The following is a 288,358-nucleotide window of genomic DNA, read 5'->3' on the forward strand; positions in this document are numbered from 1 at the left end:
TATTTTTTGTGGTTTGCTTGCATTTGAAAGGTCAGTTGGTGTCTAATGTGAGACTGCTTTCAACAGCTTTGAGCACTGCAGTTGGTCTTTAGGTTATTTAATCAAATTATTCCCCATACAAAGTTGTTCAATTAAGATTGAACAGGTGTTTTTCTGGCATTTTAATGTTTTTATGGGAATTGTTTTTACTGTTCTGCTGTGCTTTTTGTCACATTTCACAAGCTGCCCAGCAGAATCAAAGTCTTGTGTTTTCAGCCACTGGTGTTTAAAAATCTTGCTTGAAGGAAAACTCGTCCCTAAATATATTTCTATATTCAGTGCATTCCTGCAGTTATTTTGTGACTGCCCTCTAATTTACTTTTTGTTGCAGCTACATAGTTTCAGTCTGCCTCATCTGTCATTAAGATTTCCTACATGGCCCAAAATGCAACCTGCTGAGAGCCTGAACTTGATGGATTTCAGCTGTGGATAATGCATTATGTTACAGCAGGAGATGAAGCTGAAATCATCAAGAAAAATGAGAGTCATTCCCCTTTCTTAAATCACAGCATGCCCTGAGGCTGCTCTGTTCTGGTCTGTTGGAGAAAGTTGTCTGCCTCTTCTCTCTGTATGATTGCTGAGCGTCGGTACTGACACTTCATTTTTGCTGCTGATGATTTAGCTAAACCCTGATGTGATATCACATCACATTATCAACTATTTGTCCTGTTAACCTCAGGAAGATGACAAATATACCAAGTGTACAATCTGAAACAGAGGAAGGGACATTACAAACAGCTGTTTTTAGCAAAAGGACGTATTTTCCCAAACAAGGACTGATGGCATTTTATGTGACACATGAACAACTGATAACAACAACCTTTTACTTGTGAGAGAATAGAAATAATGCTGAATTGTTGAAAAGTGTTATGAACTGATGTGTTAATAATGTGACAAGCTGCTCTTTTCAGTGAGTGTTATAGGATCAACTTTTTCTGAGGGGAACCTACAATTTTGCTGTTAATGGACAAGAGAGTATTGCTGAATCACTTTTAATGCCTCAATTTTCATAGTTTTCTCAGGTCATAAACAACTCCAATGGTAAAATGATTTTGTGACACATGAATAACTGATACACGCGACTAGTGAGAGAATAGAAATAACCCTGGAATGCACGTACTTTGACATTTGCAGTAGTGGAAAGTAACTAAGTATATTTACTCAAGTGCTGTACTTAAGTTCAATTTTGAGGTACTTTTACTTTACTTGAGTATTTCCATTTTATGCTATGTTATACTTCTACTTCACTACATTTCAGAGAGAAATATTGTACTTTTCACTTCACTACATTTATTTAAGACCTATAGTTACTTTTCAAATTAAGATTTTACAAACAAAACACATGATCAATCCATAAATGATTCATTGTTACAGATTAAACTACCAAAACGATATGAAGTCTTAACTCCACCTTGACCAACGACAACATTAAATACAGCTGACATCACTAATAATGATCCAGTAATATAATAGTATAACACTGACAGTAGCCACTCTGCATCATAAGTACTTTTATTTTTGATAATTTAAGTATGTTTTGTTGCTAATACTTCTACTTAAGTGAAATTTGGAAGGCAGGACTTTTACTTTTAATGGAATATTTTCATACTGTGGTAGTGCTACTTTTACTTAAGTTAATGATATGAATACTTCTTCCACCACTGAACATTAGTGAATTCAACTCATGAACACTTTCCAGCTATACTTTCTATTGTTGATTGAATGTCATGTAAGACATTAATTAAGTTGAGCTTTAGACCAACAGATCAACTTTGAGCCGAAACGTCTTCTGAAAACAGTGTCCAGATGACTACAATTGAAACCTTTTTACGATGGAGTGGAAAGGTGTAGTGATCCTGTTATAAATGCCAAACATAATGTCTAAATCCTCGCTCTAACCTACCAAATATTTTCCATTGTTAGTATTATCTGATACTCTTAACAAGCCCCTGCTTCCCTTTGACTGTGATGTTTGAATGTTTTCACACTGAGAACATGGATTAAGAGGCTTGTCAGTGCCAAAGTATGCAGGCCAAGGTTTCTAAAAATCACACTCCCTCTGGTTAAATTACTGTGTCAATACCCAGCATGCTCAAACTGATAACCTCCCAGTCAATACCTTCAGCAGGACTGTGTACACACATTTGGAAAAGACAGAAAAGGGCTTTGACATAAATGAAAAGGACAAGACAGGGTGCTCTTGTTTAAGTTGTTTTTTTAAATCAAGGATGAATTGAGTTTGATGGAAAACAAATAAAATTACATAAAGATGTGCTGTCTAGAGACAAAAATGGAGAGGTGCCAGGCTACCTGTGCTTACATTGTGTGTTTACAAGAGGGAACAATCAAAGTATAGTTTAGTAAGTAAGTTTATAGCAAGTTTAAAAGCAAACTTTACTAAGACTATTCTGTGAGAATAAATTACATTTCATATTTCATCTATAGCGTCTATAATAAGACATTATGTATAGAGTATAGAGAGCTGAATTTATTTCACTTTTTTCTGTCTCAACAATCATAATCCTGGATCATAGTGAATAAGAATGTGCAAACACTCGACCAGGAGTCTTTGCAGTATTCCTTTGCCAGCTTCCGGTTTTCAGGCTGACAGGATTGGACAGCTCTGGTTGTGGGCTGTGGGGTGGAAGGCAGGTCAGTCTTCGTATGGGTATGAAGCAGTTTGAAATGAGCTTCCCTGGCAGCTTTTCTGCACATATCCGCCCTGACCTTCGCTCTACTGTTCTGGCACAAATTCTTTTTCTTCTTGAGCTCCCTGGCGATTTGCTTCCAGTAAAGTTTGACATTGGAAGAGTACTGGGGACAAACAATTGGTGTGGCGATGTACTCACAGCTGAAGCTCTTGTCCCCCTTCTTGCAGCTGACACCGAGGATGAAGGAGAAGGCCACCTTTGTTGCTGCCCAGGTACACTTTGACTTGTCTTTGGTGACCATTTTGCCCTTAATGGGCTGTTCAGAGACATATTTGAGTTGACTGCCCTCCTTTAGCCCTGGCTTGTTCCTGTGTTCTCCTCTGTCCTCCGCCCGTCCCCTCCTCCCTTGGCTCTTCTGACAGCTGCTCAACATCAGCTGACAGGAAATACAAGCCAGGACCAGCAGGATGGTGGCATTGGTGAGGAGAGCCATGAAACCAGCAGAACACACCCTGCAAGAGGATAAATTCAGATTTAGATATCAAATCCCTTTAATTTCCCCTTGCAGAAAGAATCATTATAATCCCCTATTAGACCTATGGTTTAGAAGGAAACATTATGGGGATACTCAAGGCTCAAGATAGTGACTCTGAAACAAAATGGCAAGGCAAGTCTTTTAGAATAGTATCTTTTATGGCAATTTAAAGTGCTTCACATTAAGACAAAAATGCATAAAGACAAAAGAAACACATGGTAATATAAAAAGTCACATATAAATTGGATTTCACAAGAATGAAATAAAGTAGAAGATAAAAATAAGCTATAAAGGAATGAATCAGAATAAACAGAGTAATAAAAAGTTACACTACAAAGAGAGATATGAATAAAGCCCCAAACTTTTATTTCATAAAAGGCAGTGCCAAACAAAGTTTTAAAAGATACAATCAGACTATCAGCCTATACAATCAGAGTAAAGGGTGACATGAATATAGTGATAGCACAGAAAGTAAAAAAGAAAAGACAATACTACAATACAACTACTTTAAGTGCAGACACATGCTCTATAGTAACAAAATAGGGATATAATAGGAAAACCATGAGGAATTTAATTAGATGAGTACCATATAGGATTCACTGTTACATTAAACATTAAGGAACATTAAGGTACTATATCATAAAGAAGGTACTGAAGTAATTAGCAGCCACCAGACACACACACTACAAGTCGTAATACTATACTAATACCAGCATTAGTAATCAGATCTCAATACGGATGAAACAGTGATGACTTAACTTACCAGCAGTTTTCAGAGTAACCTTCGGTTTACAGTGCTGACACCTGAGAGTTGAGTCTCCTTTATCAGCAGCTACAGTATGCTGCTGCAGATTCAGCCCTCCCCTTCACACACACACACACACACACACACACACACACACATTCACTGCATGAATGGAGGGTTTACAAAGTGTGTTGAGGTCACACTAGTCAATAAAAGAGTAGTCTTTTAGGGATATTTTGAGTCAAATTACTACCTGTGAAATATTTTTTGATATTTTGATTAAGCTTGTAAAACAGACTGACATCAAAACAAGAGATTATTGCCATAGAACATGTTAAACTGTAATTCAATTAATAACGTTATTCTGATAAATCTAATTAAATAATACCACCAAAATCAAAATCTGCTTAACAGTCAGCACAGTGAGATAATTTCACTTTAAAAAGCACAACCATAGACTACTCTTCCTCACCATTACATGCACTGTGACATCTTATTTCTCCCCTATTTCTTAGTCAAAACTAATTTATTTAAGTTGAGCAAAGGGTAAAGAGTTAAAACTTTTATATTTGTATAAACTTGTAGACACTTACCAGACTTGATATATTTTGAAATGAGCCATATGTCCCTACAGGAGAAAAACCACTGCCTGATTGAACTTGATTATCTGTTTAACTTAAGCAGCAGCTGCACCTAAAGGCCAAATGCGGTATAGCAGGTAATTCCACTGTGCCATGATCATTATGATGATGAAGACATAACTGTATAGGAGTCGTTTTCAATAGTGCTGCTCTTTTGCTATCAAATCTAATTTTTGCAGTTGTTTTTCATCAAGAAGGAGTAATACAATCAAGCTGATCAACACAGAATAATTGAGATTAATGTTTATTTATTTAATAAGATCATTTTCACATTCATTATATCTTTCTGTCAAATACACCAGTACAGAAATCACTGCCTTTTTCAGACCAAAATTAAAAAACTTGGTCTTTCGCAACAATTTAATATTCAAGGTAATATTAAGTGATGCAAATAGATTATATACAAGTAAACAAACATAAATACAAATAAGTGACACAAATGAGTTGCCTGTCTCTTTTATCTTGGGCTCATATATTGTTGTAAAAGTTTGTGCAGCTGCAGAAACCTTCTCACAAGTTAAAGTAGTACTTGTACCATTTCATATTTGTGTTTCATAGCCTACTGTTATGCAAAACATTTGTTGTTACACAATTAAGACATGTAGTAGAGTTTTTCCAGCTGTGACATTTGCAAGATGATGCATGCAAGGTTCACTGAGAAATCCTGCTTTGGACGTCACAGTAGTACCACCTCTTTCCCTTAAGAGAGCGCTACAGTTTTTCCACCACAGACAAACATGGTTTGGAATTTTCCTCCAATGGCCACTTTAATCAGACATCAGAAGTTATCTTCATCAGAAATATAAATCTGTGAATATAACAGAGGAGGGGAATGCATATACATTTGTAAATTATGTGCATCAGTAATATTTTGAGCAAAAAAGAAAAAAGTTAGAATTTTGCAAATGAATGGTGGAGGCAAACTTTATTTAAATACACAGAACCCCTCATTCCACCAAAGTGCTCTTACATTAGTCATAATACAACATAATAAAAGCTGTGTGTTAATGGAGTACTGCTGCTCACCTTCCTCATTAATTCCAAAACAAACCAATGACGTAAGAGCAGATGCCTTGAAGTGATCTCCAGCAGTACTGCTGAGCCATCCTCTTAGCATTGCTCTCCACTGGAGGAGTCGTTGGTTGTGGACTGGTTCTCTGCGTGGTCTTTATTCTTGGTGGGACTCGAATGGTTTTTGTGGAAGCTTGCATTGTCAAATTAGGCCTTGTAGGTGCAGGACGAGGTTGAGGTCTTGCAGACCTTGCTCCTGTTCTAGAAGGATCCTCTGGCGATGACTGGGAGAAGGAAGCAGATGAGAAGACCATCTGAGAGTCATCAGTTGCCTTCCTGCACATGTGAGGTTTGATCTGCTTTGGAGCCTGGCAAGCATTGTAGAGCTTTCTGAGGCCCCACATCATCTGGATGAAGTAGTGACGAGGGTTTTTGTTGTAGGAGCGACAGGTGTAAGGCTTGCCCACGTATTCACACCAGTAAGAGCGCTTGCTGCCCTGGCACGACAGCCTCAGCCTGGTGTATTCCCCCTGACCAGTGATGATCATGGTGCACAAGTCCTTGCCTCTGGTGTTAAATTTGATGGGATTATCCCAGATGCTTTGTCTCCTGGTGCCTTCGCTCTGAGCCTCGGCTGACCAGAGGCAGCAGGCGAAGAGTAGCGGCAGAGTCCTGGCCTGGGTCCACATGGTGTCAGATGGATGTTTAGTGTAAGAGGAGGAGAGTGGGACTGCTCGAGCTGAAGGTCCCTCCTGCTATTTATTGGCTAAGCAGACAAAGTAGGAATTCAGGTTACAAAAAAAGCAGTCAGACTGAACTAAACTTAAATGGGAGGAGGAGGAGGAGAGTAGCGACAACAACAGTTATTTGATGTCTGGAGAAAGCAAGGGCCGCATGAAATGTTGAAAGTGATGCTCACGTTTATCCAGGTGTTATGTAATAAGAGTACAAACTGTCACACATAAAAAAAAAAATCCCTGAAGAACAAAATTATGTTAATTGCATCTTATAGAACAATTACTTGCAAACAGTCTGACGCATTTTTCTTGCCAGAGGGTTTATGTAATCATGCAAACATCATAGTTGATAATTCTCCTGTGCTTGCTGAGTACATCTCTATCTGACAATATTCTCATGTGAACTCATGACTCCTGAAGCCCTCAAGTTCTCGCTTGTTTTAAAAGGCAGTTGGAGCTCACAACCATGCAGCGCAGCCTATCATTTCCCTCCAAACATAAACACAATCAGACTGCACAACCACAAAGACACTTAAGTAGAAATCACTCACACATGGCGGACCAAGTATAGTGTGGAGCATGGTAAGTAAATGCCACGGCAATTAAGAAAGAACAAGAAATGTCTGTATAAGACCAGGGGGGTTAGCATGGTTGTCGGGCCAGATAGTGTGGGGTGGGGTAGGCTATGTCTTAGGTGGCTTTATTTTCAGGCCCATATGGAGTAAAAGGTTCCATTGTGAGTAAGTAAAAGTAAGTAGTCAACACAACACAAAGAGATTTAGCTTTACTAATTGGAGTGAAAAGAATTAGGGTCTTTCAAATTATGTTTTGAAAAAACACTTCATGTTCATGGATATACAGTACATTTAAACACAACTGATGAATTTTTCTCTCTGTTTTCTGAAGAAAATCAGTTTACTCAGTTTTTTTAATTGTGAGTTACTTGTTTATTCCATCAGTAACTTTGTCACCATTTTAGGATGAAGATGAAGGTTTGTGTCTTTTTTGACATGAAATTCTTATGCTGCACTCCCATCTTTTGCTAAATTAGCACTGTTTCTTATTAGTCTTTGCTCCCTTAGTGTTTGTGTTGCCCTGAGATTGCAGCATATTTACCAGCACACTTGTTAAGTATCAGCCTTTGTAAACGCATAGTATGCTGTCTACTGGTAAGTGATATTCAGTTTAATACAGCTTTATTTATCTCTATGCAGGGCAGTTGTATGTGGCAGCTCTTAACACAGGGAAAACACGTATGATAAACAGGGAAATAACAACAATTAAAAAAAAGAAATTAAAATAAAGGACAAGACACATTTAAAAGATAAAATCGGTGGAGCTCCAATAATACATAGATTAATAAATAAAAAGCTATGAAGCCATTAAAATTAGGGCATCTATAATGTAGCGTGCCATTTTCTTTGCTGGCTCTAATAACTTTTCTCTTGACAGTAAACAGTATTATGCATTTTAATTTGTGAATTATTTTCTTTAGAGCCCCCTAAAGTGCATAATATTGGAGCTCCTGCTGGCAGTGTTAGTGTATGGCTCTACCATGGATGTATAATAAGTTCTTATAATACATCCATGGGCTCTACCCATCAAAGATGGATTGTACATATAGTAATGTGCAACTTGCGTATAATCTCGGAAATGACCATTGCAACATGTTTGATGTGTAAATAAACACAATAAGATATTTTCTCATAACAGCTGCTTCTGTTTTTGAAGTTCTTTTTGTTCTCATCTGTCTCTTATACAAGCCTATTTAGAGGTAGGAATGAGTTGGCATGTGGTTTTCCTGGTGGTGTTTATTCACACGCTGTTTGGTACCTGAGAAAACCTCAGAACAACAGCTTATGGAAGAAGATAATCATCTCCTGTTGAAAATAGCTGACCAGTAACGCAACCCAGGGCTCTGGCTAGCAGAGCAGAACCACATAAGAGTGTGCAGTCTTGTGTTAAAGTCTTAATATACACTATGAGCAAGATGTCTCATGTTACATGTCATTTGTTTTGGATAAAACACATTAACAATTAAACATGGTTACATCAGTAGCACACTATTTTAAATATATAATCCCCCATTCTGGCTCTTGATGCATATATGCTATGCTGATTTTTTATTTATTTATTTTTTTGCTTTACCACAAACAATAAAACCCTTTACAACATTCGTCTCTCATTTGGATTAAACCAAAATATTTGCCCAAATGCACTGCCTATTCAAGACAGAAGCATTTTTATAATGACAGAACCTTTTTGGGATTCTTAGAAAGACACTAAAATGTAAACAAAACTGAAAAAAGAATGACAATAACTTGAATTTCAAAGTTTATTCACAATTTATACACTCTCTTTTCACCACCACATAAAAAGTTCCTCTTCCGTCAGTGCCCAACTTTGGAGCATCACAGTTCAAACCAGTTACCACTGTATCCGTCCTGACACATCCATCCAGGGTTCGGATACATGCTATCTAGTTTAAGCACTTAGTAAAATCATACAGCTTTTCTCCCAAGATGGGTCACATCCAGACTCTAGCAGACAAGAAAACCAATGATAGTCCTGTCAAAGTGAGCACACAGATTCTTCAAAAATGTCCATCTTAACAACAAACTGGGTATTACAATGAAACAAGTAAAAAACTGTCAACTAATCTTTTGCTAACTGAAGCCATTTTGTATTTACACCACGGAAAGATTTTTTCCTGGTATATGCTGTATATACTGCACACTACTTATGTATACTATTACTATGTATATTGTAGTATACAGTGCTGTATGTACTAGTATATGAGCTACTGTATGTAGAACAAGAAAGTTAGCTAGCTTTCAAGCTGTAGCTACTAGCTAACTAGCCTGGATTAGTATCTTTGTATGGCCAAAACCATTATCTAAAATTATGAAAACTGTGGGCTATATGATTTGATTAAAAATGGTCATAAAAAGGGAACAAAGTACAGGAGATCAAATATTTTCTGTAGTTTTCAATGCTAATCAGTTGGTTTTGTTGGATCAAGTCACACAACTTTGATGCTGATGGTAGCTGATGAAAAAGCTAGCATCAAAGTTATTTCAAAATCCTGCAGCTCTTTTTTAATAAAGTGGTCATTTTATGCTTTTTGGCTTTTCCCCTTTTCTTTATTGTGTTATATATTTTTTGTGCATGCAACAGGTTTGCAAAATGAAAAAGCTCAAAGTCCAGCCCAAAGGGAGTTAGAGTGAGAGTAGAAGTGAGAGGATTCAAGAAACAGGGTGAAAAGAGATAATGCTCAATGTGCAGTATGAGTAAAAATATGGTGTTTTTTGAAAATGACCATGTAAACCTATTCTGGTACAACCCCAAAACAAAATTATGAACCTGAAAACCAGCATAATATGACCACTTTAAAATATGAAAATATTGAATTTGGTACATTTGGTACTGTAAGGTAGGTACTGTAAGCTAGCTTATTCTGCTATTGCACTGTTAGCGCATCCAGACACAAGTATAAAATTCAAACTTTCAGTGTTAAGAAGGACATTATTTTTTCACTGTGTGCATCAACACTATCAACTGTGTAAACCATAAAGCGTTCTACTGGTTTTCCACTATTTGATTGACAGTGCTCACTTGTCCTATGGGCCATGAATGGATTGTCTAATTTCTCACCACAATTACTGCTGACAGCTGCTGCAAATCTAACCTGTAAACATGGAGGCAAGCTGGGTGGGATAACTGGATTGGCTTGACCAATGCGTTAGTGATAGAGTTCAGCATATTTCAAGTAATACAAAATAAAAAATAGCTCTTGAATACATTCACTCGTTCCATAGTTTTTAAATGTATCCATAGCTACTGTGGGGTTTTAAAAAGCAGAAATAAAATAAGCACATAACTGATAGACCACTAAAGACCTGAGACCTACAGTAAAAAAAACAATTTGGCTTGAGAAATTATTTCTCCACTTTAAAAGTATCACCACTGTGAAAGCAAGAAAGATCTCAGTAAAAATGTCATGTTAGTGAACTCCACATGATAGCTTGTGTTATTAATCTATTCATCACCTAGGGAACAATCTATAAGCCTCACACTATGACACTGTCATAGTGTGTGATATATTAAGAAGTCATGCTCTGATTTTATCGTGTGATTTAAAGGGAAAATCCACCCCAAATACTTTCATTGTTGGTAATGGGTATTTGGTGATGCATTTTTTTTGATTGATTTTGTTGTTTGGTGGTGTATTGTTGGTACTCCTGTGATTAATGGCCAAACTTTGATGGCAGGATGTTATGGTTAGATATTTCCAGCACATCTACAATGGAGACATTGGTACCCAACCTGGGGGTGAGGCTCCCTAAATGGTTCCAAGATAAATCTGAGGGGTCTCAAGATGATTAACAAGACAGGAAAGAAAAACAAACATATTTCTGTTGTGTATAATAAAATATAAATAAAATACTGTTGTCTGATTCTAATTCTTTTTCTTTCTGATTTTTCTTATATTGGATATCTTTTAAGTTTTTCGGGTGGCAAAAAAAATTAGCACACAAATTGACATCAGCCTTAGTAGACCAGAATGCAGCGACAAGCCATATTATTCATTGATGATAAGTTTGTCTCACTTTTTTAATAATAATTTTTGTTTAAAGGCATTCTGGGAAATGTAGGAAATGAAGACCTAGCACAAAAGTAGATGCCACAGGTTAAGGGAAAATGGGTATGCTAAAAAAGTAAAAGTATCAAGTACGTTTTAGACACAAAATAATTCTTTGTACACATTTAACATCACAGATTGGTGATTTTCAACAGTGTAAGAGCATCCGTGGGTGGATTTTCCCTTTGAGAAGGAGCATATCTATCAACATGCCAGGTTGACACATACTTCTGAAAGGCAACCAGTCATTTGCAATTTTCCCCAAACCAGTCAAACTCTGGATGTTTTGTAATATTGTAAACATTTTAAAAAGTCATGCTAAATTTCTTCATTTTAATCACAAGAATCCACCTGGGAACAACCTGTTTCGTTTTTTTTTTTGTTTTTTTTGTTTTTACCACTTTGTTCAAATCATCCAGTTCTCAGTCATTAAGGTATCGCACCCACCAATTTACACATGCTGCAGTTAAAAAGGATGTGCCATTTTCAACAAAACAGTACTTTTAACTTTCCTCACAGTTGTATTGACAGACTGTCCCACTTTTAAAATAAGCTTGTGTTGAATGTGATACATCCATTCAAAGTGCAGGAGAAACAGCTTTCCACGACCTTCGGGTGACCTTTCAGCCACTGTCTTCTTATGTACAAACAAGGACATTAAAATGAACAGGCATCACAGTTATTGTCATGTGCTCTTGCCGAGTGTATTTTCAGCTTGGTTTTGTGTCTTAACAAATGTAAACGCAGACACAGCAGTCCTTTGAAAAAATGCAGAACAAGCCTGGCTCAGATTGATGCTGAGGGAGAAGAGTTTGATGTCCGCTAAAGATAAAAACACCCAAATGGCTTTGTGTGTTCTTCTTCTTCTGTTGTAAGGAAACCATCTTTTATTGAGCTTCTGCTGGTCCGAGGGGTTATGAAACTGTGAAGCTTAAAAATAGATGGAAAACAGGAAAGGTTTTGATTAGTAAACCTGCTTCACATATTATTGCACATACATATTGCTGCACTTTTGTACCAATTTAGAAAAAGTTAAAGTACAACTTCTACTGCTTTTCTTAACTCTCTTCGTGTCAATGCTCTCTTACATAATGATGTAATACTGTCAGGAAACTACACAGATCACTCACATGAGCCTGCATTAATCAATCCTCATACTGAGTCTTGAAATTAAATAAATAAAAAACTTTTGTGTGATCTCACTTGTTTCCATATCACCTTGGCCCAGGAATTGTCATTATCTTGGCAATAGGGATGAGCCTTTTTCTTGAGACTGAAAATTCTCCATTCATGTGAAACTGCTGTGGAAATGCAGAATTGCTACAAACTCTCATTTGGTAGAGTTTTTCCACTTGTTTTAAGGAAAATTAGATTTTCAGGCTCGATACTAGAGTAAATTACTATTTAAATGGACATCTTAACAACAATGGCTCTGAACCTTTGTATTCCTTACTATTGATGCGAGAATCAGATCCCATTCTGCTGTTGGATCGATTGCAACAGATTCAACTAAATGGCTACAATGTAAAATGTAAAAATGTAAGAAGGCAAACTTACTATGGTGTATTTTAGTTCCAGTTTTCAAGGGCACTGTGAAGGCAAATATTGGAGAAAAATGAATTAGATTTTTTAAATATTAAGTGAATAAACCCATACTGTATTGCTTTTTTCTTTTGAATGGCCCAGGAGATTAATGCAGCTCTGGCTGAGTTGTGAAATAACAGACATAAGAGTGCAGTCAGTGATGCTTTCATGAAGATCCATAAAGAGTTTTCAAAGACTACATGGTACTTTTTGCTACTGAAAAATCTAATTATTGTTATAGTCATGTACAACCTGCTGTCCTCTGGGAATCATGTATTTCCCTCCAGATAATCAGATACTGAAAGCTATATTCCCAGATGATGTATATCATCTATGCTATGTGACATTTAGTATATCAACTACAAATGATCATGTAACCAGAAATTATGCTTTTTAAAAAGTGACATTTGACTGAAGTGACTGACATTTTTCACATTTAATTAAACCTTGTTGCTTAAAGCAAGAGTACGTCACTTTAGAAAGAAGAAATAACCCGTTTTTCCTGTTGCAAATACAAATTTTAATTCATGAGCAATAAAAGTGGCTGCCTTTGTGGGGGCGTGTACAGGTGAGACATGATTTACGATCCAAGTCCAGTTGGAGTAACAGATAAATGCGTTTAAAGGCTTATCAGACAGCAAAACATTGGACAACGGTTTGTAATACTCACAGACAGCATTTTAAAACTCTGGAAAGTTATCAAGGGCGGCAACTATTTTATCTTTCGTCACAATGACCGCGAGGTTAATAGCAGAAATACAGCGTTCATGTTACAAAATAATCTACCAGGAATGTGCACTTGCATGTATTTGATTGGCCAAAGCAGCACAACAAAAGTTTTTGCCAGATGACCCTGCGTTGGCACCCCCACTGCATTGATGGACTGGCTTCACTCAAATGAACGAGAGGGCAGTGCAGGGCTCAAGTCGGTCTGAACGCAGACTAACTGGCTCTGGTAAGACCAGTAGCTTATAGTGGCTAATGTTAACTAATATTTTGCCAACTTTAGGTAGGCATTGCCGTATGACATTCCTGAGTCATTTTGCTGATTTTATGACTTTTCTCTACTTCTACTACTGTTACATTACTAGCATTTACCCATATCCAGTAGTGGTGCTGTTCAGCAAAAGTTACATACTGTACCCTGTAGTCTTGCTTTTTTTAAACAAGATTCCCTTTTTGATGAATTGCTTGAGACCACCTCCAAACAAACTATAAACATTAAACATAATTTTCTGTGCGTGTATACTTAATTTTGGTTGAAGCATTAAATTTTGATAATTCTCGTGAACAACAGACCCCACCAGCCCCAACAGGAACTAACGTAGAGTGGCCAGAGAGATTGCAAATACATCAAAAGGCTGTTGATATAAAATGCAATTAAGAAAAAGTCAAAGAATCAAATATGTTGTTTTGCAAAATTATAAGGATTAGGATATAAGGATAAGGATAGACAGTAACTGAAAAGAAATGTCCCAATAGAGGCATGAAGCTGGTCAGAGAGCTTACTGACTGTTTTGTAAATGAGGCAGTTTTTAGTACCAAATTATGTTATTATCAATAAGCATCAAACAAAGCAAAAATGAGAAGTAAGGGGAATAAGCACATTTAGCTTCTCTGCACTCCAGCACAGTGACTAAGCAGTCACAAGTAGTCAGACATAAATACGGTGAGGACATTTATGGTTCGTTAGTGATTCCAAAATTAGCAGTTCTCACCATGATGGTTTTACTGCAAAGTCACAGTGAAAAGCGCTAAAACAAGCTGTAAAGAAGTGTTAAAGAGTTCAGTTAGAGGGGTACATAAGAAATGCAAAGAAATAAGATTAAAAATAAGGAGAGACAGATGGCATGGTGACGGCAGACAAACAGCAGGATGCGATGACAGCTGTGCAAAAGAAAGATTTAAGATTGGAAGGAATTAAATATAACGGTGTTAGAGAAACGGAGGTCGCGTAGGTTTCCACTACCTTTCAGGAGCCAGAACAAGAGCCGGCTCTCTGTCACCAGTCGATGTGCCTTGGAGGAGCCGAGGCCCGCGGGAACCTGTTCATAGTGTCATAGGTAGGGATGCTACCAGCGCAGGGACACAAACGCACACACACACACACACAGGGCAAAACATTAACAGCACAGACAGAAAATTAAACAATCACCATTTTGTGAAACCGACGCCTGCTTCTCTTCTTTTACTTGGCGAAGAAGAGCAGGGCGAAGGGTTCACAGGCAGAGAGCAGAACAGCTTCATCAACATCCTCTGGGGGATTAAGATAAAATATGGTCAATTAAAGGGGCAATAATTAAAGTTTTTCTTGTGTAAAAGCACAAGGTAATGATTATATTAGTGGGGTTGATGGGGTTGTTGATCAATACCAGTGACACAAGGATTATTTCACCAGGTTCAGAGATTTCTGGTTCTGAAAACTTACAGGTTAGATAGACCTTCATCAGATTTAGATATTTTTTTTCCATTTTGAAAAATCCTAATTTACACACTCCTGTTGTGTAAATGTGACTTCTTTGCTTGTGTCACTTTACAGGTTAGCATGGTTTAAAGAGAAACAGGTGGGTGAATTGTCAGTGTTTTATTAGCAATTGTTCGTTGATAAATTTCAACAGAAGTCACAGATTATTCAGTGCCCCTTTAAACTCATGCTTGATTTTTGGTGATTTGTAAGTTTTGTTCCAACATCTTGTATCCATTTTAAGAAAAATTTAGAAGTTAATCATTCAATATTTAAAAAAAAAATTACAGTTCCATCTTTGAAAATGTTGTGTTTTTCAAGTAAAGACCAACAAAATGGCAAATAAAAAATCTTTCTTTGGGTTTTACTTTTCAGCAAGGCAGCATTTGCTCAAAAAGTGGATAGCTCCTTTTGTAATGAAACTCCACTCACATAAAAGACAAGTTCAATAAGTTTAAAAGATGAATTGAAGGATGTTTGTGGATGCAAAGACCAGCTAGTGTCTGGTCTTCGCTATAATTTAGCTGTTTTGCTCTCTTCCTATAGCTTCTGTTACAGTAGGTTGGCTGTTCAAACACATCCTCGTCCAAATGCAACTTAAAAATAAATATAACATGCAGTTAGACGTTTTGTTAGATTAAGAAGGAAATCAAAGGAGCAGCATTCCCAGCATCACACCAAAGCTTGACATGCTTGCCTCTCTCTGAACAAAATGATCAGGTGTACATTCATCGGACTTTGGCTGACTCTAAATAAGAGGAAACAGGAACATTTTTCATACCACATGACCATCCCGGTGTGCACACAGAGCATGCAGTAGGTTATGGTAGATTCCCCAAAAACTACACAGCACAACATTTGGCAACGACAGAGAGAAGTAACGGTAGCAAAAATATTAACACGAGACGGACAGAGCAAAGAATTTACAACAGCAATTCACACCAATTTTATTTCTCTGCATTAAATGCAGAGTCAGGGGTCGGTCATGGTTAGCTTAGCTTAGTATAAAGACTGATAAGAGGGAGCATCTAACCCGACTCCCTCCAATGTGATTACCACCTCTAAAGCTCACTGATTAACATATTGTGTCTTGTTTGTTTAATCTGTAGACAAACAGAAATGTAAACAAGACTAAGAGTCTACAGCCATGCTAGCAGCTCTGTGAGGCTATACTTCGGCACAGCAGTGCATTGAGCTAAATGTTAACTTCAGCATGTTAGCATGTTCACAATGACAATGTTAACATACTGATGTTTCACAGGTGTAATGTTTATCATGTTCACCATCTTAGTTTAGTGTGTTAGCGTGCTAACATTTGCTAATTAGCAATAAACACAAAATGCAGCTGGGGCTGATGGGAATGCCGTTAGTTTTGCAGGTCATAAACCAATGTCTTGGACGAATTACAATTTTGACCTGATGGTGGTGCGAGATGAAAAGTTAGAGGCTCGCCCACGTCATTACAATTCATCCTGAGGGGCAAATCAATACGTGTACCAAATTTCATGGCACACATTCCACTAAAAAACACAAATGTGAACCTCATGGTGGAGCGAGAGGAAAAGTCAGAGGATCACCAAAGGCAGTAGGATTCATCCTCTGGGGACCATGAAAAAAAAAACTAAAAAAGGTTGGTTTTAGGGGAAGTTTCGTGCTGAAATATTTTCTTGATGAAAAACAGGACACCCCAGTCAATGAGCCTAGCTGTTGTTCACAAGATACAGAACATTATATTAATATGTGAGCTTCAGAGATGATGGTGAGCAGATTTTGTTATTTTAGACAGAGCCAGGCTAGATGTTTTCCCTTGCTTAAACTAGGCTAAACGCTTCTTGGCTCTAGCTCCATACTTAACACACAGACACAAGAGTGGTACCGATCGTCTCATCTAATTCTCAGAAAGAAAGTGAATATGTGGATTTCCCAAATTGTCGAACTGTTACTTGGAATTCCTTAACAAATCTGTTTAAATCTGTTAAAAGTACTTTTTGATATATGTCATATTGGATGTTTTATAATAAAAGCTACCATTACCATTACAGCTTTCACTTTATTGTGTGTATAGTGTGTGTGCAATAAATCAACTCCCTCAAAGGCATGCACTGTGTCCGGCCACGTCATTATGCTTGTGAAAAAACCCACTTCCCCAGGCATCCCTCCACCTCCCAGAACATGCACTGACAGGATTATTATAATGCTTACCTTGTCATCATAGGATTTGGGATACCTTGTGAGCGCTCACTATGATAACCATTATTACCAATTTCCATACTGAAAACAAAATATTGTATACAAAAACGAATGAAAAATGTAATGTGAGAGACATGGCATGCTGAACTTTTAGAGTAAAAATCTTTTTGAGTAGTCAAACTTTTCAACAATGTTAGTAGAGTATGAGTATAAACCATAGTGTTTTATTTACACTATAACTTACAAAAAACAGGTGGACTTGTAAGGTAATGATTGCAAGAGCCCTTCATGAAAGGTAAGGGGCACTTTTCAAAGGTAGCACACGACAAGAAGCCACACCATCCACCCATACGAGCAATTCCAAGCTTAAAAACGTAAACCAGCACCAAGAATTTAGTAAACAATTATATGTACAAGATCCAGAGAAAAGCACAGAGTGATGGAAGTTGAAAAGAAGAGGGAGGTGGGTAAAATGTCTTACGTTTTCATGGGAATTGTCTCAATGCTATAAAGATACACAAAAAACACAACATAAAAATGTTATTGAAATGTTCAGCGATAGAAATGCACCAGAAAGTTTCCCACTAATCCAGCACAGATCACACGGCGAGAGACGCCACTGATCAAGACATTGTGCTGTATTTGTGTAAAGCCGTGATTAAATGAGTCCACTGAGGGTGAACAAAAGATCCATAAAGAAGAAATATAAATTGACAAATGCGTCAATGTTTCTTTGTAAAGTGCCAAGTGCTTGACAGAGAGGAATGAATAAAAATAAAGGACATGGAAGATGGAAATAGTAGAAATGGTTATCACAAAGTAAAATGCCAAGTCCCAGAAACAGAGGAACTACAAGGAAGAGAAAATGTAGGGAAAAAAATCAACAATAAACCAGTAGAGCTACTGTGACCAAAAAAAGAACCCCTAAAAAGGTTGTATTGAATCTAAAACTCAAATTTTAGTAAAATTAAAAGAACCTCAATATTATCAAAAAAAAATCTAATCCTTAAGTAAATGAATTAGCAAACTACAAACTGAAAAGTGAAATTCTGCCTTATAACATGCAGTTTAGCTAGAAAGCAGGTAGAGAATAAAAAGCTAAAGAGAAAGAACCATTGATAGCATAATACACAGTAAGGATATCATATCTCATTCTGTTAAGTATAAACTTTAAAAAAATATATATATATATATATATATATATATATATATATATATACAGTTGTAAAGAAATAGTAGAATAACAAGTACAACTACTCACTCATCGTAAACATCTTCTGTTTCCATCCTGCGGTAGTGCTTGGCTAGTTTCACTGCTAGGATAATGCTCGGGAGCAGGAAGAGAGTGCTGCAGCCCAGGCCCATCCAGAATGTGTTCTGTGGCAAAAACAAGCTATTAGAGCTGAGACTATTGGTCCATTAATCGATTATTTCGAATATTTTGATAATATATTAATCATTGAAGTCATTTTCCCAGTAAAAATACCTTTTCTTTGTCCTTTGTGATAGTAAATTAAATACTTTTGGGTTTCGGACTGTTGTTTGGATAAACAGGCGATTTGAAAGATGTAACTATTGCTGAGGCTTTATATCCACCATTATAAAAATCCATCCTATTGGCTTTGACAAACAGAAGTGGCATGTACTGGATGATGACTGTTGTCACATTTGAAATATTTCTTTGCAAACTTGAATGACCAAAATGAACCGTAAATCTGTTGTGATATATCCAACCCCAGTGAGCTACAGCTAACCACCCTATCCTTTTAAAATACATTCCTACCCCTGTTTAAATGGGGTTTGTTTCCCTGTATGCTTGGTATAATTACCATGGAGTCAACCAAGAAACTGCAAGCAATGATTTCCGTTGTGTCCACCATGTTGCTGAAGGGCTTGCACGGTGCAACCTCCATGGCCAACTACAGAGAGCAAGATGATATAAACAGTAAATGTCAGCACACAACAGATTCAGGAATACATACTATATATCAACAGTAACATCGTCCATTTATTCTTTTTTCTGCTTAAAATCGTATCCATGTTACTTGCTGAAAGTGCCACTGCACACTGCACAATAGATCCCTGTACTTTAGGTGTTTATGCAAAACAACAAGAACATTCTGATTGAAATGAAAATGTTCTATTGATAGATCTGAGATCGACAAAACAGCTTCAGGCTTCACACATAACGTTTTTTTTTTAAACTTTGTTTTGAATTCCTTAGGTTAACTACGGCAGAAACCAATGTGCCACAAAGCAAATTCCTTAAATTTAAAGAGGTTGTAATTGTTATATTCGTCTTCTCTATATTTACTCCAAAACTCTTATGTAACATGCAAAGGTCGTTTTGCAAGCACATAACTCTCTGTGTACCACCACTGTTTGGTTGTGACTAAAAGGAATATTGGGCTGAACATATAAGTCAACATTTAAAAACTGCAGCGGAAGTGAGAACCACATAAGCTTCAACAAGTTAAACAAATGAACACACAAATACTTACAGATGTTTTGACCCATTCAATGTATTGATGGAAGTAGCCAACAATGGTCGCTGTGAATTTTCCTGTTTCCTGAGGAAGATTAAGACATAACGTGAGTTACAGACCATTTACAAATTGAGAATATTCAATTCAATTAAATTTTATTTATATAGTGGCAATTCATAACAGAAGTTATCTCATTGCACTTTCCCTATAGAGCAGGTCTAGACCGTACTCTTTATAACATTATTTACAGAGAACCAACAAATCCCACCATGAGCAAGCACTTGGCGAGAATGGCAAGAAAAAGCTTCCTTTACGAGGCAGAAACCTTGAGCAGAACCAGATTCATTGGTGCCGTGTTAGGTTTTGAGAGAGAGAGAGAGAGAGAGAGAGAGAGAAAGAGAGAGAGAAGTTGTTTTTTTTTTGGGGCGCTCTATAAACAAAGCAAGTGATCCTTCAGTTACCCGATTGATTAAATGTGTGGAATTCTGGGAGATGAGGTACTGGGCAGCTTCAATGGCATCAAGAACTGCTAAAACTTTGTTCTGCAGAGAAGAAATGGGAGATTTTGATCAGTTTAGGCCTAAATCTGAGCCTAGATTTCAGTACAGACTGAAGGGTTGGTTAACTTACTGGCAGGTCTGAGGCTGTTCTCTCCAGGAACCTCATACTCTGGTTCAATGCGCTCTTTAAAAGGGAAATTAAGAGCACAAATTAACACCAGCAATGTCAAAGGTCAAGAAATACAGTCAGGGGTCATTTTAACACCTGGAAACATACGCCATTGAAACACAAAGGGAGACAGGCAAGAACAAAACCAACACTTGATGAACAAGATCCTGCTTTCAGTACAGGCATGCTGAAGAATTTTGTTCCAAAATGAAATATCCACAATACAATAATTCACTTACTTTCATGATACAATTGCTTACATACACTGTATGTAACAATTGAATTGAGTTTTTCCTTGGTTTCCCCACCATTGATGGAAAGAACAGAGCTGTTACCAAATGAATGACTGAACTAAAGTAACATCTTTTCTTAAAGTGGATATTTTGTGAGATTTTGGTACAAAATCCTTTTTAACACCATAGAGTATATAATCTTTATATAAATGTAAATACACACAATAGCCTATAATAACATCCAAAATGAGATATTTTCTCAGATTACTATATGTCATCTATGAGATAAAATATCTCTCTAAACATTACAAATAATGAATGGGGACACTAAATACACAGGATGGACACATTTCTGCTTACCCTTGCTCTAACATATTTCTTGAAGTTGAAAGTGGAAAAAGAAAAAAAAGAGAAGAAAGAAAAACATACAAAACTGTGTTGAAGTGCATCACTGCTTGTCTGAAATGCAGTAAAGTAGCTGTAAATCATTGGTGTTATTCAAAAGAATGGCTTTTGACAGAGAAAATAAAACTGAATATTTAATTTGTTTTTCACACAACATTTTCAAAATATATGCTTTTAATATTAAATGAAACACTGAACTATACTTTCTCTGTCAAGGATGATACCATTCTCTTAAATAGACATTAGCACAAGGATAACACACCAATTACTCCTATTCAGTAGCTCTGACATACACACGTACACTAAATCACATTACAACCGTTGACCTGATGAACCTTTCTTTTTAGCATAGATTATCTTGAAGTAAATTTTGGAGACGAATTTCTTTAAACTAGCATTGATTGATTTTTTTGGCCACTTGGGGGCAGTGCAACAAGCTGTAAACACTACACTGACATCACCTTTTTTTAACAAACAGTTGCTTATTTATTCATCAAGCACACAAAGCAACATTATCATTCATTTAGAGTCGTGTTTCTGTTTGTCTGATGAATGTAAGTCCAATATTCACTCTGTCCAGCTCTGTTTTTGGTCTCCACCAACTCCCGAGGGAAATATCTGGCTCTTTAGCTGCTAAATGCTCCACTATCAGAAATACTACTGATCTGTCCAGCACATGCTGGCAATACATAAAAACGTAATCCACTGTACTACAGTAAGTGCCAGTGACAATATACCCTTAAAGGGAACATCCACTTTTGTTCTGGTCATTTCCCTCAACCTGCTTCATCTTCTTAAGTTATTCATTTTCATTAGAATGCCTTAAAGCAACACACCAGTCAAGAATGGGTGAGGATGTATTGCATTTACCTGCACTTGCAGCAAAAGTAGAACAGGAGCTGAATTTTTTCACAATAAAAAGCATCCTTCAGTCAAAATATAGCATGCGCTGTGGCTGCATTGCACTCTCTTTTGAGGCCACTGTGGGTGAGAAAATTGGTCTATGCCTCTTCTATGATGGGTTTCTGTATGACTTAACAAAATATTAAGTAGAAAAACAATTGGAAAACTCTAGCTTTGCTGTGAATATTATTATCCTGATGTCATGTCAGTTCATCTATTACCAGTTGTTGAGGGGAAGAAGAACAATCAAGTCAAAAAACAACAGAATTAAGCATAGTTTTGAAGTGGTTTAAGGTGGATGTTTCCTTTAAGGGGATGACTACACAGAAGATCTAACCAAAAACCAAGAGTCCAGCCAGGCATGAATATCTGGACTGAAAACAGAGACACACAGTGGGGCATTACCATGGCCTGCTCCATGGGGATGATCTGTTGACTGTGGATCTGCCGCAGAGTGCTGATGTGGCCTTTCAGAGCGGTCTGCAGAGCGCCTCTGGGCTGAAACACACACACAGGCAGCGAAATTTTTATCAAAGCGCTGAAGGAAATTTTAGCCCTTTAACTACAATACAAGTCATGTCAGAGACTTGGAGTTATTTATTGTTTCCTTTGCTGGCCAATAATAGTAAATGTATGTATTTCTCCTGTGTCCAACAGTCAAATTCTTTTCTCTTCTATCATTTAAGAGTAATACAGTTTTGTCCCTGTTATGGAGTGGCATCAGGTGCAGGAACTTTACACATTAAAAGGCAGTGGTTAATGGGAAATTTGGTCTTAACACAAAAGGCTGCATGTAGCACCTTTACTTTGATGTTATAACAGAACTTTTTGACATCAAACTTTAAAATAAGTTCAACAGATCTTCAATAGATAGATAGAACTAACTGTAAGCTCCATCATTCTGGAGGCTCCTACAGGACTCGCCATTTAGAGGTGAATAAATGTGTTGTGTTACCTTCCTGAAACCCCCTGAAGGCATGGCAGAGCAGTCAGACTGCTCTCCCAGACTGTATTTATTTAGGCAGAGCTGTTATGTTTTGGACAAAGACACACTGAGCTTGGAGAATAAGGACACAGAAATCCACCAAATTGCTCCCATGGCATTGTAAATAAATAAGTAAATCATTTTACACGCCTGTGAACTAAGGAAACACTGTGAAACTGCACAGAGTGGATGTTTGTATATCAGCCAGAATGGCCCCAAGGTGTTCTTACCATTAGGTCTGTCTGGGCCTCCAGCTCTCTGGCAAATGAGAGCAGGTCCACCATAGTGACTCCTTTGTTGACCTAAAGATAAACGGGTATAAAAACAAAACAAAAAATCATGAAAACATTCTTCTCTCAGTAGTAATGTTGGGAGCTAAATACTCAAATTCCAAGTGTCAGTCATCCATTATTAGCTACATAATTAGAAAGGACTTTCTTTTATTTTTGTATGATAATAATATAATAAAACACTCCCACTGCACCTTGGAACAACTATTAATTTAAAGAATAATGAATAAAGAAGCTTCACATGAATAAGACTGAGCAGCTGTATTAAAAACAGATCGACACATCGATGCATGTTCCTCCAGCTTTTCCTTAAGGAGGAAACACTCAAGCACTTCAACAACTTAATTTTACTAAAGAGTAAATATTTATTATCTCAATAACAAAGAAATATAACCCCTCTTTCAACTGTCTGTAAAGCTGCCAAGTAGATAGAACTCACTTAATTGATGACCAAGATCAAATCTGTCTTTTTAGCTGCAGATTGATTCAAGTAAACTAAATGGTTGGAAACCTGCATAATTGTATGAGTGCTTTCTGTGATGGTGACTTGCCTATGTTTTTACCCGAATGGCTCTAATATTTTGTAATCGGAGACATGACTAAATTATATTCCCAAAAAAGTACCAAAAAAAATGCAATATGCAGAGCAGCAGACATTTATTGGACATGAAATCTCTCACCCTGACTTTTAGAGAGTGTGTCAGTTGTGTTTCAGGACAGGTGGTACACTTGAACTGAGTCCATAAAGCTTTTTTTTTGCTCTCTCAGGAAATAAATTTAAGTGAACCTGACAGGTAGTTTTGGAGAAGACAGTGAATGCCAAGTCCCGGCTTGTTCCTACACACTCTTTGCCTTGGCAGGAATCCTTTTGGATAATCGAGCTTCAGTGGTCCTCAACAGAACCCGGTGTACTGTGTCATGTCGCAGCTCATATTAAGTAAAGCACGACTGCCTGCTGTATGTTAACTGACAGCTAGAGAGGAGGCTGTTTAACTGAGCCTCAGGAACCAAGCTTTTTCTGGTAACATACCATTAAAGTACAAGTGTAAAACAATAATATTAGTATATGTATAGAACAATCTATTAGCAATATTTACACTGACCCTTTCACAAATAAACTGGTATTCATAAAGAGCTAACACTAATAAACCGATGTCACCTATTGCAATCTAACTGGTTCAATTCACAGTTAAATATCATAAAGATTAATTTGACCTTTATTCTGTCATTTTCAGTTGGATCACATTTAGTTACTGTGTGTATGTTTGTCTGTCCTTGTGTTTTATGTGTGTTTTCAGCTCATTCGTTCCGTTTCTTAATGTGTGTGTGTAAGTTTCCTCTCATTCATGCACATTTTTACTGTGTCCTGTTTGTGCTTGTGTGTTTGTCCCTTCATACTTATGGGTCTGTTCATTCAGATGTGTCAGATATGTGCACCTGTTTGTTTCTGCATGTATGTGAGTATATGTGTGTCACCTCTTCCAAGTAGTCTGCATAGTTGATTTCTGACAGCCCCGCTTCAGAGAAATCCAGGAGGTTCTGCTTCCCCTCTGCCTCTAACAGGATTATTCCCCTCAGGTCGATCTTAACACTTTCCAGCTGACTTACCACATCCTTAGTAAACTGTAAAAAGGTACAGCAATAGGTTTGATAATGCCTGGATGTAAAACATTACAGCTTGTTGATCTAAATATTAAAGCTTATTCTTAAAAGGTAAATGTTAAGTTCTTACAGTGTGTGTTGATTCTCTAATATTCTTAACCTAACATCAAAACATTTGGTACTATGGTTATCTTGGAGCTTGGACAGTTAAACAGCTACATCACTCGCCAAGATTTCTACCTCTATGTATGCCTGTTAGAAAAGCTTGGTTATTAATCACAGTTCAAGTCTGTGAACAGTAGAAACAGGGAATTATCGTGAGTATACATAAACGTCTTTAACATAATGAAAGGCCAACAACAATGCAAAACAAATGTCAGCACTAGGGCCACCAAAGATCTTGAAAATGTGGTTTGGATGGAAGTACACATATCCCACTAGAATAGTATTCCTTGATGTTGTTTATTTGGAAAGTTTCTCCTTGTTTCTACTGTAAATTACAGTCCCTATTAATGCATTTCTGCACACAGTCCTTGAGCATTTCATGTTTCTTCTATCTTGTGTTAAGGTGTTATCTAAAGCTTTGGTATGGCCTTGTTGTTGAAAGGTGCTATACAAATAAACTTGCCTTGCCTTAGTAGGAACAGATAAACAAATTTGTATGCAGAACACACATTTTTCTACCAACTATTAAACCAAGAGAGAGCAAAACTATTCCTACTGGGCACACATGTGTAGAAGCAACATTTCTACGACTACAAGTTTATGTGTCAGTAACTCTAAAGATCTTTGCAATATTGTTTATTAGGTTTTATTTTTTCATCTGTACTGAAAGCCATAACCATAGAAAGACATAAGTTGTCAAATACGATTTTCAAACGGGATGTCGTGAATAGTAATATGCAATTTCACCACTAAAAACTAAAACACATGCTATTTTGTGGCAATATAAAGAGAACACAACAAAAATGTTGGCAGTAAAGTTGTTTGTTTCTAAGATGACATGGTGCTGACACTCAATGGGTTGGATTTCCTCTATGAATAAAAACTGTCCAACATAAGTTAAGTTATTCTACTGAGTATACAGATCTTCAGATTGTTAATGCTTTATTGGTAACACAATGCCCATCATTTATGTCTTAAATGATGATTTTCTATCAAAATAAGTTATAGAAAACGCATGAATTTGGAGATTGAAGCTGATTTTGTGTAAGTAAAATCCTAGTGAAACTAATTACCTAACAGTGAATATTGGCATCATTTACAGATCTACAGTGGGCAACAAGACAAGTGTAAGTGATAAGGGTATCACTGTAATAATTTACAATTATCAAGGCATTAGCAGTACGGATTATAATGTACTGCAGTAGATACACACAAAGAAATCAAGATGTTTATTCAAGAAAGACACATAGAATCATAAAGTACCGTCTGACAGAGATATATATACGAGCACATCATGATCTATTGTACTGCAACTGTTTAAAAATGTCCCTTCTATTCTCCAAAACTATTGCTAATACCTGTGTTTGTGCGCAAAAAGCCGGTGTCATGTGAGGAATCTGATTGGACAAACACTAACCAATGGCCTCGCTGCTCTCCTGATCAACCAATCAACTCAAAGCGCCACGAGTCGACGTAGTTCCTCGTGTATGCACGGACGTTACTTAGTAAGTGAATTATAATTAGCAAAATTATTAAATATAATATGAGATAAATGGTCAATCTATATTTTGACAGTCATGTGAAATATAATCACAAACGATAGTTTAAAATGTTGTGCATGTATTAACTCTTAAAAACTTACCATTTAACCTACCCCTACCGCTAGCTAAAGAAGGGGCGTTGGTAGGCAACATAATATAAAGCTCCGTCAGCTGAAAAACGTTAGCATAACATTAGCCGTAAGCTAGCGCATCTCAAACATGTTAACGCTGGCTTGCCAGTAAAGGCTAATGTTAGCCGCTAGCTATATTGCACGTTTGTGTTGTTGTGATGGGTTGGGGATAACTAAATCAGTTGTGAGGGGGGAGAGTCAGCAAGTAAAATTTAATTTTGATGTTAACAGAAATTGGCAATATATAAGGCCAGTCCCGAAAGTTTTTACAAATGTTATTCTTGAGCAATTCAAATCTAGATTGAGTATTATGAACCTAATATGGCATTGTCTTTGTAGGTGATGTAGCCTATTTGACTTCTACAAAGACAACCCTGTCCCACCCCATGGATTGGTAAAAATTAATGGATGAGTTACTGTCTAATGACTGCAACCCCTGAGCAGCAATACAACACAAATGGGTCAAAGGTGGTACAAACCACTCAGCATATTACTCGTGGAGTATCCACCTTCCCACGATTTTGGAAGTTTCTGAATTTCTGGTAAGTACCATTAGATGATGCATGTGTGTTTTCACAGTTTTCTTATTATGGAACAGAAAAGGCAGTGACACACTAGAACAGGTCAGCGTCTTCCTGGTATACAGTATACTAAAATCAAAAGGTTTCCCTCGAAGACCAAGATAATACTAGGTTGGTCTGATTAAAATTTGATGATAATGTTGGCAAAAGTGACACTACAGTACCATCAAGCTTATGCACCATTTCTGAGTGCGAGTGACCAACTTGAAGATTAATGTATGAAATAATTCACAATTTGAAAAGATTCTGGCAGCAAAGATCCAACAAAACAGTCCGTTTCACTTAATGTGTTAAGAGAGCCTCATGATTTCGTAAGATTTGTTACTATAGCTTATATTTTAAGGTGATAAAATAACTGACCCATAGTCTATCGTAGAAAAGGAACACTCCTGGACGAATGAGGGTTTTACTAAAATTCTGTCAGGTAGGGTGTCACACTTTTGGAAACTTAAAACATTTGCAGGCTTTAAATGAAGACAAATGACCAATGTGCAGAAACAGATGCAGCATGGGACATATCAGCTGTTGGCTAAAACGAGCCAAGACAATCTTACCAACTGGCAGGAAAGTACTGAATGTCTCAGGCACACACTGAGATAAGGGCTGAGGCATGTTAAAGCTATTGGCCATCAGCACACACTTTGGTTTGGCAGCAAAGAAATCATTAGCTAATGCTAATGAAACGCTGAAGCCAAGGATGGAGATTTCTGGAAGCTGTTAGCTTATAGAATTTGCATATTAATCCTAACCCTGGTTTGAGCCTGTAGTACAGTGCATTGATTTATTGTATATTAACTCACCATAATAGTGTTTTATGACAATTACTACAGAGTATAGTTTACAGTGTGAAATTAGCATACATTCCTAAAAAACAGAGCTAAAGTTGCATACAGAGCTCCCTTACTGAGTGCTTACTTTAATCACATAATTGTATTGAGAGATCAGCCAAAAGTATATTGTCTGTACATTTGGCTCTGACATATAAGTGACATCAGAACGTACAAAATTGCTTGTAACTTATATCTTTGATCAGTTAAATGATAGCAATACTTCCTAGCCTAATATCCATTATCCTCTATATGTTTTAGGCATATAAATGATTACATTTGTGATTTGTCTTTTGTAGTAAAACTTAAATTTCAGGGTTTTTTTTTTTTTAATGTCATGTCTCCATCAGTTAGGTACCTCTACTGTGTACTCAGATAGTCCCAACCGCATATGACAATAACAGTAATGGTGTGTCATGAGTTTACTGACCACTGTAGTGTTCAGGAAAGAGGAGATATTGAAGACTTTGTCCAGGCGCATGGCTGAGTAGATGCCTTTGTTCTCTTTGCAAGTACTAAGAAAGACACACATACAAACATATACACACAGGTATAACAGAGAAAAAGGAAGAGAGAGAGAGGAAATGTCAACTTAAAAGTTTCAGAGTGAATATATTTGCTGCCACCAAGTGAAATTGACTGGAAGTACATGACACACTGACATGTTCCCTGATAGAAAACAGTGTAATGTTCCTCAAAAGCCTTGAATATTTGCTAATATGTAAAAGATAAATGTTCCATGATAACATTTAGGCAGCCACATACCATATAGACTCACATAATGTACACAGTATTAGCACTGCTTGCTTTTTAATGGGCGAAGACTTGTTGAAGCAACACTGCTCTATTTGGAAATATAATGACTGCGGGTCTGCCATCCCAGTTACTGAGGATATGCAGCTTTGCGCTAGAGGGAGATGATGAAAGCTGATGTAATGACTGAGAAAGAGGCTGAAGAAAAGCAGCACAGATAGTGTAAAAAAATATGCTAATTAGCTACTCAAGGTTAATAGCAACTCTCTCTCTCATTTGCATCCCCATCAATGGAAATAAAATATTCAGTTGCGTGTGTCATGCCTGAACCAAAAATTTAAGCAAAATGTGAAAAAGGCATTGTCCAGTAATTCTACAGCCTATAATTGAATAAATGGCTTGTCTTGCTGCAAAATCCTTTCAGTTTTGTAACCAAATGTAAACAAGAAATGTAGAGAAGACAGATGTGCAGTAGGCTGTGAGGAGAATAATTATCACCAAAGCATTGCTTCTGAAAGGTAGCAGACATAACACTGTCACCTAAATACATAAAAATTAGTTTGATTTGCCTGTACAAGCTCTCTGCCGTCAGCTCCAGGTCGGAGTCGTTGTACATGTAGCCAGGGATGAAGTTCTTCCAGTCTGGGTTGACCAGATATGGGGTGTCAATAACCTGGAGAATCAGAGAGCCATGAATATCAATTTCAACAAGTTGTGTAATTTATTGTTCAGTAATAAAATCTGCCCAGTTTCATTCTCTTCTTTTGTCAGAGTGCTGATATCCCCTAAATTAAGTGAGATGGCAAAATATTTCACTCATTTAAAAAGACAAATTTTGTCAAATTTTTATGTTTGCTTCAACCTTTATAAATGAGGCAAAATTAGATTGTCTATATTGTGAATGGCTCAACTGCAGCAGGATTTGGACTTAATACAAACAACAGCATGCCACCCACAACTGGGAGCAACTGCTATTCTCATGAGCTTGTATGTAGTAAACAGTACAGAGGAGTAACAGTGTCTTCACTTTAACTGTCTGACAGAAATGCTCATTTAGGGGTTTAGGTATATGAACACTATGGACTGAAGTCCATAGAGCCCAAGGCACTCTGTATGTATCAAACATAAAGTAATATGTTCTGTATGAAAAGTAAGTTAAATTAGTCCTTGAGATGTACTGTACATTTTCTACCTGCAGTGAAGGTGCCTTTGTTTGTTTGTACTTTTATTTTTGGGTGAACTTGAACGCTGTCTCATTTCTAGATGGACTCCTGACTTGCCTTGAAGACTTCTTTGGTGTGGAAGGGTTCACAAAAAAGTTTTTCCATGTTTCCTCCAGCCAGGAAGATGGTGGTCACCACTCCCATTAACACCCAGGAAAAGATGAAGCTAAATCCAACGCCACTGTGGAGAAGGACAGACAGGCCCTCAGGTACAGCCGAAGTATAGAATAATAAGAGATTGAGGTGTATCAGTAGTGTAATGGGTGGATTGAAGTTTCTGTCATAGTAAATAGTGTCAGCTTAATGTAAAATGTAATGTAAACATTGTATAGGATGAAAAGGGGAATTAAAAGGAGCAGTAGTAGTTACAATATCAGTTTACCTTGGATCTGTATCAGTATCTCAAATTAGATATAACATAAGACAAACATCTGGACTTTTCAAATACATTGGGGGAAAGTCACAACAAAACTTAATGCTTTTAAAAATGATTTAAACTGAAAGTTGTTCCCTTAAAGGCCCCTGGAATCCCAAATATGGTACGTTTTCATCTTGTGGAAAACATATACAGTGTGTGAATAAATAACTTTCTTGTGCGAAAACAATATTATGTTTTGCAAGCAAGTTATTGTTCTTATGGGAACAGGTTCAGTGTATCAATTTGTTCAGATATTATATTACATATGCTTTGTTTGCATAAGCTTTCTTTAACAAATACACCTCCAGGTCAACTTTGCTCTTTAATGCTCTTCAGATCTTTTCTTTCGTGATTATGATTATATGCTCTCGTCTTCTTTACCTTTTTAAAAGTAAAAGTACCATGTACAGTAAATAGTCTAGTGAAGTAGCAGTAGTAGTGGCAGCTATAGTAATGTAGAAGTGGTAGTTGTTCAAGTGCTATATAGTCCTCCTATCATAACAAGTAGTACTAAAAAATACTAGTTGTAGGATGTACCATGCCATCATCAAACTGACTTAAAAACCTTTTTTATGGCAACACCATCTTCAGTTTTGAAACTGACAGAGCCTGTCATGCGCACAGTTGACTTACGCCATGAGCATTGTTCCTCCTGTATTGGAGATGCAGCCTCGTGTCGTAGGTGAGGCATGCTTGTCGTATCCCAGGGTCCCACACAGCAGGCCCAGGTAGTTGAAGGCCAGGACCAGGACCACCATGCAGCAAAGAGCAATACAGCCAATCCACCTATAAGCAGCAGGCAAAGCTAAACAGTCAGAGCTTTCACTGAAGGTGGCCTTAAAATAACACAAATAAGACAATATGATCCTCCACCCCAGCTAAAGTGTATCCGTGTGTCCTGCTAAAGTGTCTTTGAGCAAGACAATGAAGCCCTACCTGCTTACTCATTATAAAACAGCACATAAGCTAAATGGGTAAAAAAAAAATAATACAAAGCTTTTAAAACAACTGTTATATATACTTGGGTTTTTCCAAATATTAGTGCAAGCTTATACAGCACACATTACTTTTACAGTAGCTTGTGAAAAGAGTCAGGTTGAGCCAGACAGCATGAAGCTAAATGTCAAGCATCAAGACAGCGCCCACAACACTTTTTACAGTTTATTTTTTATTCTATTTATGTCAGGAGGTCAATGTACCTGTAGAAGTCCATTTTGTCAATTTCAGGGTAGTAATCCTCAATCTTGGCATGGGCATGGCTAATGAAGATGGTGAAGTTGGACAGGCAACTCTGCACAGGAAATACCTTGGAAAAGCTGCTGATGTTATTGCCAATGCCATCCACCAAACTCTGTACACCTGAGAGACAGATCAATCCATTAATTCATCAGTTTCAGTAAATGGCCTGTGTAAAGATACAGGAAAAATAAATAAAGCCGCCAGCTGCACCATGTAAAACTTGCTCAGAAATATGCTCATGTTTAATGGTTTGTCTGGTTTCTGAATGGTTGATATTAAATGATACCACATTACACAAATGAAAGACGGCAAATGTTACACATTTTAAGTTGGTCAGATTCAGATCTGACCAGCTTCAAACTCAGATTCAAACTTCAAATCCACCTAATCTTGCTCAAACTCACAAGGCAGAAGAAGAAAAGAGACACGTGGAGAGGGCAATAAGAGTAATAAATCCCAGTGATTCATAATATCCATTGGTGTAGAATGAACGGAGCAGAATTATTTGTGTTTGCTTGCAGAAAAAAGGTTTTAGAAGTGTAAAATGTCACTTACTGTCCACAACACTTCTGGTCTGTTCAATCACCATATGTGGCGTGTCATTCAAAGAGGAGTAGCCCTGTGAGAGGAAAAGGACAAAGTGTTGAAACATGGAGTTTCTTAGTTCATTTTGTTGTTTGAGGGTGATTTTAATTTTTAAAATTTTATTAAAATGGCAAATCAGAGGCATTCTGTAAAATACTGGAAATCACTAACGGAAGCACAAGTAGACAAGACACCTAAAGGAAAGTTAATACAACAATAAAATACATTGCAGCACATTAAATAACTCCCGGAGATGCATTGAAATTACACACTGACGATTCCAACAATGTAAGAATATCTATAGATTTATGGTTCAGACTCACTCTCTGGACGATAGCACTGAGGTCCGTTCTCAATACATCGTTCACCTTTTCCAGCTGAGCGTTCACATTGGATAGCTTCATTATAAACAGACAATGAAATACTGATAAACACAGTGATAATTGATCAAAATTCAACATTCCTGTCCCTTTCCTAACATGCAGTAATTCTTGAGAACATCATGCAGTCAGGAAAAAGCCAAATCAGTGTATTGAGACACCATTCCCAAAATGTATTGTCGTTTTAATGTAGTAAATGGCTGAAAACATGCTCTTTGGAAAGAAGCTAAATTGCATTAGTTCAGCAAGCACATTGTAAAAAAGTGGGACATGTTCTACAAAACTTAAGTAAGAAAAACGTTGCAGTTTCTTCTTTCAGCCATCACAGTTTATGGTCTGGAAACACCCTTAGTTGTTTTATTTGCTCAAACTTATTAACCACATTCCAAAAACACACCAAAAAGACTAAAACTGCCATTTTCAACTTGCGCTTTCACACCATACTTGTGAAGGATGAATAATTACGTTTGTGGCCATTAGCATATAATCTGCATATTAGAATGTGTTGCCTTCAATTTGTACCCGTGTGAAGTTGGCGCTGATCTGCAGCTGGGACAGTGACTGGCGGATGTTGCGGCACAGCTGGGCAGAGGTGGCGTCTGACTTCTCGTCATGACAGCCCGGGTCGTTGAGGGTGCGGTTGATACTGCTCCGGACAAGGCTCAGGTTGAAGTTGAGTTTCCCTGTTCCTTCCTGGAGGACCTCCAGATCCACACTGACGTTTTCCAGGGCCTCCTTGGTTTCTCGCATGGCTGAAGTGAAAGAGACAACAGATGAGATTGAAAGTGGATTGGGTTGTTGTTTTGAGGGGAAAACCAGAATGTGAAGGAAAAATGCCCATCAAAAGAAAGGACTCCTAATAATAATTTTCTCTCCAAAAAAGTGAAAAGTAGAACAGTGAAGTGAGACAATTCCCATTGTTTCCATTGCAAACTTAGATTGTTCTTCCAAAATTTAAAAGAAGTGTCTTACCTGCTCAACTACATTGAAAACAAATAATCTTTTATCATTAGCTAACTTATATTTTGAGGTAAAATTTAAAATTGAATGAGTTGTCAGGAAGGCTTTTTACCATAAGCCTCAGACTGTGTAGCTCGGCTGCAAAATGAGTCATAAAGAATTATGAATATTTTATTTAAATCTTTTAGTTCTGTCCTGGGAAAGTTTGGGGAATTGTTATAACAGGAAGTGTATAAATGCACTTATATTCAGAGCAGTAAGCAATAACTTTTTTGTCAGCTATGAAGCCAACGTTTCTGGGGCTTATAAAACTTTCAGATAACCTTTTGTTCTACCAGTCAAACAGATTTAGTAGCTAGTATAGTAATACCATCATGTATTGATCAGTGACCTATGAAAGTGGCCCAGTGATTCAACTCACCAAATGCGACAAATTGGCTTTGATATGAACATACACAGCAAACGACAGTCTGTATAATATTGGCTCATGTTACACAAAAGCACAGACTCATACAGGACACAAAGTATGCACTCATTGTAAGGACTAGGCCTGAGCCGAGTAAATTATACTGAGTTTCGGATCCAAGCCCTGCTGCTTTTCATCGAGTTTGGCATTTGGAGTGTGTCTGTGCTGCTGTGCTATGCTTCTGTGAATCTCCAGCATCTAAAATTGGACTTTTGACTGCCAAAAAGCATTGCTTTCTGCAAACAATAACCAAACAGGAATGCTATGAATAAAGTGAATTTGTTTGCTTATATTAAAAGTTGTTGCTGCTTGTAACTAACTCTTTCCCCAGCAATTGAATGCATCACAAGATAACAGCCTGTGTTAGTTAACAATAACGGAGAAGCCTGCAGCAGACTTTTAAAATTAAACAGGATAAAGAATGCAAAAAAACACTGGCATCATCCTTGAACATTGGTTTAAAAGATTCAAGAGTGTAGGAGAGGAAATGGTGAATTTACTATCACATAGCTAAATGCCTAGCAGCACTGGAAGGAGTGAAAACCCAGATGGGTGCTGTGTGCTAAATGCATGAATACCATATTCACTTCTACTTATTCCTTAGTAAAAAATGCAGTGTTTTTTTTTCCAATTATGAATCTTGGTCCTTATTATTCAGACTGGTTTTACATCTAATAAAACACACTAAGATCTATACTATATTAAGATCCTCTGACTGCTCGGCTCAGCCCCAGTAGGAACTCAATAGTACACAAACATTAAGGACACAAACTATATTCACAGTCATCTGTGGTCAGGCATTTTACCACCTAAACTATCAGCATGCTTGCTGACAGCTATTTCCTCTTTGTTTCTGTTGTGCTACAAGCCTGTATATTCCATGTAGTCGAACATCCATATACAGCTGCTTGTTGTAATACATAAAGCAACACATTTCTGGCAAAAGAGTTGAAATAACGTAATAGGACTGGTCACACAAACACATAACTTTTTATGCTCACTTCACACTGGGGTGACAAAATTGGAGTAAAAAGGGAGATGTCCAGGTGCAGGTTGATGTTATGTTGGGTTTTTGGCAAGATCTAAAGAACTTAAAACTGCACTAGGCAAGATTTTTTTATGGAAAGAGAATCACATCTGTTTATATGCGTAAATGGAAAAAGTCACAGATTCATTCTGTTTGCCCATAAAAACTATTCATCTGGTGACAGAACTAGCAGAAAATCATCTAGGCGTGCTGTAGGTGGTGAATTTGACCTTAAGGAAAAAATTCTAATATTTTGTCACAGAACTGTCGTAAAAATATTATTTCACCACCTCCTTCGCCACAATTCTCTATGAGGAAGATCTTTAAATCCAAGAAGCAGCACTTAACTGATATCACTTAACATCATTTCTGGATTGTGAAGTTCATCACACAACATTATTAGTCATTTGTGGTCACCAGTGTCAGACATTGCATAGTGCAGTTTTAATATATTAATTGGTTGTTGTTCATTAAGATGTAACTCAGGGTTCAGATAGGTCCAGGTGCTCAAGGAAGATCACAAGGGAACAAATCACGGGAACACCGGTGTCAAAATTCACAAGGTCAGGGGTCAAAGGATTGTGGGTCATTGTCCAGTTATTGTTACCTTTGATGGCTCTCTGGATTTTCACTTTATAAAAAAGCATAAAATATAAAGATTAAATTCTGAACGATTATTACAAGTTACAGCTTTTATAAACTTAATGAACTTCGAGAAAAAAATATTGAAATTAGATTCCAAAAATGTTCACTGTATATTATATTCATGGCAGAATATGTCTTAACAAGTGATTTAATCTTCAATCATAATACAGCATACATTTAGTGGGGGAAAATCTGATAATGGGGTTATAATCCCACTTGTTTTATAGTGCAATTATCTTATTCTTAAAAAATTGACAAGACTTGCAAGTAAGGCACGATATTATGTCACTTAATGACTTGCATAATATTTTGTATTGCAGTAGTCGCCCGCATTCAGTAGCTTGCAGTCTACAATAATATGGACATATAACAAAAGAGGAAATCAAAAATATGTGGATGTACCTCCAGCCATACTGAGCACTCTGTCCAAGGCAGGATGAACCTCCTTATCCAACTGATCATGTATCCTTCCACCCAATAATGGACCTATATCTGTAGAGAACACAGCATCAGATCAACAGAAGAAAACAGTAAAATAGTCAAAGTCCTTTTCTTTATTATGTTTGCTGCTTAATACTGCTTTTGCAGGTGTTAACTTTCAGGAAAGAAATGCCTTCAGTACTTTTGCAGGAGAAAAGTAGGATAAATACTCAAGGGATCCTCTATAACAGTCACCGCTGTAGCTATCTAGACCTAGTTATGTCACAAATCTGTTGTGAAAACAAGTCAAAGAAAGTAGACACAGTAAATTCAGAAAGCATGATATATGACCAAGAGCAAGAACTCAGTGAATTGTTTCTGTCCACTTAATTCACTATCAGAGGCACAGAGGAGGTCTACTTACTATCTAGGTCATAGATGACTTTGTTCTTGGCTGTGGCGTATTGGGATATTAGGTAATCAATTTGCTGCAAACAGGAAACACAACAGAGCAGAAGCAGATGAAAATTAGTTTATTAGTCTTGTCATAGACACCAACAAGCACTCTGAAGTATAGCACAATTTCAGTTTCATGTTATTTGTCAAAATGAAATGGAGAAAATTATAAAATATTAAAACAGGTCTTCATAAACATATGTTTAATAAACTGAGCATTTATTTGGTTGTTTGCCCCAAAACACTGCCAATTTAACACTTAAAAGTAAAGTGAGAGTTAAAGCCTTGGCTCCTTAAATTTCATGGAATGAGAATTATGTTTTAAGAAGCTAATTTGTAGCTGGCACGTGCATGAAAACTGAGAAAATCATTCTCTTTTCCCACCTTGAATGGATTACATAAATGAGGCATGACTAGAAACAGTAGAAGGCGGACACAGAAGAAACACACACATTGATTTATACATTTGCCTTTTACTCTAACACTCTGAGATATCAATATTTTATATGACTGTTTCTCATTTGAGTGAATTAGAAATGTTTGGCTTTTCTTTCAACCATGACTGAAGCCTTTACCCAAATTATTTCACTAGTTAAACTTTCCATTACTAGTACCTGTCCTTTCACATAATCAGCAAACCAGTTACTGTCCAACTGATGGTTTTGTTATAGAATTTAATTCGTAGGATTGTTACACAATATATTGATCATATATTGTTTGTATTGACAGCACATAATCTATATTTCTCCGTTTCTGCTTTCATAACATGATATAATATTGTGTTGGAGCTATAGGACACAAAGCAGAGTAATAATACTACACGTTCTATAGAACAACTCTCTGTCTCACCATTGGCGTGTCATTAGCAAAGGTGTGCAGGTCCCTCATGTTGCTGTTGACCAATCTCCGTATGTTCTTCACCTGAGAGCTCAGGTTCTGGTTGGCAGCATATGCACACAGTACTCCGATCCTGAACAAATGACAAACACAAACACTGTGACCTTTCCATCTCCATGTGCCACTGAGTGACCCTGCTGCTCCCACATCAGTCAACACAGTAGCCCAGGGGTGTGTATTACAGAATAGGGTGATAACATGTCATTAACAGTAGGGGTCAGTGTGCACCACCACATTTACTTTTCCATTTTCTTTCTAAACTTCCTTTAAGTGCACCTGTAGAATGAGCTTAATTTCCTTGACAGCCCTCATAGATCATATAAATGGTTATCTTATCTGTCCCTTTTAAAATAAATTCAATTTAAATTGTTGTTGATTTACATTTACTGTACGTTGAGTATATTTCTAATAGAGTGGAATACAATAGCACAATAAAAGCTAATGGGTAGTGTACATCACTGTCTGAAAACCTCAAATAAATGTGTTTTTCCAAAATCAAACATCAACTGAAAAAAATCACACATACTCAGCATTCATACAAAATTACTGTAAGAACAAAATGATGATGATGATTATTATTCTTTTTTTTCCAAGCAAGCTGCTGATTGTAGACTGTATTTTCTGCATTCTTAGGATGATAAGAGATGAAGGAGATTTTATTTCCCAAGCAATTTGGAAGTGAACTCAGAGCAGGAAATGCAGGTGTATCTACATTAAGCTCTGAGGCCCTATCTGTATAATCTAAGGTCCCTGGGTTGTAAACATATTTAAATTAAATGCGAAAACACAGAATTGTATAAAGCAGACCATTAAAGTGAGTCTCTTGCATACTTCAAACAGACCTGAGTAGATTGGTACAAGGCTTAATTAGCTAGGGGAACATCAAGGGAAAGACAGCCCATAATATTAAGCTGTTTCCATGACTCACTCTCATCCCAGCTGAATTTTCAGCTCAGCACCTCACAGCCAGCACTATGCATCTAAGTATGTGTGTGTGTGTGTGTGTACATGTCTGTTTTTATTGCTGCATGGATGTGTGCAAGTGAGCGTGGTTGGGGTTCATGGGGTGATTAACTTCAGAACAGATGGTAGACTTCTGTATGATGGATTGTGAAGTATCAAAACTCTGACAGTGCAGTTGTATAACATTGAATCTAATTTATAGAAATGCTTCAGTGGAATAAGCAGCTTTATGAATGATGTAAAATGACTCGCAGAAAGAAATAACAAAAGGACTGACTCAGAGGCTACTGGGAATGTTTAGATCAATGGCGATGAATCACGGTGTTGTGACTCACTGTATTATAAAGCAGAGGTCTCTGTATGTGGGCCTGTGTCTCTGTGTAGGTATGCACAACAGTTTGTATGATGTGACTGAAGTGCATGCAAAGTGAGGTTATGCCCCATTCATCGTCTTATTGTTAATGCATGAAGAAGGTGGTGCGTGTGCCTGTGTGAGTAGTTCATCTTTACAGTCCTGTGATCAGCAGTCGCTTGTGTAGAAGTCTCCCTTTCTGGATATAATCCTGTTAATCCAATCTAATCTAACCTGCATTATGACATTTTGTCACACTAGGTATTGTACAGTGTTTTTATACACTGAATGTGCAAAATATTACACTTGACACTTTACTGTCAATATGACACGTTCTCTTTACATGAAGTACACTGATAAGGTGGAACTTTCAATAAATAATTATTTTATTAAAACACAATTGCGAAGCTACAACCATTAAATGTTTGGCATTTGTGCTTGAGCTTAAATAACTTAAACGATTGTATTGCATACTAAACTGAAATGTCTCCCAACACATTTCAGTTAATATCAGCCCAGCATAAAATCAATGTGTACTAGTGGCTAAAAACTTGCTTGAGATAGTTGATCAATCACAGCTATTCTCAGTGAGCAATTAATTGTCAGTGTTGCTTATTGTCGCTTGATAAAGCATTTGCCATTTTTACTATTTTTTTAACTTATTGTTATTTTTGGTGTTAAAAGGCTGAAGGCTGGCACAATAATTTCTCAAAAAGTCAAACTTATAAGAGGGTGACTTAAGTTCTGGTAGCTCTTTGGCAGCTGAGTCAAAACCTGGATACCGGTGCATCTTTGAATAGACAAAGAAGAAAAACAGTCCTTGTTGAAAAATGGTTGGCACATATCAAAAGTGTTTGCGATTTGTGGCTAACAGGCTTAAACATGCATAATCACTGGTATAACCCTCAAAGAACAAATAGGATCGTGTGCTGCCCTTGGGAGAGAAACTCTTTTCATCTGTGCAGCATCGAGCTGCGCCATGTCTGGAGGAATTGTGATAATGTTTGCCATAAATAGTGAGTAGGCCGACAGAGTAAACGCTGTCATTGTGTAAGTGGAGACTTAATGAGAAACTAGGCCAAACAACTAGGCTGAGACACAGTGAAGTGGAGCCAACCGGAACCAGGAGAAGATTCAAAATGGCCACTTCCACAACAAAAGCCTTTTGTCAAACACTTCTCTGCCCTTTCTCCGTCTCTCTCTCACACACAAGTACACAATTTCCATACATATGTTGTCCCTTTCTCTTTTACATACACAAATTCACAATCACACACACCTCTCTGTCTCTGGTTGCATCTTTATCGCTAAAGCCCATACTTTCCTCTCTTCTAACCCTCTCTCATTTGTCTTTCTGCTCTGGCTCGTCTGTTTTCATCTATGTCTCTTTCACTACACCTCTATTTCTCAGTCTCTCTTGCTCATACTTTTTATTGTTTCCCTCTCTCACTGTTCTATCTCTCAGGCTTGTGCTTTATTCTCACTTTCCTATAGGACCCTCTCTCTTCTTTTTTCTCCTGCTCTGTCTTCTCTTTTGCCCTCAGTACCCCCTCTTTCCCTGTATCCACCTCCCTCTCTTTTTCTTTCTCTCGCTCACTCCCTCTCCCTGCCAGTGTCCAGCAAGGTCACTGGAATCTGCAGCCAAACAAAGACTCTTTGAGAAAAATGCCAAGCGTTTTCCAATGAGCTGTGTAGTTCTGTACAGCAGAATCAAGTTTGGTTTAGTTTGAGTTTGGTAGTCTTGTTTAGTTGTATTTTAGATTTGCTATTTGAGAAGTGTTTAAATTAATTCAGGAGATAAAACAGAAAGAAGATGAAAAAAAAACATAATTGTGTATGAATACAAAGTGACAAACAACAAGATTGTGATGACAAGCAAGGCATGCCTGAGCTGAATAACAGAAAATAGATGGACACTGCTGTTGAGTGAATTTATGTGACAAAACCTATTTTCTCAATGATGCTTAAAATGGCTGAATCAAGGCAACAGGAAACATGTCAGCCTCTGCCAATAAAGATACAAACCCCCTGTGGCATCACCTTCATTTCACCTTAAATGTAATAAATGTAATGGTGTCTTTTATATCGCATATGATTATGAAATATTCCAGTCCATTCCGCTGAATAGCTTTTTATAAGCAATGCCATAAAACTCGATTTTATGAAAAAGAGTGGTAAGAAAAAGACATGAATTTTGCATGACAGCAGTGAAGAGAAGATTTAAGTAAAAGGATGTGAAGTTCAGGCTTAAAATGCATAAAATCTAACTTTTCACCAACTTACACAAACTGACAAAATGAGGAGTTTCCTTCCCAAATGTCACTTTTCTCTGAACTGATTACTGAAGTATAGTCATAGCTTTACTTAAGTAGTAGACTATGGCCTAATACTGAACTCCTATTGAATCCAAACTTTTGTATACAAATACTTTTGATTTACTTAACCATCCTTGTTTCCAAAATGTTGGATAGTAATTTGAAGGTAGCAGCAGTTGCTCTTTAAAATGGCCATTGGCCAAAAATTACATTTATCAATTCAACGGTTCACTTTGTGAAAATGACTGCTGTTGTGCTGCATCATCACATTTCTCTGTTATCAGCAAGTCCTAAAGTGACTCGCTAGCTCAAACTGTGGCCAATGACTGCATGGCCGTATGGCTGCTTGTTGATAGTGTGTCTCTTAATGACCACAGGGGACAATTCAAACACAGCGGGAGGAAGATTTACCTCTAGCAACTTTGTAAAAGGGCTGTAATTACCGTTTGAGCGAAAGCCAAATGACACATGAAACTCTCCCTCAGGGTGGAAACCCCACAACAGAAGATGAAGAAGCGCATCGAACTAGTGCAGTGCCCCAGTATCTAGGCCACTACTGGGGGCTGGGTAGTGAGTGTTACATGGTCTGGTTGCTCCATAACTCCCAACAATGGCTTGCATTCAGCATGATTGTAGTTGCGAGGCTGGGACAGTCGCCTTTCAGCCCCTCCCTGCTTTTATACTGCTGGAACTGGACCTCCTATTATCTTAACTATCAATAAGTAAATTATTATTATAATCATTGTAATAATTCTTAAACAAATAATATTGCTAACAAAACGGTGCTGTGAATGAAATGCTTTTACAGCAGTGCCATTTGTAGACCTACAGTGTAGACAAATGAAATTAAACAAAGCATGTAAAGTGTATAAGGGAACATTCAGTATGCAATATTAAACAACACACTGTTGACCAAGGCGTTATTTAGAACATTAGATTCACATCTTTAAACATGTAAATTCTGTGGTATTTTTAGTAATTTCTGTGCCAGCCTGATTTCAGTGATCTGTTATCAAAATCTCATGAGAACAGACAGATAACAACAGAGCAGCTTGTTTTGTATGTATTATACAATACATCCGTCGACTACAGGACCAGCTGTACATGCACGAAGAGTGTAGGGCCAAACCAATGTATCCTGACACATACTGTACTTTATTTCCTCTGGACATCAAAACTCTTATTTTGAAATAATTGTCAGGCAGTCATGGCGGTCAGTGACATTACCACTGGCAATCACACATCTTATAACATGAAGAGGTCACAGCGGCAGCTAGTAGCCACCATTTTAACCCACGTTTAATTTCATAAAGCCAATATTTTACTCAATTTTAACAGTCTTCCATTCAGCCATTTTTTTTTCTATATTTCTGTCCCATCAAGAGTTACATTTAATTTGGCCACGATTTTATTCAGTTAAGCCTCTGGTTAGCTTTTTTTATTCAATTTAACTGCTTTTTCCCCTCAACTAGCCATTGTTATACCCTTTTATCCACAGTTTAATTTGTCTTCTCAGAGCTTGCCAGGTCACAGTCTGAACCTGGCTTCCCAGTGCAGCATTGTGTCTTATAAAGAATTTAACCAGACATTGAATACTTAAGCTTTCTGACTCCAGGGCCTTTGCTCTAGGCATGACAACCCAGTAAAGGCAGTGCTATTTTGCTCTGTTTTTTCCCCTCATAAGAACACTGTTTAAGTTGCTTCTGTTCCATCTAAGGACTGGCTGCAGTAGTTTGATGGGAGACAACAGACCATTAATTCCACAGTAAACAGTCCTGGAATTATATGAATACTAAACTCTGAGCCAGAGTTGTGCAAACAGCCACAGAAGGTCACTGAAATACAGTAGCATTTTAAAAACACTAGAAGGGCCAAAAGACAAAAAATGTCCACTAAAGTACATGTAATTTTAGCATTAAACTTTCAAACATCCAGGCAGAGGAAGCAGCATGAGAACGGATTTAACAACTGGAAGCATAAGTGACAAAATGGTATTGGTTAAAGCGACAGTCTGAGCACCTGAGCAAGGCACTTGCCTACTGAATTCTACAGTACCAGCCCCTCTGTAATTTGTGAAAGAGAGAGGCAGACACAACTTTTTCCATGAGGATATTAAAAACAGAAGGTGACAGTGTAAAACATTTGTTCTGCTCAGTAAACCATCCCTGGATAGATTAAGGTTATAAAAATAATTAACCTTTCAAGCAAATACTAACGATGTGATTTAAGAATAAATGCCAGCTGTCCAAAAGAAAACAACTGATGTCAAGGAATGACTGTTGAAGAAATTCAAAGAGCAGGTAATTTACTCTGTAAACAGTAACTTCATAACAAGTTCTTGCGTTCAATTAAGCATTGACAAATCAAACTTATGCTTTGAATTGATGCAGCTTTGATTTGCATTTGATTATTTAGCTCTCAGTCTCTAACTACAAGGACTCTGGAGAGGAAACCTTCTTTGGTGTTCTCAAAGTCTGTTTTCCAGGGAACCTGAAGTTCTGTAAAGTTAGAGGCTGAATCACAGTGACTGGTTTTAATAGTTGGTCCTTTGCCATTAAGTGGGCTCAGCATGGAGCAAACACTCCACAGGGGCCAGATGCATAAAACTTTTCGGCAGATTTATAAAGCTGCATGTACGCATGATTCTGTTTTATAAATCTCAGTCATTGTGGAACTGGGAGCATGAGCACAAGCCTCATTTCCATTAACACAATTCGCCATAGATAGATGTAGAAACGCCCTAAACGTCCGTCTCTCCACCACTCATTTGTCCTGTCAAAGTGAAGAACGACAAAGAGGAAGTGCAATTTCACAGATTGTGTCGCATCGCCGACGTTCTCCAGCAGCACCAGAGCAGCAACCATTACGCACAACTATTACACATGGCTGTGGCTATTTACAGTGCCTGTATCAGTAATTAATCACATGTACCTGTAAACCATCACCACGGTGATATCATAATCATAATTGTTGAATGCCAGAAGGATGATCAATGATTAATTTATAGAGCTCCTATTGAAACAGACTAGGGTCGCACCTAACGATTATTTTTTTAGCGATTAATCTAATTATTTCTTCGATTAGTCGATTAATCTAAATACTAATATAACGATTATTCTAAAGATTTTTTTAATACTTGATTAATATAACAATTAATTTACCCAAAATAAATATCAAAAACTTGTCTCATTAATATTTCAGTATTTTATGCAATCATTTTCTTTTAAAACAAACAAATGTAACAAGAAACAAAGTATGTACTGCAGGGCATTATTCTGCAACAAAACATATATTTCTATTATTATTTCTAACATTTGAAAGAACACTACTTTAATGTGCTCACTTTGCTTTTCCCTTCAGTTCTCTCTTCCACACACATACACACCTACACCTCTGGTCTCTACAGACACACACACCAGCTTGGCCCGCCTGCCACTTTCTGTTTCTCTCTCCCTGTATGTCACGGCACTGTTGACTTTCTTCGTCAGCACTGTTTTAAAGTCGCCCGGAAAACACAACTCCTGTTTGGGATTTTTTCACCCGTGATTCTGTTTTCACAACATCAGGTGAATCGCATACGCAGAAGGCTTGTAGTTAACGATGTCGCCTATCGAAATTATCGAAACCAAGCGAATCGGCACCGACATAAACAGGAGACTCTCTCTCTGTGTTTCTCTGCAGAGCATGTGCGACTGTCAGTAGACCGCACGGGAGGGGTAGAGGAAGGGGAGATTGCGGGTGACATTTTAATGCTGCAGCTTGTTCTCCAGGGGAAACCATGATTTGACCGGGTGCAGCCATACTTCATTGCGATGCACCGACGCACGATAAGCAAATTGCCGTATTTCCGTAATCGATAACGAAGATTATGTCTATGAATCGCCCCAGCCCTAAAACAGACTTTACAAGGTGCTTCACAATTCAGGGTAAAATGAAAAGATCACTAACAGGGAAGTGATTGCTCAAATGTAAATAAAAAGAATGATAAAATTCCTCACTCATGCAGTAAATAATCTTAAACTAAGGTTATAAATTCGCCCTTGATTGACATTATAAATTGCAAAAAACACAATCAGTGAAATTGACAAACAACCAATAAACAATGTTTTACTCTAAGGTTACATCTCTAAACATATATTTCATGTCTACCTTATTATATTACCCACAGCTATCTCAGCTACAACTGTGTATATGCCTAGTCTGAAGTCTGCGTGAGGTGTGCACATTCTCACCACACATTCTTCTTTTTATAAATACCAGTTTATGTGTGGGGAAAGGCATATGCATGGTTTTTCTGCATACGCATTGTTTATACATCTGGCCTGATGTCTGGGTTTTATTTCTCACTGGGTCTACAGCATCTATGCTATGATTGGAATCAATGTGATCCAAGGAGGTTTGGATAAAAGTAACGCCACAGCATGCAGTCAATGTGGAGTTTGCACAGTCCCTTTAGGGGGATCTACACAGACACCTGAGTGCAAGTTCACAACCACATGTATACATGAGGATACAGATCAGTTCATTTGGGCAGATACCAACATTGTCATTCAAAGTCTTGTCACACAAAATCATCATCAAACATGGACGTAGTGTCCGTGACGTCACCCATAGGCTTCTAAAGAATCGTTGCGAAGCTCAAAGTGGGCTGACATCTTGGCAGTCCCCGACTCCGGCTAATCCAAGAATGGGCAAAGAGGTAGAGCAGAGGCGGGCCGAATGAAGCCTGGTTGCTGAACCACCTAGCAGCTAGCCACCTGATAGGGCACCCACCTGTCACTCAAAGCGGCCATTCCCTTAATTATGCGTAAATTTAAGCCTTAATATAATTTAAATTGGTGAGTTATAAAAAAAATCACCCCCCTCACAGTTGTCATGAAGGGGGAAATTAACTATAGAGACCAAAACCGTTTTTTTGTACCAGGCTGTAAACATGTTTATTTCTGCTGTAAAGTTGGGCATTTTAACATGGGGCTCTATGGGGATTAACTCACTTTTGGAGCCAGCCTCAAGTGGTCATTTGATGAATTGCAGTTTGCACGTTAGCTTCATTTTTCAGCCCTGGAGGTTGCCGCTTGGCATTTTCTCCACAAACTAGCTATGTCTGTGGGACTTTCATTTTCAATTCCGGATTTGTAAATGCCACTCCACTGTGTGCAAGTTTGTGTAAATGTTTCCATTACAGTTTGACTGGAATCAAATTAACTGTAGGTGTGATTGCATTCTGCGTTATTGACCTTATAGGGCTTGCCCCTTTCCCTTTTGTTCCAGTCCGCTTTTGTCTCATAACTTATGGTAGCTGTCACTGGCTGTAGTAAGCACATAGTAAACAGAAGTTAAAAGTCTATGTTCTGATTGATGCACATTGTGTAGCCTACTATGAATGTATTAAAAACACACCCACGTTTATGGGGAGGCTATAGGGCCTCACACCACCACATCCAGATGCAGATATCGGATTAAAAAGATTTTTGGCGCAGGTTACCTACAGCTTTACCTTCACCTAGCTTACTTTGTATTGTGGCAGTAGATAGGCCACCAGACCAAGAAAGTAAAGATTTTTACATTTTTAAACAGTGTTATACAATGGCTGATTACTTACTACACTAAGTGTAGAAAACCTTACCAGCCAAAGCCAAAATTTCAAAGCATTTGTCTGGTGGCTTGGTATTTGTTCCTTACACTGCTGACCACAAAGTTAAAACAGAATGACACAAAGGAATGAAAGACAGCTCTATCTGCATTAGAAATACTGCTATTTCTGGATAATAAATCCCCCCAGCCAATCATCCCTGAGATAGAGAGCACCTCTTAGCTGTAAATGACATCGCTGAGCCCTGCAGCTTTGCCCTCTCATATCTTTTCTCTCTCCCGTGCAACAATGTGCCGAATCATCACTATTGTAACACAAATGTCTCCAAAAAATTGGAAGGAAAGCCTGACCAAGCTGTGAACATCGATTAGTTTCACTATGTAGAATTCCTGTTAGACTATTTTGTGTGTTGATTTGTAACATGCACACTACGGTACAAGAACCCACAGAAAAAAATGTAATTTGTGAAAAATAAAGTGGATTTCAACTATAAACCTGAAATAAGGGGGCATTAGAATGATTAGTAAGAGTGAGGTCTCTCCAGGAGATGTGATCAATTATGGGATGCGCGGCAAGTTCTGACAACAACCTCTCCAGTTAATTAGCTTGGCAGTGGTTTGTGTAAAGCTGCTATTGTGTGGTGCCGGGCAGCGATCATGCGTGTATATGGACGTTATGATTTGTGGACAGGGACAGAAAGGGAGTGGATATGTGCTCAGTTCAGTTCATTAATGGAAATTCAACTTGTAACAAGGGACAACAACCACAATGACAAAACAAATATATATATATTTTTTAAATCAATCCAAATAGAAAGTAATTGTGTAGATCATCACTCTTGTCCATATGGTTCTCTGTTGGAGCTTGAGAGATCAGATTGACACAGATTGCAATATAGAATGGAAAACAATTGGCAATATAGCCAAAAAGTCTCATTAGCATGCAGGCATTTTTTTAACACAGTGAAGCTTTAATATGTTCAAGGAAACATATCTTAAGATATTCCCATATAAAAACAAACTTTTTGGAGGACAGTCCATTTATTTAAATGAATTTAAGGCAGCAACATTTTTTCCAAAATTACTACCCACTGTAGTGTTTTGGAATGAAATGCTTAATTTGTATAGCATTTACTGTATCTCTTGTACTATGCTGTGCTAATGGACTGTCTGAGGTCTTGCTCTGCCTGTGCTTGCTGTGTCATTTTTGTTACTGCATCAGTTGTGTAGTAGTCTCTGCAACAATGTCACCAATAACTGATGATGAAAAACTTAATATGAAGTTGATTTTATCAATATCAGTTGAAAACCCTAGCCTGGTTCCAGACCTCTGAATAGCTGCCCATGTTTTTTTTCCTCAGTTATTAAAATATACGTCTGGTCTTGTGCACATTGATGGCAGTTTTCCAGGTTGGAAAATAATTGAGCCAACCAGAGCTTTGTAGGCGGGATTAAAAATGGAGACGTCATCTTCCTGTGCCAGAGCCAGAAAGATAGTGACAGAAAAATGGCCACAAAAATTTAAGCTGACATACAGAAATAACAACTCTTCAATCTGGGTAGTTCTTCGATATACATGACAAATGCTAAGTTAACTGCTTCTAGCAACCTCACCACTAACCAATTCTGTACTGACTGAAAACAATGCTGATAGGTTGGTTAGGTTACTCACTACAGATTGGTTATGGCAAAATACCATACACATATAATTCTTCTATTGACGTTGGGGTGCGCGCAGGTAGGCAGGTAGGTAGGTACACAGGCAGGTAAGCCAGCTGCGCTTATTACACAGATACCAGATTGTTTTCCCCAGAGCATTTGATTAATTGATTGCTGTTGGGATGTAAAGAGAATTTCAACAAATATAACAAAAATGCTTCTGAAATACATTACCTACCCTAGCTTTAAGATTTTTCATGTTTTAGCATTTTTATATTTTATCAAGTTGTGTTTTTGTACGTGTCCCTTTTTCCTGCTGAATCCTGTTACTTTTGCTGCTGCTGCCCACTTTCCCCACAGGCACTTGAGTAAAGTTTTTACCTTTTACATAGATTTTACATTTTGCTGGCTGTAACTGCTCTAAAACTTGGCACTGGAAATGAATTCCCCGTGAGGACCTCCCAACGGCTTGACATTTAGTCAGCAAGTGACATCTTCATAGTCATTGTGGCTTCTTTTATGAGTGGAGTTAATGCTCATCACGCTATTAATGAATCCCCTAAAAATAGCCCTGCATGTGATGACACCCCAGGGAGGCTGTTAACTGAGAGATGTGTGAGTGTGTTTGGTTGTGTGTGTCTCTAAGTGACTAATTGTGCCCTTGTTTGTGTGTGCGTGTCTGAGAGAGAGAGAGAGAGAGAGAGAGAGAGAGAGAGAGAGAGATTGTGTTTATATATTTGCATCAGCAGTAAGTAAGTGACTGTGAGATGTTTCACTACAATTACTAGTTAGTTGCAATCATAGTTCAATGAAGTATTAAATGTCAGTTGGGGATTATTTTACATTATTTAGGGCTATATGAACTAGACTGTTACAGATTGGAAGAAGTAAAAAAAACTCCAAAGTTCAGGAAATGTGCACAAACACAAATTTACTTCTGTGCCACAATTTATAGAGAATTGCAATGCTGGCAGTGATTCCATTGGTCTTTCAAGTTTCTAACTTTAGCTTTAAAACTTATTGCAAGACATAATCTATATCCCAAGAAGTATATAGTATCTTATGATAAGTCATGTACATGTGATGTATGTATGTATGTATGTGAAGGAGTATGTGCATAGATAGATGACATGTCTAGATTTATTTGTCTATATTGTATACAAGTGTTTGTCTTTAGGCTGTGGCTGCTGAGCTCCTGGTGCTGTCCCTTCAGTGCTCTGTGCTCCAGTAAAATGAAAATTTGTTTCTACTCATTAATTGGGTCACTTTATTAATAATTCAGCAGAATTCAGTGCTAATATGTCTTGTCACAAGAACTGGCCCAAAGCAGAAGTGAACTCAACCGGGGGTTGACATTTACAATGTATTCACTCTTTGGGTTCCTTTGTTCATGTTTTTGATGTAATGCTCTCTGATACACTCTCTGGTTTTGCTTGAGGTTATGTATTGACATGATGTGATACCACTCACCTCTCTAACATCTCTAAAAAAAGTTGAAGCTGAACAGGAGGATAGCAAAAAATATCTTTGGGAAAAGTAAGGACCATCTGAATCAAAAATTATCCGATGATGTAACAGACAGTCAGTGGTCTGTGGACATTTAAATGTGATCAGAAATTTGAGTTTACCGACATGTATATTTATTCATATGTAGTTTAAGGGGGAAATGGCTTTGCACCGAACACAGCCTGAAGGCATATAGACACCTGGTCCTATTTCAAGGTAGAATTTATTAGCCTGATCAAAATCACTAGGACTTCAAAGGATATTCTGGTTGTCTGTGGATAGGTGTGTAAACATCTTTTGATTTTATTACATGCTTAATTCAGAATATGCTACACAGACAGAAAGTATTGCATCATGTTGCTTTTCTTCTCTTTTGCTTTATCTAAATTTGTGAATTAGTGAAACTTGTAGTTTGTGCAGTCGATTGAGAAACAGCCCTTCGCCATTCTAGCAGTGTTTTCCTTGTTTTTTGTTTTTCCACGAAGGCAAACTCTGACTGTTGTGTTGCTGTGTGTCGGTCACTCATCAGGGCAATGGCATTGGTCACTTCCAGGTACAGTAACATAATTTGAATAACCTCTAGCATTCCCATATTCTATGAGCTAGGAGAACTCCCGCGACTTTGGGAGTGAGAGACATGCAGAAAAGATCACTAACCACAGTCGAGCCAGGAACACTGTTGTATGCGCCTTACACCATGTGAGACGCCCCCTTGTAGATATGTCAGACAGCAAATATCTCATTTGAGGACAAACTCCTCAAATCAAAACTGACTGACTGAGATTTAAAGTGCAGGGTGCTGAATGCTGAGTTCACTGTCTCCTACATTATCATTAATTAGACACCATAATATTAGCATTAATTACTAAGCCCATAATATTGGGACCTTTTGTGTTAATAGTATTAGATACCCAGCAACTGAAATAGACTGTTGAAATGCATGCTGGCTAACAGCATGAGGCAGGGGTCTTACACTTGGCTGGAACAGAGGAAAAGATCTTCTATCTGTCATTTTATCATTATAAATCCATGCAGGGGTAATGTGGAATCAGAGCTGATTAGTAGAGACTGAAATAACTCCCGCTGTTCTTTTAATAATGCCCTTTCAATAGCTGGCATAAGGCAATGTGCCATTTTACTATGCACTACATGCATTTATGCATGAGCCAAGACTTGATACATTAACAACAAACACATGGGCTGGTGTTCAGACCGATGTAACCACTGAGAAGTGTTGAGAAGATGTTGTGCATCAAAACTACCACAGTACTGGTGATCACATTCACATGAGGATTAACAGAGAACAAATATTGAGATTTGATCTCTTTTTGTTCACACAGAAGTTAAATGGATAGTCTGCTAAAGCTGTGCACAGTTCTTCTAGACAGACAATTTTACTTTTTCTCTCACTAACCTTTCAAGAAGGTTTGCTGGTGCGTCTATTCCTGCATCACTAATATAACAATGTTTTATTTATTTATTTTGTAATGGAAATATCATTACACTAGTCCATTAAGCTATACTTGGACCAGTCATTACAAACCCATGCTGTGCAGCCAAACATTGTTCAAGCTAACAGAAATGTATTTTAAATCGGTGGTTATTTTAAAATAGTGGAGATCCCAAAGTTTGCAATGATACCAAATATGTCAAGCTGAATTTTTGATCAAATGTATATAAACAGTGATGTTGCTAGGTACTCGTCCTGTGTAAACTCACTGTTGATGCGTCCAGGGGACGCACCATATTTTTCCCCCAATGACGCTAACGTACATTGTGAACAACAAATTCGTATTGAAATCATAGAAATAAACAAAAAAAACCTTGCCTTTAAAAAAAAAAAAAAAAAAAAAAAAACCTGTTTCTTACCATCTGCGCATATACTGTATCTCTCCAGCACCAAACTAGTTACTTTGGTAACGACCAAAAAAATTCCTCAAATACCATCTCTCACACATATACACACATGTATTTTAGTGAGAAATCTTAATTTTTGAAACATTCACCTCTCATTTCCATGGTCTTCTCCCACTCAAATAGCGCAGCCCTTTGGGTGCATGTTTTTAAACTACTTTACTAATTAAACATGATGTGCTTGATGGTGTTATGATTCCTGATGAAACTTGAAAGCTTAGTATTCTCATTGCCCTTTAGCTTCCCTTTTTAACATTTATTCACCCAGAAAAAGCTAATATTTCTCTGTATAATATGACCTCTTTCTGTCAGCTGCTGTGTGTCTGCAGTGTATTTACAGATTTGAGATTTTATTTGTTAAATTTAACAGTGCAGCCATATGGGGTCTTGAGTTTGAATATTTCACTCAGTGTGAACATCATATCTATATGAACCTATAGCTTCAAAGAAATAATGAAACAAGACAGAAGTTATACTGTCAGACTGTTAGGACCAACTGTAGCTCATGACCAAGCATGAATCCAAATGTATTCATATGGATGCTGATGCAATGTTCATTAATCTGCACCAAATAAAAAACAAAGAATAAACGTACAATATTTTAAGTTAAGTTGTTATTTAGGTTCAGGGAAGCCACGTTTCAATAATGCTGGCTTCATCGCACAAAGCAGAACCGTAACAAGGCTGCTGATGTTCATTCATTATTACTGCATCATTACTAATACCATTATAACAATGCCAATTAATTTCACTCTAAACTTGTGTCTAAATGGCTGTTTGTGGGGTGTGAGCTAATGTGATGCTAACACACTTGACTTTGATTTTCCAATATTGCTAACATGTTTCTGACTGTGTGTAGAAACACGTTTGTGTCTCTCACTCACCCTTTCTGGCATGTGCCAAGATTCATAGCTCTGAAAGAAATCGGTCTAATGTAATTACATGGCACAGTAATTTGAGGATTGATAATGAATGCAGGCCTGTTAATCAGTTTATGTGGCTTAAGATTTCAAGATTCATTCACCTAATTTAACCTGGTGAAAGTGTTAATCAGACAGCTGCACTAATCAGAGTATTGCCATAATCTGGTTTGGATGAAATTATTAGTGTTTATGTAAATGTCATGATTAAATCTACAAAATGTTCACATCAGACTTATCCCAACAAAGCTGAGCCTAATTTTCTGCCTCTAGTACACAACATTCAAAGACAAACAGTGACACAAAATGAACTAAACTTCACATCTGCTTTGTGTTTGGTACATTTGATCACACAGTGACAACAAGCCCACCTGTGTTACTTAGACTGCACATTTGTAGCCAGAGCATTTGAGCAGGAGTGTGTGCATTTTCAGCCTGACTGGCATCCGTGTGAATCAAACTTCAAATCTCTACAGCGCTACTCTAACCCAGCGAACATTACTCATTCACGTTTAAAACCACAGCCTTTTGGCGGCTCCTCTGGGATTTGACCCTGCCACCTTCAGAGTAAAGGGTGATGCAAGAGTGAAATTGTCTTCTCATCTTACTTAGTACAGTTGATTTCTTCCCATTTCCATGTAGTCCACTAATTTGTTTTGTTTTGTTGCAATAAGTTCTATCCCACTCTGATTCTTTCACATAAATCCCATGTAAAATATTATAATTCTAAAACTATTGCACTGATTCTGCACAGACACCATGGTAGGTCTAAGTACCATAGGAAATGCTTTAATGCCTCTGCAATGGACTCGCAACTGTATAGTGTACTACTGATCTGACTATAGTATGTGAAAGTAGCCCTATGTTTCTGTTTAGTAAATTTATACACATCATGACCCTGTGCTGAACAGCTGTCATGGGTGGGAAATTAACACCAAACAAATGTCATTAAAATATAAAAGTGGCTGGTAGATTTCAGACACAAAATGATTGAGTGGCTGGTGAGTTTGAAAATGTATCTGTCAGTGGCTGGTAGATGTTCACGTTTTAAAAAGCTAATGGGTTAAAACCCTGGGTTAAAACCAGCCAAATGTTTGGTGGTCATGTATATGGAAAATTAGATAAGATGGTTTTATGGGGTCTCAGGAGCCTTACGGTGAGAAACAAGTTGAAGCACAGGAGAAAGCATTATAATTTCAGGAGGGAGTGATTATTACTTGCATTAATTCTGTTCATTAAAATTTTTCTACCTCCTGTATCTCTTTTTGACATTTCATTTATATTTTTCAGACAAGATTTACACACTGGTTTGACATTTCGGGTATTGTAGATATGGCAGGTTTGTAGTGGACAAATGGACAGACTGTGAAAAGGACATCAACCGAGTAGCTCACCTGAAGTTTACTTCACATCAGTCATATTCTGTACATTAATATCCAGTGCTTCATAAGATCTTCTATACTTTGAGATCTAGATAGTCAGTGTTCAGTAGGTCTATTAAAAAACAAAGAATTAAGTTGTGTTTTATATTTCAATGTGTTTGAGTTAGCATGAGCAGCAATAGCTGCCATGGAAGAACAGAAAACCAAAAGTGTACAGAAACTAACACTTAATCAACAGAAAATCCAAGAAACAAAAACTGTTTCTGTTTGGGAAGTGTCATGTAGAAAAACCACAACAGTTACTACTTACCATCAAAGATATGTTGTAAAACAAGTAACTCATGGATTACCATGCAGATTGAAATACGTTGTTTATTTTCATCTGTATTGTATGTCCTCCACATGTATCACAGAATGTCCAGGGTTGGTAAATACAGTATAATTTTATTTTTGGCATATTCACTCTCCTATCTCATCCTCAGCCATTTTATTGTTCTCACCCATACCTGGGTGTCTTTTACCCCTCTTAATCTGATTTATGATACTTCTTGGAAAATGAATATCACCCTTGCCAGTCCTCTGCTTTTTTCCACTACTAGAAAGCTGATATCGAGGCACAGTCTGGGCCTGGGCTCTGTACTCATCCCTCTCCTGTCTGTAATTGCTTCATTAGAGCCTCTGCAGCATCTCTGCCTGGTAGCTGGGGAGATTTAATAAGAGCTCTGAGGATGCTCTCAGACTCTTGAGTCTGGGCTCCTAGGATACTGCTGGTGAATTTCTAATAACCAGGCTTCATTCCAACGAAGAGAGAACGCCAAAGAACATCAAACTAAGTACACTCCTGGATCTCTTCAGTCTAGCACAAGGGGCAAACTCAGCTCTCCCAAGTCTTTTGTACTGTGGCTACATCCCCAGTGGCTGCTGCTTCTTCTACTGCTGAGACTATAGAACAGAGTGGAGAGTGGATTGAGTTTGCTGTGGTCCATTTTCTGAGAGATGAGTTTCAGCTAAATGCGGGACAGCCAGATGATGTAATAAGCGCACTGTAAACTTAAAGCTTTACTCAACCATTTTCAGCCCACTCCTTCCTATTTTTCCATCATTTTCCATCATCATGTGCAATTTGAGCCAAAATCTCATCACTTGCTTCACTACTATTTCTCACTTACCTGATGGTGGCTCACCAATATTAAGAACTACTATATTGCAAAAGCACTCTAAAGGATACATGTCAGTAAAAAAGGATAGGTTCTCTGTCTTAAAACAATAGTCAGGTTAGCATAAAATTATCATTTTGAGCTAACAAAAGACTGAAGACCTAGGAAGATATCCATTATTTATGACAGGTTCTTTTTGGCTGCTCTAAAGATGCTCTGTTGCTACATTTTAATGTGCAGAAAAACCTATTTTGGTTGGTCATGGCCAAAAGACTTTGTTATGAAAGAATTCTGGAGCTCTGGAGAAAAGTTCAACAATATTTGGGGACCGTTTTAAGTGGTCTGCATAAAGATATGGTTTTAAAAACTCCAATAAACAATGTGAAAGTTCAGCAAAGTCATGACCTTCTGCTACAGTTATAATGCTACGTTGTGGTAACATCCTTGAATGCTTTTAACTGGCCTGAAGCTGCCTGTGTTCATGTATAAAAAGGCTATTTTCTGAGTATACACTGTAAAGGTGAACTAAAGACTGTTAAGCAAACAGCTGGTGATGATTTGGATTGATTGGTATTATTGAAAATGATAGAAAAAACAGGGCCCAGTTTGAAAATAGAACAACTACTACTGGTTGAAATATTGACAGTCTAGGAAATCAATCTACTCCCACCCATTTTTACTTCATTTTCCATCATCTGCAATTTCACTCACTTTGCTACTATTTGCCAGGATGATGGCTCTGCAGTATTATAAACATCTACCCTAAACAAAGTATCTGAGGTCATGACCTTCCTGTTGGCCTGCAGCTGTTTTCTTGTATAAAATATGTATAAAAGGTCTATTATCTGAGTATCGGCTGTAAAGGAGAACCACACACTGTCAAGTAAGTCTGGAATAGCTTGATGCAATGGATGGCAGTTTGGTTTGACAGGGTCTATGCCGAAAATAGCTGGAAGTGCTATCTATTAAACAATTAATTACAATTACTACAGTTTGAAACATTGGCAAATTAGGAAAAAATTCTAGTGCTAGACTCGTTGCATTTCCCACGGGATGAAATCATCAGCCAAATGCTTAAAATGCGCATGTAAAATGGGGAAATGACAGCTGTAGCAGTAATATAATAAACCCTGAAGGCAGATGCAGTAGGTATTATAATTATTATACAAAAAAGCCAAGGAGAATAGTGAGGTGTAGATAAAATTGGAGCCCTTAAGAGTGTATTCTCAAGTGAAGATGCCAACCATTTGACACATATGATACAGAGACATAGAATAATTGTGATCAAATTCTACAGTATGTTGTGGATTTGAGAGTAATTTGTTTATCTTTGATTTGTTAGTATTTTAGATGTACTTTGACATAATGAAGAATTCCCACCACAGTAAATGAAATCTTTCAGTGTGAATCCCCTGCAGATTATAATGACCAGGGCTTAGACTGAACACAAGTATGAAGTGTGCTGCCACATAGTATCTACAGTAGGACTTTACTATATATAGCAAACAGCATGGGGGATGGGGAAAGCTGATGACTGAGTGTGTTTGTGTGTGAAACAGACTCACAAGAGGTGTATATGTGCACAGTGTGTTTTTGTCTGAATGTGTGTACATGTGTGCATGAGTACAACACTGTAAAAGACAGAGGTGTAGCTTGCGTTTAATTCCAGTGTATGTTTGCATGCATATACAAGTGTGAACCCACTGTATGCAAGTTTGCACCAGAAAATACAAGTCTGCTTGCAAGCTGTTATCCGCAAATTATTCCCTGTGTGTCATCTGTGTGTATGCATGTGTCATACTCACGTGATGACCAGTGAGGTGGAGAAGAGCAGTGTTCCCAGCAGGCCACGCCGGCAGTCTGCGTTCTTCCTTTGGCGTTGATGCATCTCGCCACCGCAGTTGTCACAGCAGCGGCACATGCAGAAGAAGAGGCCGACTATCGGCATCAGAATGGCGAACAGCAGGCCCACTGCCGCACATACTAGGAAGCCTATCTCGTAGTAGATGGCCTGGGGTCAGCAGGGTAATGAAAGGAAAAATGAGATGAAGAATGAGGGACAAATTATTTAGGAAACACAATGGAGAAAGGAGGTGAACATGGAAATGAGATGAAGAGAGAAAAGGGGGATCAGAGGTGAAAAGAGAAGAGGGGTGATGAAACAACAAGATGAAAATGGGATGGAGGTTGTTGAGAGAAAATAGGATTGGATTGTTTGAGTTGGGGAGTGAGGGAGACAAGAAAGGATAGATTAATAGCGGCATACAGGAGAAGAAGGAGGACACACACAAGGAGGTAGAGGATAAAATGAGCAACAAATCTAAAAATATCTGGTCGGATCCCACTGCTGGAAATTCTCTCTCTACTCTTTGTCCAAAAGGGATTTGTGGATAAACAATAAACACATTGCATAACACTACTCACTGCTGGATAATCCTTTCTTTCTAATTCTTAAATACTACAAGCCAGTTCAATGATCGACTCCTTAACTACATTATTACACAACATAAATGCCAAGACTCTCTTTCTTAAAATCGGTGGGACGACAATACTTTTCTCACATACTACACTGCAAGCTGGTTGAGACTTACAGTAAGCAAGTCTTAAAGGGGTTTTTTTCACATCAATTTCCAACAAACTGCAATATGCACTAAGAGGATAGCAACACATGAAGGATGATGGGAAAGTACTCAAAGAAGTCAGAGCCCTGTGGTGCAGTTTTTCCTACTGATGAAGGGGAAAGACAGCATTTCTGATGAAAAACCTGCTTCAATAGGAATGGAGTACAAGGCAGTTAGTGCACTTCAGAAAACTCCATCTTAACAAGTACTTCAGACTTGTATTGAGTCAAAACGTACAGTTTTTTCGTGAAACAAGGTAACAAATCAGCCCCTGGGGTGAGATAATTACACCTGTTACAGTGCAGTTCAACCTTTTTAATAATCTTATTGCTGAAAGTGTCAGTTTCACAAAAATAAGGGGCATCACTCAACCAGTTCCATTTTATTATCAGTTGAGGAATTTAACAAACCATGAAACACAGGTGAAATTATCTCTTGGCAGTAGCGGATTTCTGTCACTTGGTTCAAGATAGGATTTTAGTGACTAATGTTGGTTGAAAATGTTGCAACTCCAGCTTTATGGCTGAAATTGTTATATTGTTAAGTGAGGAATTTACAGCCAGTTCATCAGGTACACACAGATAAAAGTAATGCAGTCTAATATAACAGCCCTAATTCCTACCTTTTTATGGAAGTTAAAACAATGTGTCCATCCCATTTTTATCAAGAGTAGACCAAATATTAGAAACACTTCTGAGTATAACACAATACAATTCATCATAAACTACAGCCTCCAAAAATACTGTAAAGGTGAATCAACACATCCCTAAAACAGTTTAACCTAAAACTGAACAATATAATCTTCATGAAGGGAAAATTTATTGTGCGACTGTTGTATTAGACTGCATTAGTTTTACCTGAGTGTATATTACCTTTGGGCCTTTGAAAAAAATCTAAACCTGATTGGATAAACTAGAAGAATGGATAGTTGTCATGCTCAAGTCTTTAATTTATTGAAGAAATGCGGTTTTCACCTGTAAAACAATGTTATACAAGTCCACATGCACTTGTAAAATGCAGATATTTACAATACAGTATCTGCAGTGAATAGTTAGATTGTTAAGATTAGAGGGCAGTTGTTAGGGTTAAACAGTTAATAGGAGTGTGTAGTGAGGTCAGAGAGCTAGTAAATTGTGGCGAGGACCAGTAAGATTAAAATGCATGAATCCATTAACACAGGAGTGAGCGGAGGAATGCTGACTTATATGAAAACTCTGTTTGATTGTACTGTATGAATTAGGATTGTGCTTTGTCGCTGAACAGTCAACTGTGAAATCTGCACATCTCTCATTACAAAGCCTCAATAATCCTCGACTTTGATTGAATATTAGAAATATTCAAGGTGACTCAACTCAATTTCTGACAAATTCTCCCTGATATATTGAGAGAGTTAAAATAGCTGCTGTTGGCAGGTTCTCAGTAGAGCTTCCACCTCCTCTCATCATGTACCACAGCACAGGCTTTGGAAATTGGCAAAATTGAATAGGGGATTGGTAATTCCCACACCGCATGTAACTTGTCACAATGATGTTCAGTAGCTTCTCGTTATGAAGGGATGAAAGGAGGGTTGCTATCACTGCTCCTGAATGGACGAACTGCTCTCATAGCTGATTCACATTAATCTTAATCGCCCTCATAAGTCAGTGACCCTGCATTCTCCAGGCACCTGCAGCTTTTGCTTTTTAACATGCAGAGTGAAAGGAAATGGCTTCTGAACTTGTCAGAGAGGAGACATCTTATCTGGTTCATTTAGAAATCTACGTTTCAACCTCCAAAAGCTTGTGTTTGGATGAGTGAGGCCCCTGGCTGTGTCAAAAACATAGTTTACAAGTTGTAAGAAGAAAAAGACTGTCAGTCACACCCTTTCTGACCTTAAGGAATGAAAACATGGATGATTTCAGGGTCAGAGGAAAAACGGAGAGAAAAGGAGGAACCAGAGAGTTTTGAAGATTTAGAAAGGCAAATAAAGAGTGCATGTGTGAGTGTATGCATGTCCCATGTCATCTAAAAGCACCAATGTCAACCCATTCGTTGAGGACATTGTGCAAATCTGAACGCTTGAATTGTCATTCTGCTTTTGGGCTCTGCTTGTTATTGGGTAAATCTTCACAAAAAAAGGTCAAAAATGTTTTGTTTTTTTTTCCCACCACCACTCTTCAAAGGCCTGCAGCTCCGACTATTTTTGGACTATAGCTTTGTCTTGGCAAGTGCCCAAAAGACAAAGGTGACCTTCCAATAAGAACAAACAGGATGATGAGGTGGCGGCAGGTCTTAGTGGTGAAGACAGGCAATTCTGTAACTTTTTAATGAGGTTTAATCAAAGCAGTGTCCTCGAGCAAGATGCTGTTACTCTAAACTGCTCATTGACTGTAAGCTAAATGTCTGAGTTATAGAAGCCACTATGAATGAATTAATATCATCGTTCTTTGTGTTTGTTTTTTGCGCTTCCTATTTTGATTCAGGTCACATCCTGTTTGCTTGATAGTAAATTGGATTGCGAGTGGATGAATACCACTCTGGAACCACAAGAGAAATATGATATTCTCAGTTATATCTTTATGATTTTCAAAGTAGCAAAAGTAAAGACTGCAATTCTGCAACCTCACAAACATCAGCAAACCTTTGATCACAGCTGGACTATTTAGATCCACTGTATGGAGGCTTTCATTCAAACCAAGATTAGTCAGTGCCAGTACCAAAAACCCACAACACTTTCACTTTGCTAGGTAATTGAACTGATGTCAAAAAGAAATTTGGAGGTTTATTTTACAAAACAATCAAGGTAGCAACTCCAGTATGAATAACACTGGATAACAACTTTTGAACTATATTGACATTGGTTAACATCATACTGGGAAAGAGTCCATCCTTTTTTGTCCTCTAAAAAAACAGGCATACATCTAAAGCTCCACTATGGAATCAAAGTAACAGTGTAGTCATACTTTGTTGACCTATGAGTGTATCGGACCATTTTATGCAAAAAAGAGAAATTGATTTGAAATAAAATTATGCAATTTGTTAACATGAGTGTGTTTCTTAGAAAAAATCACATATTTCAGGAGGGACCGGACAACTGATTATCTCCTCCTTATTACTTACAAAGGGGCAATGGGATATACATGGAGAGGTTTTTTTGGGTTATTTCTTGAGTGATGCGTTTGAAGCTCTTTGGAGGACACATGTTTTTACGAAGCTGCGCATACTGTCAGTCAGTGGTCCAGGTCAGTGTGTGGAGATTTATAGTAGTAAAAATAGTTCTGCCAACATCAGCACTCAAAAGATCAAGTGTTTGTGTGTGTGTGTGTTCATGTGTGGCTCATCCTTGCTGTGGTTTGGGTGGCATTAAAACAGATTAATATTAACACTAACTGAGTACTAAATGTTGAGTCTTTTAAGTAAGTAACTTACAACAAACCCATATTGATGTTTTCTTCATCGGTTTGATATGGCTTTGATGGGAAAGTGCTGGTTTGTGTTATATGCTTGTCTGCAAACAGGGCCACAAGTCCTCAGTAGGAAAACAAAGTGTACTATTTCACAATAGGTATAACGTAGGAGAGTCAGGGCCATGACACTGGTGTAATCGAATATTCTAAATGGTCTGTTAAACATATGGATTTCATTCCAGGGCACTAAAACTCTTACTTGGTGATCCAGTCAGCATTGTTGCTCCCCCATGAAGCTGAAAAGAGTTAAAGCTAAGCTAGCCAACTTGGTAATTGCAAGGCGGATAGGATGGCTGGGTGAGAGTCATAGGGCTGCACAACTAATCACAAATATTCCAATGATAAAGATGTTGAAATAAAAAATGCAGTAATATGTCACCTAAAATGTAACATAAGTAATTTTAGCCACAATTGTGCAACCCTTGTGACTTTGGACAGTGGAGCATGATGAGAAAGGGAATGGGTTGCACTATTGGTCCAGTGTGCAGACTTTACCTGAAGGGTCAGCACTATGTTCTCTGGCTGAGGGGGGCCAGAGCAGATCAGATGAAGAGGGCATGCAGAAGACAAAGGCAATGCAGCATCAAAGAAAGAGCAAAGCCATAAAACAAAAACATGTGGATGAAACAGAACAAAAAGAAAAATAAAACAATTCAAAACTGGCATGCATATCCACATAGTTGCATATTGTAACACTGCACACACAGAGACAGGAAATTCTCCCATAATTGAGAGGAAGATACAGAATTAGAAACTGTCTTTGGTTATCAACGTTGTTCCTCATAAAAACTCAAATGATATATCTCTTTCTAAATTCACAGGTTGTGCTAGAAGCAATTACCATTTTTTTCTGGGGTGCCAGTAAAAAGATGGCCTTGGCTTGGTTTGTAAAAGCTATTAACGCCTTGCTCTAGAGAAGTCAGGGACTACAGAGTATCTCAGAGTTACAAGTCTTCTGTAATTTAAATCATAAATTGCAGCATCCATTTAGAAAAAAACAATGTAATGAGGTAAAGAAAAAGGCACAGTAAAACAATCATTTAACACACACACACACACACAAGGTTACCTTTTGATATTCCGTGTGAATGGCTCCAAACTTGTCCTTTGCCAGTTTGACAAAAAGATCTGCAACAACAAAGAAAACAAACACATCATGAAGAGGTCTGTTGTTGTTTTTCTACATCCAATGATAATTGCATTGTATACATTTTAGCAAGTTGCAGACAGACGCTGTGTTGCTGCCATGCTCAACTCACACAGTGTATGCCAAATTTAACCACTAGTGTATCACCAAAATCAGTCTTCCGAATTATTAGCTTGAAAATGGACAAGAAACACTTTGCTCTGGTAAATGGCCGCTACCTCAGTGAGTGTTATTTTTCTGATTTAAGTTAAACTCTTTCATGGTGTTCACAAAGCTTATGACTTTATTTTACAACCCAATTTTTGGTTATTTTTAGCTTTTATATTATGAGCTTGGTATGGAAACTTTCCTCAGCCAACAGCAGAAAACTGCAGTAGTTATTATGAGAAATGATTTCTGTCAAGCTGAAGCAGCAAGTTGACATCTTTGACAAGATGGTGTCAGGAAATCCAGAGCCAAACTCTGACACTGCAGTGTCCCTTCATCCCCATCTCTTCCCTCTGGGCGTAGACCAGGGCAAGTCTGACAGGATGAGGAACTCAGAAGAACTCACAGTGAAACTGGGATTCTGGATGCAAAAGTTCTTGTAATTTTGCCTGCTATGTGACTGTTTCAGATAGTCATTAGCTGCTGCATAAAAAACATCTTTGGGAAATAAACAAGTCCCAAAGAGCACCTAATAACAACGGGTTAAAATTCTGTTGCCCTTACCAGTAAGAACGACGCTAACGTTATAAGTCTATAAGATTTGTAGAATTGGCTGAATAAATGTAGCAGTTTAAATAATTTTAGTGATTTTGGATCAATTTTGGATCAGCTGAATGATACAATATTTTATTCCTGATTATAATGATTAAAGGTTGCAAATATCCTAAAACTTTGTGGCTCTGAATGACATTCTCTGTGTACCAAAAGATGATGAGGCGCATGAGTACTGTAACACTTTAATAATAAAAGAAAGAAAGAAAGAATAAAAAGAATAACACACCATTTAACATATCAACTAATAAAAAAAACATGACTTGTCACAACAAAGGTGAAACATTCATAATGGATACTGCAAACTAATCTTATCACTAACTTTTAGATGGGAAAAACACTTTGAGTCAGTCCACTTAAAAAATGGAAATCATGGAGACATCCCAAAACAACCCAAACAAATCTATCTCCTATCAAATACTGTATGTCTCTGTTCTCTTCTACACCTGGAGCAGCGCTGGCTATGACTCATCATATAATGATGACAGAGACAGCAAGCCTTCTCAGAGGCAATTGGTTTCCAAAAATAAGATGCAAACGACACAGGGGCTTTTCCTCCTTCTGCAATGCAGTGTTTCTTTTTCTGAAGAAAGAATATATCCTACAGATGAATTGTTGACAAGAATTGTTTTAATTAATCACAAAACAGACTTATGATCCCTGCCTATTATTCAAAGCATGAGATTTGTATTAATAGGAGGGTGCTCCAGGCTCACCTAGTTATTACGGCTGTTTAGGAAGAGAGGAGCTTATCTTTTAAAGTAGTCATGTGTAATTGCCTTTATTTAAACATTAATGCAGGATTATTTGACTGAGAGCGTGTTTTATTTCTCAGTCAGTCTTCCTCACACTTGTATAGTTCCACACTTGACCTGCCTGCTACAACCACAGGTTTGCACTGGTTGTTACAGAACAGGTTCAGCTCAAGTACCTTGCTTAAGGGCAATTTGTTACAGTAAACCAACAGCTGAAGTTTGTGATACCAAACCTATCAGCCTATACCACCATAGTTTTTCAGCTTCTACGTTAGTTCCTCCACCTGAGGATGGCTGTCGTCAGTCACTATTGTGCATTTCGGCGTGAGGTGTAAAATGATCCAGGCTTATAGAGAAAAATTAAAAGTACAGCGAGTCAAGCACAGTTATCATCTTTTCTTGTTCTAGTGGCCCTTTGTGTGCGTTTCAAAGAAGCCCCTGACCTTGTTGTGAGTTTAAATTCCTTTTGTACGCACAAGATACAAACTGTAACAATGGTAAACAAGATCTCGACAACTGCTCGATAAGCTCTCAGGCCAGTAATATGCTGTAATATGCATATGCAGTTATATTTCAAGATTATATTAATCAATATGAGATTATATCTTCTTTTGGTAGAAGATACCAGCTTCAATAGAGAAGAACTAGTTCAACGCGTTTTCGGAAATATATCCAGTTTATAAACAGTAGAAAAAGCATTTTTGTGCGATTTCAAAAGACCCTTTCAGGCTGAACTTTGTCTCCTCTGAATTAAATACATACTAAGGCTGCAACTACTGATTATTTTCTTGATCATCAGAATGTCAGAAAAAACTCACAATTTTGCAGAGCCCATTTTGACATCTTCAGATTGCTTGTTTTGGCTGAAAAATTGCCCAGGACCCAAAAATATTCAGTTTCCTATCATAGAAGACAAACAAAAGCAGCAAATCCTCTCACATCGGAGAAACTGGAACTCGTTAATTTTTTGCCTTTTTGCTTGAAAATGACTTCAATCAAAACTGTTGCCTATTAACTTTCTGACGATCGATAAATCGACTTTTTGGCTCTCATTTATATCTTGCTAAATTAGATTACACTTTGTAACTGCCACCTGGATTGTATTCATTTATTATTTTTTCACTGTATTTTTTCACAGTATGTTTTCTCTGAAACATGTTTGTCTATGCAAATAATTTTTACATTAACCAAATTAATAGGAGATACTGTTGTCAGACCAGAACAACTGGAGTTGACCAACCAAGAGAAAAGAGAAGGCTGCTACTGAAGCCAATCTGAAGATATTGAATACAATACTGAATATAATCGAGAATAAATAAATTAATGCATAGCAGATTCTGCTACATTACCGAAGAAACTGAAAAAATAAACAGGTTTAACTCAGCTGAAGAACGTTTTTTCTTCCTTTGAGAAATGTTTGTCCAACCAAAACTCCAATATTTGAAAAATGAATGAATGAACTTGTCACTGCTGGGGATACTAAGCCAAGAGGAATCATAAGGAATAAAAGAAGCAGTGGAGGATGGAGCAATGAGAAAGAAAGAGCAGAGAAAGATCAAAGACAGAGGGATGAGAGAGGAGAAAAATAAGAGAGGTGAAAGAGAGAAAAGCAGCAATGAGAGAGGGCTGGATTGAATCCGACCCCCGTTTCTAGTGAGAGGCGTCTAATCCCTCTCCATGAACGAAAAGCTCACTTGATGCTAGTTTCCACCCACATTAACTCTCTCCTCCCCACCCTCTCTGCTGGCACTCGTCATTTTAAAGGCACATAAATGTATTTGGCAGGATGCTGTGACCTTTAAGCCCTCTAAACTAACCTGTTGTTTGTCATGTTGATAATAACTTAGTTTCAGAGGTCTCCACTGATTCTCCATGGACTGTAAACTGCTCTCTAAATCAGCAAAATGCATACACAGTATTGAAAATGTTAACATAAATGTATGAGAGAATTAATGTAAATGTAAATGCATAGCAGAGGCCAGCTTCAGTAGCTTCTCAGCTCAGAACTAAATTGAGGTAGAGGTTTTACAGCAGATTTAATGAAGCTTTGCCGGGAGCCCAAGATAAAGCAGAACCGGGCAAGATGAATTTTTCATCAGTTTTACTAGAAGGTAGTTGCCCGCACAGAGGAATCCGGCAGTTCTCTATCTTAGTTTAGCTGCTTGGTTTTAGAATAGCAGAGGAAGAAGCTATTTTGCTGGCCATGAACAGTGGGGTTTCCCAGGCTACTGAACGCTTTCCTGGACCAGAACTTTAATAGGTGGCTTAATTAATTGTGCATTTACACATAGTTTCTTTTTTTTTGTACAACAGAATATTTGGCTTGGTTTGGTTGTTTCTGCTGCCTAGTTGTGAACCAGGCTTGTAAATAGAACATGAACTCAGCGAGCATGCTTATTGAACAGTTGTGTGTGATTCTGTGTGATTTTGACAGCAAGGAGTCAAAATAAATCAGATTCCAGTCCATAGAACCTTTGCATGCTTGTCTGCACTCTTTCCCTTAATTTACCTTCTGTGGTGTTCATCCCGGCTAAGCACATAGCAAAATAGCTTAAGATGATCAGCCCAGACAGCACTTTGCCCCTAATCGATTTTTCTTATGCATGGATTTCCTGCTGTCTGCCAGATATCAGCACGTGGTTTTTTTTCTCTGAAGTTGGTTGAAAATATGCAAACACACAGCTCACGTGAGGACTGATACCTGCATTAAGCCAACAGCAACAATTTGAGAGCTAGTTAAAATCAATTCAAAGCAAATCATTTAAACACTACATCACAGCCACTGTTTTTATACTCCTAGTACCGGTTTTGACTGGCTGAATGTGTGAGCTCTCTATTCTGCAGAGCTAAATAAGAGAAAAAAGTACATTTAGAAAATATCATATTAGACAGGGGCTATAATGACAGACTGCTGTTATTTCAGTTCAGCCTTGGAAAAAGACAAAAAAAGTGTACATCCCATGCTAAAGTGTGAATCATTAGACAGGTTCTGGTCATCTTGAATTCATTTTGGTTCTAACTGATTCCAGTGGGAACCAGTTTTCCGTGTTGGCAAAAAGAATCCAAACTTTTCCAGCCCGGATCCTATGCTGCATGTCATCCTGTCTTTCTTAAGCTGTTACTGTTCAATAAATGCAAAGAGCCGGGAAAAAAAAGAATTACAACATACACTGCTTTCTCAATACTTACACACACCTTGTTCACCATGAAGGACAACACTATAAACCTTATACATCCACCTTTTGAGTGGCTATCACTGTATATTGAAAGTCACATCACAATTTGTCAAATTTTGACCATAATCTTTCTAAATCTCCAGAAACTCTGTTAAAACACGCAAAAATTCAGATGAAATAATTAGTAGATTAATCAATTAGTCCAATAACATACACTTAATTGGCAATTTGTATAACCAATTAATTGTGCAAAGTATTTTTAAAGCATTCTCTGGTTCCAGTGTAAGAAATATGAGGATTTTGTAAATTAATAATATATTCAATTGTAATTTGAATATCTTTGGACTATTGGTCAGACAAAACAAGCAAATTGAAGATGTCACCTTGGGCTTTAGGAAATTGGGACAGGCATTTTTCACTATTTCCTGACATTTTCTAGACCAACCGATTAACTGATTAATCTGTCTTTTTTTTTTCTCACAAAAATTTAAACCACTACTGAAGTATGAGTTGGTGAAATAAATTGACAGAGGCCATGTATTGTATTGGCATACATCCACAGTTAATGTATATAGTACTTTATAATGTAGCTGTGTGTATTTGACACTGTCATCCCGAGCAACGTGCCTGTACATAATGGCTTTATGTTTGCTTATCTTTCTTCAGCTTGTTATCTTTGTGTAACTTTAAATCTATATTTGTATCATCCTGTCAATTTGCTCTCTGCACTGTGTATAAGTATACTGAGAGCTACTGAGTCAAATCTCTTTCTCCCTAATTATTAAATCATTAGCCAGGCCTGTGTGCAGCACAGTTTCGATGTTAGCACTGATATTATGCCTGAGTTTTGGTACAAATACCAAAACAATATTGATACTTTAGGTGATATACATGTTTTTCTACAAACCCCTTTTTTCATTCAACAAATGAAGCCCAAGTTCCCAAATATTAAATGTTATCTAAATACAAGCAGTCACACAAGATCAAAGTTTGATTTAATTCAGGAACTGTCTGATCACAGAATAAGTAAACAATATGACGACTGACCAGACATTTGATGCCAGCTTTTAGCATTGATTCGAGTGCTTTGATGACGCATTTTGTTCTTTTGCTAAGAAAGTATTGTGGTGCAATACTTACAACCATAAAAATTCATAAACCTTACAGCATTTATTTGTGTGATAATAACAAGTTTCAGATCTATAAAAAATAATATTTTCCATGTAGAAGAGTGCATCTTATTGACGTAAGTCTGATTTTAGCAGTTTTGTAAGTTTAGTAGACATTACATGCATACTAGGTATATTATGACTGTCTTTGTTTTCACATTTAATACATTTCTTAATAATTTAATAACTTTCACTAAAGAAAGAGAATATTTCTTGCACATCCACAGTAATATAACTGGCCTAAGGTATGACAGTATTTCTGCTGTTGTTCAGTGATGTTTGTGTTTTTAAATCTTTCCATTATTTGATGAAACTCTTACAAATCATCAGTCAGGTTTTTACAGAGTGAGATGGGAACAGGGAACTTTCTGTTATGAGACAATCTGTGTAACCAATAGGACATATTGTGGTTGTTATTGAAACAGAGCTATTGAGATGACTGACCTTTGAAAAAGCTGCACTGAGGCTCAAACTGCATTAACTATTCAGGAATATCATGTAACATACAGTCTATGGAAAGCCATTAACCTTGTGCCTGTGGGTGATTAAAGCCTTTTTCAAATAAATGTCACACAAAACAGGTCCAATTGACAATGAAGCTGCTTAGTGGGGGTGAATCAAGTGGTAGAGTGTTAAAGAGTGTACAAAGCACTTTCCCACTATAGTACTAAAAATTTGTACTGAACCTAGGTTTTAACCTTTCACTTCTCCTCCACCAGGAAAAATGCAAATGTAAAATGCAAAAAATTGATCATTGGGCTGTCTGTGATGCTCATTTAGATGGTATCTTCATCTAGATAAACCATCAGTGCTGCTATATTTAAATACACCACAACATTATACCAGCAATGTGAATATATATAGTACTGTTATATTTTGGTAGAAGTCTTATAAACATTTCATTTGGTGAATGAACAAATGAAATCCACCTTGCAAGCTGTGTGGAGCATCACTTTGTTCATGGTATAGCCCAACTGATACTGGATTTCAAGTCTATCAATCTGTTTAAATACAGTTTAATACAGTTTGAAAAACAATATTTTTTAAACACATAAAATTAACAAACATTGATGAGGATCCCTGAGAAGAGTCTCCACCAATTTAGGTTTGCACCTAAACAAAACTGTCGGACTTATGATGGATAGTTTAAAAAAAATCGAAATCAATGCAGCAGAAACAGAAATATCATCCTTTTTATTTTACGCAGTCTTCTTCCATGTCAAAACCGTGTGCCTACATTACCCACAATGCAACTCAACTGTCGACACTTCAGTTGGAGAATCGGGTGTGTTATGGTAGCGGCTAATGTAGCCTCCAGCTGCTAGCCTCAAGCAGAGATGAGGAGCGGGCGACAGAGGTCTGGTAAGCTTATTTCTTTCTAACTCCACACCCCCAGATTTTTTATATTTTCAAACTGTAGTCTTCAGCCCCAACCGACACTGACTCAAGTAACATCACCTCACCACTCAACACAAAAGATATTAAATCATTCAAAAAGGTGTACTTGAAAACAGGGTTTTGTATCTGTAACCGTAGTTTTGCAAACTTGTGCATTTAAGTATCTGTAAGCTTAGTTTTGCAGACTTGTACATTTTGTTTTCCTCCTTATCAGTGCTCTTTGGTGGACAAACTATTTAATGGTGACATCAACCGCGTTTTTCTGTACTGTCATTTCTTGTTGCTTATTAGATGACAATATACACTGACATAACTGCAGTAAGCTAATATCGACTGATATATTAGTCCGGCCGATTTATTGGTCTAGCTCTAGTTTAAAGTGTTTAATACAGCTCTGCTTTTCAGTAAGTGCAGTAGTTAAAACATCCACCAGGTATACTGCAGAAACTGGAATGGGAGTGGAGCAAATCTTGACAGAGGAGACAGAAAGCAAGTCACAGACATGCTGCTGTGACTTGCAGACGTGCACTGCTTGCTACTAGACGCTGTTAATGCTCCTGGTGTCAGAATTGAAGCTTATTTTATGTCCTTGCTTATTTTAAGTTGCTCTGCATAAGAACATAAGCTAAACAGCTGAAATGGAAAAGCAGAAAGTGTAAAAGAGGAAGAGACAGAATGAAAACTGCCAAAGGGAAAAAAAGATCTGACACAGACTGAGACAGATGGACAAAGAAAAACAGCAGAGAGAAAGAGTCAGGGGAAGGTATAAAGGCAAAGAGTGTGAATACTAATGAGAAGAGAAGTGGAAGGATAGATGGATAAAGAGATGGATCGATACATATGTAAATAGATGCATAGATGATAGGTTACGTGGAAAGATTGAAGGATAAAGAGATAAAGTTAGTCATGCAAACTAGGGGTTTTCATGCTCTCGTGACTGGCTGTGCAGTATTTACTGGTGGCAGTGTGGCTGGCAGAACCTACATGAACTGCTCAGAAAAAAGGGGGAAAATTCCAATCAACTTGCACCAAAAGCCACCACCGAATCAACAAAACTCTAATATTCCCCCTACTAAGCCCCGGCAGTCGTCAGCGACAACACCCGTTGCTAACAGGCTTATTAAAAAATAAATAAATTAATAAGTAAGTAAGCCTGGCCATGAGATACACTTCCACACCACAAAACTTCATTCAGCCCTGCTCTGCTTGTAAGGCGTATGGTGCAACAAAGCAGACAGCCAGTTGGGGATTTTTCCTGAACAGAGGGACGCTGTTGCCAACTATGTGGATTCTCCCTCACAAAGTTATCTGAGGACACACGGGAGAGAGTTTTATGTTAAGAATTAAATTCTGCAGGAGTTGTAACACTAATGCAGACAGGGAACTCTGCTTGGCCCTACCGTCGCTAAAGTGACATAAACCAGGATTTTTGCTGTTGCCCTTATTTTTTACACTCCTGTGTAATAACATTAGATTTTCATATAAGTACATTTTAGCTCTACAGAGCGTTTTAGCATCTTTCAGCTAATTGTTTAGGTTTAACAGCATGCAACTTTACTGTTTCGGTTAAATCCCACTGCTCTCAACAGTTTTCAGTGAAAAAGATTTGAAAAAACAAAATAAAATAAAAACAATGCATTCTACCTGCCCAGCACCAAACAGCAGACAGACAAAGTTAGCAACTAGCTGGTGTACATAGTGGAACATTTAGCAGCTAAAGAGTTAAATATTTCCCTCAGGAGTTGGTGGAGAGTTAAAAGGAGAATGAATATGAACGTACATTCATCAAGTAGACAGAAAAACAACCCTAAATGAATGCTAATGTTGCTCCGTATCTGCTGGATGTGTATATAGACAACTGTTGGCTAACCAGTTCACCATATCAACTTAAATGTTGTGTTTACAGCTTGTTCCTGCTGCTCCCAAGTCACCAAAAAAATCAATAAATGTAGGTTTATAATCATTTTTGTTGCTGGCCAATACTAACACTATAGTGAGTGTGCCAATAGAAAAGCATGGTTTTTATAGTATGTTTACCACAAAGGTCAGGCAGGTCTTTTTTTAGAAAGCACAAGAAGCAACACTTTTTTTTGTTTGTTTTTTTTTTTTTTTTTTGGAATAAACAGAATAGTACCAGTAGAACCAAAACTAAAAGAAAAGTGCACCAGTGAAGTAAAGTCAAACTTCATAAATAGAAAAATCAAGCAAAGTACCACCTACGCTGTTTGGCAGGTAAAACAAAGTGCAGTACAAAATCACTAAACCAAAATGAACATAAAATTAAGCAAAAGAAGATTTCCACTTTCATAACTGCATATGTCAATATGTTTTGCTGTTGAGTCATTTTGGTACCCAAGATACCTTTTGACACCTTCAGGAGGTGTCATCGGGCCTCAGGCTGTGATCAGACACAAGGCTTTTCTCAAGGTGCCGCTGTGAATGTCTAGTAACAGAAGGAGCTAAAAGCATGCAAGGAGCATTTCTTCATCCTTGTTGCTAAGCAACAAGAAAGTTTTCAGTATTTTTAGATAATGGCTGTGGCATTTTTGTGTTTACTAGAAAAGTCTTTACTAGAGAGTTCAAAGTGAAGGAAGACAAGAAAGATTGAGAGAGAAGAGAATTATGTAACGAAAGTTTTTAGCGTGATTCATATCCACTATGTCACATCTACATCTACTTTACCAACAACTCAAACTGAGCTACAAGGCATCTCTCAACTTAAAGGGGCACACCACTGATTTTACCCAAGAAGGCTAGTTTACTAGTCATGGGGAATACTGCTCACTGTGCCAGTTGTATGTTTTCTGTAGTCCTGAAGGAGCTATTGTTCTAACTTATTAAACACATCACCTGCAATTCAGCATAAGAACCTTTGCTTATTTTAACATATGCACACTCACCTGTTTTTAAATACTGAGCTTACCAGTGTATAATGGTGAAACTGACAGCCACTACTTCCTCAGAGCGTTGTAAATATTAGAATATGGTAACACAGCATAAGCATTACGTGTCTTTTTACATATAAAGTAGTATATACTCATTTTCAGATACAAGAACAGCTACTATACACACATTTAGTTCCACAACTATTTATTAATCTGCAGAAATATAAATGTGCAAAATACAGCATTTGAGCGTTTCAGCAGGAGACATGGGAAGAGGTCTGCTGGTGGTCGCGGAAATATACACACTGGTCTGCAGCCTGCAGCTCAGTGTGCCCGTCCGTTTCATCTGAAAAACACGGTTAAAAAAAAAAAGAGGTTGTGTCTCACTGCGACGACATTAACAAGATATAATTTTGTACGATCGATTTAGCCAAGCCTTGTCTTAAGGGACACCACGATTCTACACCATTAACGTTAATGGTTGGCGTTAGCATGTGGCTAACGTTAGCTTTCGGTTAGGGTAGCAATAGCATGACAACAGCGGTTATAGCATTTAACAAGCACCCCGAAAGTCCTGGTACTTCTGAAAAGTACTACCGCCTGAGCAGGGACCTTTTGGGGGGTAAAAAATGTTCTCTGTACTTAATTTAGACCCTGGTCCCTGCGGTGGAAACGCACTGAGTTCCTCCAAAGGTTCCTTGTCCCTGGGGAAAGTTCCTGCAGCTTAGGTGTAAATGGGGTCGTAGATACCTTTTGTTTAACAGGTCTTTTTTTTTTTAAGTTTTGTACATTTCATGTGTGGCACATGTTCATTGGACATTTATGTACATCCTTAGATGTAGTGGGAAAATGTAGGTAAGCTATGGCTTACAGCTGGTGATCCATATGACGCAAACAACCTAAAATATTCAAATCAATTGCTATTATAATTACTACAACTTAATAACAAATGTTGTTGTAGTCCCCTAGACATTCAAATTACAACTTGATAGTTCAGGTTGTGTTTACTAAGAAAGTGTCATAAACATTGACATATGCCTATGAAAAGGTGGTGTAAACTATAATTTTGTGTGTTTTTCTCCACTAACTCCATAGTTACATCAGATCCTGTTTCGGTAAATGTCTTCCAGTAAATGTTAGCACACCAGTGACTTGACATTTAACTGAAATGTTTCTGATAAAGGAGAACAAGCGTGTGTGTGTGTGTGTGTGTTTGTCTCGGGAGCTGACTGTTCGAATCAGAGCTCACTTCCCATGAGCTTGGTGTAAAAAACACCTCCGCAAAAGGTAAACACTCTGTTACCATAGAATCTGTAACTATGGAGAGAGAATCAGGCTTAACTTTATACAACCAAAAAGACAGGAGGAGAGGACACACACACACATTACATGGTGGAAAGGCATTTACTTTAAAACTGTTAATCTTTTACCTTGATGACTTGGTAACAAAGTTCCCATCAATGACATTTGCAGATTTAAAGAAATTGAAAAAGAGAGAGAGTTCCTCCTTTGGTATCTACTGTGGTGAAACTCATAAAAAAGGTATTAGTTGGACTAGATGACTTAACCTGCCATGAGAAAGTTATCCCTCACATTTCAATTAAAAAAGAATATTCCTGTGGTTTTATTCTCAGCCTTTTGTTAGATATTGAGGTTAATGCATCAAACAAGATGGGAAGCTGTGTGTTTTTCATCCATATACACACAGTAAATGTATATGTGTGGGTGTATGAAGAGCACTTCACTGTGCCCTTCCATGTAAACAGCTGAGTCTCTTGGCTACATATACAGCTGGAATCCCACACTCCACTTAACTCTGTTTTCACACAGGAGCCAGATGCCCACATAAGTAAGATCGACATCTCTCATCTGCTCACATAAGCTCACCAATACATGCATGTTGAAATATTAGTTTTGTGATACACTTGTACTGTAAATACAATCCAGTCTGCACATTTAGTATGTTAATAAACTTGACAGCCTCCCGTCAAGTGGAAATCACATTGATGGGTAGAAATGCATGACAGGGGAGATGCACACACGCAAACAGATAAAAATAAATCTGGGTGACATGGCAACACACACTAATAAAGAAGGTTATATTGCACAGGGACTTGCTGCAATCTTGTCCACTGTCTTCAAGAAACGACAATATGAATCCTGTGTACTGGGGCTCTGAATGATAAACATAAAGTAGACTGAAATGCCTGTAGAGATGCATACAGTATAGTTTACTGTGTGTCATACTATGTATTTCTCTGTATGTAGGTTTTTGTTGTACTGCTGTTGCACTGCATTTATTATAGTTGAATAGCAGTGAATAAGATGATTAGTATTCTGCAGATAGTTGTCCATAACAGTACTGTAAAGAATTTAATCAGTTTAATTTAAAAAGTAAAATTAAAAAGTGATAGAGTCATAAAGTTTTTGGGGGACGAACCACGTGGACAATTAGTTAAATCTTGAGAACATTGAGACCAACATCATCCAGTTTTCCCAGGTAAATTATTCACACTTACACACTATTCTGTGATTTGCATCTTGACATACCATACCATAGTATATCTTTATCTCTCAGAGCTCAGCACTATGCATAAGTTACTCCATGGACTACATTTAAATTAACCATTAGGCATCTTAGTTGTTCTTAATATGTCACATAAAAAATGAATCATTCCCTTTTCATTGGTTGCATTACGACCTCAATATGTTTCCAACTAAGTGCTTGTCGGCCTGTCAAACAGCGTCTGAATCCCCCTCCACACATTTAGGAAGTTAAAATTGGGGGTCTGCATTCCACAATTTTTGTAACTTTCTAAAACCAACGATCTGACAATCACACCCACTTCACACAGGGAATTTGCCAGCCTTGTGCAGGTGAGAAAGTTAAAAGGATTTGAACTTCTCTCTCAAGCTCTGTATTTGCATTCTTCACACATCTACTTTCGTCACTTTTCGTGTGTAAAACTGAGTGAAATGCCACAAATGCATTCGAGGAGGGAATGTTTGAAAGTGTTCAAAACTAGTTAGTTTCAGGGGTACTGAACCCTTTACTTTCTTACATCACCCTAGTATGAACCACTTGGACTTAACAGTTTGACTGGATTATTTGATTACATTTCAAAGTCAGCAACTACAGCAAACTCAGAAACTTGAACTAATTCATTGTGTTTTGCCGTTGTACTACTTGAATGAGATTAACCTACACAGACATATTGCAGTGCAGTTTGGTGAGGAAACCCTGAAGCTAGTGCAGAAATTTGTGAAGGCAGTGACATAACTATAGATGAGTGGATCTTCTTGGATTCTGTTGAATCGTGATCTTATGGCTACAAGTCTGCTATTCTAACCTTTAGGGTAAGTAGTTATTTGAGAGTCCAGGGACAAAAAGATAAGCAGTCTGCAGTGGAGTCTGGTCAGCATTTGACCGCTGGACAGACAGCCAAGAGGATTGGCTCTGCTGTCTGGCCCAGGTAAACAACGAGATTACCATCAGCTAATCAAGGCTGAAGCCATGCTGCAAAGGTGGCAATGACAGGAAGAGTGACCTGCAGACCAATCAGAGGAGATGATCTTACATCTACCTGCCAACATTCATTCATTCATTCTCATTTGAGATATTTAGCTGATGGTATTATCCAGACATATTTGCATTGTGCATAAGGTAGGAGTTTAGCGTTTTCTTTAAGGACACACGATGCAAGGATCTTGATGGACACACATCTTCAGTCAGCCTCTCCTCTGTGTATCCTACAGTGTCAAACTCATTAGTCAAAGTCATTCATGTGTAGGGATGACTACCGAAGACCGGTATGAACGTCATTCAGTCATAAATTTAACATTAACGTTTTCAGTTTGCCTACTGTTAAATTAACGTTTTCCCAACGTGTAGTCGTTGATGATGCATTCTTTAGCGTTGAGCAACTACATCATGGTTGTGTTGTGGACAACCCTCAGCTCAAAGTTGGCTTTGATGTCCAGAATAAGTAAAGGTGCACTCATTATTAGATTAACTCCACAGTTATTATCCTAAGATAGTAGCACTGCCAGTTTAAAGGAAAGTTTAAATGCTAACATTAACATTACAGCGCGACTAGCTGTGCTAGTCTGAGGGTCTTCCTGCTGTCAAACTACTCTCAAACGTATGCTAGGCATTTTCAACTGCATTACATCTGATGTGTTACCTGTTTTTGAGGTAACTAACGACCTGTACGCATTTATTGGCTCACTGCTCTCAACACATGAGCCAGAAACTGAGAAATCTTCTTGTTTTTCTTGTACCAACCACGTGTAAACTAGACAGCCAGTCACTGGTCTAGATCCTACACACTAATTCTTTCTCCCTCCTGGTGAACAACAACTGAACCGTAGGTCATCATCACTTTACTAAAAAGAAGTTTAAGATAAATAAATAAAGGACACATTGAGCATTGGTGCACCTAGTTTTAAATTTGTATCCCTTAAAACTGAGGAGTATCAGTAAGAGCCCCAAAAAGTATTGATACTGAAAGGCGGTACCGGTATTGATAAACTCCCAAGAACACTCATCCCTATTCATGTGATAAAGTTAACCAGTGCTGGTTGGGATTGATCCTAAACCACTTTTCTAGATCAAGCATTCTTGACACATAACTTGTCATTGAGAGCTACATTACAGGCCCAAAAAGCCTCTCTGAGTTGTGATACAGCCATGTTCCTGTGACACATCCCACTCAGGGGAACTGTCTCTGCACCGCTGAGTGAAGGCTACAAGCATCTTGTGAAAGCGTGTGTTGAGCGGCGCAGAGACTGAATGTCACGTTGGAGAGGAAGTCCGTTTAGAGTAGTCATCGCCAGCGTTGGCAGGTTGACCCCTCCCCGCCACACATCAGCAATTACAACTCACCATGTCCCCAGAGTTGGCTCGTAGCGGGCACCACTGCACCCACCAATGAAGCGGAACAAGGGGACAGAGAATGCATGACTTGCCATCCATTCAGTAGGACTGAGCCGCTCGCTTCGCCTCGCCCTCGCCTCTCCTGCTTGACTACCCAGGCCTGACCCAAATATGACGTCCCAGAATGAGACACAGCTTTAGCAGCACCCGGGGAAGTGGCAGCTCTTACTCCAATAGACTCCCTCTATTTATTTCTTTTCCCTTTCTTTCTTTCTTGCTTCTTTAAATAAGCTGATCTCTTCTCAGTCTTTCTTGCTCCAGTGATCTTTTGATTTTCGTCTCTACCTGTGCTTTCACTTCGTCTGGCTTTGCCATATTTCTCACCTGCTCTGTCAGATAGCGGGGAGCTTAAGCTGATGGTGGCATTATAATATTACCTTGAAATGTCTCAAACGTTCAACTTATCGTAATGTCATAGCTCTTATCTCCCCTTACTTAGTCTGCTAATATGCCATCCCCAAGTGAAGCAAGCTTTCTAAATGAGATGCATCACTTTCCTCTCAGAATCCAGGAGCTGCTTGTTCAGTCTATTGATCAACTTCTTTCCCTTTATACTGTAAGAACACACTTCAGCACTGAGACTCAGTGACACATTGAAAGGCCTTTCACTGTAATAAGTGAAAAATGTGTCAGGTAACTCATGATGGAGTCATGCGGTGCCACTTGAATTCAACAGTTTGTATTGTCTTAGTAAAGCTTAACCAAAGCTGTATCAATGAAAGAAGTACCTCTAATTATAAAATCATTTCTTTGAAGTACTCATAATTTGAAATTCCTTCACAAGTAACCAAACACTTCATAACTGCTGCACTGACAAGATTAATACACAAAACATTTTTTGTGGGTTATTTGAAAGCAAATGAAGCTGTCAGAACGAGGGGTCTTTGAATCTGTAACAAAGCTCATCTTGAGTTCTCTTTTGAAGGAAAAATGTGCATTTACAGAAAAAACTGCAGGTACAAAAGAAGGGAACAGTTGTGCTGGCAAAGTGCAGGGGAAGTAAGTAATCAGCATCTGCCATATTGGTGTAATTCCAGTTCCCAGTTTGAGGCAGTCGCCTTCAAAAGTGGGTGGAATTTGCACGTTAAAATATTATTTTTCTTAAATGCATACATTAGTTTGCTGTTAGCTTTAAAATATTTCTTTTATTAAAATACAATTCAGGATGTCCCATTGTAATAGTAGCAATAGATCCATTATCTATCAGCTTATCAGATGCCAGAACACTGCACAGCTGCTTATAATTTTACGGGGAAGGATCAAGTTAATTTTAGATAATAAAAAAGTAAAAATACAGCGTTAATGTTACAAGTCCTTTGCGTTGGCTGTGTTTTTGCACACAGTGTTGTGAACAGTGAACGCAGCCTAAGAAAGGTGGTGAGGTTGAGGGTTCTCTTGTTGAAGGACTCTTGAACAAGACACACAGCTCTTGACACATGCTCTGTTGTGACAGAGATCTGACCTCTGACTCTTCGGTTGTCTCATTACTAAGCATGCCTTGAGTGCCATGCCACTCATAAACAAGCGTTTGATGATCCCATAAACAATAAAAGTCTCATAAGTGGTAAAACATGTACATGGAGACATAATAGCTTAATGGACTGTAATAGCTCAATAAAACTACAATAAATTTAACAGAGACATAATTAGGACGAGTCCTCAGTTTGCTGCTGATTTAAATGTCACATAAACTGTTGTCTCCTTCTCCTTGAACTTTAATTTGTCCAGGGAAATATGGTATTCAATTAAATTTAGGTCATTAAATCAACTTTCTTTAGTTAAAGGTGAGGGAAACTTTTCCACTTTGGAGCTTTGTGGGGTTGAGCTGCTGGTCATTGGAGAATGTTAAGCTGCCTGTCCACCACCTGCCAGTCTCCAGCTGTGTCTCCTCCATTGAATCACTTTCTTTAAGCACATGCATGTATCATTTCAATTTGGTAACATGCCATTTTAGGAAATGATCATTTCTCATCTGTCCTTCAGGTGGTCTTGGAATTGTTGGTGTTTTGTAATGTGTTATTTCAAATTCATGTTTATGGATTTGTCACATATTTAAATTAGTGAATAATCATTTTGAAATGAAGCAGTTCATTTCCGACTGGCCACCTCGCCTGGCTGGCTGAGCCTTCAGAAAGACTAATCCCAGATTTGTGGATCCATTTCAAGAGTAACAACATGTAGCTAAAGGCTATTTTGATATCTTTTCACAGGACTGGAGCTGCAGGCAAGGAATTAAAGTGCTGTACAGTGTTTTGTTTTGTGTTCTGATTACACAGCATGATCATCTCTCACAAAGCTGGGGCAGCAGCAGCTTAAACGTAAAAGAAGCCGGTGTGTGACGAGAGCATTAACAGTTTGTATCTTTAACCTGCTAGACACGTCTGCGGTGGGATTAAAAAGCATGTTTCTCTACTTTAACTACTAACAACCAAATGCAACACAGTGTCACAGGCTTTCATGAGAAGAACATTAATTCTAAAACACAATAATTCAGATAATGGGAAAATTATGTTGTGACAATAACACAAATTAACATAAACGTGTTTGACACATGAAAAGGCAGGTGGACAGTTAAGAATGTTTTTTTTTATCAATTGATTATTGATTATTTAAATATCAGAAAATAGTGAAAAATAGCCCATCACAATTTTCCTAGAGCCCAAGGTCTTCATATTGCATTTTCTGTTGGTACCACAGTCAAAAATTATATTAAATATTAAATTCACAATGATATAAAACAGAGTAAAGTAGCACATCCTCACATTTGTGATGCTGGAATCAGTGTTTGGTAGTTTTTCTTGATAACTTGATCATAGTTTTGACTCACTATTAATATTGTTTTTTTTAACATACATAACCTTTTATCTATTTTTATTCTGGCAGAAATGGGCTTCCACAGTTTTGAGATCAGTCAGAGGTTGAGCTGTCACAAACACACAGGCTTACTACGTGAAGTCGAATAAAAACAAGAAAATGTGCTTTGTATTCAGTCTGAACACTTTGCCTTTTCATCATCAGAATTGCCTGCACCTTATAATCCTATTGAGGTGCTGAAATCCTTTTAACTTTTAGTGCATAGTACACTTTATCTGCAGTTGAGTTTCATGAAATTTCACAAGATTATCCTGATGCTAAATGCAAAGACATTACTTTTGAATCTTCAGCTAGATCTTGTCAGAGGCCAGCAGTATACGATTTAATGGTATTGGGAATGTGTGTAACTGTTTGGATGATTGTAGTGTGAATATGCCACCACACAGACAGGCATCTAATAATAAAATGTCTGTAAATATGTGCAGAAAGATGGAAACTTGTGAATAGTGTGTCAGTTCTGTATGTATTCACCTGCGATAGCCTCCTTCGCTTTATGCTGCAGTGACACATTGCCTCTAGCAATCAGCTGGCATTATGTTGTAGGCGAGTAAGACTGTGCATGTGTGTGTCCTGAAGTGTCCTGTTGCCAAGGGCCATCACTGTCAGTGCAGTAACATGACTGCGTGTGTGTACAAAAACACTGCAGAGGAACCATATACGTCACTTTCTGTCATGCAGATGCTATTACAGTACAATAATTGGTCGGGCACGGGATATTGCAAAGATGCAAAATTTACTGATGAATTTATGTCAGTGCATTTAGAATTTGTGAAACATACATATCATTATAATATGTTTGGTTAGATAATTAGATGATATCATACTAACTGTCCAGTCATGCTTTTACGAATCCTCTCATAATCACATTTGATCTTGTATAGTAACAGATGGAAGCTGAGAAAAGTATTAAATATTGAGGACATGAATGCCTTCCTCACATCCAGACATGTTTGTGCTCATGGCCTCAGGGCAGCTATCCAATCCCACAGAAGAATGGAAAAGCACCAGCATGATCCCATTTTCTCTGTGTCACATACTTAGACTACAATAAAGAGTTATGTTCCTATCAAACTGTTTTTGATGATACAGAAGAAACTGGACAAAATCCATCAGGATTTGATAATTAATGGGCAACTAAACATTACACTATTTAGTCTGGCTTAAAACCATAGACATGTAGCATTCGGGCCATATTCAGATTGTTAATAACACTGTATCAAAAAACGTAGCCTCCTCATTAATAGGAAGGACAGAGAAGAGGCAAAGTGAAACCTGAACTTCTGGGTTTTCTTCCCATTGACATTTGTAAGAAAGCAAATTATTAAATATCCAGCCTTGGAACATAAACATATTCAACCGTATGTCGTGTGGTTCACTCCATATGTTTAGATAAGCTTGATATATATATTTAAACAATCTAATATTCTTTTTTATTCATTATTTATGCTTTTAGCAGCTTTTAATGGACACCATTTCCTAGAAGTCCTAGACCATCATAAGTTACATGCCACCATCTCAACAAAGGAGTCGTCACGGTTAGTTCAGGCATGTCTGTAGCAGGACGTTGTTAAAATCACCCCAAAGGTTTCAACTTCTATTAGTAAGTGTTGTAGTAAATGCTCCATTATGGACAAACCTCAGGAACATGTTTCACTTTTTCAGAAAGAGTGATGAAAGAAATAGAGATTGTATTAAGTTACAGACGCTAGTGGAATAGATGCTAGCGCAGAGGTCAGTTCAGGATTTCGGCTCTCTGTTACCACCATGATAACTTTTCAGAGTTGTAAAATACTACCTCAAAGGTGTACAAACAGTTTGCAGTGTTTTTATTTTTTTTTGTCCCTGTTGTTTTCTTTTTTCTCCCAGAGGGATGTTGTTGGTTGGAATGTGCTGTCTGCGACAAGCCGTCCACAAACTGCTCTCTTCCCATCAAAATGCAAGTGGGTCTGTATGTACAGTTCAGCCAGCACATGACTTTTTAACCCTCATACACCTGAAGTATCTGAGCTGCCACTCCACTTACAAGAACATCCTACTCTGCAGGGTGTACACACATACTTAAAAGGGTTGGTGCTAGGATTTGGTATGAGTTGTTGAAACCTAATCACAATATATATTTTTGGATACAGCTGATATTTTCTGCTCGCCTTTATATTTCTACGCATTCTGCTAAAATGACACAGATCCAGTGGTCCCAATCAGATTAAAACACTTCTTCCATTAGGGGTGATCTGTACCTTGATGTACCCCACTATGCCAGATATTTTATTACAATACTGAAGAATTAGGCCCTAATAATGACACAAATAGCAAAACCAGACACCAGCTCATCATTTCAGTGGTTCTGTAAGTCTTTCTGCAAGTTTTTGATAACATGAATGGAGAAATGATTTGGATCTTCCAAACATTACGATTGCAAATTTAAACCCTTTTGGGGGATCATCACAGCATCTAATGGTAATCTCCACAGATGTGCCCGCTGCTGAAGAAATCTCTAATTAGTAAAATGTTTGCAACTGGCTAGAAAAATGCTGAAAAATAATGACTCATGACTTAGTTTCCCTCATTTCTTCTGACACTGTATCAACACCCCCAACTAAAAGATTGGTCTGTGCAGCCACCCTCTTCCACAGAGATGTTAAAGTGCAGGGTCAGCGACAGACTGGCACTCAGTATGTTGCTCAAAGACACTTCAGCAGAGCAGATGCTTGCTGGCACGGGGCTCGAGTCCCGATCTTCCAGTTGAAGGACACTCTCTTTAAACACTTTACAGCTATACTGCAGGGTAACAGCACCTGAAGCATCAACCAGTCATCCAAACGTGCTACGAATGACTTGTGGGCACACTCAAAATTCATTATCTATCACCAGATTTTTATTTTGGCTTTTTTGGTGCAGTCAAATTAAACCCTGGAGAGTTTATGGCCTTAACTGCGTTCAAGGTTAAAACACCACAACCAAACTAAAGTGAAATCCTTAAAACCTTTCCCTCATCTGCATAAAAGTGCTCTTATTTGTCTCCAAAATGAATAACCAAGTATGCAATGCCGGTAAAAAATGAGAAAATTTTGATGCAGTTTTTCTTCACAGCACATTTCTTGTGATAATACTTGTACAGTAAGCTGGTTTACTGAACACAGTTTTGAAACTGAAAAAACACAGCTGAAGACACAGAATCTCGTCAGTTCTTGACATTTCCACTTCAGCTGTAAAATGCTAAAAGGCACTGTGCGCAGTCTAATCCACTAACAGTGATTTGCCATGCTTGTAATTTGGTTCTTGTTTAGTTTAATAGGCTATAATGATGTTAAGAGGCTTTTGGAACAGATTATAAGCAAAATTACGATATTGTCCTTATTCAGAGAAATACGTGTGCAAACAATAATTTGTGTGATTGTTTTGGATTCTTTAATACACCTGAGTTTTAGGTCAAATGAGCAATGCTGGAGTTTAATTGGAGGCCACATTAAGCTCACTTTACTTGTCATGGGGAGTACTACTCACACTGTAAAAATAATAGAAAGCTTGAGTTACAAACTCGGGGGCTGGAGTTTTAAAAAAAATGTGGGAAGTCACATTTCACTTCTGTCCTACACATATTTGTTCCATCTCCCATTTACTTTTATTGAAGCCCAAACTATGGTTAAATTCAAGCACGTGTTTCCTGTTTGCTGCCATCTCCACTCGCTCTGGCAGACTCGCAGGTCAGAGCTCACCTTTGTTCAACTGTGAGTGTATGTGCTCGGTCAACCAATAGAAACACAGATGCAGCTGTGTTTGTGAGTGGAGAAGTTATTATTTTATTGTGTTTTATCACCATATTTGATCACACTACCAGGCTGCAATGCATCAGAAACAAGACAATTTAGTTGAACGTCCCTTAAGAAAGACATTGTAACTACTAAATCCCTGGAATACCCTTTAATAGTTAACACAGTTTATATTTATATTTAACGTTAAATCATTTTTTGTAACGTTTATAAGGATTTTTTGTGTGTACATTTAGCAACTTCAGGCTTGCTATATGTTAAATCTCAGCAAATCTTATGCTGGTATACAACCATCTAGTAAGAGAGAAAACTAAAGATTCTGTTTAGCAACATATTCAAAAGTTTGACCCTTGTTCACCATTGTAGTTGAGATTAAACCAAAATTTCTGCTTCTTTAATGTTCCATTAAATCTCTGATGCGCATCACGAAGCGCTTCGACCCTGCTTTGTCCTTGGTTAAAAATCTTTTGAAGTGTTCCTTCTCAGTTTCTTTCATGTCTGTGCGTCCACACTCTGGACTCCCTTTTGAGTGTTAAATAAACATGGCTTGACATCATATAACCTGAGCTGTATGAATCTTCCGTGCAGATTGTGCCACAGTATTTCACCTCACATCACACTGGTGCAGTGAGACATATGTAAGCCAGCGAGGTGAACCAAAACACACCGGCCATGATAGCTTCCAATGAGTTTCCCTGGCAACTGTTACTTGTCTTGAATTAATGCCAGATTTTTACCAGTCCTATCTTAATTCCACCTAGGCCTGGTTTCCTGAGGAGAGGGAATACATACGCTAATGAGAAAACACTTTCCAACTGGAATCTGCTGCATGACGGCGGCTGGCATCATCTCCCCAGCCGCGCTCACCCACAGGCGTGAAATGATACTGCAGAAGGAGTTTAATGCACCTCTATTCTCAAGTGATGGCTGACTTACACAAAGATTAATTAAAATGAAAAATGGAAACTGTTTTTATTAATTAGTGTGGAGAGAGTAGTGGATGAAAATAAATTCATTGTAGCTAAAGGTGACTGGTCTCTGATGTATGTCCACCTGCAGCCATGTTTTCTACTCAAGTGTCCTTGAGCAAAACACGGCAACGCTACTTACTCACTCCCTGTAAGTCAAGCTGGACAAATGTCTCCAAATCTAAAACCCCTGCTTCGATGTGAAACATTGGAGTGTGTGTGTCAAGCTTGAGTCAAACCTGAAGACTACAGACTGGACAAACCATTAAGATTGTTTCCCCCAATTGACACAGATTTTTTAGTCTTTCATCAGTCATTTGCTCCTGGCGGTGTGACTAGGGCAAGAGAGATTAAAAAAAACTCATACAACCAGAGTTACAGTATATTCAGACCAGCTGTCTACCTCATATTTTTTACTTTCATCCATACCAACTGCATGGATGAATAAATGAATATCCAGCAAAACACAAATAGGAATTAAAATAGGGTCCCAACTTAACATCTTTTCATTCTACACTTGGGCAGTCTGAATTTTTTTTTTTTTTTATTTAGGCAGCAGAATTCTCTACCTAAGAGATTTACCAAAGAGGGGGCGAGCGTCCTGATGGTTATTAATTAAGGCTTCAGCAGCAAAATAAGTTTTAAAATCCATCAGCAACGCACCCAGAGAGGGAACAGTAAATACCCCTCTTCCTTCATATCATTAAACTTTTCAACTCTTCCAGCTGTGATATTGTTTCTTCTCACGCAAAAGGTGCCAACTGTCGCGCTAGCATTTCAACTCTTTCAGTAAATGTCCTGTCATGTTTGAATAAAGCAGTAATTAAGATTCATGTAAAAAGCCGCCTATGTCTTGATGACAAAAAGTCATCACTTTTAACAGCATGATGAAGCCAGCAAAGTTACATATTTCATGACTGAAAAGTGCTTATGATCCTGTACATCAGCCTGTGTATTGGCATGTAGCAGTTGTGTTTTGGTGAGAGTGTGGGTAGGTGTGAGGCAGGGAGGGAGGTGAGGCTCCCACACTGCAGCAAAAAGCCGTTAAAAAATGTCAGAGAGAATATGTCACTGTTCATTTGCTTTGTTGCTAATAGCACCTCCTACGAGTCAACGCGCCGTTTGATACAGAGAATGAACGTGTCAGTCGACTGCATCAAACATTCGTGAGATTATAAAGACGTTTTACAATGTAAAATGTCACACACTGATTGTGGAAGACTTGATGACGAGGCGTCGCTAATTACACAGCAACATAATGTTCATCTAACAGAGTTAGGCCGATACATCAGGCGGATATTGACTGTTCATTGAATACTGACTATATAACAACATAGTGTGTGCTTTCCATCAAGGTAGTTTTGTTGTGATACTGTTTTATATAGATTTAGAGATGTTGTACGCAGCTGTTACTGAACACTGGAGCTCAATATAATTTTGTTTGTGGTGCTTAAACCTCCAAAATGTTACATTTAAAAAAACTCAACAGCAACTGTCTAAATACTGCCTCAACTCCAGGTCCACTTACTAGTTGTTATTTTTTTTAAGCTTTCTACCATATTATATTATGGTCTTTGTGAGAATATGGAGTTTGCTCAGTTGTCATGGATCTGTTGACATGCAAGTTGACAAGCACTTTTATGACTTCTTGTCTCTGTTGGCTTAAAGTTAAACATCAAAGTTGAATCTTTTTTAAGTATTTTTTGGCTCTTTATTATAAAGAGTAGAGAGATGACAGGAAAAGGAGGAGAGAAAGATGCAACAAAAGTCCCCGGCTGAACCTGAACCGAGGACGCTGTGGTTCATGGTCGGCCTTAACCACAGGATGCCCAATTAAAGTTCATTTTTGACCTTGAAAGTTGTAGTTTGACAAAATAATCCCAACTCAAGTTATTATTTTCCATTTAGCAGCATTTTTGAAGCTTTATTTAAGTAAGTGGACCTTGAGATGGGATAGTTTTTCTAAAAGAAAAGCGTGCAAAAGTGCTTAAGTATGAATTAAATAATAACAGCTCCTGAGCTTGCATGTCCACAGATTCAAAGCTCATAAAAAAAGCTCTGAACTGTCCTTTTGAAGAACATGTGATTTGAAAATTAACTACAAGATGAACAGCACTTGTTAATAAGGACAATATTTGCAGGGTTTTTTTCGTGAGGATTCGGTGATTAATTCTTTAAATGTCTGCTGGAAGAAGGCTAACACTGTGGCTTACCACAGGCTGCAGTGAAGAGACACCCACAGCCACCCAGCCCGAACAGTCACCACCTCCAGTCACAAACCACCGGAGTGAAAACTACTCACAGATTCTTCACTTGTCTTATAGATTTGAATGTAAATTCAAGTTATGTTTTCCAACAAACTGCACAGTTCAGAGGGACTTCCTGTAACATGTTATAGAAAAGACAAGCTCTGCAAGTCCCAAAAGTTTGCTGTAAAAACCAGCCTGTATTCATCAAAACAGACCTGACAGATCACTGGATTTCTCGTGCGAAATATCCATGCATGCACTGCTGCTATTAATAAGCAGATAGCCTTTGCTTACACCATCTAGATTCTGATGAACCCCAAAATAATGAAATCCCCAGGGCCAGTGGCGTAAGGTAGTTACGACGGGCCCCAGTGGACGCTATTATGACGGGCCCTAGCGCACGCTAGTTACTAGTTATGAAGCACACACGCACAAAGCATATATATATTTTAGTACCAACAATGTGTTGTGTGTGTGATTTTACAGTCGAGTTATTTAGGCTATTGTATTAGGAAAGTAGATGTCAAAGGGCAAGCTATCAAAACCATGAATAGCTCCTGAGAGCAGAGGAGCTGTCTATGTGGTGCTGAAATGACCTCTGACTTTAACAAAAAACTCACGAGTGCACTTCTATTTGATGTAAAGGCAAGAGATGATATTAAAATTAAACCTATAGCACACGACGAGACAGAAGAGAGCTGCGATATTTAACAAAAAACAACACCATGTCCCGAAAACTGGCCAGCTACACACAGTCTGCATAAATCCCACCAAATGATGATTTTACTGCACAACAAACAGCCTTATTTCTGCCATATATCCTACATATATAAATCGAATTCGCATTAATGACATCTATGAATATAGCCTGCCGGTACACTGCGTGTAGGGCCTAGACACTAGAATGTCACTCGTTGTCAGTTCAGCTAAAATCACCTTAATATCCTCTTATTATTCATATCGAGACTAACAGTGTATCACCCAGGGCCAGTGGTAAGTGCCTTTATAATTCTCTAGAATTATGACTTTTCTAAACTGTGTTTTAGTACAGCTGTGGGCCTGTGGTTCGTCAACAACAGGGCATGGACATGCAGCCGTAACATTATACTCCCCATAGTCTACCTTATAATTTACAAGTAACAAGCAAAATTATTAATAATCTTGTGTAAAAATAACAATAATAATAATGCTTATTATTATTATAGATAAAAAAGTGCAGCTAATAGGCTAGTCCTAAAAACACTGATGAAGGGCGTGGTTTGGTACGGCGGCACACACAGCGGCTTTACCCACATCTGAAAAACACATACACAATGAAACGGGCGCTCAGCGGCAACCTGACTCCGAAATGATAGCAACCTATTAAATACGGCAGCCCTCAGATACCCTAAGTCCCCTTGAAAAAGCACTTGTACTTGCCTACAAGTAAGTTACTTATAGCCAACTTGTAGCTTATAGTAAGCGTTAAGAATCATCTTGCGTTAGATATAAATTTATATCTAACGCAATACGATTCTTTAGCTAATGTTAGGCCTATATCTAGCTTGTTATCCTAACGTTGCCTGCTTCATTGTTGTTGACACACCACTGAGGGCAGCGATGCTGATGCCAGTCGAACTGCTGCGTTGCACTGTTTATTAAAAAAAGCCAAAGGAATCTAATTGAGGGAGCGTTGCTACCTTCTCCTCCTGTTTTTTCTTTCTTATCTTTTCTTACTGCCGATTTTATGTTTGCAAGTCATGACTGCTCACTCATTTTATGCGATTTTATGTTTGCAAGTCATGACTGCTCACTCATTTTATGCGATTTTATGTTTGCAAGTCATGACTGCTCACTCAGCTTGCAGATGTGCTCAGCTTGTCAGTCTTGACAGATTTTGCGCCAAAACTAGCTACCGTATATGTATCGTCTTGTCACATGATCAAATAGAGACTTGACATTTGACATCACTGCAAATCTGTATGACAAAAATACCAAAGAAAATATTCATTTAATTGAAGGTTTTTTTTATATAGTTTATGTAGAATAAGCATATATATTTGTTATAGATTGCTACTGACAATTTTATCAAAATATATGAAAACCATGACGTAGATGGGTTTGCCTTTGCGAGGGCATGTATAGCTAATGGCGCCTCTCTTTAAGTAATTGTGGGTTCTTCTTTGAACACAGCTATATTTCAAATATGACTCTATGAAGGTATTAGCAGGGGCCCCTTCTCCACCCAATACCTTGTTGTAGGGCCTGATCTCTTGAAGGGCCCCCCCACCTCACGGGCCCCAGTGCAACCATACTGTCTGTATTTACGCCCCAGCCCAGGGCTCTCTATTCAAAGGAATGAAGAAACTACAGCTGTGTACAAACGTTTGTCTGCTGAACTGTTGTGTAGGAACCAACAATTTCCACATGATTTCCATTCTCCATCTTGCACTGGGTCCACCCATGAATGAACTAACAACTTCACTGAGCAGTGGGCTGCTCCATAGGATTAGGCCATGAGCCCCCAAGTGCTGGTGACAAACTGGAAACTAAAAGGCCAACAACATATGGCGCAGGGGTTTATGGGATTACCCAATTAACAAGGTGACTCAGAGAGCTGCTAATCTGCAAAATGTTCCGATGGAGTATGAGCGCAGACTGTGACGCATGGAGGGCAGCGCATCTTTTGCATCCACGACCCAATTAAACACACACACTTCGTGTGTGTATGGCTAAGCATTTAGCTCTAATTGTATTAAATGTAGAGCCACGCGCGCTGAGGCTTTCTGGGTGCTCAAACAAACATTCACTCACTCAGGAAAAAACTGTTTAAACCAGCCATTGAGCGCGTGATTTTATCAGAAAGGGGTTCATTAATTGTCATTTCTCTGACACAGAGTGCGCCGAAGGCACAAACACAACCTTCAAGTGCGCTGTCAGCTCTGCGCGCAAATCAAAACACAGCGCGGCATGGAGGGACTTGACGCACAAATGGGCTACAAACCCGCGAGTGGACACCTTTTCACACAATGAGACAGAAGACAAGCCGGATATCATCAGTTAAAACGGGCGCTGAGGACTCACAATCCTTCATAATAACGAATTTAAACATCTTTCTTTGTTTCGCAGAGTTTTGGCGCATAAAAAGTGCCAAATGGAAGGAAACCAGTAAAAACTGGGATACAATTGATCTTGGGTTCGTGATATTCCCGAAAACCAACCAGTCCCGTAGTACAGCCAAACAGGATCCAAAGATTTCACAGACAAATCCTACATGCCGAGATAGATAACAGCCTAACAGTTAATACGGTCAGACCAATTTAATGTAAGAATAAGTGATCCTTCCTAATTGCATTCCCTAGAAATGTCACTCTGTTTTTGCTGTCAGTCTCTGCCAGATTCCCCAGGGGGTTTCATGTATCCGTTACACTAGATGAGGATGCTTACCTTCTGGAAAAGCGTTGGGTTGCACGACATACAGAAAAGCGTGCACCATGTGGAACAGGATCCCTATCGGTCCCGGTTCGTAATGGGCCAGTGTCTCGTAAACTCCCGCAGGCACATAACCGAAATCCAACTTTCCCGGGGGTGGGAGTCTCCGCGGCTCCGTCTCTTGCTGGAGTTCGCCGGACGCCAAAAGCACCCACAGCAGCAGGAGGATCCTGGTCTTCCACATCGTGCTTAAAGAAACCCTGACTGGCTGTCAAACTGGGGTTAAATAGCCTCCCCAAAGAGGGATGTAAGCTGGAAGATAACTACCTGGATTCTTGTCTTCTTTATCAAAGGGGAAGGGAGATAAAGGAAGGGGCCAGAGTAAATGTAAAAAGTGTCCAGATGGATGGCCCGCAGCTTTTCAAGTCCTGCTGCCAGCGGAGAGACTCGTTATAAGCATCGTTCCCCGCCGTCTGAGGCTCCTGACGGACGCAAACCGGGTGATCTTCTCCCCCGTCTCCGGTCTTCGACGCGTTCAGTCCCACCGAGATGAGCGCGCCTGTCGCTTCTACTCCAGCATCTGTGCGCACGGGGATGCGCTGCGTCACGGGAGCGGGCGTGGGTGCGCGCCTCCGTTACATACAGGGAGGAGTGGTCCAGAGAGAAGCGCTCCTCCTGCCGGGGAGAGGAGGAGAATAGAAACGTCTTGTATTTCAGTATCTCTAATGGGTCTATGCAGTCTGCGAAAAAAACATGTATTATTTACCACCTTTATAGTCAGTTGAATCACCTTTAGGCTGACAGAAATCTATAAGGGAAATAGTCCTCCATTCAAAGTTTTCTCAAGTAAAACTATGAAAGAATTATCAGAAAATTCTAAGTATCAAAACTAAGTACTCATACAAGTACTTGTATGATAATACACTTTAATACTAGTGTATTATCATACAATATATTATATTATTGGATTAGTGTCACTGATGCATTAACATGTGAGCAGCATTTTAATTGAACCTAGTGTTGGATATTTTATCTTGTGTTTATGCTTTTAATTATGTGGCAGATATTTTAAAAAATAAGACACCTGTGAGGCAAATTCTTTGGTTATATTTTTCTTCTTCACATGCACTAATGTATTTCACCGCTGCTAACTTTCCATCTGTCCTGCCAACAAGTGCTTGCTGTCATTGTGACCTTTGACCTCTTTTCCACCCAGAGGGCAGACAGATGATACCTGAGGTGCAGCACAGAGGGGTGATGTGATTGGCGGAGCAGCGATCAGGTGGGCTCAGCTTCTGTCTCTTTGCACAATAACGTCCTTGTCCTCTCTCTGGAGCACATGGGGCCCCCGTCTCCTGGAGACAAGGTGGACTCCTGTTTGGAAACCCTTGATCACTGATTCTATGCACCTTTCTTCACTGATCACACACACTCATTAGACCTGCAGAGGGGCAGATGGGACTTTTAGCTGTATGGACACTTCTCATGCACTGAAAGAGGAAGTAATGTGATTGGTTGAGGACTTCCTCTGTCGGTTGAACGAAAGAAACAGTTTTTCAGAACATTATTTGGCTAAAAAGAACTCTGATATAAATATATGTAAACATTAAAAATCAAAGAAATGCCAGTCCTCCCTCCTTGTATTGCTTTAAAAAGTCATCCACGCTTGGAAAACTTCTGTGTTAGGGCTACTGGGATTCATTCATTTTCCCTGCTTCCTAATTACTCTTGTGTATGCTGCTGCTGTCTTCCTCCTGGTCGTTTATTTTATGCTGCCATTTTTGCCCTTTTAGTTTGTTTTCTTTTTGAAGTCCTGTGTCAGAATAATCATATCATCCTCAAAGTCTGTCTGATGTACTACTACTACTACTACTACTACTGTCATCCTGTACTTCCTGGTAGCTGTGACAGAGCTGAAGCTCGTCTCAGTCTTCAGCAGTGTAAGTAGATTATTCCTCTAAGAATGTCTGCCGCAGATTTACTCTACCTGACCTCACTGCCTCAACAGATACTGTGTGGCACAGCCTCCGGACAGGTGAGGTCATCGTTGGTGTAAACCTCGGCTTACTGGCAGTAATATAAAATAGATTTTTGCTTTCCTGTGTCAGAAGCTGTAATCCTGTATGCTTCCAAAAGCAGGAAATATAGAGATTCATTAGTCTGACAAAACAGTCCCAACTCCAGGTCCACTTTGTAGGTTTCTCCCTGACCTTTCAACCATATCACACAGAGTACTTTATTAGGTATACCTTTCTAATACTGGGTGGGACCCCCTTTGCCCCCAGAGCAGCCTGAATCCTTTGTCATGGATTCAACAAGGTTCTGCAAACATTCCTTAGAGATTCTGCTCCATGTTGACATGAGAGCATCACGCAGTTGCTGCAGATGTGTCAGCTGCACATTCATGTTGCGAATATCTCGTTCCACCACATCCCAAAGGCGCTTTGTCAGTTGCTCTTTGCGAATTAGTCTGGAGATGCTAGATACAAATCAGGAAGCTGACTTGAATAACACAAAGTCTGAGGCTCAAAATTTCCAGATAAATCCAGCTTCTAAACAGAGAGTAGAGACTACAACAGGGAGAACAAACAAATGTGGGATATCTTCAAAAAGATTAAAACAACACACTTTAAGAAACCAACTTTTATTGATCCAAAAGGGGCATTTCATACAATATCGAGGTAGGACTTAAATAAGGAACCAAACTGAACAAAGCAGGCAGTGTACTGGACCATCGCAACTTGCATAAAAACACTTCTCCGTGAGCTCGGTTGAGCCCAGCAGGGTCCAGTTGTGGTTGATCTCGTCTGCGGACTGGGATCAGTGAGGCTCAGCCAGATGACAGTGGAGACACTTTGACTCTGAGCCAAACAGACCACAACAAGACTGAGCTCAGGCCAGTGGAGACGAGACATTTGACAAAACCACATGAAGGACTGAGGAGAGTCAGATTTCATGCGCAAAAACGTATTATCATATAACTGTCAGCTCCAAAAATAGAACTATCGTCCGTATTACAACGGTAATGAACATTATAAAGAAGCTTTTTTTCTCCAAATCAAATCAAATAAATGCTGATATGTGTTTACATTATACACATCTTCCTTCTACTTTAAAGTAAAATATGAGGCTCCACTTCACATTATGACAGCTTCTGCCAAAGCAACTTAAAATATATTAGTGTCATATGTTAAACTGTGTAATTAACAAGGCAGAAAAATACCTTTTAAATTCCAACATAACTAAAGAGTGATGGGAAGAAGGAGGAAATTTAACTCAGAAGTGATTTCTGTTGTAGATCATTTTAAAACTTACCAGCATTTAGTTTGATTTGATGGTAATTTCCAACCCTAATAATTATATCTTGTACTAGTCAAGTAACGTATTTGTCTATATAATTCTGCTAAAACTTCTCCGCTTGCTGCACAAAACTGTTGACAGCAGGGACCATAAAGTGCTACATAGAGTTCTGACAAATGAAATATTTGGCATGGCTGCTGGAACTTTATGACCTGACATTGAGTTGTAAAACTGTCATACAATGTTAGGATTAATATATTATATTTTACTTACACTCAGTTACATACATGGGTGACAAATGAAAGCTAGATGATATCTTCTTTTCCTTTCGGCTGTTCCCTTTCAGGGGTCGCCACAGCGCCTCCATCTAACCCTGTCCTCTGCATCCTCTTCACTCACACCAATTAACTTCATGTCCTCTCTCACTACATCCATAAATCAAGTTAGATGATATAATATATATCAATCATATATATATAATATTTTTATTATTATTTATAGATTTTTTCATTGCAATAAAAATTTAAATCATAGCAATCAAGGTGAGTCAGCAAAATGGACATACACACATGCAAAGGCATTTTGTTGTGGAAATATTGCTTCTATTTTCTAAGATGTAAACATTAGAACATTACTTGAGTCGAATGAGAAACATACATTACAACGTCGTATTTAAGACAATACGGTCCATCAGTGCAAACGTTCAAGACCAAAAATGAATGAAAAATGAAATACCATTTTTATAATAAAATGACTGGTTACTTGGTGAAGGATGCGTAATGTAATATTAATCCTTGGATAAAAGTGATAACCCTTTTCTAATGATTATCTGTATTTTAGAGATAATAAATTATGATTTTCAGATAAGGATTTGTTGCCTAATATACAGTATATAAAGCGATTTGAAAAATGTACCCTAAGCAAGAAGAATATTAAGATTATCTTCAGCGTCTATCAGCATTTTTCAGTATTCTTCTTTCATAGTTTTAAGTGGACCTCTGAAATACGTCTGGCTGCGTAAGCGGCTGGTAGAAGCAGCAGATTTAGTGTCGGCAGCATTTGACCGGCAGCTCCTGTTAACGTTGTGCGCTGACTGAGTCCTGTAATAAAAGGTCCTTTAGTTGCTCAAGGCGCAGCGTGGGCTGCAAATGACTTCATCTGTTGGCTGTGTAAACGAAAGGCTCTACTTAACACTCACTGTTCTTAGTCACGTTTATAACGCCATCAGATGATGTTGGAAAGTAAAACGATGCTTCACTTCAAACTTCTTACTACCGTAGTCTCACTGAGGTATAGACTTCTGAACTGAGCAGTTAATGGTGTGAGCAGCCTAATATTATCAGTGTGTGTGACTCCTTAGAGCTGTGTTTCCCAACCTTTTTGGCTCGTGACCCCCTTAAACAAACCATTGTGTACGTGTGTACAGTTTGTGACCAGTTTAGACAAAAAGTAATTTGTTTTCTGCTTTTTGTTTCATTTGAGTAAGTTTCAGAGACCTGAAAAGGTCAAATTCATGAAAAGAAAAAGGGTTAACATTACAGAAAAAAACATAATTTTGTGTAGCATGAATATATTTTTTCTACTTTCCTGGCTTGTTCATCACCTCGTGACCCACAAGATTTATCTTATGACACTTTGTGTGGGTTATGACCCTCAGTTTGGGAACCATGAGCTTCAAGTCCCTTATTGAAGGAACATCTTAGAAGCTTTTCCACTTCTTAGCTATTTCCACATCTAAATTTCTTAGCTGAATTGTTTAAGTGACCTCAGTGTCTGATTATAAAGGCTGTGCTGTAAAAAGAGGCTAGATTTTCTTGCAAATTGGATCGATATGTTGGATGGCACCCAATAATTTACAAAAAGAACCCTGATACTTTTAAAATCAGGTTTTCTTGAGTAAAAAAGGGAAACGACTGAAGCAATGAGAATTGATTCAGGTGTTTCCTTTTAATGTAAGAGTTTGGAAGTTTGTTTTCTGGCTGCTGAGTGAACTGAGAAACTTCTCTCCTTCTGGTTCCAGTGCTGCTCAGACAGGAAGTGCTTGTGTGCTCTCACGCTCACACATACGCTGTTTCACACACACTCTCACACCTGCACACTCACTCCAAATACTGAACCATCCTAACACTTTCACACAAACACACACTGACATGACAGTTCATCCTGACGACTGGGCCGCCACAGTCACACTTTCTGTCTCCTGCTGTCTATCAGCCAGCTGAAGTTTTCTTTGTCAAACTTCTTCTCAACTTCAGGCTTCAACAACAGCATGATCGTCTGACACTGAGTGTCCATGTTCACAATAACTTACTGTATTGCCACTGACTTTAATAAATACTCAGCTTTCTGCTGCTGTTGGCCAGGAGAGCCGGGCTGAAGTGCCCCTTGCTCTACTTCTTTCCTGAGTGGTTAATCGCTACATCAGCGGCTGCCACTGGTCAGTCGATGCGGTTACCACAGATTGTGAAACGGTCGATCTCCAGCAGGTCTTTTTTGGGAGTCCTGTGCTTCAGTTCAGAGGCTCCTTGTGCCTCACCCTCCTCTTCTTTGGAGAGTGAAGGTGCAGGTTGTTCAGGTTCAAGTTCAGGTGGTGGAGTTGGAGGACGGCTAGCTGAAGCAGCAGGAGAGGCATCAGTGGGTGGGGGAGGAAACAAGTCAGTCCTGGGAGTCGGCTGGGTGGTCACAGAGGAGGAGGAGGAGGATGGTGGGCTGCAGGGTGTGGCAGGGATGTGCGCCGCCTTGGATTCACCTGTAAAGAATAGTGGGCAAAAATCTAATTTAATGACAAAAGAAATAACATATGGATGACTAATTTTAGGTTGCTCAGCTTATTCACTGGTCAGTGTGGCTAATGGACACTTAACACAATGTCTACACAATAGACAGAGCAGAGCAGCTTCAGTCCTCCATCTGTGTCTACAAAGGATACATTCAGGCACAGTACTGAGTGTAGGTCAACTGTGTTTTGTCTGTACTCAGAGCCCAACACACAATCACTGTGGTTGCGTGTGTAAAACATATGAAAACAGACCCGTAGCGTGTTCGCATTTACACACGTAAAGCACAAGTAAAACGTGAGCCGGGACGCGGGCCATGTTGATAGCTGAAGTGATTAAAATAGAAGCGTATCTGTTGACAGATGACTAAAAACGCATCTGAAACGCCTCCTGTGTAGACAAGCCGTAACATTTAATAGACATAATTACATTTATAAGAGTAAAATTGCAGAGAGTTAGATGAGACTCTCTCATATCTGTGGAGATAGAGCCAGGAGGCAATTAGCTTAGCTCAGCATAAAGGTGTGTCTTGTGGTCACCATGTGGACTTGTCTCTATACGTATGGAGACTCCAGGAAGTGACTGTGGACGACTGCTGGTCTCCAAGAAATTGTTCCTGCACGTATCGCCCCCCTAATACCTCAACTTGTAATTTTTACACTTCTGTTCAAATACAGATTAAACAAGATACAACGTGTTAGTGAGGTTTAGAGGTGCCGGTAGAGGGATTTTTGAACTCTTTATGCTAAGCTAGGTTAACCTCCTCTTGGTTCCAGCCTTGTATTTAACACAAAGACATTAGGGTGGTATCGATCTTGTCATCTAACTATCGGCAAGAAAACACATAAACATATTCCAAAATGTCAAACTATTCCTTTAATATATTTAACTGATACTCCATTTAAAAGCAATTTCTAAAACATGAAACTCTAGCAATGCAGTATTAAAAAGGTCCAGTGTGTGGGATTTAGTGGCATCTAGCATTGAAAATGCAGTGTGCAACCATTTGAATACCACTTGCCTCACCATCCCCTTCCAAGCGTGCAGGAGAAACTATGGTGGGCTAAAAACTCACCAGTGTTTGGTTTGTTTGTTCTGGGCTACTGTAGAAACATGGCAGTGCAACATGGCGACCACCGTGGAAGGGGACCCACTCCCTATGTAGATATAAATGGCTTATTCTAAGGTAATGAAAACACAATGATTCTTATTTTCAGGCAATTATACACTAATTAAAACATACTTATGAATATTGTATTCCATTTCTGCCAATAGCTCCTCCTAAATGTTACATACTGGACCTTTAAGGGGAAGATATAGTCCAAAAATGGATGTGGTTGAGCACGTGGTTCTCTTTATACTATTTTGGGTCTGTACATACACTGACGTGTTCACACATTTTGTTGGTGCCGTCATAAAGTTTGGGCTGCAACTATAAATTAAGTTTTAAACTATATTAGGGCTGCAGCTAATGATAATTTTCATTATCAAATAATCTGTTTATTCTTTTTTTAATCGATTCACAGGCTTGTTGTGTTTGCACTAAACTGGATGTGATCTGCTCTTACAACATGATAATAAGACACACAGTTGTCAACTGTCTTTATGCAGTTTGTGAGTTTCATTCCAGACTGACGGTGAATCCTGAACGATCATCTGACACACAGAAGCACAGAACAGAAAGAAAAGGAGAAGTGAGAGGGTGAGAGTTTTTTTGTTTGTTTTTTTAGATAATTTTGAGAAAGAAGATTCAGTATTGGAGAGGGTGATGTGCTGTCTTCGAGCAGCAATTCTCAGCCTGTAACAGAAGAAGCGAAGGTGTTCTGGCTTGAGTGACAGGAAGTGATTCAACCTGCCGGGTCCACAAGTCAGCCAACGTACACCCACCTGACTGCTCAGTTGCAAAGCAGCACAGAGGGAGAAGAATGACAAGAAGCCAAAAAGGAAAGCTGACATGGAACATGACGAAGCACAGTTGGTTCTTATCACAACTCCTCTGCATTATGTTAAGAGAAAACACTGCAAAGCCTTTTAACTTTGAGCACACAGAGTATAATACATTAGGAAAATCAACCAAACAGAATAATTCATCATATTAGAGACAATTCGGAGCAGCATTGGATATTAACAAGGTCGTCCACAGCCCCAGGCTATCTGGCTACAACAAACTTCCAATTCTTAATGTAGACAGAGCTGAACTGACACTTTACTCTACAGAACTACTGCAACCCACTGAACATATAGAGAATGTGTTTGAGTAAAGCATTAAAAATAATTTCAAATATGATAAAGGCCATGAAAACATGACATTGTAGGCCAAGTGAATATTAGAAAACAACCTTCGGTTCTGCCTGAATAATATAGTAGTGAATCAGAGAGGAATTTATAACAAGTCATGCCTATTGATAGTCAATAAATAAACAAGTGCACACATCTCTCTCTCTCTCTCACCATTATTTTTTTCTTTGCTTCGTTTTAACTTTGATTCATTTGCTAATGCCAGGATCAGACAACACAATATTTTTGGTCACATTGTCAGATATTAGTCATACATTGTTGTTGTGACTTTGTCAAGAGACATGGCAGATGACATGTTAGACCCCGGTCAATTATAGCTTGCAGTCTTTCTCAATTTAGATACAGATTAGATACTTAGATTAGGTAATAAGTACCAAGAAGCAGCTTCCACGTGATAACACCAACAACATCATTCCTCTTTTGCTTCACCATGTTAACAATTGTGCACAAAAGAGCGCTGTGTTGGTCAACATCACAGAACATGTCATAGAAGTTGTCAAACTAGCCGAAAGAAAGCAACAAAAAAAAAAATAATAATCTGGAACGCAAGATACAGTATGTTGGATGACTTGAAGCGTCCCAGAACCTGCATCATTTGTCTTCTGCTATGACATACTACTCGGGATTAAACAAGCAGCCGTCACACCCAACACTCAGTTTTGTTTTCGACACCCTGGGCCATTATTGGGCTGAGAAAATGTAGTCTGATCTCAGCATTTAAAGCAGCTCTAATCAATATTTTCATATCAACAATGTAACTACAGTATGTGTATTATGAAAGGAGTTGCTAGTAGTGGTGACCCCCTGGGAATTAACACCCAACTGTGCAGTTCTTCTCTGCGCTAGAGTTTTATCATCTTTCAGCTCCTTGTTTTGGTTTTACTTACTTAGCTTTTACTTATGCAACTTAACTGTTTTAGTTCAGTCCCACTGTACACTGCCTGCCCAGCAGCAAATAGCAGGCAGACAAAGTTAGCGACTAGCTAATGCGCATTGTGGAGCATGTAGGGCCAGATATTTTTCTAAGGAGTTAGTGGAGATCTGAACAGAGCTAAAAGTGTCTGTTGATATATACTGCTAGAAGTGTAAATGGGCAACTGTTTAACACATTCACCATATCAATTCTATGCCAATGCTGTGTTTTGCTGTGCTTGTTTTGCAACCCCAAGTGGCCAAAAGAAATCAAATTAATGCAGGTTTGTATATAGCGGTGCATTTGTCTGCAGAAGTTATTTTTATTTAAATTGTGTTTGTTATGTAATCCTAGTTAGTTGTTTTTCTTTTAATTACACTCTTTTCTGCCTGGGTTTTATCATTGACGTGTAAATAAACTGTGTTGTAGAGTCCTTAAGGGTGAACATTACAAAATATTTAAAAGAAATGTTATTCAAGTCACATACTGCATAAACGCAGACTTCTCTGCAAGATATGTGAGCTTTGATAAAAGTTAACCACCATATGGGACTTGAAATGGCTGATGTGAAACCGCTCATTACCCGTTTCTGCCCTCTGGACAAAAACATGCAGTATAGACAGATGGCATATGTAGTGTTATGTGAATACAGATCATTGTAAAAACAAAGACATACAGATGAACATAATGTGCAGTGAATTCACTGGAGCAGCAGGTAAAGCTCAAGGCACACACCAAAGTAATTTAAATGTTAGAAAAGTGAGCATGGGATGTGAGGTCGCTGGTTCAAATCCCAGCAGCTAAATGTGTGGGAAGCAGAAGGAGACTCGCATTAATTCCACACAACCTTAAAGTAGTTATTATTATACTCTATATATTGGAGCATGGCGCCTTAAGCCTTGTAGCTGCTGCTTTCTGAGAAACCAGATTCGTTTGAAACACAAGCGCGGTGTTTGATGTTTGATATGAAATGATGCACCATCAGGATCTTTGTCATTTTAAAGCTCCTGGCTCAGCGCAGCAGGCGGGTCTGTGGCACACGGGAGAAAAGATCTGCAGGGATTTGGCTGAGGATGACAGGGAGATACTACCACCTCCAAATCTGTGTGTCTGATCCTATGTGTGTGTGTTTTGGGTACAGGGCCCTTTTAACAGTTTGTCAAGATATTTACATGAATGTTAATGAGGAAATTCATATGTAAATATTTGAATGTTGGAATGAGGGGTTGTGTTGTCATATAGGATGCTTTCCAAGACACCACTGCTTATAAAGTCTACTAGGGCTACAACTAACTTTCATTATTGATTAAAATGCAGATTATTTTCTTGATTAATCTTTTGGTCTTTAAATGTCAGAAAATATACAATATACTTGCTATACAACTACAACTATCCTTACAAAAAAGTGACTTATGATTAATGTAAGTGCTGCTGGTACAATTTTTGAGGTATGATGCCTGATGCTACAATCAAAAGTCAAACTTCAAAATGTCAAATGCCATACCTGCTACATCACCATAATTTAATGTCTAGATAGATAGATAGATACTGTAGAATGACAGATATATAGAATTTGCAAAGTTACTGATCAAATGACCAAAATAGAGCAAAAATGATTAGTAGATTAATTGATTAGTCAAAATGGCAAATGTTTGCTAGTTTTAGATCCTGAAAAGGTTTTCTTTGTCAATATGATTGTAAATTGAATATATTTGGGTTTTGGACCATTGTTTGGACAAAACAAGCAATTCGAATATGTCAATTAGAAATATGCATTTGCGCTATTTTCTGGCATTTTATAGACAAAACTATTTATGTAAACAATTATATGTGGCAGATTAATCATTGATAAAAAGTCATCTTTAATTGCAGCCATATACATATACTGCACAACAATGCAAAGAATGAGTATTGGGTTAACTGTTTTGATGTCCAACAAAATTATTTTAGGAGCATCTGATTTGTTTTAACCTATAAATGTTTTGAAATCAAACTCAACATCTAACAAGTTACAGCCTGATATTCAGGTAAACTTATCCACAACAAAAAGGATCACAGGTTTGATTCTGCATCACCACACACTTGATGTTTCCATCAGCAGCCTGAAGCTGGACACTGGACACACCTGCTGACAAATCTGTCTGGATACAAGTGTCAGCTAAATGCCTTAAATGTAAATTAAAATATCAGCTCAATGCCTAAAAATATTAATGTAAACATGATTATTCTCTAAGGCGGGGCGAGTTTGGTATTTTTTTTTTTAGAAACTGTAACTAGCAGCATTCAAATAAACAACTATTATCCACCTTAGTGTGAAATATAAACAACAGTGCTTCGTTTCATTTGTGCATTTGTTTTTAAAGATCATTGTAAGACATTACTGTTTTATTAGATTCAATATGTCAAAATGCAGAGAGACAGGAAAGATCAGTGATTGAGTTGGAGGCTGAGAGCAACACGCACATTACTCATAACCAAGATTAAATCCCAGGACGTCTCATTTACTAGATATCTATTCCTGAGAACCACCAGGATGCTCTCTCAGGTCGTGACACTTCTCATATCTCCAAAATAAGATGCAACTTCCCAAATGTTACATCTGTAAAATATTTCAAGCTGATATTCTATGATTAAAAGCTTTTGTGTAATTCAAAATAAATACATTTGATATATTCTCTGTCATTGCTTGCACAGTAGTTGCAAAAACTGAAATAATTTTTTTGTACATGTATATGCTGCACTTTCTGTATTTAGATCCAAAATCAAACCGTCAAACTTTGTTCACAGTGCATGATGACCTCAGCTGAGGGTTCCTAACAAGCTCACTGAATTTTTCATGCTCAAGACATGAGTGCACAATACAATTTTAATGTCTAATGTACCAGCATTTATTTTTATATATATATATACATATATTCGTTAAAAAATGTATTTACTCAAAGAAGATAGCTTGAGGTCTTGTGTTAACAGTCAAGGGACTTATTTAATCTGGTAATTATTTAGTTTATCTTATAAAAAGCAACTTGACAAGTGCCAAGCTTATCATTAGACTACTGACCAGAACAAAGAAGAAGGTATTAAAAGAATCCCATGACAAATCCAAATGTATTTATATACAGGCCTGAAATGCAACGTCAATAGTCCAGGACTTCCTTGATTGTAGGAACCCTGATAGTTCCACACAGTGTAATTAGTGAGAGGGACAGACTGTTATCACGCTGAGATGTTTGAATATTAAGTGATTGGGAACTCTCTCCCCCTATAACTGTGTCAACGTGTGTTCCTCTTTTCCAATAAACCTCCAATTTTCCAATTTTGTTCTTGTCATACTGAGGAACAACAGTTGCTAACTGTCTGTCTGTTGTTTGATGATGTGCAGGTAGTATACAGTGTGTTTTTAGAGCTTTTTCTCTGAAAACTGCTGCCTGTTGCGACCGAAAACGAGGCTATGAGAGCGGTGAGAGTAAACCAACAGAGTAAAGTTGCGGGTTGGACAGCTAAACAATGTACACCACAACTTTTCTGGAGCGTAGTGTTTGGCTTAGATTTCTAGAAACTTAATTTGTGTATAAACACCCAGCCTTTTTGAAAATTACATTCATGATGTTTACAAGAATATCAGTTCTGGAAAAAAAAGTTGTTTGTGGTTTACCTGAAGGTGTGGGACATCTGGCCTGATCAGCTTTGCTGGAGCTTTTCCCGGAGGAGGATGGACTGGTGGAGGGCCTCTCAAACAGCTTGTCCTCCATGTTGGCCCTCTTGACGTAAACACACGACTTCCCCAGCAGCACAATACTGTTCAACACTTTAAGTGAAACCAGCCTAAAGAGGGAGAAAGGTGGCTGTTTAGAGAGGTGCATTTCTGACTGGAAGAAGAGTTTGGTAAAAGTGAATCAAAAACTTTGCTGGCTAAATAAAAAATAATAAAAATGAGAAAAAATAAATAAAAACATGACAATGTAGGGCTACACACTTATTTCTGTCTTATTTGTTGATGGCAGCTTTAGTCTGTGAAATCAATAATCACAGAATACTGACTATAAACATTTCACATTTGCATGTCTGCTATTGTGTTTAGCAGCCAATGCATTCAAATATTTGTTTTAGTAGTTTGAGCTTTTTTGCCAATTTGGTTGATGGATTCAGCACCAAGATGAACTGTAGCTTTTGAGACATAACTGAACAGCTATTTCAATCTTTCTTGCTGTTATTAAGTGCTGAGATGTAGCAGAGTTATCACAGTGCTGTCTAGAGCTGGGCCACAGCTTTAATGAATCTCTTCTACCATCTGGTTTCGATCACCACTGTTCACATCCCACCACTGACACCAGGATGTTGATGTATACCATCCTTCTGTGTTTCTGGGCTTTGCTATAAGGCCCAGCCTCTGACACTGATGTGACAGAGACAGACACATTTGGGTCTGTGGACCACTGCTCGCTGTGACAGGGCGTTTCAGACTGAGAGACTCAGCACAGCTGAACCTGTTCGAGCCAGAGCTATTTTTAAATCAGGGGGTGGGTAAGGCCAGAGATGGCACTAGAGATGACAACAATGTATTCTTCACCCCGAGGGAAACCCTTCAATGGTACGAAAACCAATGGGATCCGGCAAATGAGAATGAACAAGGCAATCAGCAGCTCAGCACAGGGAGAATGTGAGGGCACAGTGTTAAAGCTTATGTAACTGTGTGTGTTTATGACAGTGTCTGCATGTGTTAGTGTGCATTCAAGAGACTCTGCAAGCATGACTATATACAACACATGAGAGTGTGTGTTTGTGTGAGTCTCTGTGCATATTTGACATGCTATCATTAAACAAAAAATGTAAACATGTAAATATTCACTGATATATGACTAAATGAATACAATGTTAAGATGAAAAAATATGGAAATATAGACTTTGACCTTAATTTCAATGGATTAAGCCTGTACTTCAATAAGGAGAGGGAAGGAATAACAACATATTTTATCACCAGATTAATGTGCATGAACAACTTAGATAACCAAAATCAGTTTCAGCCTTTAACTCGAGTTACATTTTTACAGTCAGATTAAAATATATGCAGTGTATGTAAAATGAAAATGTCATGTTCAGTACAACAAGTATAGCAATAAAAGGCTTAAAATATCCCTAAATTTTGGATGCTGGGCAGGGCAATCTACAATAAAATCATGTAATAACATTAGTAATATTTAATACAAGAGAATAACTTTAATAGACATACCCGAGATAAAATAGGAACACACATGTGTATGAAAGCGCTCCCTGCACCTTCACCGAACTCATTACCACTCGGATAAGCTGTTAAAACATGAAAAAGCAGAATAAATGGAGGTTCTGATGAATTTAAACAATGGTGAGAACCAGCAGGCAGCTATTCTCAGCTTGTGGCATTAAGTAGAAATTTGTAGAAAGTTCTGGTTAATGTTTATGTGCCAATGACTAACTCTCTTCTGTTATATAGTGCCTGAATAGCAACAGAGTGCAGCCTCTCTTACCAGAACAGCCAAAGGCAGAGGGATGAAGCCCATCCTCCGGGCCACTGAGTCACTGTAGTCTGTACAAGCCTACACAGTGACGGACAAGCACAGATTAAAGCACTCAACAAAACTGCATTGATTAGCTGCGTAGGCTCAATGCTGTTTATGAAAGTATAATGACAGTGATATGAAAAAAAGAGACAGTTACATTCTTCTGTCGACTGCTGACGAGATCGAAGGCCAAACTGGCTCTGTATTCACTGTACACCTGGGAAAGAGACAAGACAAATAATGTATGAGAGCAACATCAGTATTATACAGGTACTGTGTGAATAATGAATATCAGGTTTGGTCCTTACATCTGCAGTGATGTCGTTGAATTTGGTGATGAAAGCATGTTTAATTATGTCAACAGCAACTTCAGAGGTGACGACCATAAAGACATCAGGGAACAACACCCACAGGTGGTCTGAGGAAAAAAAGGCACAAGAAACTTTATGTCTTATATGTAAATTAATCATTTCTAACCTGCTGGTTTCCTAGTTTCCTAAGAGAGTGCAAATGCTCAGCAGTCCTTCCCTGGATATTGTCTACATCCTGCCCACAACATACCAGGTTCCAGGTACAACCAGTTTACTTTTGTTGGCCACTGTTCCACTAGAACAACAGCTGGAGTTAATATCTAGTAGTTGTGAAGTTCTGAAAGACATTAAAATGCTTTATAGAGCTGAGGGGAACTGCAGAATCGGTTGATAACTCTTCAGTTCGTCACTACGAGCAACCACCATCACATAAGTCACGTGATCCATTGATGATACAAATATATTGATTAGTGCATTAGTTTGTTTAAGTAATATAATTACACAATTCAATGCATGACTTTGAAAATACTATGTACATATATTTATTTACCAGCACAACGCCTACACAGTATGCACAAAATATGATCCAGTGGCTTAAAACCCAGAGATTATAACTAATATTTTACTACAGGTTGCCATATTTGTATACATTTCTTAAATGCTTAATGAGCAAAACAGTTTTGGCTTTTTATCAAAAAGTGTTTAGCAGTTAATTAGCTGAGAGCAGGTGCTTTGGTTCTGTATAATGTAAACAAAGTGCAGCCACCACTAATGCAATATGGAAGATAAGTAAATTACTGGGGACTTTGTATACCTCTTTAGCAACAGAAGGCTGTAGCTCTGCTAGTATTAGCACATCAGTGCTATGATTTCAGCTGACAGGCCACGTCTGTCATCTACTGTGTGTCTGGCTTTGAGACTGTCAGGAGGAGCTGACTGTTTTCAGAGGGCTGTCATACAGAAACGCCCAGCTGTCATCCCTCACTCTGCTCTGTCGCGTTCACTGAGGTTTGTAGGAGAGAAACATCCCCAAGGTGTTGCATTGGGGTCGACCAAAACAGCAGGAAAGGAGCTGCTCAGCAGATTTTCCTGAATTTTTACCATGACAAGCACTGACCATTTGTGGGAGTTTTTGAAACAATGGTGAACAAACCTGGAGCAGCACACTGTCTGTTTGCATTTACTATAAAATAAAATAAAAATATTAAACTGCATTTTGAGGAAAAACAGATAATTACCCGGGTTCCATGCGAATTGCTCCATATTCCTGAGACAAACAATGAGCAGGAGAACGTAGCTGGTGAACCGTTCCTTGATATCTGCAGGATTAAAGAAACTAATTTGAGATTACAATCTCTCAACCCTGGAACAACTTGGTTAAAAAGCATCAACATTTAAGACACAACTGCAGGAAGATTACTTTCATCCACACTTGGTATCCTTAGTTTTGCTTAGTACCAGGGCGCTGTGAACTTTGACCCTTGAACTCATTACTGGATGCTTGTAACGTTCACCAACTATGGAACTGATCATCACTCTAAGATGCACCTGATAAGTGAATCAGCTAAATACTCAAAGTGTAAAATGTATATTACACATCTATTACTCATGTTTAAGTGTTGTCACAATACTGTCTGACATCAGTGCCAACTAGGGCTGCAACTACTGATTATTTTCTGTACTGATTAATCTGCAGATTCTTTTTTTTGGATTAATCATTTGGTCAATAAAATGTAAAAATAAAAATAAAATAAAAAGTGAAAAATAACCGTCACCATTTTGTTGTGACATCTTCAAATATATTAAATTTATAATGATATAAAACGGAGAACAGCAGCAAATCATCACAATTCAGAAGCTGGAACCAACAAAGTTTGGCCTTTTAGCTGTACAGCTAAAGTATAACAGGTAGGTTATACTTTGATTTTTGTTTTATCCTTAAACAATTGCTGACAGGTCTTCTGAAGAGGGAAATCATAGCTTACAAAGAATACTTGTTTGTAGAACAAAATATTTTGATGCACTATTTTCCCTTTTGTACACTCAACAGTAGCAGTAAAGGGCTTGTGGAGCAAATGATAATCATAGCTCTTGGAGGCTGTGAGACACTCAGAATATTTGTGAGTATAAGTATTTAATGTTTTAAGTGTAAATTCTATGCAGACTGACAACATTACATAAGAAGCTAATTAAATTAGAGCATATGAGTTTGTTTTTGATTCTCTTGCTCTTTTTAATACTTAAAATTATGTATTAAATGTGTGATTTCTGCTATGACATTGAATATCTTACCACTGTTGGACATTTGGAATAAGTTGTTCTTTCCAAATTTTTTAAACACACTTCCTTTGATCTCCACAAACTGTGTTTGAGAGAAGAACAAAGAAAGAAATGCAGTTAGTAGCATTTAAGATTCAGAAAATACATCACAAGCTATCACGTTGCAGCTGCAACAGTAACTTTTCATTACCAGAGTGTCAAGTTTAATTTTTCTGGGATACATCTACATACAAATTATTATAATGCAGTTTGTGAGCATGTGTGGATATATTTTGTTTGTGCTAAAATGCGGCTGCTTAAACAATCACATCAGGTAGATTGTTGTCTTCTTGTATCTTGGGTTGCATACACATGCTTGTGTGTGTATATATATACTGACGTTGTTGGACATCATAATGGTGAGCAGCGACTTGTTGTGTGAATTGAAGGCGACGTTCAGGGTGGAAGCTTGGACCATGATGAGGATGGCATGGAGGACTGACAAACAGCCACTCAGGAAAACAACTGATTTAAAAAGCATTTTAGCATTAAATACAATACATTAAAACTTAATTAAAAGCAACGCATCTTAGTAGTTAGACAGACCACCTTCTATTCAATGTCAATGTCAAGTTCAATGTCTGAAAACAACTCAGCTGTGACCATCGGCAGTCATGAGTTCTTTTGACATATCCTTGAGCAAGATCACTCAGTACTGTATAGTAACAGAATCCGCTAGATGTGCAGAATGTACAGTAAAAGTAATTTAAATATATTAAGATCAATATAATAATCATAACAGAAAGATCAATCAAACATGGAATGCATGACTGAAGGACATATTGTAAGCTCAAGAAAACAATATATACAAATACACTATGTTGCACAAATTTCATTCTGGTGTCTGTTGGCCAAGTAATGCAGCACTTAAAGGCTTTATTTATCTTTTTCAGTGATCAAATGGATCACAAATCTCACAAAGAAATAGTTAGTTATGGACATTTTTATGGACACTGACTGTATCTCATCTGTCAAAGATAAAACTGGTAAGTTAGAAACAGAGAAAAGAGACGCCCAATGTCAATCACTTATCAAAATTCAGATCAGCTTGTTAAGATGGATTTAAACGAGAAGGATACAGACATAAAAGACAGCCATGATGAAGTGAGGAATGACTCCTATACTGTCTCTTTTTCGTTCTTTAGGTTCTGTGGCCGTCCAGTAGAGAGCATCCAGGATGTCTTGACCAAAGGAGGAGAAGAGGCGGTCAGCCACCTTACAGAGGAATGACAGATAAAATCACAACTTAATAAATTAATAATAGCATGTAATTCAACCAGAAGTTTGGTTCATTTCCTCTTTTATCTCACCTATATGAATGCATCTTATTATCGTGTTTTTTGTTGTTACCTAATTTCCAGCATCCAAATAAATTATGCCATCTTGTTTTGTTCTCTTTTGAGATAAGATCATACCCTTTCATTTACATGTTATGCAATTATCTATTGGATGTCAAATGAAAATGGATTCCAGCTACATCAAATGCACATTTATTGCACCTTTACATTTTGCCACATCAAGATGTTCCTAGAAATTCTGGGTAATTCCCAGATTTGGAAAACCCGTTTCTTCATTTTGCAGCCTTAACATTGATACAGTACTATAGGTGATCATTCTTTAACTAAGGACAACATTTGGACCAATGCAACATTCCTTTCATGTGGAAGAAATCTGGAGCAATGCAGTAAACCTGACTCATTATAAGCGAGTGATTACACAGGCTTATTTTCTTTTCTCCAATCACAACTATCAGAAACAAGATTTTTTGCTGTATTTGGTCCATTTAGGTTATAAATGCTTAATGACAAAACAAGTGTACCAGTAGCCAGATTTATACATCTACTGTGTGTGTATTCAAGTCCAGAACTATGTATACAAACAGAATCGGAAAAAACTGTGAATGCACCCGTAGGTTTGAATCCTGCTCGGGCCACCACTGTTTAAGAATACATGCAGTTATTCCATGACCAAATGTTAGATGTCAGCGTATACAATGTGAGGTACCTCCAACATGTTGTAGATGAGGTAGAGTTTGATGACAGACTGTCCTCTGATCAGGTGGTACATCATGGAGTAATCGACATAATGCATCATGGAGAAGCACAGCACCAGGATCAGGCCCTTCAGCATGTCACAAACCTGCGCTGGCTGCAGCAGCCGAGACCCGCTGACCACACACACAGACACACAAAACACACAGAAAGATCAACTTATAGCATCTGTATTGAATATAGAAACAGTTTTACACATTTAACCAACCTTTCAGAACATTCTCACATATTTGAACACACACTTGCATGCTGGGATAGTGTACTATATCAATAAGTAGTGTATATGTTTAACATGCACACACACAATAACCTGTCATATTGCCAGAGTAAACAATTAAATGTGTTTATACCCACATATAACATAAGTGTATGCTGACAAACACATTTTTACTACATAAAGGTATGACATTTTTTCCACACTTGGCATCATTGATACTAAGATCTACTGGTATACAGTAGAGAGGGAGTAGGACCCTGATTCATTACAATACCAGATGACAAACATTACTGACTACTGCTAGTTGTCTGTAGTAGTGGTCTGTGTTTCATACCATTCAAGGACAAACTAGGACAACACATACAGGGGTGAATTATTCATTTCTGTTCAAAATGAGTTATCCCACATAAAAGGAAATGGCAACAAGTAGTGAAAACACAAAAATCACAATGTGAAATATTAAAGTCAGTATCTCCTTTATACTAAATTCTAGCTCATTCATAAGATATATCTCCTTTTAATCTGTTTGTTTTTGTTCTGTGCTTCTGCTCTTGTAAGATTAAATCTTTGTTGTCCTTATCTACTAAACAGACTACAGTACACCAACAAAACTGTGTTTGAGCATCTATCTTTATGGAAATATTTAAATTTTATTACAATAGGTGGAGCATTTTGGACAGAAATGCAAAATAAATGGAAGAAAACACACATGCTAAGCTGTCACATACTGCAAGAACAGCAACACGTGTTTTTTAATGGGTAATAACATGTGCAGCTTTCATAATTAATAGCAACGGTTGCCAGTGGCAGCTTGGGCGCATGTTAAGAGAAGGGCTGACAAATCCATAGGGCCGGATATTTAGTATTTACTATGACAGGGATAACCGGGAAGAGCCAGAGAGAGAGAGACAGAGAGAGAGAGCTTAACTTTAAGATATATTTTACATGTCAGCTGTGTGACTGCTCTATATGTTTAAAAACACCACTCACTACAGCAAGAAAAAGGGCCCGAGTTCGGGAAGATGTGTAAATTATCTTTATCAAGTGTCTCACGGTCTTCTGAATTGGTGTGCAGCTGAGCAGAGCTGTGAAGGGAATGGGATGAGATGAACATCTGGGCCTTTTTGTCCAAAGCGTAACAGACAATGACTGCCTTCATAACCAAAGAATAGTTGGGGTTTAGTTTGAATACACTGAATGCACAGTTTATTAAGGATTTCCAGGAATTACAGGTGAACTTGTATAAAAGCCATTAACCCTTATTGTTTTCTCTCATATCTATACAGTACATATGACAAAGGATAAGATTCAGATAAAACTGCAAAAATGGGTTGCTATTCACTATCAGGAAGGTGTCCCTATGATATTGAAGATTTCTCGTGGTTTGTTTGCCTGATTCTGTGGCTCCATCCAATAGTCAGATCTGAAGTCATTCATGTAAAAGATGCATAAGTTAAAAACAACAACAAAAGCTTGGGGGCTCCTACAGATGATTTATTTCTGAATCTTGTTTTTTTTCCCCACTTGATGTAAAAAAAATTGTTTAGTGCTCGATGTGCAATAATTTACAATAGATAAAGGTTTAGTGTACTAGGACAAAGTGTACTGTAGCAGAAGATAAAGGAGTGAGGTAAAAGACAGAAAGATTGCGACACAGTATAAAAAATACAAGTATAAAATGGGACTGCTGCTGAACGAATACTAATAAAGTCAGACATAAAAGATAATGGAGGACCAATACTAGTGCTGTAACTTCTGATTATTTTTATTATCAATCTATTGCTTTGCTTAAATTAACTGAATAATTGTTTAGTCTATAAAAGACAGTAAATACTAAAACATGCCCAAGTTCCTAGTGCCCAGGGTGATGTCTTAACATCTTAGTGTGTTCAACCAAAAGTCCAAAAACCCAAAGATATTTCATTTACAATGATATAAAACAGAAAAGCAGCAAATACTCAAATTTGAGAGGGCATGTTTTGAAATTTTCTGCTTGATAAATTACTTAAACTGGCTAATCTTCTAATAAAATAATTGATTCATTCTTTCTGTTCTAATCAACAATATTAGACTTCTCTTAAAAGCATGTGTTGGTAAACAGTAGCTTTGGTAGTCAGGTGGTTAAGGTGCTAATGCATCTTATCCCCAACATGTGCGACACACACGGCTCTCTGGAGGCAAAAAGCTGAAAAGCTGCTGCAGAAGGCTGGAGGCGTAGCCTGTACAAAGCAGTCTTCACTATCTCTATTCTACAAGCATTATCTCCATAACACATGTGAATATTATGTATGTTTGAGTGCTGTCAGCTATGTGCTGCATTCTAAGTAGCCATCACTATGTGCAATTCATACTGTATTAGCCTGACAGTAGGCATTAAGACTCTGCACCAGAAAGACAAGGGGAAGCTTGAATTCTGATACAAAACCTTGTTAGAGAAGCAAACCTGTGACCAAAAAGAAGCTGTTTTGCTTCTGTAGAGCAGCTGGGGGGTTTCGGTGCAGGGAAGATGAATAAGCTTTTTTCCTTCCTCAACAACAACTGCCGACAGATGCCCTTAAACAAGACAAATGAGCCCCAAACTGTTCCAGAGGAGCTGTACAGTAGGCAGCCCTCCAATTTAAGCATGTGCAGCTGTATCACTGACAAGCAACATGGTGATGAGAATGAGCATGCACTCTCAGCAAACCTTCCCCAGATGAGTTCGAAAAAAAAACAAAAAAACAAAAAAACATCCAGACTTATGAGAAACCAACATGGCTGCTGCGGCTTGGAGAACATGACGTGAAGTGCCCAGCTGTATATCAACAGACACAATGGAGATGAAGAGAAACTAGTGAATGGATGCGGAGGCCAGTTCAGGACATTGATAACATTTATTAAGCCTTGATGGGTTTTAGGGAGCGTACCTGCTTCTTCTGCAGTAGGGGCATGTGTGTGCCCTGCAGGGGGGAGGAAGGCAAGGGGAGAATCAGACAGAGGGTGAGGCAGGCAGGAGGACAAGCAGTGTCCATCGGGGGGGGTTCGGGTACATACTGTATGCCTTGTAGCTGTATATTTACTGCACTGCTTTTCAATTTCAATATTACATATTGACATTTTAGTCAACAACGAGTGAAACAGCTGTTAATGAAAACATATCTATATAGCAGAAGACTCTTCACAACACAGTGTATCACAACATGTGAATTGACAGTTGGCTAAAAGCTACATTCAGTATTGTTTTGCCTCAATTTGCGGACCTTTTGTTCAAACCCCAAACTTATCAAGACCTGGAAACACTGTCAAATTAATTTCCAGACTATAGGCCTTTCATGTAGACTGAAAGACAGCAACATAATCATGATAAGAGGTAGACCATTAATAGACAAACCTTGACAGCTGATGTGCAATAAGTGATGGACACAAACCTTTACCAGAATGTCTTGAAGGCCTATTTTTACTCCGTGTGGAAGAAGGAAAACTACTGCTACAGTCAAAATTATAGTGTTTATAGGGAAATACACAAACAAAAGTAATGAACTGGTGACATATTACTGCAGGGGATCAGATCATGATCATAAAAGTAATAACCATTAAGTTACACATGAACATGTCCTATGAGAGAAACAACGCAAACATTTCTCAACATTTCTCACCGTTTAGTTAGCATTTTCCCATTAAAAAAAGTACAAGTCAAGTTGGTATTTCTCGCCATGTAGTTGAGCAACACTGAACTGTACGAGACAAACAAGGTGAGAAATTCTGGTGTGACTGCAACTTTACCATTCTCTGCTTCCCAAACACAGATGCAGCTGCAACTGAGAGCATCTTTACAAACAGGGAACCTGCACATGGAACGCGATTGAATTGAAGTTTTATTTGTTTTAAGTTCAAGTTCAATTTTAAGTTTATTCAGAAAGTTGAAGGCATCTTTAAAAAAATGTTGAAATAAATAAAATTATTTTGTTCCAAAAAAACTGACGAAAAATCTTGATAAATTATTGTGATCTTACTATTGAGCAAAATAATTGTTAATGTTAAGTCTATGCGTTTCTTTTGCTATGCAGGTATAATTATATGGTTTTGTTTTTTATGTTTATAGGTAGGGAATTGTCTGATTAGGCTCTGACCTGAAGCCACAGCATGGCAGGGTGATGAGGCGGAGGACGGCCAGCAGCACCCTGAGGGGCAGCAGGGTGAAGACGTACAGGAAGGCGTCCACGCACAGGAAGAAGCCAAAGGTCATCAGCTGGAAAAAAAATCACACAGCAACACCTCCAAGTCAAACAATGATTGTCAGTGTGAACAATATGCAGTAAGAAAGTTAAACAATGATCATCAGTGGGAAAGTGCTGTGTAGCCTGGAGACACATTTATTAATCATCTTGAAAGATAAATAAGTATTTCTCTGTGTCAAACAAGGACAAGTACAACTAAATAAAATAATGGAAAAAAAAATACAAGAGCATCAGCTGGAGGGAAACACAACATTTCACATCTAAAAAGGATTTCCAGCTAAAAAGGTGACTTATCTTATTTTCTTTCCATCAGAGGAAAAGCCAGGGAAAAGATAATAACCACCTCAAGTGACACTGAAAAAAAAAACGAGGCCTAAACCCAATGATGCAGCAGACACATACCTTCATAGTTTCCCACATACGAATAGCCATTGCCTTGTCATTTTGAAAGGAATGTGTTGCGAGAAGTGAATTTAAGCCAGCTGAAGTCTTCTTACTCCTACAACATGAAGGCACTGATATATGTTTTGACAGAAGCTGGTGGGAGGGTTTGTCTCTCATTGGTGGATTCTGTGTGACTTTTCTTGGGACCTTGTCAAGTGCGGGTGAAGTTGGTTAGTCTGCTTAACTTAGTGAAATTACTGAGGTCTTTTTATGTTTACACACATTCCTCTCTTGCCCCCAAGGAAAAACCAAGCCAGAAAGAGCTACATTAGTCTGGACTTGCTTGTTCGGTTGCATTCCTGTAAAGAGAGGATCTACTCAACTACAAAAACAATATACAAAGATCTTATACCACATGCAAACATTGAGGATTCCCTCAATGGCCTAATTGTGTGATTTTCATACATAAAATTGTAATTTAGTAACTTAGGTCAGTCTTTTTAACAGGTTACATGTTAACCAGTGTTTTTAGGGCAAGGTTATATCGGTTATATCCAGGTATCATTGTAAAGTATGTGATATACTCCTAGAAAGAGGCAGCACACAGTGCAGATGAATCCACATTTTAAGTCTCAACACTGTCACCTGGTGGCTCGTGAGAAGAACAACAAAAATATACTGGTGTCAATAAATGTTGTTTTTATATAATATTGTTTTACATACATCACTTATTAGTGCAAAATTGTTAAAGTATGTTTATGCACAAGTGTTTGTGTGAGAATACAACCAATGATTATTTTCATTACTGATCAGTCATTCCATTTTTTTTTAAATTAATCACTTAGTCTATATGTCAAAAATAATGACGAATACAAGTTTAACAGAGTCTAAACTCAATCAGTCAAACTTAATTTGACCATCAGCTAATAAAAAAAAGTTCAATTTATAATGATATTAAATGGAAAAAGCAAGCTGGTTAGATCTTCATTTGTGAAGCTTTAACCAACAAATCTTTGGGTGTTTTATACTTGATAAATTACCAAAACAATTAATTGATTACAAAGCTCAGAATTTATAAATTCGCCAACAATCAGTTCAGCATCAGTACAGAACATGTCGAGGGATTATCAGGTTTCGGACTGACAACATGTGTAAACTGACAGCAGGACTTTGCCTTCTTTGTGCTTCTGGGAATGACAGCAGACAGATGGAGATAAATGAAGAGAAAGGGGGCAGCTGAGTTCAGGACTTGTATTATACAGTACCTTCTCCAGCTCCTTGGGAATACGCATGCATGTGTAAACTCTCTCTCTGCGCTCGGTGTACTTTGCCTCATTGTGTTCCAGGAAGTAGCCTCTGGTGAGCTCTGCGGCAATGAAGCACGTCAACGACGGATCTGGAACATCATTAGAGCACCAGTGTTACCACAAGTCCATTGTCTGCAACAATTACAACCAGAGCTATCAACACAATGAGAGTGCCAACCTTTTTAGTGTCACACTGCAAAGTGAAAGAGAAGGAAACTTCTCTGAATGGTGAAAACTGGGGGTTTAATAATATTCTTAACACACAGTTTGATTCAATCCACCATGAATACATGTTTATAATGGCTGAACATGCAAAATTAAGTTATTTGTGATGTACAGTAGGTTTTGTCATAGCTAAGATGACTCTCTTTAAAGAAAGATAAGTGATAGTGACAGTGTATTGAAACTCTGGCATAAACTTTAAAAATGACTGAATTCTGCTATCTTGCTATGGCTGAGTATAATGAGACTATGGCTGCAACTAATGATTACTAACATTTTTAATTAATCTGCCAATTATTTTCGTTATTTTCCAGTGATTCATTGCTTAATCGTTTGGTCTATGAAATGTCAGACAATAGTGAAAAAATGTCCATCGAACGTTCCCTAAACCCAAGATGTAATCTTCAGATATTCATTTTAGCATTATTGGAGATGTGAAAACCAGCAAATATTCACATTTGAGCTGAGTTGAAACTAGAGAATTTTAGGCATTTTTGTTTTTAAAAAATGACTTGAACACTTATTTTTTATGTCAATCAACTAATAATTCAGCTCTCTTTGTCCTTGAAATTCTTTCTACTTGACTTCAACCTGTGGGAACCCGTCAAACACGTCATGTTTCATAAACTGCAGACAAAGATGAATTAATTGTACATTAAACATCACGTGATCTAACAGTATAATGTTGGCTCAACTTGCAACAGTTTTGCTGTTAAAGTCTAGGTTCAAGTAAATTTAGCACCCACAAGCATGCCTGGATTACAGAGAGAGCTAACAGTCACAAAGACTAGGGCCCAACAACCTTGTAATATATTTTAATTAAATTGTAAATATTCACTCTTGTGCAAATTTGCATTTTAAGATACAGTGTCTTAAGTATTTGTACTTTGTACTGTCAAATATTTATTCAGTGACATTTACCTAACCTCAGACGTACCCTTTACATGTTCTTGACTTGAGGATCCAGTGTGCGCGGCCCACCAATTATGCTAACAGGTGTTAAACCAAAAGCTGTGACTCAATTAGGAATTTCAGGTATATTTCCACTGCAAATGCTTTTATTATACTTTATTTTGATAGCTGTTACCAGACATGGTGCCTCCAGAGTCACAAATTTTGATGTAAGGGTCGACCAGATATTGACAGGTGAGGTGTCACTAAAGTAGGGCTGTAACTTATGATTAACTGATTAACCGTTTTGTCCATAAAATGTTGGAAATAGTGAAAAATGCCTGTTATAATATATCTCAGAGCCCAAGATGGCATATTTAAGTCTTGTTTAATCTGACCCACAGTCCAAAACAAAAAGATATTCAGTTAACCTTCATATATGACAAAGAAACCCTTAAAATCCTCACACTGGAGAAGCTGGAACCAGCACGTTTGACATTTTTACGTATCATAACCATCAAAATTGGTGAACCTCTCTGTATCTAACGGGTCACATGTAGTCTTACACATGTCAAAACTTGTGACCCTGTTTAAATACTTTTAAGGCACCATTTTAGGTGATAAAAAAAACGCTTGCAGTGGCGATATCGCTGAAATTAATCAGGCCACAGAATCTGATCAGAATTTGGTGTAACACCTGAAGCATGATTTATGGACACCCTGAGATGAAAACTGTTTGGTTAGATACTGTACCTAGAATGTTTATGTGTGCAATATTTACTGCTCACTTAACGTTAACTACCTAAATTTGTGCAGCTACAGGCGCGGTTTATGTAGCCATGCAAACAAACTTTAGACTTTAGTACAATAGCTCGATAGTGAGAGAGAAAATCCACAACTATTTTCAAAGAATTACTCTATTGTGTCAGTCACAGAGTTGTTTTTACATGCAGGTTTAGTTCATTATTAGCTAGCTAGTTAATCAAGCTAGCACTGACTGTAACGCTAAACAACAAGCGTTGACAGCTTTCGACTCAGCTTTAACAATATATATTGCGTACGTCTAACTTAAAAGTTACTGTTATCGTTAAAATATTTGATTCATGACGACTCTACAGTAACAATGCGAACGTACACAGTCAGCAAACTAAAATAATGCGTGTAAGACGTCTAACGTTTATTAGCTGTATCGTTGGTAATGTCGGTATTGGGGACCCGTGGTTTACCTGCTGGGTGCTCCCGTTGCTCCCTCCTGACAGCACTTATATCGTAAAATCCCAACGTTTCTGGCAGTTCTGGAGTTATACCAATTTTACCCGACTTGTGCAAATCCTCCCACGGTCGTTTCTGTCTTTTCTTTAGCTCTATTTCTGTTTCTTTCTCTTCTGACAGCTCGGTCCCCGACAAGTCCGCCATCTTTACTTTGGCAGCTTGGAGATGCCGCGTCGCCCCGTGTAACGTCATCGCTCTGTGGGGTAAAAACAAACAACGTCATACTGATGAACGTTACGAGGTAGATTCAACGGTTTACTTTTATTCACAAAGGAGGCTAGATTCATTTCTCTATAAATCCAAAGGCTGTGAAAAGTATCAAGACTTAAGTATTTCGTAGGTACTTAATTATTTTGTTTTAAATCTTTTCATGAAAGGTTATTTTCTCCTAGCCTAAAATTGTTAATACATTGTTAATACTCATACACCTTATAATGTAGTTATACTTCGTGTACATTTGTTATATGGGACAAGTAACTTATGCTTTTTTGTTTATTTCAATAAAAAAGAAAAGATTCAGCAGTTTCACTGACACTGAGGTGGACAAGGACCTTGATTTCTTTGTAAGTGTTATTGATAAATAATAATAATAATAATAATAATAACAGGAAAATTCCACATGCATAAAGAAAGGGACTAACTCCAAGCCTTAACTCACTTTTTCCAATAGCTGATTTACTGTGGCACAAATACTAATATAAAAACATATATACTGTATGATATTAACATGTATGTTTAATGTTATATCACCATATGATGTTGTATCACCATTTTCCTTTGTAACAGACATATACTTTATATTATTTCTGCCGTCGTTTTAAAAAATGCAAGAACAACAATAATGATAATATTAAAAATAAAAAAATAAATAGTAACATTAATACTGTTGTTTATGAACAAAATCATAATTGAATGTTGTTGCAGTACCCAATATGCTTCACTTGGAGCCGCCAAAGTTCCATCAAATCGTCCTGGATTTAAAGTTTACCCAACAACAGCACTGAGGCCTCTTCCTACTGAGTTATCTGGAGAACTTTGCAGAGTACCACATATATTTGTTCATGTTTCAGGTTTTACTTAGAAACTGGCTCCTACATATCAAAGAGAGAGCCAACACAGGGATGAATACAGAGAAGATAGATCAAATCCAAGTTAGATCTTACAGACTTGATTACCTGCAGTGGTGGAGGAAGTATTCAGATCCTTTACTTGAGTAAAAGTACTAATATTACACTGTAAAACTGAAAGTCCTGCATTGAAAATGCTTAAGAAAAAGTATGTAAGTACAATCAGGAACATATACTTAAAGTATTAAAAGTAAAAGTACTCAAAGCAGAAAAATGTCCCCTGTGACTGTACTACTATTATATACTATTATATATTATATCATTAGATTATTATTACTCATGCATTAATGTATTGCAGCTGTTGTAGTTGGTTGAGGTGGAGCTCATTTTGAACAATTTGTATCGGACTGCAACTAATGACTATTTTCATTATAGATTAATGTGCTGATGCCCAACGTGACACCTTCACAATGCTTTGTTTTGTCCAGCCAATAGTCCAAACCTCAAAATTTTTATAAATATATATATAAAGCAGCAAATCCTCACATTTGAGAAGCTAGAACAATGAAATGTTTGCCATCTTTTTGCATAATTATAGTGGAGTAAAAAGTTCAATATTTCTCCCTGAAATGTTGTGGAGTAGAAGTGGCATGAAAAGAAAATACTCAAGTAAAGTACGCGTATCTTAAATTTGTACTTAAGTACAGTACTTGAGTAAATGCGCATTCCACCACTGATTACCTGTAGCTTAAATGTTTATTGTTTAATATTCTTGTAAACAAGAAACACAACTACAACCAACCTATTGATGAACTGTATTTGAATTTTCCAACATATTTTATATCCAATGCTGTTGTTCAAACACTTTCATTGTCCTTCAACGGGAAACTTAGGCCATGGATACAACAAATGGAAAAACATCCATGCCGAGATACTCTTTCACCACTTGATATCATTTTGACATCCTAATCTCATTCCAGGACTTATTTTGTGATAAAGAGAGACAGCTGTTTAAACATGTTCTTCATGTAGTGATTTCCTACATTTCCCAGAATGCTTTTTAATAACCTCCAAGAAGCAGGAGTGTGTAGTGAATTAGTGTTTGAATACTAGAGCATGTTTAAGATGATGGCCTCATATTTAAAACACAACCTGTCTTGGGGCTGCATTGGATTCTCGTCTATCTATCTCCATATTATCTCTGGTTCTTCTGCAATAGATGTATTTTGCTTTTCGTCTTTTATTTTGAGAGATTGACACCAAAAACATGATGTTTGGATTGGATCACTGAATCATTTTCTGCTATTAAGACTTCATCACAGATGCAGGGAATATTTGGACGAAATTTCCAATCATCTTTTTTCATCAATTAACAGCTTAGAGTTTTGTCTTTTAAGATGTAGATAAAGAAACTGTACCCTGTCCCAAAATGATCAGTCAAATCCACCACTTTTAGCAAATCAAACTGTGTTTCAATTGTATTACACTTTCATCCTCAACAGATAAGGCGATGTCCAGTTGTTATGGAATCGTACACGTACGTGTTCTGTGCACTTTAATGACTTTTCGCACATGTTGGACGAGACAAAATTACTTTTTACAATCTGTTGAGGAAGGTCATGGTGAGATTGTTTTTGTCAGCTGCTGTTTTTAAGGTCAAGAATGAACTTTCCAATGATTGTTCAAACTGATCAGAGTTAACAGGTGAGAGTAAATATCCAAACAAACAGATGCTACATGCACATATGATGCATGTAACCAAACCAAATTCAACTCCTTTGTAAGCACGGTTTATTGGCACACATAATGGTAAAGCATACATACCAGACATCAGATATGACACTGAACACCTCTGCTATATAATGTACAAATGGTGTCTAATAATACTAGGCTCAAACACATTTAGAAATGTGTTAGCTTCCTTACAAATGCACAAATAAATACCCATAAGATCCAATTGTGTAAAGACATCTGTCGTTGTCTTCTTGCCCATTTTCAAACAAAAGTCCAACAAAAGAGATCAGGGATATAATATCAATTCAATTAACGATTAAAGAACAATTGTGAACACAAATACAGGGATCTCAAACCATTTCTGTGGGGTGGATGGGATTTTATCTGTGCGTTCTTTTTAAAATGTAAAATAGTTTTTTTATGTCACAGAATACACACGAAATATGATTATTTGCCTGTGTGACTGTTTTGTTAAACTTTGTGGCTTTGGTTCTGCACTAGCTAAAGAGAACGGGGAACATTACACAGAGGCAAACCAGCGTCTATCCAAACCACCCTACAGAAATCTGAATCTCCTGTACAAAACAAAACAGCTGCCATATCCAAACTGGTCTCAGTGGCTGATTTACAGTGGACAAAATAGATTCCACCTCTATTTACAGAGCTACAAACCTTGTAACAGTGTTCCCAAACTGATGAACCCAAAAGGAAAATCAGACTGATGTGTTTTAAAAAGTACATATATCAAACAAATTAAAAATCCTATAAAATCATGCAGGAAAAGGCTTTAGTATCAGTTTGGGAGTAGGTCGTTAAAGGGAAAGAAGTCAAATTTTTCGAGGAGGGAAGAAAAAAAAAAATCAACATTAATGCATCAATGCGTGTCGGCAAAGTTCACATACTGATCGGCAAAATTACAACGTGACTGCAAAGGATTTTGAGAGAAGCAAAATACCAATAGACTACGAACACAATCAAACTGGTTTGCATGAAATCACAATCTGTGACGACCGCAGTAATGTGGAAAAACAATCCTAGGACACGTTTTCCCTCGTTTGAAAGGAGTCTATAGCGGTAGAGAACTTTTATTTCCTCTTAATTGGAAATGGAAATAAATAGCAACAGCAGAAACAAACCAACAGCCAACTGAATTTCCAATAAAAATGCAATTGCCTCAAACAATGTTCTTATTTGTCTCTAATGTGGTTAGGTGCTTCCATTGGCTCTGTTTGGCTGTTAAAAAACACCTTGCCTTCTGACCGTTGAGCTTGCCATTTTTTGAGATTTTGTTTGTTGTTTTTATTCTTCTTCTTTTCCCCCCACCTGTCTACTGTCAGCATGATGACTTGCGACCTGCAGGTCAACCAATCACAGCTGTAGTGTTCCACTAGACGAGAGGTTTGTATCTGAGGGTCCAAGGAGGAGAATTTGATCTGCAATCTTGAAAAAAATGCCGATGCCTTGCTATTTTTACATTATAGTTGCATACGACTTGTATGCATTTGTTAGTCTTTGACATGTGGATATTGCTGTGCAATGCTGTCAGTTCTAAGTGTTCTCCAAGATGTTAAGTGATTCAGAGAAGAAGAAAATATCCAGAACGGACATATTTTGGCTGGACATGCCAGTGGTGAGTTTGCAGACGGGGGTTCTGATTCAGTACAATTTTATGAGGCGTAGAAGCACTGCCCTCAGGGGAAGAGGAGAGGTTAAAAAGTCCAGTCCACATGGAGTCAAGGATCTGTTGTTTTCTTCTTCTTCTCTTGTTTTACTGTGAGGGCTGGGGCCCTGTGCTCTCGGTCTTGCTGTCCTGGGCAGTGGGGGGTTTGCTGCTCCAGGGGCCGTTGTTGCCCAGAGCCGGAGAGCTGTTGAAGTCGTCCTCGTCGTCCAAGCCGTTGGTGGCATCGTACTGTGTGTTCTCCAGACGAGTGATCAGACGCTCATCCTCGTCCCCAAACTCGCCGCCCATCAGGGTCGGCTCACCCACCACCATCACGTCCTGGAGAGAGGCAGAGACAGGGAGAGCATATTTACAAAATGAAAAGAAAGGAAATTACAAATGTTTGTGGGTGCATACTTTTTAAAAAGGTTGTGTTCGAGCTGTGTCCTTTTTGTTACAGTTGTGTTACGTTAAGGCACACTTTTTATTTACATACTACTGAGGTCACTGTATCACTTTTTTTTTCAGAGCCAAACAACCTAGTCCACCATAAATGTTTAGTATATCTAATGAGGTTTTGAATGAGTTTCTCACACACAAAAATGTGTCCTTCCTAGAAGAGTGTGCAAACATATATACATTTTTTGTGTGTGTCTAAATATAAAAGTGACACTAAACCACAGTACACGCTTAACATGTAGCCCTAATAATCCACTCAATCATCTTTTAAAATGTATTTAGTTTTGTCTTGTTGCTAACCAGGCTACATAAAGGAAATGGACACCAAACAAATGATCTTTTTAGTCACATTCTCAAAACAGAATACATACATATTTATCCCTTTTTATTCTTGTTGAATTTGCTTGCTTCTTTCTTTTCTTAACTCACTTTTAATTTATCTTACCAGTTTTATATTTTTTAAAACAGTCTGTAACTCAGGTTTTAAAACTGGTATAAAAATATAAACAATTCTTACACACGCACACGTGATGTATTTTCAGTTTTGTGCAGGACCGTGCATATTTAGCCTCGGGGTGATTCAAAATTAACATGCTAAAGTGAGTGAAATGTCACCAAAGAAGATATTAATGCATAGCTGTTTCATCAAATTCTGAGACCAAAGCACCACAGACCTTATAATATTTGCATTACTTCACACAAATGAAATCATGTTGTCTGTTTCACATAATTTTATCAAAAAATTAGAATTTAATCAACCACCTTTTTAAACAGAGGGTTAAAATACTACAAGGTCATAAAGACAAACATTTACAAGACTTAATTCAGCAGCTGATGTATTTACAGTGGCTGTGTGTTGGTGTGTACCACGTTTTCTGTTTCCCAACTGAGCGAGGAGCACCCAAAACCCCCTATGATGGGAGGTGTGTATTTTCCTGCTTCAATACAGACCCCCTGCTTGCGATGGAATAACAGCAGGCGTTTGTGTGTCTTTCAGTGTGATTGTGTGAGTGTTTAGGACATACGGTGGTGTATCCAGTGAACCCATCCATACAGTTGACCCATCTCGAAGCAAATAAAACTTTCCCGTACAGAAAGCGGATTCCCCCAGCGCTCTGTACCCACCCCAATCAATACTCATCATGTAAGACATATTTCACAGAGATGGCCCTCTCACAGCGGGTCAGAGAAGGGAAGCAGAGAGATTTATCCACCGTTATCCGTGACTCTCGTGATGTGAAGGAATCCTAATGATTCTTTAGGAGGGGATGTACCAGTATGTGCTTGTTTTATTCCATGTTTCAGTTTCAGCACTTCATGAACAAAGTGAATCAGATTCTGTTGACAAATAATCACTGGAGTGTAATTTGTGTATTCAAACATTGACCAATAAGCTCTGAATCATGGCTGTATTTCCTTGTGTGTGCTGAATCTGTGAATCTCATCTCTCTTCCTTTGACTGGCTAAGCATCTCTCTGCTGGCGAGCCCCAGCACCACCCACCGTAACCTGGGAAGAAGCTGTACAGTTAAATGGAGCGCACGCTTCACTGGCCATGTGTGTCAACGCTGCCTGGCTCTGGAGATCTCACTCTTCTCAGCCATCTCCTCCGTTACACACAAACATGCACATACACTGGCACACAAACCCAGATTAGCTTACAATCACACCTTAACACACAATCACACACCTGAACACAAACACAGACAAAAGCACTTGAATGCAACTCAGATTACCCCATGCACTCGTGCAGGAGCTCACACACTAACCCAGAATTGTACACAAAAAAGAGATAAACAACAGAACAAACACACATGATTGCATCCAGCAAGCATTGATGTAAACATACAAACAAAACTAGACAACTTAGGACACTCCAACCCCCCCCACTCCCCCAAAAATCAAAACACACATACTCAGATGAAGAGCACAAATGGGGAGAGGCAGTTGATTTATCCAAGCCATCCCCAAAACCCCCCTAGCGACCACTTCTACACCCCACTATGCCTTAATCAGGCTAATTAATTTAGGTGAGCTTTTCAACTAAATGACAATATCCACACTGATTTGTCAATTTGCATAGCTAATTAAGTCATTAGCTAAAAACGTGCTGATTGCCAACAAGCCTTGCATTCACCATCTGTTCCTGTGAGGAGGCCTGTCAACCTACCTCTGGCCAATTTTGGGCCAAAAAAAAAAAAAATTGAAAAAAATCTCTCAGACGATAACAGCTGGTGGCTAGTCTGAGACTGGGGAGCGCTAATTGTGAGCTAATTAATACTGTCTACTCGTCTACTCATCTTGTTAAGAGTTAGCTTTCGTGCTAGCTAAGCGGCGCTGCTTTGAATGGAGCGACACAGTGATGAACACCTCCTCGTTCCCTTCATTCACTGAGCAGTGTCATTAACATATTTTTACTTGGAGGACATATTTGCTCCTCAGGCCTCCAAGACAACAAGTGGGAATTTAAAGAAGACGTGGCGGGAATGTGATGACCACAAAGGGGCCAGAGAACAAAATTGTCCCTTAAAGCAGCAAAGAAAACAAAAGAAATAGAAATTGGACGATACAAATTTTAATAACGTTTAGTCTGCTGGCCTGATGCACAACCTGAGTTTACCGGCCCTCCGTCCTTTGTGTATTCAAATTTAGGAAGGACAGAATCTACAGTTTAAATATTGTTTTCTATGCTAGTTAGTTAACTGTTCACAATTATATAGGCTTAGTAATTTCCTAAAACAGCTGGGCACTAGTTATGAGCTAATGTTACTTACACAAGGGGACTATTTCCAGCTGTGGATTAATACACATTTGGTGCTCTGGTGAGTATTTCCGGCAGCATACATACACATACATGCACTGTATGTATGTAAACTGCAGTGCCCATGTTCATCAGCATGAAAATGAGAAATAACTGTACAAAACCTGCTGCTGAAGGCCTGCTTTGTAAAAGAAACAACATTCAACATTAAATTCAGGCCACTAGAGGTCAGTGTTGCTCATTCTATGAGCGCCCACCCACCCCTCCCCACCTTCCTCCCCCCGCATCTCCTCTCCTCCAGCCGCTGGTAACCCCCCCTTCCCCTTGCGAGGGTCCACTCCTTATTGTCATTGGGCTCACGTAGGCTTGTGCTCAGCCACAAACGAACAACTTCTCAGACAAAGACAGCAGGCACGCAACATATGTAACCAGCATGTTACCAGCTACGCTGCCAGTCTTTAAGAGGCATGAGTGGTATGGGTGGTGTTTGTGTGTGTGGGGGGGGGGAAGCGATGTACATGTGACGGAGGAAGGGGCTGGGAGTGGAGGGTGTATATAGATATCGGTGATAATGAGAGCTGGCACAGAGCCAAACTGCTTTCTAGAGAGAAAACTATTGCACACACCGTGTGTATTTGTGTGCATGACGTACATTATACATGTGTGAGACGAAGAGAAGGAGATAAAAGAGAGAGGACAACAAACCTCGAAAGATTATGAGACAGCTAACCACGGGACAGAAAACAGAGGGAGAGCACAGTATGTGTGTGTGTGAAGGTTAGAGAAAGAGTGTTCCTTATTTAGAAATACTGTAAAAATGCCAGGAAAATTAAGTTTTCCAGCATTAAGTGCCAATCAAATGAACAACACATAAACCTGGTTGGAAATTGGAGAAACAAGTCCATCCAGTATTAAAATTATTCACCCAAATTGGACATGTAGAGCTTCTACAAGTTCTACTATGTCCCTATATTTCACTCTGTCTTCTAGAAAGTACGTTTATATACTACTTATGTAAATTAGCAACAGCAAATATGTTTTATAAAGAAAGAAAAGTAATTCAATCAACATAATGTGGAAACATTGTCAATCAGTGTATTTGCCAAGTCACACAACATGTTCACTGACAATGTGTTTTCTTTGTTTTTCCGACAAAATCTACTCTTATAGCTACTAAAGTATGAAAAAACTTTTTTTATCATTAGGTTTAGGCGCTCAAAACACTTGGTTAAAGTTAGGGAAAGACTGTGACTTGAAGCACCACACACAATCTGTTCAATGTATTAACATTTAACCGAAACCACGATCTTTCTATCTTTAAAGTGCTTTTGTTGACTCGACCTAACAACACGCAGGACTCAGGTCTCCGGTGTTAAAGTCCTGCATAATATGGAAAACAAATTAGTAGTATATAAACGTAATTTTTGGGGGACTGGGTTGCTATACTGCACACGCTGAGGATAGAAAAGCATCAGCACCCTTAAAATCCCCATTAAGCAGAATTAGTCCTGTGTACAGGATGAACACACACATTAAAGCCAACCTGCAACCCTTTAATGCCGACAATTTCCAGTTTTGTTTGGTATCAGCACACTTTTAGCTGCACTGGAATGACCTGTACTCAAAACACCAGAGTGCTGCACCAGTGTGGCTACAGAATAGTAAATTGGATGCGGTAGTGTAAATATAATACAGTATGTATGTAATGAACAGTGTATGGAATGGGTAAAAAACCCAAGCCTCTGCAGACAACACACTCACAACAACATCAAATCCTCAAGGGGAATGCCAGGCATGTGGTGTAATACTCAGCTGTTTAAGAGGCCATTTAACCTCTAACTGTGTCAAGTGGCCTGTTATAGAGACATGTGGCAAATTCCGACAATCATACCCTGAAACACAGTATGCATATGAGTCATAGGGCTAGATATGTTTGTCTTTATCCAGGTTACTTTTTCTGAATGATAGTATTAGATCAGTATAGATCTAATTTTATTATTGGATTGGATATTGGCTAGTCACATAGTCCGCTGCTGATGTAAGTAAGGCAGTTAAATTGTTCACTAAAGTAGTTTGTGGAAGATTTCCTTCCTTCCAGACATCCTATGGTGAAAAGCTAATACTGCTAATAAGATAATCCTAAACTAATTTAATTATTCTGGTTTTACCATCCCATGTCTGTGTTTTAGAAAAGTTTCTATGACAATAACATTTATTTTAGTCTGTGGGTAACAATAGATAAAAGTAATTTTCTTAGTTACAAAAATTATTTATTAAATTTACAGACATGTGCACAAAATATAACTTAAATTGTCTTGCTTAAATACCAAAATATCTGTATCAGCCATCAAACACCCACATCAGTAAAACATATTTTTGACCTTTTTTAACCAGTTACAACATGCACGCTCACAAAATACTGGGTTATTGTTTTACATTTGTGGCTCTATTTATAGGTATTGTTTATAGTAATTAATTTTCCAGTAACTATTCAAAATGTACTAGCGTCATCTTACATTTACTGTTACAATAATAGTACAGTTTATTGTTAAAAAATGTAATATCCTTAAATAACCTCACATAGCTGATATATAGTTATTTGTTTTTACTCTTAAATATTAGTATGAGCCTTAAAAATGGTTGAGCTCTAGTTTTACGACCTGATATCATATAATACAAAATATTATTACTTTCACTTTGACCACCACAAATTCATCAGAAACCAGGAAGCTAAGGAAGTGATATGATATTACCTGCAGCAAAGGAACACTTCACCTTTTCTTGTTGTTTATAACTTTAGCTGTTCTTTTACTATTTTCTGCTTTGATCATTTTTAATGTCGTTTGTGTCTCTCTTTATGATATTTGATGTATTTTCTGTTTGTCTTGGGGCGAGAAGTTTTCATACAAATCCTTCGAGGTTTCTTTGTCTCACTGCATAGGTTTGAGTTTCTTTTCTACCCTCTCTTCCTGGTGTTTTTTTTCTCGTTCATGCAAATAAATTAAACCTAACAGCTGCAAAACCATTAGGAATATCTCATGCCTGTGTGTAACCCTGCAAACATGCATGTGGAGTCATAGAAAAAAATAAAAGAGGAGGCAAACCGAGTGGAGCTGATGCTTACAGGTACCTGACTGGAGAGGCTGAAGTTGGTGGCGGGGCTGCGTTTCTTGCCTGCGGTGGTGCCCACGCTGCTGTTGGCGCTGCTGGCTGAGTTCTTCCGTTTCCTCCTCTTCGTGGTCGTCTGTCGGGCGGGCTCAGCTTTGGCGCGACCAGCAAAGACAAACAGAGGCAATGCCAAGAACATAACGCATACAGACGGTAACAAGGTGTAGGGATGTGTGCTGTGTGGAGAGTGTGTGTTTTAGGTCATACAGTAGAGGCTCGGACAGACAACAACACATGAAGAGGCACAAAGACATGCAGTCAAAACTGTACAAAATGTCCGTATGCATGCATGCAAAAAGAGCACACCCACAAAGACACGTTACAGAGACAAGGCCAACTAGTCTACAATGACCCATGCTTTGTTTTCTTCAGAGGTGAAACCGCACCAGCATTAACATCTCCCAAGACATGCACTAGTAAGAGAGAACCCCGGTTTAATTTGCATAAATGCTCAACAATGGACCCTGATGCTCAACGTAATGTAAATTTGTTAATGATTTCTGTGCTGTAACGACTGCCATTTTCCTCAATAGCATTACCCAGATTAAAACTGCTCTGCTGAGGCAGAAAGCATATTCATGTTTGTCATACTGTCCATTTTTGCACATTTGTTGCATTACTATAGATTTGATTTGCTGAGCATGACTGTGTTGTTGTTCTTATCATTATGTTTTAGCCAGTGCTTGAGAAATCTGTTCTTACATGCATTAATCTCGCATATGTAACCTGTATTTGTTAAATTGCAGGTTTTAGTACTGTTTTTGAACATGCAGCTGAGCATCCATAATGAACTTGCATACAGAAATGTATTTCATGGCATTCCAGTGAGCACCAGAATACTGCTTTCTTATAAGACTTCAGACAATTAACAGTGTAAGAGAGAAGATACCTTTTTTGTGATTTGTGGGAAATATTTCCGTTTTGAAGTTCTGTGGGTGTCCAGCTGAAACCGGAGCCAAAATCAGTTTTATTTTATTCAGGTGACTGAATAATCGCTTAAACAATTTAAGACAGAAATGAGACCAGAGATGACAACAGAGAAAAGGAAGAGAAATAATTGAACATTCAATGCCATAGAGATGCTACTTAACACCACTGGGAAACTTATGCCTAGAGAAAGATGTTTTTTCCAATTATGAGCTATACATAATTCCTGAAGGTGCAATTAAATCACAAGTGAAATCATTATTATTAAAAAGATAACAAAATACTGACACAGGTTAAATAGAGATCTAGGTGTTTCAAGTATTTACAAAATAATTTATGTAGTACGTAATTTATGAATACATGATTTTGCAAATTATTCCAACATTTGTTAGAAAACATTCCTTTTACTCTCAAGAGAGACAAGAAAACACTGCTGTTATCATAAAACAGAAGTCTGAAAATGAAATACATTTTTTCGAGGTTCTTACTAATCACACCAAGGGAGATGCTTTCATATTCAGTCACAACAACCAGCGACTCATGATACAAACAAAACTGAAACTGTAAATCAGAGGTAAAACAATAAGGGGAATTTTTCAGTATCTTTTCTCGTTTGATTCCTGACTTTGTCAGATGTGTGTGCAAAAAAGTGAGCCTATTGTCAGAGACAATCATTTCTGTTATCCGACTGGTTTCCTTCGATGCTGAAGCAGTGACGCACTAAAATCACTTCCATTTCCACCAAAAGGACTTATCAGAGCATAAATGCGCCTGTGGCTTCCTTCCTGGCTAAATCCACAACCAGTTTCCAAGCTGGAGAAGAATTGCAGGAAGAGGGGAATAACATGCCACCAATAAGGAAAACCACAATTCCAGCTAAACTGCAAAGTTCAGGCAAATTTCATGTCAAAATATAGACAGATGACATGAAATGACCCTGAAAAACACTCTTTTTGAATGGTTAAACACACTGAGGAGGCCTGACTTAAAGAAAGCAGGAGGCTTACTGTATTTAATATTTAAAAAGTTACCATTAAGCAACTTATGGATCCAAAACCAGCAGTCACACATAGACGATATCAAACAAAATGAAAGGATAAAACTGCATATTATATAAAACTAAATCACACATTAAGCTGTTTCTCGTGAATCACACATAGTGCTATATATGATATAAAACTATCACCCATATATGATTTCATATCAATCTGTGTTTTCTTTCCATGTGCACAATTAACCATCAATACAAGAGCTTTTTTTCTCTCAAACTTTATATTCATAAAATGCTTTCCATGCTTTTTTTCCTCTCTGTTTTTTCTTTTCTTTGAAGAATGTCGTCGACACTGGGGAGCCGCTGGCCGAGGAGCTGGATCTACTAGTCTGATTACACCCAGCACTCTTAATTAAAGTTACACAGGTCTGAGTCAAAGGCTTTTTGACTGGTGTTGGTTTTTAAAGACATCTCGTCACGCCTCGCTAAGCATTGCTGTAATTTGCAGCCACTCCGATGTGTCCAAAAAACTCGGCTTACTCTTTCTCTCCAGCTTAAGACCACACAGCCAATTTAAGCCTGGTACTTTTCAGAAACCGCCCTAAATCATAGAAAACTGAGAGGGCCGTTAAGATTGGCGAGGTTCAGATTCAAGAGGCAGCCCTGAATTCTGATTAATTTCACATACCTGACTGGCAAAACATATTTAAGGTATTAAGACATATAATGGCAAATTTGGAAAAATAAATGATGCAATAAAAACACAGTCTGCGAAAATATATTCCTATTCCTCCAAAGTGAGTGATAGTACAGAGTTAAAAGCAGTTTTTTAAGTAAGTAAAGGAAGAAACTTAAACCTCAGAGGAGGAAACGATTAACATTTAAGACTACATCCACAACATTTTTAGAAATGTAAAGGATTTTCTGTTGTCATCTGTTCAAACTGGATTTGATGCCATTTTGAACAAGAACTTCAGAGAAGCAGGTTTATCCTGAGTTATCTGACAATCTTTGCCAAAAGAAAACCAGAAAAATTCATCCATGTTCCAGATTTGTGAGAATTCTGGGTTTTACTGAAAAACGCTATCCAGATCTGCTTCTTTGAACAGGCTGATGGACATTAAAGATATGTGTTTCAGCTGTAGGTATGTAGTTACCTGGTGGGGCTACCATTCTCTGCCATTTTTGGAATAGGCATGTCTTGAGACAGTCCCGGGGGCTGAGGTTGTAGGTCTTGTGCCTTGACATGAGCTCCTGCATGGGCTCCAGGATGACACACAACTGCAGAAAACAACGGGACAAACCACATGTTCAGTTAAAGCAGATTTATTCAACATTTGATGAGAGAACAGAGTCCTGTCCACTGCTGCAGCCTCTTATCAAGGTAAAGCAAAACAACGTCCATAAAAATGCTGAGTTTGTTGCTCAATTAATCACCCACAGACTAACTTTGAGTGATTAATTGTGCAGTAAATCTACTTTTTATAGACACTATTAATAATGCACCTTTAAAAACAGGTTTATTGTCAAGTGCTTTAGAGAGAAGCACAAGGAGACAGATAGAGAGAGAAAGATGGGCAGGAGGATACATTTTAATATGAGCAGCTTTTGTTGGGCTGTTTACAACAAAATGTGTATGACTTATTCATGTGCGAATACACACATACTTTATCTGACTGTTCCCTTCTTCGACACAACAGACACACGGAGCAGTCACTTGTTCCCACACTGAACTACAACAATATTCTACGGTTAAAAGACCTTAAGTACAATATTCAGTCTGGAGAAAACTGTAAATCTCTGGTGATCTGCAGTGAGAGGAACCAGGGGTCAGCCTGTCATCTTAAATACATAAGGCTTAGCTTATCCAGATAACATCTGGATAACATTACATACTGGTCATCCCCCAGCAGAAACCATCCAAATGCTTGTTGGTGCAGTCAGAGGACAGTGATTGGACAGTTACAGGGCTGTCTTATTGCTGGACCAATCACAGGATAACACTGGGATCAAACTCCAGGCAACCTGCCCGTCTTTTCCCTCTAACTGGATGAAAAGAGTTTTCTTTTCCTCCCTGACTTTTCTTTGAAAATTTGACCATTATACTCTTTTTGAGCAACGTCCTGTTTTATGACAATTGATGTTTTTCAGCAAACTCAAAGACTATAAAGACGTACAGCAGACCTTCATCTTCTTTGTTTTTCCATGTTTGCAACAAACTTGCAAATCTTGCATATGTTCTGTGGAGAGACTATCGCATTAAACCCCACCTCTTCCAGTCCCTGACACCCGCAACATCTGTTGTTTTTTAAATTATTGTGAGCAGCGCAAGCTTTCTGTGTCCAAAAATCCAGTATTGGTTGGGCTATAGTTACTATAATATTATAATTATGTGTTTTTGTTCTTTATATCACATTCTCACAGGCAACAAGTTCTCAAAATTAAATGACAAATTATGTCAGTTGTAATTACCCTCCAGAACAACACAGGACATTGCTATGGTTAAGGTTTGGGCACAAAAAGGACTTGGTTAGGGTTAGGGAAAGATCATGGTTTGGGTTAAAATAACTACCTGGTTAAGGTTAGGAAACGATTGCAGCCATGGTTAAAAGAAACCAATATTGACTGTTGGTAGGAAACGGGAAATAAACAGCATGTCTCCCATGTCAAAGTCCATGATTCTGTTGACACATCCATCCACCACTTGGGAGCTGTAACAACGTCACACTACTTACTCCCGAAGGACAAGAGTTACAATTCCTACGGCCTCTAGAGCACTTTGTCACTTGAAAGCAAACATGTCCTTTTTGAGAATTTGCTGACATTTTTTTGGTGGAGTCTCATTCCAAGATACACATAGTATACACATCAAGAATTGTTGAAGTGATTATCCCACACAGAAGAACATATTGGAAACACATATAGTAAATGTCATAAATCTGACGTACAGTAACAGAGGTTTTGGCCACTTTAGCTATGATATGGCTAACCAGGCAACCAGTCGATGTATTTGCTATTAGTGTTTCCCGTTCAGAGAGTGATGTAAGGTCAAAAATTACTGGAGTGAAAGTAGGCGTGGGTTTACTAACTTGCTCAAGGGCACTTTGACAGTCGTTACTGAGAGAAGGGAGACTGTTAATCATTCACTGCATGCTCAGATGATCTCATCTGACCTTCAGCATCCCACCACCCCTACGTTTCTGATGTCAGTTCTAATCAACATGCTCATCCTGTCTTCAGCTGTACTGTACAGCCACTTGGAGGTAAAAAGGAAAAACAAGGGAAAAACTTAGAAGGAGACTGTGTATCATTTACAGTATCTATTACCAACTTCCTCGTCTTTCGGCTGCTCCCCGAAGGGGTCGCCACAGCGGATCGTCTGTTTCCATTTTGCCCAACCCGGCATGGAGATCTGATGATCCACATATTTGATTTGGCATAGGCTTTTTACGCCTTCCTGATGCAACCCTCCCATTTATCCAGGCTTGGGACTGGCAATTAGGAATGCACTGGCTTGTGCATCCCCAGTGACAGGGGAGCAACCCGGGGTTCAGTGACTTGCCCAAGGACACTTCGACATGTGGACAGAAGAAGATGGGGATCGAACCACCAACCCTGTAATAAGTTCTAACAACCGTAGACTCAGCTGCTTACGTCAAATTACTCTACATAAACATAGTAATGTCTGTTGGTATTCCCTATGTTAGGATGGCAGTGTTTTGATGCCATGCAGCTCGAGGTAAAGTGAACATCCCTGTAGCAGACTAATCCCTTGTTCTCCTCTGATAGTTCCCTCCTGACACAGTAATATCCCTCCACAGCTCAGCCAACAAGCCCTGGCTCTCAGCCTGAAAACAAGGGCTATTTTCAGGCTGAATAGTAGGAAGCCGGCAGCTCCAATACATGGAAAGGCTTAAATACTCCAAATGAAAAAAAAAAAAAAAAAGAGAGTGTGTATGTTTGTGAGAGTGAGAGAAAGGCTGGTTGTAACCCCTTAGCCAGGAAACCGTCAGTCTCTTTTGGAAGGACTGATAAACGCTGGGAAAGGTCTTTTCCAGGGACACATTATTGCCAGTTTAATGTGAGGAAAGGGTATATTTTACCTTGACATCCTTGGATAACAGTAGGGGAAAATATCATTTACAAGGTGTGTGACATGATGAATAACACTGATTGCACAGCAGTGGTTCTCAACCTTGGGATTGAGACCCCAGAAGGGGTCGCAAAATAAATCTAAAGGAATACTGAGATGATTTTTGGGGTATAAAAAATAGACTTTCAGACTTTTCTGTAATCTTCGCTTTAATCTTGCAAAAGTTTATTTCTCGTCAAGCCTCAAAATAGTATCCAAATTAAACAGTCTATTAGGGAAAATTACACTTTAATCAATGAGGGTCAGCACATAGAAAAAAGGTTGGGAACCACTGCTTTATAGGACACAGTAACCTCTCAATGAAACATTTAATATGTAACTGAGCCTTGAATTCTTACTTCTGTCTTCTTGATGCTCTTTAAAACTGGGAATCTAGGTAAACTCACATGCTTAAAATGCAAAATCAATAAACTAAATATCATTATTTTTAAACTAGTGAAATAATCTATGTAGTTTATGATGTTTTCGTTATTACTGAAATGAAAGAAAACCTCAGAACAAGGTTAAATCCCTCGTTAAGAGGAACATTTTCTGCAGCATTTAAAAAAAAAAAACACATTGTTCTCTGGGAAAGTCGGCCAATTCCTAATTTAGCAGACACACAAGGATTTATGTGAAATATTTCAGATATAGACCACTGAGGCAATGAGAGTCATTTCAACAAACTAAACCATTCTTCAAAAGCAAAGCTGGGAATATTTAGACACAAACAACTTAACCTCTTCCATAAAGCGCATGTTGTCAGCAAACAGAAAACAAGGCATGATCCCTGTTTCATTGTTTCATTTGCTAAGCACTGACCATCCGAATCACCAAAATAAAGAATGAGCAGAAGCTAAATCTTTAGTGTGTAATTACAGATACTTGAATTATGTGTTTTCTCTTTCAATGGCATTACAGTTGCTTTCTGTATAGAAAATAATTGTTATAGGAAAACAAAAACAGCCACCCTGCTCCCTCTTTCCCTCTCTGTCTGTCTTTCTTCACTCAGTTATTATAAGCAGCAGAGGTGCCGTTCCCCGATTCGTGCGCCATTTCACAATTATGAGTCTCAACAGGGAGCGTTCATTAATGTTATGCTAATTTTCTGTATCCAATTAATTCTTCTCTCTCCTGCTCGCTCTTGTTCTCCCATTTGGAAATCGTAGCTGTCAGTCAACTGTGGCGTTGAAAAACACAAACAAAACCCTGTGAAATAATCACTAATGTATTCAGCCAGTTTATACTTCCTATTTCCGTGAATTATATTGATACGGTCAGGTAGAAAAACATGTATATACAGAGAGTAAAGAAGAAATAAGTGCTTATTTTTTGTTTTTGATGCCATGAAATTATACACTCAGGTTTCAAACGCCTGTGAGTCATAAAACGTGTTCAGCACATGAATAACAGCATAAGCTTTTAATTCCAGTAAGACAGAGAAAGATAGTTACATTTACAACCATGATATGACCTTAAATTAACTAAAGAGTGAATTTGAGAACGTAGAAAACCGTATCTGGAAAATGAAACTTAAGTCAAACTTGAACCTGCAAACACTGAATATATCTGTACATGTAAAATCTGAAATAAAACATCACAGATTTATTGCAGGGTAGGTAATGTAATCATGCCAAGGACCATATTAAATATGACAAAGCATGAATATTCTACATAATAAAAACATCTTTATGATGTCTAGACATGTAAGTTTAAGAGATTTAGTTAGAAAATATGAGTAACATGAATTACTGCATTAAAAAATTGACAAGAATTGTTCCTCTGTGTGCATTAAAGTGTGAGGAGTTGAGAACAAAAACAAAAGCAGAATGATAGTCATAGACATTGTCACACACATGCACAGGCACGCACACACACACACACACACACACATACACACACACACACACCACAGAGTCCTTACCCTGAGGTAGTTGAGGGTGAAGTTGGTCAAGCCCATGCGAGTGATGTTTTTGGACAGTTGTTCCAGCACCTGAGGGTCTTGTGCCTAAAGTCAGCAGCAAAGAAATGAAAATGAAGAACAAACGCATATAAATAGGCTATATATTGTACATCTATATTTCACTATGTTTGCGTTCAACTGAATACGCATAAACTAATTATCTACAGGCAATTAGGCTAACTGGCATTCATCAGATATGCACAATCAACACATTCACACCCTCAAGTCATAAATTCAACTACTTAACATTGTTATTGCAGTTGTGCCATGAAGCTGAATGAAGTATTTCAGGCCTTCATTTCACACTATTGTCAAACTGTGGGCTAATTAATCAATATTACTTTGTCATTCCATTTAAATATCCGCATATTTTCAATTTCATATCTTCACTGGATTTGATGATGTTGCTCGGTGTCTGTATATAGGGGTCTGGACTGCAGGGAAAATGAGTTTAATAATGTTAAGTTGTGGCCAAAAATCCGCAGATGTAACCTACCCTTTCATTTTATGTATTGTGCTTTTTGTTTTTGTGAAGCATAACTTGCAACAGCGTGAGGTTGTCCAGTAGACAGTTGCATTGCTCACACAACAGATTAAGAATTGACCACCATCTTCAAATGTGTTAAAAAAATCAGCACTGAATAAAGTGATTGTAAAATAGAAAATGCATGGAAACCCTGTGATTATACAGTATGTGTGTAGGAGTAAAGAACACATCTTAAATAAGAACAAAAAAAGCCAAGATAGCAATTATAGGATGACATCTGATTGAAACAAAAAAATCTCATGAAGACACATGATTATTCACTAAGCTTGTTTGCCGCTCCAAGAATAAGCAGTCAAATCATAAAAAGCTGTAGGTATTGACAGAGCAAAAGCAGACTGAGCAGTGAGCACACTTGCTTTCACCACCTCATGAAAAATGCATAATTCTATCTCCAGTCGCATCTCTGTGTGGAGAAAGTCAAGAGGGAAGAGAGGGAGTTCTTCTGTACCGTCAGCAGACCAACATGAGTGACAGGAGAATTGAATTAGTGTGTATTATTGGCAGACCATCAGAATCTGAACTACTTTACTCATCAAGTAGAATTAGTCTAAACGTACTGTAGAGGAATGTATCTTGGCAGCACCGGTGCAGCCATGTATCAACAATTTGTGGAGTGACACAAGTAAATACTGGCACATATGGTGCAGTGACAATACAGAAACTCAGTTCAAGAGGCCAAAGACAGATAAACAACAGAGTACAAACTCTACGACAATTTAAGGTGCATGTCAATGGTCCAAACTAGACGTTTGAACAGTGAAGACAATGATAGAGTGCATCTACAGTACATTAAACCTAATGTTAGAGAAGGCAGGATGCTGATCAGCAGTGGTGCACTGTAACTAAATACATTTACCCAAGTACTGTATTTTTTTTTCCATTTGAGGTACTATTTTAAGATACAGTATGCTTCTACTCCACTAAATTTCAAAAGGGAAGTATTGCACTCTTTACTCCACATTTATTTGACAGCTGTAGTTACTTATTTAATATATATAAAATACATATAGAAAAACTATAATCAGATTATAAAATATGACCCATTGTTGGGTACCCAACCATATACATGTAGTTAAAAATTAGCTCCAGCTTGACCCACCACAACAGTAAAATGTTGCTTCCATATTAATGCATCAGTAATAATAATCCAATAAAATAATATAAAACAATATAACAATCACAGGAGACAGAGTAAAGTATCTGACTCCTTCTTCCAAACAGACTTACTACCCACTTAATGTATAAAAAATAATGCAGTGAATATACTGTATAAGTGTTAATGTCTCTTTGTACACTGAAGATTGTATTACTGCAGCCAATAATGTGTTTAACAGCTGTTGCATCTTTGCCATGTTGCATTATTTGTAATTGTAAATAAATGTTTTATTGTCATAAATTTTAATTTATCTATATGTAACACTACTGCTCTACCTTGTGTTTGTACGAGGGAAAGCATATTGTATGTGTGGGTGGGAGGGGGTGTAGCAGATGTTTGGGAGGGGAAACAGCTGAGATGATACACAGCTTCCATCGTGTTTTATCTGTGCGTATTTTTTTTACAATCCCTCGAACAAGGAAATTAACTTTTTTTGCAGTGGTTTAAAGTAAGTACATTTACTTAAGGACTTAAGTAGAGTTTTGAGGTACTTTATTCGATTATTTCCATTTTATTGCTACTTTATACTTATACTCCACTACAATTCAAAGGGAAATATTGTACTTTTTACCACACTACTCTTTCTTTACAGTTAATGTAACAAGCTATTTTGCAAATTAATATTTTTAAAAAACATATGATCAGTTCATAAAATATAAACCAAGTTAGGATTATAGAAACAATAGTTTCTAAAAGACAAACATCCCAACAGTATATAAAACTGTTCAACTGAGCCTCCAGCTACAACATTTAAATGCTGTTTTGATCACTAATAATAACGCAGTAATATAATAAAACACTGTGGATGGGGCCTTTTGGCATGATGAGCACTTTTACTTTTCAAACTGTAAGTACATTTTCAGCTTTTTTGAAGTTAAACTGAACTTGAAACAAATATGACAACAACAACAGGTTTCTGAAGGGACTTAATGACGGTTTACTGCTGGCTGCCATCTTGGAGTAACAAGACCTGAATGTGGTAAGTTGAGACATTTGTCAATTATGCAAACATGCCCCAAAACTTCTCTTTAGGCCCTCTGTAATGAAACAAGCACTATTAAAACCATCGTCAAGAAAAAAAACCCAAAACTATTGAGACCCGAATGTCCAATTGAAAAAAATCGATTGACAATTTTGATACTGACTTCAATACAGATGAGTTTCTGGAGTCAGCATCTAGTGGGCGTTACAGGAACTGCATCACTCGGCTGTGATGGTTTTGCACATTTTCACAGAAAATGTATTGACAGTTGTAATTACTTTATACTACATTATAATAATAATAATAACTTTATTTGTACAGCACTTTTCAAAAGCAGAGTTACAAAGTGCTGTACATACATAAAACAGAGCAAAGCAAATAAAAGACATGGAAAAAGAGGCAAAGTGTCAGTGAGCAAAGCAAGTATTACGGGGGCAATTATAGAATAGGAATACAATAAAATGAATAAAAACAAATAGACAAAAAATAAATAAAAAAGTAAAAACCAAAATGAAAGCATTAGAAACAACAATTAAAAGTAGCTTTATACGTATGTTTATAAGTGTGTTTTGAGGAGTGATTTAAAATGGGGCACCGATTCAGCACGCCCGATCTCCTCATGACGCTTAACTGTACATGCATCACATACGTTGAGCAGATGTGAAGAAAAAACTGTATCACAGTTGTGGTTTTGGACCTGGCCATTATTTGAATACCAGCTTTTATTTAAGAATTTATGAAAAGCTACTTAATTTAACAAGTGCTTTTATAGACCTAAACAATGTTTAAATCTAAAGCAGCCGTGGCAGGAGAGATTACACACCCATATTTTGTTTAATACACTTTTTACTACAAAGCCTACTCTGTCCTCTTGTCCTCATCATATGTAATAATTCCTGTTCATCTTATGTTTCTCAGTAATTTTCACTTCAGAGACATTTTAAATAGAGTTAAAATAAGCTACTTTTTAAAAGTAAGTAGGTACTCACACTAAGTTGTTGTTGTACTTATTCTGTGCTTCTACTTACTCTTTCCATCACTGAACACACACCTCTAGTATCTACAGTATTAGCTGTTTCTTTATAAACTTCTGAAAACTAAAATAAGAACAAACTTTATTATTTCTCTTCCAAACAGTTCCCCATGAGCGACTGTAAAAGTAGTTCAGCTCACATCATAAACTGGGCCTTCCACAGTGGCTACATCTGTAATGGTATCTGCAGTTTTCTATTCTGACTCCCATGTGTCTGTATCTGCTTTCATTAGTCCAGGCAGCGATCAAAAGAGTGAACTTACACTCACACACAAATCACTGAAGATCTGGCCAGGACCCACAAGGACCTACAATACCCCACAATATCCCACTCTCCAGGAATTAGTGTGAATACCCAGAGGGGCCAATTTATTGAGTGAAATTCATATGAAGATTTGGCCAAAAAAGAAGCTCACTATGCAGGCCAAGCTGCTTCTCACACGCACATCACACTCCATGGGGGTAAATAGAAAATACTGGGAATTAATCTCATTTTATTTATCAAGCAAATGAGTTGCATGTATAGCAACTTTATTGCAAGAGCACTATAAATTATTGTTTAAATTTTTGTCATTTTCTTGCCAGACCTTTTGAATACATAACACTGGCTCCATCTATCTGTTAAAGTAATGGCTTTTTTCATTCAGATTTAGGTGACTTATGTAAACATGACAGGACATATATGGAAAGAGCCACATGCTGGCACAATGCGTGGCACCTTGTACGTGTGAGGAGGCGTCATCAGTGTTGTGAAACAGTTGAAAAGTTTATTGAAGTGAAGGAAGAAAGGTGTTTTCTGTTCCCTCACAGTCTGCATCACTGATGGATTTTAAAACGCATCTTGCTGTTGAAGCTTTAATTAATGATGATCTTGAGCTCGATGGATGCTCACCCCCACTTCTCTTCTAGTGAATCTCCTAATACATTTTCTCATCAGTTTCATCACTTATTAGGTAGAGAATTCTACTGCCTGTTTTATAAAGTCCAATGTTAACTTGGGAATTTCTTTTGGCTCACAAGCTGTACGTAAAGTGTTTTTCTGGATATTCTTTTAAGTTGAAAGTTGAAAATATAGAGCGGGAGACTGGTCTAACTATTGTGGTTGTATGAGATTTCTTTAAAACTTCTTACATTGTTTGCACTGCAAAGGGGAAAAAATGTATGAACTTATTTGACATGAGAAGAATATCCTTAACAACGTAAAGTCAACTCATTCAAAGCGGTCCAGTTTATTAAACTGATTTTATTTTCTTTGAGCATGGGAGATGATACTTGGGAAAATTATTACAGAGATCTTAATCAAGCGAACAAGACGCTAATTTAATTTCTCTTTGTGTATTTAACCTTGTGCTGCTGTACTCTTTACGTTAATTTAACAACAACATTCTTGTGGAAATGTTAGTAGGTCCGACGTAGTAAGATTGCCGTCATGACTTTTATGTAAAAGTTACTTATTCAGACATGAGACCAACATGTAAATTGCCATCACATTTACGTAAAGAGGTGCACATATGAAAGGGGCTTAAGAGAGTTTTGTAACCCCTGGGCCCATGAAACATATAAAAACACCACTGTATAGTATTGGGGCCAACGTGAATATCCACTCAGTTGCCAGTTTATTAGGTACACCTAGCTAAAACTAATACAGTCTAATACAACAGTCCTGCAATAAATCCTATGAATTCTGTTTTGTACAGTTTGTGGTGCTGTTGAATTGCATTGCATTATACATAGAGGTGTTTCTGTTATTTATAGCAGCCTAGCAAAACAACACCTGTCTGTATAACGCAATACAATTCAACAGCACCACAAACTGCTGCCTCCAAAATGACCATAAAATTGAAAAACTGAACATTACAACATTCATGAATTTATAGGATTTATTGTAGGACTGTTGTATTAGACTGTATTAGTTTTATCTAGGTGTGCTTAGTGTATATGTATAATTTAGCTTCCATTATTTATTAAAAAATGTTTGTTCATTTCCCCTAACAGCAGTCCTGTATCACACAGTTTCAGTTCAAAATCATTTGAAAATAGAAGACCTGCTAGCTCCAGCTACACTCCACAGCTCCAGTAAGTAAATGTGTGTTACACTTAGTGGAATTAAGCAGATTATTCATTCGACCTTGTTTTTTTTCCCTCTCTCTCCCTTTTCAGACAAGGGCTCTTTTTTTTTTATCCTCGGTGGCCTTTGATGTCTGCAAATAAATTGGTTTGCAAAAATCCCTCCAAACTGCTTTGTTGGCGTTTAAATTTCATATGCTCATGAATAGCATCTAAAAAGTGTCTTGGCAGAGTGCAGAGACCCTCGTTAGTGACACCTAAAATGTGTAGATCGGGGTTGTCGTCGCGTGTTAATGATGTCACACTCACGTGCATGGCCAGGATGCTGCGGGGGATGAGCTCTCGGTACTGCCGGATGGTGAAGTGCCACGTCTTGATCCTCATCAGATCATCAAAGGCAAACTCCAGTATCAAACGACCCTCTGTACAAACCTGGACAAAGATCATATAGTTAGTGTTACTTAACGTTTCTCCTCAGCCTGATATCTCTTTCAGTAATCTTTAACAGCTGACAGGCGGCCGCCAGCTGATTTGGACGCAGACAAAACAGAAATCAGTTTATTGGCCAGGCGTGATTTCACTAAAAAACGCTGGAAGGGTTTCGTCTCCCTTTTTGGAATTTGTTCAAGGATTTTGTAGCACGGAGCGAGCTATTATGCTCCCAATATTTACTTTGCTTGCTTCCCTCATTCAGAGCATCTGTCCTTGGGCTTCTCAATCGTCCAGCTATTTCTAAAATGTGAAAATAAATGTAATCTGGAGAGGGGTGTGTTTACACCAGAGACAAAAGAACTTCAGGTCAGAGAGAGTTGCCAATTAGGAGGAGAGAGAGAGAGAGAAAGAGGGAGGGAGACAGAGAGAGATACAGTGAGGGGGAAAAAACATTTTTTCGCCCCTTTAGCTGAATTCAGCGCTTGCCGGGGCCCTTGCGCTTCTCCCGAATTTCGTTGCTGTGACAACCAGGGAGAGAGAGGAGAGAGAAATGGAGAGACAGACAGAGAGAAGAGGAAAAAAATCAGCTGATTAGTTGGCATGGCAACGGCAAAGATGTAATCCCACCAGACACACTCTAATCAATGCCCCCAGCGCAGATGGTCTCCTGAGGATCAGCAAGAAAGAGGCTAGCGGCCATACTGCCCCCCCCCCGCACACACACCACAACCCCCTCCTCACCCTCATTCCCCACTTCACACCCCCTAACCCCCGCTGGTCACATGCTCCACCACTAACTCCAACACACTCAGTCAAACAAAAACAAAAAAAAAAGAATAAATAGAAGCTCGACTGCTCCAAAAACCCCCGAACGCAGAGCCGCTCCTCTCCTGTCTGAAAATGTGTAATGTTCTCACTCTTTGTGCAACAGTGCGTTTCCTGAGTTATTCAACCAACTGAGATTACAATAAGTATATATAGAGAGAGTTTTGTAACATAATGAAATAGTACCTCATACTTGGGAAAAAAAGGTGACACCTATTAAAAATGCCAGATTAGAACAAACGAAGAACAGCAACTTTTGAAAGTCAGTAGCTGTAGTTTTATTGTTTACATGACTACTGCATACACCACATATTTAGTTTTAATGTTGCACATTGTAACAAGCACTTTACAACAATACACCTGAACCTTGATTACATGTCTCTATTATTGTTATTACTGTGGGAAAAACAATGAGTAGCATTAACATATCTAACACTATATTACTGTACACCGCATTACATAACTTATTGCTACATAATAATACTACATTACTATGTTGATTTTATTATTATTGTATGTTTATAACATATTATATGCTGTATCATGGTATTCTTCTTTATTTCCATTACATATACATTTCATAGTATTGTATTATTACTGTATAGCATGTGTATATTGCACATGCACACATATATATCACTATAAACTTTAATGCATTATTATATATATTGTATTTGTTATTGATGGACTATTGAAGACTGGAGTTCCTGATATTTGTACAATTTACTTATATAGGTATTGTAATGTGCATATTGTATATACATTTTTTGTCATCTCGCTCTTATTTCTTATTTTATTTTTGCTTTATCTTTTTTTATCTCTTTGTCTGTCTCTGTGCTGCTGTAACATGAATCCCCCCCCAGGGGTCATTAAAGTCAGATAATAATTTTATTTCTTCTTAAAATAGATATATAGCATTTTGGAAATTAACACTTCCATTCAATGACTGACACAATTCAGTGCTGATACAGTGGTTTTACGTGCAAACACGCCTGGGATCTGCACGGTTGGATAATGGGCTTGTCTCAGCTAGATAAGTGTGGATTAGACTAAAGCAATGTTTGGAAATAATCCTTGGTGTTTAATGGACAATGAAAATGGTCTTTATTTTATTTTTTTATTTAGTCTAACTCCAACAGCAGTTTTACCAACAGCTGACCTCAGAGTTAAGAGTGAGAGGAAGGATACAACATGACTTGTAACACCCTGAAATTTAAAACAACACCTTCACAAGAACTCAAACTGTGGGTGTAAACCTTTGCTGTCCAGTGAAAACCATTATCCATTACCACTATCTCCAAGTTTGGTGAGTTTTAATTTTTAGGACAAACTGAAGGACTAAGTGTTCCTTTATGGATTGAGAAAATTCTTCTACCTCTTAAGATAAATAAACCATTTAAAAAACCCCAATGGATTATCTGACAAATGTATTGTCACAAAGCTGAACACAGGGCTGTTTCTCTAAGCTCATTAAAAGCTGATATTTTGGATGGAGATACATAGTTTTCAAAGCTACAAAACACAGATGTGATGAGTTTAGAGTTGACTCAAAAAAGACTTAAAACCACATATATTAATTATTTTGCAAAAGTACACTAAAAACAAGAAACCATATTTATGTATTATAAACATATGTATGCATATTATTTAAGTCTTGACCTGACATCTTTACATCTGTCCTGAAAGTATACTTTTTTGTAGATTCATGTTTTTTACCCACCAGCAGTGAAATGACTTGAATCCTGTTTACAAGTGAGCTAGTGTCTTCTGATGCTTTCCAGGTGCTGTAGCCTACAGTGAAACAATGCTGCCCTATTGATTTATTTTTCCATACTGCCAACTGTGTCTTTAGCATTGCCTCCACTATTGCTCTTATTTCTCTCCACAAGCTTTCTGCTTCTCTGTAACCAATAAATAAATTGGCAAACCAGCTAAATCAGAACCAGAATAAAAATCACTTTAATTGCCAAGTGCAATAAATGTGCAGGAATTTGTCTTAGTGGCACTGGTGCAGAGATATATTAACCGCAAATGCAACCAAGGCAGCCCTTTTTCACAGATTTCAGAGTAGATTCAATCATACAAAGCTATTTATTTCTCCATACTGAGAGAGAATTGTTTGGGAATTGGTTAAAATCTAATATTTCTCACAATGGCTGTAAACAATTATATATTTTTTTTTAGCTAAATACTGTTCTCTTATGAAAACTAAAAGGAGGAAAATCCCCTTGAATTAAAAAGTGGTCCATTAAATGGTACAGCCCCTCACAGAGAGTACCCATTGATTTAAGAGCAGGGTCATAAATCTCCCGCACAACAGGGCTGAGATCAGGGGATCTCCGGCTCAAAAGAGTAAGGAAGAATAACAACGTCCTGCTGCTGAGACACGATTCAATACTGTACCCTAACATGACAATCAATTAACAACAGAGGAGCTGAAGGTCATTAAATTGATTATTATGAGCATTCATGACTGCTTCTGGTGAATATACTGTAGAGAGGACCAAAGTTGACTAAATATGCTCAATTATAGCCTCAAGCTGCTGACATGCTTTATAATACTGTAACTCCACATTATGGAGTTATTTATGGTTAATGTATATATAATTAAAGTGTGTTACTGTGAATATGTTGAGTTTAGAGCTGATAAGATGAGTCGATGAGTCAATCACTCGTGAATTTTATACAAAACTATTTTGATAATTTGTTAATCGTTTAATTTGTTATTTAAGAAAAATTACAAAAAAATAAATAAAAAATCACCATTTGTAGCTTCTCACATGTGAATATTTGCTGGTTTTCTTACATTTCTATGATACTGACCTGAATATCTTTTGGACTACTGGTCAGACAAAACAAGCAATTTGAATATGTCAACTTGGGCTTTGGGAATTTGTGAAGACCGTTTTTTAAATTTTTCTTTTGATTGATCAATTAATCCAATAATGATAATTAGTCATGAAAAAATTATTCATTCATCATTAGTTAGCCTTAGTTGAGCTAAAGCAAATGTAAGATGAGTGTGGCTGCAAGATGTTATTGAATACTTTCCCTAAACATGGCAATCAACTTACAACTGTGGACCTAATTTAACAGCTCAAATTAAACTTTTAAATAAATTTTTTTGGATAAATATGGTGTGATCGTGTAGTGCAAAATATATTTACTTACGAATGGCGTATAATTGGAGTGTCCCAGTGGCCTTGCTACTAATTGCACTAATTGTCACTGGCTGCATGGTTCAACGCCTCTCTCTCTCCCCATGTTTCCTGAATGTTTCTACTGTCTTCTGTCAATAAAGGTTAAAAAATCTAAAACTAATCTTAAAAAAAGAAATATATATAATCTAATAAAAGCATTACAAACATGTGCATAGGTGAACAAAAAGGAATAAAAAACTGGTGGACTCCTGCACACGGTCTGTACAAAATGTACTGAAAAAGCAACAAATTTATGGTCATAGACCGGGAATTAAACAAACAATACAAAAAGCAGCATTTTACAGACTGCAACAACAAATTACAAACAGGTCAATTCACAGGAACATCTGAGACCAATAGACATTCAGTAATTAATCTAAATACAAACACTAGACATAAAAAGATCAATGAAAACCTGAGATGACAAAAAATAGGAAAAAGGCAACACAAAATATAATCTGCAGTATAAAAAGGAATGTCAGCAGCTTGTTGCTATGGTTGAGCCTATCATAGTTAACTTTGATCCTATTTATATTCCCCAGAAGAAGTCATGAATGCTGTACATATCATAATAATCGAGATAATAACCTTAAGTTCCTCTGTTGACTGTCATGTTAAGGTATAGTATTTGAATCACTTCCATGATTTTTATGTACCTTGCAATAAGCGTTGACTAGTGGTATTTTAAAAAGTACTATAACTAAAAAAAGGTAGATTATTTCAATGTTAACATAAATATAATTCAGTATCTACAATTATAACTAAAGTATGGTAGAGTGACAACTCAAACATGCCTGAGATTTGAAGAAACTACTGACTACAAACCAAGCAAAGCTCAGAGAAACACACACAGTTGACAACACATCCACTAGTCAATTTCTCCCAAAAACAAAAAGAAAAATCCACTCAGGGAATTAAATTCACTTCAGCTGAGATCACCATGTCACGAACTCGCCTTTTGCTCTTTGCTCACCTCCCAGCATGCAGAAACCCCCAACTGGGCACCGGTAACGAGGGCCGTGCCCTCAGAACTAACACACACTGGCCAGGGAAAGCAAAGCCTGCTGGGTAGTGAATAGAGGTGCTGGGATACCAGGGACGGCTGGGAGGTTGGAGGCTTTTGGTCAAATTGGCACCCTGTGTCACCTTGTCGACACCTTGCCGCCCTGCAAACTCGCACACAGTCCACCAGCACCCGGGTAGTACCACCCACTCTTAGCACCTTGCTAACCCCGCCCATTCGTTAAGTCTGTAGCGTCCCGCCAGATGAGTAGCAACGGGGAGAGATAGAGAGAGCACATGAACACGTGAAACTGTGCTGAGCTCCTTCAAAAACTGCCTTCTGTCTGATTTTACTTCATCCCTTTTCTTCTTGGGTGCTCACCGTAACCATTACACAAACTATATCTTATCATATATATTCCTTTCTTTCTTTCTTTTTCAATAATTTTTTTCTTTCATTATAGGGTACCTTTTGGTAATTTTTTTGAAAAAAATCTGATTTGGCAATACTGTGCTTAAAGGATCATTCTGATTTATTACAACTTGAGCCTTTCATAGTTTTGGCGATGATTTCTTTTGCTAAGATCTGGGAACATAGAAATATCACTACACTTAAGTCAGATGGTACAAGAAACACAAGCGAAGACGATTAAACACACTGTAAACAAGACCACGGTTTAGCCAAATTATCAGTGGTTCCCAAAGTGGGTGCCTTGAGGATGGACCAAGAAAGCCTTAAGATTTGTATATTTCCATTGTTTTATTGTACATTTTTTATAATGTTTCGGGACACATTAACATGAACCACAATTCTAGATTTATGTTTTCAAATAGATAAAAACAGAAGAAATAAGTAATAAACACCATATTAAAATCCCTGTTAAATATGCAGTTATGCTGCAGCTCAGATTGGTTTTCATAGTAATGCTAAATGCGTTCTGGAACATGGCACACAGCAAGCGATGGAAAGATACCGATACGTGTTGAAATCTATATGAAGGAGTACCCTGTTTTGAAAAAGTTTAGTAACCATGTATCTAAACCACCTCATTTGAGGGTGAAACCAAAAGTTTGCACACCTAAAATGTTGGTAAAAAAGCCTCATTGCACAGGAAAAGTGTGCATACATGCAACTATGGAAGGAATGGCAGGTCGTTGTTAAACCAGCCTGTGATGATGACAGTTTGGGTTATAGTTTTAAAATTACTTTGGCTAAAAAAGAAGGTCTTGGAAGTGTAAGCTTACCATCCTATTTATAGTTTGTACTATATGCAGTTTTTATATATTACATTTTTTGGATGTTTGACTTGGAGTGATTTTATTAATGGATAATGCCTGTATAGGTATTAACTGTGTTGGTTTTGTTGTTCAGATTGTATGGTAGTATGATGTCAGCCCATTGCTATGTTTACATCAAGGATCACAATTGCAATTAGTATCGGACTTCATTGTTTTACCCTTGACCTTTATGTTGACTATGACTACATAAACTAACAAATGATTGTCTGACTGCTAGTGTTTCTTGCCATGTATGATGTATTTTTGGCTTCCCAGATGTTAGCAATTAACTTGGTGACGACAGTGTTGTTACTACTGACAGGAATGATGGCTAAAACAAAAAAATAAGACCCAATTTTTAATAAACCAGAGTTACTCTTTAAATATGGCCATGCCAATAACCCCAAATCTGAATTTGAAATTTTGAAAGAGAAAGAGATGAGACGAGCAAAGAAAGAGACAGATACAGGCAGAGAGAGAGAGAGAGAGAGTGAGTGGGAGAGCAAGAGAGCGAGTTGGGAGCTGGGGATGATTTCTCTAGGGATGAAGGATGCGTGTTTCTGAATGTGTGTGTGTGGGTGTATGATTGTGTGTGTGTGTCTGTGTGTGCATGTGTGTGTGCTGAGGGTGCTGGGGAGGTTGAGAAGAAGAAGAGGGGGGGATGAGAGAGAGAGCGGTGGAGTGCAGAGCGAGGGGAGAATGAGCGAGCGAGTCAGGCAGGGGGATGAGAGCGAGGAGGAGAGGGGGGAGAGTTGGTGGAGGAGGATGGGGGGAGGAGGTGGTGGTTGAGGAAAGCGAGGCGAGGCAGAGCTGATTGAGATTCGGGCCTCCAGAGCTGCAGGCTCGCTGCTGCTGCTGGGAGCTCAGGGAGAACATGCTCAGTTATTGGAATTCTTTTTTTCCCCTTTTTTCTAATGAATTAATTCTTCTCATCCAATTTAGGTGAAGATGAAAAGAGAGCAGTGCTGCAAGCATCAAATTTAGCTTTTTGTTGACCAGGCCTGGGCCATTCTGTTTCTGTACCGTTAATATCGGACACTCGTAATATATTATGGTTTTTTTTTGTTGTTGTTTTTTTTTGGTTCCATTTGGGAAGCCTTGTTTAAAAAAAGGGGGACAACAACAGCAACATAAAAAGACATTTCCTGTAAGTGTTACTGGGGATGTTTCATACTTATTTACTGATATGATAACACAAAGAGCCCCCCCTCCACCCATTCACACATACACACACACATGCCCAACCCTCACCACCCACCAACCACTACATGAATACAAAATCCTCTCCCCTCCAAATGTACAGAAAAAGAGATACGACCTCATGCACCCCCTCGTCACAAACCCACATGTAGGCAGTCATGCATGTAAATATACACCAACATACACGTTCACTCACACAGACACTGGAACTGAGGTAAACACCTGTCCCATCTGAAATGATGGTAAGACTTGACTTTGGTATGCTACCGTAAATAAAGGTCCTGCACTACACTACTCAAAAACTTTTTCAAGTGGAAATGACATTTCCTTAAGAATTCATAGCAAAATGTGAAGTATTACAACATGTCTCTTGATTGTGTGGAGGTTGCGATTCAAAACAGGTAAAGTTAGAGAGGTAGGGTGTATGTTTACATTAAATATGTGAATATATTTTTTATTTATAAAGCTATTTATTAGTCTCCAAAGTCTTTCGTGCAGACCCTGTTCATGCACACAAATATCAAGACAAAATCATAATAAAATCAGAAACACTTGCGTCAAGACATTGAACATTAATAGCAAATGGTTTTACATACTTGATATAAAAAGGCTTTGCTCTTTTAAAGAGCTCTCAAAAACTCTGAGCAGCAACAAGGATTCTGCTGGGAGAACTAATCCAAGTCAGTTCATGCATGCACAAGTACTTAACTAACAACTAACGCTATGATTCACTCAATAATATCAATGTGTATTTTCATAAATAGCATTGTGAGAGTAAGTGTAAAGTAGAACTCCATCGATAAACTGACCGGGCAAATATATAAGCCGATATTAGCTTATTACATATTTATCAGTATCAGTGTACTGTATATAGTATGACTGTCAATAAGTAAAAAAATAATGATATATAATATAATAATAATAATAATAATACAGATATGCTAAAGAGATGTATATAATATATAATAACCAAATGTACAGAATACTTCTAAAGAGCCTTTGTTTAGGTTACAGCATGTGTTTACGTGAAAAAATAAAAATAAAAACAAATATATATATATATATATATATATATATATATATATATATATATCGGCCAATATGTCATAATCAGATTTTTTAAGCTAAATATCAGCTCTAGTATAAACCCCTTATGACTACAATCATTTCTAATTCAGCCTTAAAACACTTTAAAAAGAAAGCAATCTGCCAGAGAAGTGAAAATTGCTCCATTTCATCCTGATTCCATTTCCCTGTTATGAAGAATTTGCTCAAAAAAAGATTCAACATTTGGCACATTTTGTTCATTTCTTTTCAGAAAATAAGATTTTAAATCTCAATAACAGACAGAATTACTTGCTAAAATTGAGATTTTTTGTGCAGTGATGTTTTTTTATATAAATTTTTAGTCTCACAGCCTGTGACAGGTCAGCCAAAAAGTTAATTTCAGACTCTGCACACTACAAACAGGCTTACACACACACGCAAGAGTGAGTGCATACTGTCAAGTCCTGAAAACAAGAGGGCGTATAGCTGTTTAATGTCAGAACAATCCGGTCTGGTGCTGTAGCTCATGGTTCATGGTACAGGGAACATGGAATCCCTTTAGCTCGCCTGCTCTGCGCTGACAAGGTATCTGGCCTCAAATTCATTTAGACAGTCAGCAGAAGACCACTAAGAGTCAGCTAGCCATCTGGATCAGACTGTGGTGAAGCCGATATTCACTCCGGCTCACAGGGGGATTCTCTCCCCAAAGACAAAAGCAGATGAGCTCAGCTTTAGTGCTTTCAGAAGACCTCTGTGTCAGGTATGGATTATCTCACCTGCGCAATTTGTGTTTCCTCTGCTTTTCTTGCTTCTGTAGGTGCCTTACTTATACTGCAAACTAAACCATACTCTTCAAAGATCTTATTCGTGTCCCCCTAGCATTGCCTTTGGAGTACCTGAGGGCTTAAGAATCTGTCAACATCTTTAACATGAGAAATGCCAGTGGATTTTGGGGTCTAGTAGAAGGTCAAAATGCTGATAAGTAAAGAGGGTAAATATGGCTATGTGTGACATTTCCCTGCATGAAACTTAAACTCCAAACACTGGTTAGTGCAGATATGTGGTCACAGGCATTTTTCAGCTGAGATATTTTAATTCTATAATTCAACATACAGTAACCATATGTCCATATGATTTCAGTTAAGCTTTTTTGTGTAATGTAATCAGTAATAAGTGACTGTAGGACTACAGACTTTGTCCCCCATCACTTACATTGGAAGTGCATTAGGAAGGGGTCTCTTAACGTCCAGCATGAACAGGAGGAATAATCACAGCGACCAATTTCAATGTTCACACCTGATTATTGTTGTAAGACAGACTTGAAAAATTGTGAATCTATCCTTTAGATAGAAGACCTAATTTGTAGATAGTTTATTGATGTTGTTACTCCGCCAAAGAACAACTTAACACCCTTTTTAAGCTTGAACACAACCCCTTCACAAATTCAGAAAATGCACTGAAATGTAGACTAACACCCTCGCATTTTTTTTTTGCCTAGAAGACAAAATTGCTCAGTTTTCTCTGGAAAAGGAAAAATAACTTCTGTTGTAATGAACACTACAGAATGGGGACAGAATCAGTTGATAGTACAATAAAGTAAATATAATTTACTATCTCAAATAGTGTATGTAGGGTTAAGTTACCCTAAAGTACCCAATATTTTCCTTAGGAAATTATGGATAGACATTTAAAATGTATACAATCTCAGCAGATAATACATAATTTTTTAATTCATGCAGCAAATAAATAAAGACCTTCCCATATTTAACAGTAAGGGTACCAGGTATGACTTGATAACACAGGGATAAAATGAAACAGGGAGGAAAAAAAGAATCAAAGAATGTAAATTGATTTGATCTTTAACCAGTTAAACACCTCGTCTGGCCCATTATCATAGCCTGTGATCAATTATTCATGCTGGGAGAAGCTCAGGGGTCAGGTGTTACCTTTGTAAACATTGGCTTCCCGTGCTGGGTGACCATGGTGCACTGATCACAGTCCAGGGTGATGCAGGAGTTGTGGAAGGACTCCTTGGAGTGTTTGAGGATGTAGTGGAGTTCGGTGACCCCTCCCTCAAATACCGTGCTGAAATAACGGGGGATCAACGTCCGGCCGATCGCTGCAGGGAGACAAAAGAGAGGGAAGAGCTGCTAAATATAGAAGGAGACCAAACATGAAATGGTCTGAGGAAATGATCAGACAGAAGAGGGTGACATTATTACATATTGCCACTAACACAGTATCACTAATAGACTCTGATGATGCTACTACTAGTATTAGGTCTATTACTATTACTTCTACAGTGGTTACTGTACAATTTTAAGGCTTCTACTGGTATTACTGTAACTACTACTATTATATAATCTATAGAACTACAGGCTATTGCTGCTACTATTATGATTAGGGTATTGTTTGAAATTCTTTGGCACAAGTGCTGATATAACACCTGAGCTCCAGTACCAAAACAACACTTTATTCTCCAAACCTTAACAGAGTGGTTCAACATTTTGGAAAATTCTCTTTCTTGCTGAGAGTTTGATGAGAAGATTGATACCACTCTTATGTCTGTGCGTTAAGTATGGATCTGGAGCCCGGAGGAGATTAGCATAGCTTAGCATAAATACTGGAAACGGGGAAATGGCTAGCATGGCGCTCTCCAAAGTTCCTTAGCTCTTAAACAACAAATGACTGTTTTTACATTTCTATTTATGGATGGATTAAACAAACAAGATACAATGTGTTAACAAGTGAACTTTAGATCGGCTGAGTTTTGAACTTTGGACAGAGCCAGGCCAGCTGTTTTCTGCTTTTTCAAGTCTTTATGCTAAGCTGAGCTACTCACCTCCTGGCTCTAGCTTAATACTTAATGCACAGACATAAGAGTCGTATCAATCTTCACGTCTAACTTTCAGCAAGAGAGGTAAAAAAAAGTATATATAATGTCAAACTACTCCTTTAATTTAAGAAATATGCATTTTTGTCTACAAAATCCTTTTTTTTATTTAACAAAAGAAATCAAACTTTTCAAATGTCTAAACACAAACGGTCATACAATACGTTGCTTTAATAAAATACATTCTTATGACTTAAATCAGAAACTGTCAGATCAAAGGATAAATAAAGAAGAGATCAATTCTGAGCAAGCATCCAATGCCAGCTATCGGAACAATTTTCATTATTTTGTGCAATAGACGTGTTGTAGTCTGTACCAGAAAGCACTGAGGCTTAATACTCAACCCTACAATGATTACACAAACTACTACCACTACAACTGTTTCTACTACTAATAGTAATAATAGTCATTGAAGTTTTTAGTGCTAATTACTGCAAAAGCTATGTTACTGTATAACAGGTATCATATCATACACGAGATATTACACTGGACATTCAACAAACATAAACAAAAATATTAAATTAAATTCAATAATAAAAATGAAAGATTAAAGATAACACATCCAAAATGAAAAAAGTGATAGTATTTGCTCAGAAAAGCACAATAGCAAAGAAACGGCTTGACAAGGACATCTGCTGTAGATTCATTAATCAAGATAAACATTTCATTGGCTATCAAAAGCTCCTTGGAGGAAGCAGAAACTGATCAGATGTTCAAATTAATAAAATGTATTAAATAATTGAGAGCAAAGACGTTCTTCTTTTCCTATCTGACCCCTTTTCTATCATACAAAATCATTTTGGTTGCTCGTAATACTGCCACTGTAGGAGGGTTTTTTTTTACCCTACATGAAAAATGTTCATATTCAAAAATACTGAGCATGCATTAATTCATATTATTCCAGTCTCATTAAAAACTGAAAAGCCTTCTAATGGGACCAAACAATAAATGCATAACAATAATCCCACACAAATCATTTACAATATTTTTAGCAGTACTGTAGTAATTATGAGAAATCTGAATGAACTCGCTGCTAAATATATGCTATTGAGCAGCAGCCGTCCTGCTGATTGTGGTCAATTTATGAATCAAGAATCTCAGTGCAACAGGCACATTATAGATTTACAGAAACTACTGGATTGTCCTGTAACCTATTGTGTCACTGACTATCGAACACTAGGCAGCCTTCAGGAAACCTATTCACCTTCCAAGAAATACTCAAATCCTTTATTCTTAGATTGAGTCTGATTTCCCCCTGAAAGTGTCAAATAAATCTTCCAGAGCAGAGAGGTAAATTCAACTCTTTCCAACACATCTGAAGATTAAAGATTTTCTTGAAACAACTGACAATATCATGAATTTGGGCCTCTGAATCTACTTCTCCCAAGATATGATGCCTCATATACTACACTCACTTTTGAATATTCCTCATATGAGTGAGACTGCACAGGAAAAAGGAGAGTATTTTCACATATTCTTGAGCATAATATGATTCCACGAGTTTAGTAAGTTTAGTATTAAACTGAATTATTAAGATGGACAACTTCTGCAGTGCAAACTTTTTGCAGAAGTCTAAAGAGACAAAGAACAGGCTGCATGATGAAAACTGGAGGAGGAGTCAGGGAGGGAGAAAGTGTCTTCAGTGTTTTATAGCCCTCAGGCTTTGTCTGGTTTCTATCTCCTCTGCGTTAGCTGGCTTCAAGGAAAAGAATGGATGATACAGAGAGCGAGAGGCTTACATTTCCCATTACATTAGGGATGCACTGTGATGGCATGCAAGATACAGATTCCTTGGAATACTTGGTTGTATTTTATAGTATGAAATCTATGTCCTGTATGTCCTGAAATGCCTTTCCTCAGCTTTTAATTTCAGATTATGAAAATATAACAGTATATTTTGTTAATAGCCGGCAGTTAATTTGGCTAAAATAAAAATGAAATTTCACACAGGAGCTTCCTCATCAAGGGTTTGGAAACCATCTTTGACAAAACAAAACAGTGTCTTTAACAGCAAAACCATCGCACCTAAACTTCAGCTTTACAGCGTAGGAGTTCTTTTGTCTCAGAGCTTCTCTACCTCTGCAACATCAGTGAAAATCCCACTCTGCCTCCCTACTAAGAACCTGAAATCAGGGTTCGACATAATCGATGACCTGGGGCCAGTAAAAGTTTATGCAAGGCAAGTTGATTAGCCAGTGATTGGCCAATTAGAGTCATAAACAGTCTTTCCTGCCCTAGCATCATTCATCCATCATACATATTGTTATAACTTCATATGACCGGAGGACTTGGTATATAAGACGAATATCCAGAGACTTGGCTTTAACTGCACACGTTCAACAATTTATTGAAGACACAAATATTCTGCGTTACATGCACTCTGTGTTAACTGCACGTGGGAGAAGTTTGCCTTCAGGCCTTTCTGGCAGGAAGCCAACTGGACGAAGCACACCTTGTGTTACTCCGCCTCCACATCACATCAGTATAACTGCACGGCACTATATACTGCACATACTTTACATTGTCATACTTGCCGGTACTCGAAAAAAATGTGAGCGAAAGAAACATACAATGCTAGGAAAAGAAAGAGGAGCTTTCTGCTTCTGTGGAAGCAACAATACTCCTGGGTGGAAAACAGCGACTGTGGTATGTTTCGTACAGTTTGCCAGCGATTTCCTGCAAAAGCTGATTGTGGGGGTTCGTTTTATAAACGACAGGTGACTTGCGGAAGCAGACAGAAGGAGCTTGGAGTGACCACACGCACACAAACAAATGCCATTATTTATTTTCTCTCACTGCTCTGTCTATACATATTCATTGAAATGTTATCATAAATTATTAAATTATGGGAAAAAAGAGTTATTGTCATTTTTTGGCTGCTGGGCCAGTGAAACTAGACATGGGCCAGTTAAACTCTGATCTACTGGCCAAGTGGGCCAGTTATGTTGGACACTGGAAATCCTGCTACACGTCTTCTATCCACCAGACCAGAGTGCAGGAAGTCCAGTTCTTTATACAATAGAGCTCCTTCTATCATTAGAGTTGATACTGACATAAATCTACTTGAGTTGCTTTAGCGGAACAGCTGCACTATTAACTGCAATATATACAATGAAACCAATCTCCAAAATCCCAAATCTCCTTTTCAAAAACCCAAATATATTGTCACTTTTTTCTAAAAAGATTATTTTGTCTTTTTTAAAGAAAAGTAAGGCAGCAACTAATGATTATTATCAATTAATCTATACATAATTTTATCAATGAAAATTATGAAAAGTTTCCATCACAGTTTTCCAGAGTCAAGGTGATGTCTCCAGATGTCTTATTTTGTCCAACCAACAGTCCAAAACCAAAAAGATATTACATTTCCTATTATAGAAGATAAAGAAAACAAGTAAACATTCACATCTGAGAAGCTCGAACAACTGAATTTTATGGCACTTTTGCTGAAAATATGAACCAAAATGATTTAACTATAACCAAAATTGACAATATTTTTTTGTCGGTAGACTAATCAATAATCAACCAATTGTTTCAGCTCTAAAGAAAAATCTCATTATAGTCAATACTTCATTACATGACTTGTTAAGATGGATATTTTGCAGTGTAGGCACAGCTTTATTTCACTATAATGTGAAGCGAAAGGGAAAAATTAGATGTTAATGCACAGGATTTACTCAGAATATAAAGCAAGATAGTCTTCAGTGCACAACTTAATATGTAGATCAGGGATTCTGCACGGCATCCACAGAGAGCAGTTGCGTCAAACAGCTTTCACTTGGGACAGAAATTGTAGCCTCTTCTGGTAACTGCAGAGCTCAATATTGTAGTTTCTGTTACTTGTTGAGCAGCTGTGCAGCCCCAATTTGCAGAATGACCCATACATCTACAACACTGAATCTTAGCAGCACATTCCTCCTTATAGAGCCTGCTTTTTCTAGCCTTTATTTTTCTAGCTATATGGTTTCTGCTGAACGCAGATACTCATTTTCAGCATTGCCCTGCTTCACACTCCTGCACCAATACATGCCTGAGAGCTGCACTGCAACCACAGGCTTCATCCAAACATCACTGTGCAGCTCCACTTGAGCAACTTGACTTGCTCAAGGGCAGGGCCAGTAGTTACTGGAAGGTAAAGTGCTACTCCTTCATTCAAACGCGCAGGGGATCTGAACCAGCAACGTTTTGGTGCTAAACTGACATTTTTAATGCTGGCTGCAAACAGTTGATGTCCCCTTTTCTAAATATTCAGATCACATCTGAGTTTTCTTTTGAATATTTTAAAAATTTTACTTATGTGTCATGTCATCTTGTGGACCATCTCTAATTATTACAAGACACCTTAGCCAAACACTGATGTTTACAGTACACCAATGTCCCTTGTATATAAAGATGAGCTACACTGATCACGTAGTTTAAGTGGGTATTTGAAAAACAACACTGCATTAAAAAAAATGTACGGGACTGCGCTGGTGGGGACAGGTAGGACGTGTTGCTTCAGGTACCCGTGAGACAATAAAAAAAACCCATGAGATTATCAGATGTCAAAACACTGCACAGCTGATTATAATACTATAGGACAGGATTTTACATAGTTATCATGGCAGTCATCGTTTTAATTTTGTTGAAACGTTTGTGAGGTAAACAGCAGAACTACGCTGTTCACATTACAAAGTAACCTACCAGGAATGTGCTGCCAACACGGCGCCTTGCTGAATGCTGCCGCATTTCAGTCCGGCAAATTTGAGCAACGTTTAACTTTTTTGTTGGGCGACCCTGCATTGTTGTTTTTTTATTGCTTCTGCATAGGTATTCCGCTGCGTCATCAGAATGGCTTCCTTAAAATGAATGAGGGGGTTGCATTTTTTTTATGCAGGGCTTATGTCAGCTTGAACACTGCCTCAATCAGTGCTTCCCAACCAGGGGTACTTGTACCAATGGGAGCACTTTTGCATCTACTAGGGGGTAGGGTGATTGTGGAGTAGCTTGGCTAATTTGAACAAATGACTATGGCTTGGTTAAAAAAAAAAAACACATCCACATATTTCTGTTCAAGAGGATGAGTAGGATGTATTGAGGCTGATCTTTATTAAATTTATTGTAACAATAACCAATTAAGTAACAGGAAAGGTAAACCGACTGCACAGGATAGCGCACCAACCGTTACCATGTGAGCAGAGAAGTTTGAACAATAGCTTAAAAGTAATGAATAAATGACTTAAACATCCAGCTTCTGCCACTCCAAGTGCCAACTATATACAGTATATATACAGTATATCGTAGTACTACAAATGCAACCTTGTACGAACCGACTGAAAAAAAGAAGAGACCAAGCCTAAACATCGACTATTCCAGGGTCACTCTGTCTTGTATTAAAAACAATATTGTAACAATCTAAATTTTTACATAATTGAAAGTGTTAAATAACATCCAGTTTAAAATCATTTCAAATGAATATATTTGGATCGTGAGGTGTGATGAGCTCATCTGATAGGGCTGTAAAGTTGAGGAACACTGTTAGAAACCCTTAAAACATACAAACAGTATACTTGTTTTTTCTTTGTTTTATTTTCTTTTTGACATCGTTGGTTCAAGTCGGAATCAACCCTCTAATCCCACTAAGTGGTTGTGACCCGGTCCACCCACTGAGCTACGTCGGACTGTTAAATAACAGCAAAAACAAAACAACCATAAATCCTGACTTTCGCATTATGAAGGCGAGCATGTTGGGATTTCCTTTAGCCTCTCGTTCCTCGCCTAGTGGAACAAGTCTCTCTGTTTCTCTACATTTTGCTGCCGGTCAAATCTCCATCATTAGAACACTGGTGGGGGGATCGGGACGGCCACATTATCCAGCAGCACATGGCCTCTGATTTCAAGCAGAAATAATCCATCTTAGAGTCAACACTCTGTTGGCTAGAATTATGCTCTTTTTCCCCTTTCCCCAGGGTGGGTGGGTGGTCAGGAGGAGGTGTGTGTGTAGAGGAGGAGAAGGGGGAGGTGGGAGTGAAGCCTGGGAATAAAACTTAATTTAGAAGTGAAATGTCCCCAAAGACAGTGGCTCGAGAGGCTCTTGAGGTCAGACCTGGATGGTAGAGTCTCAATCGAGAGAGCGAGAGAGAGAGAGAGAGAGAGAGCAAGAGATGAGGATGATGTTGGCAGTTGGGTGAGGGTGTGGGGGATTTGGAGAGGGGAGGCAAGGGGGTGTACCCGTGACTGGCATGTTTTTCAAATTCGATAAAGTCAGGCATGACTAAATAACACATAAAATGTTTGGCATCGTGAGCAGTGGCTGAGGGAAGAGGAGGTAGGGAGGGTGAGCTGCAGGGTCCGCTCGGCGTGGATGACTGTGTAAATGATGCTCTCTCTCTCTTTCTCTCTCTCTCTCTGTATCACTTGCACTGCACTCTCTCTCTCCATATCTCGCTCCCTCCTCGCTCAGCCTCCACCATGGTTGAAAAACAAAGTACGTCTAGGAGTGGAGCTGACTGCTAATGCGGAGGAGCTCTGAGGAGACGAGGGGAGGAACTGAGGGAAGGGGGTGTGTGTGTGTGTTTGGGGGGGCAGTGGGATTGGGAGAGAAAAAATGAGCGAGGGATGAAAGCGAGAGAGAAATAGAGAGAGGGAGAAGAAACTAGGAGGGAAGATGAAAAAATAAGGGCTTGTCAATGAGGGAAAGAAAACTCACTGAGGGGTAATGGGAGGGAGAGACAGCAAGAGAGGGTGAGACAGCAGGAGTGAGAGATAGAGGGAGACAGGGAGAAGGAGGGGGGATTCTCAGGTGATACGCAGATCTGCTTCTTGCCCTCCTCACCAGGCCATGCAGGAACTCTGGTTGCATCTTCTCAACCAAAACTGTCCTAATAAAACCCAGTGTGCGTAGCCCAGGATGACAGAGTGATAGATAAGTATGTAATGGTAGCCATGCTAGCAAGTTTTGGATCATTTCAAGCGCAGTAGTCAAGTGTTTTTCCTCAAATATTTTCTAGGTTCCCTCACTCAGTATTACATTGTAGGCGAACACTTTCGCAGAGTTGCTACAAGTCAGCAGGCCGTATTGTCTTGCTCAATGGCACTTTTAAAGGACATTTGACTATAATAATCATCAAACCCGATATGTTACGTGCATGTTTTAATCTACTGTACTTGGATGCACTTTTCTCTTGTTAACTGTCCATCTACAATGTTCAGAAATTAACAGGGATGACAGCACCATATTTTCAAATTAAATGACAGGGCATTTTCTCTGCTTTACATAATACAAAATTCTTTATCGTTGGATTTCAGTATGTTGATTGGAAGTATAGATGTCACGTTGGGCTTTCAGATCTATTGTTGGGCATGTTTCACCTGATTAATCAAATGATAAATCAAATAGTCCAAAAAAATAATCATCAGATTAATCTATAATGAAAATAATCATTAGTTGCAGGCCTACAAGAGACCAAGATGATGTCTTCAGATTGCTTCCTTTGTCCAGCCAACAGTCCAAAAAATATTCAAAGATACCAAAGATATTCAATTTAGAATGATACAAAACAGAGAAAAGCATTTGAGGTGCTAGAACTGGTGAATGTTTGGATTTTCACTTGACTTAAATTACTAATTTTTGTTAATAATTTTCTGTTGGCGTGAAGTGATTAATCAACTAATATTCCCAGTACTAGTTTCAGTGGATAAAGGCATAGGGGCAGATTTTCATCCAAAAAAAAAAGTACACAGCCACACAAGATAAGTGTGGACAAAAGGAGAACTTCCCAGTGACATGAGACACATCATTCACCACACTTCTAAAAAAAATGAGCCTCATCAACCCCTATGTTGTAGCCCCATGTTGAAAACACTATCCTTTATCTTTTAATAGGCAGTCAGATGCACACTCACCAACAGTGCACAAGCCAAACAAACTTCAGACAAATAACTGCAGAACGACAAAAAACTTACATGGAGTCAGGACGACATGAAATTTATTTGTTGGCAACCTTATTTATTTTTCTTTCCTCTCTCTTTCTCTCTCTTCTTCATGTTTTCTTTTTCCTGCAGCATGCTGATTGGCCAGTCTTCAGACGCGTGGCACTCCAGAGATACAGATTAGCTGGCACTTGTTTGGGCGAACACGACAAGCAGCATATGCCTCTCAAGTAACGTGTACCCAAACATGCAATTTACAAATAATTAACGTGGTGTTAATTAGTCACATTAATTCATGCCACTTTGTTGGGATTGTTTCCCCCCGTCGGTCCCCAGGACTCCTGCCAGCAACGTCAGCCAGCGAGACGGCGAGAGCGATTTTTCTGCTCCGAAGCAAGAGCAGGCGTCAGAAGAAAGAAGGGTCGCTGGCTGGTGTATACACAGTGGCACACACACACACACACAGACACACAGAACACATAATACATACTGGCAACTACACATACGCAGAGTAATATGCATATACGGTTTATATTCATAATCATGAATATTTATATCCCTCTTATGGACACACGTGCACACCCACACATCAAACAATGACAATATGTGCAGATGCGTGTGTGTGAGTTCATGTTTGAGATTAAGTACAGAAAATACAGAACTTTATTCTTTATTGTTGTTATTCTCAACAAATCCCATCAAAAGACCAAAACCAACAATGCATTTGTCCATCTCTCAATACTTAACCTACTTCCCTATCCTGCCTGTGGCACTCAGCCCCAAGCCCATTCATTCCTAGTGATATACAGGAGTGACACTGAGTATTCACGGCAGCATGACAATGTATATGGCTCTGACTCAAATAAACTACAGTGCTCATGTTCATTGGTAATGAAGGAACATGTCACCCAGCGCAACAGTGTGGCTCATTGATGTGTTTTAATAGTTTTTGGACAACCGTGGAGCTCTATGACACAGAGGGATAAGCTACATCAGGCTCTGGCTAAATAGACAATACTTGTTTGTAGCATCAATTTATTGTTTGTTTTGGTTCACCAAACTTTTTCTTGAAAGCATTTCTAAAAAGTTTGGGCTGGGTGTTGTATGGAAAAATCTAAAAAAAAACATGTTTGCTGGGCCTCGCCTAGCCTCACCATGTGTGAGGGACAAAAGACAGGCCTACCTGGAAAAGCCGAAGCCTTCACTATGGGGCTTGACTTAGATACAAAGAACAGACAATGGGAAGGCGCCAAGCTGACACAGCCATTAATTCACACCTGAATTCGAAAGTGAGACGAGATCTTGTTTGAACCCAACGCAAGATATCAGTTGAAGCTAAACAACGGACTCCTATTGGAAGATGCGCGAGACAGTGCATGAAATCTCGGCGGACAGCTATGACGACACCAACTCTATGAAGCCTGGCACTCCACACTGCCCGTTGCCATTTTCACAGTAACCCGTTTACTAAAGGAGGCACATCACGCCTCTCTCCGCGGTAACTGCCGTTACCGCAAGTTTCACATGAGCTTTAATTTCCCTAGGATGAGTCTTAACTCGCTGGACGAGAAACAGACTGTTTTGTGTTTGCTGAACACTTTCTGGATCCTGATCGTTTACTTCCCGTTATGATCCCGTACCTGCGGAAGGCAGAGACACGTACTGACCGTTCCCTTCACAGACAGCAAGAGCGCCGCTGAGCCCCTCTCCGTACCGACGTCTGCCAGCTAAGCTGCACGTTATTTTGAGGACAAATAGAGTTTTAGCTCTATCCCTTTATTTAAAATTTGCGGGTCTGCCTGCCATTTGGTTGTGCGTGACGACCACCCACGTGTTCGCCATTTTCCTTGTACCCCCCCTCTATTGTCCCACACACACACACACACACACACAAACACACACCCACACTTTATATACTTGCTCATTGTTGTATGCTTATTGTGTTTAGACTAGACAATAGTGGTTGTTGATCAAAGTTATTGATTGTCAATCAGTGCTAAGGTTAAATAAACGTTACTGTATCTTTTAAAGAGCAGTTGCCTGTGGTTATTGTGTGTACATGTCGTGATGATAGCTGGTTGCAACGGTCAGTGTTCGGATCTCACCCTTCACTATTCCCCCTTTAAATGTAAGACAGTGCCTTAAATATCAAAATTTTTAGGTGGACAGCCACCTTTGAGACTCTTTTTCACGTTCGGTTATTGGTCCCTGATCCCAGGGTGGTGCCCCGCAATTATTAATCTATATTAATAATTTTGATAATAATAATAATTTTATTAATATTTAAATTTCTTTGATAATATCTTTGATATTTCTGTTAATAACCAAACCTGCCCTATCTGAATCCCAACACTACACGTTTTAATGAAACAATTTACAGTAAGTCAAACTTCTCAAATATAAAATGTTGTCAAAACACAAGCAGTCGTACAAGAACTTTGCCTAAAAAAATAGGTTTGAAATAATAAATAGACAAAAAAATATGATTGAAATCAGGAATTATTCGATCAAATAATAAGTAAACAAGTCAATGAACATGACCCTGTTGCATTGCATTGACAGATTTTAGAACCAAAATATTATTGAGGTTTGATACCCATCCCCAGTAAGGGAGAAAAACATGGACTCAAGGGCAGTTTGTGTAGGAACATGGTTGTAGTTTTACCTTGTATTGCATGTATTTTACATTATATGCATGATGTTCACGTGGGTGAATGGTTTAATATGCACTGTGTATATGCCTGGAGGGGTTTTATATGTGTATACTGTATAACTTGTACTTATGACCCTATACTATATACTGTACGCACTGTGTCTGTGTGATTCTGCTTGTGCTTGTAAGTGTTGCATATCCGTGTGTCAGTTGAAATCCATGATGCACAGGAGAGCAGCAGAGCTATATGTTGTGAGTTGGTTGAATCTGTGTTGTCCATTCTGACACTCACACACATATTTACACACATACAGCATATACATGCACAGTAATGATGCGCCTAGGGAGTACAGAGGCAGTTAGGTAAACAATATGCACACCCACATGCATGAACAAAAATAAATACATGTAAACATGCAGAGATGGGCCAGGAAACATAATTGAACTATGCCATCGCCTCTTCCATCCCTCCTGAGTAAACAGACCATCCATTATTATTTTTATAGATTTGAATGCAAACGTTTTGTATTCAAACTGGTAAAAATCTTTGAAATTAAGGGTTAAATTAATTTCTTAATGACAAATGAATGTAATGCATCTTATAGTGAATGCTTTAATTTTTTTAAACTATGCACTTTACAATTATATAACTATGACTAAAGAGGAATTGCTTTCCCACCAAAAAAGAGAGAAGAAAAAAAGTACAATAAAAAAACATAAAGAAACATTTAAGCCATCTCTTCTGATTATTACTGTATTACAGCCTTGTGACTTGTCCAAGAGTCCTTTAGCAAGGCACTTAATTTCCACCAGCTCACCTGCTGTAAAGTCACTGAGGGCAGACATGAGCTTCATGCTAAATGCCTCAATTATGAAATCTAAAATGCTTCAAAGCAGCAGTTAAAGGTCTATATATGAGACAGGAAAGAGCAAATTCTGTATCACTCTTGAGTCAAAGCAGCCCCTGAATTTCATGCTAAACCAATCACAAAGTATCAGTCCCATTTTTCATGAAGTTGAGAGTAAAAGGCTGGAACCATGACTGGTTCAAATAGTAATAACTATAAAAGAGAACATAGCAGGCTGTCACTAAACATCCTCCATGTGGCAGCAAACACAAGAGGAGTTCTACTTTAAAAGAAAGTCTTTACCTCAAAGTTATTGATTAAAGTTCATCATCCAATATCTGCAAAATATAGACAATCTACTGTTTTGAAGGGTAATCATTTTGTGAGCCACAGATTAAAGCTACTTCTATCCTTTGAAAAGTACCATCATTTCTGTCTAATTGTGTGCTATCAATCATTTTTGCAAGGAAAGATGTCGTCATTTTTTTTTTCTAAATGGCATTATCTCAGTTTGGAATGAGACTAGTCAAACCCAGACCACTCAGACTTGTCAGCACTGTTCGCCCAACCTGTCCAGCTAGTTGATGATTAAACTGCATGCTGGTGGAGTACAGACAAATTAAAAAGCACATGCGGGGGGGTTAGAAAGTCGGGAGATACTCAGTGGGCGATTATGCAGCAAATGCAGCTCTCCGCAGTGCAGAAGAGAAAAGGACAGAAATGAGAAGGGGGAGAGCAAGGAGAAAATGTGGATGATCCATAATGTCTGCATTCATCAGACAATAGCTGGCTCGTTTCAATGGCCAGGTGGAGCTCAATAGATAGAGCAAGGCACTTACAGGTTAGGGGTTTAATTCCCTTTGAGGTTTAGTGGAAAGTTAGGGACACTAACATTTACAGGGTGAGAGGTTCAGTTTCCTGCTATCCCTTTTCCGGCAGCTGGAGGGCCGGTTAATGGTATGTTTGTAACATTGATGTAATCTTACATTAATGTTACGTTTCAACATTCATATTTGAGAAATTAGTAGCTATGCTTGCTTGGGTAATGTTAGCTGACCAACAGCTATCCAGCTAGCGTAACCTAGCGTAACAGAGCGGCGACGTATACAGATGTATACAGTGACATAATGACATGGCCCTATGGTGGCTCTCTAGCTTGTGGAAAAGCAAACGGTTCTTAGAAGGTTCGCAAATTGAACCAACTCCGAACCAGCACTAGCACCAGCCCAGAACTACTTGCGTTGGTGGAAAGGGTGTATGTGTGGCTTCTTGAAAAACCAACACACTAATGCTTAGTCCTCATTCTATACTGTCAAATGTAGCCCCCCCTTTTGAACATTTATTTCTACTTGGAGTGGTTAATATGAATATGAATAAGAATTAATAATTTATTTTATAACTTTTGATTTTGGGCTATATAAATAAAATTTACTTTGCACATTATTGGCATTTGACTTCACAAGTAACTCAGTACTTAAAGAAAATGATAAGTATCTCCACTGTGAATTAAAGCACCCAAAACTTTAAGGACTGAAAAAAGACAATGTCCCGACCCTAGCTGGTCTTCATCAGGCAAATTGCCAACATGACAAAGGACAAGTTGCATCCTGTTGACGTCAGTCAAGTGATCAACTAAAAAAAATTGAAATTAAAAAACGACCCTCCTGATACTTTATCAAGATATTACACAATATTTGAATATTTATATATCTGATCAGAAACAACGTTAAGGGGAGACTGCACAGTTACAGGATGAGCAGCCACATCAGTGTTTCACTGTAACAAATCAAAACACTATTGGACACTTAAGAGGACATGTTTACAAAAAAGACTTGATATCAAAAATCTGTGTTTTTAGAAAATAAATCCAGAAAGCGTCATGGTGGGGTTTTTTTTGTTATTATGATGTCATGTCACATCAATTCATGCCATGCTAAATGAAGAACAAATATAAACATTTTGGGATCACTGGCAGAAGCTAATGTGTAGACTGTACTGTACAGCATATGTTTTCCCAGTGGACTGGCTTGATTCTTAACACTTCTGCTCTACATTTTTACATTTTAAGACATTCAGCTCTCTGCCCAAGTGATTCCCAAGTGGTACAAATGACTGAGCAGGGATTTAGTGTCTCTCTCAAGAATAATCTCTTTCTTTCCAATTACTGATTGGTCTCTGTAACCTCCTCCACCTCATAACCTATACATAAGGTTAGGCTAAAGCAAACAGATTATGGGACCGGAAAAACTGAGTAGATCAACAGAATCAGATAGGTAATATTGATTTTTTTTTTCAGCCTGTGACGTGTGTACAAACCAGTGCTTGCTTACATCTACAGTATGTTTTATAATCAATAAGCTAAGCTAAAAATACTATTAAAGTCGATTATTACCCCTAGGTGTGAGCTACTGTTGATAATCAGTGAGAGGAGAAATGCATGGATGAAAACCAAGCTGACATATTGATCTATGAGTTTAATCGATTGTTGAGGAGAGCCTACACTATTTGGCAAACAAATGTCTGTCTTCATAGACTCATATCTAAATACCCATCATGAGCTACCATTACTGGGTCAACGGGGAGGGGTATTAGAGCATTGGCAAACTGATTAAGTCAACTCAAGTTAAATGTTTGTCAAGCCTCACAACAGAGCAAACAGGATTGTCGCAAAGTGCTTCACAGAGGACACGAGCAGAGATGTAAACAAAAAGTAACAACATGCTCACGATTTTTAAAGGATAGGTCCAGATTTTTTTTCATTGACACAGATTATTAATTAATTCTGTCCATACTGGCATTTTTTTTACTCCACTGTAAAAGATCCACAATCCTTGTTCTTTCCAAAAATGCAAACCAAAGTTAAGCTGTAACTAAAGTTTAAGCAGTTGGAGTTAAAAAGGGGATTTATGCGTTAAGGAGTTACAGCTATGGAGCGTATGCAGGTAGCCGCTGTAGCTGACAAGGGCCTTCTCAAGAATGTAACTACATGCTGCTTGCGTTTTAACCTATACGTTTTCAATGCCGGTAGAGACTGTTGATAGTGAAGCCTCAATGATCCTGTCTTTTTCAGAAACACACATCAACCAAAGACATCACTACAAATTATCTGCTTACCGCAATCCCCGTTCTCTATCATAGTGAATGAAATAATGTGAACACAACGATCACACAGTCTCATATTCAGTAATGAAATAAAGAAAACCTTCCCACTGTCACTCTATATCAGTTGAACCCCACCTGGTGGTTGGGACTCCAACATAACAATATAACAAGGGCTCTCATAACATAAATCTGAGGGGTCACAAGATGATTAACAGAAAAGGAAAAGCAAGAAAAAACATGTATCTGCAACACAGAATTGTGACATCTTGGGCTTTTACAAAAATGCTTTTGCTTTTTTGTGAATTACTGAATATTCCTTGCTGAGCCGTGGCAAAGAGAGATACAGTACGTCCTGATAGTTGCATGGTTTGTTGCCAGGACAAAACACCAACAAAAACTTACACAGGACTACCAGGACGAAGATACCCACTTCATTTTGCTGACTCAGACTGCACGATCATTTTAGCCTTGGCTGAATTTAAGAATTATTTTTTGCAAAGAACTGTAGCTTTTGTCCTCCATCTTTTAAGATGTACAGTATGGAGAAGAGGAATGATTACAGCAACCACAAACTCTTTGAATGTGCATATGGCTATGTGAGTATTGCATTAAGTCTGAAATCTAAACTAGGGTTGGGCCGATGAACGATGCCATCATCTATTGCTGACAGCCATCGGCCACTGAGCCCTCGGCCATCGTGATTTAACCCCCCCCCGGCGAGTAAAATGTCGTTACTAAAAGTGCACTAAAAGCATCGCAAGTAAAAAGCTAATAAGAGTAGTTTATCACTATGACTACTATTCTAGTAAATATATATTTTCGAATCATATGATCTGCTTAATGTGACTTAAGCACGGTGTTAACCGTTCCTGCTAACCACCTTCACTTTTACCTAGCAGCTGTGAAGCAAGACACGGGAACGTCTTAGGAGCTGCAGTGTTTCTTCATGGGCAAACTGTAACCTACACTGTACATTTACTGCCACTAGAGAACTTCACTGCTAACCTTTCCCTCTGCTCCGATCGCCAACACCTGTCTGCTTTGAGCGCAGTCACCGTCACTCTCTCTCACTCGCCCACACACTTACTACGCACTGCCCTGTTCCTTAAAGGAACGCTACTCTTATAACACATAAGGAGGAAAACTAAAGAAAGACCGGATGAGTATGTGAGGATGGGCTGTGAATGGGCTCAAATGCTGACAATGTTGTCATTGTCCATCCCAAAGTTTCACTATGGACATCGTCAGACGCCAGTTTGGTAGACATCGCACAACCCTAATCTGAACATATTCTTTAAGATATCAGACCAAAGCCAGTGTGAGTTTACATATTGGCAACAAAACTACATACTGTATACAGTACATCTAGTGTCCCAAAACAGTGGAGAAAGGGTTAAAAACACCCAGCATATATTCTAGAGGCACACTTACACATAGACATACTGGGGCCTGCACACAAAAGTCTACACACAGGCATGCATTCACACACTCGCTCAAACACACACTAGAATCACTGCCCAGAACATGAAATATTCATCAGTCATAAAACTTTAATTCTCTCTCTCTCTCTCTCTCTCTCTCTCTCTCTCTCGCTCTCTCTCTATTTACTGTCATTTTGGGGGCTGCTATATTCTATTTTGTGAGGTAAACACTTCCTCCACTGCCCCTGCAACGAAAACAATAATAGATTTCATTAAAAACCCCTTTTGCACAATTGTCCAAATGCATGAGCCAAAGCACATCATTAAGATGCTGCTACATTTCAGATGGAGGAAACCACTGTTCACATAGTTCAAAATTACATTTCAAAAAGGAAAGCTGCTGGGTGGCAAAGAGAGGAACGGTTCGTGTTTAATATTGTGATGCTGAGTTTTAGAGGTCCCCTGTTATCGAAGTTATTGACACTCAAACAAAGTATAATCATACCAATGCCTTAGCATAGTTTATAAAAAAGAAAAGAAAATCAGTAGCATGTATACTTTTATGTTGTATTATCACACTCCAGCAGTGACTTTAGGTTAAATTTCAAGACCACCAACATTTTAACATCCAAAAGGCAGGACTACAGTGGATCAAATAAAGAGAAAAAATGTTTGTGTCCCTTACATGATCGTATATGAAGTGGAAATTACTTGGTGAATCATTAAGTAAACCCTAGCATACATTTTCTTAAGCTTCTATCTTATACAGCATGTTTTTTTTATAGCATGTTCTAGTGTCCAAATTGTCAGTTACACATAATGCCTGTGTATTGCAAAGGTCCCAATAAAGATCAGAATCAGCTTTATTGCCAAGACAATGAATTTGCTTTGGTATTTTGGTGCAACAATAAACACAGTAGTAATATAGAGAAAGATAAAGCAAGTACTTCAGGTCAAGAATCATAGATATAAAATTTTATATTAAATAATATTAAACAATATTAAGAAAATAATAAAGAATATGTACTATATAACTGTTATTTAAATGACAGTTTGTGCAGGGTTTGCGCAAAATATTTCCATTTGAATGTGCAAAAGTTTACAGTGTGAGCATACTGTACTATAAGGGGTGGGTATGAGAGTCAGTGTCAGTGGGGATCCAAGGCCTTGTTGATGAGGCCAGCTGCAGACGGAAAGATCAAGACTCTTCTTAAATCTCTAATCTCTTGTAATATTTATACAACTTCAATCTGCTGCTACCTGCCAATTTGCACTATTGTATACTGTATATTCAATGTGCAATGTATGTACCTTTGCTGTACTTTGGGAGAAGCCAAAGATCAATTTCCACTGAGGTGGACAATAAAGTCAATCTAATCTAAAAGTCAGTCATGTAAATGAGTCCAATCTTCAGTCATGATGCCAAATCATGTCAGAAATTAGCCTAAAAGTCATGAAGAAAATAGACTTCCTAGAAGTGATAAGTGTGCCTATAAGTGCCTAAACAGAAATATAAAACGGAAATCCTGTTTAGTTGCGGATAACATAGGGGAAAAAAGTAATGTGTTGTTGGTGAACATTTTGTAGATACAGTAGAATGAAAATGACCATTCTGCGACTTTACATAGATGTTCATTAAAATGTTTCTTTATTATGTTGATGAAAAACCTAATTCTGGCAGCATTGCATTTCTTTCAATACAGGTTTGCTGTTGCAAATTAGTAGTAGTATATAAACCAAATTTTTATGAGTTGTTTGATTCAAATATCCGAAAAGATACTAGGATGCAAAGAGTAAGAAAACAGCAGCTTTGTGTTATTTAGAATTTCAACTGCCATGCAACTCTCTCAATACTTGTAATGTGGATATGTATATGCTGTTGGACAGATCTCCTTCATTTTGAGTTCACTGGCTAAAAAATACAGTTAGATAATGTGACTTCTGCACTAAGAAATGCCATACAGCTGTAACACGGTGGACCAGCCTTTTCTCCCTATTCTTATAACAGCTAACAAGCAGAGGGCTGAGTGCACCACTGGAAAAATTGGACAGTAAACAGTCTTCTCTGTGCAGATAACAATGCTGCAAAATGTCACATACATTATTATGTGACTTCAGCATCACAGTCGCCACTTCCAAGATGGACCTTATGTCTTTCACAGCTCTTCAAAACGTAGAACGGCAATAAAATAAGATGATACGATGAAAAAATTATAAATGGGACTCAAATTATTATTTTGAGTATTTGAGTTTAAAAACTAAACAACAGTGTCTTATAAATACACAGAAACTACAATGTATTATCTACTAATCAAACCTCGCAGTACATTTTCCAGGTTATGAGGGGAGGAAATAATCAAACAAAACCCAAGAGAAGCACTTTCAACACCAGCCGAATACTGCTGGTAATTCACAGAGGAAGAAAACCAAGATACTGTATGTCTTTGTCTCGTTTTCTCAACATCTGCAGACCAGTTTCAGCTGAACGGACCTCTATCATTTTGACTTTCCCAGCAGAAATCTGGGAGGGAGAGGAAGAGAGAGATAAGGACGAAAGTGTAACAAGAGAGAAAGAAAAACAGCAAAGCAGAAAGACAGAAAGAGAGAGAGAGAGAGAGAGACACATCTCCAGTCACCCTCATCCAACCTCACGCCACGCGTGGATGGTGACTGTTTGGGCAGAGAGAGAAGCAGGAGGGAAAATAGAGGATGGGGAAGCGGTGTGGGGAGAGTCGGAAGTGTTGGGGATGGAGGGGGGTATGTCCCCCCTGAGGCCAGCCCTCATTCCCTCTTCACCTCCATCCATAATTCAACAGGGGCTGTCCCCCCCAGCCGCACCGACCCCCCCGGGTGCAGATCCTCCGGGAAGACACAAGACGCAGAGGAGGAAGAGACAAAGACACCCCAACACCACCACCACCACCACACCAACCACTACACACACACACTGCAAATAGTGGACCAAATAGTGTAACATTGAAAAAAATGCCAGAACTCAGTGGTGAGATGAATAATTTCTCCAAGTCAAACTCCAGTCAAACATATTGTGAAGGACAAAAGTGGAATATTGTCCCATACTGCATGCCGGCATGACATGAGTGCTCAACCAAATGCCAAATACTTGATCGCGGGACATAGAGTGAATTAACTGCTCACACAAACAAACACACACACACACGCAATCTGAGCGTGACTCAGACTCCTGGTGAGCCAGAATCAATGGTAATGAGTATCGCTTGGCGCTATTTGGCCTCTGATAATCGAGCTCTGATCTAAAAGAGGCAGCGATACCTGCTAGGCTCTCAGCAGCTCACCTGAGGGAGGGGCAGGTTATGGTTAGATGGGGAGGCCACAATGTTTAGAAACCACTGGTTTTGTACTTTTTAAATGAATCAATTCTACCCACTGGGATTCAACTACTAGACTTAAATAGAAAAGGTTACAGTCTTAGTCATCTGGACACTGTCATTCTCAATTGCTGGTCACAATTGAGAATGACTTCCGGATGGGAGCCGAAACGTCTTGATTCTAAAAACAGTGTCCAGATGACTACGACTGAAACCTTTTCTATGATAGAACACTCCTGGACGAATGAGGACTACACTGTCTTACTAGACTTAAAAAATAACCAAAACACTTGTTTAAGGTAAAAGGGGCCTTTAAAAACCCTTCAAATGAAACAATCTGAGAAGCAAAAATTACTTCCCCTACTGGTGATGAGGGGTCATAAGTAGACACTGCCTCATTTTAAAGGGTCACAAGTCAAAACGGTTGGGAACCACTATCACAGTACCTCCTGTATTGGCACTAAATATTGCCAGTGCATGTAAGGTGCTAATTATTAGTGCAAATCAGTTATACACTGCAAATGGTACATTTACTGCATTTATATAACTTTTCTAAACAAAGCTATTTACAATTAGTTTCTCATTCGCCCACTCACACAAATACTCACACATCAACACCAGCAAGCTACCATGCAAGGTGCTGGTCTAATCATCAGGAGCAATTTGGTGTTCAGCAACTTGCTGAAGGAGGTGCTGGTGATCAAACCATCAACCCTGCGATTAATGAACAGCTCTACCTAGCTCTTACTCTACCTGCTGAGCCACAGCCGCCCCGTTAGTTGCATAAGAATGCAATTCATTGTTACAGTATTTTTAGTTAGAATACAGCACGAGGTACTCGCTAAAATACATAAGTATTGCAAGAATTGGTAATTCAAGCAAAAATCTTGTAATTTTTGTGCCATTTATTGTCAAAAGGATATATACAAAACAATGAGCCACCAAGATGATAGGATGTGCATGTGTGATTGTGGAAAGACGGGTTGAAAAAGTGCCACATAAACATTTAATACCTTAAGTAAAGCGGTGCAGTCCCTTTCAAAAACTATGGAAACGGATGGGTCTCTACCACACTGTATTATAAATATGGATCTCTCCATGTGTCAATAACGTGCGTGCACTGTATGTGTTTTTGTACATATGGCATCACTTTTTCTACTGCCTCTTTGTATTTGAGACCGAGTGTGCCCTCTCTCTGTGATTTTATGTGTGTGTGTTTGTGTGTGTTTGTGCATGTTTGCAGATGCATATGTGTATGCTTACAACCATTTTTTTCACTGCCTCACTGTGCTTGTGTGTTGTGTATCAGTATGAGCTTACTCTCGCTTTCACTGTGTGTATGTACAGTATATGCACATGCCAGTGTGTGTGTGTGTGTGTGTGGTATATATACAATACACTGCACGTTTTCCAGGTGAAATTCTTCTTCTGCTCTCTAGTGTAATGTTATTCATTTTTGATAAAACTCTCTCTCTCTGAGCCCATCTTGTTGACCTTTCTGGAATGTTCTACTGTTAAAAGCTCGTGTTGCACTTCACTCTTGATTTTTTCATGAACTGCATGTTTGTCAAACATGCACAAATTCCATTTCAGCAAAACAAACTGCAGATGTGTCGGGTTAAGAGACCTCATGGGAAACTTTCACAGGATACTTTAAATATACTTTCATGTTTATTCCATTTATTACAAAATGTAGGTTCACAACGATTTGTAAACAAAATCTAAATAGTCTTAGTGAACACTGCAACACTGCTCTTTAAAAGGGAACAGGATTTAATTTCCCCCCAAATAAGCACATTACATTACACAGAATCTCAAGTTGTATGTTTTGTATGTACAAAATATTTCTTAAGAAAATAAAAATCTAGCCATTAGTTCCCCCCTCTCCACCATGTAAACACAATATGTTTCAAACCTTTTTGAAGCAACAAAACAAGAAAATCAGTAGAAGTGTGGTGTGGTGCACATTTGCAAATTTTTCTAAAATTCTTGCTTACTGCAAACTGCATAATGACTGATTTACCATCTAACTGCCATTAAACTTTACATGTTAAAATACACATACATACTGTACATATACAACCATTAGCAGGTAACATAGACAAGCAAAATGGTGGAGCAAAATGAGGACCGAAAGAAGGAGTTTGCGGGAGAGACAGAAGAATAGGGAGAGTAGGAAGAAGAGGGTAAAGAAGAGATGAAGGAGGACAATGTGGAAGATGAAGGAAGGTGGGAAGGAATGATGAGGATACAAAAGGAAGAATGATTTGGGGGATAAACTAGCAGAGGAGGAAAAGAGAAGTTGAAAAGAGAATAGAGAGCAAGAAGAAAAGGAGAGAGAATAAGAAGAAGAAAAGAGAGGAGGAGAATGTGGGAGAGAAAAAGATGGAGAAAAGATGATGAAGGAGGGATAGAGGGAGAAGAGGATGGAAGCAGAGGAGGGCTGTTTGCGACATCTATTGTTTCTCAAACTAGAAGGGGAAGCTGGTTTTGTTTTGCTCCGGGACACACAGAGTGTTGAGAAACAGGAAGCCAGGGGACCTGCCCATCCTCTCGGACAGCTGGTGCCCTCCGATAGCTGTTCCCCCCTTCCTGTTAGCTTCATACAATAGTTCCCACCCTGATCCAGGCCAACCTGGAAACCAACCTGACTGACTACTCGGCACTGTTTTGCACTGTTCATGTTGTAGTTCTAACAAGGACCAGACTTCCCGGGACTCTCTCTCAGCACTTTATTTGCTTATTGCATTATATTGGTATCAGTGTACATGTCAAACTAGCTTTGAGGTAATTTAGGAACAGTGTCACCATTACATAGTTTGTCTATCAGAGTGCCGACAAGTAGATTTTTCAACTATAAAATATTCTGGTCATTATGTATCTTCCTCACAATTAGTAAAAAAAAAAATAATAATAAATAAACGTTTGTTATGAAGTTTATGTTATGTATTTTTATCAAATTTTTTAAAATCCCAAATATCGATATCAGTATCAAACCTCAAAAATCCAGTATCTGTCAGGATATAGTACATGCCTCAATAACTTTTCTTTTAATTAATAGATTTATGCATGAAAAGAAATACAACTTTAGCACCAGCATAAAAATATCAATATAATAATATTAATTATTATTATAATATGTTCACTTTACACTTATTTAAAGTCACAAATTTAAAAAACAAAAAAAAATTAAAAATTAAACAAAACAGAGCAAATTGAAAACCATACAGTTCATAGAATAAAACGAGCACTATACGTCCTGTTAAACACAGAACATTACCTTTTATAGGTAAGCATATGAATTCTACATTTCAACATAGTCAGCGACACATTAGGAAGTGTAGGAAATAGTGCTGACTGATGAATTGTCATCGCGATATGAATATGCGATAAACACATCGCAAAAGACTGCCTGAAACACGATGAATAAGAAAAATAATTTAGGGATGGATACGGAAACCTGGTATTAAACAGAGATATTATTGAGTTTATATAGTGACTTTGCTGTAGTAAACTTTACTGTTGCTGCTCTAGAAACAAAATATTCAATTGTAATTCTGTTCTGAATTTAAAGACAACCAGGGTGACATATTAACTGTATAGCTAATATGCACACTTCAATATTTGTGTATTTATCGCAAGTCATATCGTCACCACAATATTGCATATTTTCCTAATTTTGTGAAGGCCTAGTACATATCAGAACATATCAGAAGTATTAACATGTACCCATTAAGATAAAAGTATCTGCTTAATCCACCTAGCATTTACAATAATTTATAATATCCTATTCATAACTTAGTACAACAACATCGTACCACTACAATCAGACAGCCATGTTATATATTTGCATATGCAATCAACTTCCAATATGCCCACATAGATGATGTGCTTCATCAACTTAAAGGCTGGCTTTAGACATCCAGTTTCAGTTTGGAGACTGACATATTATCACATTCCTGATGATGACCCTATAAAAAAGCATGCCTATTGTATTTCAAGATATGTTTTCTAATTACCACTCTTACTTTTTGTTCACTGAGCAGCTCATTTGTTTTAAATTCTGAACTCTACACTTACTGTAAAGAAAAGTTTTTAGCCATTAGTCATGTGTTATAAAAAAAAAAGTCTAGAACACTTAATAGGGTATTTTTTATGGTAGATTATGGGTCCTCCCTCCTGGCAGCGGCTAAACGTCATAGCTCACTGCTTCATTGTCATGCCCATAATCCCAATAAGGAAAGGACCTTTCGGATGTTATTGCTATAGAAACTAGGTCGGGTTCAAGTCCCTTTCAGATAGATGTAGAACCGGAGAAACTTAACATGTTTTCCAAAATTAGAATATTCATCTCATTCCAACAGTTTATTCCACTATTGCTTAAAAACTGTGAAGTCTTTACTTTAAAAGTTAAATTATTTGTCCTTCACGTCCTTTATTTTCTCTGTTTTGATAGAAAGCACTGAATAAACAAAACTGATTCGGTGCAAGTGAAGTAATGGCACACAAGAAAATAGTAATGGCACACAGTAATATTTTTAAGGAGAGAGACTCCTCTGTTTTGTTTTGTTAAAAATGAATTGCAGGTACCTCCAAATGTGCTTTACTTTCATGCCAGCAGGCTTTTTGTACAAGAGTAGGCGTCAATTATTTCACATATTGGATATTGTTTTAGAACCGAAAGGCTACGATTCCTGGCAGCCTCAGAAGAACCCCATTATGTCATTAAAAGGCTTATCTCTTTCTTCTCTGGTCAAACAGTCCAACAAAACCACTGCTCACGTCTGCTGCTGTATATTTTCATCAGACTCTCAGAGAAAATGCACACTGTGCTCACACCCACAGATTCACACATACTGCATTAAAAAGTCGTCAGGAGAATAACAGAAATCAAAACTGGATTCACATCAATTTGAGCCTCTATTATTGATTGACATGACTGCAAAAGGTTGATTAAAAGAAGAGAATAATAAGGTTATAGAGTTTCCCCCTTGTATCATTCTGCCGTTGTCTCTTGCTCAGTTTACTGTGATTCTGATTCCTAATAATTGTAATTGCATTGGATTTTCAGTTACACCACTAATTTAAAAGGCTAAAAAAGTTACAGTATATCACAGTGTAATATTCAAAAATTGTTTTCTACTTAGCACAGAGTCAGAGCTCTACTTGCAGCTGGTATGTTTTCATAAACTCTACATGCATAAAGGGGAGTGACTAATTTAAAATATGTATTATCAAAAAATGCTTACTGTACTCTAACAAATAAAACAGCAACATACATTTAATTATTGATGATGAATGCACTTAAAACATATGATTGAGACAGTTATATGAAACTCCACAGTGCAATATGTTTGTACAGTTTTCTTGGTTAAACCCTCATACAGTAAAAACTATTCATTTTAATAGTTTTTCGAATTGTTACAGGCAGTAACAAGGAAAAAGGGAGGGGAAAAAATAAACCAAAAGGTTATATGACAGGAACATGTCTCTTTTCTTTTGTCTTGCCAATACATTAATGGGACCTGATAGGGGGTTGTCAGCTACATTCAGACAAGCTGCTACTGCCTCTTGTCATGGGAATCAAGCTACTGCTTCTGATAATTGTTGGTGCCTTTAAAATGAACCAACTTGATCTGCCTCACTCGGAAATTGCCAGGACACTGTAAGAGATTGATTAATAATTTTCAATCCCAGGAATCTAGCATCTATGATGAAATAAACATTATTTTCTACTCTTTGTGAAAAAGGATACGAAGTAGCCACCACCATGTTCACCTTACTCAACTCTAACTCAGACTGGTGGCATCCAATCTGATTGGCTGCACAAACCACACACAGAGAGGAGAGGAGGCCAGTTACAGAGAGGCAAAAATAACAGGCTTATCACTGGGTGAAAAATAGACAGAAATAGTAAAACTCTGACTTAATCAACTGGCCAAACTCAATATCTTAATTGTCATCAGGCAAACATTGAAGTCAGGAACCGTATAAAATAACAGAAAACAACCTGCAATTAGATTTTTAAATTGATTCCCTCAATAATTATTTAATAACACTACATTCGTACTTTTTTATAAAGTTTTAATGACCAATTTAACAAATGGCAAACAAACAAACTGACTTAGTAAAGTAAAACAGGTCAAAATAGAGGGCTGCAATGGGATAGGGATCTCACATGTCCTGCTGGACCCAACACCAATGTTGTGGATATTTTTACTATTATACGTGTGGAGCAGGATCATCATCAGAGGATGAGCACATGAAGATATATGAAAATAGGAGAGGTTAGTTGTATTAGTTTTAACTATGCATGTAAATGCACAGTTTTAAAGTAAACCCAGCCAAAGTCAGAATGGTTGCTTGACTTTCTATTTCTGATTACAGTTATGCTTTTTAGTAATTAAAGGATTGTAGTGTTGTAGACATGAAGGTCTAAAATCAGAAAATGTAAGTTATGTGAATATTCTTTATTTTTTTTACTTTTTGTAGTATAATTTTAAAATATGCACTGTATTCTGGATTATATGTACTTGTGGTATCCTGTAAAACCATCCGGCTGGGCATATTTGTATGCATTACAAAATAATAACAAAGTCATCATCATCATCATTGACATTATTAATGTCCTTAGGATTACAGTACCAAATAAAGTTTCAGTTTAGTTTGCCTCTCTTTCTTTATTTATCTGTACTAGGTTACATACTGTACATTTTCTTTAAACATCAATACCATTAAATGAACTTGCCATCTCCAATTCAAATCAGATCTGTAAATAGTAACAGTAACACTGCCGCTCTGATGTCTGCCCTTCCAGCTTCTTGTTTATACGGGTTTCTATTGGAAACTACATATACTCAGAGAAACAGGGAAATTATCCTTTACTTTTTTATCCACTTTTATTTCTTAATGTCTCAAACTGAAGCTGTTTTTTGGGGTTTTTTTAAAAAAAATTTTTACATTTAAAGGCATGTATTAAGGTTTATTTTCAGTTCATATCTTCCAAAGGTGGATTATTAAATAGTTGAGTAACTGTTATAGAATTTCTTTAGATTCAGAGAAAAACTATAAGGGCTACATGCGTCTTATTTTCCCCACAGGATGGAGTAGACAGGATTTCAGAAGAAAGTATTGTTGAAAGCGGGAGTGTTCAGACAGGAGTGGGATCATGGATCTGCAGGCGGTAATGGTCGGACTGAGTGGACCTCTGGTCAAAACTTACTGACGGAGACAGAGAAAGACTTTTTTATGTTACTGCAGAATGAAATGACCACGTCAGACTGTCACACAGCCTCGTCAAAACCCGTGTGCTGTGAGCTTCACAAAGCTGGTATTTAGAGTTTGTATCCAAGGTCAAGTAGCATAACACAGCGTTAGAGACAAGACTTCAAGATCACGAAGCAATGGGTAAAAGTTATTAATTTATTTAAAAGCAGCTTCATGAACACCAGAATAAAGTCAAACACCCTGCACTACCTCACCATTCAGCATCTCTAAACACTTTTGAAACTTTTCGGGTTTCTACATACACCAATAAAAGAACTCAAGACTTTCCTCCTTAAAGAAAGGTCCAATGTTTTACTCCATACATTGAGAATTAAATGACAGCAATCTACAGAGAATGAAGTAGTGCTGTAAAAGTTTGTTGACTAACTGATTAGTTGATCCGACAGAAAATAATCAACAACAATTCAGCAATTTCATAGTAAACTGAATATCTTTGGGTTTTGGGATTGATGGTCAGAAAAAACAAACCATTTGAAATCATCACCTTTGGCTCTGGGAAGTTGTAATGAGGATTTTTCACAGTTTTTCCCCATTTTATAGACTAAAAAGTTAATCAATTAATGTAAAAAATAATTAATAATAAAAATACAACATTAGGCTAAAGCTATCATGAAGGAATGAATTAGCCCTACTCCATATTAGATGTTTGTTATTCAGATACTGCAGACCACTTTGCATTATTTTGCCTGCTCACATACATTAAATAGATTTCTACAGCTTCCCAGTGCTTTTCTTATGACTCATTGTTTGTTTCTCTGAAAGTTTAGCTGTCATTCAGTCCTCTTTCCTACTCTCTGCATTTCTCTCTTCATCATTATCTCTTTACAGTTAAACACACAGAAGCTTGATTAGCACATTGTCAACTGTCAGAAATATGAAAATACCACAAGCGTAGTTTACAACAGATGGCAGTGTCGAACTATCCAGAAACAGACCACACAGTAAAATGTTATGGCTCCATATTTTGGTTAATTTTCTCTAGCTCCTCTCTTTCTCTCTCCCTCTGTCTCTCTTTGTGGCCGATGCAGCGCTGTGGTTCCCAGGCTCAGCTCGACTGTCAATCAGCAGCAGCCTACATCTCAGCGCTGCAGCTGAGCCAGGGCCGCATCATCCGTCTGCCAATCATTGCTCTACATCTTCAATCCATCCTATCCATCTCTCTGTAAAGCAGCTTCGCACACCGCCGCCCCTCCTCCTTTCAAAACAACCCCCTCCACAGAAGCATTGAGATCCCTCTTTAACTCTCAAATCAACACACACACACATTCACTTGCACATTCACACACAAATGCTCGCCATCACTCGAACAGACAAAACACACTCACAATAAGATATAGATACGGAGGCATAGATACACACATGTGAACACACACACAAACAGACAGGCAGGCCGACACTGCACCACTCCCATACCTTCATTTGGGACTCCACCTATCCTTCTCTTCATTCCACCACCACCCAATTCAATAATACAGCCCCCCTCCAACAAGCCCTTCCCAATCCTCCGCTGTCAATCTTTTATTCAACAGAAAGGGAGTCAGATCACAGCACTAGACTTATCCTCCCATCTCAGACCTCCTTCCAGGTTCTTTCACAGAGTATGGTATTAACTCTGTCAGTAAACATAATTCAGATTATGTTTAGGGCCAAGATATAATGTGTTGGGCTGGGCTGAGACTTGCTGGTAATCATCAAGATATGTACTGTAGAGGTCTTGAGAGGCCTCAGAGTGCAGATTAACATAATTATAAAATCATATACAAAGGACACATTGGATATCAATAACATTACGATGCCTGTAGGAATTAACTAAAAATGAAAATAAACTTTATTACATGGCTTTGTTCTGTTGAAGACTAGTTTTATTGTTTCAGAACTGGATTAGCTGCATTAATGTTTTTTTTTTTCAAATTAATATGAAGTCAAATGACATGTAATACATGTGATATTTAAGAGGTCATCTGTACTGATGAAATACATTTTTGTGCAACCCTGCAGCTCTATGCAGTTTTTTAGCTTCTTTTAGTGCATTGTTTTCATTCTACGCCACATTTATTGTTTGGTTCAGTCAACAGCAGGCAGCTGTTTTCACCCAGCAAGCTCTGATAAACCCACTGCACGCGATCTGCCCGCACCAATCAGCAGACAGACACAGTTAGCAACTAGCATTTAGCAGCTAAAGAGCCAGATGTTTTTCTTAGGTATTTAGTGGAGATCAAAACAGAGCTAAAAGGGCAGTAAATACTGGACTGATTCCTCAGGTGTCTAGATATATGGCTCCAGAGGGATGATAATGTTGCTCTGTGTTTGCTGAATGCGTATGTAGGCAATATTTTGTGAACACATGATGGGGGAAGGGGATGAGGCGATAATATGAAAGGACTACAGTTTTATGTCTGCAGCTTGCAAATTCTTTTTGTTTGGAATAAAAACATTTGAATCAATATGTTGTGTAAAATGATGGCCTTTTATAAAATGGGACTGTGTACAGGGAGCTGGTAATTACTGCAGAGTATACCCCTGATGTGAAACAGCACCTTATGTCTTCTGCTGAATACAAGACTGAAGCAATTCAATTCAAAATGTCATATGTGTATTATTGGACTAAAATCTGGTAAAGTAATGTTTTACTGCATAAATAAGAAGGATATTTTTCAATACAACCAGACTAAACTATAACTTGCTAAAACTGTTGATTATTATGTTATTGGCATGTGTAAGACTGGCTGAAGAAAAGATGCAAACATATAAACACCATCACATTTCCAACTGGACAGAATGTGTTGAACTTCCCAGTTTACATTCATAGCACCATGTGAGTTCCTTGTTAAGCTTACTTCACGGCAGAGGTAGTTAAAGCTGTTTCCCTGTGTTTTCGTCCTCCTCATTATGTCCTCATGCTTGCTTAAAGATTATTAGCTGTGGTCATTTTATCGCTGCAATTATTGCGTGCTGCAATGCAAGAATAACTAGATGAATTGTAAATGTGTTGTGAATAGCTTTCGCAGTTTGCCCTGAATCAGCCCACTAAACACGCAGAGTTTTCCCTCTCTTGTTTGAACTACTTCTAAAATGAGCCTTGCTCTTTGATTGCATCATGGAGAGGAGCTTTCATCAGATGCCTCAAAGATTGCAGAGCCAGAAAAGCTACTGGGGCGAATGTTGAGGCCATGGCAATTGGGGGTATAATTAGATAGAGTTTCTGAATATTTGGTGTAGAAAACAATAATTGGCCTGTACCAATGGAGAATTGTTTTACACACATACAGGGGTACACAAATATGCACCAAAACACTCTCCCTCTGAAGATGAAACAGGAAGACAACAAGTGCACATTAAAAATATAAACTTTTATCAAAGCAATATACTGTCATAGCAATACAAGGCTTTAATAAGTTTTATTTCCAAAGACGCTATAAAATATTATGACATATTGGAGACTACAAATTCTCACTTCTCACATTTAGTGCACTTCAGATCTTTGCGAGAACAAGGCGAGGCAAGAACTAATGCAATCTGTCTGGATAAGCTGCTTATGTCGCCTTCTGACATGCTTATTGTTACTGATACATGTAGATTACAATTAGACACAACAGACAATCTGGTGAAGTTTGCTTTTCATTGTGACACAGGATGGGAAATTATTCAGACAGCAGCCACATGCTCTGGCTCTTAAGACTGTCAAATCTCTGCCCTTTCACCAAACTGTCGTTTGAAGGTTTTCTATCGCTGGTAGAACAGCAAAATTACAACATAAATTTGGGGATATACCAAGTGGTCTGCAATATCTGAATAACAAACATCTAAATACAGAGTAAGGCTACTTTCATTCTTCACAATAGCTTTAGTCTGAGGCTGCAACTACTGTTTAATTTTTGTTATTAATCTTCTCTTTATATTTTTCCATTAATTGATACATTTTTTAGTATAAAAATGGGAAAAATGCCCATCACCACTTCCCAGAGCCAAAAGTTTTGCCTTCAAATTGCTTGTTTTGCCCAACCAACAGTCCAAACTCAAAGATATTGGTTTACAATGATTTTGAACATAGAAAAGCAACAAAGTCCTCCCATCTGAGAAGGTGGAATCAGTGAGTGATGATGATTATTAATCAGTTCTTAATTCAGTGACAAATTTTCTGTTGAAAACAAATTGTTTAATCTACCAATTGTTTCAGGACTACATGATATACAGTCTAAAGTCACAGTGAGGTGGATATATCATGGTCTAAGGCAATACTAATGGAGATTAGAGAAACAGGCTTGTGCCCATAAGGTTGCTGGTTTGAATCACACAATCACTAGGAAAATATATTGCAGTGGGAAATACACAAGATCTTCTCTTATCACTTTCAATATTTTGAAATGTTTTCAAAATGTTTTCGATTTCCAAGGGGCGTTATCAACGTGCACACCTACTACCAATCAGAGCAATGAAACGTGTGATGTTGCACTGAACGATGGAAAAATGTAAACCGACTACAGTGTGCAGAGATGAGTTGTGATGGTGTAGCATCAATATGTGTTTTTGGCATCAGTTCATTTAATACTGACGCAATAGTGGATTCAACAGAACGTTCCACATCAGCAGCAGCATCTTGGTTGTTTACAAAAATACCTAAACGGCGCTCCTCTGTACAGTCATCATATCATAATAGATAAACGGTTGTGATTGGCCCAAACAGGGCCAGGTTGGCTGGAAATCTGTCTGAACAGGAGGGGGACCAGACGCATCTGCCAGAGCAAATAAAACATGAGCTTGCAGATTCATCTGGTTCCCAGGCTACATTTTTGCTTGATAAAAGACTTAAATGGTTAATGGATTATCAAAATTGACAAGTTGATGATTAGGATCAGCCCTGGTTATGGGTCAGAAATGATTTCAGAATAAAGAATTAGAGGAAAGAAAAGACAGCGACAGAGGAAAAGAGAGCTCATGGAGGACATAAATGCATTAGCGTTCGTCCTCCAACAATTAACACAGGCATTTCCAATATGATCTATTTCCTCTGAGAAGCCACAATGAACACCAGCTGGAGACGAGTTACAAAACACCTTAATACAGGTCCATGCAATAAAAAAAAAACAGATTAAGTAAATTGGCTTTTCTAATTTTTCCTCCGCTGAACGTTATAAAATTAGAGTGCCATAGACTGGAGTGAAATGATTGTTTCCTTGTAATTATCATATAAGCTACTGTATGACTCAAAAAATATTCAATTTCAACAAGGAATGGAGTTCTTACACTTACAGATTCATACGTTATACAAAGAGTGTCTCTGTAGAATAATATATACATTATGATTCTTTTAGTGAAATATTAAACATTTGAACAAAAATAACCTAAAATAAAATAAGAATCTAAAATAATAACTACAAATCTTTTTACACTACACCACTTTAGCCTTAGGATTCACATACTGCTGCATAATGTTATGACCTTTCGTTTTGCTGTAACTCTTCCAACATGTATGGATGGCCCGTTTAACCACTGGTAACCACTCTCCACCTCCTACACCCTCACATCTCCGATGGTCAGTGTTGCTCTGACCTGCGTGATGATGACTACATATATCTGCGCTTTTCACAGGGCTGCAAGCAAAGATTATTTCAGAGTAAGGCCACTGGCGGTCACATTTACATTTTATATGTTAGGCAGTTAGCTGATGCTCTTGTACAGAGTGACTAACAATGAGTGCAACAGCAGAGCAAGCTTAAATTTCTGGACTAGCAACAGTAAAATCAAAACAAAGGATGCAGGAGTCCAAAGCCCCCTGATAGCAGACTGGACAGAAATTCCAGTGCCACAAGAATGATTCTGTATAATAGAAAAGGTGAAGAAAAAATCTTCAGGGAGGAAAGATAGAGAGAGTTCAGTTCCCTAAAGAACAACATATTCAAATACTGTAACTGTCTAACACCCTAAGATACGTGCTGAGCCACATATTAGTATATTAACATACATTATTCTTCTGTGTGCATTTTGTCACCACTATATTCACGTTGTATAGTCACAGTATAAAACAATCCTTGCAATTTATGGTGTATAATTTTTATATCATATTTAATGCACATTCACCCCGTCTCCTCAACTGACTGGCAGACTTAGCTGCATATAATCCAATTTAAATGCACTAACAAGTTCTAGTTTGCTCAGTTTTTTTCATATTTGAAGAACTGTATTTTATTCGCAGATTGAAGATGTGATTGTGATGTGACACCACTTTAGATATGACTAGACAGTGAAATAAACATTTTAATCTGCTCCTCCTCAAAAAGTCACACTGCATGCGTTTGTATTTCAGCAACAAATATCTCAAACCCAAACACTGCAAAATAAACACTATAAATTGAAACATGTATAAGGTTAAACATACCTTATACATGGGTGTTGGATTTTAAATCTTTTTGCTGATATGCAATTATAAAATGAGTGATTTCATTCATACACTGTCAGTTTGCGGTATTATTAACTTCTAGAGCTGAAACGATTAGCAGATTCATCGACATCAACATAAAATAAATTAGAATTGATAACTGAAATGTTTAAGTAATTCCTTGAAGCAAAAATTCACTGGACTGACTTTCTCATTTGTGAATATGTGCTGGTTTTGTTAGTCTTCTATGAGAGTAAACTGAATATCTAAAAAAAAAAAACAATAAGAAGATGTCAGCTTGGCAAGGATTAATTGAATAATTGAGAAAATAATTGGCAGATTAGTCAATAATAAAAATACATACATACAATACTCATTTAGTTTTTAGATGTAGCTCTATTTACTTCTTTTTTTACATTTACTTTTAAATAAGAGTAGCGTTAGCTGCAACAAAATTAGCATAGTGTGTTGACATAACTTAAAATACAGTATATATCAAAGTAAACCAAAGTGGTTTTAAACCATCACTTGATATAATAACAGAAATACAAGTGGCGCACATGTGCAATAAAAATGTTTTGTTTACCTTTCCTAGTTTTCTCACTTTTTAGATAAAGCCAGCTGGTAAGCTCTATCAACAGCAAATTGAAATGCTAAAATGTGTTGGAGCATGGAGCACAAGAGTCTAAGATCTGTAGTGGACTCTGGATGATATTGTGTCTATGTTTTCATCATTTATGATAAGTTAACCAACAAAAACTTTTAAGTAACCTTGAGCAAGACACTGAAGTCCTCTGAACAATGATTCAGCAGGTAGGAGGACTTTTATTCAGTAGCTGTAGCTAAAATTAACGACATTACTGAGCACTGAGCAGTGGGAAAAATAACTAACTAGAACATACATGACAATCACTTGCTGTATGATGCATTGTACTGTTGTTTTCTATATATAATGCCGCCAATGCGAAGCCTATATAGTCAGCATCATCACTTTCAGAAGGAGTCATTCTTAGTTTTTCTTTTGAGTCAAATCCTTAGCTGGGTACATGAGGGTGGTGGATTTTTCCTGGATGATGTTTTTGTGTGTATTTGTGCATGTTTAACTTAGCGCACCTGAATTTGAATCGAGGAATGCTTGCGACTGACGGTGAGTCATCATCGCCATGGTGTTCAGCCTCCGGTTCCCGGGGGAACAGGGTTACCATCTCTACATCACTGGGGATTTTTATTTTTACATTTGAAAAGCATACCAGGGCCCAGCTCACAACAATCCTCCACTCCCTCTCTCTTCTCTCTCTCTCTCTTCCTCCTCCATGACTGAGCTGAATCATACACACGCACACTAACACACACAAACACAGCAGACGCTACACACATCTGTTCATTTCAGAGCACCACGTCCTTATCTATGTCTGTGTGATATTCAATATGTTTCAGATATCAAAACATGAACCTATGCAGATGAGATGAAGGGGACAATATCACAAACTCAATAACAGCTTCTCTGCTCTGTCATTTGCTGCTGAAGACCACATACTGTAGCTGCAGTGTGGATGTTTCTAACTTGAGTTCTTAGGACACAGAATCAAGTGTCCTAAGAACCTTTGCTGAAACTCAGGCCATCAACCTTTTTAAAAAAAACAAGACTGAACAGGAACCTATGAGAATATAAGAAATCTTCCTACCTGGAAATTTAACTTAAAGCAATAGTTTAACATTTTTGGAAATATGCTTTTTTGCCTGTGCGTTAGGTATGGAGCTAGAGCCCGGGGGCGGTTAACTTAACTTTGCATAAAGACTGGAAACGAGGGGGAAAACAGCTATCCTGGTTCTATCCAAAGTTAAAATGTACGCCTACCAACACCTCTAAAGCTCACTAATTAACATGTTGTATCTTGTTTGTTTAATCCGGAAATCTGGAAAAAAAAAAATGGAATGACCGGAAACAGCTAGCCAGGCTCTCTCCAAAGTTAAAAGATATGCCTACCAACACCTCTTAAGCTTAGTAATTAGCTATTTGTGGATTTGGAGGGAGTTACGTGGTGTAACTATTTCTTGACAAATAGTTTTAACTGCCCAGAACTTCTGTGCAGTGTCATCACTGGTTTCCATGAAGTCATTGTTGTTCACCAAGAAATAGTTACAGCTAATAACGCACCCTAAAACCTCATAATGTTGTTTATACATTTCCAGTCTTTATACTATGCTAAGCTAAGTGCCTCCTGACATGATTTTCCTTACAGGACCAATATGACTTAACTCAATCAGTAGCCTAAAGCACGCTAACAACTCCAGTAGTATAAAGTCCGAAGTGGCAAAAACCACTGGTTCCTATGTTCTTTAACATAGAAACAAAGGAGTCTCCTAGGTAGTCTCATGATACTATAGGTTTGTATTATGGCCATCAGTTTTAATAATTTAAATGTTGTTTCTAAGAAATAATGTTTTATTCTGTTGCTTGGTATAGTAGTTGGCTCTAATTACTAATGTACAAATAAGCCTCAGTCGCTGTTGCTATGGAGATGAAGCCAGACAGAGGTGCAAAACAGAGCTGTAGCAACTGTTTTGTTGTTGCAGTTGGGAACAAATCGCCATATTTGCCAAATTCATCCGAAATGACCCAGAATGTGAAAGTGAACTGATTTAAACTGCTAAATGTTTAATCATGTTTCTATTTAGCTTAAGCTCACTGTTAGTATTGCACTGAATTTTAATGTCTATGATTGGATGTTTCTCACCGAAACACTCCTTGGAGGCTGTAGTTGACTTATGTCTTCAAGTTTTTACGTATACATTTTAGTTTTTACCAAAGAGCCAGACATATTGTAACGCACCCACTCTTCTTTTTTTCCCCGATGATTCAACAAGGAGAGATTCATGTCCATCCAAGCCTTGAAGTGTTCAAACTGCCAGTCACCTAACACTGTCTATGCAGAAAATTAACACGACTTTTACATCTGGAACCCTGGAAGACCGACATGACTCCTCTGACTTCTCAAATAAAACATTTACAATACAGATGTGGTTTCAGGTTTTTCTGCAATCTTCAAGATAAGAAAGGCCAAGATAGTAACACACTGTCATAAAGCACCACCATTATGATCTTGTATAAAAGCAGATGTTTTGTGAAGTGGCTCAATACAGATATACCCAATAATTTGCCTATTTTCAAGACTGTGCTTTTTACATTTATATCGTTATTTAAAAAGCACTGGCCACAATAGTAGCCTGTGATGAAATTTTCAGAAAGAGGTTACCAGTAGTTATGTGTGGTGTTGCACCAATGTTCAGCAATCACAGACAGAGAGAAAACTATTGTCAGAAGAGGGAGAGACAATTTTCTCACTGACAGAGACTCAGTAGGGTACAATGCAGAAATGTTTGACTCACTGGTTCACACATTTTTTTTCTTAGGAGGTGTTAAAAGGCATTTTGGGAAATGTAGGAAATCAATAACTTAACTAAAAGAAGACAAAGCAGGTTGAAGCGTGTTGGAAATACCAAACAACCAACATTTTTTTCACATTTCATTACAAAATCATCCCTAGAAATGATTGAACACCACAGATTGAGGTATCTGAGTATGAGGGATTTTTCTTTAAAATCTCTCAGCAGTGCTGGTGGTTTCAGGTGGTTACCAAGACCCTTTCAAGAAAATGGAAAATGGGATGCCAGAATTTATAACATATTAACATGTAATACAACAAATAACTGAAAAAAGCTCTGCACACCAGAATGTATGACCAGTGCGTGGGAGGGCACCGTGACTTGAATGAAAAGTGAAAAAAACTCAGATGCCTGATGAAGGTTGTGTAGGCTGAAATGTCATAAATGCATATACCAGCAGTAAGCACCAGTGTGCAGGCGTTTTTTTTTTCACTTTTACATAAAATACAACAGAAAAGATTGATGCATGTTATTGCAACTCACTTAAAGAATAACCGGTTTAAACTGAACTAAAAAACTTTTCTTTTATTCAGAACTTAAAAATGATTGCATTATTGGTGGTTTGCTGAAATATTATCAGAATCTTACTGTATCTCTTTGGTCCATCTTCGAGGCAGAAGGAGAGTGTGAGAGTGGCGTCTTCCTCAAAAAACTCTGTAGCGAAGGCGTCCCACCACAAACTGTCACTTTCCTGTTAAAGGACAAAAAGAATACAACAGTTTGACAGAAGTAGGACTTCCTCAGGGTTAATGAACACTGTTTTTCTAAAGAATAATTATCTTTGGTTCATCAAAATCTTTAAAAATACAGAATATGCAGTAAATGTAAAAGCAGGTCACTTCAGGCACCCTTCTGTCCTCTAAAACGACTATGGGTTGTTTCAGTTTGGTATGAAACTCTTCATTTTCTTCTATTATTTAATAACCCAGTGAATTTCCTTTATCCAGGTTGTTGCTCTTGTGCTATTGCATTTTTTTTTACATAAATTCAATATTGATTCATTCTGATAAGACAAAGATACTGTGACCATGCAGGCTTTTCTATGAGACAAGATAAAAACAGAACATTGTTTTTTGATGTATGAAGTCAGCAGTGCAGGGCAAGTATTCCCTTTATTGTACATTGGTTTGCTTGTTCCTTTTCATTAAAATGAATTTCATGAGCTTCATTTAAATCACTGTTTTTACATATGAATTTACAAAGGGCTTCAACAATCAAGTATGAACCGTAAAACAGTCAAATACATTATAGGAGTAAAATAAATTATGACAGGGCCATAAAAAGACATCACAATATGGAAGGATAAGAACAAAAGGCTAACAGCTACAAAAAGAAATAAAAAGCATCTAAAAATGAGTCTATAAATCAACTTTTAAAAAGTGATCTCAAAGAGGATGCTGGCTGCTTGCCTAAGCAGGACGGTGTAAGGCCAAAGCCTGGTAACACCCTTTACTTTTCTTAAGCCTGGACTTTGGGAGAGCCCTGCCTGAGGCTCCTACAAGTCTGAATTACAAGCTGAGGTCCAACAGCTTTATAATTCACTGCTTCTTCTACGTTTTACAGCTGGTGACGATTATTATTATTTGCGGTAGTGGTGGTGGTGGTAGATTTTTATGTTTTTATAGTTATTTTCTTTCATATATCAATAAACAAATGCAACTTAAACTGGCAAAACATACACACATTGAATGTTATTGTTTTTTGTAGTGGCAGGAAAAGTGACAGTATTATTAGTATAAGTAATAGTAGTGGTAGTAGCAACAGTAGTAGTCGCCTAATAGTTACAGTAGCATTAGTAGAAGCAGTAATAATAGTTACAGGAATAGCTGTTGTAGTAACAGTAACAGTAGTTTGAGCAGTAATACCAACAATAGTGGTTGTAGTACTAGTAGTAAAAGTAGCGGTATTATGAGTAGTTGTAGCTGTACTATAATAGTACTAGTAGATGTCGTTGTAATAACTGTACTACTGATGTTTCTAGCAGTAGGCTAGTAGTAACAGCTAAAGTAGAAGTGGTAATAGTAACAATAGTAGTAGTAATTGCTGTAATAGCAGTAGTAGTAGTAGTTAATAACAGTAGTTAGTAACAGTTGCATTAGAAGAAGTAGTAGTGATAGTCAATAGTAGAGGTTGTAATACCAGTAGCGGTTGTAACACTAGTAGTAGCATTAGTAGCTGTGGTACCAACAACACAATAGTAACAGTAGAAATTGTATTATTTGTAGTAGTGGTGGTGGTGGTGGTTGTAACACTAGCAGTAGGCTTTTAGTAGTTTTAGTAGCAGCTACAGTAACAGTAGTAATAGTAATAGTAATACTAGTTGTAGTAGAAATTCTAGCAGTAGAAGTGGTAATAATAGAGTAGTAGTTGTAGTACTAGTGCTAATAGTTGTAATAAGCAACAGAAGCAGTGGTCATCTTCTCACAGCAGGGACAGCAACTGTGAGGAAACAAATAAATGTAAATCTCTGAATCTTGTCCTGAAATTACTCTCCTAACAGCCTCTTCCCCCTCCTCAGAAAAACCTCAGATAATATTGGCGGGACGACCCCCACTCCCCCGTCCTCCCCTGCCCTCGCCCCTCCACCCACCAACGTCTGACTGATGTTAATTTCCTCTGACACATTATGACAGATCCGTATGTTTCATTCTGTGCAGGGCTGAGGGATGGCAAGCACTTTCCAGATGTTGACAATTAGCGTTGTCACCATCGAGCAGCGTCAAGCCCAATAAGCAGCGACCGGGGCGCCCCACAGGTCAACGTGTGGCAAACATGGTGAGTCTAATAGAGGAAGCGGAGTACCTAAACCTGGACCTTCATCCAGCTGGTCAATCAATAGGTGATCATGAGTTAGTGGGGAGGTCTTTTGGCTGAACTGAGCCTCAGAACAGTCTTCCATTTTGGAAGACTAAGATTTGTCCTTTGCAGAAAATTAAAAGCGATATTAAAATATCAGGCGCAGAACAACTGTTTTCAAATAGATGTTTCAATTTTCATCCAATCTAATATTTTTATTCCAGAATTCTACCAAGACGAATCTGATTTCATGCTACAAAATGCTACCTCTCAATTTTATTCAAATACACGTCAACTGCCACAGATGATACTGGAAACTGTAATAAGATACGTCCTTCTCCCAAGACAGGCTTCATTGATTATTTTCATGATCGATGAATCTCTCGACTGTCTTTTTGATTGTTTAATCATTTGCTCAATAGAATGTCAAAAAAGACTGCCGATCACAATTTCCCTAGTCTAAAATGAAATCTTCAAATTGCTTGTTTTCTTCCACCAACACTCCAAAACCCAAATGCATTACTGTAAGTTACAATGATGTGAAACAGAGAAAAGCAGCAAATCCTCACATTTGAGAAGCTGGAGGCAGCAAGTGTTTTGGTCTTTTTGCTTAGTTAAATTAATTATCATAATTGTTGTCAATTAAATAAAAAAGAAAAAGAAAAAAAATAGTAAACAGTTATGGTGTTTAATGTTTGACAAATTTGTCTTTTTCCCTTCAACAAGGTTACAGCACCATAACACTGAGCCAAATGTGTCAATGCTGCAATTTTCATCAAAAACTGGACCAGCTGTGACAAAAACATCATGCCTGGCATGAAAACGTTGACCAATAATTATAGCGCTTCCATTAGGTCAATCAGTGTAATTCTTGAAATGACAGAACAGTTCAAAAATACACCACCCACCCTCGCTGTACAATAAATGGATATGTGGATGCATGCCAGGGTATTCTCTGTGTATGCACATGTACCACTGACCAGCTGTCCACTGGGAACAAACTACATGAGCTGCCGTGTGTGTCTGTCCGAGTGTGTGTTTGACTGACTATGTCATACTGCGAGAATCAGCAAGTGTGAACAGCCACGCATGTGTGTGGTATCTGACTGTTTCATGTAAATACATCTATTTCAGAGAGACGGACGGAGAAGAGTGACACGCCAGGATACCAGACTGACTTTGCTGCTACTCCGCATTCAGATTGAGTTCATCCCATAATCCAGTACCATGATGGGGTGGGAACTCCTGGGATTGACGGTCAAGCGAAGGGTGAACAAGACACACGCACAAAAACACAAAGCAGCTCTCTACGATCTCACTGTGCAACTATGGATGGTCCTGTTCTGTAGTTCATTTCTATACTCTGCTCCTTGAACTAGTTTTAATGACACAAAATAAGAGTAACATAACACAGAGATCAAATAGCTCTTGTGACAAATATCATCTGTATTTACCATTAAAGGATAAGGCTGGCATTGTCCTATATTTTTCTGATTATCAACAAATCCCATCAAGAGACCGAAACAAACAGTGCCTTAGTGCATTTCTCAATCTTTTCTAACTTCTCGTCTTTAACTCTTTAACCATAGATTAATACATTAATGCTAGTGAGTATTTGCAGCAGCAGGCGGTGTATGTGGGATTGACTCATATTAACCTACAGTGGCCAAAAGCAATAGTCCTGCATTCAAACTCTTACTCTTTAAGTAAAAGTTCAAAAGCATTAGTATCAAAATATAGTTAAAGTACAAGTAACTGTCACTGTAATGTTGCAGCTGGTAAAGATGGAGCAAATTTTGATTACTTATACACTTATACTTATATACTACTGGGTAGCTCATATATCATAATTTAATAGTTGATTTATATTTTGTATTAACAATCTAAATCTGCAAGGTAACTAGTAACTAAAGTTATCAAGTAAAAAGTACAATTTTTGCCTCCAACATGTAGTGGAGTAGAAGTAGAAAATGGCATTAAATGCAAATACTCAAGTAAAGTACAAGTGCCTCAAAATATTACTTAATTACAGCACTTGAGTAAATGTACATTCAAACAATGAGCCTCATGAAAACACTGATAAACTAAGAACAAAACAAAATAAAAACATTACCATCCTTTAACATCCTCTATGTAGATATATATAACTGTATCTAGCAGCATATATACATACATATATATATATAGCTACTGTAAAACAGCATTTCTTCTGACTAGCAAAGCCAACTTCAGTTAATTGATCGTTAAACAAAACAAGACAGAAACCGCGTGCTTTGAGCTAATATGGTCTTGCTAGCTTATGCACACTCACTTTCAAACTTGCCACAACTATGAAAAACGTCATAATATCACTCAATATCAAACACAATGTGAAACGAAATACTGTCAGACCTTGCGCCCTAATCAGCCAGGTGTCAAACAAACACTAAATGTGACATTTTCAACCACAAAAAACAACATTTTCCTTCAAAAGTTATTAATCTCTCCTTCCGACGTTACCCCTTCAAAATAAAAGCTCCAACCTTTATACCAGAACAGGTACTAAAGGTTATTTACATGTGTGTTTTTAGTAGTTTTTTAAGGTGGCCAGTAGAGGGAAGTAACTAGTACATTTATTCAAGTACTGTACTTAAGTAGCCTAACATTTTGAGGTTTTTGTATTTTCCTTAAGTATTTCCATCCATCTTATGCTACTTTATGCTTCCACTCCACTACATATTAGAGGGAAATATTGTAGCCTAGTTTTCACTCCAATACATTTATCTGACAGCTGTAGTTACTTTGCAGATTCAGATTGCATATGATCGGCTTCTAAAATATGATGTGTTGTTACAGATTAAACTACCCAACAGTGTAGTTAAAATTAGCTCCACCTAGACACAGCAATGCATCAGAAATCATAATCCAGTATTATAATATTTTATGCAGGACTTTGAATGCAGGAGTATTTTTTGCGTGGTATTACTACATAACTTAAAAGTTCTTAGTATCTTTGATACATAATAGTTTTCAGGGGATTTGTTGACAATAAGAAAAATACAGATTATCACAAGTTTTATCCTTGAAGTTCACCAATCACATTTCTTCTCTGGTGCCAAGCACAAAACAGTGTTTCACCTGACTGACTCTGTTGAACTTTCCCTACTACTAAAACAGGTTAGAGGATTTCATGAAAAAGTGCGATCCCCATTTTGACATAAACTGCCTGGATTTAGTGTTGGAGATCAATTTTTCTAGCGCTGTAATCCTGAGGGCTCCCATCTCTCTGTTTTATAGACTCTGGTATTCATTAAGCTTCCTCTTACTATTTTAATGAAAAGTGTTTTACTTAAGCTCCCACTTCTCTCTTTTACAGAGTACTGTTTTTTTTAAAATCCCTCTTTTTCAGTTTTACAGAAGATGGTTAGTTAACCTCCCCCTCCGCGTTCCAATATGGTATATTTATTAGACTCACTACTATTATTTTCAAATTTTTCCTCTCTGTGCCCTTCCAACCCAGTTTTCAAGCATTTCCCTGAAACTCAACGTTTTTACAAATTTATATATTCTGCTTTAACTCAATACAATTCATTTTGGCAGCCTACTGATATTTGGCTCGGGCCTACAACCACCCCTAAAACACAGCATGTATTTCACAAAGAGCAGAGTTGACAGCGGTGTCAGCATGGTCCAACCAGATGATATGGTTTAGTTTGTGTCTCTTTTGAAAAGCCTCTCACCCAGACACCAGAGAAATCTGAAAATAACAAGCACATTTCATGCGACATGAGCAGCATTTAGTTTCACCATTCACAACAATAAAACAAATGGCACTTGGCAGTTTCATTGCTCTTCTCCAAATCAATTGTTTTGTAAATTAAATATGCATTTAGTAGCGCTAGCTAATAAAGCTAAATGTTGCTCAGAACCTTTCCATTTGCAGGGAATGGTCTATTTAGAATCAGTAACCATTAATCCTCCAAACTGGAGCTTTTGGGCAGCTTTTGGCCAGCGTCTCGCCAAGTTGTAAAACGTGGCTGGCTGAGCCTTGGACAGAGGAGATGCTGGATATGAGCCAGACGGGAAGGAGTACAGCAGAAGCCTAGCCAGTGGACACAAGCCATATGAATCGTCTGGCTGAAGCTGAACAAGCCACACTGGAGGCTCATGGTGCTGTGGATGTTGTCTTCAATTTCAATCCCTCCACTACTGCATGAAATGTTGGGAGCTTTACTTTTATTCTGTCATTGGTAGCAGGTTATAAAATTGTGAATGACACATATTTACTATGAAAAAAGAAGCCTGCACTTTTCCATTCTCCAATATCCTATTAGCCTTTTTTGTGTTTTATCTCTGCCTGTCTCTCTTTATATCCACCTCCCTCTCTCTGTCTCTCTCCCGTCCTCTCTGCAGCTGCTCGCTGACAGACAACGTCCTGCCTTCATTTACGCCCGCGGACTCTCTGACGAACCACGTGGCGTGACGATGTTTGTTGTCAAATGCTACAAATCAGGCCGACTCCGAGGGACCCGGGGTGAACCGACACGGTCGCAGCCGTGACGGCCGTCAGCCGATAAGGCTATATTGATTCAAACGGATCGCACCTCATCTGGGGGGAATTTATCAATGTGTCAATTGCCCACTAGCCAACCACAAATCACCAGTGCTGGCCAGGCCCCAGGGATTTACAGGAAATCCAGAGGATTGGAGGGACAGCATAGGGAGGATACTCAGTAAACAGCAACAGAGCTGAGGGTTAAATCCACGCATATAGAAATGTCCATACAGGATGGATAGGCAGATGACACAATGTGGCAACAGAAAACACAAAGAGACGCTTTACTGTGTATAAAAACGCACAACAACACCCCTTTGTACTGTATATATGCATCTATACACAAAATACTCATACATATGTACTCATGCTGTATGCATAGTACATACATCTTTATTTACTGCATAGATATTGTGGGCATTCACACTTCACACAGCCACATAAAAGAAGACCTCAGTTTTCTTCCATCGCCCTATCTTTCAAACAGTCCATAAACCACTAATGTCTCTATGTTTAACATGAACCATTTTCACAACAAGCTTTTGTTAGTCTGTATTTTTTGTGCCGTTGCTTCAAGCCTCTTGTGGCAAAAAGCATCCAAGAGTGTAGGCGTGTCTGGGGCCTGACCTTGGAGAATTACCAATGTCTGAAACCCCATTCAGCTCCTGAATAGCATGTAGCCTGACAGACTGGTGGGCCAAGGAAGTTTTACTGTTTTTTAAGATTCAAACAGCCTGAGGTTATTGGGGCACATAACAACTTAACAGAACCAAAGACTCTCTAGATGTTTCGAAAGGAACTTTAGCAGGATATCTTTTGTTTGATTGTATGGTTAGGGCCATTGACAGATGAAACATTTTAAATAGAAGTCTAATAAAACTATATTTTTTTCTAGAGAAAGTCAGACTTCATGTGCATGACAGTGATTATCTTGATTTTTGTGGCAGCACCTTGACTGGAGGACACTCTCTCGTTCACCAGTTTAATTTATGTCTGAAATGTGCATGATATAGGTATACAGAGCTTATATAAATTTTAATACAAATTAAAGAATGTTGAAAAGGTTGCTGAAACAATTAGATGATTCACCAATTAGTCCATCAACAGATAATTAATCGGACAAGAGTTTTGATAATTGATCATTTAAGTTATTTAACAACTGAAAATGTCAACATTCAGCTTTTCAAATGTGAGGATTTGCTACTTTTGCTGCTGTTTTACATCATTATAAATTGAATATCTTTGGGCTTTGAACTGTTGGTCAGACAAAAAAAGCAATTTGATGATAGCAACTTGGGCTCTAGGACTTTTTGAGGGGTGTTTTTCATTATTTTTGGACATTAACAGATCAAAAATAATCAGTTACTTCAAAAAAGAAACAATCACTAGATAAAGCAATAATGAAAATAACCATTACAACCCTACACTTAATGTTGGTCCTATAAAGAATGTAAGTCTGACTGGGCTGGGAGATTTCATGGTTTTCTCATCACTGCAGTATGAATTCTGTGAAAAATAAATCCCCAGACATGGTGGTCCCTGGAACCAAACTTAACCACACAGGTACTGTTTCTATTAAGTGGTCCTTAGGATGACAAAGTACACAAACCACTCCTTTAGACTACATAGACAACACCACTTTAATCACGTCAGACTCAATGCACACTAATGTTTGATATCAGTGCAGGTTTATCCTCTGGGGTCTTAAGTGTTTTTATATAATACAAACCTATCATGTTGCAGCATTTGGCCACCTTACAGTCACCAGCCAAGCATTATGCAAATGAATGCAGCGAGGGGGAAAAGTCATTGCCCTTGAACAGCCGCTGCACATTCACCAGGAATGAACTTTCTCTCTATAAATGAAGTCAGTGAAGAAGTTCCCACGTTTAATTCCATGTCTGCCAATTGACTTAGGCATCGTTCCCACTCCCTCTCTTTTTTTAATGTCAGAAGTTACAAGCAGCAGTCAGAGACTTTATGTTACAGTATAGATTTAGAGTTGAGGTTAATACACAGAAGTAGTTGTCTGCTGTTTTAATGCAGGGAACATGCATGAAGAGGAGCTGCTACAGAGACTGCAGGATACATTCAGCACTACTGGCTGTCACCCAGAAGGTTGCAGGATTGATCCCCACAACAACATTAATATCATTGTACTGCTGAAGGAAAAGATGAAAAACAAACAAATTTTAGCATAACTCTATGTTCAAAAATAGGTTGATAAACAGAAAATTAAACAACAACAATTTTGATAATTTATAATCAGTTAAGTCATTTGTCAACAAAATGGTAAACATTCACTAGAGTAGATGTTCCAACCTTTTTAGCTTGTGACCCGTTAGAAAGATAGCAAATTAACTTACAACCTCATCAAAGGTTACCTGTTTCTATGAGGTCTTCTATGAGCACTTCAAGCAAGCAAAAGGGTTTTTTTTTTACCTTTTCAGATTGTTTAATTTAAATATTTTTAGAGGCCTGAAGCAGCAAAACTATCCCATACATTTTACAAGAAAACATTCATTTCCTAAAAAAAAATAAACATAATTTTATGGAGCAGGAAAATGTTATGTTCTTCTTTCCTAACTTGTTAATCATCTGGTAACCCCTCAGATTTATCTTGTGACCCCCTTGAGGGGACCCAACATCCAGTTTGGGAAATACTGGATTAGAGAATTTGCGGCTTTTCTCTGATTTATGCATCTGTAGTTTCAGTATCTTTGGGTTTCGGACTGTTGGTCAGACAAAACAGGCTATTTGAAGATATCACTTTGGACTCTGAGAACGCTGATGTTTTATACATTAAACGATTAAACAAATAATCAAAACAAAATCACACATCATTAATTCCAGCTCTACATATACATTTAGTTAATGAAAAGCATCTCACCTCAATAAAGACAAATAAAAAGTCAATATCACTAGCAGAGACACAAGATTAGGGCACCATGTTAAGTGACAACAAACATCAATAAGGAAAACAATTAAACAACAACAAAATGCATGAATGACAAAGCAGGGAAGGGAAATTATTTACAGCACCCATGAGAAATTTAAATCAAAAGAAAGGGGAGGATTCAGGTTCTGACTTGGACACAGTAACACTATTCTACCCATCCAGCCTGTATTCTCCACTGCTGAGCTAATTAAACCGGTAAACAATCAACACACGGCATACTTCCTCCCACCACCTAACAAGACACTTGATCAGTACTGGATTTCATCACATCCTCAGATATTGTTCAGTTTAAGTGAATGTGCTCTGTAATGTCACTATAGTTAGCTTCTACTTTAAACACAAAAACATCCTCACCTGTTGCTCATTAGTCTGATCTACTGTTTGTGACCACACTGACTTTCTCAGGCTTTTTCAGTGCTACACAATTTCTTTTTAAAATCCAAATTTGATATGTTTGCTGAATATTGCAACTTTTTTTTATGATAGTTTTTACATTAATTTCAAACTGTGAAATGAGCAAGCTAAAGATAAATATAAGAGTAAAAAAGAGTTTATTTCATCAAAAGTATAAAGTGTATATCTCTTTTTAAACTAATTTTTTTTTACTTAACCAGCTGAATTATTTAATGATGTATTAAGCTACATTTTTAACTCATCTGATAACCTCGTTCCATAGGCCACACCATTTTTAATTGTAACAGTAATAATAACTACATAATAATAACTTTTTAAGGTAGAAATAAAGTCTCTTGGTTAAGGTGACTTTAACTGCACCAAAAACATTTTATTTTTATGTGTCTGCTTTGCTGCAGTGCGGCCTTAAACTGAATAGCAGTTACTGTTCCTTATTGTGTTACAGCCAGGGCACTGTAAAGCTATGACCATGCTATCTACTGACTAAAGAGTGAAATATATGCATCAGGCTGAGCTCATGTCATATATCATACAAGAGTGAGAGTGAATGTGAAGCCACTGGATTAGAAATTAGTCTGAGTTCTATGAATGGCAGCATGGTCTGTAATAATCATTATAAACCAAAATTTTTTGGGTGCCAGAATAAGAATTAAGATGTTGAATTTCTTGATATGAAAATCAGTTTCTCTCTTGGGGGACCAGAGGTCAAGGTCAGCTACACTGCAATGCTCCCAGAGGTGTTGGGCATTCAGAAGCTTGGCTACATGCAGGATGTTTTGGCAAAGAGCTTGTGACTGAAGAATTGTTAGTTCATATTCATGCCTAGAAGATATGGTTGCTAATGCAGAGCATGTTCAGCAAGTGTTTTCTGACTAAATGTACATTAAAAATAAATAAATGAAAACCGTCTAGGTCAGTAATATTCTGTAGTCCATTCCCTATTCATTCAGAATAGTTCAGTTAAGTTCATCTCACAGGGAAAACAGTAAACTACACCAGTCAAACAGCTTTTTCTGCTCAATGATGAAATGTAATATAAGCTTTAATATTTTTCAGTTAAGTATACAGCACAAGTTACACTGCTTTCTACAAGCTAAGTGGCATCTAAAAAGCCAATCAGTTTTAAAGGACTAAAGTAAATCTCCCTTGGCCAGCTTATCGTGTGACTGTAAGGAAATTAAGTCCACCCCCTTCCAGTTTAAACTAGTATTAGAAGAGGGTATGAAGGAAAAGTATAGGATGATGGACAATTAGAGCAGTGAATTAATGATGTGAAACAGGTGAAAATTCAACTACAAATGATAATATTGTTGACAAAAATGTTCCTGCACGTCAGTAGTTTGTTATTACTTCAGTGAGAAACCAACATTGTAAAACATGGAGACAATACATTCCGATAATGGCTAAAATTACCTAAATAAAACTTGCCTAACTAGGCCAGAAGCACACAATCCTTCAAACAAGTCTTGGAGATGGTTTTGAAAATATAAAGAACAGTAAAGTGCTCCAAAACGAGGCTGTCCTCCCAAAAAACATGTCAGCTTCATCACATCCCCAAACTATGTTCAAGTGAGGTTGGTGTTGATGATGGATGGTGATTAATATTGTAACCATGATGACAAAGGTCCTTTAACCTTAAAAAAATAGTAATTTTAACCCAAACCACGATCTTTCCCTACATCTTACCAAGAAGCTTTTGTGCCGAAACCTAACCAAACCTTAACCTTAGCTTTGTCAGATCATATCAAACAGTAATTTATAAACGTTTATAGAGGGCACTGACAAACTGACCTGTCGATATAAAAATGTTTATATGTGTCATTCTAGAGGGCACGGACAAAGTATTCTGACAAATGTATTCTGTCTCTAAATTTTGAGGACTTTTGAAAACTGAGCTCCATAGACCTGCCATAGAGAAGAATCTAGTTACTTTTTAAACTGCAGGTTCAGGCATTGTGTTTTATATCTGAGAATATAAAACTTGTTTCAAAAATAGCAAACAATCCTCAAGGCAGGTTTCACTTAAAGACCCTTCAGCAAACTGGATGTAGGCAAAGATCCAACCTGTGTGACCTCTCCATTTTCGTGATGGACTATCTAACACATCGGGGAGAGGGAACAACAGGACATAGACGGACTACAGGCCCGTCTGTCCCCTCTGTTATCTGAGCGACAGTGTAGCCTGGAAGGAACCATGGGAAAGGGCCAGGAAAAAGGTGGGTCCATTGTCCGAGCATCCTGCTGGATATGACTGACGCTCATTGTTTGACCGGAGGCCTTGTTCTTTATTTCTTCATATGATTTTCTGGGAACATCCTCTGGGAACATCCCATGTACAGTGTGACATTACTGGACATTACTGGACCAACAAGTCAACCGAAATGAGACTATTGTGTGAATATGTGTCATATAAAATATACACACTGGAGGAGATCATATCCAAACCTGTTTATATATCTTTTTAATGTCTCTACTGCATAGCAGATGTGTTTATTTGCCATCCTTTAATTATTATTATCATTACTTTATTTACATTTTGTGTTAAACCTCTTTAAAGTTATTGTAATGTTGTGAATTGTGAAACTTAGTCAAAACAATAAGCTTTTTAATTTCAATGAATGAAACCTTGTAAAATAACTTGATCCTAAAGCTGCACTCTACCGATTCTGAATTGATAACCCACATGAATAACGCCACTGCTTTGACACTGGGGGTAAACACAGTGCTTATAACATAGATGAATGTCAGATTTTATTTAAATATTTAAATATTTCTCAAGGCTGCTTCTATAATAGATTTGACTTGTGATTCACTAGAAAAGGTTTTTGAGGAAAGAACCAGAAGGAGTGTTCAAACCATACTTCAGTTTGAAGGTCATCCCCTGTTTGGTGTTTTTAGCAGTCTAAAAAGTGTGTGGAGGGACTGGATATGGGTTGTGTTTTTGACACACATTTAATTACATATCTATTGTTTTTACAATTCTTTTCATATTTATTGCCTGTTTTATCTGGCCCATTTTAGGGTATTATCGCTTATGGTCTGCCTTTTATTTATTAAAGGATCAATTGTGTTAAATCTGTAATAACTGACTGATAACTAACCAACTGGGGGCAGCAAAAACAAGTTGTGAACACAACATTGACGTATAACCACCTTTTAATTTGATATGGTGACTTGTTAGCAAACAGTTGCTTATTTACACATTCAGCAGTTATGGACCAACATTACCATTTATTGGAGTCGTGCTTCTGGCCACCTGATGAATGTAAGTCCAATATTCACTCTCTTTTAGCTCTGTTTTTGGTCTCTACCAACTCCTGAGGGAAATATCTGGCTCTTTAGCTGCTAAATGCTCCACTTCTTCACCAGCTAGCCGCTAACTGTGTCTGTCTGCTGTTTGGTGCTGAGCAGGTAGTGTACAATGTGTTTTTAGAACTTTTTCTCTGAAAATAGATGTGTGCTGTGAATGAAAACAACGCTATGAGAGTGATGAGAGTGAACCAAAAACAGTAAAGTTGCGGGCCGGATGGCTGAACTATGAGCTGAAACTCACTATAAAGCTCCGTAAAGCTGAGGGGAGCTGCAGATTCAGGTGATAATTCTCTGTAGGTTCATCACTATGCGAGCCTGTTCATTGTCATTTGATACATTGTTATTCTAACTAGAATTAACGCCCTGGGGTTGTTTGCCTCTGCCAACCAGTCAAGTAGTTTACATCCATGTTTGTCCAGACTCATTTAATACATGTTGTTAATACTTGGAAGGAACTGAATAAAAAGGTATAAAGTGTATGCTTTTGGCTAAATGGAACTTATACTATATTGATGATACATATGTATGATTCCAGTGAATACACATTGTTGAACTGATTAATGAAGGATTATCATAGATGTCTTGGCTAAACAGGTACACATGTACTTGATTAGTTCTTATAGCATATAGCTACACACAATGTGGTGCTTTTGTTTTCTCCTGGCATTTTTAGACGCAAAGCCTCTCTATGAGCTTTAGGTGAAACTCACTCACTCACAGGATCACGATTAGCTAGGCGCGCTCCAACACACTGTTTGCAGCCACGTGATTCCGATGACGCTCGAAATTCACAATGAGGCAGGAAGTGAAAAGCAGAATGGACAAGATTGAGGAAAGCCCGTACTGTGCTAGTTATTGTTTACTCATTGTGTCGTCCCAGTCAACATGTGTGTAAAATCTGGAATAACCCAATGCATTCTATATTTGGCTAAAAACCTATTTTCAGAATCAGAATCAGAAATACTTTATTGATCCCCGTAGGGAAACTCTTTGTTACAGTAGCTCGTCTTTACGTCAGTGCACACAGGAGAAAACGATATTATACACTATAAACAGGTCAGAAATAAATTAAGTAACATGTTGGTATAAGTATAAGATAAGAGGTCATTGTGAGGTCACAATGACCTTTAAGTCAAAAGTGTCACCTATTCAGTGTCAGACCAACTGTGAAATATGGTCAGAATCTCCCCTTCTGTGGAGTGAGTTATGGTGTCGAATAATGGCCAAAAAGTGTTTTCCCAAGACATGATGTCACAGAGAAGTTGACCTTTGACCTTTTGGGTAAAAATACCATCACTTAATCGTTATATCCCATTAAACATGTGTGAAATTCTGTCATAATTACTGCATCAATTATTGAGTTATGGCCAAAAATGTGTTTTGTGAGGTTACAGTGACCTTGACCTTGGACCTCTGACAACCAAATTCTAATCAGTTCATCTTTGACTCCAAGTGTTTGTGCCAAATTTGAAGAAATTCTCTGAGATATCGCGTTCACAAGAATGTTACGGACAACCTGAAAATAATAATGCTTCCGGCCACAGCTATTGCCTAAACGCATAAAAATATTGATTATAGGTGCTTTAAAGTTTTTTAATTTAGTGGCTAGGCATGCTCCTGACCAGCACTTATGTCCTCTTGGAATGTGTGTTTGCTTGTGCTTTTAACTTTATGTTAATCTGCGGAGAATATGCAGTTTTCCTAAACTGAATTTACCTCATAACTGCATTTAATGTGATGTCCTTTCTGTCTCTATTAAATCATTTTACACCAAGGATCAGCATTATAAGGAATGAAATGATAAACAGGCAAAAGGCATTCAGCTAAGTTAGTAACCACAGTTTCCTAAGGATAATGTTACTTTTTCCCTCCTTTTCAAAACTATCAGTCCGTCCGCTCACCTTTTAGCAGTATTATTCTTTAATTTGGCGAGGGGGATGCAGGCAGGGAGTTAACTAAGGGAAGCAGGAGCTAATGTGATTCAGTCCTTTCAGTGACTGGCAGCATTATGAAAATATAAATTGTTTTTGTTTTTAAAGAGCTCCGAGCAACGTTTTACAGGTCCACAAAAGCAGATGTCTGTTCATTGTCAATAAGTCTATGAATTATAATAACAACACATATGAGAGACTCAGCTGATAATAAGAAATAAATAATAATGCTGTTTAGTCAGTCCTGGCCAAGTAAATAACAAATGCTATAGATGTATTTAGGACTGTTTTGTTTGTGTTGTTGTTTGGTGAGTGGGAGGGAGCATAAATGATTATCCTTAATTTAAATGTATTTGATAATTTAATGGATACTGTTAAAATCAATGCTGTCCAATCAATACTTGTACCTCATTAACTCATTAATAAATTAACTATGAAGATTTCCTGTGTCACTGAGGCTGGGTTTAACTGAAAGCAAGCATTAACATCTAAACATCTACAATATAAGAAGACATGCAGCACTTTGACCACACCTAAAATATACTTTACGTGTATTTAATAATTGATTTTAAAGCCTTTTGTTCAGCTCTACATCATTATAAAAGTGATTAAAACTCATTTGTGAAACGTGCAAAGCCTTTTCAGTGATACCTACAGTGGCTTGTTTTCCCTGATGGTAGATAAATCCAGCAGTAATGGTTCAGATAAGGGCACTGTGATGTTCAACACCTTTCTAGTAATTACTCTCAGCCAGTTTTACACACGTACACTGCAAAAAATGTCTGTGTTACCAAGTATATTACACATCTTAGTAAGTCCTATAGTTCTTGAAAAAATGTTGAAATGTTTCTCAGTCAGAAAGAAGTTTTGTTTTATTTTACATTTTATGAAAGAAATTATGAAAAGTTTTGCACAAATCGTGCAATGCTGTGACAAGATAATAAACTGCACACAGCACATTCACATATGCTAACCCAGCTGGACTTTGATGCTTGTCTTTGACGCAAAGACAAGAGAAATGCAAAATATCTGCACATTTACTTGCTTTTTCTAGATCAATCGCTGATTTGGTCTGTAACATCAGAAAATACCATTTCCTAAAGCCCAAGATGATGCCATCAAAATATTTGTTTTATCCCAACACCACAAACAAAACCCAAAGATATTGAATTTACTACAAAAGACAAAGAAAATCAGCAGCTCCTCATAATTGACAAGCTGGAACTTGGAATAGTTTGGCATTTTTGTTTTAAAATAACTTGATTATAATAATAACAAAAATAGTACACAGTGCACATCATTTTCTTGTCAATCCATTAATCAACTAATCTTTTTCAGCTCTAGTTTGGATATCACTTTGGATATTTTTTTTCTTTTGGAGCTTGCTTTCATGATTGTATTAATGTTTTATTTGGACACCTTTTAATGTTTGGAGCCCAGGAAGATTAGCAACTGCTATGGCAGAAGCTAATGGGGATCCAATAAAATAAACAATAAACATGCTCTTCTCTTTTGCATCCTCTGTTTGAGATTAAAGCTGATCAAATAGATCCAATTTAACATGACATGTTTTGTTGTAAAAAACATTGAATATGGCTTGAAAATACTTGCTAAGATGGATGTTTTGTAGAGCTAAAACAAATGGTCGATTAAGGGATTAATCAATCATCAATTAATCAGCAATTTTGATAATTTGTTGTTTAAATCACTTTTCTGGCAAAAATGCCAAACACGCTGGTTCCAGCCAACAATTGCTGCTTGTCTTTGTCTTATATGGTAGCAAACAGAATATCTTTGGGTTATGGACGGTTGGTTGCACAAAACAAACAATGTGAAGACATCAGCTTGGGCTCTGAGAAATTGTGACATTTTTCACTATTTTCTGACAATTTATAAACCAAACATTAATTGAGAAAATAATCGTCAGACTTATCAATAATCACAATCATTATTTGCAGTTCTAATGTCTTGTGAACTAAAAACTTCCTCTGAATGCAGATAGTCACATAAAGAAATCTCCTGCTGTGTTCTATTTGTCCTGGTGGCTCATCTTTAATCCCTCTCTGTGAACCTTACAGCTCAGTGCCAACTTGACCTCCACATCATAAGCCTATTCATGTCAATCTGACACGTAGTGCTGATGGGAACAGATCCACTTTGCCCCTGACAGGAACAAGGGATTTTGCCATAATGAACACTCCAGTTCTTCCACTTCCACAGTCGAGCCAATGAGTCAGGTCTGTGGCTCATTTGAATAATGAGAATGAGACTAACTATGTGCAATAGACACAAGCATCCAATGAATGGCCTGCCAATCACTGTTACTGATTGCATGTCTATCCAGTGAGGAAGAGTGTGACCATTAGACCCACTGTCAGCAGCAGCAGCAGAGAGGTTTCTGAACACAGCCCTGTGGGTATTATTATGGCGCCTCCATTAAAATGCTTTTGTTTTGCTTCTGCTTCACCCTCTGTGTTGTAGTTTTACTTACAGTGTTATTCTGTGTCCCCGCTCTCTTCTGCTGAATATTAATGTCTTCTATGCTAATGGCCTTACACCGGCTGAGGTCGACCAAGCTCCTCCTCTGAATGTTAATCCACTGCCTCATTTGCATACGCTTAAGTGTCAAATTCCCCCACAAATCATTGCTACTGCCTCCGTACGGCAAGGCCAGTGCCCCCCCGAGCGACAGCACAGAAACAATGTGGTCACAGCGTATGCATAGCATCAAATCCACATCAAAGCCTGTTTAGATTGCCAGGTCACAGCGGGTTCACATTGTGTAAAATGAAGGTAATGGGATAGCAGTCAGCCTGGTGCAGAAATACAGCCAGGCAGGTAATAAGTATGAATGGAGCAGGTAATAAGGTTGGGATAGAAACAGACCCTGTGTCATCACAGGAGCAGGACTGTTTAAGTTGCAGCACAGTTATCAGTTCAAAGGTGAGCGCTGATCCCAGACAAACACACAGGACTTATTGTGTCATTAGGTTTTATTCCTCCTTATTTCCATGTGCAATTCTGAGTCTATGGCCGTTGTCCTTTAGTATGTTTTGAAGGAAGAGTTTCACTTAAAATTTTAAATATTTGCTTTGTTAACAGGCTTAAAGCAGACCACATGGGATTATATTAGATATTTCTATCAACTATGGAATTAGAAAGCAGAAATCATATAAAACATCATCAGTATTAGTGTTTCAAACCACAAAGGCAAATATTGTAAGGTTTCGTGTATAGTAGTATTTCATCATCACTAAAGTAAAGCTGAAACAATTAGTTGATTAAGTGATTGAGAGAAAACTATTTGGCAACTGTTTTGATAATCGATTAATTGTTTGTCATTTTTTGAGCAAAAACCAAAGATTTTTGGATTCCAGCTTCTCAATTGTGAAGATTTGCTGCTTTTCTTCACTTTATGTGACACTATACTGAATATTTTTGGGTCTTGTCGGAGAAAACAGGCGATTTAAAGACCTCACCTTGGGCTTTAGGAAATTGTGATTGTGAAAAATTGGGACCTTTCAGTATTTTTTTAACATTTTATAGATGATATGATTCATGGAAAAAATAATCTGCAGATGAATGATTAATGAAAATAATCATTAGTTGCAGCTCTAATATCATCATCAATGTAGTAAAGATGAAAGGATTAGTTATTAATCATTTGGCAACTATTTTGATAATCAATTAATCATTTATGTCATTTTTTTAGCAAGAAATTATATGGTTGCAGCTTCTCCATTGTGAGGATTATGGAGGATTTTGGTTTTGCACTGTTGGTCAGACAAAACAAGACATCTGAAGACATCAGCTTTGACGCAGAGAAACTGGGACGGAAGTGATCATTAGATACAGCCCTATACTACACAGCAGATCTCTCCACTTACACGTACAACTCATAGCTCAAAGCATTAACACTTTGTGTGTCTTTTTCTGGGGCTTGTAGGAAACAGACATATAGATGAGAGAATGTGTACACCCAAAAGTAAACTACAAAACATCATAAAACAACTTCTCTAATGCACTGAACATCACCACAATTGACTCTTAACTGTCTATAATGGCACAACAGCATCTGAGGGTGGATTTTTTTTTTCCTGGTAAAGTTTATTTCTGCTTTTAAAATTATTCAAGAGATAGAAGATACTGCAAACATCGTCCACTAAAAGTTCAACAATACTGCATGTAAGAAATCAAAAGAACAAAAAGAGAATAACATGTCTCTCTCTAATTCTTACAACTAGTTATTTCATTCCAGAAAGATTAAATTGCATAAAGCTTTTGCTATAGATGTCACTTATACTCGTAGAGACTATAGCTTCCTCTGGGGATAAGTCTCCTCCAAGTGTCAAGTCCTTGAGTCCTGCGCCTGCCAGTGCGAGCGGCAGTTGCACCACCAGCCAAGCAAATTCAAAAGCACATTCATGAATAAGACAAATGGGAGAGTTTCTAACGGAGTGACTTCAGTCGACTCCTTCAACACTTTTCTAAAAGGTGGTGTCATACTGAGGCTTAGTCAGTCCCCCTGTTAAAAAAACTATTCAGAATTCAAACTATAGTGAGTCATTTTGCTATGACGGCCTGCCAGCAAACACGATGTTAAGTATGCTCGGAGCTATTCTTACCCTTAACAATGGCTGTCCTTTCACGATACTAAGCATCTTTACTTGGGTGATAATTCTGACAAGACTGCTATTCGCAAGCTTGAAATCATTTTGACTGGATCAACAAAATATAGCAACAAACCCAAAGAATGGCTTTAATATGTCTCCTCACACTAAAATCCAACAGAATAACTCTATATGTTCTTTGAACTAATTTTTGTCTTTAAATATTTGTCTAAAAAAAAAAAAAAAAAAAACAACAACAATAGAATCACATGTCTATCAGGATTTCCATTTAACCCTGATGTTCTGCTTGGGGGCCTGGAGACCCCGTGCCCTCTTTAACAGCTCAAAGAACATACGTATCACCTTGATACTTCGTGACTTTTCCTAATTTTATGAGACTGGCTCCTAAACATGATTTCAAACTGATGACATGTATCAGAAGTCCTCTACACAATCTACTCTTTATCTGCTGGTGGTGTGGCAGTACTTTATATGCATAACTACCCTCCCAAACCCCAAATAAGTCTATCTGTACTTCTGTTATTGGAGTTTTATAACAGTCTAATTGACCAAAAACATAAGTAATGTCACTGTGTAGGATAACATACATTTTTGTCTGTGAATGACTTTTTGGCAAACAAAATAATAATATATTTGATCCTGCATAACCCATATAACATATAAAACTTGAAATATATATATATATATACTTGGTGCAAAAAGCTTTATCATTGTAAATTCATGAAAAGTACCAGACATACAGAAGTGGAGTCTATGGGATCCCAAACAAGGAGGAAGTAAAGCCAATGTCAACAAATCACAAGGGTTAACATTGTAATATATTTTCAAAACTTCGAGTTAGTCAAACTGATTCTTAAATGAAGCATCAGTTCACTGCAAGCAGTTTATATCAAACACAGAAGGATATGGATCTGCAACAGAACATCTACTAGCAGCAAAACCTTGATGGAATATTCAAGAAACTATCCAGCAGAACAATTCAGCTATTTTCTTATAATGGAATCCAGATTTTTTGTGTGCAAGAAACATCCCAAACTTCCTGTTTTGTAACAACATCATCCTGACCCTGCGCTGATACTTACATGGTCTCGTTTCTCAATGTGAGCTGACTTTTAAAGATGTTACAGTATAGGAGATGGACTAAGCAGAAGCTCAGTGATAAAAGAAGCAGCAGAATGACCCTTGAGGCATGCATCATCATTAAGGGCCCAGCAGCAGACCTCGCTTTACAAGAAGTAAACAGCTTCAGTAAGTCTGTTTCACAAAGCATATACAATATTAAATATTTCCTTTCTCTGTCTTAGATAGACAATTACACATTATATATGAAGCTCTGTAAAGAGAGCTTTCTATTACAATCTTTTTTCTTTGCCTAAAATATTTTTGACATGCAATAGGTTTGTTTAAATTGATGGCTACAGTTTTGCATTCATGAGGATAATTACTATGTAATTTTGTTAAAAGCCTGAACTGAGCTGTATGGCACATCTGGATGCAAACAAAATGCAAAACTCCAGACATTTATTTCCCGCTATAAGACACTACTTCTTTCTCATTATATTCACCACCTGTATTTTAATCAAACAATAACCACATCGCTAAAGAGAAGACATATTATAAACTCTTGTCGCTAAAGAAAGAAAGAAAAAGATGAGGAGGAAAATGAAGATGATATGAACACCAACAGGAACAAAAACTAATTATATTATTATGCAATTATATAATTTAGTCTGAGGAGATGAAGGTAATGGTTTAAACTGACGTGTGTCTAAATAACGTGTGTGTGCTCAAAACCATGAAACTCATTCATGCATATTATCAATTGCATTGTTTGTGCTGTATACACGTCTGGTGGTACGTTAACACACATGCATATGTCCTGTCATGTCTGTGTGTGTGTGTGCGTGCATGTGAATGAATGTACATGTGCATGCATGTGAGTTTGTGCATGTGTGAGTGTGCATGGTGATTGCACTTGGTGTCTGGGTATGTGTGGTACGGGAGTTGAGGTCCACTGGGGCTTGGACCACTCCGTATGAATAATGCATCAGACTGGGCGGTTGCATCTCAGCAACATTGCCTTGGTCTGCTTAAAGTTGCAAGTTCCTCTTTAGGAAAGTCAGCATCATTCTGCAAGCTGCTGCACTAACTCAGCTTGAGACTGGCTTTAAAACAAGATTTCCAAAAATCTCACATCGAATCATTTAATTATGACATATTTATTCAAAACGCCTCCGTTTTTAATGTCTCAGTGGGAATCCAATTCCAGCCTTAAAGCCTCCAACAGCAACCAGAAGTCACATTATTTAAAAAATGTGATATTTGGAGCTGAAACAATTAGTCGATTCATCAGTTAGTCGATTGACAGAGAATCAAACAGCACCTATTTTGAAAAACGATTAATTCTTAATAATAATAATAAGTAATTCTTTAAGTAAAAATGGCTAAATCCACTGGTCCCAAGTTCTGAATTGTGAATATTTTCTGGATTTCTTCTTCTAGAGTAGAGTTAATCTTTTGGTTTTGGACTGTAGGTCGGACAAAGCAAGACATTTTTTAGAGGTTACCATGAGCTCTGGGAACTTGTGATGGGCATTTTTTGCTATTAGCCTAAATTCTATAGACCAGGTGATTAATTAATCAATCAAGAAACAACTGGTAGTTTAATGGACGAAAATAATCCTTAGTTGCAGACCTATCATTTATAGTTCAAAAAGTGAACAGTTAGGCTGCTAAAAGATGCTTCTTATTGCATTGTGCTGCTATCTATTTCCCTAAAGAATGCGAGGAGAACTTGACGTGTTGGATGAACTTTTTATCTGCAGATTTACACATTTGTGATCACAGAACAGATGCTGAAGACAGATGCTTGCTATATAATTCACAGTGGGATCACCAAAGGTTAAGTCTGAATGACACTGTATGCCACACTCGGAGAGCCCAACTAAGCATCAGGAAACTGATGTGAAATTCACCCTCGTGGAATTATATTATGATCATCTTACTTTGCAATCAGGGTCACTTTCATTGAGAAAACGTCATCTACAGACACACTGATGAATCACGAATCATGGATACATCATTTTGCTTTAACAGTTACACTACAAATACTTCACCCGAGTCCACAGTGGGCAAACTATCTACGTTCTTGTTGGACTTGTTTGGTCTGAGCTGTTGGTCTGAGCTGTTGCAGTTTGACCAAACACACAGTATGCAAATATGAAAAAACCAGGGGACATGTAAATATATGCAAATGAATTAAATGAACATGTAAAGGCTACTTTGCCTCAGTCTATGCAGCCTGGTTAGACTTGAATAGTCTTTCAGACATCTATCAGGCTATTTTTTCATTTCCTTACTGTGTTATAACGTTGCAAAAAAAGTGTTAATCTTAATCTTAGTGTAGTGATGAGTCCTAAAATCTTGATTGAAATCGTTAAACGGATGCTTCCATATGTTTGCAGTGCAGTTTCACCTGATTTTGAAATTGCATTGTAACAAATGATGCCTACTTCAGGTGGATCACTCAACTCATATCAGACTAGGTGACGCTTAAGTCATGAATTTCAAAGAAGTTAATTGGCCACGTGAAAACATCTCTTCCACATATCATCTTTTTTCCACTTAAAATTGAGATTTTAAGACTCATCACTACAGCAGATCACTTCAGAGGAAGATATTTCTTGCAGCGTAGTCTGCACACCGGCGCCTGTTTACTTTCACCTCAGGAATGTTTGGCACTTTGGCATCACATCCACATCTCCTGTTTGACAGACCTTTATGCCCCTCTCCCTACATCCCTTCCCTCCTCCCCTCCCCCACCGGACCTCCACAGCCCACTACCCTCCCACCGGTACCGCAACCTAAACGGGACCGCGGTTATCTCCAGTCGGCTCACCTCTGTGCGCGTCTGCAGCCGTTTGTTCATCTCGTAGATCCGATACTCGGGCTGGACCATGTAGGGCGAGTGTCTCCTGTAGAAGGGTCCGAACGGAGACGAGTAGAACGGGTCGTGGGTTGGGTTAGACATGGTGGCTCCTGGTGAGGCGCACGGCGCGATTTCAACATCCAACGGGCACAGCAGCGCACATGGGAGTGCGATGCTCTCCGAAGACCCCCAGTGGGAAGCAGCCGCTGTCGAGGCTGAGCTGCACTCTGCAAGTTGGCCTGCCTAGTTCGCTGCTATAGCGTGGAGCTGGAGGAGGAGGGAGGAGAGGAGGGGGAGGAACGGGGGGGGGCAGAATTGAAGGGGGAGGAGGGAAGTCGTTTCCTGTTCCCTCAAGACCTACTCTCAGTTTTGCACTCTTGCAAAGTTCATCAAAGTAACATCTCTGTGTTCATGGGTACGTGTGCTTCTTTGTGTGTTTTCTAGTCTAAAGTGATGCATTGTTTTAGTTTGCATGTATTAATAGTGGACCCATAAAGAAAGACTTAATATTCAGTGTTCACATTAATGTTTTGCAATGTGTGAAAAAAAACAAGAATCTAGAGATACATATATTTCAACATCATATTTTCAGTATGTCAGATGTTGTAATTATATGAAACATGAACTTGTCAATACCGATTGAGCCCTATAGTGATGTACAGTGTTCAGATGCATCAAACAACTCACACATATCAGTTACAATGCCTGATCTGAATATATGGGCTTAATATATTGACTAGAATAACAACACTGTCTGTGGCACATCAACACTATTTTGTATTCAAGACATTGTGTTGCAATATTGATTACAAATATTGCTTTTTGTCATGTTTTGACCCTTTTGTGTGCTTTCATACACTGTTAAATCCTGAGTCAATTCCAGTTTAGGGTCAAATATCTTAAGTGTTAACAGTATTAAGAGATATTGGTATTCTTTCAGCAAGCTGACTCTTGCATTGGAAACACTAAGAGAAAGCCATCAGGTCAGCAGTTGCAAAAAATAACTTTAGTTGCTTTGCTATACTGCAAAAAAACATGTTTTCAGGAAGTTTGTCTTAAAAAGTAAAGAGGTTACATTTTAAACCTGCATGTTTTGTGTCTGAAATTAAAAATCAAAAGTCGAGTGACCTTGGCTGGGTCTGAATGAAGATCTAGTCTAAAAAAAAGTTCAGTATTTTATTCCATAGCCATACTGTGTCTAAACTCTACGAGTTACGGGTGTAAAGACTCACAGTTAGTGATGATAGCATGCTGAACAACAAGCTGATGAGGCTGCACTCATAAATAGTCCATTTTATGTGTACCATGATTTCATAATATTGTATTGATTGTGTTGCCTGCGGTCAATGCTGCTAATGACAGACTCTTAGTACCTGGCTAGTTATGCACCAAGTGGCATAATTTGTGATTAAAGGAAGGTAGAGGTAATACTTGCTGCTTTGTCTGCTGCACGATCAACATTGTCACTCTGAATTTTTACAAGCCAAAAACATGTATTTAAAATATGTTAGATTTTTCATTTAATCCAGTAACATCTGCACAGTGGTTGGTAGAAGTACCAGATTTACTATAAAGCCACTATGTGAAAGATTTGAAAATTTAGATTTGGATTTTAGCACCATTCAATGGTAGTATCAAAAAAGACATTGTGGCACAGCAAAAATAGGCAAACTAAAAATATGAATAATGAACCACAGCTTTGAATATATATGCATTTTTTTTAAATAATTGTTTGTCACCAACCTGTTAAGGGGCCCTGGGGCAAAAATTTGCTGTTGGGCCCCTATAACCACCCACCTGACTCCATGTGCACAATGTGAATATATACCCTCTCGCCCCATTAAATCCAGTACAACCAGTATTCATATGCTGGAATAATACTTATTTTGTGTTAGTGTGTGGTAATTTGGTTAAACACAACTTTATTAGGAATATGCAGCATGTGTGCACAATATGAACTGAAACAATAACTGTTTTAAAATTTTGACATAGGGTCACAAAATTAGCTGATAATGCAAGACCCGCCTTAGTTGATATTGTACTTTAGTAGTACAAATCTCCTAACAAATTTGTAGTTATTAAAATCAACCAAAACCAAATGATGTGCTGTGAGTCTGGGTCTGTCGGAGGGCCTGTTGCAGATGCCCCGCTTTTCGCAGTTGGTAATCCAGCCTTGCTTATCACCCACTGCTTTGAAGATCTTTCCAGAAAAAAAGTACTTTTTGCACAATTAGTGAAGCGTTTTACATTTCCACCAGCAGAGCAGTTTCAGAATACATACTGAGTAGTTAGAAAGATCAGTTAGCCGGTATGGCTGATCATGCAAAGTAAAGAGCGCCACCTACAGAAACTTTATCAACAGACAACCAAAGATGTCAAAGTACTTTACACACAGTTTGATTGACAGGAAGTGCAGAGCAATACATGTTTTCAATGAGAAATCAAAGCTCACATATAATCAATTTAAATGAAAACACAGCTATTACACCTTGTATAATTTACACTGTTACAGACTAATCATCATCAAAAGCTAGTCTATTGCTATCATCAGACCAATCATCAAACTTTCCCTGATATACCTACTTTCAACTTCTACTTTAGTTTGTGACTTACTACATTTCCCAGAATGACTTGGTGGCCCTTCAGCAGTACACTTGAACTTGTTGCATCCTCCTGTGTGCTTTTAATTCTAATTATGCTTCATCATATCTCACAAATTGCTCATGAATCATTTTGATTAGATTTTCTTGCATGCATACTTATTATTGAATGAACATGAACACATTTTGAATGCATTTATTAATCTAAGATCATAAAATATCTGTTTCTGAACACAGCTGTGGGCTTAATTTGCATACTAGTTGCCTATAATTCAAATTATAACAGTTTGCATATTATGACACATGGACATGCATGCATAGCAATAACACTGTATGCAAACAGCATATCACAAACTGGTTCTAATTTATTTCAACAATTTTACGCTATGTTCCATGCAACACATGTCAATAACATCATTTACTGTGGCAGTATGTGTCACTAACATGTTGAATTTCCAAACCAGACACACCAGAATGCATTGTAAATCTTTTTTTGGCACACCGATTAAGATTTCCTCCATGTTCTCCTCCGTGACAGATTAGGCCTGGGCTGCAAAGTAGCCACAAGAATCTAAAAATAAACAGACACTCAGACCAGCCGTAACGTTGCAACTGAATCTCACATTAACTGCCCGCACTGGGAATTAATGAACAGCATTTATGAAGTCTGACTTTTAATCCAAAATGGCTGAATAGGGAGAGGCAGTCTGAATCGAGTGAGATAAAAGTTGTAATCCAAATGCCTGAGGCATCCGGTCGGGTAATTAAAAAAAAAGTTTGAAAAATCTATTAATAAACCTTTAATTAAAAACTACATTTTTAATATCTCAAGACCTTTTCAATTGACATTTCTAACAGGATTTGGTTGCTCGCCTAAAGCGCTTACCACTCAAGTATGGCTGCAATACATTGAAGTGAACAGCTCATTTAACAGATTTCGGTTGTATTGTACAGATGGTTGTAAACAGTACCTATATGTGAGGTTAGGCTCTCCACTGGTTTGTGTGATGAACAGCAGAGTGTCTCTCTGTGAACAGACTGACCAGACTGACATGAAGATTTTCTTTTTTTAGCCCACAGTGGCTCTTCTCCCAGATATTCTACACTGAAAACGCACAAAAACACAGACCGACTACATTCAAAACTTTCATTTAAAATCCTAGAAATTGAGATGAATTGCTTCACCAGAAAGTTCACAGGTGAAATCATTGTCATGCAACAACATTGAGATGTTAAAATTAGACCCACTGATCACTTTTCTGACATTTTTATTAAAGGATAAGGCTGGTGATACTGACTGAAAAGACCAAAATCTGCAATGAATTGATCTTACTAACAAATATTGTCTGTGTAGCCAAAGCCTGATATATCTTCTTCTTCTGTGTCATAGAGCTTCATTGTTGTCCAAAAACTATTAAAAACACATCAGTGAGCCAAACTGTTGCCCTGGGTGACATGTTCCTTTATTACAATGAACAGGGGCACTGTAGTTTATTTTGACTCCCACATACACCGTAGTGCTGCCTTAAATACTCCCTTGAGCACCAAATGTGGATTAATCCGCAGCTCAAAATAGTCCTCAAATGCACTATTTACTCCTGTTTGAATAACATATCCTAAAAACTACAATGATCAGCCATTTTAGGAAATGATTTAGCCAGACAAAATTATATAGAATAACATAGACAGCCTTATCCTTCAAATGTTTTCAGGATTAACCACATAAAGCATTCCTTGCTTTAGGAGGCAAAGTTACAAACAAAGATACTGACTGGAACACAAATTTCTCTCACCACATACATATTTGAATCTTGTGATAATATAATTTGAGGTTAAAACTGCTCTGATGCTGACTGAGTCCCAACTTTGAATCGCCTTAGTACCTGATCAATCATGTTATATAAACTCACCTGTGACACACTGTGAAATAAATGTATTGTTTCTGTTATTATATTATAATAATTGAACCAGTACAGATCATACTACATCATGTACAATACTTCACTATCTTAAGCATTCTGCTTAGCCAATTAATGCTGTTTCACATGTTAATCACTGGTGATCTTTTACTGAACTGACCAGAAAGATCTTTTTTACTCTGGGCTGTGAGTGTTTTCTGTTCTGACCTTTGTCGCCACACTTTGTTTTTGTTTTTTTGTTTTTTTGGCAGGTTTAGTAAGCTAAATTGCAAAATGAGTGTGAGGAACTCTTATTTTGCATCTATTAATTAGCTTAACTTTAGACCTGTGTTAGCGCTTATTTCAGTTCAATAGATGAAAATGTTCTAAATGAATGTGTTCAGTATCCTCTGCTTTGTTCTACATACTTTTGTGTATTCATGTTTTATTCCTGTTCATACCGGGCTTTTTTACCCTCAGGGACAACAAAGTTAAATTGAATTGAATTGAATTGAATTGAAAACCAAATGTACCTTGAGAGTTTGTAGTGTTGTATCCTGCGTGTGTTTGCTAAAACCATTTGTTAAATGCAGAAAATGTATCAAAGATGAAGGAAAGGTGCTTTTAGTTGTTAAACAGCAAGGCGAGGGACACAAAACACTTGTGGATGAGAATGGAAATGGGTCAGGACACATATAGACACTGCTTCTGCTGGGTTTCCTCTTGGTGTTACTATGGTAACATACCCTATCTCCCTACCTACCTACCTGCCTGCCTTTAGCGCACAAACTACACACCCTAGCAGCCGTGCTACAGGTTTTGCACCTGAACGCACCGATGCTGCTCCTGTTCGGAAGAACCCGGGACATGTCTTATCCTGTTTCACAGCAGAGCGTGAAAATATAAAGTTGTAGCTGTGTTTGATGTAGCTGCTGCTGATGTAAACAATCACACTCATTTGTTTAGGGTTGTTTTTTGAGTGAAACATGTGCCAACATGCAGATTGTTTGTGATATTTTGAAGCCAGGAGGAAGAGTTTGATTGTGATATTAATAAAAGGAGTTTGTTGGTGATTGACAAGCAATGATGAAACAGACAAAGTGCTAAAAATAGAGCAGAATTTCACAGTGCAACATGATGGTAAGACTGCAAATAAACCGCTGTAGTCTGCCGTTTCAATTGCAGCTCGGTAAAACTAAGTAAGTAAAGCCTTCTCCTATCTGACCAGATTCCAGCATGTTGGGGACCCTGCTGAAAGTAAAAACCAACTTGACTGGAACACTGGGAAGTGTGTCCCCTATTTTGAGCACACAATTGTTTTCCAAATATGGATGAAATATACGCCGGATGCCGGAGCAGCAACTTCTATGGTGGAATCTCATTAGCATCGTAATAGCTTCCAGGCTCATTTGCATTTTTCCGTGAGTGATTTTTTTTTCTCTCTTTCCTCTTCACTGCTGGATGGAATAATAATAATAAAAAGAAGTAAAACTTTAAAGCACCATATTTTATTTCATTATTTAAGTTAAACAAATTGTAATTGAAAAGCACTTTTCAATTATGCTATTTCCTCATACCAGTGACAAATGAGTCTTACAGTCGTGTCAAGCAATTATAGGAGGACACACAAAACTACAAACTAATATTTGCACACAGGGATGACGAATTAGTGTAAATAGATTAATATAGGAAGTAGAGGCTTTTATTTCTATTTCAGAAATAGCCCGCGTGTGCAAAGGTGGAGTTTTAAATCATATTTGCACCAATATCCTTCACTCTGGTGGTGACATGAAGCCATTATGGAGCTTATGGCCACCAAATACAGACAAAGATGCTGAAGGAAATGTTGGAGACAACACACATAGCTGGTAAAATGACATATCTCCAAGTTCAGTAAAAGGCAAACTACATATTTAGTGATATTAAGTGATTAATCAGGCTTTTGTGAAATTTGCTTTTAACAAGGTGGTAACATGTCCTTGTGTTGAATACAAGGATACAAACACACAGGGCAGCTTGTTAGACATCCACACTCTTCTTTTCTTATGCTGAATTTTTGCAGCGAAGCAGCTCAGCGAGCAAAGAGTTAATATTTCCAACCAGTTCTGCCTCTGACACACACACACACACATGCACACAAGTGCGTACGCACACACACGCTCATATCCCCACAACCCATCACCCCTGATCACACTCAGACTTGCGCACACACTCCCACGCACACACACACACATTCACACACAAACCCATAATTCCCAACACCACCTCCCCCTCTCCCTCCTCCATTCTCCATCTCTGCCCCCCCCCTCCCTCCTTGCCTCCCTCCTCCACCACCACCGCCCCCCCTCAGGTCAGTTAATAAGCGAGCCTGAGCCTGTGCCTCAGCTTGGCTGTCTGGAGGACATGCAGAGCAGTGTCTCCTGGGAATTGGCTCATGCAGAATGCTGCTCCGCTGAGAGAATGGAATTTTACCCTCGCTAGGGCTCCCAGCCGCACCGCGCAGCAGGAAACCTGACAGACACACACACACACACGTGCACAAGAATGCACGCCAACACGTGCTGCAAATCAGCACACAAAGATCCTCACACACAAACACATATAAACATAGTTGTCCCAAGAGTGTGTTTCCTGAGCATCTCCCCATCCCTTTAAGTAAAGTGACCACTACCTAAGAAAAACACTTATTTTCCCCCTGAATTATCAAGAAGCCATCATTAACTTAATGGCGACACAGTCTTCTGGGACACGCAGTGATAGTCTATGTAGCACAAAAGCCTGCATTTCACTCCTGCAAATGTAAACACATCGGTTACGAACGCAGGGACATCAGTGGGTACAGTGCCGCTAATGAGTTGCCCTGTAGATTTAGAAACAGTGGCTTTTCCACACTTCTGTCTCAACTTCAAGTGTTGAGAAAGTCACCCCCCCTCCTTCCCCACCTCCACCTCCTCTTTTATTCCTCCTCAAACCCACAGCTCCATCTATCGGTGTCCCTGTGTTACATGTTAAAGTCTGTAGGTGATGGAGAGTAAACACTGAACCCCTGGAAAGGATTCAGTCAGATACTGTAATCACCATTCCAGCGAGAAGGGAACTATTTCATGTTTTATGTAAATTAAAGAGAGTGGCTGCAAACAAGTTTCGCTGTAAATGAAGAGAGTGGGTGAAAACATGTTTGTAGTATTAGAAGAATAAGCCGACATAATGGCACAGAAGCAAAAAGAAATAAATGTCTTCTCGCAGTGACCTTTAACCCTTAATTTGGTTTTGTAAATGATTTATTTGCTATTCAAAATGTCTCTAAATGTGACCCATTTGGTTTTAGAGACTGTGTAGTTTCAGGACAAAATGACAGAGGTCTGATGAATCATGTTGCCCAGCGATGCTGAGTATGATTCATGCCTCCAACAAGGTTGTATTTACTCAGGAAAAATAATACTCACTGCATTGAGCCTGCACATGTACACAACATGCAGGCAGGGCAGGGAAGTATGTTTTTGCTGATGTGTTTTTCAAATTATACAAATATAATCACAGTTATGGAAGCTCAGTGTTAGTGATTATGATGTTTTTCTTTTGTTGATTTAGCTGAGTAAAGGAAAGGATAGGATCCCATTTTCCGTGGTCATGGCATGTGCACCGAGTCTGGACGGGATCTCCAGTCAGAGAGATCCCACCACCGTCATGTGTAGATTATCTCCACTGTTCCAATGGGATTAGCAGTCACACACATTGTAAACCGGTGTCGCTTCAGGATTGAATTGTTCACAGACAAGACCCCGTTCCGTTTCCTCACTGTCAGACAAAATGTGGGAGAGCTTGGCTTGCCAAGCATCTTTGAATAAGAGACAATTATAGGCCATGTTCAGTGTGGTTTGGACCTAATCATGAACACGACCAATCATACTTTTTCTCACCCTTCTTGCCTCAAGAAGGAAATATAATGCACAAAAACAATATTCATAAAGGAGGTGATATGAGTTGCAATGTGAAAACATGCACCCTAATTGTAAATGAGATTTTTTTCAAACTAAATGTTATTCTCCACCCCCAAATACACCATGACAGTGGTAGAAAAATTGTGGAAATGGTAGAGCAAAAAAAGAGAAAACCATATAGAGACAGACACACACGCATGCACACACACACACACACACACACACAATTGCAACCTTCAATGAGCGCCTCTCCATGAAATGCTGAAGCCAAGGCAGCATTTACACCATGAAAATGCTTCAAATAATAACACTGACACTTTACATTTAAAATATTCCTGCATATTTTGCATTGTAAATATTTTCCATCTGCAGCATTTGTCATGTATAGCATACAGAGGTTATCATTATAATTATTTGTTCTTCTCTCTCGTGGAGCACCTTCAGTGAAAAAGCCCAGCCTGTCTCAGCTCTGGCTGTTTGTAGTGCAGCACATCGAGGCAGCAGCGCTCTCTTTGGGATTTAGCCTTTCAAAAGTCCTCGTCAGATTTGCAGCGCAGACGTACTTCTGCTGCCTGCCACCCCCACATCTCTTGCCCCACCACCACATCTCCTCAATCCCTCTAACCACCACCCTCCCCCCTACTCCCCCATCAACCTCCTTCCCCTCTCCTCTCTCTGCTCACTCTGCTGCAGATGTTTTGGATATGTTTTCTTAGTGAGGAAGCTGCGCCAACAGCCAAGTGCCGACAAAATGCCCCTCGGTCGTCTCCTGCAGCCGCTGGTGCGGCAGCAGTGGTGCTGGCCAACGGTTGGTGAGCGAGATGCTAGCGTGAATGGTGGCCAACATTCCACAGACAGAGAGAGGTCGTGCAGAGGTTAGCCCCAATGGCTGCCAGTGTGCACCTAGCAGGATCCTAATTGCCCAAACCACAAGCATTAGTGCCCTAAAGTCAGGAGAACAATTTTATGAATAAAGTGATAAAAAGTAGTAGTAGTAGTAGTAGTAGCAGTAAAATAAATATAAATGGGCCTATCTCTGTGTCGATTTGCTGTGTTTGGACACACAGGGCTCCAGTGTTTGTGGGTTTTGCACCACAATGTGGCAAACATTTGCTGAAGGGATTTCAGGTCCAGTTTTTTTTTTCAGTTCTCGTTAGCTTGCCTGCTCTATGGCACGGCATCCAACAACTCAGGTGCAAAACCTTCCCCAGACAAAGAAGACAAGAACATTGTTGTGCACAAAATAGGGGATACACTTCCCCACACAACAAATCTTCTAGTTTTCACAAGTGTTGATTGATCAGTGACAATTATTCACTGAATGTTGATTATAGAGCAGATATGGCTTGGAGGCTGTTCAAAACTAGCGTGTTATATTAACTCTGATGGGGACAGAATAACACATATTGGTACAGAGATGGTTGTTAACACTGACAATCGTTGTTACTGTTTTCATGTATTCATTTCAGTAATGTCAGTAGCTGGTTAGAGTCAAGTCAGAATACAGTTATAATAAAGTTTTCTACTTTTTTCACTTATTGGCATCATAATAGTGTTCACAGGTTTGTTATCTTCACTATTTTATCATTGCTCATTTATCCAAAAATAGTTCTGTCATCAAAACCAATCACCATCTGGTATCCGTCTAACTAATCGTAAAAAAAGGACAAATTAAGAAGCATAAGCTTAATAAGTTTGAACAAAATCAAATCACCTGAGACGTGCATTCACCTGTTTACCTTCATTTTACATACAAGTAGTTTGAAAAAAATCACTGTGTAATATTTCAACAGACTAAGAACATACAAGTACAGTGAGAAAGATGAGAACTGTTACCTGGAAGGAGTGAACAGGCAATTAGTGTCAATTATCTTGGCCAATAAAAACCTGAATATCCAATATGTTACTTCGTCATGAAACATCTGCATTCTGCTTTTTAAGAATGAAACATCTGTATCTTTCATATGTGAGCTAATCAACACATTTGTCAATTAAAACCTGCATCAAGCGTATTTTAGTCAAGAAACATAGCATAGCATCAGCTAACTTAACTAAATAACACAGTACCACAGCTAGCCATTGCGCGCTTAACAATGTACGTTACATACCTGGTGCTCCGGTAGCCAGCCTCTGCCAAGGTGCATTTATTTTTGTTAATGTTGCGGTGAAAAAAGGTTAGGCTTAAATAACACTTGGAACTGGCTAACAGCAAGAATAAGTCTTTCGTCCATTTTTTTTTTAGACATAAAGGAACAGAGAGTGGGACCGGTGAAACAAAATCAGATGATTGGTAAACGCTTCACCGCATCATTGGAGCACTGACAAAAGTTGAAGTCAGCTCAACTTTGATTTGTAGTGCGTCACGCCCGTCACCCAGCGACAAATGTCGGGTGTCAGTTTGTAGCTTCATGTCACCGGCTTCCATTGAAAATGACTTGTAGCCTGATGCTTTATCGCAGGTTGTCTGAACACAGCTTTAGTCATCTAAGATTCATATATGTATTAATTAGTTAATAAACATCTGTATATATGCTGCTTGGCGAAAAAGATCTTTTTATGCACCATATTTTGGTTAATCAATATGTATTATATTTTCATGGATCAATGCACAGCTGTACTATACTGAGTTAATCAGTAATCATGTGTCTAATATGCTGGTTTATCAATGAATGTTTGCACCACATCTTTAACCAACAACCATTTTCTGTGGAGGACGAGGCTGATGGGAGACCAAACTTGATGTTCAGGAGAGAAAGAAAGAAAAATAGCTGGCTGTGCTGCTACCATCCCCCATCTCGTAGGCATGGCAGCAGCCTCGCACACATGCCCCTGCACACACACACACACACACACACACACACACACACACACACACACACACACACACATATACACGCTTGCTCATGGACACACATACACACAAATACACATACATACAAAGCACACATACATAAACGCACTCACAAACACACACACACACACACACACACATACACACACATATACACGCACAGCCCATCTCTCTCTGCTACCTGATGTGAGGCAGAGAGAATATTCCAGAAACCAAACACAATGAATGTCCCTCTGCTTTTCATACAAAACAGAAAATCATGCTGCGACGGTCTTAATTCAAATTAAATCCATGCATGTAAAGCTCCTCTATTTAGTCTCAAGGATCAATTCTGGAGAGAAAAAAGAGTGGGTGGGGTGGGAGGGGGGGTGGAGGTGTGTGTGTGTGGGGGGGTGTTATGGTATAGCTTCAGTGCTGAATAAATAAAGTGTTTTAAGAGTCAGACTGGAGCAGTGTTTGAAGGCGGAGAGCAGCCGTGGTGGTCTGTGGTGGTCCTGCTGCCCTCCCTGCTCCTTCATAATACAGCAGCTCAGGGTTGATTCATTTTGGTTGCACAAGGTTATTTCTTGGAAATTTTATGAGATTTGTTAATTTCAAAGATGTTTTAAGTATTTGAACATTCATTCATAAAGATATGGTTCTTTTCAGTGGCATAGTGCAGCTTTTATGAGGTTGTGAGGCAGATTCAGAATAAGGATCTGTCTACGCTTTGTTTAGCCAGTGTGTTTAGGTGTGGCCAGGTCTGCTACTGGAGTACTGGACTGCCTTTTAAGGAATATTATACTGCATTTTATCTTTACACTTCAATGTAAATTTGATCATATTGATGCATGTGGATATTGTTATATGTTGTTACAAGTTTTGTTTGTCATGATGCTGCTTTCCTGGCTGGTTTCCCCTGAACAAGACTGATATTGAAATATTAATGAAAGGATAGACCCACAACAAAACTTAAAATACAGAATGAGAACCTGTTGTCACTTCCAAATTGATTGAACACTTCTAATACAAGAACCAACACTACACAAAAAAAAACCAAAATTAAATTATTAATGCTTTCTTATGATGTTAAATGTTTATGTACATAAATAGTTTTTATATTTACAGGGGTAACAGGCTTATACGCTGAATTTTGATGAGCTGAGAAACAAAATAAATGCAACTGTTCAATTTACAACAATTAAAACTATATAACTATAAACTGTATTTCAAATTTGTTTGATCAAGAAATTACAGACTGGACTTTTAAAAAAGATTTATGTTACTGCTACAACTGCTCCTTCTAGTACCACTGCTATTATAAATATTAGTAGTTGTACTGCAAATAAAACAACCTTACTCCCATTACTTCTTCGACTGCAATGTAACTCCTAATGACAATATTTGGACAATATTGCCAGAGCATCAAGATACTGTAACTATTACTAATACTGTTATTACGTCTTCTATTTCTACACTATTAAGACAGCCATATCTATTATTTCTAGTTCTACTTCCACTAGTATCGCTACTTATACAAATTGTACTATTATTATGATAATTACTGTTACTGTTACTTCTATTTATGCAAATTCTATTGCTAGGCGCTAGGAACACATGATAGGTTTATTAATATATCGGAAAGTTGAAAAACTGTGTTTTCAGTTTTACTTCGGAATAACTTTCTAGATGATTAAATCTGTCCTCTGCTGAGTTCTGTGTACACATCTCTTTTCTGTGTACAGTTTGCATGTTCTCCTACTGAGTCTGTGTGGGTTTCCTCCAGGTGCTTTGGATTCCTCCCACAGTCCAAAAACATGCAGGTCAGGTAAACGCCAATATATAACAGCCTCTAAACTGGCCACAGGCTTGTGTGTATTGATGTAGTATGAATGTATAATATAAAAGAGGACAATATTTCATTTCACTCCTTTGAAATATAATGTGATAAAATATATGACATGTGTATAATATGGTATATGTTATGTATGTAATTGTGGAATATATTTACTTACTTGTACTTTAGTACAATTTTGGGCTTCTTGTCATTATATGCTACTTTATGCTTTTACACTACTCATTACATTTTGAAGGGAAATGTTGTATACTCCACTACATGTATTTGACAGATATAGCTACTTTGCAGATTAAATTAATTAAACCACCCAGTGATAAAATTGGTTTCACATTGACAAATAACATTAAAATTCTGCTTACAAGTTAATGCATCATCATCATGATTTGATGTATATACTAATACAACATTCAGAAAGGGCCCATTCTGCATAACAAGTACTTTTACTTTTGCTTGATATTTTGCAGAAAAATGCCTCTGTACTTATGTACCTTTAAAATGCAGGATATTTACTTGTAATTTTGTATTTTTACATTGTTTTATTGCTACTTTTACTTAAGTAATGGATCTGAATGCTTCTTCCACTACTGTATGCATATATAATGTACAGTGTATGAAGTTTTTATAGGTATATGATGTAATTAGGTGTACATGATACACTATAGTAGACTAAATTACATGTGACATGTAAGAATAAATTGCAAATTGTACCTGGGCAGGTCGCCTTTTGTTAACATTGTAGGCGTCCACTGTGGTTCACCAACACTATGTTTCAGACTTTTTAAATATCTACAACTAACTGGACAAACGCATCACAGCTCATTGCTTAATTTATCCCTGGTGTTTACCTTGCCAGGTTCAGCCAGTGTCCTTGTATCATCCACAATGTTTTGTGGTTTTTTTAGGCTTTGTGTGATCGGCTTCATCCCAAAGACGATCAATAGTGCTACAAAATTACAGCGCTGGACTGGATGCTATCTCCAGACCTGCTGATTATTGGACTTTGCATAGTGCTGAGTTGGTTTGCTGGGTTCTGGTCTTCCCAGCAGCCAGGTGTAACATGGGAATGGATATCTGTTTGAATAGAAGCCCAAAGCTTTTGGCAACTTCAATCCAAATCAATGCCCAGGCCAGGGCACCAGATGAATTGTTTCCCTTCAAAAAAAGAACCCTTTTTACAAGACTTCGATCACCTCACAGTTTTCCCCTAAAACAAAAATCAGCCAAAAAAATATGGAGAACTTGGAGGGTTTTTTTCTTAAAGACTGTGGGAGGTAAGGGGGGTTTGTGGGGAAGGGGTTAGGAGGGTGCAGAAGGGTGTTCTCTGATGAGCTTTATAGAGTGGGTACAGCCACGTTAAAGTGAGTGGAAACAGACCTCCCACCAAATATGGATGCCAGAAAGATGCAAATGTACTCAACAGTGAATTTATTATTCTGAATATGTTCAGAAACAAAAGCCTCTGGAAAACAGAGGGAGTGAAAGTGAACTGCTTCCTTCCGCTCCTCAAAAAGGGGAGACAGGGAGAAGGAGAGGATGGGAGAGAAAGAGAAAGATGGAGAGGGAGGGGCATGAAAAAAGAGGCATGGAGAGAGAGAGAGAGAGAGAGAGAGAGAGAGAGAGAGAGAGAGAGAGGAAAAATCCTGGGCCCTGTTTCTTCAATTTTTTTTAAAGCAATGGCATCCTGTGTTCTTGGATGTGTCGTTGCCATGGCAACTGTAACTTGGTGACCTCGTTATTTCTGCCTAATCCCGCACTGAAATTATGGTTGCTCCACCCTTTTGCCTGGCTGCCCTGATAACACAATCATTGCAAATGAGGCAGGGGAATGGAGGAGGAGGAGAAGAAGAAGAAGAAGAAGAAGAAGAAGAAGAAGAAGAAGAAGAAGAAGAAGAAGAAGAAGAAGAAGAAGAAGAAGAAAATATTTGGCACAGCTTTTCACCAGATCACCAAAGGCTGTAATATATCACATTCACTAATATATATTTACTGCTGCTGCTATCTGCTTTTAGTGTTTTGCAATTTTCTTGCAACAGCTGATGATGGGACAGGGTAATTAGAATAAGCACTTAGCAATAATCGTCAGTGGGTGGTTGAGAAACCGTATTGATTTGAAATCAGTCATGAGTTTATTACACTGGAATCTGTGCCAAGTCAACAAAAAGGCAGCCACTCACAAAGTTTGGAGACTGTATTCTGTAAATGAAGGCCAGACAAAACTAAAATACTAAATAACTAAAAATACTGGACTACACACACAGAGATACATGTACACAGCAGCACATAAACACTTAAATTATTGATTTCAGTGTTTGATTAGATTTACCTATTGGATGGGGCATGAGAAGCACTCTGAAAAAATTGATGGATTTTTTTTAGATAAACATGCAAACTAATAAGAAATCTTCAGTCATGCCTATTCAATAATTCACCACATTTACATATTATTATTGGCATATTTCATTACTCCAGACGAAGACACTTATATATTCCAAAATTTTATTAGTTGGGTATTCTGTTGCATTAATTAACATGAATAATGAAGGACACGAGCTCCTTTAAAGATGTGATTCAAAGAAATCCCTCATTTAGGAACATAGGGCAAAAATGTCTTTGTGTGGTCAAATAGGCCACAGAGTCCTTAATAACTAAATTGATTACAAGTAGTCACTGAAGCAATGACTAAAAAATATACTCAATACTCACAATCTAACATGTGTTATGTAGGCTATAGATAGTTATTGCACTGCATTGTTTTTCATGTTCTAAAACATATTATAGTGCTTTGATTATGAAGTGTTTTTTATATGTTATCAATCCACCTGAACTGTTTTTTATTTGAATATAAACAAAATTAAGGCCAATTCTATTAAAACTTTTATAGTATTTCATGAAGATTAGAATGATTATTGTGTTATTATTGTCCTGTCCTTTGTTTTGTACAAGTAATGTATTGTGTTGTGTTTTTATGAACACAGGTGTGTAAAAAGTGTGTTAACAAGCCTACGAACTGCAACAGCACAGAGTTGACACAGAAACACAACTATCGCAAGCCACTTTAAAATCTGACTAGTTGGAATGACAATTGAAGCGACACCCAAATACATCTTTACAAGTCACAAGTAACCTTTTTAAGACATGTTAAGACAATTATTTCACAAATACTATCAAGCTATTGAAATATTATTGACCAGAGTCAAATCGCAGATAGATATCTTCATTCCTTTTATGACAAGTCTAAACATTTAATATATTTATAATTACATTACTATTTTAAATTATAATTAAAGGATAAGTATAGTGATATTACATTTTTTTGTCAAGAAATCCAATGAAAAGACTGAAATCAACAATGAATTGATCCTACTAACAAGTATTGTCTGTGTATCCAAAGCTTGATATATCTTATCACATATATCTTGTCAGAGAGCTCCAGTGTTGTCCAAAAACTATTAAAACACATCAATGAGCCACACTGTTGTACTGGGTGGCTTGTTCCTTCATTACCATGAACACACATACTATAGTTTATTTTTGACTCAATCACACATACACCTGCTGTTGTAAATACTAGCTTAAACACCAAATGTGTATTAATCCGCAGCTGAAAATAGTTCCCCAACAAATGCACTTTTTACTCCTGTTTAAGTAACGTTTGCTAAAAACTACAGTGCCCAGCTGTGTTACGAAATTACGGAGACTTTTTTAAAAATAAAACTATATATTTGTGACTCATTTTTAAAGATTTACATATTCAGTAGGAGTTTTGGTCTTTTCATGGGATTTGACAATAAGAAACATAGAGTTGTTGACAATAAGAAACATTGAGTGTAGAATAACACCAGCCTTATCTTTTAAGTTATTTCCCAAGTCCAAGTCAAAATACCTCTTTAAAATACAGTATATAGATTTCACACATATGATCATTAAGCCATTTATAAATAAATATATATTACCCAGATATATTTAAATCAAGACTAGTTTAGCCGAGTCAAGACATCTTAAGTTTTGACATAATTTCAATTAAAGATGTCCTTAATTAATCACAATAAGATATCAATAACATATTTAATATATATAAAATATTACTTGCCAATTTTCAATTGTAAATACTGAATTTTGAACTGGAGTTATGAGTGTTTAAAACTAAAGTAGATATATCTTTTGAGTCACTTTTACAATATCTATAGAAAGTTATGAGTATCTTTAAAGGTCTGTCTCTTTTATAGTTGGAATGTATTCACACTGTAAGTATGTTAAATTATCATTCTAATCAAATTGCATTTGAAGATATCAAACACATGTACCTAATACTCACATTACATAGAGACCTGCTGCTGTTTCCATTTTTTTCAGACCAACATGAACCTGACTCTGTGGTCCTTATTGCAACAAAGGCAATAAAAATCCTGTGGTGTGGCTGACAGCGACGGCCACGTCAGCTCAACCTGAACCTGCAAACGTTAAGTTCCTCATTTGTATCTGGATATAATAAATGTCTTGAATAATTATCTATGATGTGCAGCTCTCATTCACCACAAAAATTCAATGATTATGAGATCTGTTAATCGCATTTCCCCCCCAAAAATTTCATTTTCATTACAGTCACCGCCATAGTTGCAGTCCATTGCAAAGGCTTGCATCAGAGTCAGGTCATTCACCACTGATTTGTTTAAGTCAAAATTCTGGGTCGGATATCTGAAAATGACATTTTGACAGAATTTCACATATCTTTTTGGTAATATCAATAATTAAGGTTCTTACTAGCCAGATTGTAATTGTAGATATGTTGAATAGCCATTCTCACTGCGGACTTTTTGCCTTGGACATCAGCTTTAGTCCTTGGTCTGTCAGAATGATATCATGTGTGTAGCGATCAAGTACATATTTAATACCCCTTTTAAGGGTTTCTCATTTTAAAATGAGTCAGCTCGACATTAAATCCGGATACCTCATGGAGCTAACGTTAGTTTAAGTAGCTAGCTAGCAACAGCTGCCAAATCAACGGGCACAAGCTAGAAATGAGAAGCTTGCTTTTGTCTACCTCTATCAGAAATCAAGGAGCCATTGTTTGAAATAAATAAAATAAAATTACTATTATTTTGAGCTGCCACTGTTATCCAACACAGTCTCATGGCAGTTTGTGAAATGGTCACAAAATTTAAGGATTCGTGTAAATGGACACGAATTATCCATTTTTTTCGTGACACTCACCACGACTTTCAAACTAATGTATTTCAATTGGAAGTATCTTCCGTGCCTGCACCACGTTTTATCTTTTCCGGTCAAGTTAGCAATAATAAATATGCAACGTCCAGTTAGACTTTCAGAAAAAGCTTGCTGAGAAACATTTCAGGTGACGGTAGCAATTTGGTTAGGTTTAAGCACCAAAAAGGTATAGAAAACAATCATGGTTTGGATTAGAATAACTACTTCCTTAAAACAATCAACATTGACTATTGGTTTCACACAAGAATCAAACCCCAGTCTCCCTTGTGAAGTCCATCCACCCTGACCTCGTTCCTACATGGTCGCTCATCATCCTTATTAGTTTGAAAATTGAATGTTGGAAGTTGAAAAAAATGGAAAATTAAATTTCATGACTATTCCACAAACTGCCCTGAGACTGGGTTGCGTTATCATAGTAAACTGCATTATGTGCTGTGCAAGACTGAAAAACTTGACAGGCATAGCAACAGTAACTAAGGGGGCGGGGCTTAGTGGTCAATAACATTTTGACTAGAAAATTCTTTGATTATTAAAAAGATTGTTCAGATTTCTTTGATTGAAATCCTGACAGGTCAGAACTAAATTGGAGACGTCTTAAATTTGAGTTACAGCTAGTCTCCACACTGATATTTACTAGGTAATTACTCGAAAATATCAAGGGGTTCGATGTAATTGTTTTGTCAACAAAGGTCTCACATTAGCTGTCACCTTTTAAAAGCCACACTCAATTGTTGTAAATCTATGATTTTAATCATTTAATAAGAGAAAGAAAAACATGTGGAAGACTTATGATGTTTCTGATCCCCCAACCTCCACCCACCCCCCTCGCTTTCCAACACCCACCCAATACCACCACCTTCCCCCCTTTCTTTTACTGAACTTAGACCCAGGATGAAATGAGAAACAGATGTATGTGTGTGTGTGTGGGGGGGGGACTATGTTTCCACAAAGACCTTCGGCTTAGAAGAACCAGAAAATCCCCAAACTTGGATTTTTGGACCTGTTTCAAGTCAACAGGGTGAAAACAGCAGCAGAAACAGAGACAGAGAGACTGACAGATGGACATATGGACAGATGTGTGTACAGTAGACAGAGAGAGGGAAGTGTGTGTGTGTCTGCTTAATCCACCCTGAGAGAGAGGACCGCACGACTCCCAAGAGGCTTATCTTGGTCAGATCCTGTTGCTTCTATGGAAACTCTCAATTCGGCCAAATTGTTCGTCCAGTGTTTAGTGCAACTCCCCCACCCACACACAGACACACATACACCCTCTCACCCCCACCACTGACCTGGATTTGACTGGCTGCTGCTTGCGGTATCCACCCATATCGACTTTGACAGGCCTACTGGATGTTTTAGCTGTGAGGGAAATAAGTCTTTTATTAATATACTTTTATAAATGTTGTTTTAATGGATGAGTAGCATAAGCAGTAATGGGGTGGTAGCATTAGAAATCACATTAGAAGTAACAGCAATGACCGCCAAATCACCAAATCAGTACTGGTCTGTAGCATTGTGGTAGAAGAACTTGGTAATGGCACACTGTAATAGTAGTAGTAGCAGTGGTGGAAGGAGTACTTTATGTACATCATAATGTACTTTAATTTCCACCACTTAGTAGCCGTATTAGCAGCAGTAGATGTAGTCATAGGGCTGTTAATATTAATTAGCAAATACAGTAGAAATATTGTAGTTAGAGGTAGTGGTATTAAGAGTACTAACAGAAGTAGTCATAATAATTGTAGTAGTGTATTTAGTCTTAGTGACAGCAGTTCTACTATGTAGGATAGTAGTAGGAGTACTAGAAATGTATACTATAGCATATGCATAACATTGGTAGGATCTATCTATCCATCTTATTTGCAGTATGTAAATACATACCTGATAAATGCAGATTAACTTTTCATACCAGCATATTGAAAATATGCATAATTTTGCATAAAATGCATTCTACACTGTTTCTAGATAAAAATCACCACTGGGGAGAAAAATGCTTATTTTCGAATTGGCAAACATGTATTTTTTGATTTCTGTATACAAGTTACAAAACATGCTGAGACTCCAAAGACCTAAATAGTCACTCATGGTGCATAAATAACCTTTTAAACTTTAAAATCAAATGTGAAAAAACAGAAAACACCAAAGTTACAACTGGGTGATTTTTCACTGTGTAGTAACGATATGTACAGTTTATTCCAGTTTATTCAGGGTGTGTGTGTTTGTGTGTAGGGGGTTGAGATGATGTTGACACCAGCATCTCAGGGGAGATGTAGACATCAAAAAGCTGTTTCCCTCTTCAACATATATTGAGGATGTCATGAAACATTAATATATGACATGTATCATGTACCACCAGATTACCTGCTATAGTTCTACCTTTCCTTCTTCTAACGATTTCCTCCCGTCATCACAGACCTGTGTCGATCCCTAATTTGAAAACAAATGCTCCACCTGCTTTGTTACGAGGTAAAAAGAATCAGGAACAAGAACCTGGTCCCAGAAGTGACAGATGTGTTTAGATGGGTCACATGTGATGCCGGCCCTCACCCTCATCCCGCCCCCACTGCAGGCCTAACAACAAGGCTATTACCTTTAATGGCCTCCTGCCTTCAACCTCTCTGATGTTGCAGGTTGTCATCACTAACTCCTGTTTGGCCAGAGGCATTTATGTATTTACAGTACGAGAAATTTCCATTCCTAGATCACCAATGTTACAAGCAACCAACAGCCATAAGAGGGATCAAAGCCATAAGCATCATGGCTAACACTTGTGTCAAATACACCAGAGCTGCTAAACCATATGACAAAGAAATACTTGTTTGGAAGTAAGATCTGAGCACACAGAGAAGTGGAGTCAGTGTTGGCTCCTATACCCTGAGGCCCTGGGCCCTGGGCCCTGGACTCCAGGCTTGCTCCTCCTCCGTCACCGCCTCCCCTTATGACACAGTGGAGTGAGGGTGGGGAAGGAGACAGAAGTATAGCTGATTTTTTCAAATAAAACTTCATTTTAAAGTTGCAACAAAGGAGAATGAAGGAGAACTAATTTGATTTAATAGGACTGGGTCAGACAAAAAAGGTTGGGAACTACTGGTTTAGGCTATAAAACATCAGAAAATAGTCAAAAATCTCCATTACTAGTTTCCAGAGCGCAAAGTAAAGTGCTCGTTTTGACCGGCCAACAGTCCAAAACCCAAAAATATTCTATTTGAAATTATATAAAACAGAGAAAAGCAGCAAATCCCCATATTTTAGAAGCTGTTTGCCATGTGTGCCTGATTAATTATTAGATTAGATTTATTATTTCAGCTCTTTATACACTTTATAAAACATATTCAAGGTAAAACCAGAGTTTTACTTCAAAATAAAAACATTTAAGATGATATATTTGATTTATTGTGGGGCGGCTGTGGCTCACGAAGTAGAACAGGTTGTTCATTAATTGCAGGGTTCGTGGTTTGATCACCGGTGTCTCCTGTGCACCTGTCAAAGTGTCCTTGAGCAAGACACTGAACCTTAAATTGATCTTGATGGCGAGGCTAGCACCTTATGATAACTCTGTCACACATCAGTGTGTGTGCATGGCTGAATCAAAGCGCTTTGGGTTAATAAGATAAATATGTATAAATGCTATCCATTTACTTGTGATTTAGAAATAGTTTTTAAGAATATATATTTAGGATGGATATACATATTTGAAATAAAACTTTGCAATTATACTGTTACAGCATGGAGATGTGTAGAATGAGAAGAGAAAAAACAACAGGGTGGTGTAAAGATACTGCTATTGCTAGATGACAGTTACATGTGTAAACAGAAAAACACACTAAAACGTACACAAGATGTGCAGATTTACAACTATATCTTCAATCTGTACACAGCAACAGATTTTGGTTCTTGTGATCCCATTTTTCTCAAATGCTAAAATTCTGCACTAAGACACAATCACATTGCTTTTAAAAACAGTCTTTATCACACCATGTCCCTCTGAATGGACAGAATGATGTCAAAATCTGCCAATGTGACTTACAGAGTGCTCCACAGCATATACTATGCACCAGCTAAGACAGAAAACAGTAATATATAATTTGCCAGAAACTACGTGCAAATCGAGCCATTGCTGTCAGCATGTCGTTACCGTCAAAGTGATGTTCCTGACAGGCCAGGCAAACATGTTCCCACATAACTTCAGTGTAATCACAAATCAAAACACTCCAAAGGCATTGAAGCTTCATTTGTTACTGCCTGTGTGTGTGTGAGTGATTAAATATTATGTTTCAGCAACAGGAGTCGTCAAACTCCTCACTTTTTGCATTTTTCTTGCAGTTTTTCTTCTAAATTGGGTGATTTCAGTGATTTCATTGAAAAAAATATCTGGAGCAGGTCTTCATAATCCCATCATTTATTCATTGACATGGATTTTTTCAAACAGTAGCTCACCTCTCACTGAGCAGATGTTGAGTACCATCTCGAGCTGTCTTGATCTTAAGAGACACTGGACCTGATGTTGCCTATTTGACAAATAAATTCTCTATTCACGTCGACCCTGTGCTGTGAGTTACTGGCTTGAGGGGCATTTAATTAAATCAAAAACGTATCACTCAAATTTTAATTATGCTCCCATACACCTCAGGTTCACTTATGACTTAGTGCCATCTAGAGACCATGGTGGGTACAACTAAAACACTGGTTTTACAAGAGAAAGCAACGTTAGTCTTCATTATGTATAATACAGCTTATTATGACTTTTGAATACACTGGATGATCCTGTATTTCTTTATGCCATAACAGAAAGAGATTGCTGGTTAAAAAGGCAAATATAGTGTATTAATGGAAACATAAAAACTTCCATTTTCAACTGATTTCAATTGTTGCTCTGTATACTGTTCACTGTAGGAATGTTTCAGTATATGTTATGGCATTTTAACATATAATGATAAAGTTTACAAGTGTAGCTACTGCAGAAGTCAGCATTTCTGCTTAGGTAACATATAAAGTTCCCCTCCACTCAAAAATGTGTTTTGCTTATTGTTACTTAATTTGGATGTTTTCACTGTGCAGAATTTTCATATGTGTGTATATGTTTATAAATATATATATATATATATATATATTCTTTGTAAATATAATCTTGTTTTCCTTTTTATTTTGTCTTTTTATACTTTTTATATATACTTTTTATTTTATTTTATTATAGTGCTACTTTTATATACTTTGTTCTATTTTATTGCAGATTTTACTGTTTTATTCTGTTCTAATTTAAATATTTGAATATAAGTTTATAAATGTTCTGTGTGTATAGCGTGGAGGGGGCTACAACTGCATTTAATTGTGCAATCCTGTACTGTATAATGACAATAAATCTGAATCTTGAACCTTGAATGGTATACGTGATTGACACTAGAAGGCTGTTTTCACTTTCATTGGCCAAAGGGAGAAAGTTTAAAATCTGAATTTAACACGTGTACAATCGAGCATGATTTTGTGACATTACAACTAGTTTGGAAGCCAGTCATTGTCCAGTATGCAACTTATACAAGTGTGATGTGGAAACTTAAAACCACCAGTGCACAAACACTGAGAATGGACTTCAGAGTGAAGTAGGAGACATCTGCTGTCCAGCAGTTAAACTTTTGAAACAAAAAATATTTGCATATTGATAAAATTGTAAAGTACAGTACTTGAGTAAATGTATTTATGTACATTCCACCACTGGTCTGTACAGTATTATGTTAAAGGTAGAAGTGTCTGCTGTACTAATGCATGGCGAGGATATTCTTTAATGTTAACCACTGTATAACGTGCTAATGCAGGATAAACACATGAATCAGATTCTTAATATCACCTTCATCAGACCTCAGGATCCTCCATGATCCTGTCTCTGAACTGTTCCTGTCTAATCCTGTTTCTAGTTTGTTGTTTTAGATCCACGGTTAAAAAAACAGCCTCTGCTTTGACAAACAGGCAGTCAGGAAGCCGAGAGGCGGTTCCTGGGTTTTGGGTGACTTACTCTCACGCAACACATGTGGCGGCTGGTCCTCGGGAGGTAGCGGGGTCCCTCCCCTGCAGGTCAGGTTACCCAGAGCAGCCAAGGGATAACCACTACCATCTGGCCTCACCTTCCATGTTCACTGCCGCTCCAGGTCTCAATGGCTTCCACATGGCGCCCTCAGACATAACCTCTACAACACACAGACACATAGAAATACACATTCATAAAACTGACACACAAGGTACACACAAATATACCTAAACAAGCTCATGCACATACTATGCACAAATATGTGCACACCTCTATCTGCATATATGATAAGAAATAAGAACATAAAGTTTATTTATATAGCACTTTTTAAAACTGTACTTACAAGGTGCTTTACAGAAGGGACAAGAAAGAAAAAATAGATGAGACAGACAAGACAATTAATAAAATGTGTACAATTTACAAAATCTAAAGTTGTAAGATCAAGAAAAAGCCAAAACCCAGGTAAAAAAAATTAGGATGCTTTTTTAAAACATACAGTAAGTTGGCTTCATAACAGCATAAAATACATACATGCACATTGCACACAAGCAAGTACCCACCCACAACACATGCACATACACAGACACAATGCACATCACAAACACTAACATCTACACACAAACTGCACATTCATACACTAACATCTACACACAAACTGCACACACATACACGGTAATTCACATATGCATGCACACACAACCCACATGCTCGTACAAAGACACATGCATGCCAGCGTGTGCACACATATCAGCTCATACAACTGCAGTGGTTTTCAGGTGGGCGGGAGTGTGTGTGTGTGTGTGTGTGTGCGTGTGTGTGTGTGTGTGTGGAGATGGGGGGGGATTAATCAGGAAATTCAGCTCCAGGGGTTTCATGTAAGCAGGACTGGACGCTGCTCTTCTCCCTGCTTCACACAATGAATCACTGAGACAGCCTGTGCTTGAAAGCCTCAATCCACTGTCAATAAAACTAATGCTATCACAGGTGCTCTGTTCGCAATGTAATCTATTATATGGTTTTATATGCAGCATGTGGAAAAACCCAGCAGTGTTTGAGATGAAAACTATCATCGCTAATTATACAGAATCAACATAAATAGTGGTTTGGAGTTTTTAGAGGTACTGTGTTGGCACAAACATTTTAATATGTTTATTTTGAAGCAGCTTTTATTGAATCTAGATGTGAATCTACATATAGAAAGCGACAGAGAGTGCTGAGGGGAAAGGGTGATGTGCAGGAGGTCATGAGCTGGTTAGACCTCAAATTAGCACCAGTTTCCCATTATTTCATATATATATATATATATATATATATATATATATATATATATATATATATATATATATATATATATATATATATATATATATATATATATATATATATATATGCCACTGTAGGCCATGCTGCCTGCATGCATAGCAAGTAACCTACAATTTTTATTTTTAAAACATCTTTGAAGCCAAGCGCTCACCTCTGTTATACTGCACTTTTCATAAATCTGCACGGTGACTTCATTTTGTTTGGATTTTCTGTTGATAAACTAAAACTTCTGTACATTTTCTTTTGTGGTCAAATATGCTAACTGTCACTGCAAATGACAAATCTAGAAAGGTAGTACAGCCATTGTGCCAAGTCAGACAACTCCACATGTTTTCTAGCCACTGAACAGAAAGACAGCTCCTCACTTTATTTAATATAATTATGCGTTGAACAGTGAAATTAAAATATTAGAGACACTTGTGACAGGCTTAATTAAAAATGGGGAAATGCTAAGACTAGGAGCCAGTTTCCCTCATTATAGTACACAATATAGTACAACATAGTCTGACAGTAAATATCAGAACAAGCACTAAAGGGAGGGTGTGCATCAAACTATACCTGCTTTGGATCATTCAACTCATTACAACAGATTTAAAAAAATGTATTTATCTGACCTTTATTTAACCAGGATGGTTAAATGGATGGATGGATTCTTTCTTTTCCAAGACAGTCACAGCCAAAATTGAGTCGTAAATCATAAGGTATACACAAGAGAACAGATGATCACCTTTGCTCAGGTGGTAAAAGATGGTCATCTGACTGAGGTGAGGAACAGGACAACTTAAAAGTACTGTAAGTTATACGTACAATATGTATCTATGCCAAAAGTTAAGGCTGCCGCCGAAATTAAAGCAAAATGGAAACGTATTTACAAGAAAACATCATAGATTATTACCTTAAGGTATTGACGGTGTAGTCCCTCATTCGTCCAGGAGTGTTCCATCATAGAAAAGGTTTCAGTCGTAGTCATCTGGACACTGTTTGTGAAAATGGTCTGAGAACTCAGACCAAGAATGACTTCCGGATGGGAGCTGAAACGTCTTGATTCTGAAAACAGTGTCCAGATGACTACGACTGAAACCTTTTCTACGACTTTAATGTATTGTACGTGTGCGGAGTGACAGGTATATTATACCATGAGATAAAAGAAATTTGCAAACCATAAGATATTTTGCGGTACTACTATTTCTATCCATGCAGCTGTACCTTTAATATCTTTGGTTTTATTATGACATTGCTGGAAATAATGCAGATCATTGAGCAGGACTGCTTTATGGTAATATTGGATTTACAAGATTGTTGCATCAATGTGGTGAAGTATCTTTTTTTTCTTAGAGCATTTTTGGTATTTGAAAAGCTGGCTTTTTTAAAAGTATGTTTGGGTATTTATTACTTTATTAGTGTTTTTATTAGAGAAATTAGAAGAAATGAGGGGAGAGAAAGATGGAATGCAACAAAGTTCACCAGGAGGATTGTTACCTTCACTTGTTAACCATTCTCATCTGGTTATTTTAACATTTTCTCAATTGAGCTGAGAACATTTATTATATAATTTGTATCGATAATTAAGTATATTGTGATAGAAGATTTTATCCATATTACTAACACTATATGGTCCTGTTGACCTCATGTGACTCTGTTCCTTGTTTAACAGTGCGAATGAGACAACAGACATCCTTATGTCACAGTCATCCTGTATTTACATACTTACCATCAGACTCTACAGATGAGATGTGAAAAACGTACTGCTGCAGCTTGAAAGAAGAGTACCACGGATAAATTCTCTTAAGCACACCGCTGCACCTGTGACATACAAATAATTTGCTTCTCATAGATTCACACTGCACAAAACAATAGCATCTCTGACGCTGGGTGACAACTTATCTGCCCCAGCTGAAACAGGAACAACATGCTCTGTCTCAGCGGTAATCTTTGATCAGCTGAAACGCTTTCTGTGATAAACATTGACTCAATCCCCATGGGCAATCACTCTATAGTGCTGGCATCGTGGGAGGTAATGAATGCATAGACGTGTTGAATTCACCTCGGGACCTCACACACACATGCAAACACACACACACAAACACCAACACAGGGCATATACACAGTGAGATGAATTGCTACGCCACCTAGAATAAATACGTATCAGCTACAGTGAGCTGGGGCGCTTTGTTCTTTCCTATTAATCCTCAGCATGGTGATTTATTGCAGTGTGCTTGTCAACAGCCATATAGTCCCCAGGAACTGTGGCCAGCCTAGAGAAATAGTGGAGTGGACAAAAGCCCAGCAGCTGCCCTGTAGTCTATTTATGTGCATTCTGGTCCACACCGAAGGTGAATATATGGGTTGGTTGAACAACAACAACATTTTGTGCAAAGAGGAAGGGGGCTGTAAAATAATCTATTCATCATAATCCAACTTTTAAATTGATGTCGTCCCAGATGTTGCCGCTGTAGAGATTTGCATTTGCCAAGGTGAAAGGCCTGGATGCTCAGCAATCAGTTCACTGCAAGAGAGTGACTGCTAAAGGGCCCTTCTATAAGTTATTTTTATACAGTGTATGCATGGCAGTGCATATTCAGATTAATATGACTTCCACTGAAAAACACAGACTAGCAGTGCAGCAGTGGGACTCTTATTAGAGAGCACCATCTAGTGGTTGTATATATACTGAGGTGTTTAAAGGATAAGGCTGGTGATGGTCAATAGTTTTCTTTATGTCAACACTAAAAGACTAAAACCAACAATCAATCCTTTTAACAAGTTATGTCTGTCATATGTCTGACATAACTTACTCCTCTGTGACATAGAGTTTCATTGTCCTTCATTAGGATGATTATGGGCAATGTAATTAATTTTGAGTTGATCACAAACACACTGTTCTGTTGCTGGAAATACTCACTAGCCCACCAGAAATCTGCAGCTGAAAAATAGTCACCAACATTTGTTAAAAACTACAGTTCCCAGCTGTTTTAGGAAATTAGTAAGCTTTTTTTTTTTAAAATACAAGCCTGACTCATTTTTAAACATTTACCTTTTCAGCAGGAATTAAAAAGTACTGAGAGACAGACACATTGTTGGTTTGGGATTTGTTGACAATAATAAAATATTGAATACTGCCAGCCTTTTTCTTAAAAGTCCAGGAATGTCTAATATCTATATTTTTAAGACTCACAGTAGCACATTTGATTCTGGCTAGTATCTTTCCACTTCCCAAAAAAAGTATGTGACTGACATGCAGTATTGTGTCAACTTCCAATGTCAACCATGAACTTTGAACTTCACTTTCTAAAAAGGTCCAGTGTGTAACATTTAGGAGGATCTATTGGCAGAAATGGAAGATAATATTCATAAGTATGTTTTTCTTTGTGTATAATCACCTGAGAGTCATTGTGTTTTCATTACCTTAGAAGAAGCCATCTTTATCTACATAGGGAGTGGGTCCCCTTCCACGGAGGCAGTACAAATGTAATTTTCTCTTATTGAATGTGATGTATTGTGTTGTGGGATTGTTGTCAGAAAGTAGTGTACATGTCATGGAAACTACTTTTTTGCTGCAGCTGCATTGTTGGAATTTTTGAGGGCACAATTTATGTGCATAAATTTCCAACTCAACAATTCGGACACTCAAATAAAATGGCAGACAGTAAATATAGTGCACTATATAATTAATATTGAGTGATTTCAGACGTGTAATAATTGAAAGCTCCAGAAGAGCTACTAAATGGACCTTGAGGTGAGATTATTTTGTCAACTGCTGTTTCCAAGTGCAAGAATGAACTTTGAACCTCAAATCGATCCTTTATTTTGACTCATTTTATTGTGAATTTGACAGTTACAATACATGTTTTAAAAAACCCTCAACAGGAACAGAGCACCTTTTTCATACCGCGGACACAGCGGACACTTTGACTTGATAGCTCCAAACATAAAATAAGGCCACACCACTTTAAACCATATTGTCCGTTTGAGAGTCAACAGCCGCTTTCTTCGACTTTGAGGACCTTCATGGACTATGAACAGTACAAACTAAAAGGTCTACAGATCTCACATGTCACACTGAACCGACATTGTCATGTGTTGAATTTCACAGATGTTAAAGAAAATGACTGTAGCGAGTGTAGGTATGAAGATGCATTTTGGAGATGGGGGGGTCCTGGTGGTGAAATACAGAAACTCTAGGGGGGAAATTAAGACAGCTTTTTCCATTTTGAGCAATTTTCTACATTATAATTAATGCAATAACACTGCTATGACAGAGTTACAATGGTATTGTATAACAAATTATATATGCATCTTAATCGGTGACCTCTTCCACACACTCCTGACCAAAATAGAGCTACATATTTTACATTTAGATATGAAATGTTTCTCATTTAACACACTTCACTGATCTTTGAAAGAATAGCCTTCAAAATTGTTGTGCAAGAGAGGAGAGTGCACCCTTAAGTGGGATAATTGTGGGGATTTACAGCTAGATGGCGCCGTGAAGCAGCATTTGCAATGAAAGTCCCCCCGTGCTCCAAAACAAACCCATCTAGCCATCTCCTCTCTACCTCCTTATTTTATTTAGTTCTTCTCTGTCACCATCTCTCTTCTTCACCTCTACACCCTCTTCATCACATCTCCTATCTCTATAACTCTCCTTCCCCATATACTCCTCCTCTCTCTACCAGTCTATATCTCTGTGCCTCTCCATCTCCTCAGCTCTCCCTCTCTCTGCTTCCATCCATCTTTCTATTTCTCTCTCCCTCCCTCCCCAACTCTCAGCACCATCTCTGTCCTCTACTGCGCAGCCACAGCCTGGGTTTCGCCTCCAGAGGTCAGCAGCTGCATCAGGCTTCCTGAAGCCGGCCGGTTCACCCCTGTGGTCCAGTTGAAGAACATTCTGGAGTAAAACAAAGAAATGGAAGCAATATTTGAGAAGTAGTCAAAACCCTAACATGTTCATTTGTTTATACACGTCCATTCTACTCTGTAGAATTACAATACCTTATATCCCTAGAGAGGTACCTGTATGTCTATGCAAAACCATCACAGTGAATTTCTAAATTCACCTTTGCATCACCTTATACAAATACATCACATGTAGCTTCATCTACTACTAGTACTCTCGGCAGACAGACAGACAGACAGACAGACAGCACAATGAGAGTACTAGTAGTAGATGATGCTTTGATGGTCTTTGTTGCACAATAAATCCCAATACCAAACAAATTATGTCATGTCTTAGTTTTAGTTGAGTTTCTTTTGGTCCCCCTATACTTTAGTCTTTGTTCTGTACATTCCTAAAAATGAATGTAGATAGAATCTTCAACTAACAATTGTGTACAGGTTTTATGAATGAAGTTTGTCATTTGAAAGCCAGAGAGGATAGGAAAAGGAACAAGGAAGCACTGAGTGCCACCTCCCTTCATTTACCGCCATGTAGATTTTTTTCTATTTCTGTCCTCAGACCCTTGTCTGTTTCCTCAGGGATTATAAAACTGGATCAAATCTCATCTAATCTTCCCTGGCCAACACAGCGGGTAAACACACACTTCTGTCTCAATGCATGCAGCATTTATTCAGGTGAGTTCTAGTACTCTGAAAACACTGTTTTCAATGTACTAATTACTTGAATTAATTAAAGTTTTAATTAAAATCAAGTAACAATTCAGGTACTAGATGATTTTTTCAGTTGTTTTGAAACATTCATAAAATAAGTGAAACTTTAGTGGATTTATATCAAATTCTCTTCTCCCACTGACATTGATGAAGTTTAGAACTGTTAAAAAGATAAATACAAAAATATTATCATTATATTTATTTGCATTAGTCAAGTAAATTGTTTATAATGTAGCGTTTGATTAAATCTTTGATTTTATGTATGCGAGTTACATAATTAAGAGAATAAATGTCATAAATAATGCACTACAAAAGACAGAAAAATGGATGAGCTTCAGTGATGAGTGAGCAATAAAAACAAGCAAAACACATACACACACCCGTGCCATCAATCACACTGTACTGCCAGAACAGAGTAGATCTATTTTGCCATCTTGTGGTGAAATGTCACATTTTGATTCTATTCTCTCTCTCTCTCTTTTTTTTTTTTTTTTTTTTTTTTTTTAGTAATACATTTGACATGCATACATGATCAAACATCAAGAACCTGGGTCTATTTACACCACCAGAAGACCCATTTTACTTCAGGAAGGTATGAAGACTGATAATGTAATGTAATGCAATATAAGTGTATGTAATATGTGATTTTAAAGAAAAAAAACCTACCCTTTATAACTTAAGATTACTGTGTAAACTAGCTATTGGTAATGTACTTTGTATTCTGTGCTCATTTATAATTTGTTAGTGTAGTGTCACATAGTCACAACTGCCTTAATATGATATCAGGTATTTCCAGTAACTTTAATGTTGTTTGATAGAAAATGATGAAAATGTTTCTGATCTATATGTAAGCAAATTAGGGTCATTATCATTTTGAGCTTGTGAAATGTTCACAAATAATTTCACAGCCTGCAGTTGCATATCACCTTTTGTGTGCATGTGAAAGAAAATGCGCATGTACCTGAATGTGTGAATTTGTAAAAAAGTTTTACAAATTAGAAATATTTTGTGTAATTAAAATATGTGCTGGAATATTTTCAAAAGTGAGGTTTCACACACTCTGAGAGACGGACACACAAATTTCCTATCCTTGTAGAAAATCACACTTTGCAAGTTTTGTTGGAAAGCTAGACTGTGTGAAGTAAACTTCAAGATAATGTTAGCTAACTCGCTAACCTCTATGGGAAATTACAGTATTAAGCTAACAAGCTAGAAAGGCAGTAGAAACCGGAAGTGCAGTAGTGCCATTGCCTTACAAAAGTCGGAACAAACTTTTAAATTAGGCATTGTAGATCTAGTGAAGATTCAGCAATTGGATTGCTTATTTATTAAGAAACAGATTTTGGTGGACTGCTATGGTTTAAGTAGCCTTCATACAACAGAATCCTAATACGCATGCTCAAACCCCATTGGCTCAGCTTCAGTGTCGCATATAAAGATAGGAAATTTGTGCGCCTGTCTCTCAGACTGTGTGAAACCTCACTGCTGAAAATATTCCTGCACATATTTTATTTTAAATTACACATACACAAAATACTTGTACAGCTACAAAAACTTTGCACGTGCAAATTATATCTGTGTGCATAAAACCTTTTCACATATGCACAAAATATTTCTATAGCTGCAAAACCTTTTTACAAATTCACACATTCAGATACGTGCATGCAACATTTCCCCCCTCATGCACACAACTGCAGGCTGTGAAATTATTGGCTTCCATAGATCCAAAGCATCAAAGGGTAAATGTGATGTTTAGGGTGTCAGTCCCTCAGAATCAAGGAGCTTTTTGGACCAACACTGAACAATAAGAGAGAAATATATCCACCTTAACAGGACCGCATATAAATCAGACACATGAGGACATGTTTCAGTGTCAGTAAAGGGCCAGTTGTGATCAAAGACATGTAGAAGATGGGAGTCATACACCACCTGAACAATACCTGTGCTCGTGTGGCACTAGCATAGAGAACGAAAGACACATGCTATTATGTCCTCAGACTCACTTGAGCATAACTCAGTTGATCTTAGGTCATTGTTTCTGGACACAGACGAGACTCGTCCCCAGTGTCCAACAATGCGAGAACATTTGGAATATTGTTTGTACCGAATGTGTATACTTCATGTTTATATTGTGATATTTAAGTCAAGCTTGCTAACTAACTAGAAACCACTGGTGATTTATAGTGTAGTGTGCATTTTCATACACCCAACTTATATTGAATGCAATAAGATCAGTGTTAAAGGCATTTTGGGAGATAAAGGAGATTACTAGAAGTACAGCATATGGATACATGCAGCACATTAGGAGTGAGTTTTTAAGTGAGTGAGTGTCATTCGAAGGTGGAATTTTCCTTAATGCAAAGCTTGTTAAATGCAAACATATTAATGCAAAGATCTATGACAATCCTTGAGTGGTGTTTTTGTGATGTATTTTTATAATTGCTAATATAAACACCAAATACAGCTGTTTGAAATATTATTTGAGAGCAGAAAAAAAGTCAGCCATTTGGTATAGCTACATTGATGAAAACATATGAGCAGCATCCCATTCTAAAATATAATCATTTTTACAGAGCTCTCTACAGCCTGTAAATAAGACTAAGAATCATTATTCGCCTCAGCACTCACTCTGCAATGTACTCCAGCGGTGTCCAGGAACTGAAGTCTGCGTCAGGCATGAACTTCCTGTTCATTGGCGTATCCAAGGTAACCCTGTCAAATTAAGCCAGATGATAATCAGGGTGAGTAGCAGCGTCTGAGTGGTGACAAGAGAGAGAGGACAGGGCTGGCAGACTGCAGCATCTCCACACATACAGAGAGAACGGGGTATACAGGGTTTGTGTGGATTTGAAAAAAAGATTAAATCATTTGCACCATGTTTCTGTTTTATTATCATATTCATGACTTCAAATATTACTTCACATCAATGTCTTGAATTACACAGCATGCTTTTCATGTCACCTTTAGTACAAGCATGCAAATATTAACATGCAATGTTCCTGTGTAATAGCTTATAACAAAACATCCTGACCCAGGTGTACTATAGTATTTTGGGGGGAATCATCATGGTGTATAAGCTATATACATTCATTTAAGAACAAGAACACATTTTTATAAAAGTACTATTTAACTGTAGAGACTGAAGGGGGGCATTAATATAATTATTTATTTTCTTACTGTATATGGTTTTAAAAAAACTGTTTCAATTCTAAAATACAAAAAACAGCCATTGTTCGACCATCACCCGGCCTTTACAGTAATACACTCTATATTATGAATTCCTACAAATGCTATATAGCTATACAGTGTTAGTATGGTACAGCAGCACAAGGGGGGTTGGGGTACACAGGCTGTAACAGAAATGCCAAGTCATGGGGCTAATGCTGAACAGATGTGACAGCATGCTGGAGAGGCAGACTCAGTCCAACCTCATGTTGGTGGAGAATACAACCAAAGAGAGGGCAGGCGCAAGATACACCTCTGAAAATCCATTTCTAGCTTCTCACGATGACATTGCAAAAAGCACTGGTTTTAAATTCAATAAGCGAACAGAGGAGGCGATGATGCAAAGGCAACTGTTTGCGTCATTCATCTAAAACAGATCATGTGCACAACCAGAGATCTGCTGGGTGAAATTGGCGGCCTTATCCATCCTTTATTCCTGCAGCTTATCTTCACCGAGCACTTATCCATCGAACATAACAAAGGAAAATGAGGCACAGCGAATTACAATAGCTTTCATCCTCACTCCTTTTACTGGCTGCCTGCATTGTTGGTGTATTTAAAGCTGCATTGTGCAAGATATTTATGTTAAATATAGACCACTTCTTTCAACCTAAAGCACAAAACGAGGCTGTAACAGAAAAGAGAATGCCATCCACACTAACCTGTATATTTGTCCTATTTTGCTAATAAAATTCTGTTGCTGGATTAGGATTCTAGCAAGAAATCTGTTTTCTGCCAACAATAACTAATAAAATTTAGGAGGGAAAAAAAAACCCAATAACATCCAACGAGCAGTGAGTGAGCGCTCCATCCAGGGGAGAAAGAAACAAACACATCTGTAGTCCCTTTGTCATAAAGTATCGTAGAACACCCAGGCTAGTAAACATGAATGCGCTGTGTGCAGTTTACTAGCGTCATGTTACAATATCTCAGGCTATTGAAGTTCAAGTAAATCTAATAGTTTACCCGCTATTCATGATTTTAGTGTCAGCCCAAGGACTAAAATATTTAACTGCAAGGGCAATAAATATTAAGGCTGCAACTAACAATTATTTTTGTTATTATTTTGTTTAGTTGTCGATTAATTTTCAGCTAATCTATTATAGACTAATCTATATAGCTCAAATACTTATTCCCTCACATTTTCCACAGAAGCAGGTGGAATAAAGCTAAACAGCTTTTTTGAGCCAAAGTAGATAAAATAAATAAAGTGGTTGGTTATTCTTCTAAATGGCGGGTAGAGTAGACAATCTTACCTCTTGAGTGAGTATCAAATACTCACATACAGATCATCAGTAAGCAAGCAAATTATGCTGCAGGTGTGGTTTGAGAAGTTTCCATGAACGTTTTGATACATTTTGACACATTTTTTCTCTGCCATCAATTGTAACTGCTGCGAAAAGGATGGGCAGGCATCTCAGTAGACAGTAAGACGGCATTGCTTTCTATTTATTTATAAAGCCCTTAATGGCAACATGCCACAATATATCACTTCCTTATTAAACTGGTCCCATAGTCATTATTTGACTTGTTCTAGTGATTGGCTAATGCTCGATGTCCCACGTGAAAACACTAGGTTTGGGAATTTCAATTTTAGTTTTTGTGCTGCACACACTTTACAAACACACACTAAAACTCAACATTTGTGCCTACAGGTCAATTTAAAAACATGATTACAAACTACTATGCACTTGAATGTAACTGTTTTTAACTGTTCTGTTTTTGTTTTCTTAATTATTTGTGTGTGTATTTATTCTGTTTTGTACTCTCGACATCACTGAAAATGAGGGCTTGCCCTCAATGATTCCTCAAGATTTAAATAAAAGGTTGAATGAATGAATGAATGAATGAATGAATGAATGCATGCTGTGAATCCAAGCCGACTACAGCTGATATCCTCCACGAAAAAGAAAGCCACAAACTGTTTAGAACCACCTCTCAGGCCTACAGGCGGAGGGTATTTGATACTCAAGAGAGATTTTTGGTGGACTATTAATTTAAAAAGCCCCTACCTGTGAGTGCAGTACATCTTCCCATTGCCCAAACCATCACATCATGGTGATGATGTTCATCAAATCAGAACTAAATGCGCATCATGACCAAGTGTGTACACAATGTTTCACAGCAGTACTCACGGTAATATAGCCACAACAGCAGCTCCTGATGGCATCCCACTGTTTTTTGCTGCAAGACTCTGACACAGCTGATGGACGGCAGCTTTAGCCATGCCATAGCCTACCATGCCTGTGGATCACAGATAGAATATTTCTTTTAGTATCCTGGAGGAAATTCAGTTTGCAAAAGCAGCATAGACCACATCAAATGCATCACACACTGTGCCCAGGAGTGGATGACATTGATTTACTAGAGAGAGGTCAAGTGGAAAAACATTGGAGAATCTATGGCAGGAACATTTTTAGACTTTTAAAACTGAAGTAGTAACCAGGTACGTTTGTGTCGTATAAATGCTCGAATAGGCAGGATGCAAACAAATCACATTCAATTTACTGACTACTTATAAAACATTCCTAATCGCTTCTTCTCTTTTCTCTAGTTAGTCTGTTTTTTGCTCCATATTTCTACATAAACCCAGCCTTGGATAACTCACAGGAATGTTTTGTAGCTTCAGCATCTGGAAACATTAAGTGCACCCCACCCCCCCCAACATCTAAAAGAGCTTTCCAAAGAATGCTAAGCATCTGCCCACCCCACTAAACCAATCTTATGACAGGCTTACAAAGAACTGACCAATAGGCACAAGGGGTGGTGACATGGCTTTTATCACAAGCTTTTGTTTTTCATCAAAGAGCAAAATCATGGGAAGCATGAGTTAGGGATGCCAATGATGTAACAGAGCCCAAGGACAGTGAAATCAACACTGCTTTGATTTGCTGCATAGCCACCAGGTTAGCCTCCAGCTTTACACATCCTGTACCTGACAGGTCACATGTTCACTCCCTGCGAAAGCCAATGTGCATCCATCAACAATTCTCCTAATTGTCTAATTTGTCCTTGCCACCCAATCTGCTCTCACAGTTAGGAGCAACAGCAACATGTAAATGTGAAGAGAGGAAGTTCGGACTAATTAAGGTTATTCTCACTTTGAGCAGTTTGTTGAAAAAGATGGGAGTCTTCTAACTAAGGTCACTAATCCATAATAAGATGAAATAATGCAGGCTACAGTCTGTGTGTGGGTGCTACTCCTACTAAAGTTGATGAATTAAAGTTTATTCTGATTTTGAGACACTTGGGAATTTTTTTGACTCACATCGCCACAAGTGAGCACCTTAATATAGGTGATTTATTTAAAATAGACATATAGCTGTAGTTTTTGCAGACACATCCATGGTCAGGATTGGGTTGCACAAACTATTCGTAAACCCATTAATAAGTTTGTGTGTAAAGTCGTAACTACTAGCTAGTTTCAAAGTTTTACTAAATCAGGTTGCACCATTAAAACTTAAAGAATGTCTTAGCTAATGAAGACTTTAGTCATGTGTTGCTAGGAAACATCTGCAGCACCGCCCAATCAAAAGCAACTATGTAAAGGAAGTCGCTGTAGCATACAAGCTGTAATATAACTTCCAAAAATAACCGTTTTAGGGGCCAAAAGGTAATTTAAACATACCTGCCAATCTTTTGCAAATGTAGACATGACTTTTTTTCTATTTATGTATGCATATATGGAGAAAGATTGTTTCCGAGTTGGTAGCATTGATGCAGTAAGTGGAAAATATCAATTATGCTAACCTAACATGATACTTTTACTTAAATAAATGATTGAATTACTTCTTCCATCACTGCCGTTGCCACCCGTTTTAATTCAGTAAATCTCTACTTAGTAAATACTCACCGGAGAGTCCCAGATTGCCACTCCAGTCAATGGACACGTTTCTTCATATTCAAACTATTCTGATTAGAAAGCTGCACTACTGATATTTCACAGGCTAATCTTTATCTTCTGTATGTAAGAATGAAAACTGGACCGGGCTTCTGTATAGAAGTTAAGTTGCTTGAATAGAGAGAATAACAGTTTGCTGTGCATCCAAACACTGAAAGCCATCTTTTGCATCTTAGAGGATAATCAGATTGAGGATTATGGGGAGAAAAAAAAAAAAAAAAAAAGAAAAAAAAAGTCACATGGAGAGCACAGAGAAGACGGCCTGCACTAACTCCCTCTGGGGTTCGACCTCTGTTTAACTCCTAAATCAAAAAAGCTTAGGATTATTAAAAAGCCCTTCACATGACTTTGGTTAGCCTTTCTTGGTCTGTTACCTTTTAAGTTTGCTTTGAAATTTCAAGAAAGGTAATCTACTGATGGACACTATCACACACAAAAGGTAATAGATTCAGGACAGGAAACATGTTTTTCTTTACTGGCCAGAACATTTTGTGAATCCCAAAACGGTCATGCATTTTCATTACTTTACTTGCTGGCATGATACTTTAACGGGTAAAATATCCAGATTCTGGCTAATTATCTCCCACATCTGCTCAAAATGTTTCTAACATTTAACTGGGTATTCATTCATAAAACTTCGGTTTACAACAACCTTCAAAGTCAATACAATTAGTTATCCTAATCTGCTTTCCTCATTAATGCTCATTACTCACTTTGTTTGATCAAAGCACACAGAAGAAAGGATGAACATGAGTAACTCTCAACAGTGTTTGTTACATCTCTAAATATTTGGCTCTTGATATTGACTCACATTTAATTAAACCACACAGCTATGGGTTTTTTGGAAAATAAAATGATAACTTTCACATTTCTCTGAATCTCTAAAATACAATCCCTAAAGCAGTCAGCTCTGCAGAGAGGCAGGTTCCTACATAATATATAGGAACTCCAAACTGTATGAGTGCAGTTAACACACTCTGTCAACGTGGATAATGTGTGTGGAGCCACAACTGCTGAGTCATTCTCCTCCTAACCAAGCAGCCAATGAGCTTGTAGGCTTTGTGGTGACTGCTGAGCCAGAGCTTTATATTGTATTGTAGAGTTGGATCTCAGCCCATCACATGGTTGGCTTGGATACACGGGGAGGCTGGACATCACATGGCGCCACACCAAAGTCTATCTGGATGCCAGAGGCTAACATGAGGCTGGTTTGTGGTACAGTTAATGTATTTCAAACCTGCCTCCTGACAAGAAGTTGGTTCAACTATCAGCTTGTTTGATGCTCAGGACTGCACAACATGAATTAGAATTACCAATAACATCTTTCTCTGCATAGATATTTGATAAGTATAATATGTGCTTTATAATGATACACAAGTTTATTGTTTAGTAAGGCTGCAAATAATTATTTTTATTATTGATAAATCTGCTAATTATTTCCTCAATAGTCTGTGAAATGTCAAAAAAAAAAAAATAGTGAAACAATACCATCTCAGAGCCCCAGATTAAGTCTTGAAATAGTTTTGTCCAGCCAACAGTCCAAAACCCGGAGATATTCAATTGACTGTCATATATGACAAATTCTGTCGTTGGAGAAGCTGGAACTTTAAATGTATGTTTGCTGTTTAATTGTGGAAAAAAGTGGCACACAACTGACTTTACACATGAAGTTCAGTTTACTTGTCATGATGATTACTACTCAGCCTGTGAAAACAGTTGTGTAAAGTCTTGTCTGGGGCTCTGCGGGAGCTTTCTATAGTCTCAGAAAATAACCCCGATATCATCATCATATCTATTGCGGGTTGATTTTACATGATCAACCAGTCCTATTATAGTAATTTGTTGTCTTCTGTTAATTGCCTTCTGTAGTCGTTGGCTGCTTTAATGAACCCCAATCAGTTATATTTGAACTACATATTGTCTGGTCTTATATCGAGTAGGTTACAATGAGTGAGCAGGTCAGGGTTGAGTCAGTTGCTCAAGGACACTAACAAAGCGCAGGGTTGCTGACGGGCAAACAGGCTGTTGTGGAAATCAAACTATTGACTTTTTGTTTATGAAACAGATACGAATCACTGAGCCCCACTGTTCCCACAGAGCTCAGCTATTCTATCTTTTTTCCCCTTGTTTTGTTTCTTGGATCCATTTTATCGACACCTTTTCCTCGCATTGTTGTGAGCTGCGTGTGATCCCCCATGTCTCTGATCAGTGTGTCAATTCCCTGGTCAAAGCCCTTTAGCGTTTTCTATTATCTACATTAACTGAATTGGCAGGTTGGACAACAAAAACATATGCACAATTAAGTCTCCAATATATCAATGTCTGCCTGCAACCCTGACATGACACGCAGCCAAACCAGGTCATCATGATGAGAACGGTAAACACAAATGTGTATCTTACCTCCAGTGCCTGACAGGGCTGCTTTGGCCCCGGCCAAAGTCAACAGTCCGCCTGGTTTCAGGTGCAGGGCAGCAAGGTGGCTGGAGATGGTGGAAGTCCACACACTCTGTTTCCACATCAGATCTGTGTTTTTGTATAAATCTAAAAAAAAGTGACATGGAAAATAAATATAAAAAGGATAGTCTCATTTTAATTTGCTAGTATCTTATAATTCATCCAACACGCTTATTCCATCTATGCATCACCTTATTTAGTGCTCGAACATTTTGGGTAAAACGCTTATTTGCTTTCTGGCAGACAGTTACATGAGGATCTTCACCACTCTCTGTCTGTCTGTTAAAGGTCCAGTGTGTAACATTTAAGAGGAGCTATTGGCAGAAATGGAATATAATTAAAAGATACAGCCAGCAGCCGGTTATCTTATCTGAGACTGAAAACAGGGGAAAACTGCTAGCTTGGCTCTGTCCTACAGAAACAAAATCTGCCTACTAGCAACTCTAAAGCTCACTAATTAACACATTATATCTACTTTTCTTAATCTGTACAAAAACCAAATTTTAAAAAAAACGACAAATCATCATTTTAGGGGGTTTATGTACTCAAGTAATTTTTCACTGGGACCAGAAACTGCCTGGCAACTGCTCAGAGACAAGAAATATTTCGGCAGGTAACCATTTGAAAAAGGACAAACTGTCATTTTTACACTGTAGTTTTTGAATGGATTAAACAAATACGATACGTGTTAATCGGTGAGCTTTAGGAGGTGCTGGTAGCTGGACATTGTTACCGTCGGGGGTAGCAAGTAAATGTAAGCATGAATTACTGTAGGACATAAATGGCTGATCATTAATGTTACAGCAAACAAAAGGTTGAACTCTGACCTTTGGAACTACAGCTTCCTCCGGCCCATCCTCCTGCCACACACAAGATGGCATCCACTTTCTGTTCCCCTAGCAACTGGGCCACATCTGTAGTCACCTGCACAAAACGAGAGATCACTACTGACGCCTTTTCATAAAGCCACAGGACCAAAGGCATTTAAATGTGGACAACCTTTCAGCTCACACACCATGTTCTATGCTGCGTTCAGGACAACAAACAAAAGGAGGATATTTGGAGAAACCATTCACAGCAGCCTCCAAGTGATGAATACAGAGATTTCTTAATAACCTTTAATGCAAAAAAAGAAAAATGCAAGTACGTGCTATTATAGGATAACAACTCTGCATACATATTGTATGCTACAGAAGTAAAAGTCATGTAAATTGGCAAAATAAAAGACATAGAAATGTGTTAATATATTATCCTGCATCCAATAAGAATATATCAACTACATCAACTATTGTACTTTACATTTTTATTCGTCTTGGAGGTGACCTGTCCGAGTTGTACCCCTCCTCTTGCCCAGCATGGACTGGTTAAACCAGCATGGAAAATGGGTTAATGGACTTGTCACAAATATATCGTTTCATAAAATAGAAAAATACATTGTTGGATTCTGAATGCTCCATAATCTCCCACTAGATGTAACAACATGTGGATGTTTGCCATCAGACAAAGGAGCCAAATCAGCGACGTCTCAATGAAAAATCTAAATTGTTGCATTCACGAAGCCACTTCGCTCTGCTTGCAAAAAAAAACTTTTTCACTTATTTTCCAATGTGACATGAACGCAGCATTAGCATACACATTTTCTAGCAAAGCTAGATTCAATAATACAAACAAAACAATAAACAAATCATATTTATGTGTCTACTGGATTCATACCACAAGTTCGACTTTAGCTGCTGGTCGCAGCGTCTTAACTGTCTGTTAGCGCTTCGGTTTGACATTTACGCGACAGAAACATCAAACACGTAATTCATGATGGCATCTGCAGCTCACCTGTCCTGCCTGCTCGGTGAAAGACTCACTCAACTTCACAATCACGTTTTCGTTTGCCTCCTCGTTTGCAGCCATGTCGATGCTAGCAACCCACTATTAATATCATAAAGAGAGAATGCAGTTAGCTTGTCATTTAGCAGAGTGTTAGCATCTCGGATTTAAGGTTAACGTTGACTCACCCATCCTTTGGATTTGAAATGTTGGACACACTTTGTGCCCAGAGCGCCTCTTCCGCCGTACACGATCACTCGGTTAGCAGCCATGTTTATGCTCTGATTAGCAGTGAGTGACTGAACTGTGGCCGAGCTTAGCTAAAATACACCGAGAGACAGAGAGGGAGGAGGGGGCGTTTCTCCGGTGGTGCAACAAGTTGGCGGAGCTAATGCTGCTTTCAAAGACTGTCGGAAACACCACATTACAATGTGAACTATGCAGCACTTGCGTGATCCTCATTATCCACTGTGGTGGAAGAAGTATTCAGATCCTTTACTCAAGTAAAAGTACTAATACCACCCTGTAAAAACACTCAAGTAAAAGTCCTGCATTTAAAATGTTACTAAGTAAAAGTATGTAAGTATAATCAGGAAAATGTACTTCAAGTAGTAAAAGTACTCAAAGCAGGAAAACAGCCCCTGTGACTGTTATTATTATTATTATTATTATTATTATTATTATTATTATTGTTGTTGTTGTTGTTGTTGTTGTTATTATTATAACTTGTCATTAGATTATTATTACTCATGCATTAATGTAAAAGCAGAAAACTGAAGTGGAGTGCAACTAATGATTATTTTCATTATGGATTAATCTGCTGATTATTTTCTCCATTAATCAATTGATTGTTTGGCTTGTAAAAGTTCTGAATAGTGAGAAATGCCTGTCACAATTACCCAGAGCCCAAAGTGACACCTTCACAATGCTTTGCTTTGTCTGACCAATAGTATAAAATTCAAAATTTAAAAAAAAATTGCCATGAGAAGTTTTTGCATGAGAAATTATTATCAAAATAGTTGCCAATTAGTCAGTCGACTAACTAATCAACTAATAAATGTAGCGGAGTAAAAAGAACAACGATTCCTTCTGAAATGTTGTGCAGTAGAAGAAGGAAGTGGCATGAAAAGAAAACACTCAAGTAAAGTAAAGTAAAGTACCTCAAATATATAAATAAATAAATAATAAACATATATTGTGAATTTTCTGAGGAATCAATTGGGAAAGTGTTTCCGGTTAAAATAACAGGAATGTTCGTTTTTGGTGTATCCAACAAATTAAAGCTACTTAATTGATATTTTTGGCCAATTGGAGGCAGTAGAATAAGCTGAAACCACAAAGTGACACCTTATAAAGTTGTTAATGGGACTATGTTAGCAATAAATTGCATACTTACACACCTGGCAGACACAGACAACATTATCATTAATTTGGAGGTGTGTTCTAGGCACTTAATGAGTTATAGTCCAATATTCACTCTATTTTAGCTCTGTTTTTGGTCTATATCAACTCCTGAGGGAAATATCTGGCTCTTTAGCTGCTAAACGCTCCACTATGTTCACCAGCTAGTGGCTAACTGTGTCTGTCTGCTGTTTGGTGCTGGGCAGGTAGTGTACAGTGGGTTTATCAGAGCTTGTTTGCTGAAAACAAGGAAAAAGGTTGGTGAGAGCAGAGTTGCAGACCAGAAAGGCAAAACAATGAGCTGAACGACAGCACTTCATAGAGCTGAGGGGAACTCGGGCGATAATTCCCTGTTGGTTCATCACTACAGTAACACCTTCCACATAGTCATTTGATCCATTCTTTATTTAAAAATATTGATCAGTGCAGTTTTAAATAGAAGTACTGCAAAATCCAATATTGCCATAAAATAGTCCTGCTCATTATTTGCAACATTGCCCACAAGGACCTTAAACATACAGGGATATTAAAGGTATAGCTACCACAGTATACACAGCATGCAAAATCTCTGACTGGTTGTTAACAAATATATATTGTCTCACATAATAAATACAGTCCATATTTTGAACTGATTACAAGCACACACTGATGACTTGGTCAACCACTGCCACTGTTTCTCTGTTTTTGTTTGTATGTGGGTGAGTCTGGAAAAGTAGGTAGTTTGTGGAGATGGAGAGCAGTACAGCCTCAGCTGTCTGCACTGGCTTCTTTTGCAACATTTACCAAAAATGTTAAAGACTCTAAAGGAACACTACTATCTTATTAAAGATATAATGCTCCTCAGTGCAGAGGGGTGCAGAGGGGCTAAAAAGCACTGTTTAGGATTGTAGCTTCAGAATTGGTCTAAACATAATAATGTAATAAAACTAATTACTGAGGAGGTTGTTTTATGGTTTTGTTATGCTGCATTTTACAAAGGTCTGTGTGCAGCATTGGAAAAACTTCAAACAACAGTTGCCAACCGGGATCAGTGATTTGGCAACATGTACATTGAACATGAGCCTGAACCCCTACAGACAGAGATATTAGCCTAAAGCTAGCACTTCTACAGGAATAGACACTGTAGTGTTATAGGGCAGTGCTTATTAGCAGTGTTAAGTGGAAAGTCTAGCTAATTTGTGAATCATTTGTTGCAGTTCACAGCAGTGAAATAACTAACAGCATCTCAAGTTTAAGTATAAAATTAATTTTTTTCATGTTATAGATTTCAGAATTACATTTAAAACAACAATGGACCAAGGACCCATGTTACTTTTTGCAATGTATTTTTAAGAGAATTGAATACAGAAAGAGACAGATTATTTTCAGTTTCGTCTTTGAGAGGGACTGCAAAAACCTTATGAATGTGTGGCTGCATTTCTCCCAACCATTCAGTGTTCATACAGTGAGCACTAGGCGCTGCTATAAGACTGCGATGCTGATGACACAGCAGTGAGCTTCCCATTATTTTGCTGCTGTGCTATCTGTGGTGTGCCAAAGCAGCGTGCCAACGAGACAAACCCCCGGCTCTCATGAATAATACAAGCAAGATGGCCTTGGCTCCCCTGTCAATGTAGTGAAGCCCCCGATCTGTCACACTCACCTGGATATGACACACACTTCTGCTACGGGGAATAAATGCTTGGTTTGTCTAGTCTGACATCCACACACTCAAACACATCCACAAACACACACACACACACACACACACTCAGAAAGAGTGTGTGAGCGAGACAAATAAACACTTTCCAGTGTTGCAAACAAAAGTATTACGCCATCCCTTCCTGCCTGCCTTCCTATCTCCTGGATAAAAGGTATGAAACACAGATGAGATGAGGAGGAGCTGTATGGGTGATGGGAGTCGGTGAGGCTGACCGAGCTCGCTTCTCCTCGAGAGCTGGGTGACATACCAAAGAACACACAATAATTATGTCCCACTGTCTGGTTCAGACCTGGAAGAGACATCCTGCAGGTTTCTGACAGTCGACAAACACAAAGTTATAAGTACATCACAGCAATCTATGCCAGGTTGAGCATCTGTCAGCAGCTCAGCATCTCAAGGCGTCAAGTGGACACAATAATGACTACGGCAGCAGCGGTTGTTGTGGGAGTAGTAGTCTGAGTGGAGATGGTTGCTCAGAAATGATATGATATGACTGAAAGTTTTCTGGTTTGAATGCAGGACCAAGAGCTGGGAAAACCTAGGGGGGTGGGGAAAGTAAATTAGGGACCAGTGCTCCCAAGATTGTTACCATGGCAACTTGCCAAATTTTTCCCACTAGCTTAAGGGGCTCACTGGCAGATTTCTGTCTTGATGGTTGTATTTGTCAACTTTTTATGTGAGTTTTGAGTTTCATGATTAAACACTAGCTGCTGCTGGAGTGCTCTTTAGCAAGGTACTATGTATGTGGTATGTTTCTGTTTTGTACTGGCTGTGAAAACAAATCTCCCTCTGGGACAATAAATCTAAATCTAATCTCTTGCAAAGTGCTTGAGTGTAGTATTTTCTTTGAAAATATCTTTGGTGTAGTTGGTAGCTTTTTCACATCTTCATCACTTATACATTTCTAGATGCTTTTGAAGAAGGTGATGATTTTCACAGTGACAATATGTCTGAGTGAGACTGGATTCCACATCACTCCTCTTCACTATCCTCTTCTCCATCACTTTTCAGTGATGAAGAACAGGATATGTGGAGAGTCCAGCTACCGTCCCTGCTATGAGAAAGTCTGGCTTTTTTTTATCTCGATTTGAAAATGTGACAGCAGTAAGTACCTCTCCCACCTTCTTTTATCCTCAAGCTTCTCGACTTGAGTGTGATTTTAGATGTGAGGTGTGATTTCTCTGGACTATAGCTTTCAGTACTACCACCCAAATCGAAAAAGCTCAAGGCCTCCCAAATATCTTTAACTTGTGGTTTCTAAGTCAAACGTGTTTTTATATGTCTAGTTTACATATAAACATTGTTTCATCATTTAAATGAATGAATGTGAAGCAGGTCCTAACGACACATTGAAATATAGTCACTGAAATGTTATTCAGACAATGATCATGTGATCTAGATGTCTCAAAAAACTTTGACTTTTCAACCAAATTTAACCCAGTTTTAACTTGTATAAGTCTAAACATCTTTTGAACTGCAAATGACCAAAACCTGCAAAATATCTAAACTTACAGGACAACAATGATTAATGTTTGATTTATTGAGTTTGGACCTACATGCTACATGAGCTCTTTAAACCTGCAATAATTGATTTTTGGGTTTTTTTGGCCTCTTGGGGGCAGCAGAAACAACAGCAGCTGACATACGGTATTATCACATTTTAAGTTGATATGGCAAACTTGTTAGAAAATAGTTATCTATGCACATTCAGCACACTTAGAGCTACATTAGCATTAACTTGGAGTCGTGTTTGTGTTCACCTGGCCAATGTTATTCCAACATTCACTCTCCTTTTACTCTGTTTTTGGTCTCTGCCAACTCCTGAGGGAGATATCTGGTTCTTTAGCTGCTAAATGCGCCATTATTATTCACCATCAAGTTGCTAACTTTATCTGTCTCCTGTTTCACGTGGCAAAAAACAACATTATGAGAGCAGTAAGTGTGAGCCAAAACAAAATGGGCCATAAAACCAAAACAATGAGCTAAAAATGCTATAAAGCTCTGTATAGCTAAGGGAAATAGCAGAGTCAAAATAATTATCTGTGGCTTCATGAATCCTGTCTTTTTACAGTTTCCTGAAGGTTGTTTCAGATTGTTCTAACTCCTCATTGAATTGTGGGTTGCAGACAGAGCAAGCAAGCAAAGAAAAACAGAATCAGTAAGTCCACAAGCACTTTACTGTTCCTAACATGAGCAGTATGGATCCACCCTGGGTTTGGCCCTTGCTTTATCTCTGACCCCTCTTAGCAATTCATTGCCAGCCTGAGGTCCCACAACAGGAGCCTTCCAGGAAGCATATCCAGTTAAAAACCTTAAGATGGTAACCTCTCCTTACGACTGAAAGAGACCAAATCTTAACCTTTAGAAAACTGCGTCAAAGAACTCAGGCTTTTAAACAATTGCTAGACTCATTTTACATATTTACATAATTTCATTTTCATTTTCTAGTATTATTCCACTCTGCTGGCTTGTTTTACCCTCACCTTACCCTTAATGAGTGTTCTTTTACCATACCACTTTGTTATGTCTTTGTCATCACTGTGCTGTCCTTTTATTTTGTTGAATGATGTTGATTGTGTGCATTTATCTTTGTTGTGCAGGACTTTATTTGTTTTTGAAATGACCCATGAAAATACATAATCACAGTTGTGTTTGTAAGTGGTCGAGCGCTGTTATCTTTTATAAAGGTATTCCCCGCATGTTTGAGCACACTGCAGCCTTCGGAGGGGATTTATACTGCATATAAATTCTGTAGCTATGAATAAAGCCATTACTCATACATTTTAATGCATACATTACTTGCTGAACTGTATTGTACTTTGACTCCATCCACCTCAAGTAGTGTGGCGTTTCTAAAAATCAGAATGCTCTCTTTTAAACATCTTTTGCAAGCTCCAAGGAAAGGTCAGGTTATCATTTTTTTGAAAGATACCATAGTGGTTTTTTGTTATATAGGTATTTAGCTCCACAGCCAACAAACATACATTGCTTATTGTACTAATGCAGGTTAAATGTTGGATGGATGTATTGCAAATAGATGTAAAGATAGAGGATTTGTACATGCTGCTCGTAGAAACATAAACAAACTCAGCAGTACAACATGTGTACTTGCTGTTCATTTTGGTTTGAAAAGACTCAACAGCTAGATACAATGGAACGAAACAACTCTGAGCAGAATGGTACAGGCAGGGGGGATCATGGATCATGCATAAAATTAAGCTATTGATGTATGATTCATACATGAAGATTCATCACTAATTAACTCTAAATGAGATACCGGCATGCATGCTATTCTTGTCATCACCATTGAAGCGTGGCGGCACAATATCATAAACTTCACTCACTTTAATTCAAGTGTGGTCTGTGGTCGCTTCTATTTTAAGGTAAGGGCTATTCCCAATTAACTGTATCATTCACTGTTAGCACTGTATTGTATGTGATGGGTGTTGATGAGGACTGGATCCCTTGTAGGCAGCCTGGACTATTTTTGTTGGTATTTACAATGCTCATGCATGGGTGTGTTGTTACAGGCTGGTTTGTTGATACGTGATCCTCGCATTTGATGTCTTTGATGCCATTGTTTCAAAATGTGATTTCCCACAAGTACAAAGAAAGAAAATTTGCATACGCAAGTCCAACAGGATGCTCTTGTAATTTAATGTATCAGTTTCTATGTTCCAGATGTTCCAACTATTACACTTCATCAGTGTGCAGTAGCCATTCAGCTTCAAGACTGATTCAACAAGCGTCAATCAGTTCATCACCAACAGGTGTGTCAAGTGGCTACCTCTGGTAAGATAGGTGTCTTTAGAGTTACCTTACTGATAATCTTCTGCCTTGTGGATAAGGGCTTTGCCATCCTAGAAGAGACCACTCCTATCAGAATAAATGTTTGATCATTAAACAAACATGATGAGTGATGACTTAACAACTTTGTGTTCATTTGCATTTACCCTTCCCTCTGAGCAGACAAGTGGATCCAAACTATACCAGGAACTGCACCCCACAAGAATCAAAGCTTGTGCATTTGTTAGTTTCTCTATTGATTTATTCAGGTGTTTCCTTTAGTTCCAATCCAAATTGTTATTTCCCTTCACAGCATATGCTACATACTCTATATACAACATATTTGTCACATAATTGAGAAAGAGACATATTTGTTTATTTTTACTGAGAAGTCCTTTCTCTCTCAATACATTGAGAACACAGAGTGCTAAAATTAATCTCCTTCTGCTCTGAAATAATGTTTCAATGTGCCAAACACTGTATCCTGTATCGGCCAATAGCAGATCCAAGTTGAATAAATTTTTGATGTACAATTTATTGCATTTGCTTCCTGTGATTCTCTGTAGTTGTGAATAAAACCCTGTAAAACCAGTTAGCCGCAGTCCCCGCCTTCACCACTGACAACTATTTGTTGTTGTTGTTTTGGTTGCAGGCTGTGGCAGCCAATGCCATCCAGCCAAATAGTTTGGACTGATTCCCTCAATCTTGACATTGGACATAGCTCCATCCTCTCCCCAGGGTCTCTCTCTCATGGACTTTGAAATCTGCGGCAGCTTTTTCATTCATCCCCGAGCTGTGTCAAGCACCACTTTGTTGCCATTTGAATGCTCTGTTTCATTGTGGCAGTCTCCAAATGGGTGTTTGGAGAGTTTCAGCCTGGTGTGAGTTTGTTGATTGCAATGCTTTATGACTTGTAAATGTGTTGGGTAGCTGAGCGGCTTGGAGTGGTTTCTTAATGGGAGCTAATCAAAGCAGGGGGAAGCAGGGAGCAGTAAGGGAGGAAAGAGACAGATAACAGGAGCAAGATAGAGAGGGAGCTGGCTGGTTCTATTACTGAGATTTACACTCAGTTGCCAGTTTATTAGGTACACCTAGCTAAAACTAATGCCGTCTAATACAACAGTCCTGCAATAAAATCCTACCTTTATGCATTTTTTGTTGAAACTGTTTTAGATGGTGCTGTTTAGAAACTGTTTTGGTGCAACTGTATGGTCATTTTGAGGCTGCAGTTTGTGGTGCTGTTGAACTGTATTGCGTTATACAGACAAGTGTTTCCAATATTTTGTCCACCCCATTTATATCAGTGAGGGTAGGCTAAATAACAGAAACACCTCTCTGTATAATGGAATACAGTTCAACAACACCACAAACTACAAATCATGATATAAAGGACAGTAGAGAATGAAATTAATTTCTTTTTCCACCTCGTTCATCTTCATCTGCGTGTATCTTCCAGTTTCAATATGTAGTGGCAACATACCACATCTTATCTGTGCACAGTGATCTCTTACTTTAGGCAAATTTTCACATTTATAATCTTTGTTATATAAACAATAAATTCTCAATTTTGGCACTTTTCAGGTAATTATGTGAGTGAACCTGTGCTGTCCAGACTTGAAACTTTCTCTTCTTTCCTCTCAGGAAAGTCTCTGCCCTATTTCTTTTGGATGAGGATTTTGCACTTCCACATTAACTGGTTGGAAAGTGTGAGTCTAATCTTGATGCAGGAAAAATAATGAAAGCGCTTCCTTTTCCTTTCCTCGGTCAACACTAGATGTCCCCATGAGCCTTTGATAAAACTGAAAAAAATTCAAGCCCCTGGCGCTTCACTCAGCCTGTAGCAAAAGCACTGTTTAGATGATCATAAACATGTATTTTATTATGCCTTTTTCATTCAAGAGCATATATCATGTAGATGCAAATTAAGAGATTACACAGAGATTATGTAGAGAAGCAAGTGTGCAGACATCGCTAATAGGACATTAAATACTAAACACTGCGGAATGCAGGACGATACAGTGTACATCCCATTGGCCTGTAGACAAGGTATGAGCTCTGAAAATAAAACCCTGTGTATTGTGGGCCAGGTGATCTAAACAGAGAGGATTAGATAGTGAGGCTTGAGGGGTGTAAAGTCTCAGATCTCACAGCAGCTCGCCCTAAAGTGGATTATGAAGCTGATATTGGTGTCAGATGTTTACTGGGGGGCAAGAGAGTGGAGGAAAAGAGGGGCCAGGGTAATCTGTTAGTAGACAGAGGAAGAGACGTTGGTGGCTGATATAGGATAAAAGTATAGCTTGCCTGGAGTAAGACTTAAGATCAGCGTGGAGAAGCAATAAAGTGATAGTGTGAGACTGTAGTGGCTGGTGGGAGGGAGATCTGGAAGAGAGGTTTCACAGGGGGGTGAAGCTGTGATTAGAGAGAGATTGGAGGTAAAATCCCAGGGAATCACCAGCGTCTGTGCAGGTGCTCATTGAAGTCTTACTTTCATGCGTGTGAGGAAACAATCAAAACGGAGTTGGGGAAGAATCATGAGTGGGATTGATACATCTGTGCCAGGGACTTTGGGCTTGAAGATGGAAAATGACAGGGAAGTAGAGTGTACTGTAAAAGTGCCAGCAGCTGTTACATCTTGTCTACGCTATAGTTCTGATTAATTAAGCCAAAAAATCACATCACTGTCTATTATTCTGCTTACTTGACTCTTCTGATTAACTTGTTTAAGAAGTAAAACACAGCAGATCGCAGCATTTCAAGCTTCACAAGGTGAAACCAGCTTTTATCTGCCTCTTCTCCTCATCTGTTTTTTTTTCATTTACGACACTGTATCTTAGTTGATGAGGCTCGTTTAATTTGTAATGATTAGGTAATGAAAAAAAGTTTGCTGTAATTAAAGTTTGTTCATAGATAAACTTGCCTTAAATGTGTTAGTGGAGGGATTTTACACGTCAGTGGTGAAGGAGGCATTGAGACAAAACAGAGATGAATGCTTATTTTCTGAAGTGTTCAGAGGAGATATAATTTTTAAACGTGACGAAAAAAGCAAAGTTTACTGAGGCATAGTTCAGTCACACAGAGACGATTCTTCTGGAAACACTGAAAGCAAGAAATGTCACCATAATTCTAAACCCTTCTTACTTCCATACATCATTGGAAAGTAAAAGTATAACATTTTTGTGTGCTATCTTTTCATACATGGATGTTTCTGGCACATTCAGCATGCAAGAAAATACTTACAGTGCTGGAGTAGCCACATGCTGCAACAAGAAAATAAACAGTCATATGAACTTTACCAAGCGAAAGATAGAAAGGGAACATATCTTTCAAGGGTTTTCTGTCTGATAAAACAAGATTTTATATTTATTTTTGATGTTCTGTTCAGAGTTAGAAACAGGAAAAAGATAACACTCTATATTCTGACCGAGGTTTGACATTTACAGCCAAATATCACCAGAAATCAGCTTTGATGATTCAGGTGTGCTTCATACTGCAGTTTCAGACTTCTTTTACGAAAACTCAGAGACGCTACATTAATGTCAGTTAGAAATTCAGTGACAGCTAGAATTAAAGTTTAGAAACAGGACAAGTTGTGTGTCATCTACATAAATATAGAAGAAAAAGAAAAAAAGTGTAGACAGAAAATAAAATACTGTAGCTTCAGCAAATGAGAGAACTAAGCTCTTGATTTAAAGCTGCACTAATCAATATTTTTATACTAACATGGGCTAAAAGAGTACTGCACCGCTTTAGCGTTGCACTCTTATAACATTGTCACACTCATGATGCAAAAAAGCATCACAGTTAATGCAGCAGAACCAGAGATATTGTGTCTTTTTATTCCACACATCCTTTATCCTTGTCAAAACCTGACACCTACATTACCCACAATGCAAGTCAACTCAATTCACTCGACTGTACAGATTTGGGTGTGTTATGCTAATAGCGGCTAACATAGCCTCAAGCCGCTAGCATCAAGCAGAGAGGAGGTGCTGGTAACTTCTTCAACTACACACCCCCAGATTTGTTTCGTTTTCAAACTTGTAGTCTTCAGCTCCAACGGATGCTGACTCAAGTTACATCACTTGGCGTAATTGATCAGATTTCACGCAGCTTCTATTGAAGCCACAAAAGGCTTTATACAACTTTTTTCACATATTTTGTAGTACAGTCAAACCGTTTTCTTTTGTGTTGTTCTCAGCCACAGCACGCAGTTTTCATTGAAAACAGCAGTGAAACCTACACTACCTGCCCAATTCCAAATGGTAGACAGATAAAGTTAGCAATTAGTTTGTGAACATAGTGGAGCAGTTAGCAGCTAAAAAGCCAGATATTTCTGTCAGGAGTTGGTGGAGACCAAAAACAAAGTTAAAAGGAGAGTGAATATCTGATTTAATTTGCCAAGTGGCCAGAATCATGATGCCAAATGAATGCTAATGTTGCTTTGTGTCTGCTGATCATGATAATAGGGACCAGCTCCAGAGAGCGACATATTCACAACTCTCCTGCTACTATAGCTAACATCATAACAGCAGCATATCTTGGCAAACTAGAAAGTAAGCTGAATGTCTGTGGGAGTAATTTAACATTACCTGACACACAAATCATGGCTGGAATAGTGTTGTGTGGCTCGGTCCGAGCCACTTTGTTTGTTTCCCATTTACAGAGCCAGGGCTGTGTAAAAACACCAGACGGACAGCTAGTGGACCGTGAGGAGATATTTGCTGAATTTGACAAAAAGACGTGCATTGGATTAGAATCGCATACCCCACCTTTAATTAGCAATGTTTTGCTATACTCACTGTGAAAAGTAATGATGAAACAGATGGGCAGTACCAATCATTTTTTGTAAAGAGACAAGCGAGAACTTAATGATCATACATTTGCACGTTACTCCTTTAGTGTCAAATTAACTAAGAATAAGAATTATAGCATCAATATTCACGTTCATTTACATCACTCACTCATCAATTTAAAAGGCACATTTGTTCATTACGAGGCTACTGTCTGTGTACTGTATAAATGTGTCTGTCTCCTGTTAATTAAGACAAGAAGTTTTTCTTCTCTTGTCACGCTTTCTCAGGAATTGTCATAGTTTTACCAAGCTGCTTTACTACTCAATATGTTCATCTTTTAATTAGATTTTTCGAATTAAATGCTTTTGAAGAGTTTTGAGGGTAAGAAATATATATTTGTATACATGTTTAGACATTTAAACAATATTGTTGCCTGTCAAGTGGATTTGAATGTAACACTGTCAATCATTTCTTTTGTATTGGATGAGTTGCTTGTAAAGCTTGTAGGCATCTTAATTCTAGACATATTTGTCATCATTTTATTTATCTTTTTCCTTTTTATATTTCAGTTGTGAAGACTTGGCAAAACTCTTCCTCTACACAATTTATATTGTAATATTAGATTGGATATGTTGGCTATTGAATAATAAATTGGATATCGTACATGGAAAAATTACCAAAATATAAAAGTTCTTATCAAATTACTTTTCAAAAAAGAAAGTAAGAATAAAATAACTATGAAGAACAATCTCCTTCTTCTACTTTCAGCTGCTGACCACAACCGGGTCTTGCCTAACCCGGCATGGAGATCTGATGATCTGCATATTGAAAACGTAATTGATAATTTGGGAATATGCACCACTAAAGTACAACATCAACAGACATAATAAGGTTTATTACATATCTTAAGATGATCCCTGTGTCACAATCTAGTTTTAAGACCTTTTACAGTTTAGTGTTTATATAATGTATGTCCCTAAATTAAACTGGTGTTAAGTTACTCTTTAAAATGTCATCATTTTGCCAAGAAAACCCCTCAGTACAACTAGACAGTTGTACTGAGTAAACATCAGCCTCTGCTCACTTCTCTCCCACAAAAAAGCATAGCCCCCCTCCCCCCGCAGCAAAAGCAAAAGTATGTTCAGGCTGTACAGCAAGAACTGCCTTGTTTGCATGCTTTGCATAATGAGATTTTTGATCACAATGCAGGCATGCATATAAATCATAGATTAAAGTGTAAAGGCATTACTGGATTGTTCAGATATATTGCACTGCATGATGAAAATCAGGTTTTATGGTCATGAGATTATCTGAAATTAAATGCACTGATATTCCCAAGTCAGTTAGAGAAATTCAGATTTTAAAAATAATCTAAGGGGTTTAAATATGACACAAAAATGCTACAGCGGATCTGGTTACAATTGAAGATAATTTGGCCTCTGCCCTTGCTGAAAAATTAAATAGTCTTTTCAAATGTACTGTGCAACTGAAAATATTTTAAACATGCCTCAAACTTATCTCTGTTGGCAATTTTTGGCACCAGGGTGAAATTTCAAACTCTTATTTTGTATGTGTGTATTGTGTTGCTATGTGCGTAGGTCTCTCCTCCTATTCAGCACAGAATGAATATGTTGCCTTGTGTTGAGAGGGTGTAAATCTTGATGCAATTTAACATTGGCACAATTATAAAAGTACTTTAATCAAAGTATATTTTTCCCTCCATATTATCATGTCTGTCCATATGTGGGATTTCTGTCCATCTTGTTGGTTTTGTGTTTGTGGAGAGTGTCTAACGCATGTGGTTAGGAAGAACCCGACTTGTCCATCTCGAGGAAGATGTTTCATCCCTTTCCCTTCTTGTCAGAACTTGGTACTGATCCAAATCTGCTTCTTCAAACCTCCATTTACCTCCCTCTGCAACTCCTTCTCCTCTGGTTCCCAGCTTTACATGTGACTTTTACATGCATTCAGTGTCTGGATCATTTTTTAGCAGTAATGGAAAGTAACTAAGTACATTTACTCAAGTACTGTACTTAAGTACAATTTTGAGGTCCTTCTATTTTATTTCAGTATTTCCATTTGATACTACTTTATACTTCTTATAAGATCTTATGTAGCAGAACTTTTGCCTTTTCTTATTTCCTCACCCACCCATCACCTCACGACCCCTCAGATTTGACCCTTGACCTTTGGAGGGAACCACTAGACTTAACTATCTAACTGTATAAAGTTGTTCAAACAAGCTCCACCATGACCAGCTACAACTGTAAAATGCAACTTATACATTGTGGCATCAGTATTAAAAATCTTAGAAGTCATATATAATAATATATCAGTCACAGCAGACATTTTACTGCAGAATGAGTATGTTTAATTTTATACATTTTGCTGATAATGTTTAAATACTTTTATTAAGTAGGATTTTGAATACAGATATTTTACTTTTTATATTGTTAATAGTACTTTTTCTTAAGTATAGTATCTGAATACTTCTTCCACCACTGCTTTTTGGTATGATTTTCCTCGATAACATTTACACCTACCCTTAAAAAGTACCTTTAGTGAGAAATGCATTTTCTCTTTCCTTCATTAAACAGCTTGCTTTGTTTCACCATATTCAATCATTCTGACATTTCCTTTCTAACCATTATGCAGCAATCTGGACAGAATGTCACCTATTTGTTTTGCATCATTTTGGATCCATATTTATTTTCATATTTTCTGCAGCATATGTTGATTTTAGAGACTTGCTGCATTTACACTTTGTTGTTAATGTGGTCTAATGACCTAAGGACCTCTCTCTGAGGTTGTTTGGATGGCATCTTGGGTTTATTTTCTTTATATACAGTCTATGCTCTAGCCAAACACACTCTACTCACTAGGGACATATGATTATGCCAAATGTTAAAGGGATTTATGAGATTGCATTATGTCCTCTTAGCCCAAAAATGTATACAACTGTATGTGTCTCCTGCAGTTGTATACATTTATTTAAATCTGTGACTATTGTTTATCAGAAATTCTCTCCATTCATAGACACTGCTTGTCCAGTTGAAATGCAAGTCTTACCATTTCCACAAATGATTTTGAAGATCTAATTTGAGTAAAATCATGTTGCCAGAGGATAAAACAGCACTGAAATATTGTAATCAAAGATTGTCCAAGTTTTCTTGAAGTTCTGAGTTTTTCTTCCTGCCAATGATCTCATTAGACCTGCTTTAAATCCGGACCATGTTTCTTTATGTCAAAGAAGTGTTTCATGTTTTTCTTCCTGCTGAGTCAGATTTCATTCCACATCCTTTGGGAAACAATGCTTAACTAAGAAGCACTTCAAAAGGCTACAACACTCAGTTGTAGCATCTACAAAAAATTTTGATCTGTGGTGATCCACTTTTTGGTCAGCATCCTCCGGGAAAAATGTTTGGCTAAAGTAGTAGGTGCTGAGATGTTCAGGAACCACTTTCAAATGTTTCTGCAATCATAAGGATGTCCAAAAGTAATAAAATGCCAAAATAATCATCTTAATTAGTAAGTGGTATGCAAACTGTCTGCTTCTTTCCCTTTATAGTACTTACTTATAATTAGAATAAATATTCAATCTGTTGAGTACAGATTCATTTTTCCATGAATTCTGGACTGACGCCTTTGGCAGGATGCAATAGTTTGAGTGTAACACTGGCCACCAATAAAAGTCGAGGTGGCCTAGAAGCAGCATGGTGGCATGTCCTACTTGGAGGGCTGTTTGGGTTTCTAGCTTCTGATATTAGAGAGATGTTTGGACTCTGACCTCTTTGCCAGAGACAAAAGCTTTCATTCCAAGTGCCGTGACTACTGCATTATGAATGTACCTGCAAAGTATTCCATCAGGACTGACTCAGCAAAGTATTGCATTGTATACTGAAAGCATTCAGGAGCACTAAAACACATCAGCTGCTAGATACACAAAACAGAAAGCTGAATCTATATTTAGAGAATCATCTGAAAACTCTTTAGACTGTCAGCTTCTACTGTTACTGTGCGAGTCTCCTTATTAAATATGGCCACGTACACTGGTATTAATCATATACACTTGACTGTATTTCAGATTTGATATTGTACATACAATATGCTATATGCCACTTCTCAGACATAGCTATATGCAACCCACCAAGAATGATCCTTACTGTTTACCAGTTTATATTCATGATCCTTACGGTTAACCTGTTCATATTTCTAACATTGTGTATATTTTATATTTGCACTCTTTCCTACTTTGTACTGCAAATGCTGCACTACAATTTCCCTCAGGATAAATAAAGTTCTATCATATCTTATCTTATATCTTATCTTATCAGTGTCAATTTCTTAAAAGGGTATTCTCTCTTTGTTATTCAGACAGAAAAAAAATATGTTTGAGAGTGAAAAGATGAAATGAAGGCTCATCAGATGCAAAACACTGCACAGTGATTTAGCATTTTACGACTCTTGAAAGTTACCACAGCAAAAGTCATTTTATCCTCCGTCTTGACAATAGCGGGGTAAACTACAAGATTACACCGTTAATTTTAAGTATTCTACCAGGAATGTGCACTTGCACGTAATTGATCAGCCAATGCACTGTGTTGTGGCAGAAATTAAGCCAGATTCCACTTTTTAATCCTGCATTTTGTGTGAAGAGCACATCAAACCAGCAAAGTCAGAATCCTCATTGAGTTAATGCAGTGTCACGGAAAGGAATGAGCATGCTGCCTTAATTTTACAAAGTGCTAAAGTTAGTCTGAACACGGCCTCAGTAATATGTCAGGAAATAGTGCAAAATATCCATCACAAAAAGACTGACAAGACGTCCAGAACATGAAGGTATTCAGTTTACAGTGACATAAAACAAAAAAACAAAACAGAAGCAAACCCTGTCATTTGAGAAGCTTAAACCAATGAAGGTATTACCAGGCATTTTGCTTGATAAATTACGTGATGATTTGATTCAATTTGATCAAAACTGGTGTTGATTAATTTTCTGTCCATGGACCAATCTGTTAATCCATTAATCATTTCAGCACTAATTTATTCAGTATTTTCCTTCAATATCTTCACATACTGAAGGATCTGCTTTCCAGAAGTCCCACCATTTTGTAAATCCACTCTCCATTACTTGTTATAATTAGTTTGTAACTATATCCATCACGTTTTTCAAACATTGGAAATCTCAATTTACCAACAGAGTTCTTCAAGTCTTTTTTTTTAGCTCTCAGAGAGTGCATGCAGTGGTGATTCTTCAGCACAACTGCTGCATTAATTCACAGAGGTCAAATGGAAAGTCTCAGCTCGGGAAGATAGATCCAAACTAATGTCACTCTGTTCGAGCAGAGGCCTGGAGAGGAGAGTGGGAGCCATATGCTTAGTCCTAATGCAGCAGTCGCAGTCAATGTACATCGAGTTGACATCGCAATCTGGAGCCACGCACCATACTGCGCAGTTTAACGAATAATGGGATGCGAAACTGGCCACATATCACATCTGTGTGAGTGTGCTGCTGCTGATGCTCCCCATACAATGTGTCACAATCTGTTACAGTCTTCACCACACACAGACACACACACTGATTATTCTCACTGTCATACTTTTGTGTAAATGCACACACACAAAAGCCTTCTCACACACACAGATACATGCAAATAACTGAATTCAAATACACACACACACACATACAGAAGTGGACTTTCTACCACTCCACTGTGTGCATAGAGACTCTTTCAGAACCAACGCACACACCACACACCCACAAACTATTGTACTCTCCAACACAACAGCCTCAGAAACCTTCCTTATTTAACATGCAAGGCATTAATTGTCCGCCTGATAAATTACAGCCATCTCAGCTGCACCCATGTGACATATACACACGGGTTGTTTATAAGCACAGATGTGGCAACATAATCTCTGGATTCGCAGGGAGAATGTCAAGGGAGATCTCCTGCTTGTTTGCCTTAATGAATCATGCTGTAACTTCATTTTGCAGGAGCAACAACACATTTGGAACATGTGCTGAATGAACGTCATCACATACATCATGTTTGATTATGGTGATGTGACTCTGGCAGTATATTCACACATGAGCCATGAAGCTCAAGACTTGTTTTCAGTATTTACACACGTTAGATATTTAAGTAGTAAATCTCCAAGGTTCTTGTTTTCATTTAATTTCAGCAACATCTCTTGAGCTATTTTTTCATTATTGTGATGTCTCTGCACATTCCAGCTATTGAATTACTTCCTTTCCTTACTTCCTGTATGGGGTAGAAAGGGTTAAGATGTATGTAGTTAAAAGGCTTACTGTAATGATATGAAGGTGGATGTAGGAAGCGGGACGAATGTAGGAAGAGGAAGTCATCGAGTTAGGCTGGATGAGGCCAGGAAGAAAGAGACTCAGTGGGATTCGTCTGAGGTCAGGTGAGGGTCAGGTTGTATCACCCAAGAAGACTGTCCTCCCCAGAAAACTACAGCATCGGTTGTTTGTTCAAATGCTTAAAGAGACCTGTGTTTACATCTTCCTGACAAGTGACCTCTTGTGGTAAATAGTGACTGTCCTCTCCCACAAGCAAGAGAGTAAGGGCAGTGATATTGTGATAGCGCTGCAAAAAATCTTAGGAAGTAGGTATTGGGCATACAAAGTGGCTGACTTTAACAGTGCAGACCATGGTTTGAATCCTGTCTCCTCCCAACAGTGTTATGATACACAGAGGCTGGACCCAAAAGCACAACTAGCACAAAGGGAGTTGAAGTAGTTAGTTTCAATTTATTGTAAAAACACAAGGAGGAACCAGGAGTGTGGAGGGAATTGCTGTCAGCCGGTGGACTGGGTGAAGACAGCGGGCTGGCAAGAGGCTGGTGAGAGCAGGCAGGCAGAGCAAGGACAGCGGGCTGAGGTGGAGCAGCAGAGGATCCGTGGAGAGATCTTTCTGGAAAGCCAATGAGTAACATGGAGGCAGATGAGAGGCGTGAACCTGAACACAGGGAATCAGAGCGTTAGTCAGGGGCTCAGATAACATGCAGGCAAATCTTTCAGAGAGGTGAGTCAGAGGGCGAGGCGTAGTACCACTTGGGTAAACAGACGATCTGGCGAAGACTGGTGAGATGAGCCGTGTAGATATACTGCATGGTGTTGATTGGTGGATGGAGAGCAACAGCAGATGAGTAGCAGGTGTGTCAGTCTCACATTCACCAGAGACCGTGCCCAGCCAGCACACACACACACACACACACACACACACACACACACATACAGACAAACACAGGAGGGGAACCAACAGGGGACAAACAGACAGAGACACTAGGAATGGTACAGCTGTACCATGACAAACAGTCAATGCTACCCCAACTAAGAACTTTTTTACCACCTGAAACTATCCTACAGGAACTAAATTTAGTCCCTGGCTCCTTCAGTAAAAATGCAGGGTAAGTTACCGTGTTCCTCAAAAGGTTCTTGGTCTCCTGGGAAAGTTCCTGCGGTGGGAGCGCTTCAGTGTTGGTTTCTTTTAACCATGATCAGGTTTTTCTAACCTTAACCAAGTAGCTTTAGTTGCCTTAACCTGACCATACCTTAAGCACAGAGGTGACAGATCATTTGGTGACAAAAAATAGTCATGTGTGTCATTTATCTGAGCATTTTCTGGTTTCTGAAGGCACTGACAAACGATCTATTTTTGTTATGTTTAGGTATGAGGACTTGTTGCATCTAAGCTTACTTGGAGTACCTAAAGAAGGGACAGATGGAAATGGCATGCACAGAATTTAATGAAAGCTCAAAGATGCAGACGATCAAGTCAAGTAACCTTTACTTATATAGCCAAAGTTGCTTTGAAGGGTTTTACAATCTGTATAGCATATAACGACCTCTATCCTTAGACCCTCAGTTCAGATTAAAAAAAAACTTTAAGTCCTCCAAGTAGTAGTGGAAGAAACCATGTTGTGTATGAGGAAGCTGTCATCTATGTTTTACACTAACACATCCGTAGCTTCAACCTGTCTTTAGTTCAGTTAGGAGTCACTATTATTTGGTTACTGATTCATTGTAGACTTGTACACTGATGAGTCACTGACTGAATAATGATCTAATAATGGCATGAATACATCAGAATTCTTTGATGGCCTGAAGACATGCTGTCAGGTGCTTAGAGAAGATATTTATACGTCTGCACACCACCAATAGTTGCAGTACAACATATTCAGTGCAGCATTTTGGAACAAGCTACAGTGCTTTTTTTTTGTAGTGAAAAAAGTAGTCTTTAATATGCACAAGACAGAAATGCATATATAAATAGTGTAGTGGTTCAGGACAGTGCATAATCTATAAGAGTCTGATGTTTTGAAGTGTAAATGGAGAAAATGGAAATTGATATGATTAGAAACAATAGGCTAAACAGAAATAAATACATGAATAACTAATGATAAAATGCATAAATAACTGCATTTGCACACAGGACAACACAACTTTTGATGCACTGTAAATGTAGCACACATTCATGCATCATAAATAGTATCGAACTGATACAAGTTATTTAAAGGTCAAAAGGTTAAAAGTCAAATATCTATGTGAGCGCGATCACTCTCCATTCAAGTACACTATCAGAAGCTAAACGGTTGGGTTTAATGGTCTCCCTGTATAGAGGAGAGACTTTGTTTGTTATGTTATTCAGGTTAGATTGAAGACAAAATCAGTTTTATCTTTTATTGCTCTTCATATAATGAAAGGGCTACACTTTTTAGTAAGATGTCCATCTCTAGTGGTTGTATGTTTATGAAAGTCTTGAGTTGTGTACTAGGGAGAGATTTTACTTGTGATTTTATTTGTAGAGCTTCGGGAGAGTAGACAAAGGTCTTTATTTGTAATGTAATCTAGTACTATATTCAAGTACTTGTACTTGTATTTCCATTTTATGCTACTTTACTCTTCTACTCCACCACATTCCAGAGGGAAATATTGTACTTTTGATTCCATTACATTTATTTCACAGCTTTTGTTACTTGTTACTTTACAGATTCATATTTTACATACAAAATATATGACAATCTTTTAAAATATAAGATGCATTTGTTACAGATTGTTAGTTGAAATTAGTTCTACCTCAACCAGCCATGACATTGTAATGCTGCTTACATGGTAATGCATCAGTAATAATGATCAAATATAACATTGAAAGGTGCCAGTCTTCATAATGGGTACTTCTGCTTTTGATTCTTCAAGAAACCTATGTTTTGCTAATAAGTCTGTGTGGGTATGAGACAATAACAACAACAACTACTACTACTACATTGGTAGTACTCAGATCCTTTACTTAAGTAAAAGTAGTTTCACCACAATGTAAACATATTCTGTTAGAAGTAAACATCCTGCATTCAAAATCCTACTTAATTAAAAGTACAGAAATATTATTAGCAACATGTACCTAAAGCATCAAAATGATGGCCCATTTCAGAGTGTAATATTATTATATATATTATATTGTTTATTATTATTATTGATGCATTATCAGTAAGCAGTATTTTAATGTTGCAGGTGGTCGAGGTGGAGCTGATTTTGACTGTGTTGGGTGGCTTAATCTATAACAATACATCATGTTTTGCATGTAAAATCTGAAACTAAAATATAGTAACTATAGATGTCAGATAAATGTAGCGGATTTCCCTCTGAAATGTTGTGGAGCAGAAATATAAAGTAATATAAAATGGAAATACTCAAGTAAAGTACAAGTACCATGAAATTGTACTTAAGTTCAGTAAATGTACTTAGTTACTTTCACTGACTTTTACTAATACTAATACTAATAATAACAAAAATCATTTTTCCTGAAAATATAATTGATTACTGAATTCATTACTCTTCTTTTTAGAGGCTGGTCTTCCCCTCAGGTGAGGACCAAAAAGGTCTCTAAAGGGGAAAAAATAATAAATGCTATTGTTGATTGTTAGAGGTAATTCTCCCCTCACGATGATACACCTGGAGGTCATACAGTAACAGTACAGTGTGGTGATGTAGTACTGAATAAAACGGTGGATACAGCACCTTTTATTCACCACTCCATCACTGGAGCACGCGCGTGTATGTGTGTGTGTGTATATACAGTATATGTGAGTGAGTGGGGCAGCCATAAAGAAACCCCACTCTCTCTCCCTCTCGTTCCTTTTCCTCCCTCCTTAGTCAAGGACAGTTTGGCTTCACATTCCGTCTGTCCGTCTGTCTGTCCTCTTTTTGTTGCTTATACTGCCTACTACGGGATATTTGTGATTGGTTCATCCCTCCCTCTCCTCCCTCCCGCGTGATTGTATGTAAATCCGGTCGGGACTGAGCCAGTAGGTGAGGTTGGGGCTGGTGGCTCCTGCCTCGGTGGCGCACACGAGACCCGAGAGCGGCCGAGGTGAGATCGCTGCGCCGTCGGAGCTGTCCACTGTTCCGTGGTGCTGAACTCCGCATCCCTCTCCTCTTCTTCGTCGTCCTGTGTCGGCTCTGCTGTGCATTGATGATATTTTGGGAAAGGATTAACAACCTCCCTTCGGACTGCTTATAGGTGCAAACTTCTCTTGAGGACATATCTCTCTCTCTCTCTCTCTCTCTCTCTCTCTCTCTCTCTCTCTCTCTCTCTCTCTCTCTCTCTCTCTACACATCGGAAATTACACTATACACCAGCCGTGGATTTGACCGGAGCTCGAGATTATCTTTAATAATAGTTTGCTGAGAAGTGTTGCATCCCTCAATTCACCGCTAATCTCGCTCGGATTTTCTCCCTGGATGGTTTACTTCAGGACACACAGGTAAAAAAAAAAATGTCATTCTGGTATGTGTTTTGTTTGACTAATTGTTAAAGCCTATCCGAGCAAAGCTCCATCCATGAAAAGTCCCCCTCTCTGTCTGACTGCTCTCAGACAGCGAGTTTAACCCTCATCATCGGCGAGGCGCCACAACTCTCGTCTAATGATCCACCAGGTTACTCTGCTTGACTCAGAAAATATCTCCCAATCTACTGCCTCAAGCTTACACCATTTCAATTTACTTGTCGCCAGGTCCCGGAGGCTCCAATCATCTGATATCAGGATAGCTGAAGTTGAGATTATAGTTGCTGTTATTCTGTCGGGGCGCTCACACTGAAGCACAAACACTTTGTAACACAATCAATGTTTTTGAAAGGATTTGAAGCATGCCACGTTGCCCAGAGCTTTTAATTTATCCGCGTAGTACTTAGTGTGTTATTTTTTTTCCTTGGCACGTTAATCCTTGAGTGACACCGTTAGCAGCAGAGGGATTATACTTTTGTTTTTCATCCCCGGCTTTGCGCCTGACTCATTTTGGCAGTACGTTACAGGCTCTTGCGCCGGGGATGGCCATTAATTGTGTTGTTTGATGATTTGAGAATGAAATTTTGGGGTACTTGTTTTTATCGCCGCGATGGTGCAGCAGATGGAGTTAGAGCTAACCTAAAACCAGATTAAGTTCTGCCATCGATACGACTCAGATTTACTGCCTGAAATCCTTTGAAGAGGTTTCTGTTGTAGGGTGTAGCCTCATCAGTTAGTAAAAAATATGACCTATACAGGACAATAAATACTCCATTACATTTCAGAGTAAAACATAATTTGACAGCTTTCGTTGCTTGTTACTTTACAAATGATACAAAATATATAATGTATATAAATATATAAAAATATGATGCATTATTTATACATTACACTTCCCAACAGTATATATAATAGTTTAAATTAGCTTCATCTCGACAATAATTATAATATAAAGGTGCAACACTGGGCCATTATTCTGCAGTGAGTACTTTTACTTTTCACTTAAAGTACATTTTGTTAATAATACTTCATTTTACTTGAGTAACATTTTGTATACAGGACTTACTTGTAGCAGAGTATTTTTACAGTTTGGTATTGCTACTTTTACTTAAGTAACCAATTTACTGCCTCAACCAATGATTGGAAGAATATTATTGTGACTTTTACTTTATGAGTAGTTATTTGTGTTATACTAAGCCTGAATCCGGATTAGTCTTGTGACAACATTTTACATTTACAGTAATAGGTAAAAGGGACAAGATAAGCAATGTGTTTGTTGATGTATACAAATCCTTAGCAGTCTGCATATTGTATTTCCTGCACAATTTTGACAGTCTTTGTGATTCACAAGGCACACAGACCCTAATGATCCCAACACATTCCTCTAATTACAACAGTAATTTAAATTCTTGTAGAGGAAGTGTGAATGCTACAGAAACCATGCAGTTTGAACGTTGAGCCATCTATAGGCATTTACAATCCATCTTCAATCCTTTTATTCCCTCAATGCATTCACATTATCTGTGAAAGCTCTTTGAAACCCCAAGATAGAATCTATTTCAAGTGGCGCATTAGATGAATGAATGGATCTGTTTTTACACTCACTAATTGATTCTCTACTTGAATATGAACCAGGAACCAGTAATATATCATTTATATTGGCTATATCATATATATATAATATAATGTTCAGAGTAGAGTGAGGATACTTGATAAACGTGCTAGTCTTAGTATACCAGAGTCGGTTGTAGAGGGATATGGAAAGACTCATGAAAATTCTCATTTTCAGAATGACTCTGTAGGCCTTCTGCACTGAAATTATACTGAAACACCAAACAGCAGTGTTCAGAATATTCTCACAGGGAAAACATTTTGCTTTACCACACCAAGATCAGAAAAAGTCTTTCCACTCTCTGCATTTTTTTCAGCTCAGATCCAATTAAGCCATTTAACCACAGGTAGGAGATGGTGCCAGCTGAGCAGGTACTGATGTTAATGGAGCTGCTCTGCTTTTCATTACAATGACTTCCTTCAAGCACCGTGCGGAGGCAAAGGCTTTTGAGTCAATATTGCTTTTCACTCGAAATAAGACAAAAATGCTAGGAAACTGATGAAAGCACTTCAGATTTGAGATGAAAAGCACTCTATGTGAAGGTGTGGGCTGGGCACCCAGTAATGGCAGCTGGTAGTGGGGGGCAGATTTGGATGATATGACAATAAAGCTGTGCTGTATGTTGGGGGAGGAAAATAGCGCTGGCACTGAAAATGGCACCGTTTTAGGGTGTCCTGGCATCGCAGCAGGTTCAAACATCACCCTCTGAGATGTCTTTAAAAAGCAAACTGGTTTTAAGAAGCACATTTTCTCACTGTTACTTTTGTGGCTTTCTGTACAAATGTCAGCTGCATCCACAAAGTCAGCAGCTCACTTTTCAATGCTATGTCAGGTCTGAAAGGTTTTTCCATTTCATCGCTAATATCATGATCTTGCATTTGCCCTTTTATGGCTACTGTACTGTCTATTCAAAGCAGCCAGTGGTTTCTACCGGGACACTGAACAAATAACTATACTGCAGCCCTGCCAGCTTCCTTTGGGACCCTTGGGGATCTACAATATGAAATGCATCATGTTTAGTTGCCTTTCCAACATGTACTACCCGCTACTGAACTAAAATATGAACAAAACATAATGGAACAAGGTGCCATACTGTGCTAGTATACAGTATATTGTATCTGGCTGTATTATTGCATTTATTCAGTGGAAGACACATTGGAGTTTCTTGCAAATGGAGATTTAAAATTTCTGCCATATTGGAAAACCCTCTGAATTCATCATCATATCATACTGTTGGACATATTTTCAAAGCTACTTTTGATATTTAAAGGGTCAATTCACTCAAATGACAGAAAAGAAAACCCGAAATATTTTTTCACTTGGTATCCTGTCATGCAGATAGTTTCGGTTTTATTTGCACAGGTTTTGAGATTGACTGTGATTTCTGTAGATTATCCAGAGTAATGGGGACAGAAAGAAAGAAACATTGTGTTGATTTTATTGGTAACTTTTCAATGCTTTTGAGCATTAAAAAATCTAATTTGATTCACCCCATTGTATTGGGGTGGCGGCAGAAATTTCAGAAATGGAAATCTCAAAACTTGGGCAAATAAAAGCAAAACAATCTGCATGACTAGATATCGCTGGAGCTGAGTGAGAAAATATGTTTCTCGTTTGTTTAATCCATATACAGACTCAGTCTGAGTGACAGTTTGTTGTTTTAGAGGAGGTTATGTAATGTAATGAGCAACAATTTGTGCAGCATGTCCACTGTTTGCCTGGCAACCTCTCAGTGATGACAAGGCTCCAAGAATTCACTGCACCCAGCTGTTGTTCGCCAAGAACCAACTTGGCCAAAGACAACAGCACAAAACTTGGTTTTTACATATAGTTAAAAATGGAAACTTTAAACACAGACAGAGCGAGTATCGATCCCTTTGTCTAACTCTCAGCAATAAAGTAACTAAGCGTATTTACCAAAAAATCATACTTCCTTTAATATTCCAAACAATCCTTCGTTTGAATTCTGTCTTCGTTGAAAGAACCCACCTGTACTGACTCTGATGAATATATCCAGAGTAGATTTTCTAAGCGATGCCTGGTTTCACATTCACAGTTACACACTTTCACACATGGGAATTGCCCACTACAGCCACAGTGCCAGCCACACTGGAGCAATACAGAAGCACTTTTATAATGAGCCCATCAGTAGTATTTGTATGGTATTTACTTCTTGAATCCTCCCCAAGTAATTGACCAGCAACTCTTGGTATGGATGGTGACTGTCCTTCTGTAACCATCAGGCCATCATTCTTTGCAATGCAGGGGGCTGCATTTAACAAAGCAACAGATCAAATAAAATCTTATTTAACATTTGTGCATGTAAAGTAATCTAAATAATCAAAATCAGCTGATGAAAAGCTTGATTTCTTCCTTTGAGAATCTAAATTTCACTTGTTTCCAATGTATGTTTTGACACACCAACTGTTTTATGTTTCATCTCTCAATAGCTCAGCCCCAACCCACATCAACAATAACACTTCTAACATTGCTTTCCCCTTTTCTATTTCCCCTCTTCCCACTCGGAGCTAAGCTGTAACCGCTGCCAACTCCCATCTGTGTCTCTGTATCTGCCTTTGTTGTTCCCCTCTCCAATATGTGGAATCTTTATTGTGCAGTAGACCCAGAACCACACACATTGAGATATGTTATCGTGTTGTCATGTTTAAGAGACACTACCTCCTGACATTCTTATGTCTCCTGGTAAGCAGGGGGTGTGTTTGATGATGTGAAAGTCTGTTTTTCCTACACATTGCATTTCTCTTTTATATGACTATACAGAAAACCACTTTTTATCACATGTAGCAGTTACAGATGAGAAGTTGTCATTTAAATTGTTACCATGTGCTTAATTTGCTGTAATGTTGCATGAGAATGTCTACTTTGTGTGCAGTGAAGTCAAACTGGTAACATTTCCCCTGGATCATGTTTCTTTTTTCTTTCCTTCGAGGATCAATCTAAGGCAACAAAATGAGGCTCTGACTTTTCAAACAGCTCTGGATTTCTGAAGCATGACCTCCTTCACTCCATGTCTTGATTGAACTCCAAGTGGATTGTTAAATTGTTATTGTCATAACCCATTTCGTACAGTACAGCAGAACAAGGCTACTTTGAAAGCCGAAGCTGGGTGAAATATTGAGACAGCTCTTTCTCTGTCTCAGTGCTCTTTGGCAGATGGTCAGACCATAATAGAAGTTGCACAAACCTTAAGGGTGAGGGTCAACAGGCTCTAGGTTTATGCACTAATCCTGTCAGTGTGCTGCAAGCAGGCTGATGGCAAGTGTGGCTTGAGGCATTGTAAAATATGTTTCAGTGAGTGGGGGTGTTGGTGGTGTTGGCAAATGCTCGATAGAAGACGTCACAGTCTGTCTCGGAGATAATAATGCTGTTTGTTGGAAGTGTACCACACTTTAGGAGGCGGGTGTTGGGGTGGTCTGGCCATGCGTTGCATTTTAATGGCATCACAAGTCGCAGTTCACTGTTCACTGCCGCTGTGGCCAAGTGTGATGGCATTTTTCTGGGCACAGTACAGTAGATCAGATCAGTCTGATTATGTAATGATTGTTAACAATGGCAGAGGCACATTGGCTCTGCCATTAGACTTTTTCCTGCAGAGTTGTAGCAACAGTCTGTACCTCACACTATTTGAAATGGTCTATAAATTAAATGGCTATAAAAGAAAAGTCAAGGTCTTTCCTGCCACTGCCTCGTATGTGGAGACTCCTACGATCATAAATGATTGTAATGTGGACCATATAATGCCCAAGTCCCCACTGTCAAACCTTTGTCATACAGAACTTATGGGTGCACTCTGGAGTCGCTGCACAAAAAGGTCCTGAAACCTCTGCCTCAGGTGTTGGGGGTGCTTGCTCATTCTCGTAATTGTTAATAAGTGTGGCTTTTGGATGAATCGAAGGGTACAATTGGAGTTGATAATACACAGTTGGCTGTTTATAATTCTCAGATGTCGTGCCAAGCTAGAGAGAAATCCTGTGCATGACAAAAGATATATTAGAATCACTTCATTTTCTCACTGGGTGGTTATTCAGAGCTGTGATGAATAATGCGCTCACTCTCTGAGGATGAATTAGTTCAAATTTTCATACAGTACAAACTGGCAGCTGGGGACTGGTCACAGTGTGTTATCTGGCATTTCGTAGAGGACTGCCTGGGTGGATCAAAGACAAATTATAAACTCTGAGAAGACCTAGAGCCTCTTTACAAGCGCTAGCATCCGTTAGAAGCCAAAAATACAGTCCCACAATTTCCCTGCAAGTTTAAATAGATTCTAGTGATACATAAAGATCGGTGTCACTCTCGTGTCTCTACGGTAAAGCCACCACTAGCAGCGGAGGGAACCTTAGTTTGGATAGAGCCAGGCAGCCAACATGCCAGTGCAAATAGGCATTAAAAATGTCCAGTGATTTTGCACAGGAGGTGTGTCATAAGCAAATTTTGTTATCAAGCTTGCAAAACACACATTTTTATCTAGATTTTCTATGTTTATGTCTTAAAATAGACAGAAAAATTGTGAAGTTGAAAAAGAAAAATGTGAAATTGACCATGACACATCCTGTTGCTAGTTCAGAAAATAACGTCTGAGTCCCTGCAGGATCCCTCAGCCAGTCTCAGTGATCACTGAAAGCTCACAGTCCATAACACAACACATCTATAGTCCTGCTGAGAACAAAGCAGGCTACTAAGTTAGAAACACATCCGAGGCTCATTAACGTTCTAGTGACTGACCAGCTGAACTCTGGTTACCCTCTCGACTTTCTTATTGTTTTCGCTGCTCTAAATCCCCTCGCCTCTTCTTAATGTATGCACCAGTCTCACACGGTTGACATCACTGTGATGCCAACAGAAGTCCTTTCATATCCCATATACAGTGTAAGAGTCATGCGAGGGAAATACCTGCCTGGTTTTGTTTCTGATACTGTTGATGAATTCTGGTGAAGCACCTACTTTCTGAGTGCGAGGATCATTGAAATTCTGCATTTGATTTCAAAAGTTTCTAGCCTAGATTTAGACTGCCTGCCAGGATTTATAGCAGATTAACTTTGAAAGTGATTTAGCTCTCGGGTTCTGCAGTCGCTACCAGAGCAGAAAAATAACTTTTTCTCATCCACTATTGCCATCCTTACTTGCTCACATATTCCCACATTCACTAAATAATCCAAACATGCAAAATACAATCTGTTTGTGTGACCCTAATAGTGGCAGCGGAGTATCAAAACTTAATTAGAGGTCTGGGTGTAAAAAGAGATGA

At 38.0% G+C, this 288,358-nt stretch overlaps 7 protein-coding genes and 1 long non-coding RNA gene across 34 annotated transcripts in view; 2 read left to right on the forward strand and 6 right to left on the reverse strand.

Moving 5' to 3' along the window:
• Window positions 1–2,237: 2,237 nt before the first annotated feature.
• Window positions 2,238–4,705, reverse strand: fgfbp1a (fibroblast growth factor binding protein 1a). Its single transcript, XM_044206046.1, has 2 exons — window positions 3,989–4,705; window positions 2,238–3,202 (listed from the first exon to the last, which is right to left on the reverse strand). The coding sequence occupies exon 2, from the start codon at window positions 3,181–3,183 to the stop codon at window positions 2,548–2,550; it is 636 nt and encodes a 211-aa protein (XP_044061981.1). The 5' UTR covers window positions 3,184–3,202; window positions 3,989–4,705; the 3' UTR covers window positions 2,238–2,547.
• A 134-nt stretch (window positions 4,706–4,839) lies between these two features.
• On the reverse strand, window positions 4,840–6,479 carry fgfbp2a (fibroblast growth factor binding protein 2a). Its single transcript, XM_044206045.1, has 2 exons — window positions 5,638–6,479; window positions 4,840–5,419 (listed from the first exon to the last, which is right to left on the reverse strand). The coding sequence occupies exon 1, from the start codon at window positions 6,309–6,311 to the stop codon at window positions 5,646–5,648; it is 666 nt and encodes a 221-aa protein (XP_044061980.1). The 5' UTR covers window positions 6,312–6,479; the 3' UTR covers window positions 4,840–5,419; window positions 5,638–5,645.
• A 2,201-nt stretch (window positions 6,480–8,680) lies between these two features.
• Window positions 8,681–91,735, reverse strand: prom1a (prominin 1a). Of its 12 annotated transcripts, XM_044206047.1 has the most exons (30): window positions 90,866–91,635; window positions 62,423–62,481; window positions 61,849–61,875; window positions 57,092–57,297; window positions 37,479–37,599; window positions 36,598–36,661; window positions 36,156–36,245; window positions 35,716–35,739; window positions 33,178–33,407; window positions 32,599–32,673; window positions 32,246–32,309; window positions 31,651–31,810; window positions 31,085–31,237; window positions 30,091–30,214; window positions 29,380–29,483; window positions 28,488–28,572; window positions 24,687–24,833; window positions 23,151–23,222; window positions 22,341–22,433; window positions 20,988–21,005; window positions 20,356–20,409; window positions 20,187–20,267; window positions 19,741–19,809; window positions 19,069–19,158; window positions 18,501–18,616; window positions 17,721–17,744; window positions 17,252–17,320; window positions 14,555–14,657; window positions 12,559–12,591; window positions 8,681–11,931 (listed from the first exon to the last, which is right to left on the reverse strand). In XM_044206047.1, the coding sequence occupies exons 1-28, from the start codon at window positions 91,092–91,094 to the stop codon at window positions 14,588–14,590; spliced, it is 2,718 nt and encodes a 905-aa protein (XP_044061982.1). In that variant the 5' UTR covers window positions 91,095–91,635; the 3' UTR covers window positions 8,681–11,931; window positions 12,559–12,591; window positions 14,555–14,587. The 12 variants fall into 12 exon arrangements, with proteins under 12 accessions (XP_044061982.1, XP_044061988.1, XP_044061983.1 ...); XM_044206053.1 differs by lacking the exon at window positions 17,252–17,320 and having other exon boundaries at window positions 90,866–91,636; XM_044206048.1 differs by lacking the exon at window positions 20,988–21,005 and having other exon boundaries at window positions 90,866–91,633.
• On the forward strand, window positions 26,349–114,743 carry LOC122880695. 5 transcript variants are annotated; one of them, XR_006379010.1, is made up of 6 exons: window positions 26,349–26,482; window positions 26,989–27,191; window positions 30,074–30,242; window positions 92,067–92,132; window positions 98,539–98,629; window positions 101,143–102,462. It is a non-coding gene; the product is annotated as an uncharacterized LOC122880695 (long non-coding RNA). The 5 variants fall into 5 exon arrangements; XR_006379009.1 differs by having other exon boundaries at window positions 98,558–98,629; XR_006379011.1 differs by lacking the exons at window positions 98,539–98,629; window positions 101,143–102,462 and adding an exon at window positions 114,652–114,743.
• tapt1a (transmembrane anterior posterior transformation 1a) lies at window positions 93,479–119,082 on the reverse strand. 4 transcript variants are annotated; one of them, XM_044206060.1, is made up of 15 exons: window positions 118,818–119,082; window positions 116,437–116,567; window positions 114,680–114,798; window positions 113,477–113,509; window positions 110,307–110,469; window positions 109,382–109,517; window positions 108,643–108,740; window positions 108,276–108,345; window positions 107,222–107,302; window positions 105,981–106,090; window positions 105,830–105,889; window positions 105,640–105,708; window positions 105,366–105,442; window positions 103,791–103,960; window positions 93,479–96,899 (listed from the first exon to the last, which is right to left on the reverse strand). In XM_044206060.1, exons 1-15 carry the CDS (start codon window positions 119,053–119,055, stop codon window positions 96,589–96,591), a joined length of 1,866 nt encoding a protein of 621 aa, XP_044061995.1. In that variant the 5' UTR covers window positions 119,056–119,082; the 3' UTR covers window positions 93,479–96,588. The 4 variants fall into 4 exon arrangements, with proteins under 4 accessions (XP_044061995.1, XP_044061996.1, XP_044061997.1 ...); XM_044206061.1 differs by lacking the exon at window positions 113,477–113,509 and having other exon boundaries at window positions 118,818–119,080; XM_044206062.1 differs by lacking the exons at window positions 116,437–116,567; window positions 118,818–119,082 and adding an exon at window positions 115,190–115,794.
• A 2,622-nt stretch (window positions 119,083–121,704) lies between these two features.
• On the reverse strand, window positions 121,705–216,539 carry ldb2a (LIM domain binding 2a). Of its 8 annotated transcripts, none has more exons than XM_044206068.1 (9): window positions 216,254–216,539; window positions 192,367–192,469; window positions 154,440–154,612; window positions 143,819–143,941; window positions 137,686–137,769; window positions 132,787–132,910; window positions 130,601–130,654; window positions 129,674–129,804; window positions 121,705–123,663 (listed from the first exon to the last, which is right to left on the reverse strand). In XM_044206068.1, the coding sequence occupies exons 1-9, from the start codon at window positions 216,383–216,385 to the stop codon at window positions 123,433–123,435; spliced, it is 1,155 nt and encodes a 384-aa protein (XP_044062003.1). In that variant the 5' UTR covers window positions 216,386–216,539; the 3' UTR covers window positions 121,705–123,432. The 8 variants fall into 8 exon arrangements, with proteins under 8 accessions (XP_044062003.1, XP_044062002.1, XP_044062001.1 ...); XM_044206067.1 differs by having other exon boundaries at window positions 129,668–129,804; XM_044206066.1 differs by having other exon boundaries at window positions 129,674–129,819.
• A 29,240-nt stretch (window positions 216,540–245,779) lies between these two features.
• qdpra (quinoid dihydropteridine reductase a) lies at window positions 245,780–259,346 on the reverse strand. Its single transcript, XM_044205750.1, has 7 exons — window positions 259,175–259,346; window positions 258,996–259,088; window positions 257,993–258,089; window positions 257,112–257,252; window positions 252,946–253,054; window positions 250,214–250,297; window positions 245,780–246,866 (listed from the first exon to the last, which is right to left on the reverse strand). Exons 1-7 carry the CDS (start codon window positions 259,256–259,258, stop codon window positions 246,764–246,766), a joined length of 711 nt encoding a protein of 236 aa, XP_044061685.1. The 5' UTR covers window positions 259,259–259,346; the 3' UTR covers window positions 245,780–246,763.
• A 21,649-nt stretch (window positions 259,347–280,995) lies between these two features.
• The window catches only part of fstl5 (follistatin-like 5), a 183,655-nt gene continuing 176,292 nt past the window's right edge, over window positions 280,996–288,358 (forward strand). For both annotated transcript variants that reach the window (XM_044206146.1, XM_044206147.1), the window contains exon 1: window positions 280,996–281,456. In XM_044206146.1, coding sequence (XP_044062081.1) covers window positions 281,434–281,456 — 23 coding nt within the window. In that variant the 5' untranslated portion in view covers window positions 280,996–281,433. The remainder of the gene's footprint in view (window positions 281,457–288,358) is intronic.

This window comes from Siniperca chuatsi, linkage group LG8 (genome assembly GCF_020085105.1).
Source record: "Siniperca chuatsi isolate FFG_IHB_CAS linkage group LG8, ASM2008510v1, whole genome shotgun sequence".
In the NCBI taxonomy this organism is placed as follows: Eukaryota; Metazoa; Chordata; class Actinopteri; order Centrarchiformes; family Sinipercidae; genus Siniperca; species Siniperca chuatsi.

What these genes read in the sequence shown, in the direction of transcription:
- fgfbp1a (XM_044206046.1), bottom strand. Translation starts at nt 3,183, where the DNA reads ATGGCTCTCCTCACCAATGCCACCATCCTGCTGGTCCTGGCTTGTATT.
- fgfbp2a (XM_044206045.1), bottom strand. Translation starts at nt 6,311, where the DNA reads ATGTGGACCCAGGCCAGGACTCTGCCGCTACTCTTCGCCTGCTGCCTC.
- prom1a (XM_044206047.1), bottom strand. Translation starts at nt 91,094, where the DNA reads ATGTGGAAGACCAGGATCCTCCTGCTGCTGTGGGTGCTTTTGGCGTCC. An exon ending in AATCCAGAGAGCCATCAAAG is followed by an intron (nt 33,408 to 35,715) that starts GTAACAATAACT and finishes CTTTCACTTCAG; the next exon opens with CCATGCGAGAAACCAAGGAG. An exon ending in GTTTCTTGGTTGACTCCATG is followed by an intron (nt 18,617 to 19,068) that starts GTAATTATACCA and finishes TTTTTGCCACAG; the next exon opens with AACACATTCTGGATGGGCCT.
- tapt1a (XM_044206060.1), bottom strand. Translation starts at nt 119,055, where the DNA reads ATGACGTTACACGGGGCGACGCGGCATCTCCAAGCTGCCAAAGTAAAG. An exon ending in GCAATTCGCATGGAACCCGG is followed by an intron (nt 106,091 to 107,221) that starts GTAATTATCTGT and finishes TTTTTTCCTCAG; the next exon opens with ACCACCTGTGGGTGTTGTTC. An exon ending in TCAGCAGTCGACAGAAGAAT is followed by an intron (nt 105,709 to 105,829) that starts GTAACTGTCTCT and finishes GTCACTGTGTAG; the next exon opens with GCTTGTACAGACTACAGTGA.
- ldb2a (XM_044206064.1), bottom strand. Translation starts at nt 216,385, where the DNA reads ATGTCTAACCCAACCCACGACCCGTTCTACTCGTCTCCGTTCGGACCC. An exon ending in AGATGGACCAAAGAGATACA is followed by an intron (nt 154,613 to 192,366) that starts GTAAGATTCTGA and finishes GTCTCCCTGCAG; the next exon opens with CGATCGGCCGGACGTTGATC. An exon ending in TCACCCTCAACTACCTCAGG is followed by an intron (nt 132,911 to 137,685) that starts GTAAGGACTCTG and finishes TGTTTTCTGCAG; the next exon opens with TTGTGTGTCATCCTGGAGCC.
- qdpra (XM_044205750.1), bottom strand. Translation starts at nt 259,258, where the DNA reads ATGGCTGCTAACCGAGTGATCGTGTACGGCGGAAGAGGCGCTCTGGGC. An exon ending in ATTTCAAATCCAAAGGATGG is followed by an intron (nt 259,089 to 259,174) that starts GTGAGTCAACGT and finishes TGATATTAATAG; the next exon opens with TGGGTTGCTAGCATCGACAT. An exon ending in AGGAAGCTGTAGTTCCAAAG is followed by an intron (nt 257,253 to 257,992) that starts GTCAGAGTTCAA and finishes ACTTTTTTTTAG; the next exon opens with ATTTATACAAAAACACAGAT.